Source organism: Mobula birostris, chromosome 31 (assembly GCF_030028105.1).
Source record: "Mobula birostris isolate sMobBir1 chromosome 31, sMobBir1.hap1, whole genome shotgun sequence".
Lineage (NCBI taxonomy): Eukaryota > Metazoa > Chordata > Chondrichthyes > Myliobatiformes > Myliobatidae > Mobula > Mobula birostris.
In genome coordinates, this window is record NC_092400.1 from 4989056 (window position 1) to 5229637 (window position 240582).

Here is a 240582-nt window from a genome sequence, read left to right on the forward strand (position 1 = left end):
CTGTAGCTCTGTGATTTTACAGGATGGGATTGCTATCCCCATGCTTAATCCTCATTCTTTTGCAGTCAGACTTGGGTCTGTCCATAGTGGAGTTCCTTCAAGCCTGAGCACAATCTAATGACAGTATTGTAGTTCTGCCTTCTATTCACCTGTAGTTATCTTTCGCTCTCTTGCTTACCGGGAATCTATCTACCTCAGCCTAAAAGTATTCAAAAAATACTCTGCTTCCACCACTTTCTGAGAAACCATAAACACAAGAGATTCTACAGATGCTGAAATGTTGAGCAGTACACACAACCTGTTGGAAGAACAGCATCTATGGGTAGCAAAACAGCCAGCATTTTGGTTCTGTAATCCTTCATCAGAAATGGAAAGAAGGATGCAAGTTGGATTTTTTTTGGAGTGAATGTGGGGAAGAGGTGTGTAGAACAAAGGAAGTGTCTGTGATAGAATAAGTCAAAATGGCTTTATGAAGGTGGCTATCAACAGCTTGGGCTGGCCAGTGGTGTAGTGGCATCCGCTGTACCAGGCTAAACCAGTAGACAATCAATCACTAAGCAGGCCAGCAGCATGTGAAAGAACCACTATCGTATCCTGTTCCTACAACCCCAGACCACCACCATCTCCGGTTCCTATGACCCCATATGCCTTCAGACTGCAAATTGTGCAACCTCTAGCCTCGGCTGCCAGTACCTCCAGGCCAAAACTTGTCTTGCTACTGCAGGGCCCCTGGAGTCCCTTCCCCCACCACCAATCTCCAACCTCAATACCCTCATGCTCCACTGTTACCTCTTGGGTCCTCAGAGCCTCCATCTTCTTCTCACCCCACTTTTCCTGAAATACCAAGCCTCCCCTCTCCTCTGGTGCCACTAACTCTCTTCCTGCTCTGATCTGAGCTCTAATCCTTGCCATGTCTTCACCATTCCATACAATCTCGCCCTCTCTGAGGCAGAACGTCCTGTCCTCAGCAAGGACCTTCCTTTGTCCCACTTCGCACACACCTCAGTGAGTTCTGTGCCCTCCATGATGCTGAGCTCTTCTTCCGTCGCCTCTGTCTCCGAGCCCACTTCTTTCCCAAGAATTCCACACCCTGCACTGATGGCCCCTTCTCCTATCTCCAGCCTTCCTCCTCTTCTTAGACACCCCACTCTGGTTCTCTGCCTGCTCTGAATCTTTTCACCGATCCCAACCTTACCATCAAACCCGCAGACAAAAGGGGTGCTGTTGTAGTGTGGCGGACTGGCCTCTACCTTGCTCAGGCTTGGCAGCATCTCTCAGACATCTTCTCATACCTACCTCTCGAAGATGACCCCACTCCACACCATCAGAAAACTGTCTCCAACACCATCAGTGAGCTCATTAACTCAGGAGGACTCCCATTCATTGCCACCTACCTCATAGTTCCCTTACCCACACCGCTTGCTTCTACCTCCTACCCAAGATCCACAAGCCTGGCAGTCTGGTTAGGCCCACTGTCTCTGTCTGCTCCTGCCCCACTGAGCTTGTGTCCTCATGCCTTGACTCCACTCTATCCCCCTTGGTTCAGTCTCTTCCCAACACTTCTCGTGCTCTCAATCTCACAGTAACATACAATTTCCTGGCCCTTACCACCTCATTTTTACCATGGATGCCCAGGCCCTATACACTTCTATCCCCCACCAAGAAGTCCTTAAGGCTTTCTGCTTCTTTCTCAATAAAAGAACCAACCAGCGCCCCTCCACCACCACCCTCATCCATCTGGCTAATCTGGTCCTCACCCTCAACAGATTCGGAGGGTAGCCATGGTCCCCAGCTATGCCTGTCTTTTCATTGGCTATATAAAACATCTATGTTCCAAGCCTTCCATGATAATACTCCTCAACTCTTCCTCTGCTACATTGTAAAAATGCTGTTCCATTTTCTCAACTCCTTCATTTCTGCCACATCTGTTCCCGGGATGTGGCTTTCCTTTCCAGGACATAGATGAAGAGGGGAGGGGGAGGGAATAATTCTTTGATCAGAAGGAGAAATCGATATTCATGCTATCAGGTTGGAGGCTACCCACATTTTATAATCTCTATTAACTAATCTGTCTGGCACAGCCATCCTACAATTCTTTACATCCATGTCTCCGTTAATGCAATTCACATTTTTACACTTGGCAATAATATCATCTAAATTATTACTAGTGTAATCAAATGACAGGGATCTAAGTCCTCAATAACTTCCAAGCTCATTAATTTTCTGATAACCAAAATGGAATCTTAACTTCCAATCCAGGGAAACTAAGTTCCCCATCTCTGGAATATAAAACTCTATTAACAATCAAGTGGGTAAACGCAGCATTTTTTTGATGTTGCTTATATTTTCATCAGGTTTCAGTTAGGTATTTTATAAATTCTTGGATAAAATTAACAAATAGTAAAACCAGGGAATCATAAGAATTTTTAAATCTTTAATTTCTGAATGAATTTAAGATTTACTTTTAACAAATTCTTACTACACAGTGGTAATTTCAACATGCATCCATCACTTACACAGCCAACCCACTGACCATACCTGGCACCTCAATACTTTTAAAAAGATCTGGAATAAAATCCAGACCGAGAAACTGCAGATGCTGGAATTTGGAGCAACGCACAAGCTGGGGAAACTCAGCAGGTCTGGCGGCATCACTGAAGGGAAATGGACAGCCAATATTTCAGGTCAAGACTATTCATATAGATTGTGATAACATCCAGAATCATAATCAGAAGCAGGTTTATTATCACCGGCATGTGACATGAAATTTGTTAACTTAGCAGCAGCAGTTCAATGCAATACATAATCTAGCAGAGAAAAAAAAATAAAATAAAAGTAATAATAATAATAAACAAACAAATAAATCAATTACATATATTGAATAGATTTTTTAAAATGCGCAAAAACAGAAATACTGTTTATTTTTTAAAAAGTCAGGTTGTGTCCAAAGATTCAATGTCCTTTTAGGAATTGGATGGCAGAGGGGAAGAAGCTGTTCCTGAATCGCTGAAGCTTCAGGCTTCTATACCTCCTGCCCAATGGTAACAGTGAGAAAAGGGCATGCCCTGAGGTCCTTAATAATAGACGCTGCCTTTCTGAGACACCGCTTCCCAAGAGCTCTCCAACTTGGTATTACTAATTTTCCATCTATCAACATCATTATAAACAAAAGTCTTACATCTAGAAGCCATATAATATCCATACCACAGCCAAAAAGAATAAAATGGCACGAAAATGCCTAATTCAATTTTTATGGCCTCCTTTAATTTTAAACTATCCAGGCCAGCAACAATGAGACTTGTGTAGTCTTGGCAGTAACATTTTTAACACAACTTCTAGAAACATAGAAAACCTACAGCACAATACAGGCCCTTCGGCCCACAGAGTTATGCCGAACATGTCCCTGCCTTAGAAATTACTAGGGTTACCCGTAGCTCTCTATTTTACTAACCTCCATGTACCTATCTAAAAGTTTTTTAAAAGACCCTATCGTATCTGCCTCCACCACCATTGCCGGCAGCCCATTCCATGCACTCACCACTCTCTGAGTAAAAAACTTACCCCTGACATCTCCTCTGTACCTATTCCCCAGCACCTCAAACCTGTGTCCTCTTGTGGCAACCATTTCAGCCTCCGTTTTGGTCTTAGCAATCTCTATATTTACTTAAAGCAAATTGAAATTCTAAAATTCTTCTGAAATATCAACCTCTGAAGGATAGCTCTTTAACAGGATCAACATTTACCTGTCTACTTAGGGCAGCTGTGTACATACATCTATTGATGCTTCTGGACACATCTTCAGTGATGTGCCTGGAATCATCAGGTGTTTCGGGTGAGGAGTCAGATTCCACTACCGAACAACATTCTGTAGATCAAACAATTTCATTACCTTGTCCATATCTGTTCCTTGTACAATCACGTGCTTCACATGAGACAATTTGCATTGACTACTTTATGTAAATAAAAAATAGTCAGTATTTCACAGGAATTCTTGCCATTTGCCTAAACAGTAGGGATAACTAGAGAAATGGAATTGCCAGCAGGTCACCTCCTGACACTTCTCTGCTTCCTTTCCCTATTTGTTCTTCTTGTATAGTCAAGATTGGACCCATAAGCCACTTGAGAGCCCATAAGTAGATCAACAGAATGAAGACCATCATCCTCGACCTCGAGAGATAGCCACAACGATACTCAAAGAATTTTTTTGCTTTTCTTTCTTCATGTCCTGTCTGCAGAACCATCATTCCCATTACAACTCGAGACCTCATCCTCCCTTCAGCCCTGTTCATCCTGAAACCTACATCCACTTACTCCACTGTGGGAAGTGGTGAGAATCAAATAGTTCATGAAAGCTATTCCCCTTTTGCTTGCCATAATAAATTTAAAGTTAGAATGCAGACACCTAGAAAAATATAAAATGCATAGCCATGGAACAAAAAGGGAGATTAGGAAAGATAAAAGAGGAATAAAAATATTGATTCAGATTCGGATTTATTTATTACAAGTACATGAAAACCTACAGTGAAGTGCATCATTTGCGTTAACATACCCAAGGATGCACCAGGGACAGCCTGCAGCTGTCGTCACATATTCCAGAGCCAACATAACATGCCTACAATGTTCAGCACCTTACAACACAGATCAACAGCACACTTAACAATTGATAAGTAAAATCAAAGGAAATCTAATGATGTTTTGTAAGAACATCAGAAGAAAAAGAATAAATAAGAAAAATTATGGGGGCTACGCAGTGAAACATCTAGTAGAGCTGCTAACCACACAGGTCCAGTGCCATTTATGTGGAGCTTGCACGTTCTCCCTGAGACTGCACAGGCTTCCTCCAAATTTTCCAGCTACCTCCCATATCTCAAAGCCATGTGGCTGGTAGGTTTATTGGCCACTGTAAATTGTCCTTGATGCGCAGTTGAGGGGTAGAATCTGGAGGAATGATAGAAATGAGGGCAGAATAAAAATGGAATTGGTGTCAAATTACTGTAGATGGCTGGTGTGGCCTCAGTGGTTCGAAGGGACTGCTTTCACCTGCATGAGTCTACGATTCCAGCAGGCCTTTTTAGGAACTGAGAAAGCAATCTCATTGTAGAGGAGGAGGAGGAAGATGTGGGTGTTTCTGAATGAATACTTTCTAGCTGTCTTGACAAATGGGGTGGGATAATGTAGGATGGGGGATGCTGCTGCTAAGGAAGAAGAGTGTGAAACACTAGATACGATAAGTGCAGCAAAAAGAAGATAGAGTAAAGCAACCAGCATTTTTTAGATATCCAGCATATTGCCTTAATGCAACATACTTCAGGCTGTTAAAAGAAGTAATCACATTATTTTTCAATCACTCCTGGCTACATGCAGCCTTCAAAGGTCTGGAAGACTGCCAATGTTACACAGTTTTTAAAAAGGGAAGAAGGAATGAAGTGTGTAAATGTTGGTCAATTATCTTAATGTCAACTGTCCATTTCCCTTCATAGATGTGGCCATCTTGATTGTTGTTTGTTTGGTAAAGAAATTCTTGGAATCAATTCTCAATGATCATAATGAGGGGATGTTTAAATTTAGAAGGACACAGATTAATAAAGGATACACACAAAATTCTGGGGGAACTCAGAAGGTCAGGCAGCATCTATGGAAACAAATAAATAGTTGATGTTTTGGGCCGTAACCTTTTATCATTTCCCTGCATTGTGTAGGCATAAGGGATTAGTTTAGTAGATTCAGCACAACATTGTGGGCTGAAGTGCCTGTTCCTGTGCTGTACTGTTCTATCTTCAACGGTCTAAAAAATTGACACAAACTGAAGGATAAAACCCAACAATAGTCAATCTGTAATGTGTGGATCTATTTCTTTTAGCGCAATGACTCCCCTTAGCACTAATTATTGACTGATAATATACATACGCACATTGATCTGTTGCTCTCTGCAAAGTGAATATACAAGTTAACCTCTCCTCGACTGCGTGCTTTTATTTATTTGATATGTAGTTGGACAGACACAACAAATTTGGCGATAAGTATGAACCTGAATGTCGGCGGATATCACCAACTGCACCAGCGGTTACGAGACAACAGAATTTGGAGGAAGAGAGAGAGAGACGAGAGGAAAGAGTGAACTGAACCAGTACGGGGAAGGCAGTCATGGATGCTAGAAAAGAGCACTGGAGTAAAGGCTGATTTATACTTGTGCATCAAATGTACGCCGCAGGTACGGTATAGCCGCGTACCCTACGCTGTACTCTACACCAACCCTACGCCATAGCCTAATGCGCACCTCTCCCAAAATGTAACTACGCGTCGCGGCGACGCAGACCGAACAACTGTGATTGGCCCGCTTGGTAGCATCGCATTTCCTCCTACGCTGCAATAGCTTCCCATTAGGAGACTGAAGGACAGGGAAGGAACTCTGGCTGCAAAGCTTTCCATAAAGCTTTATAGACCTCCGAAATTATGGAGGACGCTGTACTTGATGCCAGTTTGTAGCTAGCTGCTACAGCCTGTTGACTTCCACCTGAAGCTAAAACTCGAATGGTGATTGCCAGTCTCTGAGTATACTGTGTGTACACTGATGCAAAATAAACGCTTGGAGACGATGAACCAAATCGTCAAATCTACCTGCCGACATCCGAAAATATTTGAAATGCATTTCCTCGTCCATGTCTCTCAGTGGCTGGACAAGCACAGAACATTCATCCCTCTTCAGTTTCAGTCACCATTGTTTGAAGTTTGAGTTTCTTCGTGTTGAGTTTCAACACGAAGAAACTCAACACAGTGGCATAGAAACCCCACCGCCAACTAGCATTTTGGTGGTGAATTGCAGAGCGACGCAGACACACCAACGCACAAGTATAAATCTCATAACGGCGTAGCCCACTTGCGTAGGCTACAGCGCAAGCTAGTACGCACAAGTATAAATCAGCCTTAACAGTGCAGAGTACTCAGTGAGAGACGCACAACTAGCAAAACTAAAATAAAAATAGCATGACAATGGCCTTAGTTGGAAATATTGATGATCTTGGTAGTGCTAAGGAGGACTGGGAATCGTTTATCGCAAGGGTTGAACTGCATTGTAATGCTAATGATGTGGAAGAGGTAAAGAAAGTCTCCACACTTCTTAGTTTAATGAGTGCTAAAACGTACAGTCTCTTACACAACGTAGTAACTCCCGAAAAGCCAACAAACAAGATCTTCAACAAAATTGGTGCAATTTTGCAAAATCCCTTGAGCCCAAAATCACTAGTAATAGCTGAGATATTTAGATTTCACAAAAGGAACCAGTCAAAGGATGAAAGCATTTCTGAATACATTGCAGAACTATGCAAACTTTTTCAATACTGTGACTTTAGAGATGGACTTTCTGATGCATTAAGGGCTAACCTTAGAATGGGCAATGACCATTGCAATATCATTAGAGACCACAGCAAAGGATGCAGCAGGACTACAGAAAAATAGTTTAGAATTTGAAATGCACAAAGTGTCCCTGCATGGTGCAAAAAGCCAAATATGTTATTGATGTGGCAAATCCTTCCAAGATGCAAATAACTGTTGCTTAAGAGAAAAAGTTTGCACAAAATGCCACCGACAAAGCCACATAGAGGGAGTGTGCAAGTCAGATAAAAGCACAACCAAAGAGAAAGACCACACAGTGAAAAGTTTCAAACAAACAAATGCATAAAGTGACTGAATGTGAAACTGAATCAGACAACAAAGTCTGTCATCCCTAGAACTGTATAGGATTACTGAACCAGATCACACAATCATATGGATCACAACAGACGTGTCTGGTGTAACACTGAAAATGGAGCTGGATACAGGGTCAGCTTTGACCATAATTCCAGAGGCTGACTACAACAGACTGTTTTCTAAACTACCTTTAGAAAATACCTCAGTGATGCAAAAGATCGACACAGGTAAAGAAGTGTCTCCCAGAGGCAAACTGAAAGTGAACGGAGGCAAAGCACAGCAGCTGGAGCTTTATGTGTTGAAAAATGGAGGGCCAAACCTTTTCAGATGTGAATGGTTGAGAAAAATCCATCTGGACTGGCACACAATCAAAGCTCTCAATGCTTTGTCAACAGGCAACGGCAGCCCAAATGGTAGCACTAACCAGAGACTGTCACAGCTGCTGAATGCTAATGAGAAGATGTTTAAGAAAGGGATTGGTAAACTCAAGCCATGAAGGCCAGAATTGAACTGGATGAAACCAAGACACCAAGATTCCATAAAGCATGTCCTTACATATTACATCCTAAAGTGAATGCTGAACTTCAGAGCTTGGAGACATCTGGTGTTCTCTCCAAGTTTGAGTGGAGCAATTGGGCCACACCCATTCTTCTAGTGATCAAGCTGTTCGCATATGTAGGGACTTCAAAGTAAGCCTCAAACCTGTGCTGCGTACAGTGCAGTATCACCTGCCGCGAATAGAAGGCATGTTTGCACCTTTGTCAGGCGGGGAGAGGTTTTCAAAGATTGACTTGTCTAAGCCTATCTGCAAATGGGAGATTGAGTCAAGCAGGAAGTTCCTCTCAGTCAACACTCACAAGGGAATGTCCCAATATAATTGACTCATCTTTGGTGTCGCATCAACTCCAGCAACTTGGCAAAGAGCAATGGACCACATGCTCCAAGGTGTCCCAGAAACATGATATTATCTTGATGGACACAATGTTACCTTGATGACATCACTGTGACCGACAAGAATGATGAAGAGCACCTCCAGAACCTTGGTAAAGTGCTTACCAGGCTGAGTGAGTATGGTCTGTGTGCATAGAGAGAGAAATGTGAGCTTTGCAAGAAATTAAATCTCATATTCTGGACGTCATTGACAATCAGGGCTTACGTAAGTCACAGGAGAAGATTGATTCAGTGCTGCAGGTACCCAAACCGGAAAATGTGTCACAACTCAGGTCATACTTGGGCCTTGTAAACTAGGTTTCTCCTAAATCTTGCTACAGTGCTACACCCATTGAACATACTGATGCAAACAGGAGCAAAGTGGGAATGGTCAGAGAGATGTGAAAGAGCCTTCAAGGAAACAAAGAGACTAATAACTGCTCACTCATTATGACCCATCTCTGCCCATCAGACTGGCATGCGATGCGTCCCCTTATGGCATTGGAGCTGTTTTGTCACACACAATGAAAGATGGATCTGAACACCTTATTGCATTTGCTTCAAGATCACTGACAAGTGCAGAATGCAACTACGTACAGATACACAAGAGGCCCTTAGTCTAGTATGGGGAATAAAGAAGTTCCACCACTACCTCTACAGATAAAAGTTTACTCCAGTGTCAGATTTTCACGGCTCTGGAGGCGGGCGGATTTGAGGTCGGTGCCGCTGCCTGACATGTCGTGGGAGTACACGGAAGGTCAAAAGCAGTGAGCTGGCTGCTGGCTATGTGCCCAGAGACCCAAGTTCTTTGGGAACAGAGCTTGGAAAAAGCAATGCAACAGACTTTTAACACCATAAATCAGCAAGTTTTTTTGTTACGTCTCCCCTCTCGCTGTGAAACTGGGACACCTCTTTTTCCTTTATTAGGGAGAGAGAAAGAGCCTGTGGTATGTTGAATTACCAGGTGAACAAGTAGTCTTTGGGGAACTGCAAGTCTGTGTCTTTATTGATGCTTTACTGCACGCTTGAGTGCTCGGTGGAGGGTGCAGATGATTATTTGCCGGTGGGGGAGGGGTGTCATTGTTCTGTTGCTGCTTATGTGCGGGAGGGGGAGTTGGGGGGGCTTTGGGGTTCTAACATTTAACTGTCATTCATTCTTTGGGGCACTCCTCTGTTTTGGTAGATGTTTGCAAAGAAAAGACTTTCAGGATGTATATTATATACATTTCTCTGACATTAAATGTACCTGTTGAAACTACCAGCCCCTTGTGTTCATTTTCAATCCCAGGAAGGGAATCCCAGTGATGTCTGCTACCCAGTGGCAACTTTGGGCACTTTTCCTAGGAGCCCACTCTTATGACATAGAGCTCAAGGGTACCAAACAACAGCAACACTAACGGCTTGTCACGTCTTCCACTGTTGGCAACTGAGGAAGAAAAGTCTCCATTCTGTGACCCAGCAGAAGTGTTCCACACAGCATTGGTGAACCAGTTGCTGGTAACAAATTCCGAAATATGAAGGAAAACAAGGAATGACCCACATTGTCAAAAGTCTATGACATTACCATGCAAGAATGGCCAGCTCATGGTAATCATATGTATAAAGAGTTCTCAGTGAGACGAGACCAACTGTCTGTATGTCAAAGAATGGTGAGGTGTGGATCTCCTGTTGTGGTTCCCTCTAAACTGTGCAGTAGATGTTAGAGAATTTGCATGAAGGACACCTGGGTACAGTCAAGATGAAAAATCTCGCCCAGAGCTATGTATGGTGGCCAGGAATAGATAGACAGATTGAAGACTTGACCGAAAGCCGTTCAGGATGCCAAAAATTTCAAAATGCACACCCACAGGCACCATTACACCCGTGGGAGTAGCCATTTTCACCATGGCAAAGAGTGCATATTGACTTTGCTGGGCCATTTATGGACTCCATGTTTCTGATCACTGTGGATGCTCATTTGAAGAGGCCTAAGATCATACCAATGAAGTCAGAAAATACTGTTTCTACCATGAGGACTATCTTCTCCGGAACTAGCTTACCAGGACAAATTTGCCAACAGACCACAATACACATCAGAAGAGTTGAGACTATTCATGAAGAAAAATGGCATCAGACATTTCAAGTCAGCTCCTCACCACCCAGCAACAAATGAGTTAGCCAAACCTTCAAGAAGTCTATTAAAGCTATGGACAAGGATGACATTTCTCTGCAGCACAAGGTGGACAACTTCTTTTTTGTGTATCGGAACTCTGTTCATGCGACAACAAATCAAACACCTGCAATGCTGTTCATGAACAGGAATCTGAGATCTCGTGTAGACCTCCTGAAGCCAGATCTACAGAGGGAAGTGCAGAATAAACGGTTCCGCCAGTTGCCAAGTAAATCAGCAAGGAGCTTCGAAGTTGGACAGGAAGTCTGGTGCGTGATTACTGAGAAGGCAAATGGACACCTGGTAAGATAGCTACAAGAACTGGACCACTGATGTACACAGTGGATGTTGGAGATATGGACCAGATACTGGATGCTCAACCGAGGAACACACCTGAGTCGACTGCATCTAACAAGACAGACACATTACAGCCACCGGAATTATCTCTCAGTGATAATCATGTCACTAACAGTAATGTGACACCTGCAGCAGGGAATGTTGTCTTTAACAAGACAATGTCCAAACCTGAGGTCACTCCACATGTCAAACGACACTATCCTGAAAGCAACAGAGCGCCACCCAAAAGACTGAATCTTTAGTACAGTGAAGTTAGTTATGGACTGTTATTGTGAAAGCATGCTTATTTGAATATTGTCTGTTAAAGGGAAATTGAATGTTTTGTTATGTGTACAGTTTTATGTTACATTAATCTAAAGGGGGAGGAAGTGTACTGTATTCATCTATTTCTTTTAGCACAATGACTCCCCTTAGCACTAATTATTGACTGATAATTGATAATTGATTTGTTGCTCTCTCTGCAAAGTGAATATACACATTAACTTCTCCTCCGAGTTTGTGCTTTTATTTATTTGATATGTATTGTATAGACACAACACAATCAAACTACACAGAATGAAAGAACATAAAATGCTTTTAATTCAGTGCTGTATTTGCTACCAGCTGTATTTGCTAATAGCTGTTCATGAGTTGTGAATAAAACATTTGCTTAAGAGCAGAAAAAGGAGTGTGGCTTTTCCATATTTCTCTACTTACAAGATGATTATGCAGAAAAGAAAGCGGGAAGCATTTCATCTGTATTTCCTCCCATGCATTTAAATTGATCACTTGGGATTTCTTGTACAAATCCTGTCTTGTAACCAATTACATTCATAAGTTTTAATGATGATCATCTCAATGAACGTTGAACAGCTCATTGACATATCTCCCATACCCTCATTTTCTTTCAAGTAATCCTTCCTGCAGGTCCATGGGTCTTTCTGAGAAACACAAGGTTTCAGGCGACTGCAGGCCAGCACGTCAAAAGGTTGAGTTGCTACCCTGATAATGTAAAAATGGAACAAGTATGTGAGTGACTTGTCAATGTTATTCTCAAATCATTAATATGTTTCTGCCTTTGGACTACACAGAAAAGCTTTACATGCTATATATATTACAGTCAAACATTACAGCAAATTCTTTTAAGTTTATATTAGGTTTAAAACAATAATACAGATGGAAAAAGGTCATTGCTTCTTTGCAGGAAATTGCAAGATAAGAGTGATATCCGCCCAAATGATTAGCTTTAACAGCAGCACCATCATCTGTTTGTCAGAAAATGGTCAGATGAAGTCCCACCTCAGAGACTTCATCATATAAAGTGGCCTGATTCTCTAAGATAGTAATAAGGAAATGTTGTTTCATTGAGACAATGTAATAAACCAAGTCACGATCTGCCCTCACATTTGGATGCATAAGATCCAATATCACTACACTGATGAACAGCAAGAAAATCTCCTTGGTAAATTTATTCTCATCTCACAACATTGAAGCAGATTACCTTGTTACTATCAAATGGCTTTCTGGGCATCGCTAAGCACAACTTGCCTGCAATTTTTGTACATAAAACAATGGTACTATATTAGTTGTAAATTGCTTTGGGGAGGTCTGGTGTCACATGTACAAATACATTTTTCATCTCTTCACATTGTCTAAAGGAAACACCATCTGCCATTTACAGCTTGCAAGTATCCCTCTGCAGCCCAAGGCCTCGACAGAGTGAATGCAGAGGAGATGTTTTCTATGATTGTGGAGTCTAAGACCAGAGAATGCAGCCTCAAAATAGAATGGTGTCCCTTTAGAACGGAATTGAGGAGGAATTTCTTTAGCCAATGAGTGGTAAATCCGTGGAATTTGTTGCCACAGATGGCTGTGGAGGCCGAGTCATTGGTATATTTAAGACTGAGGTTGATAGATTCTTGATTAGTCAGGGCATGAAAGGATGCAGGGATAAGGCAGGATATTGGGGCTGAGAGGGAAAATGGCTCAGCCATGATGATATGGCAGAGCAGACTCGACGGGCCAAATGGCCTAATTCTGCTCCTGTATCTCATGGTCTTTCACAGAAGCCAACAATCCATGAACTTACTCACCTTGCCTTCCAATTCCAATTCAAGTCATTCATTATATATTAGAAATAACAAGGATCCCAGCACCAATCCTTGTGATACACTTCCAGTCACAGGCATCCAATCACAAAACATCTGTGTGCCTTCACCCTCTGTCTTCCATTACCAAACCAATTTTGGATCCAGTTTGCTAACTTCCCCAGATCCCATGGCCAGTCTGAGCCAGTCTCCTCTGCGGGACCTTCCTTAATAAAGTTCATATAAATCAGATCTGTTGCTGCTTTCACCAGTACACATTGTCACTTCTTCAAATAATTCAATCAACTGTGTCAGACAGGATATACCCCTAACAAATGCATGTTGGCCTCCTTTGATTAGTTCCCGCCTTTCCAAATGATCATAAGTGCTCTCCTCAGAACTTCTTCCAGTATGATCCCCACCACTGATATGATGCTCACAGATCTGTAACTATCAGCCTTTTCCCTGCTGTCTTTTTTTGAAAAGGAGGGGCCACATTTTCTGTACCTCAGTCAAGTGGTAACTAAAATATGTGTCAAGTGAAGATTTAAAAATCTCAGCAGATCCCTAGTAATCTCTTCTCATAGTAGCCTGGGGTAAATCCCATCCAGTGCTGTGGATTGATCTATCTTTAGATTAGGGGTTCCCAACCTTTTTTATGCCATGGACCCCCTAACATTAACCAAGGGGTCCGTGGACCTCAGGTTGGGAACCACTGCTTTAGATAAAACCACTGTTTTAGATAAAAACTTGGAGGCCATTCATTCAGCATTTTCATTTGATGTAATTTGATCATTTCCAAACTTGTTTTATCTCTCTGTACTGTTGTTGGAGGGGAATGGAGTCATCGACACTAAGGTTTTCTTCTTTTCCATTTTTAAGTTGTTAGTTTTGCCCAAGTCTTTTAGTTTAGTTGATTAATTTTTTTTGGGGGGGGGATGGGGTTTGCTTTTTTTTGTTTTGTTTTTTTTTCTTTTTCATGATTTTTTTTTCCAGTTTTTTTTTTGCTTTGTATTATCTGTGGTTAGTTCTACGTTTGAGAGCTTTGTTAATTTACACTACCTGGTTTTGCAATTACTTTTTTTAAGTGTAACAATATATCCCCTACTATTTGTATTATTGCTATGTTTTGTTTCTATATTTTGAAATTAATAAAAAGATTGAAAAAGAAAGATAAAGACATTAAGTACCTCTGCTTTATCTAGGGAGACCTGCGCTAGAGTCATACCTACCCCTTCTGTGAATTCTCCAACTACAAAGTTCACGAGGTAAAATTTATTTAGCTAGAGGGTGGTGGACCCATGGAATTCATTGCCACAGACGGCTGCGGAGGCTAGGTCATTGGGTATATTTAAAGTGGAGGTTGATAGGTCCTTGATTTGTAAGGTCATCCAAGGTTATGGGGAGAAGGCAAGAGAATGGGCTTGAGAGGGAAAATAAATCAACCATGATCAAGTAGTGGAAAAGACTCAATGGGCCAAATAGTCCTATATTTTGTGGTTTAAGCCTGTTTCATTTGTAAATATAGATGAAAAGTATTTACTTAGGACCTCCCCTTCACCTCCTGGCTCCATGCAGATTCCCAGGTTGTCTTCAATGTCCCTACTTCTCCCTTACCTTGCCAGCCAATGATTTTTCATGACTACTTTACCTTCCTAACTTCCTTTCTAAAAGCCTCCCGACACATTTTATTATCTTGACACACCTCCCTTGACTTGTCATATATTCCCTTTTTTTCTCTGTATCCAACCTTCAATATCCCTCAACATCCAAAGTTCCCAACACATGTTACTCTTTTTATCCTTACAGGAACATATTAGCTTAAGATCTTGCTATTTCTACTTTCTACTTAGGATCTTGCTATCTCTGTGGTGGCCAGTGCCATCATGTTTGCTGTTGTGTGCTGGGGCAGCAGGCTGAGGGTAGCAGACACCAACAGAATCAATAAACTCATCCGTAAGGCCAGTGATGTTGTGGGGATGGAACTGGACTCTCTGACGGTGGTGTCTGAAAAGAGGATGCTGTCCAAGTTGCATGCCATCTTGGATAATGTCTCCCATCCACTACATAATGTACTGGGTGGGCACAGGAGTACATTCAGCCAGAGACTCATTCCTCCAAGATGCAACACGGAGCATCATAGGAAGTCATTCCTGCCTGTGGCCATCAAACTTTACAACTCCTCCCTTGGAGGGTCAGACACCCTGAGCCAATAGGCTGGTCCTGGACTTATTTCATAATTTACTGGCATAAATTACATATTACTATTTAACTATTTATGGTTTTATTACTATTTATTATTTATGGTGCAACTGTAATGAAAACCAATTTCCCCCGGGATCAATAAAGTATGACTATGACTATGAATGCTTCCAACAGTGCTGAGGTAGACATATTTACACCATCACTCCGAGACCCCATCTCCATTTACACAACCTTGTACCTTATTAGCTCATCTCCTCCAGGCCTCTGCTTCACCTTGATATGACTATTCCAATGCATAGTTGGCTGCCCTTGCATATCTGTAGAACCAACTGTACTGATTAACCACTTAAGCATTGAAACGTTTATTTTATTTATAGCTTTAATTAGTCTTGTGATGTCCTTTTAAATCCCTGGAAGTGCAACTTTGTCAGAAACATCTTGAACTGGGATATTTAATTAACAACCTGAATAAAAGCTGTTCAGCAAAATGCTTGTTATCTCCATACTGCATATCTCATCAATACAAATAATGATCACCATACCAGTTTTATGTGATGCTGAGAGACCAGTGTATATTGATGAAATCATTTAATTATGAAGATTTTTTTAGAATACCTAAATAATAAGCACCTAGAAGGGTTAAACTAGCCTTTCTAAACAAGTAGTTAATGAAAAGGAAAAACATGGATTCAAGTTGAACTTTCTTTGTCATGTCACTGGGGAATTTGTAGAAGGAGGGGCTTAAATTTTTAATCAATGGAGACTGAGCATTGGATTTGAAGAGCACTAATTAAATGTTTCAAACTCAATGCTTCTAACAGGATAATAGTCAATGATATAAGACATTGGAGCAATAGCATATTGTGATAAGAAAATGCCAAAAGTTTGGAACGTAAACTTCCTTCAGGATTGAACAGCTATTGTGACACAACGTCAGTTTTATGTAAGAGCTGAGATGCTATTTGTATTGCACAAGTGTTTCCATCATAGATCTAGGTATAGAATACAGGTTGGCTGTGTTGAGGGGAAAAAGTGGACAGAAAGGGGCAGGAATACAGCCAGCAAGGATGGGCTAACTATGGGTTGTGAGCTCGAGGACATCAAGATGTTGGAAGTTATGGAAATTGATGAATAGCGCATGGAGACTCAGGTGGTAGGGTTAGCTTTTGGTAAAGAGCAACGGTGGGATAGAGTCTGATTGGCAGGTAGAGTCAGAGACACAATCAAACATCAGAAACATCTATTAAAGCAGGACTTATCTTGGAGAAGATCCAAGCATTAGACTCTCTGGCTTTGTATTAGCACACGCGGCCACTTCGGTGATGATGTTCGTTATCTGTCAAGTAGGCAACTGTGCACAATTCTGATTTGATGGAGACAGATGTGAGAGCATGGAGGAACATCTGGAAAACTTCTGAAATGCCCGCTTCGCTGCCCCTGCTACTGTGTGGTAACCGGAATCTCCGGAGCTGAAGGCCCCAAAATCCTCGGCTTTGCGTGTATCAGCGGCCGGGGAGTGGTCGAAGGCGCTCAGCAGAGGATGGCGCTCGGGAGGCTGTATCGGAGAGGCTGGTCAGAAGCTCGAAGTTTTCAGACGGATGGACTCAGTGTCAGCTGTGGGTGGCTGCTTCCAAGGCATTGGCAAGTTGACGGTGCCTGGAGGTTTATGGCAGGGAGTTTCTCCCTTTTGCCGCCGCTGTCGGGGACTCGGAAGTCGATCGACTCGGGACTTTGAGACTTTTTATTACTGTACCCATGGTCTGTTCTTCATCAAATTATGGTATTACTTTGCACTGCTGTAACTATATGTTATAATTATGTGGTTCTGTCAGTGTTAGTCTTTGGTTTGTCCTGTTTTCTGTGATATCACTCTGGAGAAACATTGTATCATTAAATGACAATAAAAAGAGGACTGAGTGTTCTCATAATCTAAAAAAAAAGTGTAAAAACATTCCTCAATTCTCTTATTAAGGCACAATATTTGACATCAGTGCATCAGTAGACTTTTTAGTAGTCCATCTACTAAATATTTGTCTCCTTGTTTAGCCTAGGTTATACTCCTTTCCAAACGTTTTGTATTCTCTTCATACCTTGCTTTCCCACCCATTTTTGCACGTCAAGCGATTTAGCTACCAAATGCAGAGTTATAAAAATTTGATTGATTTTCACCTACTTCTGCTGTGCCAAGTGGACTCCAGGTCCGGAAGATTACTAAACTGGAACTCTTGCTTTAAGGGAGTGGCTTAGGAAGGCACAGTGGAAAATTGAGACAGAAGGGATAACGTAAAGAAGGGAAAGAGTAAATGGGATAACGTAAAGAAGGGAAAGAGTAAACTGGAGCTCAGGAAAGTTAATGAAACTCCCTGTGCTATAGATTGGGCACTGTGCCATGTTCAGGCTGCTGCCATAGCAATCACTAGGACAACAGCGCAGCCTGTTGACTAAAGTGCAGTACAGTACGCATAAATCAACGTGAGAGAGGAAGTGTAGGTAGTATCAGTGAGTATCCTTCATTCTAGATATTGTTCCTAACTTTATGTGTAATCCACTCACTTTGACAGTTAGTGAACAACACTTAGATCCAATTTCTATTTGTAAATCAGATGCACTCAGCGTGCAATAATGAAATAATTACATATATGAAATCTGACGGAGAAATGTCATCCACATTAGAGTAAAATGCAACAGGAATTGACCAGTCCTGTTTCCGGGTAAGCTTGGACATTTGATGGGCACAAACACTACGTGAAATACATTTTATGCACAATTAATGCATTATCAATTTTCCAGTCTCCAAGAAACCAACATTCACCATCTACTCTCTTCCTTTTAATGTACTTGTACCTCTAGTTTTCTGTTCTGATATTTCTGGCGAATAATTAATTTTAGGCCTGTTAATTTTGTTTTAGAATCCTTTGGATTTTTTTTAAAGATCTTGCAAGTTTCTGGGATGCTATTTAATTGGCACAAAATACATGGTTTCTTTTAATGTAATACTCTCCTTAACTTCCTTACTTAGCTATGGATGGATTATTCTTCTTGTAAAACTTTTCCTCTATGATCTCCAGCCTTCAAAGGAGAAAAATGAGTAAAGGTCAGGGAGATCAGTGGAGCAGATTGTTAGTGGGGTGGACTTTGGGAAATATTATTACATGTAAAAAGGGTTAATTACTGAGCGAAGAAGACTGGGAACTATGTGAAGGTGAAGGGATATCTCAAAGGGCAGTGGAGACAATCAGTTGGGGAGCAGAGTTTAAGGCTTGCATCTTTCTTGAGACTCCCGTGGATGGTGAATTATTTCCACAATGGTGGTGTAGCAGTTAATGCAATCACTTTACAGTGCAGCGATCACAGATTGGGGTTCAATTCCTACCACTGTCCGTAAGAAGTTGGTACATTATCTCTGCGACCATATGAGTTTCCTCCAGTGCTTGAGTTTCTTCTCACAATCCAAAGGTCTAAAGGATAGGGTTAATAGCTTGTTGGCATGCTATGTTGGTGCCAGAAGCATAGCGGCACCTGTGGGCAGCGCAGCACAATCCTTGCTGATTTGATTTGAAGCAATTTATGCATTTCACTGTATGTTTTGATGTACACATGACAAATAAAGCTAATCTTTAATCTTTTGATTTCAAAAATAAGGATTTCATTTTGATTGATGATACTGTTTGGGCAAGGTAGTGCCAGTAAACAATGGTAACATTTTGCAGACAATTCACAAAACTATTTCTTCTTCTGAACTGTGATTGCAGCAGTCTGCAGCCTGTAATTTCCCTTTTAAGCCTGTACTTTTGAACAAACTAAATGATCTGGCACTTTTGTGATCTCCTGGGGGATTCGGCAAACTAGACTTTAGGGAGTGCAGGTAAAGCAGGGGTGGCCATTGCTGGGGGTTGACGCTACATTAAGGCCTGATGGCAGATGATGAACCTGTGGTCGGTGCCATTACTCTGTACCAATTTAAACACTGAGCAAGATGAAAATCATTGAGGAAGAGAGCAGATAATGAAGAGGTGTTCAGCACTGTCCCCGGTCTCCCTTTCTTTTCGTTGCTGCCATCGGGTGGGAGGTGCAAGAGTCCTGGCTCCAATGCCACTAGATTCAGGGGCAGTTGTTTCCCTGCAGCCGTCGGGCTGCTGGACGGGATTCACTCACCTCAGCGCTGAATGAGCTCTGCAGCTGTGAGCTCACTTTTGGGGACTCCGCAGTTAATGTTCCATGTGCTTTTGTTCATTTTTTTTTACTATTTGTGCGATTCGATCGAGGCGTCAAGGCCAAGGGCAAAGGGTGAACTGGTGTCCAGCTCACTACTCTGCGAGGTTTACTCGCTTCAACACTGAAATGATTCTGCAGTTGTGCTCTGCAACCATTGGCACTTGCCTCAGTGCTGAACTGGCTCAGTGGCTGCGGACTGACTTTCAGGGACACCATGGTTCATGTTCTGTGTGTTATTTGTTTATTTTTTTGTTGTTTGCATGATTTGTTCATTTTTATTGCATATTGGGTGTTTTATGGTCTTTGCTGTGTGGGTTTTTTTAAAAAATGGATTCTATTGTGTTTCTGTGTTTTGTGGCTACCTGCAAGAAGACAAACCTCAAGATTGTGCACAGTATACATACTTTGACGATAAATGTACTTTGAACTTTAATGGGCAGATGCACATCATATGCACAGAAGACTTGGATTAAAGATCTCTAAAATATTGTACCATTTCTTAATGCATGCATTACTAAATGACAATAAAAGAGGACTGTGTGTCCTCATAATCTAAATATGCTAGTGATGAACATCATAATTTTTTTTGGTAGAATTCTATTTTGTTGTGCATTAAAAATTGCATGTTGCATAGAATTTCTAAGACATACATTTTATTTTTCATGTGTGAAGATACTTGCAGCACAAAATCAGACAAATTAAGCACACCTTCCCCAGAGCCAAGGTTCATATTTCATGCATAAAAACCTCTAAAATTGTTTACGAAATGGTAGCAAAAGGAACTGAATGCTGAATTTGGGCAGGGCTTTAGAAAATTGGCTGAACGTTTGGGCAAAAGATAAGATGTGGAATATTTGTTTGATAGTCAAGAAATCTCTTGCCACAAAAAGAAAGAGGGGTGTAATGGATCAGAGTTAGAAGAACAGCTTAGGGGAGGTTACAGAGGTTATGTAGTGAAGCCTCGCAGTGATCGAAAAGGAAAGAAAGTGATTCTATATTTAACGCATCCAGAATTAGAGAAGTATTCTAGGTCAATGAAAGGAGAGCAGGCTAATGTAGGCTAGAATAAAGTTTTGTACTGTTTGGGAGTATAACAAAGATAATGATAGAAGAGAGCATGTGAATGATTAAGTTTAGAACTGAATACAGGCTCAAGTATATTTCTCATCAGCGAGATGTCTTACAGAAGATTGGATGCAGATAAGTTGTGAAGCAGGATATGTTCAATTATGGTTGACGAGAAGGTGGAAATTTGAAGCTTTGTTTGGGGTGAAAGATACTTCAAGGTTCCATAGATGTTCATTAGCACAGTCATTGGAAAGTGGATGAAGATTGTTACAGATCCAAGAGTGATGGTGTGATTCAATTGTTACATGTGGAGGTTTATAACATGAGTAGCTATAGGAGAAATGTGTAAGTTATGAATTTGTTTTCATAAAGGTTTCAGATTTTTTTAATATGGGAAATAAAAAGAAATGCGAGTCTTTGTTCTTTGTTGACAAGGGCTTAGTTTCAGAAGAATATCTATAAAAGCTAATGACAGGCCAATACGTAATAGCGGAAGAGTTAATGTACAGATTGAGGGAAAACAGAGTCCCAAGGCTCGGTTTGTGAGCAGATGCTGGAGCTAACAATACTTTGAAGGGAAGGAAAGTTGTTGCTATAGATGCACTAGGAGCTCTCTGGACAGAATCGGTGATGCCTGGTAAGAGTAACTCCTCAAAGCTGGGAAAAGGAAAAAAATGATAAAAGACATGGACAATTACATTAAACCAGGGAGGACAAGGAAGAATAATGAAGCAGAGTTATGGAGGTGGCCATGTGTTAATTTTAATAGAATTGAATTGATTTTATTTCTTACATCCTCCACATAGGTGAGGAGTAAAAATCTTTATGTTGCATCTCTGTCTGAATGTACAATGTGCAAATTATAGTAAGTTATAATAAATAGTATGTACAGTAAGATATACAACAGAACAGTCAGTATAGCTTTAGAAATACAATTGTGTCGGGGTGAGTTAATCAGTCTGATGACCTGGTGGAAGAAGCTGTCTCGGAGCCTGTTGGTCCTGGCTTTTATGCTGCGGTACTGTTTCCCGGATGGTAGCAGCTGGGACAGTTTGTGGTTGGGGTGACTCGGGTCTCCAATGACCCTTCAGGCCCTTTTTACGCACCATTTGCTGTAAATATCCTAAATAGTGGGAAGTTCACATCCACAGATGTGATGGGCTGTCTGCACCACTCTCTGCAGAGACCTGCAATTGAGGGAAGTACGGTTCCCATAACAGGTGGTGATACAGCCAGTCAGGATGCTCTCAATTGTGCCCCTGTAGAAAGTATTTAGGATTTGGGGACTCTTGCTGAACTTCTTCAACCGCCTGAGGTGAAAGAGGTGCGGTTGTGCTTTTTCACCACACAGCTAGTGTGTACAGACCAGGTCTATACATTTGGTCAGATCAGGCTTAAGTGTTGTAATGAACCTGATGAGTGAATGCACAACGTCATGGAACTAGGTAGTAAAGTAATTTCATACATACAGTCATATAGCACAGAAACAGGTTTTTTGTCCCACTAAGTCTGTGTCAACTGTCAACTCTCCATTTAAACTAATCTAATTACTTATTTTCCTCACATTCCTATTCAATGCACCCAGATTCTGCTAGTCACTTATACATCAGAGGAAATTTACAAGTGATCTACCAAACAGCAAGTCTTTATGATGTGGGATGAAATCTAGTCATGTGAAGGAAACTGACATAGCCGGAGAAAGAAAATGCAAACTTCACACAGACAGCACACAGGGTCAGGATTGGACCCAGGCTAATGAAGTTAGGAAATCACAGCTCTATTAACTGAGCCTCTCTACTATTCAGGAATACTGAAATGCTGATAACGTTTTAAATTATCAAATTTTAAGGCAAATATTTTGAACTGATTTTTTTGAGTAGATATCAATGACAACAGCTGGAAAGATATTGCAAAGAATGATGGTTCACTGATTAGAAAGTGGGTATAGAGAGGGTCAGGAAAGAAGGGAGTCCCATAAAATAAATCATTTTGTAGTCAGTAAGGGAGGGAAAAATGCAAAATATTTAGACAGGGAGATGGGTCAGAGAAAGCAGGCGCTGAAAAAGTTGCCTTAATGGAGTCAATCTTGGGAAACTGTGAGCTTATTGCATTGGATATGAGATGGAAAGACAAGATGCAGAAGTTTGAATGGATCTCTTTTAATGCTGAAGAGGAACTTGGGATTTAATTTTTTGTATTCAAACTATTTTAGAATAGCTCACAGTTCTGGCAGAGAATAAAGCATAGCAAACTTGAAATGGTTAAGCATTATATAGCAACTTAAGAGAAGGGGGGGTCAGTGTGCCAAGTTTTATAATTTTAATTATTTTACATTAACCATAGTAAATTAATTTGAAAGCATAGAATAGTGTACAAAAGATTATCACATAACTTTAAAAAAACACTGCAACATGTTAACATTGTACAAGGCAAAAATAAGTTATTTACAGAACATAAATCACACATTGTTTCTGACACAGTTCCCAAGAGTCAATGACACTTTAGTAATTTATTTGCCAAAAGATTTATAATGCAGTGGAGCAGATTCTGACTCTGTTTGATATTTAACCTTTTGCTTTACTTACATAAGGCAGCATAAATTCAATTAGTAAGATGTCAACCTTTAAATCTCTCTTCAAGTTAATCATACATTAAAGAATCAACAATTGGAGATTTATGCAGGGGACTTTTTCTCCCCAACAGGAATATACTAAGGTGACATCAGTGAGAGCATCTACACATAACATTTTCCAAATTCCTCATGATACCTCAATCACCAGATAACAGAAAATTCTGCAGTAATTAACTTGCTTATCTGTTACATCTTCAAAGAATGAAAGCAAACAGGATATACACAAGAGATTCTGCAGGTGCTGGAAATCTAGGGCCACACATACAAATTTTTCTAGGAACTCAGCAGGTGAGAGAAGAACAAACAGTTGACGTTTTGGATTGAGAGTGTTGCCTGATCTGCTGAGGTCCTCCAACATCTTGTCTACGTTGTCAATAGGATTTCTCTTTTCCTAAAACTATAATATCTCTACGTTATTGTGTTACGTTTTTCGAAATATCCTTGATAATAGATTACAGCATTCCTAATAGCAAACGTGAGGCCAACTATTTTACTTCGTGCCCCCCTTTTTTTTAAATAGTGTTATATTTCCAGTTTTCTCATTCTCCTGCAGCTCTACAGAATCCAGCGGATAGTGTACAACAGATGCATTCACTATCCCTGCAGCTACTTCCATTAGCACCCAATGATGCGGGCCTTTAGCCCTGTTAATTTAGTTATTTTTTTACCCACAATAATAGATACTGTTTTAAATTATTCATTTCCTATAACTCCTTGATTATCTGCACGTATTATTGGGGGATGATTTAGTGTCTACCAGGGCTAAATCCCCATGTCTAGATCCCCACATCCATCCACCACTTTTAGCTGCTCTCGGCTTTTTAAGATACGGTAGAGCCAAAAGAATAAAGGTTAAGAGTTAAAAAGAAGAAGAATGAGCACCACAGAGGTAGACAGGGTGCACTGGGAAGGCGTCCTGCAGTTTACCGCCGAACCGGGGTCGGCGTCCCATTGGCTGCCGGTAACCCCTTGGCGACCCCAGCGCCGCCTCTCCATAGATACCGAGTCTTACCAACCAGCCGCCATTTTAACATCGGGCTCCCGGGGTGGCTGGACTGGGCGGCAGGAAAGGCGACTGAGCGTTGCTGAGGGAGAGACCCGGGAGGGGGGAGAAAAAAGCTCGAGGCGTTGGCCGCTAGCGGTCTGAAGTTAACTCACACACCTCCTCCTCCCCCTCACCCTTTCCCCGTCCCTCCCTGGGCCGCTACTGAGATGAGCAACTCGGATAACCAGGCGGACGGGAACGAGATGAAGAAGCAGGGCGGCAGCGTGCTCAATAGGATAAAGAGCAGAAAGAACCCAGAGCCCGATGGCTTGACTCCGGTCACCGAGGCCGAGCTGCTGCAGAAGGACTGCATCAACCCGCTCAACGTGCTGTGCCTACAGAGTGCCACCGAGAGTAAGTGTCGGCTCCAACCTCGCAACCGGCGGCCGGTGGGTGGTTGTGGGTGTCCAGCGGTTACCTTCAATTAGGCCCCGGACTGGTTCCCTATCAGAGCCCAGCACTAGGGCCAAGTGTTTGATAACCTAACTGCAGTGAATCTCCTCCTCCCCATTTAACACCCTTGATGCATGTTCGTGTTAAATTAGTATACCCCGATTAAAAGAAGCCGCGCTGCCCATTTGCTTCAGAATTAGCGATTCGCCGTAATACGAGGTCGGTAGTGAGAAGGGTCGTGGAAGATGTCTAGCCATGAAGCCACCCCTTTCTCCATTATCAACTCTTTTAAAGATAAATGCTTTGTTCAGTTGAATTTCCGCAGTGGGCAAACTGTTAAATTAGCGTTACATGTAACTTTAAATACAGTTGCTTATGCAATAGGCGTTAGTAAATACCTTACTTAAGATATTTATTAACGCCTATTACTACCGCCGACAGCAGCTCGCCAGAGTCTTCTGTCCTGGGCCAGTCTTTCAAGTTGTCCCCAGGTACAGCCTATCTTCTTGGTGTACGTCTTCTGGGCGAAAATCATTCCTCTCCCAGAGATGAGGTTTTTGAAGATGCTTTTGGCGTTTCTATAGCTATGAATTTTTTACGGATTGGGGTAGCTAGCCCCATATCCGACCCTCCTTTCGTACCGGGCTTGAGCCCGTTCATGGCGGAGTTGGATAATTAGGAAGTAATCTGTTCTATAAGCAAGACTATTGCAGACATCCAGACAAACTGCGAATCGTGTGGGGAAAAGTTACAATTTTGGCCTTGGTCAGTACTTCAAAATTACTTTCATTGTTGTGTCTTTCACTTTAATCATTGCTGATTCAATGTTGACTATTTAATGGATATAATGAACCTTGTGAACCATGCTGTTGGAAAGTGATTTTTAAATTCAAAATTTGAAACACCTTAATTATAGTGAACTTGTCATAACATGGTTTCTTTTGCTTCCTTCCCTTTCCACTAAAAGACGGAACTTAATTTACAATTCACTGCCATACACTTAACGTTATTTAAGCATTTTCTTTGATAATGCGGGTACAGACTAGTGATAAGTAATGAACCTTGGAAAAAGTAGAAATGAAAGCAGCATTTGCAGCATGCCCATGCATTTTCAAGTTATTTCAACAGCTGTGCATAATGTTTTTCCTTTTTGGTTAGCACCTCCTTGTAGAGGTTACAGAGCAGCCATAAGTGCACGAAAGCCAAATATAAAACAGTTTCTGGGTCTCTGTAAAGCTGACTTCAACATGATTAGCATTCAAAAGGGAAGCTTAAAACAGCTTCTAAGATCCTGTTTCGAAAAGGTTGACTTCTATATGACAGAACAAAGTCTGCCCATCAGAAGCCAGAAATATCTCAATGTATAAAACAATAGCAGTACAAGAAATACTGCAGATGCTGGAATCTGGAGGAAAATACACACTGTTGGGGGACATAGTGGGTCAGGCTGCATCTGTAGAGACAAAAGGATAGTTGGAATAAGGCATTCATCAGTAAAGTAGAAATAGAATAAAGAAGTGAGAGGAAGTGTGAGGCAGGAGCTGATAGGTGGAACCAGGTGAGGAAGGATATGATGGACAGATTGAGCCAGGTGGGTGAGAGGTGGAGTTGGGCTATGGTGGCTAGTGGGTGATTGATAGTGACAGATAAGAGTGGGTGGAAGGCAGATGAAGTTTGACCTGCTAAATTCCTCCAGCTTTTTTTTTGTATAAAACAACAGATTTGTGTTTGGTGATCAAAGGACAATTTAACATGATGTGGGACTGGGAGATATAAAGATGGAAATAAGGAGTCAGAAAAAAAGTTAGTGATAGCAAGATCAATACAATCCTACAGATTTTGTTTGGGGGGTGGAATTGTTTGGGACCTCATTCTTATTTATTGATGGCCTGTTGAATCTCTGCCAATTCTATTGGTCAGGTTCCCCCACTTATTTTCCTGTAACTGTTCTTTCTTGCATATGTGTCAATTGTCTCAATTCTCCTGCCACACACCTATACAGTAATTTACAGTAGATAATTAACCTACCATCCAGCAGATCTTTGGGATATGGGAAGAAACAGAGGAGCTAGGGGAATTGCTTTTAAAAATTACAACAGTAATATTGTATTTGGTAAAACAAGGAAATGGCAGGCATGTTAAATAACTAGATTTCAAAATATTTACATTGGAGTAAGACATCCCATGGAAACTACTGTTAAATCGGATAAAGGAACTCTCCAAACTTGACTGAAATAAAATTAAAAATAATTAAGAAGATAAAGATACTGAAAATAAATCCTCTGACCAGATGGTTCCATTCTGAGTGTCCTAAAGGAAGTATTTTTATTTAATCCTTCTGCCCTTGACTCCTCCAATCTCATCACAATACTTGCTGTTGTTCATGGAGCTCTTTTCCTCTAAGATTGAAGCAGCCCCCCCCCAGATCAAACTTTGTAATTCATTATGATCACCTTTCCCTATTTTCTCCCCCTCCCCCTACCCCCCTTCTTCATGCTCATCTTGTACGCATGATCCATCTACTATTTTCTTGACTTTATTTCCACTAAACTGCTAACCATTCAACTTCTCTCTGGCTCCAGGTTTAGGTATTAAGTTTTCTTTCAACAGTTATTATACCAGTTTCTTCAAGTCTGTCACCCATTTAAAATTCTTTTTGGAAACCACACCTCATTTGTCTGTTTCTTGAAAGTTTTTAAATGTGATGTAACCGCTCAGATTTTATGCCCCTCATTCCAAGAGTTGAATTCTTTCAATAAGGTTTCTGTCCTGCCAGAGTACTGCCAAGTGTTGTGAAGTTTCACAGCACATGTATCCCTGCATGTTGTTTAGCTGTAGTCATGGTCAAAGTTTCCATTCTCGTGTCTACAGAGTATACAACCATGCTTCATATACGTGTTGTTGCCACTGAGCCCTACCTCATTGTTACCAGTCTACTATCTTTAAATTGTATGGCTGCTCATGGGAGCTGAAATTTCTTCTTTGGAATATTCAGAAGTCTGTTGTTTTCAGACCCCAAGCTCTGTTCCCTAAACGTCAACTACATTCTCTCCCTGGAATCTCAGGAACTGAACCAGCTAGTTTGCAATATTAGTGTAACACCATTGACCTCAAGATGACCCTTAATAAGCGTATCCATTCTTTTACCAATGATGTTTGCTGGAAAGCCCTCCATCCTAGCTCACCTCCCACCGAATATCTTATGTATTCCTTTGTTCAACTGTTTTAAAGTACTCCTGGTCACTCACCTTCATTCTACCCATTGCTAAGTTGATGTTACTGAAAATCCTTGTCCTTTTGCCTTGACACTTCTTATCCACCCCTCTCTGGTTCCTTCACTAATTATAAGGATTTCACACTTGCTTTCATGTCTGCTCTGCTCCATATCTTGGTCATTTTTTCCAGGACTATGCCTCGCTGATCTGGCTGCCCTCTGAGCATTCCCAAGTTTAAGTGTTCCACCTTTAGCAATGCTTTGAGTTGCCAAAATCTTAAAAACCATGACTCCCTTCCATTATCTCTCTACCTTCCTTTAAGTTTTTTTTTCCCTTAGAAGTTACCCTCAGGCTATGCTTTTAATCAAGTTTTTATTTTTTGTGACTTTAAATTTTAGAAGGGGCTAGGAATATTTTGCTATGTTAAAAGTGCAACACTTTTGTTTTTGGAGGACAAACAGCACATTGCGTATACCCAATAAGTTCTTTAGAGTATCTTTTTTGATTAGGTGGTTGAACAATGCCACTTTGCCATTTAAGTAAAGAGGATCAATGCAGGGATTTGTAGATCAGTTAGCTTAGTAGCTTTTGGGAAATTACTGGAATCTGTAACTAAGGACTAAGCATCTTGGGAGCATTTTTACTGAATAGAAAGCGAGCAAGGAATCACGTGGGGAAAGCCACAGCTATTAAACCAATCAAATGTTTTTTAAGGCGACAGGAAAAGGGCTTGAAAGGGGGAAAAAATGCAAGGCTATGGTGAGAGAGTGTGGAAGTGAGATGAGATAGATTGCACATTGAGTTGACATGGGCACAATGGGCCAAATGGCCTCCTTCCATTCTGTAACCTTTGAAATTCTGGCAAATGCATATGTTAAGGAGTTGTACAGCATATAAACAGGTCTTTGGTCTCTTGAGGGTGTACTCGTAAAGCACTTATTTTATTTTCCTCTCATTTCCATCAAATCTACTCTGACCCTACCATTGGTCTACTCATTAGGGGCAACTTATAGTAGCCAACTAAACTAGTAAACTGAAAGTCCTTGGGTTATGGAAAGAAACTGCAGCACAGGAGGAAACCCATGTGATCACAGAACATTGCAATTGTGTGACGCTATCCAATGCTCTATTGTGCTGTGGAGTTAACTATTAAGTGAACTGGGAACTCCTATATCACATTCTAGAAGGTATTTGATGAAGTCCCTGAAAAGTCTATCAGCTAACATTAAAGATCGTAGAATTAAAAGAAAATTGTTGGCTAGGTCAGGGAGAAATGAGGCTTACAGGAGATAATGGGCAAATACACGAAAAAAAAATCAAACTACTTAGATGAGTGAGAAATTCATATATTCAAATTTTTCAGAAACTCAAAGATGAATAGTATTGTAAGAAGTGTTAAAATATAAAGAAATATGAATAGATGAAGTGAATGGACAAAGCTGTGACCAAGTAGGATCAAACATTAATAGATTGGAACATCAGTAGTTGTTTGGTCAGATGACTTAAATTTTCTATATTCTAGATTTGCGCAGGAAATAAAGGGAAGCTACTTGTCCATTTAGTCTAAATTGGCTCTTCCAGCAACCTAATTAATCTTGTTCCCTTTACTTATTTCCCTGTAACCTATTCTCTCTCATGATGATCACTCCACACCTAACTATACCAAGGGTAATTGACAGTGACAATTAGCATATCAACAAATATGCCTTTGGGATGTGAGAGGAAAGTGAGGACAACCTATGGGGTCGTAGTGAGAATGTGCAAACTCCATGTACATTACTGGAGGTTAGGATTGAACCCAATATGCAGGAATTATAAGGCAGGAGTGTTACCTGTTGCACAACTTTGCCACCTTTAATGGTAAAGAAAGTTCAAAAGACCACATCACCTACTCTTCACAGGTTCTGTTGAGTAAAAACTTTTTAACACAGAGCGTTGTGGTTCTGTTGAATGCTCAGAAGGCAGTGGAGGCCAATTCTCTGGATTCTTTCAAGAAAGAGTTAGATAGAGCTCATAAAGATAGTGGAGTGAAGGGATATGGGGAGAGGGCAGGAAATTGTGGATGATCAGCCATGATCACAGTGAATGGCGGTGCTGGCTCGAAGGACTGAGTGGCCTTCTCCTGCACCTATTGTCTATTGTCTGTTGTTCTTGATTGTTCGAGTTATACTTTTGTTTTGGTTTTATGGAAGCTGTATGCAGCAATAATATTGTTACTGCCCAAAAATTAAAAACAAATCTGTTATTTAAATTTGCATCAATGATTAAATAAGTTTGGCAAAATCATTTTGCACAGTCATTACTTATTATAAATAGATGCAAGAGTGTGAAGCATAGTAATTTAAAAAATTTCGTGATTTCTGTATTGTTATTTGTGTTGGCTTATTTGAAGTAAACGGAGCTGGATCAGCAGTGCCTTGTCTTTGCAAAATAAATGTTTTTGTTTATATTTTCTAAAACTGAGTGAAAGGGTATTTTCTACTATAATCATGATTACATTTTTGAATGAGGAATAAGTTTCTTAGTGAACAGAATAAGTACTCTGTGTGTAAATTTGATAGTAAGCATGCATTACTCGCCTCTTTCACCTCTTTCGAGTTAGCCAGACTAATCTTGAGGGTTGTGCTTGTATTTTCAGTTCAGAAAATCTGCTTCTGATTGCAGTGGAGTTATGTCTGTGGAAAATGCATGCTTATATATAATGGAGTCATGATATATTCTATGTAGTAAACAGCTGCTGACAATTACCATGCAGATTATATATAAACGGTTTGATGCACTAATGAGATTCCATGATGAAGCAGTTTTGGGAGAGGTGATAAAGCTCAAAAGAAAATTGTATATGGCGTTCTTTAACAGACTGTTCTTAGATCATTGAAGAATTTTTTGAGTAGAGTCTGCTTGTTGCACCCTTGGTGCTGAAAAGTTGGAATACATCCAAGATAATTTGATTGTCTACCTTCATTTCGAAAGTTAGAATTATTTTCTTTCAAAAACTGTGCTGAAGGACTGCCTGATGATTGTTTTCTGCGTTAATCTTGTGATAGCTGCAATTTAGTTGATCATTCTGATACTGAGATAGAAGATGTCTTAGTTTGCAGCTTAGTGAAATTAGTGCGTAATATTATGGTTGAGAGTTGCAGAAGGCAGTTTTCTTCAGTAGATTGATATCAGTCCTTATCTCTGATCAGCATGTAATGGACGTTTTAAGTTTTTATTCATTATGGAGAACTAGCTGTTTAACTTGAGATATTTTTCATGGCTTCCAACATCAGTGTTTATTTACTTTGCATTATTTTCTTTGATAGTATTTAGCAAAGTTAACTTGACATTTGGTAGCTAATTGAAGCTGCACCTGCTGTGAATTACTGTGCATTTCTGGCCTATAATTTACAAACTTGTACATTTGGGCATGAATTTTTTGTCATTTAGTGCTACTGAAAGATTGATTTAAGTGCATTTGTTAAATGTCAGAGACTTGGCATAGCACAAAGTAACAAGCTATCAAATATTCTGAGCACATACGTTATTAAAATACAGTAATCACAATGACATTAACACTGCTCAACTAAATTTAGCTAAATGTGGGAGTGTGATTGGTTATAGAATCAGTAAATCAGTGACTGCACTTATAATGTATTGCTTTCAGATCAAAGGAGAAAATTATGCTTACAAGCTGATTAGTTATCACAGCAGGAATTTTGTTTCAGATTGGCACCTTTCTTGAACTTTTTAGTCCTTTCAACTCAACAGTCTTCTATCCTTAGTGTGTTACATCGTACTCGCTTTCTGGAAAGGTTGGAGATTTGATTGTTGATGTCTCATTCTATCTTTTGATATTTCATGAGGGGCCAGAGTTTTGTGAGGAGGTGGAGTCAAATCTATTTCAGCATAAGTAACATTAAGCTTATGCTGAAATTATATATGCCTTGCGGCTATATCCACTCATGGGGAAGGTTTTGGGAGTAAACCCTGAGGGAAAATCTGGAGCTGGAGTCCCTAGGCAGTCTCACGTTGAGTTCAACGCTGTCTGGCAACTCCTGCAATGCCACTGGCGCCAAACTATATCTGTCTCTGTACCTTTGAATTCACTGGCTGTATGGGGGTTGTGGAAGTCTGCTTCACAGGCTGGTTCTCCATATTGTATTGTCTTGGTGTGCATATGTCAGCTAGGATGCATCCATGATGACCCTCAACCAATGGAGGCGTCAAACTTACTTTGGCCTAATGGAGATGGTTACCAGCATCTTTTGGCAGCTGAATGAGGCATGGCTTTCAAATGTTCATAGCATTCTGTTGTACTTGATTAGTTGGTAGACTGTTTGTTTATCATTCTTAGTATGTTTAATCTACCATCACACTCCCAAGAAAAATCGCCCCAAAGTGAATTATTGCTTGTAGCATAAATGTGAGAATAAACCAAAAAAATACTGGAAATGCTGAGCAGATCACGCAGCATCTGTGGATGGAATAGCAGAATTAAAATTTCAAGTTGATGATCTTTCATCAGAACCATCATGCTGTGATTCGATGCTGCTAATCTAAAACTACTATTGTTAACAAAGTACATATATGTCACCATATACGATCCTGAGATTCATTTTCTTGTGGACATTCACAGTAGGTGCGAGAAACATAATGGAATCATTGCAGACTGCCCCAAATAGGATGGGCAAACAATCAGTGTGCAAAAAGAACAAACTGCAAATACAGAAAGGAAAATAAAAGAAATAATCTGTAAGCAATAAATATTGAAAGCATGAGATAAAGAGTCCATAGGATGAAGGAAGCTGAGTGAAGTTATCTCCTGAATAACCTCAAAAGCCTGATTGATGGTTGAGGGGTAATAACTGTTCTTGAACCTGGTGGCATGGTTCCTGAGGCCCCTGTACCTCCTTCCTGATTGCAACAGCAAGAAGAAAGCATGACCTAGATGGTGGTGGGCCTTGACAGATAACTGCTTTTCTGTGATAGTGCTCCTCGTAGATCTGTTTAACGGTGGGGAGGGCTTTACCAATGGTGGGGACTGGGCTGTATCCATTACTTTTTTTTCCAAGGACCTTGGTATTCCCATACCAGGCTGGGATGCAGCCAGTTAGTATGCTCTCCACTGTGATTCTACTGATGATTATTCAAGTTTTAGATGTCATGCTGAATCTGAGCAAAAAGTAGAAGTGCTGCAGTGCCTTTTCTTGTTCGATTATTTCATTACTGGGCTTATTTTATATGCTTAGCATGGGAAGATTTCATAAAGATGGAATTATACTTAAATTCAAGTTCTGAAATAATCATATGTGTGTCACCACTTGCAATATTCTGTTACATTTGGAAAGTTGCTTACTGTTCTTAAAGCACTACATTGTGATCTATTTGTCAGTTTAATAAAATACTGACTGACAATGTTGACTTTACTATATTTAGCTTAGTGAAATTTGGGGTTTGAGAATCATAAACTGCAGCTACATGGCGGGCAGGGTGTGTTGTACATTCTTTTACTAATTTTGAAACTGGAATGAGAAAACTAATGCTAAATCTTCACTGAAATCCTGGCTCAAGAGTGTGCAAAACCTTGTCTGAAATAATCATGGAGCTTTAATTTTTGGTACAGCCAGTACCTGTAATGTATTTGTACAAAACCTGATGATGATTGCGATTTCAGAAATCCTCTTTGTCTGCTGAGCCTTGATTCTCTCAGTCTAAATATAACCTTGCTAGTGCTTGAGGTCACTCCAAATAGCTCACTGCAATCTTGCCAGGTTGCAAGTGAGAACTCAAGTTCAGGGTCCTATGTTGTCATTCATTTTGATGTTAATTAGTCTGGACTAGTGCCATGACAATTTATTAGTTAAGAAAATAAGTCATTTACAAACAACTTCAGTTAAGCACAAGATGATAGTGGTGTAGCCCGACAAACTGAAAGGCATCTTGCAGTGCAGTTATGTACAGCACACATTTATAGGTTTTGTGTATCTGAAAAGACAGTATTTTGAACTGTACCAAATCACTATGAAGCAGTAAGCAATATGAACAATAATAAGACCACCTCTACTGCATCTCCTTTGTCTACCCTGCCTGTAATTTCCTCAAAGAGTTGCAGTAAGTTAGTCAGGCAGGATTTTCCTTTCAGGAAACCATGCTGGCTTTGGCCTATCTTGTCATGATTTAAGGGAATCCCATAGTATTAGAGAGCATTGACTAGATCAAGTTTTTATAGCAACATTTTAAGTTAGCTATGTGACATCATGGTAATTTGTGAGATGTTTTAATTATTTAAAATGTATAAGTGGAATTCATATGGCACTTATTTCTCATAAGTGGTAAATTGAATTATTGTAGTCTAGGAGAAATAACATTCCTTTATCGAAAGAGATTTCGGGGGAAGGTGTAGGATGGGTAAATTTAAGCAAAGAAGCAACATTTAGTAGCAATAACTTTTTTTTACTATAATGGACACTTAACATTGTCTCTTGTTCCCTCATTCCTACCACCATAAGTATCTGTACTTGCATTGTAAAGAAGCTTAAATGTTCTTTATTATTATTTAATGAGGCAATTGTGTAGTGAAGGCCTGGTGGTGAATTTTTATCCCAATTCAGTTTATTCTAAATTTAAATATAAATGTCCTCCATATAACAGCGATGTGAAAGAATAAGTGAGAAACTTGGTTTAAAAATGTATGGTGTTGTAAAAAAACAATAAACTTCATAGTTTCCAGAATGGTGTATTTGGATACGTATAATTCTCCGTAACTTCTGCCACCTCCAACGGGATCCCTCCACTAAGCACATCTTTCCCTCCACCCCCCCCCACTTTCAGCAGGGATTGCTTCCTACGTGACTCCTTTGTCCATTCGTCCCCCCCATCCTTCCCCACTGATCTCCCTCTTGGCACTTATCCTTGTAAGCGAAACAAGTGCTACACATGCCCTTACACTTCCTCCCTCACTACCATTCAGGGCCTCAGACAGTCCTTCCAGGTGAGGTGACACTTCACCTGTGAGCCGGCTGGGGTGATATACTGCGTCCGGTACTCCCGATGCGGCCTTCTATATATTGGCGAGACCCGACACAGACTGGAAGGCGGGTTCGCTGAACACCTACACTCTGTCTGCCGGAGAAAGCAGGATCTCCCAGTGGCCACACATTTTAATTCCACGTACCATTCCCATTCTGGTATGTCTATCCACGGCCTCCTCTACTGTAAAGATGAGGCCACACTCAGGTTGGAGGAACAACACCTTGTATTCCCTCTGGGTAGCCTCCAACCTGATGGCATGAACATTGACTCCTCTAACTTCCGTTAATGTCCCACCTCCCCCTCGTACCCCATCCATTATTGTCCATCCTCTGGGCTCCCCCCCCCCCTTCTCCCTAGGCCTCCCGTCCCATGATCCCCTCATATCCCTTTTGCCAATCAACTGTCCAGCTCTTGGTTCCATCCCTCCCCCTCCTGTCTTCTCCTATCATTTTGGATCTCCCACTCCCCCTCCCACTTTCAAATCTCTTACTAGCTCTTCTTTCAGTTAGTCCTGACAAGGGTCTCGGCCCGAAACGTTGACTGTACCTCTTCCTATAGATGCTGCCTGGCCTGCTGCGTTCACCAGCAACTTTGATGTGTGTTGCTTGGTGTATTTGGATGTTGGATCTCTAATTCTAACCTCACTCCTTCTGAACCACTGCTCTCCACTCTCCGCACTAAATCTAACCTCACCATTAAATCTGCTTGGTAATGTCTATTATTTTGACAGCAGTTTGAAAGTGCGTACTACTTTCCAATTATAAATATCAGCAAAAAACTGGCTAGATACTTCTCTTGTGTGTTTCCTTTGCATAGAGTTTTCTTCACTGTTAGTAGTGCTTTTCTTTGGTGTTGCCACGTTCATTAATTGTTTGAACCAGTGGTGCAATACGTACTAGAATCACTGCATCATCCTTGATTGTACTATGCTGTTAGTTAAATATATATTAGAGGTCATGGGGTAATGCAGGTGTTCGTTGCAGTGAAATATGTTTTCCTTTTCCAATGTCATTTCTGTTTCTTTAAATAAAAAATCATGTATGCAAGTCTGCCTTTAATGCAACTTTAAATACACTGTAGCCACTTTATTCTGTACACCTGTACATTAATGCAAGCATCTAATCAGTCCTGTGGCAGCAACTCTGAATAAAAGCATATGGATGTGATTACGAGATTCATTTGTTCAGACCAAACATCAGAATGCAAAAGAAATGTGATTAAGTGACTTTGACCACGGAATGATTGTTGGTGCCAGTCAGGGTAGTTCAACTATCTCACAAACTGCTGATCTGAGATTTTCATGCACGGTAGTCTCTGGAGTTTACAGAGAGTGGTGCGAGAAACAATAAACGTCCAGTAAGTGGCAGTTCTGTGGGTGCGGTCAGGAGAATAGCCAGACGAGTTCAAGCTGACAGGAAGGCATCAGTAACTCAAAAAAAAACACAAGTTACAACACTGGTCTGCAGAAGAGCATCTCTGAATGCACATGTCAAGTTTTGAAGTGAATAGGCAACAGCAGCAGAAGACCACACTGACTTCCACTCCTATACCCAATAAAGTGGCCGGCCACTGAATGATATGTGCAGTAGTGGATTGCAAATGCTCAAAACCAAACTACTTTGATTACGAATAAATGTTTAGGCAATGTAGAAATGTTTCTGTTTTTGACCTCTAGTCAGAACTGGGAAAAGTTGGAAAGAATCATTTTAAGTTACAGAGAAAAAGATGAGGAAAGAACAGTGGGGAGGTTTTCTGGTTGGGTAGAAGGCAGGCAAGATTGAGTGAAAGAAATGATGGCTGAGAGGGGTTAATAAAGAAGGTGAACCAGGTATAGATGAATGAAGTGCAGAGGAGGGGTAAAAATGAATGTTGAAAAGTCAGATATAAAACTAGGATGGCTAATTGTCTGTAATTGCTGAATTTGATATTGATCCGGAAGTCTCTAATGTATTAGGTTTTTAAAAAAAATTCGAAGTAAATTTATTATCAAAATACATAGGTCACTATATAGAACCCTGAGATTCATTTTCTTGTGGGCATGCACAGTAAATCCAAGAAACACTGTAGAATCAATGAAAGACTGCACCTGACAGGACAGACAAACAGCCAATGTGCAAAAGACAATCTGTGCAAATACAAGAGGAAAAAAAAGTAAGCAATAAATATCAAGAACATTAGATGAGGAATCCTTGAAAGTGAGTCCATAGGTTGTGGGAACAGTGATGGGGTGAGTGAAGTTGTCCCCACTAGTTCAAGAGCCTGATGGTTGAGGAGTAATAATTGTTCCTGAACCTAGTATGGGTCCTGGGACTCCTTTACTACCTTCCTGATGCTGACAGCAGCAAGAAGAAAGTGTGGTCTGGGGTGGTGGGGGTCCTCAATGGTGGATGCTGCTGTCCTGCGACAGTGCTCCGTGCAGATGCGCTCAATGGTGGGGAGGGCTTTACCTGCGATGGACTGAGCCGTATCCACTACTTTTTGTAGAATTTTCCATTCAAGAGCATTGGTGTTTCCATACCAGGCCACAATGCAACGAGTCTGTATGCTCTCCACTGCAAATCTAAAAAAGTTTGTCAAAGTTTTAGATGTCATGCCAATTCTTTGCAAACTTCTGAGGAAGTGGAGGTGCTGTTGTGTTTTCTTTGTAATTGCAAGATTCTTAATTCTTTGTAATTGGATAATAAGGTGCAATTTCTCATGCTCAGGTTCAACTCGCGGAAAGTATTTGGTCCAGATGGGATACCTGACTGAGTACTAAAGACCTGTGCTGAAGTATTCTCCAATACCTTTAACCTCTCATTTCGGCAGTCTGAGGTACCCACCTGCTTCAAGCAGGCTTCAATTATATCAATGCTGAAGAAGAATATGGTTATTTGCCTCAGTGACTATTGTCCAACAGAACTTGCATCAACTATGATCAAGTGTTTTAAAAGGTTGGTGATGAAACATGACAAATCCTGCCTGAGAAGCAATTTGGATCTGCACCAATTTGACTACATACACAACAGACCCACAACAGATGCTATTTCATTGGCTCCTCACTCAACCCTGGAACATCTGGACAGCAATAATGCATACATTGGGATGCTCTTTATCAACTACAGCTTGGCATTCAATACTCATTCAATATCATCTCAAAACTAATCAATAGTCTTTAAGACTTTGCCCTTAATATCTCCTTGTGCAATTGTGCAGACCTGGGTCAGTACAAGAAAACTAGGTATGACTTGCGGAGGGCTATTGCAAGAGTGAAGGAACAACTCTGAGCGAGGTCGGAGCTTACATTGAATGCACATCAACTCTGGCAGGGTTTGCAGAGCATTACACCCTACAAAGCGAAACCCAGTGGCATGAATGGCAGCAATGCTTCACTACCAGATGAGCTCAATGGCTTCTATGGCCACTTTGAAAGGGAGAATATCACGTCGTCTGTGAAGATCCTTGCTGCACCCGGTGACGTTGTGGTCTCTGCCTCAGAGGCCGATGTTAGGCTATCTTTAAGGAGCATGAACCCTCGCAAGATGGCAGGCTCCAATGGAGGTACCTGGTAAGGCTATAAAAACTTGTGCCCTGCAACTGGTGGGGGTAGTCAAGGCCATTTTTTTACCTCTCAGTGCTACTGTCAGAAGTACCCCCCGCTCCAGAAGGGCAACAATTATACCAGTGCCTAACAAAAGTAGTGTGAGTTGCTGTAATAACTACCTTCCAAAAGCACACACATCTATGGTGATGAAATACTTTGAGAAGTTAGTCATGGCTAGAATTAACTCCTACCTCAGTGAGACCTGCAATTTGCCTATCGCTACAATAGGTCTATGGCAGACGCAATCTCAATTGCTCTATGTGGCCTTAGATCACCTGGACAATACAAACACCCACGTCAGGATCCTGTTAGTTGACTATAGCTCAGTGCTTAACACCGTCATTCCCATAATCCTGATCGATAAGCTACAGAACCTGGGCTTCTGTATCTCTGTCTGCAATTGGATGCTCTACTTCCTAAACAGAAAACCGCAATTTGTGCCAATTGGTGGTAATAATTTCTCGCTGACTATCAACACTGGCGCAGCTTAGGAATGTCTGCTTGGCCCATTGCTCTACTCTTTGTGTCCATGACCCATACCCATGACTCTGTGGCTACGTGTAGCTCAAATGGCATTTATAAATTTGCTGTTGATACAGCCATTGTTGGTAAATCTCATGGATTCAAGAGGGCACATAGCAGTGAGATATACCTGCTAGTTAAGTGGTATTGCAGCAACAACTTTACACTCAATATCAGTAAGACGAATGAGCTGATTGTGGGCTTTAGGAAGGGTAAGATGAGGGAACATGAACCAATCTTCATGGAGGGATCAGAAGTGAAGAGAGTGAGCAATCTCAAGGTCCTTTGTTTCAAGATCTCTGAGGATCTAACCTAGTCGCAACATATTGATGCAGCGATAAAGAAAGCAAGACAGCAGCTATATTTCATTATATTTGAGGAGATTTGATTTGTCACCTAAAACACTCAAACTTCTACAGATAGGTGGTGGGTGCGTGCAATGCACTGCCAGTGAAGGTGGTAGAGGCGGATACAATGGAGTCTTTTAAGAGACACTTAGATCAGTATGTGGAGCTTAGAAAAGTAGAGAACTATGTGGTAGGGAAATTCTAGGCAGCTTCTAGAGTAGGTTACATGGTTGGCAAAACATTGTGTGCCAAGGGGCCTGTAATGTGCTGTAGATTTTCTCTGTTCTAGGTGTACTGTTGAGAGCACTGTGAAAGGCTGCATCACTGTTTGCTGTGGTGGTGGTGGGGGGAAGGTACTGCACAGGATCGAAAGAAGCTACAGAAAGTTGTAAAAGTAGTTATCTCCATCTTGGGTACTAGCCTCCATAGTATCCAAGACCTCTTCAAGGAGTGGTGCCTTGGAAAGGTGGCGTCCATTATTAAGGACCCTCATCATCCCAAGACATGCCCTCTTCTCATTGTTACCAGCAAGAGGAGGTACAGAAGCCTGAAGACATACATTCATCATTTCAGGACTGTCATCCGATTCCTAAATGTATATTGAACCCATGAACACCACCTCACTTTTTTAAAATTTCTGTTTTTGTACTACTTTTTTAACTTAACTATTTAATATACATATTTATACTTTGATTTAGTTATTTTTCTATATCGTCATATATTGCATTGTACTTCTGCTGCTAGGTTAACAAATTACATGACATATGCCGCCAATATTAAATCTGATTCCAATTCTGAATTGGATTCTTGATTTCCTCACTTGCAGACTCCAATCAGTTTCGATTGGCAACAACATCTCCTCCATGATCTCCATCCATGTTATCATTTCAGAGGACCTGTCATGGGCCCAGCACATAAGTGCAGTTACGAAGAAAGCATGACAGCTCCTCTACTGCCTTAGAAGTTTGCGAAGATTTGGCTTGACATCTAATATTTTAACAAACTTCCTGGCAGGGAGATTAGCGAGGGCTACTGAAGTGACTTTAAACTAAAATGGTTGGGGGTGGGAATCAAATTAAAGAGGCTAGGCAAGAGGAGGTTAGTTCACAACAGGGGGATGGGAACCAGTGCGGAGAGACAGAGAGGTGTAAAGTGAGGGTAGAAGCCAAAAGTAGTAAGGAGAAAAGTAAAAGTGGCAGGCCGACAAATCCAGGGCAAGCATCAAAAAGGGCCACTTTTCAACATAATTGTATAAGGGCTAAGAGAGTTGTAAAAGAGCGCCTGAAGGCTTTGTGTGTCAATGCCAGGAGCGTTCGTAACAAGGTGGATGAATTGAAAGTGCAGATTGTTATTAATGATTATGATATAGTTGGGATCACAGAGACATGGCTCCAGGGTGACCAAGGATGGGAGCTCAATGTTCAGGGATATTCAATATTCAGGAGGGATAGACATGAAAGAAAAGGAGGTGGGGTGGCGTTGCTGGTTAAAGAGGAGATTAACGCAATAGAAAGGAAGGACATAAGCCGGGAAGATGTGGAATCGATATGGGTAGAGCTGCATAACACTAAGGGGCAGAAAATGCTGGTGGGAGTTGTGTACAGGCCACCTAACAGTAGTAGTGAGGTCGGGGATGGTATTAAACAGGAAATTAGAAATGTGTGCAATAAAGGAACAGCAATTATAATGGGTGACTTCAATCTACATGTAGATTGGGTGAACCAAATTGGTAAAGGTGCTGAGGAAGAGGATTTCTTGGAATTTATGCGGGATGGTTTTTTGAACCAACATGTCGAGGAACCAACTAGAGAGCAGGCTATTCTAGACTGGGTTTTGAGCAATGAGGAAGGGTTAATTAGCAATCTTGTCGTGAGAGGCCCCTTGGGTAAGAGTGACCATAATATGGTGGAATTCTTCATTAAGATGGAGAGTGACATAGTTAATTCAGAAACAAAGGTTCTGAACGTAAAGAGGGGTAACTTTGAAGGTATGAGACTTGAATTAGCTGAGATAGACTGGCAAATAACACTTAAAGGATTGACGGTGGATATGCAATGGCAAGCATTTAAAGATTGCATGGATGAACTACAACAATTGTTCATCCCAGTTTGGCAAAAGAATAAATCAAGGAAGGTAGTGCACCCGTGGCTGACGAGAAATTAGGGATAGTATCAATTCCAAAGAAGAAGCTTACAAATTAGCCAGAAAAAGTGGCTCACCTGAGGACTGGGAGAAATTCAGAGTTCAGCAGAGGAGGACAAAGGGCTTAATTAGGAAGGGGAAAAAAGATTATGAGAGAAAACTGGCAGGGAACATAAAAACTGACTGTAAAAGCTTTTATAGATATGTAAAAAGGAAGAGACTGGTAAAGACAAATGTAGGTCCCCTACAGACAGAAACAGGTGAATTGATTATGGGGAGCAAGGACATGGCAGACCAATTGAATAATTACTTTGGTTCTGTCTTCACTAAGGAGGACATAAATAATCATCCAGAAATAGTAGGGGACAGAGGGTCCAGTGAGATGGAGGAACTGAGCGAAATACATGTTAGTAGGGAAGTGGTGTTAGGTAAATTGAAGGCAGATAAATCCCCAGGGCCAGATGGTCTGCATCCCAGAGTGCCTAAGGAAGTAGCCCAAGAAATAGTGGATGCATTAGTGATAATTTTTCAAAACTCGGTAGATTCTGGACTAGTTCCTGAGGATTGGAGGGTGGCTAATGTAACCCCACTTTTTAAAAAAGGAGGGAGAGAGAAACCGGGGAATTATAGACCGGTTAGCCTAACGTCGGTGGTGGGGAAACTGCTGGAGTCAGTTATCAAAGATGTGATAACAGCACATTTGGAAAGCGGTGAAATCATCGGACAAAGTCAGCATGGATTTGTGAAAGGAAAATCATGTCTGACGAATCTCATAGAATTTTTTGAGGATGTAACTAGTAGAGTGGATAGAGGAGAATTAGTGGATGTGGTATATTTGGATTTTCAAAAGGCTTTTGACAAGGTCCCACACAGGAGATTAGTGTGCAAACTTAAAGCACACGGTATTGGGGGTAAAGTATTGATGTGGATAGAGAATTGGTTAGCAGACAGGAAGCAAAGAGTGGAAATTAACGGGACCTTTTCAGAATGGCAGGCAGTGACTGGTGGGGTACCGCAAGGCTCAGTGCTGGGACTCCAGTTGTTTACAATATATATTAATAACTTGGATGAGGGAATTAAATGCAGCATCTCCAAGTTTGCGGATGACACGAAGCTGGGCGGCAGTGTTAGCTGTGAGGAGGATGCTAAGAGGATGCAGGGTGACTTGGATAGGTTGGGTGAGTGGGCAAATTCATGGCAGATGCAATTTAATGTGGATAAATGTGAAGTTATCCACTTTGGTGGCAAAAATAGGAAAACAGATTATTATCTGAATGGTGGCCGATTAGGAAAAGGGGAGGTGCAACGAGACCTGGGTGTCATTATACACCAGTCATTGAAAGTGGGCATGCAGGTACAGCAAGCGGTGAAAAAGGCGAATGGTATGCTGGCATTTATAGCAAGAGGATTCTAGTACAGGAGCAGGGAGGTACTACTGCAGTTGTACAAGGCCTTGGTGAGACCACACCTGGAGTATTGTGTGCAGTTTTGGTCCCCTAATCTGAGGAAAGACATCCTTGCCATAGAGGGAGTACAAAGAAGGTTCACCAGATTGATTCCTGGGATGGCAGGACTTTCATATGAAGAAAGACTGGATGAACTAGGCTTGTACTCGTTGGAATTTAGGAGATTGAGGGGGGATCTGATTGAAACGTATAAAATCCTAAAGGGATTGGACAGGCTAGATGCAGGAAGATTGTTCCTGATGTTGGGGAAGTCCAGAGCGAGGGGTCACAGTTTGAGGATAGAGAGGAAGCCTTTTAGGACCGAGATTAGGAAAAACTTCTTCACACAGAGAGTGGTGAATCTGTGGAATTCTCTGCCACAGGAAACAGTTGAGGCCGGTTCATTGGCTATATTTAAGAGGGAGTTAGATATGGCCCTTGTGGCTAGGGGGATCAGAGGGTATGGAGGGAAGGCTGGTGCAGGGTTCTGAGTTGGATGATCAGCCATGATCATAATAAATGGCGGTGCAGGCTCGAAGGGCCGAATGGCCTACTCTACCTATTTTCTATGTTATGTTTTCTATGTTTTTCTATAGATGTATAGTGGAGAGTATATTAACTGGTTGCATCACAGTCTGGTATGGAAACACCAATGCCCTTGAAAGGAAAATCCTGCAAAACAGAGTGGTTAGTCCACAACGGATAAAGCCCTGCTGTCCATTGAGCACGTCTACATGGGGTGCTGTTGCAGAAATATAATTTGTAGGACTCTGACTCTAAAACTGGATTAGGCTTGTATTTGTGGTAAGGTATAGTGTCTCTTATGAGTTCGTATTTTAAAGCAAGATTTTGGTGAATGATGTTTGCCACTTGATTGTGCCTGTGTAGGTAATCAGATTGAATTAAACTGCTATAGGATCCTGTAACATGTCAGATTACTTCTGGTTTCTCTTGGCATTTTCTGTATTTATCGTCTGAATTTGTTGGTTCTTTATTATGCATTTTTGATTTTTTGTGTTAGCCAACTGGTCCTGTATTGCCACAAGGAATCCTACTGTTACTGGGAAGCGGTCTCTCAACTCTGAGCCAGGTGTTGGATGTTCATTGTTAACATCTGGTCTGCTCAGACCATAGGGATGTCTTCCATCGAAGGTCATTCTCTTCCATTGGTTAGTTTTTTCTTTTGTAATGATAATTTCTTCTTTTTTCTGGGTTGTGCTTTCATTTAAGTTTAATGTCTTGAGCTTGTTGGAATTGCACGCGCTCACATGCGATGCTGAATCATGTTTTCGTTGATGAAAGTATCCTTAGGAGTTTTATCTGACTGTTGTGTAAATTTTGAATGTCTGTTATTCCTCTTCCTCCTATTGTCTTGGGTAGTGTTAATCTAAGTGTGTTCCAGTGTATACAGTGTTTTCCAAAATTTGTTATTTCAATTTTTATTTTTCTTCGTATGTTTTCGCAATTGGATCAAGATATTATGTCAAAAGAATATGTTAATGTGGATATAGTGGAAGTGCTTATTGCCTTTATGTTTTTACTATTGAGATCAGTTTGGCAGATTTTCTTGAGCCTGAAATAAATTCTTTTATGTTTTCCTTTTATTGCACTATGATCTATTTTGTTTGCTTGTTGATATCCCAGATACTAATGTTGCATATTCATCGATTAGTTTTATCGTATCCTGCTGCTCTGTTTTATATTCTGTTAGCTCTATTGTACTTTATGTTTAACGTTTTGCACTTGTGTAATCCAAAGTACATCTTTGTATCATTAGAAAATACTTCTACCATTTGAGTTAGCTTTACTAATGGAGTATTAATTTCAGATCATCCATGTTTCAAGGTATAACTTGTTTGGTTGTTTCTGATCCGATACCCTATTTTCATCCTATTCAGCAAATTAGAGAGTCATCCTGGAAAATCTGTTGTAATAAGAGGTTGTTCTTTTTTGATTGCTAATAGGTAGTATGATTATACTAAGCCTATGCTTCATCAGGTGTTGTAGGAATTTCACAAGTATTGGGTGTTTATAAGTATTGCCTCTAACTTTCACTATGCCTTTAAATTCACTTGGTCCATCTTTGATACTGCCCTCACTTTTCTTGATCTTTGGAGACAAACTGTCAACTGACCATCTTTTATAAGCCCACTGATTCCCATGATTATCTTGACTATACCTCCTCCCACCTCAACTCCTGGGGGCGGGGGGGGAGAGGGGAAATGCTAATCCCTTTTCTCAGTTCCTTCACCTTTGCTGCACCTGTTCTCAAGACACGCTTTCTATTCCAGGACATCAGAGATGTCCTCCTCCTTTAAAGAAGAGGTTTCTCTCCCTCTATTATTGATGCTGCCCTCACTTGCATCTCTTCCATTTCCTATACATCCGCGCTCACTCCTTCACTCCATTTTCCTGCCACCTTATAGTGATAGAGTTCCTCTTGCCCTTACCACCCTATCAGTCTCGGCATCCAATACATTATCCATGGCAACTTCTGCCATCTCCAAAGGTATCCTACCTCTAAACATATCTTTACTTCCACCTCCCCACTTAGCTCCCTCCTGGCTCTTATCCCTGCAAACAGCCTAAGTGCTACACTTGCCCATATACCACCTCCCTCACTTCCATTCAGGGTCCCAGGCAGTTCTTCCAGATGAGACATTTCACTTGCAAATCTGCTGAGGTTGTCTATTGTGTCCTGTGCTCTCTACTTTGGTGAGGCCGTCGTAAATTGGGGGACCGCTTCATTGAGTACCTCTACATCATCTGCCACAAGTGGGACTTCCCAGCGGCCAAACATCTTAATTCCGATTCCCAATCCGTTCTAATGTGTCAGTCCATGGCCTCCTCTTGTGCCAAAATGAGGCCACTCTCGGGGTGGAGGAGCAACACCCTATATTCTGTCTGGATAGCCTCCAATCTGATGACATGAATATCAATTTCTCCTTCTGGTAAACAAATTTACCCCCCCACTCCCAATCTCCACTCTGACCTTTTTACCTTGTCCCACCTGCTTAATACTTTCCCCTGGGTCCCCTCCTCCTTCCCTTTGTCCTATGGTCTATTGTCCTCTCCTATGAGAGTCTTTCTTTTCCTGCCCTTGACCTTTCTCACTTACCTGGCTTTACTTACCTATCACCTTCCAGCTAGCCTCTTTCCCCTCTTCCCCACTACCCATCTTTTTACTCTGGCATTTTCTCCCTTCCTCCTTAGTTCTGAAGTAGGGTCTTGGCCTGAAACGTGGACTGTCTCTTCATTTCCATTGATAGTTCCTGACCTGGTGAGTTCCTCCAGCATTTTGCAGAAATATTCCAGGAGTTCCAGCAATATTTTCTGCTGGGCTTGGTTTAGAATTACAGAATCTATTATCAGTTGTTCTTTACATCCATACCTTTTTGGCATTCTTTCTGCTCTTCTCTAAATATATTGTAGTTACCCATGTGAGTGGTGATTATTTATGAGATGCATGATGCTACACTTTTATATATAGTTTGTAAACCAGTAATAGGACGATATTTTGATGGGTCATTTGTGATTTCTCCTTTAGGTAAGACATGTGTTTTACCTTCTGTCAAATATTCGGGCACTTTTGCAGGATTTTAGAAATAATTTATGTATTAATGGGTATGGGTTATTATTATTTTTCTCTTTTGTATTTGCAGAGTTTGTTTTTTGCACATTGGTTGTTTGTCCTTTTGGGTGTGGTCTTTAATTGATTCTCTTATTGTTCTTGGATTTACTGAGCATACCTGCAAGAAAATTATTATTTCCCTGAATAATAAATTTACCGTTCTGGATACTGTTGGCGGGGACGACCGACCAGGTGTGAGCCACGGTGGCAGTGCCTCTGGCACTGAGTCTGACCCTGTGGTGCAGAAGGGTGGGACGGAGAAGAGGAGAGCTGTTGTCATTGGAGACTCTATAGTCAGGGGAGCAGACAGGAGATTTTGTGGACATGAGAAGGATACCCGCATGGTTTGTTGCCTCCTGGGTGCCAGGGTCTGGGATGTCTCTGACCGGGTGCACGACATCCTGGTACGAGAGGGAAAGCAACCAGAAGTCGTGATACATGTTGGCACCAACGCCATAGGCAGGAAGAGGGATGAGGTCCTGAAGTGTGAGTTTCGGGAACTAGGCAGAAGGCTGAAGAACAGGACCTCAAGGGTGGCATTCTCAGGATTGCTGCCAGTGCTACATGATAGGGATGGTAAGAATTGGAGGAGATGGCAGTTGAATGCGTGGCTGAGGAGTTGGGGCAGGGTTTTAGATCTTTGGATCATTGGGATCTCTTCTGGGGATGGTGGGACCTGTACAGATTGGATGGGTTGCACCTGAACTCGAGGGGGAGCAATATCCTTGCAGATAGGTTTGCTAGCATGGTTCGGGAGGGTTTAAACTAACTTGCAAGGGGATGGGACCTGGAGTGATAGCTCAGTGAAAGAAGTGCACGGAGTAAAGCCAGATCTAACATATAGAGAGGCTTTGAGGAAAGGGAAACAGAATAAAAGGTGTAAAGACAGTAAGGTAGAAGGGCTAAAGTACGTGTACTTCAATGCAAGAAGCATCAGGATCAAAGGTGATGAACTGAGAGTTTGGATACATACATGGAATTATGATGTAGTGGCCATCACAGAGACTTGGCTGGCATCAGGGCAGGAATGGATTCTCAATATTCCTGGATTTCAGTGCTTTAAAAGGGATAGAGAGAGGGGATAAAGGGGAGGAAGGGTGGCATTACTGGTCAGGGATACTATTACAGCTACAGAAAGGGTGGGTAATGTAGCAGGATCCTCTTTTGAATCAGTATGGGTGGAAGTCAGGAACAGGAAGGAAGCAGTTACTTTATTGGGAGTATTCTATGGGCTTCCTGGTACCAGCAGAGATAGTGAGGAGCAGATTGGGAGGCAGATTTTGGAAAGGTGCAAAAATAACAGGGTTGTTATCATGGGTGACTTTAACTTCCCTAATATTGATTGGCACCTGATTAGTTCCAAGGGTTTAGATGGGGCAGAGTTTGTTAAGTGTGTCCAGGATGGATTCCTGTCACAGTATGTGGGCAGGCCGACTAGGGGGAATGCCATACTAGATCTAGTACTAGGTAATGAACTGGGTCAGGTCACAGATTTCTGAGTGGGTGAGCATCTGTGGGGTAGTGACCACCACTCCCTGGCCTTTAGCATTATCATGGAAAAGGATAGAATCAGAGAGGACAGGAAAATTTTTAATTGGGGAAGGGCAAATTATGAGGCTATAAGGCTGGAACTTGCAGGTGTGAATTGGGATGATATTTTTGCAGGGAAATGTACTATGGACATGTGGTCGATGTTTAGGGATCTCTTGCAGGATATTAGGGATAAATTTGTCCCGGAGAGGAAGATAAAGAATGGTAGGGTGAAGGAACCATGGGTGACTAGTGAGGTTGAAAATCTAGTCAGTTGGAAGAAGGCAGCATACATGAGGTTTAGGAAGCAAGGATCAGATGGGTCTATTGAGGAATATAGGGTAGCAAGAAAGGAGCTTAAGAAGGGGCTGAGGAGAGCAAGAAGGGGGCATGAGAAGGCCTTGGCGAGTAGGGTAAAGGAAAACCTCAAGGCATTCTTCAATTATGTGAAGAACAAAAGGATGACAGGAGTGAAGGGAGGACCAATTAGAGATAAGGGTGGGAAGATGTGCCTGGAGGCTGTGGAAGTGAGCGAGGTCCTCAATGAACACTTCACTTCGGTATTCACCAATGAGAGGGAACTTGATGACAGTGAGGACAATATGAGTGAAGTTGATGTTCTGGAGCATGTTGGTATTAAGGGAGAGGAAGTGTTGGAGTTGTTAAAATACATTAGGACAGATAAGTCCCCGGGGCCTGACGGAATATCCCCCAGGCTGCTCCACAAGGCGAGGGAAGAGATTGCTGAGCCTTTGGCTAGGATCTTTATGTCCTTGTTGTCCATAGGAATGGTACTGGAGGATTGGAGGGAGGTGAATGTTGTCCCCTTGTTCAAAAAAGGTAGTAGGGATAGTCCGGGTAATTATAGACCAGTAAGCCTTGCGTCTGTGGTGGGAAAGCTGTTGGAAAAGATTCTTAGAGATAGGATCTTTGGGCATTTAGAGAATTATGGTCTGATCAGGGACAGTCAGCATGGCTTTATGAAGGGTGGATCGTGTCTAACAAGCCTGATAGAGTTCTTTGAGGAGGTGACCAGGCATATAGATGAGGGTAGTGCAGTGGATGTGATCTACATGGATTTTAGTAAGGCATTTGACAAGGTTCCAGACGATAGGCTTATTCAGAAAGTCAGAAGGCATGGGATCCAGGGAAGTTTGGCCAGGTGGATTCGGAGTTGGCTTACCTGCAGAAGGTCGTGATGGAGGGACTACATTCGGATTGGAGGGTTGTGACTAGTGGTGTCCCACAAGGATCGGTTCTGAGACTTCTGCTTTTCGTGATTTTTATTAATGACCTGGATGTGGGGGTAGAAGGGTGGGTTGGCAAGTTTGCAGACATCACAAAGGTTGGTAGTGTTGTAGATAGTGTAGAGGATTGTCGAAGATTGCAGAGAGACATTGATAGGATGCAGAAGTGGGCTGAGAAGTGGCAGATGGAGTTCAACCAGGAGAAGTGTGAGGTGGTACACTTTGGAAGGACAAACTCCAAAGTAAATGGCAGGATACTTGGTAGTGTGGAGGAGCAGAGCGATCTAGGGATACATGTCCACAAATCCCTGAAAGTTGCCTCACAGGTAGATAGGGTAGTTAAGAAAGCTTATGGGGTGTTAGCTTTCATAAGTCGAGGGATAGAGTTTAAGAGTCGCGATGTAATGATGCAGCTCTATAAAACTCTGGTTAGGCCACACTTGGAGTACTGTGTCCAGTTCTGGTTGTCTCACTATAGGAAGGATGTGGAAGCATTGGAAAGGGTACAGAGGAGATTTACCAGGATGCTGCCTGGTTTAGAAAGTATGCATTATGATCAGAGATTAAGGGAGCTAGGGCTTTACTCTTTGGAGAGCAGGAGGATGAGAGGAGACCTGATAGAGGTGTACAAGATATTAAGAGGAATAGATAGAGTGGATAGCCAGTGCCTCTTCCCCAGGGCACCACTGCTCAACACAAGGGGCTTTAAAGTAAAGGGTGGGAAGTTCAAGGGGGATATTAGAGGAAGGTTTTTTACTCAGTGGTTGGTGCGTGGAATTCACTGTCCGAGTCTGTGGTGGAGGCAGATACACTAGTGAAATTTAAGAGACTGCTAGACAGGTATATGGAGGAATTTAAGGTGGGGGGGGGGGTTATATGGAAGGCAGGGTTTGAGGGTCGGCACAACATTGTGGGCTGAAGGGCCTGTACTGTGCTGTACTGTTCTGTGTTCTAAAATGAATTTCAGGTTGTACAAAAATGAGAAAATTCGGGTTTGTATATGGTGACATGTATGTATTTTGATAATAAATTTAGTTTGAACTTTGTATTTCTCATGCTCAGGTTCAACTCTAGAGACTAAACATAGTCAGGATGAAGTAGACAATTATAGTGACGGACAACTGAAAGGTCAGGGTCACACTTCTCGGCTGGTCTTGGATTTTGAACAGAAGTCACCCATATGGCAACACACTTAGACGTGCATAGGAGATCATATGCTGCACACTAACTGCAATAAGTAAACTACAAAATGGAAAGTGTGCAAATTATTTCCTTGACATTTTGATTCTCCAGATGGTGGGAAATGAGGTGGTAAAGGGGTGATCTTATGCTATTTTATGAGAAGATGCCATTAGACTGGGTTGTGGGATGTCAGTGGATTTTGAAGGGTGATCTAGGGCTTTGTGGAAGGGAAAAGAGACTGGACATCCATGAGAAAGTGAATTGATTGAGACCAGGTAACTGTTAATGTGTAGGAAGCTGTTGGAAGTTTTGCAATGTAGGTAGAGTCTGGAGGAAGAGAGAGAAAAAATAAATGAAGGAAGAAGTTGTTTTGTGGAACATAACCAGGCCCGTGATAAACCTTGCAATTGACGCAGCCGCATTTCAAGGATGTGTGCTTAGCCCACTGCTCTGCTCTCTCATGATTGTGTGGTTGGGCCAGTGGCAGCGCCAGAGATTTTTTCTCGCTGGTGCTACAGTGGGGCTGAATTATTCAGTGATGGTGTTGAGGGATGTGCTGTATGGTAATAGGTATTCGCAAGGCCAGACGTGTGGCGTTCAAAGGTCAGTTTCAAGCATTACGTGCCTATCATAAATGCCTCTGTTGATTCACAAGCAACAGCAATTGATAGATCTAATATAGAAGTGAATTGTGACGGTGTCGACAGCATCGGGGATAAACCGGGCTACACAGAGTATAAACAAACAAACCAACAGAGCATCCGACCCACAGCGCACAATGTGAATCACACACCAATCCCGCAATCAGCGTCAAATGCATGCTTTTCAACTGAAAAACACAACGCTAACCCACAATGTCCACTGCTATTTGCATTACATAGACAGATAATGCCAAAAGATACACCGTTATTAAAGTGAAATGAGGCAAACAACAGATGCAAGGCTTTACTAGGCGTTGGACAAATCGTGCTCTGAGCATGCAATACCTCAATTAGTTCGGCTATTGAATTTGAAACAAAAATCAGTGGAATCACCGCTTGGAAGTCTAAGCAAAACCAGTAGGCTTAATAGCAGTAAATGTAATATTTTAGGATTTCCAGGAAACGTAAGGACTACGGGGTAGCCACCACAAAATAATAATAATCAGCATTAGTCTTGGCCCAAATTTTTGAAAAATCAACTGCCCTCACCATTGATGTTTTCAGAGAAGCACAAACTGTCTGTTGTTGTGATTGGTGGCAAAAGCATCAGTGATTTTCTGGATGTCAAGTGCTTTGGTCCTCCGGCTGTTTATAGCCAACAGGGCCAAGTTGCTGTTCCAAGCATCGCCGCTGCTTTTTCTTAGGTATTTTTTGAGGCATCTGAGGCAAGAGAAACTCCGTTTGCATGAGGCAGATGCCACAGGTAGAGTCAGTGATATGCAGATTAGTTTGTATAAATCTATAAATGCATCGTGGTAGAGTCTCATTAGAGCTAGAAATTCCACTGTGTCATTCACTGTCTGTCCTTGCTTTTGTTTCCAGCAGACGCCGAACCTGATGTAGCTCTGCAGTCAGGTTCACTTCAGTCACTCCATAGCATTGGGCCATTGGCCAAAGACAATTCTTGTCTAGGAAGAACTTGTGTTTGGGACTCAATGCTGAGGCTCCAGTCAGAACACCCCCAGTCTCAATTAAGAACCGTCTTTTCATTTCAGTCAGAAGTCTGTCTATAACCGGATAGAAACAGTGCAGAGGTCATCAGAGGATGTGACAGGTGTGCCTCAACAACAAAATCATGTAGGCGGCGGGGTGGCTGGACCTGTCTCCTTTCATGTGGTCTGCTCTGTATACCAGCCTTGATGCACATGTCCCGAGCTCTTGCCTGAATTCTCACTCCATGATTCCTCTCCCCGTTTTGCTGAGAGTGCATCGATAATAGACTGAGCCAAGTCCACAGCGGATGAAAGCTCCAAACTGGGAGATTGTAGCTGGTCTGACATGAACTTGGTGACTCGGAATAAATTGTCAAACAGAGTAAGAAGTAAAGGAAATTGCTTGTCAATCAGTCCATTTACACCTCTGGCCTCCGTTTTCCTCCGTGCATTTGGTTGACCCATTATATCCTGTAGTGTAGCTGGAATGGCAGGGAGTGATTTCCTTATAGCCCACAAAACTGTATACTGCCATGCCTAGCGTGTATCTGACAATTTCTGCAACTCCACGGGCTGTGCAGTTGATTCCAGTTCTCTGTTTCTTCATGAGAAGATCGTGGGCATCAGAGTTTGAAAAGAAGTTGTAAAGCAGCTGCACAGTTTCAAAAAACTCACCCACCTACTTGTTGTACATTGCTCACAACATCCACAAAAACAAGGTTAAGTCTGTGAGCATGGCAATGTATATATAATGCCTGCGGGACCACTTTCCTGAACCATTCTTGCACACCCGGGCATCACTGCCGCCCCGTCATAACACTGACCTATACACGCATTCTTATCAATAACGCACTGGGCGAGTGTCTATTTAATGCTTTTAAGAAGCGACTCTGCGTCCAACCCTTCTGCTGGAGTGAAGTGCAAGAATTCTTCAAGCGCTGTTTCGTTATTCAAACACCGCACCACCACTGATATTTGCTCCTTTTTACTTGTCTTTACTTTCATCCACCATGATGGCAAAATGTCCAGCCTCCTTGATTTCTGCACTTATTTGACGTCTGACCATATCTGCCGTAATTCCCATAATTTCATTTTGGATATCGTGATGGGTGTTTTTTTTTTTGCATTTCCAGGATTGTCCTTTTTTTTTTTCATTTCCAGGATTGTCCTTTTTTTTTTAGCTACAGTCTCATCAAACTTCCCAATTACACTGAGCAACTCAACAAAGTTTCCCCTATTGCCAGATCCATCATCCTCCCAGTGTCCTTGCTGAGCAATGCTTTGGCACGCAGTATAGCGTAGAGACTCAACTACTGCTCTCATATACTCACAATTTTCTTGGACAATCTTTGCATGTCCTTTGTCAAGCATATTTCCCGATCTTGAACCGTCTTGTTTTCTCAATCTGAATTCGGCCCATGCCTCCATAGCAAACTTATGAGCTGCACTTACATGGTGGGTTATGAAAGCTGTTGTAGCTTTCCGCCAGTTGCGGTAACTGGTGACAGTGAAGGTAGACTCAGAATGGAACCCATGTCCTCCACACAGGAAATGTCTGCATGCAAAGCAGAACGTAGTATCTTTCGTGATCGAATATTCCAGCCAGTCAAACCAGCCACAAACAAAACTCCTTTGCTGATTGCCAAACTGTTGCGAGCAGCAAAGGGTACTTTTTCAATGCTGGCTGACATCACTAACAGTATTCCCACTAGCACTAAGAGCAGCTTCATCCACATTCTCTTCCGAATCCCACTCCATTTCTTGTTCCTCTACTTCACCCTCACACTCCTTTGATGAACTGCTGTCATCCTCATCCCCAGTTACTACTTTCTGCATGTCACTTTCAATTATGACAGGCTCAGGCTGAAACACCACTGATTCCTCTGGATGAGGTCGTTTTCTCGCTAAAACTCGATCCATTTTTCACGCCGACCAAAATAATGCACGTGCCAGGCCCATGCTAGCTTGTAAAAGCACTGTGTGTGTGTGTGTGTGTGTGTGATCGATCCGTTAGTCTCGCAAGACCATGGATCTGCGCCTGAATGTATACTATCAATCTCTGGAGTGAGTGATATCACCACCTTAAGTGATCTTACATCAGCTTAACTGACCTGAGGACAGCAACGGCAAGACATTGACAATGAACGAATAAGCAGAAGTGTAGAGTGGACAAATTTCAGTTAATTTCTTGGTGGTGCTATGGTGGTGCTATTGTAATTTCTGCTGGTGCTATAGCACCAGCTAGCACCACCTTAGTGCCACCCCTGGGTTGGGCACAGCTCAAGCAGCATCTATAAATTTGCCAATGACACCACTGTTGGCAGAATCTCAGATGATGAGGGGGCATACAGGAGTGAGATCGATTGGCTAGTTCAGTGGTGTTGTAACAGAAATTTTGCACTTGACATAAGTTTGAGGAACTGATTGTGGCCTTCAGACAGGGTAAGTTGGAAGAATGTATACCAGTTCTCATCAAGGGGTCTGTAGTGGAAAGGGTAAGCAGCTTCAGTTTCCTGGGTGTCAGCATCTCAGAGGTTCTATTCTGGGCCCAACACATTGATGAAAACATGAAGTTCGCATGTTACCTGCAAAACTTCATTAGGAATTTGAGGAGATTTGGTACAGTATGTCACCAAAGATTGTAGCACATTTCTACGGATGACCAGGGGAAGCTTTCTGACTGGTTCCATCACCACCTGGTATGGAGGCTTCAATGCACAGGGTTGAAAAAAATTCTACAAAGGTGTGTAAGCTCAGCCAGCTTCATCACAGCACAAGCCTCTCCCACCATCGACGATATCTTCAGAAGACAATGCCTCAATAAGGCGGCATCCAACATAAAGGACCATCACCGTCCAGGAAATGTCCTCTTCTCATGACTACCTTCAGAGAGTTGGTACAGGAGCCTGAAGAGACACACTCAACAATTTAGGAACAATGTTTTCCCCTCCTCGATTCAATTTTTGAATGGCCCATGAACTCTCCCTTACTATTTTGCTGTCTTTTCACTTTATTTATTTACTTATTTGTCTATTATGACCTGTAGCATTTTTACTAACATGCTGCCACAAAGCAACAAATTTCACGGCATATGTCAGTGATGATAAATCTTATTCTGATTCTGTCTGTTAATATAGTCTTTATTAAATTTTGGGGAGGAGATAGAAATTGCGTATTGTTGAGGAGCCAAGGTTGCTGAGTTGGATCTCCAGAGGATATTAAATTGGGCACATTCTGGGAAACACTGGTTTGATGTTTTCTGATGGGATCCTTATTGTAAGGGGGGTATATGGTTTCAAACAATTATTGTTCAGCCTCTGCTAGTTTACCAAAAAAAACCAGACTTTTCCTCCAGTTTGAAATAATGTTGGTGTTGGTCATTGGTGAGCAGAGTGTTAAATGCTGAGAGATAGGTGGATTAGATTAGGAATTTCATTCTCACAGTATTTGCAACAACAATACCGGAAGATGTTAAAAGAATCCAAGAGAAAAGATTTGGGTATATTCAGAAATCTGAATTCAGGAGGAAGAGACATTAAAATTTCTTTTGGGGGAAATAGACACAAGACAAAAGCAGCAGAAAAGCTCCATATTGCATCAGAATCAGGGTTCATTGACATGGGGTTGTAGGGGATAAAGCCTACATTGGCCTTATCCAATGGATCATCAGAGAGAAGATTGGAAGAGATGCTGAAAACAGCATGGATAGGTCTGAAAGATGGGGGTGGGGTGAGGTAATAGACTGCATTAGAATTAAGAATTGAAGGGTGTGAGCTTTAGACATTTGAAAGGAAGGAGAAAAGTCCTCAAGCACTGACTTTTTGGAGGAAGAATTGGGTACAATGGATCATGACAGCTTTGAAAGAGTGTAAATCAGTGCTGCTGGCTGAGAGGACTCACAGATGCACAGTATTGTAAAGTCTTGTTTTACAGCAGTAGTGCAGGACATAAAAATTAGTTACAAATAAATAGTGTAAAGGTAAATAACGAAGTAGAGTTCATGGACAGAGCAGAAATCTGATGATGGAGGCGAAGAAACTGTTCTTAAAATATTGAATGTGGGTCTTCAGGCTCTTGTAGCTTCTCCTTGATGGTAGCAATGAGAAGAGGGCAAGGTTTGTTGAAGGACTTTAATGATGGATGCCACCTTCTTGAGATCGAATGGTACAATGAGATCAGTTGTGCAAGAAATGCTTAATATCTACAGAATCTGTGGAAACTGATGTGTTGATTGATTGTTATCCTCCACCAGGAATAGGTGTTATATCAGATATCCAAAATGCTGGAGGAACTCACATAAAGGGTCTTTGCCTGAAACATTGACTTTTTATTCCTTTCCATTGACACTGCCTGCCCCGCTGAGTTCCTTCAGCATTTTGTGTATTACTTTTTCAAATCTGTCTTATGTACACATTCTAAAATTATCCAAAGTTGGTCTCCCATGCCCCTTTTTAAAATTTTTGCTTCTCACCTTAAATCTCTGCCCTCTAAATTTCGACACTCTATCCAGGAAAAAAGACTAACCATTCATCTTATATGTCCCTTATGATCTTATATACTTAAATAAGGTCACCCTTCAGAATTCTTCACTTGTGGGGGGGCGGGGGGGGATGCGTGCGTGGGAGCTCCAGCCTTCTTAATCTTAATATGTGTGCTCCTAAAAGAACGCTACTGCTGAGGGGGTACCTCGCCAATTACTGGAAACTAAGGGCATGAAAAATAGTTGCCAAAAATAATTATTTAGCCTTTTGCTCTTCCTAGCCGTTAATTGATTTATTACTAATTTTACTGCATTAAACCCTATATTCTCTTAATATTTCAAATTCTGTCAACTCTGTCTTGCATATATTTGGTGATGGAGCTTTCGTATTCCTCCTAGTTGGAAAATTCTAAAAATTGACTACACGCTGTCTGAAGAAAATCTTTCTGAATGGCCAACCAGCTGGACCTTAAGCAGTTGGATCAAGAGTAGGTCCTATAGCTCTTCAAGATTACACTGCCAGTCATTGGAATAAAGATTGATGCATTTGAGCATTATCTTGTTGAGCACTTGTATGTCTCAATTCCCTTGATGTCAAGAAAACTCTGCTTGGAAGTGAACATAATGCCTGCAATTTCAGAGCCTTGCGGGTAGAAAAATTCAGTGATTCACCAACCTCTGAGTAAAGAAATCTCTTTGCAGTCCTAAAAGACCTATCATTCATTCTAATACCATGCCCTCTAGACCTAAATTCTTGCAACCAGGGAAATAATCTTCTCTGCATCAAACCTGCTAAGCCTCATATTTTGTAATTTCTTTCTTCTAAACTTGTATACAAGCTCTTTCTGCTGAACTGCTCACTATTTGTTATAACTGTCATGCCACTGAATCAGTCTGAACCTTTACTGGATCAAAGTTCAAAGAAAATTCATTATCAAAGTACATCTGTCACTATATCCAACCCTGAGATTACTTTTCTTGTGAGAATTCGGAATAAATACAAGAAATGCAATAGAATCACATCCAACATGATGGAAAACAAATGTGCAAAAGACAACAAATTGTGCAAATACAAAACAAAAATCGCATTATAAATAACAAATAAATAAGCAATGCCTGTAGAAGACATGAGATGAAGAGTTCTTGAAAGTGAGTCCATAGGTTTTAGAATCTGTTCAGTGTTGGGGTGAGTGAAGTTATCCACTCTGGTTCAAGAGCCTGATGGGTAGGTGTAATAACTATTCCTGAACCTGGTGGTGTAGGTCCTGAGGCTCTTGTACCACCTCTCTGGCAGCAGTGCGAAGAAAATATGGCCTGAATGATGAGGCCCTTGATGGATGCTGCTTTCCTGTAATAGCACTCCTTTAGATGTGCTCAATGATGGGGAGGGCTTTATCTGTGATGGACTTTTATCTATGGGGAGGGCTTTTATCTATGAAAAAGTAGTATTCACTACTTTTTCTTTGGCTTTTCCATTCAACAGTGCTTCCATACCAGGCCATGATGCAACCAGTCAATGTACTCTCCACTTCACATATATAGATGTTTGCCAAAGTTTTAGATGACATGCCGAATCTTTGCAAACTCTTAAGAAAGTAGAGGTGCTGTTGTGCCTTCTTTGTAATTACACTTACATACTGGACCCAGGACAGATGCTCAGAAATGATAATGCCAAGGAATTTAAAGTTGCCAAAGTGTAATTGTTTCTTTGCTTGTATTGAGAGATCAGCCCTGAACATAGTAGTCCAGCTACAGACTCAGATGTGTGTTCAGATCTACACCATTATACAAAAAGAAAGCATGCATAATATCACTGATTTGCTTTTTATCTTTACCTGTCACTCCATAAAATATAATTCCCTTTTTAAAGAGATCTGTATATTTGTGGCTTGCAACCTCAAAGGTAATTTGAGAAAAATTAATTGTGCAACAAAAATAGTTATCATTTGCACAAAGCTCTTATTTGCTTTTGTAATATACCGCTAGCTTGGCCAAAGTTTTGAATTGCACAATGGCTTGATCAGTCATTTTCACTAAATCACTGGGCTAAGTTTATAAAAGAAAATCTTGTACCTTTCATTTGTGCTAATAAGTTTTAAGTAATTTTGTTGCTATATCGGTCGAGCCTCAAAACACAATTGCTTGTTTTCTAGCCTACTTGTGTAAGCCTGAAGACAACGTATACAACATTGACTTCACACGGTTTAAGATCCGCGATATGGAAACTGGGACAGTTTTGTTTGAAATTGCCAAGCCACCATCCTCTGGTAAGTAGCCACTGGTAATGCTCCTAAAATCTTTAAAGCTAAGAGGTTGTTGATGGTTTTCTTAGATATAACACTTTATTTGAGTCTATAGCTAGCTTTGGACAGTGTTTCAATAGTTAATTCATTTTTTGTTAGTTCCATCTTTTTTATGTATGTTGTACTTTTGTATTCAGTGAGTTTGAAATCTCAGTGAAAGTTTTAATGTTCTAATTTATCAAGTTGGTTGTGAAAAATTGAAGCTGCTTGAAAATCTAGGGCAATCTTATTTCTACAATATTTGCTCTGAAGTTTGAATCTTTATACATTTGTAAATATAATCACTTCATGTCGTGTTTGTCTCCTTCAGTGTACTTATCTTTTAGTATGTCCAATCTATCTTTATTAGTTTCAAAAATGCTTTGATTTATTTTTCCATTTCTTCCCTGGTCTAGGAGACATCTAATTATTTTCATTAGTAGCCTGTAATAACAAGGTATTTTTAATATTTCAAGATCCAAGCATGAGTTGAAACTTAACCAATGTCCATTTAGCTGAAATAGTCCTTGTTCCCTTAGATCACTTTGAATCCTGAAACCTTCGATCAATAAAAGGGGAGGGACAGGAGTGTGAAACCAAGCAAGTGGGTAAAGAAAAAGGATCTACACTTTTCTAATATCAGTTGTCCCCGTGTTTTTTCACCTTTATACTGATCAGCTTCCATAAATATTACTTGATGTCAATTAACACCAATGTATGTCATTTATTTCTGGTCTCTACCCTCTCGTAGTCACTACCCTTGTTCTTCCCATTCCCTTTCCTTAAAAAATGACCATTTTCTATATTTTTCCAGTTCTAAGTATCAATTGTTTACCCTGTTTCTATCTATAAAGTCACCTCCTGACCTGAATTTTCCAGCATTCTATGTTTATTCTTGGATTCACAGTATTTTTAAAACCTGGATTCGTAGCTGCATTCTGGGGACTATACAAGGGGTAACTGCAAGGATATTGCATGCACTTGTTTTTCAGATTTCCTATATTCTTGGAAGATTCCAGTAGATTGGAAATGTATTCTGGATTGCCTCAAATGCTAGTTTACCCTTATTTTAAAAACAGGAGATCAGCAAGTGGAAATGGAGATGATGTTTCGAATAGTAGGGGAGTATAGGACCTGGGGGCACAAACTTAGGATACAATGATATTCCTTTAGAATAGAGGTGAGGAATTTCTTTAGCTGGAAAATGATTAATCTGTGTAATTCGTTGCCATAGACAACTATGGAGGCCAAGTCATGGGTATATTTAAAGCAGGCATTGATTGATAGGTTCTTGATTAGGAAAGGCGTTGAAGCTTACATGGAGAAGGCAAAAGGATAGGGCTGAGAGGGATAATCTGATTGAATAGCAGAGCAGACTCAATGAGCCGAATGGCCTAATTCTGCTCCTGTGTCTTATGGTCAAAATAGGTGTACACGGTTCCAGGTGTGTACTCACTAAAATGTTCAATGCAACAAAATTTCTGTTTTAAATTCCTGCAACCAAGCAATAAAGGCCCATATGTCATTTGTCTTAATTCCATAAGCAGCTTGCTTGCTAACCTTTTGTGTTAGGCAGTTAATGGAAGGGCTCTGGAGAGCGTTGTTTAATAGGGAGATTCATGATTTGGAGCAACGCATGTAGTTAAGATGATAAAGAAGGAATTTGCTGTAACGGTGGGCATTGAGTACAAGGTTTGGGGCATTATCTTATGAGTATATAAGACATTGGTGAGAGTCCACAGAGTATTCTGTGTAGCTCTGGTCTCCTAGCTATAGGAAGGATGTCATTTGAGTTGAAAAGGGTGCAGAAAAGTTCTGCAAAAATTTAACCAGGACTGGAGGGCTGGTGTTTGAGGAACAACAGGATCGGTAGGGGCTTTTGTCCGTGGAGCATGGGAGGCTGAAGATGACCTTGTAAAGATAGATAAAATCATGAAGGGCATAGAAAGGATGGTTTGTTATAGCCTTTTACCCCAAGGTGGGGGAGGGCTGGGCTTTAAAACTAGATGGCATAGATTTAAGGTGTGATGAAAATTAGTTGACCTGAAACTTCGATATGGGGAAAGGGTAGGAAAGTTGTATTGTGAACAGCCATCAACTCCACCTCGAACTGGCAGTTTTGGAACAGATTCAGTTGGCTACACAGTCTGTATTAGTTCCTGTTCCTAATGTTTGGAAGGATCATTACAAAGTGGATTATATATTTCTAGAAGAAAAGTGTCTCAAGTAGAATGTGATTATAATTTGATTGTTGAGGCTTTTTTACACTGAGGCTGTTGAGACAGTAATTTTGCATTGTTTGCAAACTAAAAGAATACTCCAAATCGGTATTTACTTAAAAGCATTGAATAGGGTTCATTTTGATTTTTTTAAAAAATCCTCATTAAGTAACTGGAGGTCAGAAGCAACACATTCAATGCTCACTTTGCTCTGAACAAGCTAATTTCATCCAGAGATGAGGAAGCTTTCCAGTAGGCACTACAGTTTGCTTCAATCCTCATTTTGTTTTAATTATAAAGGGTGGTGGCGGGAATTGTTCTCGACTGCATCTTGCTTAAGTGAATGTGCATAACTTTCTGCTGAAGGCATAGTTGATTTTTTTTCCATCTCATTACCATCCTTCTCAAATATTTTGCTTTCAAGTGGCAAGGTGTAAATACGCAATAGACAATAACATATTGACAATGGAGGGGTTTTGACGTGCAAAACTAATCTTAGAAAATTGATAGCAAAGCACATGTTATGTTTTCCTGTGACAATTATGAAGCTAAATTCAGTAAATATATTAACTCATGATATGGTACAGAGGCTAGATTTCATCTAGATCAGAGGTTCCCAACCTCTTTTATGCCATGGATCCCTAGTGTTAACCAAGGGATCCGTGGACCCCAGATTGGGAACCCCTGATCTAGCGGAATGTTTCTTGATTAACTAACACATTGGTTGATTTGCAGTGATGTGAACCCTTCATTGTACAAATTATGGCAAAGCACCATTACTACCTTATGCCAATTCTAGTTGCCAATTAATAGATAATCCATTGGCTTTTTAAAAGTAGCACATGGAAATGATGGATGGGCATCCTTGTATCACAGTGAAACACCATAAGATATTCCACGAACCATAAATGACAACTATCACAATTCAGAATTATTCAGTTTATCAGATTTTTCATAATGTGCAGTAGGGTGTCTGTAGATCTTTAAATGTTGAATTGCTAAATTTACATCTTCAGAGTTAGAAGACGACGATGATGAGAATGGGAGAATGGATTCCAGTTCTGGAAGGTTTGTTCGTTACCAATTCACTCCTGCCTTCTTGAGGCTGAGAACAGTTGGTGCAACGTAAGTTCAATTGATTTTTCTTTCTGCACCTTTAAGATTTGGTTAGAATTACCTGTAGAGTATGCATAATATTTGATCTGCTTACAGTCTGATACTATGGGTGATTAGGGAAGATGCCTACCACTTTCTTGTGTAACATTTCTTTTCCATTCTTGGCCTACAACAAATGCCGAGACGATAAATCATACTTCATCCGATCCTTCCCTATGTGTCGCTTGTAGATTTATCTGAACGAGGCAGAATTGGCAGAAGAGACAACCTCACAGTTCTATCTGAGGGCACCTACAAGTGCTGAGTGGAACTACCATTCTGCTGTCATCCTTGGATCTGGGGATCAGTTTTAATGAGGAGTGTATACACGGTGTACAAACATAGATACAGTGGTAAGCTATACAAAAGCAGGCAAAACTAAAAATGAGGTACAGTCCAGATAAAGCTACACCATAAACTTAAAAGGTATGCAAAAACACATTACAAAAAAATCTGAACTATCTAACAAGCAGTCAATTACAATAAAGTTTTGTAGTCCAACCACATAGTCTAAATGTATTTGCAGGTGTATTCAGTCCTTTAAAATCAATGGAGCAGCTGATTGTAGTTAGCACAATAAGAGTTAGGGATTCTAGCAATAACAGTTGTAATGCTGAAATTTCACACTCCAGATTTAGCTATGCTTTTTTTGAAGTTGTTTCAATACAGCCATAACGTGAAGAAGTATTAGAACATTCTATTTAGATTCCACTCAGGACTACATAAACAACAGGGCTCTTAACAGCCTTCTCCAAAATTAAGCCAAAGAATTGAATTCCAGGTGTACGTATGCTGTTGATATCAAAGCAGTATTTAACAGTGTGACATGCAAGACCACAGTAAATTTTAAGTGAATTTGGATAGAGAGAAAGTGCTCCAGTTATAGAGGTAATAGCTAGAACAAAGGAAAACATTAAGCACAAGAAAAGGAAAATATTGTTGTTGAAGCCAATCATTTTACTTGCAGACATTACTGTTGCTGAACCTTGGGTAGTATTCCAGCACCAGCCACTTGCTTCATCAGCAACCTTTGCTCCATCATAAGGGCTGTCATAAGGATATTTACTGATGACTATGCATCCAGTTCCATTTTCAAATACTTGCATAATATATGCACATCCAAATAGAATTGGGTATGGACACAAGTCACGAGGTCAATGTAGGCCATTCAGTCCACCAAGTCAATGGCTTGCTGTCTGCTGATCTATCAAACCGGTCTCATTCCCCCATTCTGTTTTTATAGCTCTGTGAGCTTGTTTACCTCCTGTCTATCCATTTTCATTCCCAAGTTATTAATCATCATTACTTCAATCCATTTTGTAGGCAATGAATTCTTGGTCAATGCAACTCTTTTTGAAAAGTTAATACTTGCTTTCTTGCATGTCTCTTGCCCAATTCTTGCACCATTCATTCTGTCAATTTTATCTAAGCCTGCTATGACTTTGTGCATTTCAGTCAAATTTCCCCTCAACCTACCTTCCTCCAAAGATGATAGTCCCCGTATCTCCAATCGATCTTGGAAGCTGAAATTCTTCATCCTTGGAGCCTTCGCAGTGATCTACTCATCACCCTTGTGTACCTTCATTTCTATCATAAACTGAAAGTAATATTCTAGTTGTGAAGAATATCAGAATAATTCTGTTGTCATTATCTCTTTTGAAACCCAGGATTCTGCATATTAGCTGTTCTCTTAGTGTATCTTTCAAAAATGGTCGCATATGCAGAGTAGAAGCTGTCCTTGAGCCTGGAGGTACATGCTTTCAGGCTTAAGTTTGTTCTGCCTGGTGTTGGAGGGGAGAAGAGAAAATATATACATATTCTTCTGAATTGTGATGTGGACTACTGTCAGGATAGCTGAAGTGAACTCTGTGGCAGTTAGTATGAGCAACACTTTGCCATTAGATAATCCAAGCAGGTTGAGCAGGAGCCCATCAGAACCATTACGTATGAGTCTATGAAATACTGTAATGAAATTAACTCAAAGCATTTTTTGATTGTACCTTGGTTTCCTCACTTCCTAAACTGTGTCTAAAACTATACAATACAGTTTCCAGTTACTAAAATTACATTGCAGAATCATTTTAACATTTAATTTTGACTCAGCAAGTTGTTTCTATCGAGATCAATAGAAATAAATTGGCATTGTAGGTCCATATCGCATAGAAGGGAGATAGTTGGCTCTTTAAACCATCCCTTTGATAAGAACCGGCTAATTCATTGCACTTTTCTACTTCTGTTCCATGGCCATGCAGTTATTTTTTCCCTTTTTTAATCTACATATCCTGTTCCATTTCTTTGAAGTTACTATTGAGATTGTTTCCGTCATCTGATCAATAAGTACGTTCTATTCACGACAACTCGGTACATGAATACTTTTCAAAGTTCAAAGTAAATTTATTACCAAACGACATACATGTTATCTACTACCCTGAGATTTGTTTTCTTGTGGGACATTCATAATAAATACAAAGAAACAATAGAATCAATGAAAAAAATCACAACAAAGATGGGCAAACGATGGATAAGCAAAAGAGAATAAATGTGTAAATACAAAAAAAGAAATAAAAACAAAATAATAAGTAAGTAATAAATATCAAGAACATGAGTTGTAGAGTCCTTGAAGTGAATCCATGGTTGTGGAATCAGTTCGGTATTAAGGTGAGTGAAGTTATCCATGTTGGTTCAACAGTCTACCCGGTGGCTGTGCCCAGTCTACAGAGTACCCTGGTGGCTGTGCCCCTTAACAATAGGTACTCCTGTTTGAGTACTGTTGGGGGGACAGCTTACCCGGGGAAGCGACAGTGGCCGTGCCTCCGACACAGAGTCCGGCCCTGTAGCTCAGAAGGGTAGGGAAAGGAAGAGGAGGGCAGTTGTGATAGGGGACTCGATAGTAAGGGGGTCAGATAGGCGATTCTGTGGACGCAGTCCAGAGACCCGGATGGTAGTTTGCCTCCCTGGTGCCAGGGTCCGGGATATTTCTGATCGTGTTCAAGATATCCTGAAGTGGGAGGGTGAGGAGCCAGAGGTCGTGGTACATATAGGTACCAATGACATAGGTAGGAAAAGGGAAGAGGTCCTGGAAGGAGAATATAGGGAGCTAGGAAGGGAGTTGAGAAAAAGGACCGCAAAGGTAGTAATCTCGGGATTACTGCCTGTGCCACGCGACAGTGAGAGTAGGAATGCGATGAGGTGGAGGATAAATGCGTGGCTGAGGGATTGGAGCAGGAGGCAGGGATTCAAGTTTTCGGATCATTGGGACCTCTTTTGGCGCAGGCGTGACCTGTACAAAAAGGACGGGTTACACTTGAATCCTAGGGGGACCAATATTCTGGCAGGGAGATTAGCGAGGGCTACTGAGGTGACTTTAAACTAGAATGGTTGGGAGGTGGGAATCAAATTAAAGAGGCTAGGCGAGAGGAGGTTAGTTCACAACAGGGGGATGGGAACCAGTGCAGAGAGACAGAGGGGTGTAAAGTGAGGGTAGAAGCAAAAAGTAGTAAGGAGAAAAGTAAAAGTGGCAGGTCGACAAATCCAGGGCAAGCATCGAAAAGGGCCACTTTTCAACATAATTGTATAAGGGCTAAGAGAGTTGTAAAAGAGCGCCTGAAGGCTTTGTGTGTCAATGCAAGGAGCATTTGTAACAAGGTGGATGAATTGAAAGTGCAGATTGTTATTAATGATTATGATATAGTTGGGATCACAGAGACATGGCTCCAGGGTGACCAAGGATGGGAGCTCAACGTTCAGGGATATTCAATATTCAGGAGGGATAGACATGAAAGAAAAGGAGGTGGGGTGGCGTTGCTGGTTAAAGATGAGATTAACGCAATAGAAAGGAAGGACATAAGCCGGGAAGATGTGGAATCGATATGGGTAGAGCTGCGTAACACTAAGGGGCAGAAAACGCTGGTGGGAGTTGTGTACAGGCCACCTAACAGTAGTAGTGAGGTCGGGGATGGTATTAAACAGGAAATTAGAAATGTGTGCAATAAAGGAACAGCAGTTATAATGGGTGACTTCAATCTACATGTAGATTAGGTGAACCAAATTGGTAAAGGTGCTGAGGAAGAGAATTTCTTGGAATGTATGCGGGATGGTTTTTTGAACCAACATGTCGAGGAACCAACTAGAGAGCAGGCTATTCTAGACCGGGTTTTGAGCAATGAGGAAGGGTTAATTAGCAATCTTGTCGTGAGAGGCCCCTTGGGTAAGAGTGACCATAATATGATGGAATTCTTCATTAAGATGGAGAATGACATAGTTAATTCAGAAACAAAGGTTCTGAACTTAAAGAGGGGTAACTTTGAAGGTATGAGACGTGAATTAGCTAAGATAGACTGGCAAATGACACTTAAAGGATTGACGGTGGATATGCAATGGCAAGCATTTAAGGATTGCATGGATGAACTACAACAATTGTTCATCCCAGTTTGGCAAAAGAACAAATCAAGGAAGGTAGTGCACCCGTGGCTGACAAGAGAAATTAGGGATATTATCAATTCCAAAGAAGAAGCATACAAATTAGCCAGAAAAAGTGGCTCACCTGAGGACTGGGAGAAATTCAGAGTTCAGCAGAGGAGGGCAAAGGACTTAATTAGGAAGGGGAAAAAAGATTATGAGAGAAAACTGGCAGGGAACATAAAAACTGACTGTAAAAGCTTTTATAGATATGTAAAAAGGAAAAGACTGGTAAAGACAAATGTAGGTCCCCTACAGACAGAAACAGGTGAATTGATTATGGGGAGCAAGGACATGGCAGACCAACTGAATAATTACTTTGGTTCTGTCTTCACTAAGGAGGACATAAATAATCTTCCAGAAATAGTAGGGGACAGAGGGTCCAGTGAGATGGAGGAACTGAGCGAAATACTTGTTAGTAGGGAAGTGGTGTTAGGTAAATTGAAGGGATTAAAGGCAGATAAATCCCCAGGGCCAGATGGTCTGCATCCCAGAGTGTTTAAGGAAGTAGCCGAAGAAATAGTGGATGCATTAGTGATAATTTTTCAAAACTCATTAGATTCTGGACTAGTTCCTGAGGATTGGAGGGTGGCTAATGTAACCCCACTTTTTAAAAAAGGAGGGAGAGAGAAACCGGGGAATTATAGACCGGTTAGCCTAACGTCGGTGGTGGGGAAACTGCTGGAGTCAGTTATCAAAGATGTGATAACAGCACATTTGGAAAGTGGTGAAATCATCGGACAAAGTCAGCATGGATTTGTGAAAGGAAAATCATGTCTGACGAATCTCATAGAATTTTTTGAGGATGTAACTAGTAGAGTGGATAGGGGAGAACCAGTGGATGTGGTATATTTGGATTTTCAAAAGGCTTTTGACAAGGTCCCACACAGGAGATTAGTGTGCAAACTTAAAGCACACGGTATTGGGGGTAAGGTATTGATGTGGATAGAGAATTGGTTAGCAGACAGGAAGCAAAGAGTGGGAATAAACGGGACCTTTTCAGAATGGCAGGCAGTGACTAGTGGGGTACCGTAAGGCTCAGTGCTGGGACCCCAGTTGTTTACAATATATATTAATGATTTGGATGAGGGAATTAAATGCAGCATCTCCAAGTTTGCGGATGACACGAAGCTGGGCAGCAGTGTTAGCTGTGAGGAGGATGCTAAGAGGATGCAGGGTGACTTGGATAGGTTGGGTGAGTGGGCAAATTCATGGCAGATGCAATTTAATGTGGATAAATGTGAAGTTATCCACTTCGGTGGCCAAAATAGGAAAACAGATTATTATCTGAATGGTGGCCGATTAGGAAAAGGGGAGGTGCAACGAGACCTGGGTGTCATTATACACCAGTCATTGAAAGTGGGCATGCAGGTACGGCAGGCGGTGAAAAAGGCGAATGGTATGCTGGCATTTATAGCGAGAGGATTCAAGTATAGGAGCAGGGAGGTACTACTGCAGTTGTACAAGGCCTTGGTGAGACCACACCTGGAGTATTGTGTGCAGTTTTGGTCCCCTAATCTGAGGAAAGACATCCTTGCCATAGAGGAAGTACAAAGAAGGTTCACCAGATTGATTCCTGGGATGGCAGGACTTACATATGAAGAAAGACTGGATGAACTGGGCTTGTACTTGTTGGAATTTAGAAGATTGAGGGGAGGATCTGATTGAAACGTATAAAATCCTAAAGGGATTGGACAGGCTAGATGCAGATTGTTCCCGATGTTGGGGAAGTCCAGAACGAGGGGTCACAGTTTGAGGATAAAGGGGAAGCCTTTTAGGACCGAGATTAGGAAAAACTTCTTCACACAGAGAATGGTGAATCTGTGGAATTCTCTGCCACAGGAAACAGTTGAGGCCAGTTCATTGGCTATATTTAAGAAGGAGTTAGATATGGCCCTTGTGGCTACGGGGATCAGGGGGTATGGAGGGAAGGCTGGTGCAGGGTTTTGAGTTGGATGATCAGCCATGATCATAATAAATGGCGGTGCAGGCTCGAAGGGCCGAATGGCCTACTCCTGCACCTATTTTCTATGTTTCTAATTATTAATGGGTAATAACTGTTCCTGAAACTGTCCTATAGGACATGTGGCTCTTGTTCCACCTCCCTGATGGCAGCAGAGAGAAAAGAGCACGGCCCAGATGGATGGGGTCCTTGATGATAGACGCTGCTTTCCTGTGACAGTGTTCCTTGCAGATGTACTCAGTGATGGGCAGTGCTTTACTTGTGATGGACTGGGTGGTGTCCACTACATTTTGTAGGCTTTTCCATTCAAGGGTGTTAGTGTTACCATACCAGGCTGTGATGTAACCAGTCAGCATACTTTCCATTGCCCATCTATAGAAGTTTATCAAAGTTTTACATGACATGCCAAATCTACACAAACTTCTGAGAAAGCAGAGGCACTGCTGTGCTGCCTTTGTAATGGCAGTTACATGCTGGACCCCAGGGCAGATCCTCAGAAATGATAAAAGGATTTCTTCTTTTTTGTCTGTGCTTTTATGCCATTCATCTTCATTTCTTGTGGAAATTTTCCTTTTTGTAATGTTAAAACTTCTTGCCATTTTGGTCACCTCTTTACTCTGCCTCCCTGCTTTGAGGACAATCCTAGCTTCAGTCTTTCCACATAACTTTAGTGTGCTCAGAAGTCCTGATATTCTTCCTGAAAACCGGTCTCAGTGTTCTGTGTGAGGCCAACCTGTGCTTTATGCAATTTTATTCTTTACTGACTTTTGCACTGCATTTCTCCATGAGTGAAATGAAGGTTTTCATATGCATTTAAGCCATTCAACGTTTCTGCTGGATTTGAAGATTTGTGTGCATGCCATCGCTCTTCCTAAAACTTCTGTAGAATTTTGTAATTTAATTTACACAGCCTTTCTCCATTCTTCCTTTCAAATGAATCTCTTCTCTTCCAAAATAGAAATCTTTATTATGTTCAATGGCCAATAGTTTGTTAAATAAGTAGGAACTAATAGCATTTACATTGCATTTTTCTCAGTACTTAATTACAACTAATAGCTTAATTCTTTGAAAGATTGGTGCAGTTGTGAATGGGGAAGTGTGATATGCTTGGGTTATGTCAGGGGTTGCAGGGGGGGTACAGCTCTCAGCAGTTCTACTGTGTCCTAAACTGAATGATTTCTTCAAAGCCACCAGTTATGCAGTGGTTTCCAGTTAATTGTGACACATCAGGACCAGTACATTTTGGCCCAATTAAGTGCCTGCCCCAATTAGCTGAAGTTTCATGGAAATAGTTTAAAAAGGTATTTAAAAAAAAAGACAAACTACCATTTAACTGAGTAACAAATTGTTCTGTATTTCATTTAAATATGCAAATTAGAACACTACCATTACTACTACAGTATTATAAAACTATGTATCTGTGCCTAATAATTATCAACAGAGGAATTCTTTTGATTTCCTGTAAATGAACAAAATCAGTACAGGCACCTAATGCAGATAATGGACCACCTTCATTGCCTTCCTGCATGAAGCAGTGTCATAGTCCAATAATAAATTTCCTGGCGTCATCACTAGTTCAAGTTCAGATGTGTCATCTTCAACACTTTCCTGGTCTTCATATTTTCTGCCTTGGTGTTTGATACAATGTTCTCAATGATTGCATCCTCCAAGTCTTCACTGCTTTTTGAATCAGTGCCTATTGACCCAAATTGCCCATTGGAGCAACGGGTCAACGGCAGATGCCATCTCTCTGGCCCTATATTCCTCCTTAGAACACCTGGAGAATAAAGACGCATACGTAAGACTCCTTTTCATTGACTACAGCTCTGCCTTTAATACCATCATGCCAAATAAACTGATTCCTAAGCTCCGGAACCTGGGCCTTAGCACTCAGATCTGTAGCTGGATCTTCAACTTCCTCACAGACAGGACCCAGGCTGTAAAAATAGGGGACAAGCTCTCCTCTACAATCACTCTGAGCACTGGTGCCCCACAAAGCTGTGTACTCAGCCCCCTGCTGTACTCACTGTACACCCATGATTGTGTAGCCAAGTTTCCATCAAACTCAATATATGTTTGCTGATGACACAACAATTGTAGGCCGTATCTTGGGTAATGATGAGTTTGAGTACAGAGAGGAAATTAAGAACCTGGTGGCATGGTGCGAAGACAATAACCTATCCCTCAATGTCAGCAAGACGAGGGAATTGGTTGTTGACTTCCGAAGGAGTAGCAGACTGCACGACCCAATTTACATCGGTGGTGCACAAGTGGAACAGGTCAAAAGCTTTAAGTTCCTAGGGGTCAATATCACAAATGACCTGACTTGGACCAACCAAGCAGAATCCACTGCCAAGAAGGCCCACCAGCACCTTCCTGAGAAAACTGAAGAAATTTGGCCTGTCCCCTAAAACCCTCACTAATTTTTATAGATGCACTGTAGAAAGCATTCTTCTAGGGTGCATCACAACCTGGTATGGAAGTTGTCCTGTCCAAGACCGGAAGAAGCTGCAGAAGTTGGTGAACACGGCACAGCACATCACACAAACCAAACTTCCGTCCTTGGACTCACTTTACACCGCACGCTGTCGGAGCAGTGCTGCCAGGATAATCAAGGACACGACCCACCCAGCCAACACACTTTTCGTCCCTCTTCCCTCCGGGAGAAGGCTCAGGAGCTTGAAGGCTCGTACAGACAGATTTGGGAACAACTTCTTTCCAAATGTGATAAGACTGCTAAACGGATCCTGACCCGGATCTGGACTGTACCCTCCAAATATCTGGATCTGCCTCTTGGTTTTCTTTGCAGTACCTTACTTTCCATTTTCTATTTTCTATTTAGATTAGATTAGATTAGATTATGAGGACACGCAGTCCTCTTTTATTGTCATTTAGTAATGCATGTTTTAAGAAATGATAGTGTTTCTCCAGAATGATATCACAGAAACACATGACAAACCGACTGAAAAACTGACAAAAACCACATAATTATAACATATTGTTACAACAGTGCAAAGCAATACCGTAATTTGATAAAGAACAGACCATGGGCATGGTAAAACGTCTCAAAGTCTTTCGAAAGTCCCATCATCTCACGCAGACGATGAACCTCCAGTGCTGCAAACTTACCAATGCAGCATCCTGGAAGCATCGGACCACAGTCCGACTCTGAGTCCGTCCGAAAACTCGAGCCTCCAACCAGCTCTCCGACACCAAGCACCATCTCTGCGGAGCGCTTCGACCCCGGCAATAGGCAATAGGCAAAGCCGAGGATTTGGGGCCTTCCCCTCCGGAGATTCTTGATCGCACAGTAGCAACGGCAGTGAAGCGGGCATTTCAGAAGTTTCTCCAGGTGTTCCTCCGTGCTTCTCACGTCTGTCTCCATCAAATCAGGATTGTGCACGGCTCCCTAGTTAACACATACGATATCCTTTGGAACGGCCGCGCGCGCTGCGTCATGCCGCCATCTTCTCCTCCCTCAGTAGGTAATTAATAATTTATGATTTAAATTTTTAATATTTACTATTGATTTGTACTCCAGGGAGCGGGAAGCGCAGAATCAAATATCGCTGTGATGATTGTATGTTCTAGTATCAATTGTTTGGCGACAATGAAGTATAAATAGATAACACAAAACAAGCATACTCAATTGACACAAGTTAGAAACTGTTTGTCACCAATCTCCTGTCCCGATTAAGCAGCAGAGTGTCCCAAGTAAGTAAAGGGAATCCTGGCTATTTTCTTGATTAGTTTTTGAGTTGTGCCAAATGAGGAGCTCCCCCGTTTAACTAATGGCCCAATTAAGTAGAATCCACTTTATAAGTGGAGGACATTGATGTACAGAGGGATCTTGGGGTCTAAGTCCATAGCTCCTTGAAATTGACAACACATGTAGATAATGCATTAAAGTTGTTGAATAGCATACTTTACTTCATCAGTCAGGGCACTGAATATAAAAGTATGCGTCAGGACGTTGCATAAAACTTTGGCTAGGTTGCATCTCGAGTATTGTGTTCTGTTCTGATCACCATATTGCAGGAAGAACGTGGAGGCTTTGGAAACAGTGCTGAATAGGTTCATTGAGTTGTTGCTTGTATTAAAAAGCATTAGCTATGAGTCAGTTCTCCAGCATTTTGTGTGTGCTGAATTTCAAGGTTCTGCATAGCAAAGGGTATTTTCATGGTGAAGATGGTATCTTGTTTCGATGAGAACCATTTGGTGGTCACTTCCACTGATCCTTTCGTGGAAAGGTGCATCTGTGACAAGTAGACTGGTAAGGTTGAAATCAGGTATATTTCTCCTTCTTGCCTGTTCCCTTGTATGTTGAATTTGCTAGAAGTCAGCCTCAAGTAACACGTAGTCATATCAGGGCATTACTTTTAAGGAAACAACTAAGTCTGAGCCTTGATGGCCACTGCAGCTCGGTGCCTTTTAGATAGGAAGGCTCACTTCCTCCCACCTCAATCTCACACTCCCCAACAAAATTTAAGAGTTGGAAGATGCTGTAATCTTGAGCAAGTTTGATGATCATCAACAACCATCCTTCTGACCTCATGGCCTCCACACCAATATCAGCATCCATGTACATGAAACTAGGTACCAAGAAAATAATCAAGCAGCCTAATAAACTATTTTATACCTGAAAAGTTATCCTAAAATGTAGTTGCAGCCATGCACAACCTGACTTGGATTATTACTAATATATCGTAAGAAATTCTTGGCAATATATCTTGGGAGGAATAAGGTTGTCCTAAAATAATGCTGTCTAGATTTATCAATATGAATTTTGGACTCCAAAATTTTAATTTTGAGATTGGACCATCCAGTCTTGGGTTGTTTTTAATTTAAGAGATTAAAGAATTTAATCAGTTTTTGAGCAATTGTGGGAAACCATTGGGGTAAAGAGAAGTAAAAGTTTGGCTCAGTATTTGAAACTAAGGGGCACAGCTTAAATAATAGGACCAAGCCTTTTAGAAGGAAAATTTTGTATCTAAAAGGAGTTTGTTATGGTCTTTAGCAAAAAGAGAAGAGACATTGGACTTGTGTAGGTAAGTTAAAGGTCAGTGGTAATCTCACTGAATGAAGGAATAGGCTCAATAGTTTGTTACAGAAATGATGGGTGGCTCACTATTCTTTGTTTTGTAAAACAGTGCATTGTCAGCAGTTCTTGGAGGTTTTGATTTTAGGTGTGCATGTATACCTGAAGTGTCATTTAACATTGGTAAATAGCTGTGGAAAATGCCATGTAGTAGTTTAAAAAAAACCTTGTGCACTGAGCAAATTGTCATTGTTATACCAAAGCATATCATGAGCAAAACTTGCAATTGACTATCAATGTTATTAGTGGAAATGTAGAATTAATAAACCACTATTGTTATCACCATGTTATTATTAATGTACTGCAATACAGATTATTGACTTCACTTTAACCATCTACACTATAATACATGACAGGATATTTATAAATGCTTGTCTCTGCCACCGTCTTTATCGTATGTGGTTTAATCACTTAGAATTGCATCTAGTCTACCTCAACTAGTTTCCATTATCTATCTAAATGCCCTTCTTCCCTGTAACCTGCTCTTACCTATTTGTCCAGTTACCTTGCTTCTTTCTTGCCTCATCTCTCCACCACTCTTCATCGTCCTCTATTTGTCCCTTCCCACATTTTCACATGTATACAGGTTTCCCCCGCCATCCGAAGGTAGAGCGTTCCTATGAAACGGTTCGTAAGCCGGAATGTTGTAAAGCGAAGAAGCAATTACCATTTATTTATATGGGAAAATCTTGTGAGCATTCGCAGACCCAAAAGTAACCTACCAAATCATGCCAAATAACACATAAAACCTAAAATAACAGTAACATATAGTAAAAGCAGGAATGATATGATAAATACACAACCTATATAAAGTAGAAATACTTTTCCACAATCATTGCCGGCACTGTTCTCCGTAGCGAAAATCTCACGCAAGCATTCTTGGCAGAAAATCTTGCGCAAGTGCCCTCGGCAAAAACACTCTCCCCAGTAACCTTTAAGCCATGAAGCTGCCAAATCATACCAAATAATACGTAAAAATACACAGCCTGTATAAAGTAGAAATAATGTATGTACAGTGTAGTATCACTTACGGGAATCGGGAAGACAGCTTGCCAAGCACACTGGTAATGGTGTGTTACGCTGAGTCGTCGGAGTTTGGGTGGTGCAGTGGCCCCCATCCTCCGGGCCGCTGACCGATACCGATCTGCGGAGAATGCAGTGGTACCCGGGAGGCACACAGCACATCTTTAAGGGAAAAAAGCCAAAATAAACATACTAATTAATTAGGTGCTGCCCGGCACGTAATTGTTGGCCCAGATCAGAGGGGATTGCCGATTGCGTTGCCTCTGATCTGGGCCGACAATTACGTGCTGGGCGGCACCTAATTAATTAGCATGTTTATTTCGGCTTTTTTTCTTAAAGATGTGCTGTGTGCCTCCTGGCTACCGCTGCATTCTCCGCAAATCGGTATCTGTCCGCGGCCTGAGAGTCGGGGTGGTGGGACACTGGGGTGTCATCTCATCGTCGTCTGTTTCCATTAGGGCAGGCAGCTCATCTTCTCCTATGACTGTTTGCCTCGATGTCAGAGGTCGAGGTTCATCGTCTGCTGTGGCTGATGTGGAAGGCTTGCTTGACTGCTGAGCCTCGCGCATTTTTCTATCATACAGTTCTTTGTAAGGACTCAAACCATCCTGCAAATATCCCCTAAACCTACGTACCCTTTCAAAATTAAAGTCGTACTTTATCATTGCAGTGAAAATCTCATGCAGTTGCTTCACGTTCAGTTCGCTACTGCATTCAGTTTCGATTGTTATCCTTTCCTCTTCCAATTGCATCAGCTCTTCATCTATCAGTTCTCGGTCATGGGATACCAAAACTTCTTCAACATCGTCTTCGTCAACTTCCACAAGCCAAACTCACTTTGTCCTTACTTCATTCACCACGATCGAAATGCTTAATTATGTCTAGTTTTATGCTAAGTGTAACACCCTTACGAGTTCTTTCAGGCTTTTCCGATACCTTAGAACTCATCTTGCAAACGGCTGCTCACAGGCACGTGTTTAAGCAATGCCGGCGAGAATGCTGTTCCGAATCCAGGGGACAGCGCCTGCTCAGGGCGCGCACTGCTTTTCCCCGTGTGCTGCCTTTCTTCGTAACAGTGAAAACAGCTTCTGTTAGCGAAAACGGGGAACTAATGTAGGTCTCTCGTAACAGTGAGGTTTCGTAAAGCGAACATTCGAAAAGCAGGGGACACCTGTATTAAAAAAAATTCCACTTTGATATTTTTGAAGCATTTCACACTAAATTAGCAAACTCCCCTCTCTGCCCTGCTGCCAACCATTTACCCCCTCCCCATCCCCACCCTTATTGTAATGTGAGCCAAAGGTGTTTCTTCAGTTACTGTTTAACTGGAGGAATGCTAAACTTAACCAAGGCTGAATATTAGGCATTCTTGGAACAGACAGGAATTGGAGATTGAGAAATAGTAGGGATGTAGAACTTTGCAAGATAGTGATGTGCTGGGGATGCTGTATTGCTCAACACAGACTGCACCATTAATCCAACAAGATGTTCAGCTCTTTTCCCATGTGCTGCTCAAAATTCATAATCAAATCTGACTGATGAACATTAAACCACAGGCCATGCACTTGCCAGATGCTGCTCTTTATTTGTGAATTATTATGGGGATCAAGGATAATGCCACTCTTCTCCCCCAACAACCATCAACCCTCTTTACTAGGCAGAAGCACAAAGCCATTCATTTTGCTGTTTACAGTTTACTTGTTCACTAGATTTTCTAATTGTGCCCTATGTACCTTGATAATAAATTTTACTTTGTGACTTTGAATTTTAGTTGCACCTGATTCTTAAGATATAGATTAAATAGGACTGAATATTCAAAGACCTTAGTTTCAAAATGATCTTATTGTTTCCATGGCAACATTAGATTTTTGCTTTGAAGTAAAGGGTGATGTTTTTCAGATTTGTTTTCACTCTCATACAGCCTATTGAAACTTAATTAAGAAGCATGATTAGTTCTGGCAGATTTACTATAATTGAACAAATTTATTGAAAAATATCATTTGTAATCAAAACAAAATGAATGTACAACTTGGTTTACATGTCTATTTTATTTTATGTATTCTATTTTTACCCTTTTTCTTTTACAGGGTAGAATTTACAGTTGGAGACAAGCCTGTGAATAGTTTCAGAATGATTGAAAGACATTACTTCAGGGAGAAGCTGTTGAAGAGTTTTGATTTTGACTTTGGATTCTGTATTCCTAACAGCAGAAATACGTGCGAGCACATATACGAATTCCCTCAACTTTCTGAAGAAATTAGTATGTATTTTTAGTTTTTACAATCAGAATCACCGGCATGTGACATAAAATTTGTTAATTTAGCAGTAACGGTTCAATGCAATGCATAATATAGAAGAAAAATTAAAAATAATAATAAATGAAAAAATTATAATGATAAATAAATAATGGTATACGTATATTAAATAGATTTTAAAAACGTGTATTTTTTTTGTAAAAAGTGAGGTAGTGTCCAAGGTTTCAATGTCCGTTTAGGAGTCAGATGGCAAAAGAGAAGAAGCTGTTCCTGAATCGCTGAGTGTATGCCTTCAGGCTTCCTTACCTCCTACCTGATGGTAAAAGTGAGAAAAGGGCATGCCCTGGGTGCTGGATGTCCTTAATGGACGTTGCCTTACTGAGACACTGCTCCCTGAGGATTTCCTGGGTACTTTGTTGGCTTGTACCCAAGATGGAGCTGACTAGATTTACAACCTTCTGCAGCTTCTCTCAGTCCTGTGCAGTAGCCTCCCCCCGCCCCCCCATACCAGACAGTGATGCAGCCTGTCAGAATGCTCTCCATGGTACAACTATAGAAATTTTTGAGTGTATTTGTTGACATGCCAAATCTTTTAAAACTCCTAATGAAGTATAGCTGTATAGCTGCTGTCTTGCCTTCTTTATAACTGCATCAATATGTTGGAACCAGGTTAGATTCTCAGAGATCTTGACACCCAGGAACTTGAAACTGCTCACTTTCTCCACTTCTGATCCCTATATGAGGATTGGTATGTATTCCTTCGTCTTACCCTTCCTGAAGTCCATGATCAGCTCTTTCGTCTTACTGAAGTTGAGTGCCAGGTTGTTGCTGTGGCACCACTCTACGAGTTGGCATGTCTCACTCCTGTACTCCCTCTTGTCACCACCTGAGGTTCTACCAATAATGGGTGTATCAGCAGCAGATTTATAGATGGTACTTGAGCTATGCCTAGCCACACAGTCATGTGTATATAGAAAGTAGAGCAGTGGGCTAAGCACACACCCCTGAGGTGCGCCAGTGTTGATCATCAGCAAAGAGGATGTGTTATCACCAATCCGCACGGACTGTGGTCTTCCAGTTAGGAAGTCGAGGATCCATTTGAAGCGGGAGGTACAGAGTCCCAGGTTCTGCAACTTCTCAATCAGGATTGTGGGAATGATGCTATTAAATGCTGAGCTATAGATGATGAACAGCATCCTGACATAGGTGTTTGTGTTGTCCAGGTGGTCTAAAGCCATATGGAGAGCCACTGAGATTGTGTCTGCCACTGATCTATTGTGGCGATAGGCAAATTGCAGTGGGTCTAGGTCCTTGCTGAGGCAGGAGTTCAGTCTAGTCATGATCAACCTCTCAAAGTATTTCATCACTGTCAATGTGAGTGCTACCGGGTGATAGTCGTTAAGGCAGCCCACATTATTCTTCTTTGGCACTGGTATGATTGTTGTCTTTTTGAAGCAAGTGGGAACTTCTGACCGTAGCAGCGAGAGGTTGAAAATGTCCTTGAATACTCCCGCTAGTTGGTTGATACAGGTTTTCAGAGCCTTACCAGGTACTCCAATGGGACCTTCTGCCTTGCGGTGGTTCACTCTCTTTAAAGACAATTAACATCGGCCTCTGAGACCAATCACAGGGTCATTAGGTGCAGCAGGGATCTTCACAGCTGTAGTTGTGTTTTCCCTTTCAAAGCAGCATAGAAGGCATTGAGTTCATCTGGTAGTGAAGCATTGTTGCCATTCATGCTATTGGGTTTCACTTTGTAGGAAGTAATGTCTTGCCATAGTTGCCGTGCATCCGATGTCACTTCCAACCTCGTTCGAAATTGTCTCTTCACCCTTGAAATAGCCCTCCGCAAATCATACCTGGTTTTCTGGTACAGGCCGGACATGAATGCCACAGATCTAGCCTTCAGCAGACGACATACCTCCTGGTTCGTCCACAGCTTTCACACTCTCATCCACACAGGTTTTAATGAAGTCGGTAACTACCGCAGTATACTCATCCAGGTTCAAAGATGAATCCCTGAATACAGTCCAGTCCAGTCCAGCAATTCAAAGCAGTCCTGTAGGCGTTCCTGTGCTTCCCTTGTCCATGCTTCTTGTCCTCACTACTGGTGCTGCAGTCTTCAGTCTCTGCTGACATTCAGGGAGTAGAAGTACAGCTAGGTGATCAGACTTCCCGAAGTGAGGGCGTGGAATAGCATGGTAGGCATTCTTGATGGTGGTGTAGCAATAGTCCAGTGTGTTTTTTCCTTTGGTATTGCAAGTGATCTGTTAATGGTAATTGCTTAGCGATTTTTTTTCAGATTGGCCTGGTTAAAATCTCCCAAAACGATGGTGAAGGCATTAGGATGCGCTGTTTCGTGCATGTTGATCCCATTGCTCAGATCATCTAAAGCCTGCTTGACATTGGCCTGAGGTGGAATGTATACCTCTACCAAAATGAGCCCAGAGAATTCCCGTGGTAGGTAAAAAGGACGGCACTTAACTGCTAGATATTCCAGGTCTGATGAATAGAACTGGGACAGCACAGGTATACTTGTGCACCAGGAAAAGTTGATCATGAGGCATACTCCTCCACCTCTGCTTTTGAGAGACTATAGATCTATCTTGACGGTGTATAGTAAACCCGTTGATCTGAATCAGTGCATCTGGTACAGAAGGGGTTAACCAGGATTCCATGAAACAAAGGACACATGCAGTCCTAATTTCCCTCTGACTCAGCACCCTGGCTCTGAGATCTTCAATTTTATTCACCAGAGACTGCACACTTGCCAGCAAGATAGATTTAGAGATACTGCTCGGTAACAGGCCCTTCTGGCCCAGTGAGTCTGCACCACCCCGTTACAGCCTTGTGACTAATTAACCTACTAACCCAGGCATCTTTGGAGTTTTAGAGGAAACTGAAGCACCCAGAGAAACCCCTGCAGTCACGAGGAGAACACAGAAGCGGCAGCGGAATTTAACCCAGCCCATTAGTGCTATAATAGCATTATGCTAACTGCTTTGCTACTGTGCTGCCTAAATTTCTAAAAGCAAAATTGTTGATTAACCAGATTTATCTCAATTTTCTAGAAAGTGTTTGAATATCAGTTGTGTGCAGGGTTGGGTGTTTTTGTTTTATCGTCACCCAAGGTTTGAGAGTCTTAATATTAGGGGCATAGGTTTAGGGTGGAAGGGGATATATTTAAAAGGGACCTGGAGGGTAACTTTTTCATGGAAAGGGTACGAAGTATATGGAACAAGCTGTCCAAGGAAGTGATTGAGATGGATACAATGCAGTCACTTGAGAAGCACTATAAGTACATGAAGGGGTTCGACTTGGAGGGATGAATGCTGAACACATGAAATGGGGACCAGCTGGTTGGTACCTGGTCAGCATGGACTCGGAGGGCTGAAGAACCTGTATCCATGCTGTATTACTGTATGACGCCATAAGTGAATAAGCTTGGTAACTGAAGTTGAAATGACCTGGGATCTGAAGAGGATCTGCCATTGGTCACTTCCTTGCCACCAATCCAAAAACCTTGTTGGAGCCAAGTTGTGGTACTGTATTGTGACAAAAAAGAATGAAAGTGTCAAGGTGATGTTTCATTGGTGCTTGATTTCAATCCACGCTGAGATTGGGTCTATTATGATCACAAGTTTGCTCCAGTGCCCTCTTAATGAAAACAAAGCTTAGTGACTTTTTTTTAAAAGAAAAAAGAAAAAGGCTTTCTGTCGTTGCCTTTGCTGGTCTTTGCATTTTTCTTGGAGTTAGAATGTGGTGAAAATCATGTCCATCGTGCTGCTATGAAATTGGAATCCACTTTGTGATTTGGGGAGAACTTTGGCCACTGGAAGAAAATTGAGGGTTTATGACAATGATAACTTTCCCTGTGATAGAAGGCACAGCCCATTGTAGTTACTGAAATTGGATTTGTGTCATTTCATGAAATACTTGAGCTCCCCAACATATTATCTCCTCTCAGACATTATGAAGTGAGCTTTTGAGTCTGTGACTAACATTAATTTCCATGAAATTTCAGAAGTTCAGTAGGTTTACAGCTGTATTTTATTTTGGCAGAATTATTATTTTCCAAATGGCAAGACTGGACCAAATAGTTTGCTAGAACAGTTTATATGTACAGATTCAAGCAATTAGTGTAGTTTTGGCCGTTGGAATTGTAGGAGAGATTATGCAATCAAAGTAGTTGTACAATCATGCAAGCTTCCTATTTTGAAATAATACTATTGGAACTTTTTGCCTGTGGTTAACCAGATTTTTTTGGTGAAGTTCCTTTGCAGAGATTGCACGTAGTCTGTTAAAGAACAAAACTAATTAGCATAACTCCATTTGCAAATTTTGCTACTGAAATAACTCCAGGAATATTATCCTCATGAGTTTTGGAATATTTACCATGATATCCTTAATAGATGCAAAATTTATTTTCAATGGATTTCTAAAGCTGGTATAATTATTTGGAGCATTTCTTGAAAAATTTTAAATATGATTGAAAATTAAATTTGACCTTTAAGCTCCAGCCATTTTTGTTACGTTGGGTATTCTACTGGACCAGTACAGTAGCAGAGCACAATAATCTCTTATTGGTTCAGCAGATCTCATACAAGCATCATGGAAATCTATTAGTGTGAATAAGTAAGTTAAAACATTTTCTCTGTGACATGGGAGGACACCATTGTGTCTACATGGGTTTTCTGACAAGCCCATCAGTCTCATTCCCCCATAAGTTATTCTCTCGCACAGCCCTTGATTGGTCAGGGCATGAAAGGATACAGAGGGAAGACAGGAGATTGGACCTGAGAGGAAAATGGGATCAGCCACGATGAAATGGTGAAGCAGACTCCAATGGGCCAAATGGCCTGATTCTGCTCCTACATCTTATGGTCTAATGCCCATCAATAACTCCTGAGTTTCCTACTGCTCAGTCACACTGGGGGCAGTTTACTATAGTCAATTAATCTTTGGGAAGTGGAAGGAAACATAATAACCCTAGGGAAGTCATGTTGGCACAGGGAAAAGGTGCAAATTCCAAAAATGGCACCCAAGGTCTGAACTGTACTCTTGACTGCTGGAGCTGTGAGACAATTGAACTAGCCTGCTGCCCAAACATGGCATAGCACCAATAGGAAGGAGCAAAATGCCTAATTTTTTAAATGAATTTACTTTCTAAATTGTTCAAAACACTAAACATTTCACTTTTAAGTTTTCAGTGAGCTTTTATTACATTACCAACACTTGCTTTCTCTTTCTTTGCAGTCCAAGAGATGGTGGACAATCCTTATGATACACGGTCTGACAGTTTTTACTTTGTGGACAGCAAGCTGATCATGCACAACAAGGCAGATTATGCATACAATGGAGGACAGTAGTGAATCTGTGCACAATTTATATTTCTGCAACACCACCCATTCGGTCTAAGCTTGCACTGATAACGAAGAGGTTGGCTTTTTGGCTGGGTGAATGAATTACCTTTTATCATTTCTATGCATTCTGTACCAGAAGGAAATCGTTTGGTTAAGTTTATAAAGGTGATTCAGTTGGAAATTCCATCCCTCGATGTATGTATTGTTTACTATATCCTAAAATGAATGCCTAGTTGTGATGAAAGATTCCTCATAAGAGAAGTACATATATTTTTCTGTATTTATAGTCAAAGATTAATGCCACTGAGTTTGAACATGGCCTTGAACTATGTTCGAATAAGAGGGAGTTTGATTAGTGGTTCAAATAATTCCCCATTTAAACAAAAATGGTTGCAGGCTGCTGAGCCACTTTCTGTTACAGTGCACATTTTTCTAAAAAAAAAACAAAATCCATTTACTTTGTGACCACATTGCAGTACTTCAAATCTTCCATGGAGCAGTAAGTATCCAAGGCTGAACTTGAATATCTACATTGAATGTTACATATTTATCACCAGCTGGAGTTTAAGTCTTCTCAAACAATTAAATGAAAAGACTTGCAAAATTGTTTATTTTTACATTGAGGGGGGAAAGAATCTTAAAAATGTGGTTCTCCTGGTTTCTAGTTCAGACATTGTTTATCTTCTACTTTAAGGATCTGATCCTTTCTAAGTCTGAGTACTTTTTCATATTAATTGTTGAATGTGAGTAACAAAACAAGCACCATTGAAAGCTATTTAGAGCATTACTGAGAAATAGTTTTATGATAGTAGAAACTATTGTGGGCCACTGAAGGTTCGTGGTTTTATTTAATTTCCTTGTTTTCTCACATTGTTACAATCTTCAACCAGCAAAATAAAAATGACTTTCCTGTAGTTGACATATGAAAATACTATCTCAATTGTAGATTAAAGTTTGAAGTTTTGAAACAGAACTATAATATTTATTAGTTTTAATTTCCTATATATCTTGGAAAACACTGATATAATTCCGTGATGTCCTGTAGCGTAGCTCACAAGTCAGAAAAGTTGGTTATAGAGGATACAAAGAAGGTCAAGATGAGCTAAAATTTGCTCTTTAATTTAGCCAGTGTGACTGATTTCCATTTAATTCCATTGACATGACTTGAATGTATTTACCAGTGTTGGAAGTGATTATGTTAAAGGCATAAGTTAGATGAAACTGAAATCATTCATATTTAATTTCTGTCTGCTTTCAATCATAAAAGCTATCTCTGGCACACCATTTTGTATATTTTTAGTATATGTCTAAAACTTGAGACCAATTGTTAATTTTATAGTTTGCATCCTATAACAATACCTTTTTGATTGCTGCTAAATCTTTTATGGCTTGGCTAGTAGTAAAAAGCAGCTGTGAGTTTAAACCTGTGGGGTCTCAGAACTAATCACAGACTTTACAGGAATTCCACTTCTGATTTAAATTTCAGACTGCAAATTCCAGAAAAGTCTATTACCAGCATCTTTGCACTGGTATCAATCTGAACACAGAAAAATCTGATATTGTCTCCGTTTTATAGTCATAGATGAAAGAAGCTGCTTGGAATTGATAATGACAGTTGAGTCAAAGATTTGACTTAGTTAAAATATGTTGCTTGCATTTGGTCTGTGCACACTTTAAAATTTAGATGATACCTTGTCACTAGTGGGCACAGGAGTATTTGTTAAGGGTATTAGGAAAATTGTTTCATACCTGATTGATCTCGGAACATGCTGATAGTGCAATGCTGCTATCAGTATCTTTACCAGAATTAGTTTATCATCAAGTCATTGAAAAGTCAAAGTAGAGATGGAATGGTTAATTATTTCTTGGTAATTTAAAAACATTTTTAGTTTAAATTGTGATGTGAAGAACTTTCTCTGTGTGATTGAATGTTATCAATAGTTGAATATTATAATCTTCCACCATTGCATTGATAGTTTCCTTGAGACTTTTTTTCTGTTACTTCCATGCTAGTATGCATCAATGCCATTAGCACCTGCTTTTTAAAAAAATGTAAGCACAGCAAGAATTGCAATGGCTGATGTCCCTTGAGGCAAAATGTAAGTTCCTTTAGATATATTAGGTGCTTGGAATTCCACAAATCTTGGCAAAGTGTTGATTAAATTTCAGTTTTAATTTTCAAGTGTTCTTCCCTAATCTGTTTTACTATTTCTAATACTCAGCTACTCTTTACCCTCTCCTCCACCTCCGCCCCCATCATTTTCTTTTTCTGGCTTTTTCCCCTTCATTTCCACTACTAATGAAGGGTTGTATCCCAAAATGTCGACTGTTTATTCCCATCCATAGATGCTGCCTGACCTGCTGAGTACCACCAGCATTTTGTGCGATGCTCTGGATTTCCAGCATCTGCAGATCTCTTGTGTTTATGGCTGTTTCTATTTTTCTCTTGCTATCTTTTCACCATAGTTTTCAGCAAAAGAAAATTGTCCAAAGATCTAGCAAACACCACTGATAAAGAAACCATTAGGGAAGAGCTTGAATGTGTTTGATTGAAACTGATGAACCCAGGGTCTAAAATAGGACATGGTGAAGTTAGCTGGTTACTTTTTTTGATAGATAGAGAGGGAGCTAAAGGAAATAAGACTTCCTTTGTAGGAATTGGCAGATGAACTTTTGTTATTGATTTGGTTGTTTTCACTGGCCAATGGAAACTTGGATCTCATGGCTTGTGTGAATCTACACTTACATAGTTTCTGAGCACAGACTAACATTACTATGAGGGTAAATGTGTTTACATCTGGTAATAGATTTGGGTAGAGGTTATGAGTTAATTTTTGTTCAGTCATGCCTTTTGATGTACTAGACAAGCAAGGAATCACAGTAAATCTATTACATGTAATTTATCAAGAACCTTATTATTCTGTCAGCTGGTGTTCTTTGGTAGTTCTGCACCTTTTTGTGCTTTTAACTGTTCTGATTTCTGATCTACTTATGGCACGAAAATTTATGGATATTGTTTGTATTTCTAAGCTGTTAGCTGGCACTGCCACAAATCAGAGCAAGTGTATAAGCAGTTTTTTTTTGTTTTTACTATTAGTTGCTTTGTATAATATTAAATGTATACCTATAGTATCAGCACCTCTCGCCCCTTTTCAGTTAGCTGCCAACGTAATTTAAATTTTGAAACATTTATGAAAAATTGAAATGCCACTATCTGATACTTTTGCGGTTGCAATTGTACATTTCAATGGTTCAAAGGTTGCATTTAATATCGGAGAATGTATACAATATACAATCTGAAATTCTCACTCTCTGCAGACATCCTCAAAACAGAAGAAAAAGATCCCCAAAAAGAATGACAGAAAAAAATGTAAGAACCCTCAAATACCTGTATATCCCTCCATGCACGAGCAGCATCAACCCTCCCTCCACCCCCCTTCCACAACCACTATGCAAACAACAGCAAAGCCCCCAAAGAGAAAGCATGGTCTACAGTACATCAGAAACTAACTGTTCATTCCAACATTTCGACATCACACAGGTGCGCGTTCTCACCTCTCACTCTCGAGACAGATATCACTCCTTCCACAGTGAAAACCAAGACAGGCAGTCACTGTTTTGATGTTACAGTCAGTCTGAAGCATTTTTATTCTAGAGTTCCCTGACTCGAGAATTGTCAGCAAACTGTCACCATCAAGAGAGATCAGAGTCCAGAGGTCTTCATTTGGAAGTATTTGACATGCTTCCTAAAAGTCTTTCATCAGTTTGTAGTCTGTTTTGCTCGTCTTGCTCAATTTAACCTACAAATACAAGTTTGATGTGAATTGATGCACAATGTATTCTGATTTTCAATGTGGAGGGTTGGGTTCTTCTGTTTAGTTCTGCCAAGTTCCTACTACAAATTCTGTTCCAATGTTATCCCTTTCACCTTAAGTTTGTGTATTTTTTTCGATGTTAAAGTACTTCAATTGGTGCCACTTGCCACCTTCAAATCCCACCATAAGTTAGTGGATCCCCCACTGGGTCAGCTTTCTTTACCCGCCATGTTCTTAAAGAGAAAGCTGAAAATGCCAGAGTTGCTTTAATTTGAAGGTCTGTATTTATGAATTTTAAATTACAATTGTATGGTCAACCGCAAGTGAAATTATAGCAGGGACAGTAGTAATCAATTTTTTTCAGCTGTTAGTAAATGAATGTTATCTTTCTGTGTGTAGGTTGCCATTAGTTAACAGCATTTGTCTTTAAAAAAATGTCATTGTTTTACAGGTATGATATTGCAGTCCATTGCTGTATTTCTTTCTCCCCAGGTCCCTTTACATATTTTTCACTCTATCCCAGAAAAAAATTTTTTGTTCCACATTGCGGTAGATTTTTGTCTTCAGTTGATTATTAGAGTTCTTTTATTAATAAGAGACTTGATGTTTCACATTGCTTTTCATTTGGAGCCATATTGTGGCCTAAAAAAACTATTAATTGTTTTATTTACAATAGGAAAGCTTTGTAATTTTTACTCTTGAGAAACTGGAAAAGAGGTGGTGATACTTGCAATGTACTAATCCCTTGGACCAATTACTATTATGTAAATATGGAAACTTTGTTTGCAGTTTACAGGCTGTGATTCCTGAACTCCTCAAAAGCCTAAACAAGTTGAGCTGCATAGTTCTACTAGGAATATTAATTGGGTGAATAATGGAAGCAAAATAGAAAACAGTAATCCTTTGGATTACACTAAAACATTCCATTAAATGTGTTAACATCTAGAACTTAATACTTTTCCCATATTGGTTTCCTTTTTAATCTAATATCCACCACGGAAAATATAACCTGGCATCTAGCCTTCCATTTATATTAATGTATTGCATAAGCTTTCCTACGTTGCTTTAGAAATTGCAGAAACTAATAAAACTGAAGTCCTGATTGAGGAAAAAAATACTAAGATTACTTTCTCATTGGCAAGAAAAGTCCATCTGATATGTAATCATGTAAATTACCTTAAGTGTCTGAACATTTGGATCGTGACTTAGTCTTCATGTTATGTTTCCCAACTTCTGTCTCTGTGGCTCTAGGGTTGAAATGCAATGGAGGAATTGAAACCAGATTATTTGTTTTACTTTCTATTCTGAAAACCAATAACTCTGTTAAAGACCAACAAATGACTGGATTTCTTAAGTATAGTCAAATGTATCTGTGGATGCCTGGATGTGACTATTAGTGTTACTGAACTGTATTTTCATTGCTGACTCGGTGTTCATTGTCTTCTGAATAAATAGGGGTACATTAAGTGTTGTTGTTTCTCTGTTGAAGTTTCTATTGTACCAAAAGTCTCTACTGTGAAGTTCCCGTCCCTTGGCGTTTGCTGACAGAATTTGGATGCGATTGATTGTACCAACTTACATGAGTTAAAGCCATTGTATTTATCACTCATTGATCTGGATTCTCTGCAATGAAATTCAAGGTCTTCAAACTATACATAAATTTGAAAGCTCAAGTATTTTTTCATAAGCTATTTCCAAAAATACTTCTTAAAAACTAAAATGCTCATCTGAACAAAGCTCAGATACTGAAACGAATTGGAAATGCATGCAAAATATAGCAGTTTGTTAATTTTTCTTGGTGATGGTGTAATGGTTCTTGTATTTGCATACAAATCTATCTGTAATATTTTTGGTGTTTCACTCTTACACAGTTTACTTTTTCATTGTTTCACTGTTTCATCAAAACTTTGCCCATTCCATATTGGTACCAAATTGAAATGGTGATGTGAAATGTATTTTGGGGGCTTTTATGAAAGGTAATAAATGTCACTGAGTAAATTCTATATTTTTGAACAGCAATTTGTTTAATATTTTCACAGCAAATGTAAAATGCATACATTCATATCTGTGACTGGATGCTTTGTAATTGCATTAGAACGTTGAACTGTATTTTGTAACACCCTGTCAACAATTTTTCATGTTTTAAAGTGATAGGTGGCTTGTTTGTATAAAATGTTATTTTGTCACAACAGAATAGTAATAAAGATTTTTGATTTTCAAATTTGCATTTGCTAATTGTGATGCTAGCCTTTGGAGCCCTGAACATCTTACTACTCCTTCAGACAAAAACCATGTGAGTGACATAACTAACATCTGCAAAACTTTTTTACCCATTTGGGGTGCAGGAGTAAGGGCTCTCTGGAGAGCTGTTCTGCCTTTGCTTCTCTGCAGGCTGCTGCCCTCCTGTAAGATAGCTGCTACACCAGTAAATTCTAGCACCTGTTGTATTAATGGAGTACTAAAGTCAACAACGATGAACATCACTGGCTCCGGACATTAAAAACACTTCAATCACATCTCTGCAAATCCATTGTATCTTATCCACCACAGAATGGAAGACTTGATAAGATCCAAACTATCGTGTAAGAGGGTCAAAACAATGTGTGTCTCAATAGTGATGAGGAATCAATGTTTTAATTTAACAGCAATGTTCTGAGCAAAACCCTTGTCATTAATCTTGCAGAACTAAAACCCAAATTATATCCTCAATGGAATTTATTGATCGTCCACAATCAGACATGGAAGGTGTGTCATAATTTACACTGGCAAGAATTAAGTTTCATTAGCACTGCAGCAGCAACAAACATGGTCAAAATTTATACCCTTCAGGGAATGTGATGGGCATTCTTGTAACAATACTAGATCCTATGCCCCAGAATCAAATCCTGGACATCAATAAACTGCTGTTTAATAAGTGGACCAATTCTCTGCCATAGATGTGTCCTCTTAAAACCCATATCACCTGTGAAATTCTGCAACCTCATTCTGACATAGGACATATTTCTTTTGTATTGCATTATTCCACTTCAAGATGAATTGCTTTAAAAAGTGGAAGGCAAATCTATCTGACCATTATCATAACATCTGAGGATAGTTCTGCCTTTGCACTGATTGCAATTTTTTTTGTGTTCCCTTAGCGTAAATTATCTCGCCCACTCCCCTCCCCAGCATCTTGTCATCTCACCATGCCCAGTCTCTCCTAAGGAATAGAGGATGGTGATGGTGAGACCTAATGGATCACTGACCATTATTTGACTGCTCTAATGGTAGTTAATGGTATTTTTAACAAACTTTCAATCGGACACTGAGATAGTTTCACAATTAAATGTGATGGAACTGTGGTTCTGCCTGACAATCTTAGCACTGACACCACCCAAAAGGGCCTTAGTCATATCATTTATAACACTTCTTTGGTATCTCTAGCAAGGAAAATTGTACCACTATGCAAGATGGGCAAAAATGACAATTTCTTATAGCAGAGACAATTGCTGCTTTTATGATGACGCTGCTTTTGTATGTAAATGGTTGAAATATCAAAACAGGGCTGGAAATCAATGATTCATTGTAAAGTATTCACAGACAAATTGTACAAGTGGCTAACTGTGGTGTTGAAATGGGTGGTTTATTGTTTCCATTATCTGCCTGTTACATTGCTGGCGTTTAGGGTAGCAATGAACGCCCTCCATTTCTGTCTTGATCTTGGCAGTGTTTAGGGCTTCCTTTATTGTGCCAGTACAGTTGCAAGAAAAAGTTTGTGCACCCTTTGCAATTATCTGGTTTTCCACATTAATTATTTAAAAAATGTGGTCTGATCTTTATCTAAGTCACAATTAAAGACAAATGCAATCTGCCTAAGCTAATAACACACAAATAATTGTACTTTTCATGTCTTTATTGAGTGCATTGTTCAATCATTCACAGTCCAGGCCGGAAAAGGTATGTGAACCCTTGTATTTAATAAATGGTGGCAATAACCTCTACCAAGCGTTTCCTGTAGCTGCTGATCAGACTTGCACAATGGTCAGGAAGAATTTTAGACCATTCCTCTATACGAAACTGTTTCAGTTCATCAATATTTCTGGGATACTTTACATGAACAGCCTTCATTTCAATTGGGTTAAGGTCTAGATTCTGACTTGGCTATCCTAAAATACATTTTCTTCTAAACCATTCTGTTGTTGATTTTCTTGTCTTTTGGATCATTCTCTTGGTGCATCATCCAACTTCCATTAAGCTTCAGGTGATGGACCGCTACCCTGACATTCTCCTGTAAAATGTCTTGATACAATTTTGAATTCCCTTAATGATTGCAAGCTATCCAGACTCTGAGGCAGCAAAGCAGCCCCAAACCATGATGCTCCTTCCATCAGGCTTCACAGTTGGAATGAGGTTTTGGTTTCAGTGTGCAGTATCCTTTTTCTTCCGAACATAGTGGTGTGCATTTCTTCCATAAAGTTCAAATTTTGTCTCGTATGTCCACAGAACATTGTCCCAGCAGTATTATGGAAATCCAGGTGGTCTTTTGCAAACTTGAGACATGCAGCAATATTTTGTTTGGGAGAGCAGTGGTGTCCTTCCATTCTTGTTCAGTGCTTTTCTTACAGTGGGCACATGAGTAGAGACTTTAGCTAGTTCTAGAGATTTCTGCAGGTCTTTTGCTGTTACCCTTGGGTTCTTTTTCACCTTCAGCATTACATATTGTGCTCTTGATGTGGTTTCTGCAGGACACTCTCTCCTAGGGAGAGCAGTAACAGTACTGAATTTCTTCCATTTGTAGACAATTTCTCTTACTGTGGACTTAACACTCAAGTCTTTAGAAATGCTATTGTAGCCTTTTCGAGTTTCATGCATCTTTACAATTTTTCTAAGGTCCTCTGAATGTTGTTTTGATCGAAGCATAAACAGATCTTCCTTGAGAAGAGGCTCTGTCAGTAACCTGACTCTTTGTGTCTTTTATAGGGCGGGGCACCTCTACAACCCGCACCTCCAATTTCATCTCATTGATTGGAACACCCGACTCCAAATCGCTTTTGTAGAAGGCATTACCCCAGAGATTCACATACCTTTTTGAACCTAGACTGAATGTTTAAGTGGGGTACTCAGTATTGACAAGAAGTAGTACAATTGTTTGTGTTATTAGTTTAGTCAGATTGTGTTTGTCTATTATTGTGACTTGAGTGAAGATCAGACTGCATTTTATGAGTGAGCAATTAATGTAGAAAACCAAGTACAGTACTTGCTCATGCAACTGTAGTTTACTCTGTTTTTATTACTGTCAATCAGGCAAATCCCAGGTGGAGACTCAGGAATACAACTGAGAATTCTTCATTGCTGTTTCCATAAGCCTTTTTTTGACCAGTAACGGTTCTTAGCCCTGAGCTGAACCCCCGAACCTGGATCACTCTTAGTCCAGCCTCTACCCTTGGACCTGTTTGGCATAGATGACCCGACCAAGAACCAACGCACAAGACCCTAACTCCAGCCAACATAGCTTTTTGTATGATTGAGGCACACAAGGCTCAAAACTACAACAAGGTTGTGGTCCTCTTGGAGGTTATTGTTTCCCACCACACTTTAAATGGGCTATTTTGGTCAAGTGCTTGATGTGCACTTTGGCTGAGCATTATCATAGAATTGTACATCATGGAAATAGGCCTTTTAGCCTAGATAATTTACATGGTCTGTCAAGCACCCGATTACATTAATCTCATTTTATTCTATGCATTGAAAGCCACGATTTATGTTAGCTCAATGGATCTGAGTGTCTGTTTAGCTAGTCATTCCACTGTGTGCATTGACAGCAGTGTGTATGCAATCCTTCCTACTTTGCAGTCTGCTCATACAATTTGTTGATACACAGCTCTTCCAGTATTTTTCAGGCAGAGAAGTAAATTGCTGTCAGCCATACAACAGAAGTTTGAATGGAACTGAAGAATAGTACAAACACCACTGGACATTTGGATCTGTGACATAGAGACATACAACACAGAAACATGCCTTTCAGCTCAGTATACTGTGGCAATCACAAACAACATTTCCAGCTATACAAATCCCATTTACCAGCATTTGGTCCAGGTCTGTATTACCTTAAAGATCCATGTGTTCATTCAGTTGCTGCTTAAATGAGGTGAGTGTATCTGCTTCCACTAATTAGTCAGGCAAAGAGTACCTACCAGCTTACAACTTGTTTGTGGGTGGGGTAAGGAAAGAGAAGAAATTTACCTTGTATCCCTCTAAAGACCAAGGAGCTGGTGGTAGACCTGAAGAGAGCTAAGGTACCGGTGACCCCTGTTTCCATCCAGGGGGTCAGTGTGGACGTGGTGGAGGATTACAAATACTTGGGGATACGAATTGACAATAAACTGGACTGGTCAAAGAACACTGAGGCTGTCTACAAGAAGGGTCAGAGCTGTCTCTATTTCCTGAGGAGACTGAGGTCCTTTAATATCTGCCGGATGATGCTGAGGATGTTCTACGAGTCTGTGGTGGCCAGTGCTATCATGTTTGCTGTTGTGTGCTGGGCAGCAGGTTGAGGGTGGCAGACACCAACTGAATCAACAAATTCATTCGTAAGGCCAGTGATGTTGTGGGGATGGAACTGGACTCTCTGAGGGTGGTGTCTGAAAAGAGGATGCTGTCTAAGTTGCATGCCATCTTGGACAATGTCTCCCATCCACTACATAATGTACTGGGTGGGCACAGGAGTACATTCAGCCAGAGACTAATTCCACCGAGATGCAGCACTGAGCGTTATAGGAAGTCATTCCTGCCTGTGGCCATCAAACTTTACAACTCCTCCCTTGGAGGGTCAGACATCCTGAGCCAATAGGCTGGTCCTGGACTTATTTCATAATTTACTGGCATAATTTACATATTACTATTTAACTATTTATGGTTCTATTACTATTTATTATCTATGGAGCAACTGTAACGAAAACCAATTTCCCCTGGGATTAATAAAGTATGACTATGACTAAATTTTACTCATTAGCTTAAACCTGTGCCCTCTAAGGAAACAACAGGCAGGATAGACAAAGGAAAGTCAGTGGATGTTTAATTGGATTTTCAGAAGGCCTTTGACCAGGTGTCACACATGGCATTGCTAAACAAAATAAAAGCCCATGGTACTACAGGAAAGGCACTGTCATGGATAGATCATTGGCTGATTGGCAGGAAGCGAAGAGTGGGAATAAAGGAAACTACTTCTGATGGGCTGCCCGTGACTAGTAATGTTCTGCAGGGGTTGGTGTTGGGACTGCTGCTTTTACATTATATGTCAATTATTTGGATAATGGAAATGATAGTGTTTGCAGATGATATGAAGATAGGTGGAGGAGTAGGAGGCAGGGAGTCTGCAAAAGGACCTAAACAGGTTAGGAGAATGGGCGAAGAAGTGGCAAATGGAATGTAGTGCAGGGACGTGTATGGTCATGCACTTTCTTTGGAGTAAAGTTGTAGATTATTTTCTAAATGGGGAGAAAATTCAGAAATCATGTGCAAAGAGAATTGAGCCCTTGTGCAGAATTCCCTAAAAGATAACTTGCAGCTTGAGTTGGTGGTACGGTTGGCAAATGCAATGTTGCCATTCATTTCAATGCCAAGCTGTAGTCAATGAAGTGTATCCTGATATATGCATCTTCACTGTCCAGATGTTCCAGGGTTGAGTCAAAAAACAATGAAATGGTATCTGCTGTTGACCTGCTGTGATGTTAGGCAAACCGGAGCGGCTCCAAGTCGCTTTGCAGGCAAGAGTTGACGTGCTTCATCACCAGCCTCTTAAAGCACTTCACAGTGGATGTAGGTGCTGCTGGAAGATATTCATTAATCCAGGCTACCACATTCTTTTTGGGCACCAGTATAATTGAAGCCTGTTCGAAGCAGTTGGGTATCAGACTGCCAATGCAGGAGGTTAAAGTTGAGACTCCAGTCAACTGAACAAAACGGATCTTCAGTACTTGGCCAGGTACCCCTTCTGGACCTGAGTCCTTGAATGAATTGAACCAAATACAGCCTGAATTGGTGACTCTACCATCTACCAGGATGTCAGTAGCAGGTCCATGGGAGCATAAACCTCTTTTTCCCCAACCCAATCAATACAGCATAATGATGTGGAACTAGGGTTCAAAAAGGAAAGGTAGGAAACGAACAGAGTATGTGGTGAGGCAAATGTATGCCACAATACAATATAGCAAAAAGGCAAGGGGTGGGTGGGTGGTGGAATGGAACATTAAATAAGCCAGATTTAAATATTTTACTGTTGAAGATACTCCCATTGGCAAAGGAAGACTATTACTGAAAAATTGTTTCTCAAAATAATCCATGATATACTGGCTGGGTAGGAGCATTGTTATTGGATCTTATTCTTGAAATTTGCAATCCAGCAGCAATGTTGTGGGGGGGGTGGGCACCTACAGTAACCTCACTAGAAACAATGCAACAGTTCAAGGAAATGGTTCACCACCATCAGCTACAGACCATAGCTGTTCCATCAGAAAGACCCACAAAAGAAAGATTATTGAAAGTTGTCCCATTTCCTTCCATTCTTTTTATGTTTTGCATGGTCTTGTAATTGAGATTAACAATTTAATTATAAAATCTAATAAATTTATTTCCTAAAATACATTAAAATTAATCTTACCATCCTTTCTAGTCAGAGGGGGAAATGGAGAGAAAAGGAGGACAGAAACACAATAGAGACTGGAAATCTGGTCTCGGCCTGAATGTCAATCGTTCATTTTCCTCCATAGATGCTGCCTGAAGAGCAGAGTCCCTCCAGTGTTTTGCGAGTGTTACAAAGGGGGATGGGTCTGGCAAATGATATGCAGGTAGAAATTCAGCCAGGATCTTTCAATGAATGGTGTTGCAGACTTGTGGCTTACAATTGGTCCTATCATAAAACAAGATGCTGGAAACACCTTAGCAGGTCTGACAGGATCTGTGGAAAGAAAAGGTAGAGTTAATTGTTTAGAAGACTCTTCATCAGAACTGTGAATGTGAGAAAACATTTTACGTTGCAGAGTTGGTGGGATGGAATTGATGGATCAAAAGGAGATATTGGATGAGGTTCTGGTGCTCTGCTGATAAGTACAACCTAAGGCATCTGGTTGATAGGTAATGAGGGCAGTTTGAGGAACAGAAAATAAAGGATCGAGTAAAAACTGTAAAATAAAGATCTGTAGGAAATACCCAGCAAATCAGCCTATGCTGATGGAGAGGAAAAGCATAGAACGGCACAGACCTTTAAGTCAATTAAACTATATCCATAGTTCAGGTGGATATCCACAGTACAGGTGGAACCGGACGTGCACGGAAATCTTGTGTTACCTGAAGGTCATGAATTTGATGTTGAGTCTGGGTGGCTGCAATGCGCCCAGCCGACGATGGGTTGATGTATCTAAAGCTTGAATTCAGCTTTTTTTAATAGCATTTGTCAGAGACCACAGATAGGTCAGTGGGAAATGGATGGAGAATTAACGTGGCAAAATGTTGGAATCGGTGAGTACTTTCAGTTTTTTAAATCTCATATTTAGTACATAAGTTTGTAAAAATTTCATCTCCACCTGCTCCAATTTCTTACGCCCTAGCTCCAATAGTATTACAGTACCTGAATGTGTCTGTCGCATTATTTTTGTCTCACTCCTCATTTTCCCTTGCCTGCTTTCTCTTTACATTCACAATGCTGCTTTAAAGGAAAACATTTCAATGTTGCCCCTCTGTGGAGAAAAGTTTTAGTTTACATTTTGCACCTCCAGCCCCAGGGTTGTTACTTGACAGAGCAATGCACAATAACACCAAACAGCCACTTTCCTTTCGCACTAAAAGTTGCCGGACTCATTGCGACACCAAGCCCAAGGTGACGTTAACGTAATGCGGCAGCTCGCCAAAATACTAGATTTTCTGTGTATTCAAAGTTTAACTTTGAACTTTGGACTTAGCAGCTCTTCGGAGTGTGAGAGTGCGGGCCGTGTTTTTGGAAGGGAGCGGAACGCGAGGCCGAGGCAGAGGCTGAGGCCCGGGCCCGGAAGCGGAGCGGCGGGAGGACGCAGAGTCGGGTACACAAAAGCCGGCCGGATGGGTTCGTTGCTGTGGAGAGTCGTCGGAGCCCCGAGTGAGTTTGATAAGATGTAAACTTGTAAAGGGAGGGTAGGGCTGCACAGCGAACACTGTGGGAGGGTGGAATGAGGTGCCGCTGAGATTGGTGAACATCTTCTAACGGAACCCGCCCTTTAAAATGAAAACATTAAAGCAGCAAACGTTCATCAGTTCACACAATACCCGTGGAAAGAGGAACAAGGCGAATGTTTCAGGTCTAGGCTGACAGTCGAAAGAGTTAGATGAAATATCGGTTTCTTTCCCCCGTAGTTTATAGCTAACATAGAGTAAAGACTATGGATAACCTGTCACGAGAATTTTTATTAAAGTTATGAGAAAGGTTTTCACTTCAGGGCATGTTTACGCTCCCATGATATGTATCCAGAAGTTGTTTGCCTTAATGCCATAAATATATTCTTTGAAACTTAAAACGATTTTACAGTGCTCCACGATGAATGAAGGGCTGGTGTTTCCCCTAGGCTGAGGTACATCTAGGAAGGGTAAAGACGAGTCCAACGATAGACCATATGAAACCGAGAGCGGGCTGGAAACTGTCCGCAAAAGTAATGAAATGTTTGAGTCTGTAGGCAGAAAGCACCAAAAATGTGCCTTTGTAATGCTGAAAGAAATACTTTTTTTTGTGGAATACATGGAATAGACAGCAGTACTTTAGCTCCATGCACGCTCATGCAGATCTATAAGATGTGAGTGGAAATGAAGTAGTTGTTCAGCGTGAGTTTAGATTCAGCCAGGTAAATGAGTGTATTGGTTGAGGGGCACTGATTGGGCTTCCGTTCAAGGAGAAAGTGGAGGGCCTTTGTTGGAGGTGGGGAAGGGTTTATGTCCATGGTAAAGGAAAGACATTTAGGACCAGGAAAATGGAAATTTTCAAAGTGGTGGGAGACATCAGAAGTGCTACAGATGTATGTGGGTATAGGCTGGACCTGGGGAGAAAGGATGGAATCAAAATAGGAAGGAGCAATTTTAGTGGAGCAAGGGACAGGCTCAAGCAATAGGTCTGCACTGCCCTTTGGGTCATGGGCAGAAGGTAGAGGTGGGCTGTGGAGAGTTGGAGGACTATGAAGTGGAAAGTTATAGATGGAAAATCTTTCCTAACATGACTACATCTTTTCTCCCTTGATTTAGTCCCTTCTCACTTAGGTGAGTGATACATTTTTTTTGTTTTCTGAAACTTTGCCATTTTCCATTTTTCTCACCCACAGCAGGCTTGAAAATGGCATAGTGCACATTCACTCCCTCTGTACCTCTGTCCCATTTCGTATGCAGTTCGTACTATTTAAGAGAGAGGTACTGTGTACTGGTAAACACAGATGCTGCAGACAAGAGATGCTGGAAATCTTATCAACACACACAAAATAATGGAGGAACTCAGCAGGCCAGGCAGCAACCAGGAAAAGAGTACAGTTGACATTCTGGACTGAAACCCTTTGGCAGGACTCACTGGATCCTTCCTGATGAAGGGTTCGGCCCAAAATGACAGATGCTGCAGCACTGGCTGTGATTCTTTGTTTACCACATTCTGTACACTATAGTGAAGTCTCTGTAACTGTTGGGCATCTGCTACAGTGTGTCCTGAACTAATGAAAGCCAAGTGTCTAGTTTTCAGGAGACTAATGGCATTTTCCACTCCTGTCCTTGTACTGCTTGGTTATTCTCAAGTGATGTGATTGGAGTGTAAGGAACCACAATGGTTGAGCATGAACGTTGTCCCTAAACAAAAAGGAAAATGGGTTATTCCATTCTATGAGATGAGCTTCTAGGGATTGGAAATTCCTTCACTTACTAAATAGATCCAGGTTATTTAGCTGATCAATGAAATAGATCAGCTGTTTCTTTCCCCTCCACCTACTCTATATACCGATCACCCACACACTCCTCCCACCAGGTTGTTTCACCCAAATGTTTTGCCTTGCTGTCGTACCAGATTCCATTGTCTGTAGCTCTTTGTTGCCTCTGCCTATCATCTCCCTGCCTCTGTACTATTTCTGCTCATTCCTCGTACATCTGCCAATCATATATCTCACCTGGATCCACCCATTGCGAAATCCATTCTAAATTTATGGTTTTAACTTTTTTTTTAACCATGATTTCTGGAATAAACTTCTGGGAAGAGAAAATGAATTCTACAAATTTAAATATGAAGAAATAAAGAAACATAAAATATTGGGAGCAGCAGTATTGACCATTACACCTTCCCTGCCATTCATTAAGATTCAGCTGCTCTTACTTCAGTGCCACTTTGCTGCACTCTTTGGTAATTTTTCTTTTTCTATACTCCTCTCAGTGTTCCAGGGCTTGGAATCTGAGCTCTCCTGGGAAGATTACATGCAGAAACATGCTGGTAGAAATAGTGTGTGCTCAGATGAATGTCTTAGGCAAAGACTTCCAAAGACTAAAGTACTTTGAATTTTATAAAAGTTATTTTTGTCTCTGTCTTAAATGACCAATCACTTGTAGTGGATCTAGACTCCCCAGCCAAGAGGGACATTATATATATTGTCATGCTCCATAAAAATTCTGCATGTATCAGGTCAATGGCAGATGCAATCTCAATGGCTCTTCACATGGCCTTAGACCACCTGGACAACACAAACACCTATGTCAGGATGCTGTTCATCGACTATAGCTCAGCATTTAACACCATTATTCCTACAATCCTGATTGATAAGATATAGAACCTGGGTCTCCGTACCTCCCTCTGCTATTGGATCTTCGACTTCCTAACCAGAAGACCGCAGTCTGTGTGGATTGGTGATAATATCTCCTCCTCACTGACGATCAACACTGGTGCACTTCAGGGGTGTGTGTCTACCCCACTGCTCTATTCTCTCTATACCCATGACTGTGTGGCTAGGCATAGCTCAAATACCATCTATAAATTTGTTGATGATACAACCATTGGTAGAATCTCAAATGGAGACGAGAGGGCATACAGGAGTGAGGTATGTCAACTAGTGGAGTGGTGTCCCAACAACAACCTTGCACTCAACGTCAGTAGGGCGAAAGAGATGAATGTGGACTTCAGGAAGGGTAAGACGAAGGAACACACACCAATCCTCATAGAGGGATCAGAAGTGAAGGGAGTGAACAGTTTCAAATTCCTCAGCAACAAGATCTCTGAGGACCTAACCTGGTCCCAACTTATCGATGCAGCTATAAAGAAGACAAGACAGTGACTATATTTCATTATGAGTTTTAAGAGATTTGATATGTCAACAAAGTCACTCAAAAACTTCTATAGATGTACCGTGGAGAGCATTCTGACAGGATACATCACTGTCTGGTATGGGGCGGGGTCGGGGAGGCTACTGCACAGGACTGAAAGAAGCTGCAGAGGGTTGTAAATTTAGTCGGCTCCATTTCGGGTACTAGCCTACAAAGTACCTTGGACATCTTCAAGGAGTGGTGTCTTAGAAAGGCAGCATCCGTTACTAAGGACCCCCAGCACCCAGGGCATGCCCTTTTCTCATTGTTACCATCAGGTAGGGGGTACAGAAGCCTGCAGGCACACACTCAGCAAATCAGGACCAGCTTCCTCCCCTCTTCCACCTGATTCCTGAGTGGGCATTGAACCCACGAACACTACCTCACTTTTTAAATGTATATTATTTCTGTTTTTGCATGATTTTAATCTATTCAATATATGTATACTGTAATTGATTTATTACTTTTTTCTTCTATATTATGTATTGCATTGAACTGTTGCTGCTAAGTTAACAAATTTCACGACACATGCCAGTGATTATAATTCTGATTCTTAATCTCTCTTTGTATGACATGCCCAGAATTAATTTGCTGAACCTTGCCTGCACTCCTTTAGCCAGGGAGATCAGATGTACACAGTGCTCCAGAAATGGTCTCACTAGGGCCAGGTGTAACTGAAGCTAGACAACTTAATTCTTGTACTTAAACCTTCTTTAATAAAGACTAACATAGCTTTAGCCTTCCAAACTGTTTGCTGTACTTGATGTTAACTTTCATCTTCCCATCAATCGTGACCAGGTTTCCAGTCCCTGCTGCTGAGAAACATCCCCATAGCATGATACTACCTCCACCATACTTAACAGTAGCAGTGGTGTTACCTGGCTGTTGCACAGCATTAGATTTAACCCACACGTACCACTTAATGTTGAGGCCAAAAAGTTCCACTTTGGTCTCATCCAATCTTCTTCCACACTTTTATAGTATCTTCTAAGTTATGCTTCACAAAGTCTTTATGGAAAAGGATTACTTTTTTTAAAATTCAGGTTTCTTCCTTGCCACTCTTCAATAAATACCCTATTTGTGCAAGGCCATGAATTTGTGGAGCCTTGAACTTCATCTCCACTGACTTCTGTAGCTCACTCAGAGTGACTGTTGGTGTCACAGTAGCTTCTCTTACAAGTGTTCTTCTCCAGCGACTAAGTTTAGAGAGGCAACCTAACCTAGGCAGTCTGGCTGTGGTTTCATATTTTTTTCACTTTCTCACAATGGAGTGTTTTGAGCTTCGAGGTATGTTCAGGACCTTTGAGATGGCCTTGTACCCTTCCCCAGATTTGTGCTTCTCTATTACCATTTCTCTGACTTGCCTTGAATGTTCTTTTCTCTTCATTTTGGTTTGGTCTATTGAAAATCTACCAAAATGTTGGATCTTTTATAGAGAGAGGGGTTTTCATTCTTATGAATTTATTGAACACAGGTGATCCTCTAATTTCCTACATCAACAAATTGGCTGAATTGGTAAGATAATACATATACAGTATTGCTCCTGAGGAAAGTTAGCATAATAATTACAAAGGAGATGAATAGTTCTTCAGCCTCACAATTTTAGTTTTTAATTTTTAGTAAATTGTTCACAGGTTTTGAACTTTTCTTTTGATTTGACATGATGCACAATGTTTTGAAGATTAGCTCCAACTTGTTAAGCAGCCTCATGTCAAAAGCCTTCTGAAAATCCAAGTACACAGCATCCACCAATTCTCCTTTGTCTATCTTGCTTGTTATTTCTTCAAAGAATTCCAACAGATTTTTCAGGCAAGATATTCCCTTAAGAAAACTATGCTACTTCAGCCTATTCTATCATGTGCCTCCAAATACCCCAAAGCCACATCCTTAATAATTGACTCCGACATCTTCCCAACCACTGAGGTCAGTCTAATTGGCCTATAATTTTTTTTTCTGCCTGTTTTCCTTCCACAATCTGCCTCTCTGCCTCTCTTGCTTCCACAATCTCCTCAGCCGCCACCTTCATAATCCTGGGGTGTAGGCCATCTGTTCCACCTTCAGACCTTTCACTTTCTCAAGCACCTTCTCCTTAGTAATGGGAGCTTCACTCACTTCTGCTCCCTGACACTCTTGAACTTCTGGTACACTGTTAGTGTCTTCCACAGTGAAGACTGATGCAAAATACTTATTCAGTTCATCTGCCAGTTCCTTGTCACCCATTACTACCTTTCCAGCATCACTTTCTAGTGATCCGATTATCTACTCTCGTCTCTCCTTTACACTTTATGTATCGGAAGAAAGTTTTGGTATTCTCTTTATTATTGACTAGCTTACCTTCATATTCCATCTTTTCCTCCTTTATGATATTTCTAGTTGCCTTCTGTTTTTTTTAAAAAAGCATCCCAATCCTCTAATTTCCCATTAATTTTTGCTCTATTATATGCCCTCTCTTTGGCTTTTATGTTGGCTTCAACTTCTTTTGTCAACCATGGTTGCATCATTCTGCCTTTAGAATACTTTTTCTTCTTTGGGAATGTATTTATCCTGTGCCTTTGGAATTGTTCCCAGAAACTCCAGCCATTGCTGCTCTGCCGTTATCCCTGCTAGTTTTCCCTTCCAATCAATGGTGGCTTACCTCTTAACTACCCTTCTTTCCAGATAGTAGTCAAGTAAATCTTCTAGGGAGTCTAGTATTGTAAATGCCAGACATTTGAAGACTAAGACAAGATGTAATTGAAGCATAATGTACTAAGACATCTTGACTGAATTGACAAGGAGAGGTTGTTTACTCATATGGATGTGCCTTGAACAGTTCAGGATAACGTGGGTGGATTAATCAAGCAATTTCAGAATATTCATCATTTTGCTTTGAGATCACAATGCGATTCATCTGACATTTTCTCCTTCTAGCCACGAAATCAAAATATCTACGCCAACTGCACACTGTTTATCAGATGGTTGAGCTTCCAGAAACTCATCAGTTGTTGAGAGACACCTGCAGAGGGTTTGCAGAAAAAGAACTTGTTCCAATTGCTGCGCAGCTGGACAAAGAACATAAATTTCCTGCAGAACAGGTAATACGTTTCAAAGAAATCTGTGGATGCAAATGGAAACAGAAAATAGACTCTTCTCCACACTTCTGCCATGAGTATCATGTCTGTTTTGCTTTCCCTCCTAATCAGCCCACCACCTCAATTGATGTCTGTATTTCTAAAAGTACAAGAGATCTGAAGTAATGATATCAGCGAAACATGAGTTTTGAAATCTGTTTGTAACAAATTGATGATGATAATGATCTATTCTCTCCTTCCCCTTCCTCTACAAGCTTTGGCCTGCCATCTTCTCCCGAATTTCAAATTATCTTTTGTTTTATACCTCTTTCCTTCCACTGATAAAGGGTCTCAGATCTGAAACATTAATTCTGTTTCTCATGCCAGCTTGATTGTGGATCATTGACTTTAGTAATGCATTAGAAAGTCTGAAACCCTTTGTGAATTGATATATGGAGAGTTGATTACTTCCTGCTCATAGTGGGAGTAGGATGGGATGAGGGGGTGGAGATTGGGGGTCAGGCACAGGATGTTCCTTCTCTTGTCCACTGTCTTCAAGTTAGCAGCGGAGAACCATAATATTATTTTAGTGACATTGTTACTGTTTTGAAACCACAATATGGTATTTGCTGCCATCTAGTTTGTATCAAAGATGCCTGATATCTGATGCCTCTCCAAATTAAATAGCTTGCATAGATTAAAGCAAACTGTAGAAGTATAGGTTTATAATGATCAGACACCATATATAGCATTTATAGCGAGAGGATTCGAGTACAGGAGCAGGGAGGTACTACTGCAGTTGTACAAGGCCTTGGTGAGACCACACCTGGAGTATTGTGTGCAGTTTTGGTCCCCTAATCTGAGGAAAGACATCCTTGCCATAGAGGGAGTACAAAGAAGGTTCACCAGATTGATTCCTGGGATGGCAGGACTTTCATATGAAGAAAGACTGGATGAACTGGGCTTGTACTCGTTGGAATTTAGAAGATTGAGGGGGGATCTGATTGAAACGTATAAGATCCTAAAGGGATTGGACAGGCTAGATGCAGGAAGATTGTTCCCGATGTTGGGGAAGTCCAGAACGAGGGGTCACAGTCTGAGGATAGAGGGGAAGCCTTTTAGGACCGAGATTAGGAAAAACTTCTTCACACAGAAAGTGGTGAATCTGTGGAATTCTCTGCCACAGGAAACAGTTGAGGCCAGTTCATTGGCTATATTTAAGAGGGAGTTAGATATGGCCCTTGTGGCTACGGGGGTCAGGGGGTATGGAGGGAAGACTGGGGCGGGGTTCTGAGTTGGATGATCAGCCATGATCATAATAAATGGCGGTGCAGGCTCGAAGGGCCGAATGGCCTACTCCTGCACCTATTTTCTATGTTTCTATGTTTCTATATTACCTATTATCCATGCAAGGAGATATATGTTCTAATCCCCTGAGCACAACTTTCTGAACACAACAAGGCTTTTGGCAAAGATCAAAGGTTTCAAAGGTATTTAATGTCAGAGAAATGTATTCAATGTACATCTTGAAATGCTTTTTCTTCACAACCATCCATGAAAACAGAGCAGTGCCCCAAAAAATGAATGACCGTTAAATGTTAGAACCCCAAAGCACCCCCAGCTCCCTCTTCCCACGCGAAAGCAGCAGCAAAGCAATGATCCTCCCTCCCCAGCCAGCAAAAAACGCATCAAGCGTGAAGCAAAGCAACAGCAAAGACACAGGCTTGCAGTACTCCAAAGACTACTTGTTCACCCGGTATTCGATATACGACAGGCTCTCTCTCCCTAATAAGGGAGAAAGGGGTGTCTCCATTTTACAGCGAGAAGGGAGACATAATAAACAACTCGCTGATTTACAATGTTAAAAGTCAGTTGCATTGCTTTTTCTGAGCTTTGTGCCCAAAGGTCTCGGGTCTCTGGGCACACAGCCAGAGATATTCTGTCTCCCATGACACACCGATTTCCTGCCAGGACACTGACCTTTAGTCCACCTGTCTACAGAGCCACGAGATCCCAGAACTCTGAAGGTGATAATCTCTTGGGTCGTATCCTTGGCACATTGAATAACGGCCAGTCATGAAACCCTATTCCAGCAAAGAACTGAAGTTAGCATGTAACTCCAGGTCAGAGTCTTCAAAAGAAACCTGAAAGGGAAAGATAGAGATATTACAAATGGAAATAGAGCTGTTTCTGAAGATGCAAGCAAAGGAGTGGCCGTTAGGTGCCATTTCTCATCCTGAGCTCTCTATTGTTACATAAATGGATGATTAAAATAAGCAGACAGAATAAACTGAGTTCTTTAAATAAAATTATTTAAGTTAAATTCTATCTTAGCAGACTCGAAATATGAGTTCAAGCTTGCATTAAATACCAGGAGGGGTCAATTCACTCATTTCCGAATACTAAAGACAGATTTTTACTTTTTCAAATTTCCAGCCAGGAAAGTTAATTGTGTAATCTATTGCTAGCCCAGCACTGGATAAAGGACAAGGGATTAATTTTGCTGGAATGTATAGTTCAATAACACACTTCTTGACTAATCTCTGAGGGTAGATTGGCTGATAGTTTTATTTTGTTTTTTTTTAATTTTATTTTTATTTGGATAAGGAATTCACAAATATCATGTACTTTTTTCACACATATAACCTTTTCCATTTTTTTATATGTATAAAACTACAATTATTTATACATTCTTAAGTACACATTGAGATGATATAAAAGGAAAATAAACATTTAAATAGATAATTATGTACTGTGGTAAACCTAACCTATTAGGCTAAGTAATGGAATTAGTTGTTAAGAAAAATGGTAATAATAGTTTCCATATAACCCTTCTGGACTATTTCCACTGGTCCAAAATGTTGTATATAAGCCTATGTATCAACCATTGTAGGTGTTTATATCCTAATTTGTTCATGCTTGCTCCTGCCCGCAGACATAATTATCCAATCCCTATGTACTTATTTACTTAATTTTTTCATTTTTTTAATCCCTTTCCCAACTCTTTCCCTTTACTTGTGTTAATTCTCTATTTTCCAAAAGTAAACAAAAAAAACAATCATTTAGAGCAGGGGTGCTTACGTTAGCAATATTATGATGAGAAGAGCAGTATAAATCATTAGGAGAGTCATCTAAAGTCTGCTCGCATTGGGGTTATATATTCAATCCATTTATTCCAGATTTGATAAAATTTTTCTTTTTGAGTTCTCAGGGAGTAAGTCAACTTTTCCATTTTAAATATTTCCAAGATAATTTCGTACCAATCTTCTAATGTAGGTGGTATTGGATTTAGCCATTTTCTAGTGATTGATTTCTTACTTGCTGCTAAGAGGGCCTGCAGCAACTTTATATCTTCCTTCTGTTCAAGAAACAATACATGCCCCAAATAGAGCGTCTCAAAGTTCAGAGGTATCTGGGACCTAAATACCTTAACTAATGTTCTATGAATACCTTCCCAAAATAGACTTAATTTAGGGCAATCCCAAAAAATATGAAAATGATTTGCCTCCTTGGAGCCGCACCTTCTCCAACACATCACATTTGTATCTTTATATTTTTCCTGATATGGGGTCTTGAAGCATCTTATAATATTTTTCCAACAATGTTCTCTCCAAGTCAAAGAATTAGTCGAGGACCATTGAAAGCTGCAGGTTTTCCCCCAAGCCTCCTCTGAAAGTACCAACCCCGCTTCTTTCTCCCACTTCTCTTTAATATACAGTGTATTTACATGTTTAGCATGGGAGAGTGCACTATATAATCGAGAAACTGATTTACTAGGTATTGAACTGCAAGCCGAATTCAGAATCTTGAAAAATTCTAATTCTACTGTTGATAGGTCTGTATATCTACAACTCTGGTTAACATAGTTTCGTACTTGAAGGTACCTAAAAAAGTCATTATGTTCTAGGCCGTGTTTGTCCTGCAGGATTTGGAAACTTTGTAATACTCTTTTATCTATAAATGAGAGGTAGGTTGTAAGACCTTTCTTTATCCATAGCTCAAATCTTTTATCTCCTCTGTTAGGAAGAAATTCTGTATCATATGCACACCATCTAAAGAGTTTTAACATGTTATTAATTCCACATGAATTAACCACCTTCTGCCATACCTTTAATGTAAGATTTATCCAAGCGTTTTTAAATTTTTCCAACTGGGCCATCAATCCTTTGTCAGCTATTGAGGCCTGAAGAGGAAAACTGTCAACTAATCCAAATTCTATTTCCTTCCATCTAGCCTTATATTCCCTATTACACCAATATAACAGAGGGGTTATCTGTGAAGCATAAAAATAATTTCTCAGGCAAGGAAGAACCATACCTCCTCCTTCCTTCCCTAACTGTAAGGTGTTATATCGAATTCTAGGTTTCTTTCCTTGCCAAATGAAGCGGGAAATCCATTTGTCCCATTCCCTGAATTGATTATCATCCACCTCCACCGGTAAAGTACGGAAAAGATACAATAACCGAGGAAGAATATTCATTTTTATAGTATTTATCCTTGAATTTAAACTTAAAAAGGGGATAAGATTCCATCAATGCATATCTGCTTTTATCTCTGAGATTAATGGCCCATAATTTACCTGTGACAGTGTTGAAAGATCCTTCGGCAGGGTTATTCCTAAATATTTTAATGATTTAGCTTCCCACTTAAGATCATATGTATCCTGCAACTTTTTTGGATGGTGTATAATCTAGGGACATAACCTGCGTTTTCTTTACATTTATTTTATAACCTGATATTTTCCCAAAGTCATCCAACAGTGTAAACAATCCTATAAATGATTTTTCTGGTTCACTCAGATAGACCAAAACATCATCTGCGAATAACGCCACTTTCTGTTCAATCCCTGCCACCTTGATACCTTTTACGATTTCGCTCTGTCTTATTAGTTGGGCAAGCGGTTCAATATGTAGCGCAAAAAGGAGAGGAGAAATTGGGCATCCCTGTCTAGTGCCTCTCTCTAAGATGAAGGAGTCAGAGAGGTCCCCATTTATCTTAATTCGGGCTGTAGGGCTGTCATATAGAGTCTGAATTACTTTAATAAACTTTTCTTGAAAGCCGAATCTTCCTAACACTCTGTATAGGAATGCCCAACTAACCGAATCAAAAGCTTTCTCAGCGTCCAATCCTACTACCATTGTCTCTGTCTCGTTCTTATTAACCTGTTCTAATATGTGCAGAGTTCTCCTTATGTTGTCCTGTGTTTGTCTTTGTTGAATAAATCCAGTCTGGTCTAAGTGGATTAGGCCAGGTAAAAGCTTTTCCAATCTGCGCCCTAATATAGATGTAAATAGTTTGTAATCTAAATTAAGAACACTAATTGGCTGATAATTGCCACATTCTAGTTTATCTTTACCCTCTTTAGGAATAACTGAAATAATCGCTTCTCTCCAGGAAGGTGGAGTTTCTCCTCTCTGCAAGATCCAATTAAAGGTGTTAAGTAGTAATGGGTCTGACTGTGTCTTCAGGGACTTGTACCACTCTGAGGTAAACCCATCAGAACCCGGGGACTTTCCAGCCTTTAACCTAGAGATGGCCACGTTCAGTTCTTTGACAGTTACTGGTTCTAATAAACTTTCATTTTGTAAATCTGTAAGTTTAGGTAGATCTAAAAAATTCAATACACTGTCTATATAGGGCTCATTGGGGGCCCGGGGTTGGGAGTACAGCTCTCGATAATATGTTTCAAAACTCTCTTGAATTTTCCCTATTGTCCTCTCCGCAAGCTTTGTCTTTGGATTCTTTATTTTATGAATTGTATTGTCTGCTTGTTGTTTTTGTAATTTATATGCTAATAATCTAGCTGATTTACCTCCTACTTCATAATTCTTTTGTCTCAGGTAAAGAAAATTTCTTTGAGTTTCCAACGTATAAATATCGTCAATTTCACTTTGCAATTTCCTAATTTCCTGTTTTCGATTTGAATTACTTTTGTTGCTATCTACAACTCGAAGTTGTTTTAATTTTCCTTGAAAGTCTGCTAATTTTTGTGCATTGATTTTTTTCATGCGAGTGGTAATGGAAATAATTTTCCCCCTCAGTACAGCTTCAATGTATCCCATAAGATCACTGGTGATGTTTCTCCCGTGTCATTAAGGTCTAGATATTCTTTGATTTCTCCCCTTAATCTCTCCATTACTTTCGGGTTATTGAATATATGTGAGTTTAGCCTCCATAGTGTTTTCCTCATTTTCCTTTCCAGGATTAGAGACATAGAGACTGGGCTATGATCTGACAGATCAATTGTTGCAATATTACAGTTTTTTATCCTGAGTCTATCTGTATTAAAGATAAAGAAATAGTCTATCCTTGAATAGGCTGAATGAGGGAAAGAGTAATATGTATAATCTTTACTAGTAGGGTGTAATTCCCTCCAGACATCTATAATTCCCAATTCCTCCATCAATGAATTCACTTTCCAAGTCAGAGGTTTATTCTGAGTAACTATTCTTGAAGAATCTAATATAGGAATTAATCTAATATTAAAATCCCCTCCACAAATTACTACCCCTTGAGAACTGACCATTAGGTCAAAAATGTGTCTATAAAATGACCATTCACAACCTGGAGGAGCATAAACATTCAGCAATGTTATTTCTGTACCTTCTATTCTTCCTGTGATTTTTACGAACCGTCCTTCGTTGTCTCTAGTCTCTGAAATATGTTCATAATTAAGAGTCCTTGATATTAAAGTAGCTACCCCTCTTTTGTGACTCAATTTATATGATGAATAAAATACATGCTTAAAGCCCATTCTTTTTAATTTTCCATGTTCAGATTGGCTCATATGTGTTTCCTGGAGGAAAGCCATTTGTGCCCTCTCTTTTTTCAATTTAGACATAATCTTATTTCTTTTAATTGGATTCAAAACCCCATTAACATTATAGGAAATTATTTTTACCAATTCAGTTTGCATTTTTCTCTAGTAGAAAAAAACTCTCCTTTTCTAACCAAACAGTAAACAATCCCTTTTCAACAATAAACCAAGACATATAACCACACCCTAGACATTTTTGAACGTGCAACATTTGAAAATTTTTCCCGACTTCCCACAGTGAGGCCTGAGCACCGACCCGCCTCAGTTCAGAGGGATAACCTCTATCTTCACCCTGTGTTAGAGGGCCCTCAGCAGTTTGAATAATCATAGAGAATTTTCTCCTATTTATGTCTCGACCATATTGCTATCATTCAAGTTATTCCGTCTAGTTTATTTTCAGTTACCAGTTTTCATTTTACCTTTAAGTCTGATTTACTCTTTTCAGTCATTTCTCTTAATTAATCTGTGTTCTCTGTACATTCGCGTCTGAATATTTGCAGCTTTTCCTTGTAGTTTGACACTCCGGTTCGTGTGGAGCGTCCTCGCCCCACTAACTGCCACGACTTCTGCCGAATCCTCTCCAGTAGCGACTCCGGTTGGGTGATAACTTTAATAGGTAGTCCCCGGTCCGCCAGGTCCAATGTTACCTCCTCCACCGTAGCGTAAGTTTTTGTCCCTTCGTCGTAAAAGACTCTCAGCCGAGCTGGATACAGGGTCTGGAATTTGATGTTGTCTTCCTTCAGGACTCTCCGTGTTTCCGTATATTCCTTCCGTCTGGCAAGAATCCCCGGTGCGTAGTCGTGGTCTAAACTGATTTTACAGTTGTTCCACATGAAACCTTTCTTTTGCCATGCCCTTTTAAGCACCTCTTCCTTCGTTCTGTAACTGAGAAATCTGACCAGAATCGATCTGGGCTGGGCACCTGCTGGAGGCTCTGGTGCCAACACACGGTGAGCTCTTTCTATCTGTAGGTCTTTTGCGGCCGGTATATCAAGGTTCTCTCTAAGTAGCTTCTCCACGAAGGGAATCATCAATCTGGGTTTACCTTCAGTTCCTTCGGGAACTCCGTAAATCCTCACATTTTCCCTTCTCGAGCAGCCTTCTTGATCTATTAGTTTCCACTGGAGCTGGTCTTGCAGCTTCAGCATTTCTGCTATCACTTCCTCTGCGTTTTGTAGCTTCTCTTCAATTCCAACAATCCTCGCTTCGGCTTCATCTGTCCGCGAGTTAGTTTTTACTATTTCTCCTTTAATATCTTCCAGCTGTTTGCTGTTATCTTGTCGGAACTCGCAAATCTCTCCGAGAGTCAAGGACAGAGTCACCGATTCCCCCTCATTATCTCCGTCCTGGCTTGCTGTGGGGGAGCTAGGCCCGTCGCCTTGCTGCATCTCTTTATGTTTATCAGCCTTCGGAGCGGACTTTTTAATCTTGTTCTTAGACATCATCCTTGCCCCTTTTATTAATATAGTTATGCAATATTAAGTATTTGTCTAAATTCGATTATGGGGCAGTTTACCTTCTTTTTTGTCGAGAGACCTTTTCCTTACGCCGCCATTCCCTTGATGACCCGGAAGTCCCCCCAATAGTTTTATTTTGAAGGCCATTTAATTGCAGGGTTATAATCTTTGGAGTTCTGTTTCATCAATGTCACGAACTGTTTACTTGTTTTCCCTGGAAGCAATTGATTGTTTAATTTGTTATATTGCAGCCTAATTTTTCCTCAACCAGTTTGTGTTGTCCACAGAGGTTCTGATCCTCCTTATTTTCCAATAATAATGATTGACGAACACACTTGCATCACTCGTAAACCCAATTTCAGTCATTCAGAGATAGCAGTGAGCCCAGTGCTGCCATTGCTCTTTTACTTACCCAACTGACATCCAATTCATTAACTTTGAAAATGCTACTCCTTTAAGATCAGGAAGATATTCGGAATCAGAATCACATTTAACATCACTGATATACATTGTGACATTTTTGTTTTGCAGCTGCAATATAGTGCAAGATGCAAAAACAATTATAAATTACAATAAGAAATATATATTAAAAATAAAAGTGTAAAAATAGAGAGGTGGTATTAATGGGTTCATTGTCCATTCAGAAAGCTGATGGTAAAGTGTTCCTAAAATGTTGAGAGTGTGTCTTCAAGCTCCTTTATCTCCTTTTTGATGGTAGAAATATGAAGAGATGTGTGATGGGGGTTCTTTGATGTGTGATGAATGCTGACTCCATCGCCTTCTGATGATCTCCTTGATGCTGGGGAGGCTAGTGTCTATGTTGATGTTGGCTGAGTTTGCAACCCTCTGCTGATTTTTCCAATTCTGTACAGTGGCCCCTCCATATCAGTCATTACCTGCTCTCTGTAGTACATCTGTAAAAATGTTCAAAAAAAGCAAAATTCTGTATAAGCTGGTGTGAAGTGAATAGAAAAATGTAAAAAATGTAAATCTGAAATTAAAACTGAAAAAGAAATCGGAGCATTTACTTCATACTGAAACCTTGGATCATCTTCCTAGTCTCTCTACTTCGGTTACAAACCTAACCATTTATCAGATGCTGCTTGACGTGGTGTGTTTTAACATCTTCTATTTCACATAATCATGAGGTAACATTTTCCCCTTTCAGCTAAAACATCTCCTATGTTGCATTAGTAGAAACAAAGTCTTCCAAACAAATAGGAGGAGATAGAGATGGCATGCTGGTAAATCTGAGATATATTTGAAAGAGGAAAATCAGATTGCTTTGATCCTCAATTTCCTCACTTACAGACCCCAGTCAATTTAGCTTGGCAAGAGCATCTCCTCCACAATCTCCATCAGCACAGGTGCACCACAAGTCTGTGTGCTTAGCCCCTGCTCTACTCCCTGTATACTTGTGACTGTGAAGCTAAGCACAGCTCCACTACCGTATTTACGTTTGCTGACATCAAAACTGTCGTTGGCCAAATCAAAGGTGGTGATAAATCAGCATATAGGAGGGAGGTTGAAAACCTGGCTGAGTGGTGCTGTAACAACAACCTCTTTCTCAATGCCAGCAAGACTATGGAGCTGATTATTGAGTTCAGGAGGAGAAAACTGGGGGTACATGAGCTCGTCTGCATTGAGGTCAGCAGCTTTAGTTTCCTTAGTGTTGTCATTTCAGAGGATCTGTCCTGGATCCAGCACATAAATTCCAGCATGCAATTCCTCTGCTTTCTTAGAAGTTCGTAGTGGATAAGGCCTAGTTCATGACAATGAAGCCCTCCCAACCATTGAGCACATCTATAGAGAGCACTGTCACAGGAAAGCAGCATCCATCATCAAGGACCTCCACCATCCAGGCCATGCTGTCTTCTCACTGGTGCCATCAGGAAGAAGGTATAGAAGTCTCAGGGCCCATACCACCAGGTTCAGGAATACTTATTACCTTTCAACCATCAGGCTTTTGAACCAGAGGAGATAATTTCACTGAACTTCACTCTCTCAATCACTGAACTGTTCCAACAACCTATGGACTAATTTTCAAGGACTCTTCATATCACATTCTCTATACTTATTGGTTATTTATTAACTATTATTTCTTTTTGTATTTGCACAGTTTGTAGTCTTTTTCAGATTGGTTGCTGCCTGTCCTGCTGGGTGTGATCTTTCATTAATTCTATTGTGTTTCTAGTATTTACTGTGAATACCCACAAGAAAACAAATCTCAGCCTTGTAGGTGGTGACATATATGTACTTTGATAAATTTATTTTGAACTTTGATATCGTACCAAATGTAGTATTCAAAATGTGGTGAAAAGCCTATGATTACAGCCTATTGCAAGTGAGACTCTGCATTGAAGGGTCTTGGCCCAAAGCGTCGACTGTTTACTCTTTTCTGTAGATGCTGCCTAGCCTGCTGAGTTCCTCCAGCGTCCTGTGTGTGTTGCTTGGATATCCAGTATCTGCAGATTTTTCTCAAGTTTGTGATTAAAATAATCATATCTGCTTTGTACCATCAGTCATTCAAGTAATTATAATTTAGTCAGATGAAAAACACATGGGTACCCCCTTGGTAAATTGGCTGATTATTGAGTGTATACAGTGCAATATGACTGAATGTTTCTTTTTATCATCTTCCAATAAGTCAATTGCAATTTTTAGTTGTATTGTACATTTAATGTCTCAAGCTGCTTTACTGGAGAGAACTTGAAATAATATTTGTTACTCAGCCTTATAAGAAGCAATTTGGAATAGTTGGTTAAAGAGGTATTTTTTAGAAGAATTTCAGAAATAACCAAAGCTTGGATGAGAGCATTCTAGGGAACCATTATTTTAAATGCTGTTTGAATTTACTTACAAGGATTAGACACTCCCTTACAATAGAACTGTTTTATCTATATAAAAAAACAGAAATTTGCATTTTGAAGATAGTTTAGGAGTCTACAAACACATACCAGAATGTAAATTCTCATATCCAGACTGTCCCCCCGATTCGCCGGAAGAGTGATGCAGGTGCCTTGTTTGATATAGGCCAATTAGTATAGCCCTTTGTCTAAGTTTAGGTTTAGCGTTCAAGAACATCGCATTGTCACTTCACTTTGCAAATCACATCTCCAGAGCAGTAAGCCTGCCTCTGTGGGCCAGCACCTAGTGTTCCATAGATGCCTTTTTAATTTCAAAACTGAATGCTGGTTATTTGACTTTTAAAACAGGGTTTTCTTTTGAAGAACAGTGGTTCTTGTTTGTATTAATACCTGCTGTTCCTATTTTGCACTCCCAAAAGATGTCTTGTGTGTGATATTTCTGTAAGACAGATCACAGAAGTAATAAATAGTGGTGTAATACAAGAGATGCTGCTATTGTTTTTAATACAACCTCTCCAAAACAGTTTACCATGATCTAATGAAAGTAGAAATTTTACTAGATATACAGTATGTGCTAAATACGTATATTCTTATATTTTACTGAATATTAGATGTCGGGAGTGTGAAATTCTCTAAGCATAACATTTTAACACCAAGGACAAATGTGCTAGGAAGAGGAAAGTAATCCCTTGTTGTGCAATCAACGCACTTAAATTAATTAAGTAGTTTTGGGATGCTGAGGTCTAACGTAGTTAAATATGTGTCATGTCTACTATGACTGTTCCTTTCCTTCATGAAGCAGACTGTGATTGGCACTGCACAGTAAATGGATCATTTAATACAATCAGGACCTTTGAACCGTCAGCCAGTTGTCAATGCTGACTTTGAAAACTAGTGTTTGATTTTTGTGTATAGCAAGTCATGGCCTTGGCTTCTTCCTTAATCCCAATTTAGAACAATAAATTTATAAACAACTTGTGAAAATGGTACTCTTGCTGTTTCATACTAAGTCTGTCTGTGGATTAATAACTCAGAGAAGAAACTGCAACAGGGAAATCCAATTTAAGGTAATCCCTGTCTTAATTGTGTACCAAAATAGAACCTTCAAAAGAGGGATAGAATGCTTAAGAAGTCTCCACATGAAATGGATAAAAAGATCATTCTTAATGTGTGAACATTTCCATAACCCCTTCATGGTGGATCGTGGTTTAGAGTTTGGGTATTTATGTGGGTTGGAGGATATTTGTTCAGTCACTGTTTTTACATAATTCACAGTTCAAAACCCCTAGAATTTCTAAGCAGTTACTGTGAGGTCAGACTGAGAACTCTGAGCAAAAGCTTTGGTGCCTCATAGTCTCTTTACATATTTCCTGTGAAATTGCACTCTCTTAAGATCATAAGACTATAAGACATAGGAGCAGAATTAGGCTATCTGGCCCATCGAGTCTGCTCTGCCATTCAATTATGGCTGATCCTTTTTTTTCTATGTCCTCCACAATCCCAGCTCCTGGCCTTCTCCCTGAATCTTTGATGCCATGTCCAGTCAAGAACCTATCAATTTCTGCCTTAAGTACACCCAACGACCTGGCCTCCACAGCTGCATGTGGCAACAAATTCCACAAATTCGAGACCCTTTGGCTAAAGAAATTTCTCTGCACCTTTGTTTTGAATGGGCGCCCCTCTATCCTGAGGCTGTGCCCTCTTGTCCTAGACCCTCCCACCATGGGAAACATCCTTTCCACATCTACTCTGTCTAGGCCGTTCAACATTCGAAAGGTTTCAATGAGATCCCCTCTTACCCTTCTGAATTCCAGCAAGGTCAGACCCAGAGCCATCAAATGTTCCTCATATGATAACCCTTTCATTCCTGGAATCATCCTTGTTAACCTCCTCTGGACTCTTTCCAATGCCAGCACATCTTTTCTAAGATGAGGGGTCCAAAACTGTTCACAATACTCAAGGTGAGGCTTCACCAGTGCCTTATAAAGCCTCAGCATCACTTCCTTGCTTTACCTCTTGAAATGAATGCTAACATAGCATTTGAATTCCTTACCACCAACTCAACCTGCCAGTTAACCTTTAAGGTGTTCTGCACGAGGACTCCCAAGTGCCTCTGCATCTTAGATTCCTGGATTTTCTCCCTGTGTAGAAAATAGTCCGCACATTTATTTCTAGTACCAAAGTATATGACCATGCATTTTCCAACATTGTATTTCATTTGCCACGTTCTTGCCCATTCTCCTTATCTGTCTAAGTTCTTCTGCATCCTACCTGTTTTCTCAACACTACCTGTCCCTCCACCAATCTTTGTATCATCTGCGAACTTAGTAACAAAGCCACCTATTCCATCATCTATATCATTTATATACAGCATAAAAAGAAGTGGGCCTAATACCGACCCCTGCGGAACACCCCTAGTCACTGGCAGCCAACCAGAAAAGGATCCTTTTATTTCCACTTGCTGCCTCCTACCAATCAGCCAATACTCTAACCACGTTAGTAACTTTACTGTAATACCATGGGCTCTTAAATAGGTAAACAGCCTCTTGTCAAAGGTCTTCTGAAAGTCCAAATATATAACATCTACTGCATTCCTTTTATCTATCCTAAAAGAATTCCAACGGGTTCTTTGGGCAGGAATTTCCCTGAGGGAAGCCATGCTGACTTTGTACTATCTTGTCCTGTGTTACCAAATGCTCCATCACCTGATCCTTAACAATTGACTCCAACATCTTCCCAGCCACTGAGGTCAGGGTAACTGGTCTATAATTTACTTCCTGCTGCCTACCTCCTTTCTTAAAGAGTGGAGTAACATTTGTAATTTTCCAGTCCTCTGGCACCATGCCAGAGCCCATGGACTGCCCTACTTATAACAGCAAGAGAGACATTAGAATGGAATGGAATGACATCATTATTGAAGATCTATATCTAAGTCTATTGATACTTTGTATTGGAGAGTGGGGAGAGAATTGTTTGGGCACTGGGAATCAAACATCAATGCCCTTTTTCATTGTTGTTTTCAGTTGCCCACATTGCAGGAGATACAGTCAGCTTGCATAGAAACACTTGCCTAGCTTGTGTAGGACTCCCACCTTTGCAATCTGCTTAATACCTGTCTCACATTGAGCAACATTACAGGGGATTGTTCTGTATTTGGTAGGACAGCAGGCCTACCAGTTGTGGGCAGATGAATGTAACAGAAACCTAGCGTTGAACGATCTTTTTACACTATAAAACACCTTTTTAAAGACGGGGTTCTGACAGATGATAGTGATCTGCTTTGAAATATCAGTTGTTTAAATAATTGTCCAGTGATTTTTATGAAGTATGCAGGTGACTCCTGTGTTGTAGATGGGGTTGCTTTCCTAGAAAAAGGGCAGCACAATGATTTCCCATGTTTATTTAGAGATACAGTGCAGAACAGGCTCTTACAGCCCTTTGAGCCGCGCTGCCCAGCAATCCCTGATAAACACCAATATGCCCTTAGCCTAATCATGGAACAATTTACAATGGCCAATTAACCTACTAACCAGTTGGTTTTTGGATGCACAGCCAAGTCATCTGCATACAGATGAGTTGAAGAAAAAGTGAAATTTTGAATAGTAATCTGTGAATTCTTTGAATTTTTTCCTCATTCAGTCTGTTAATCTCTTCCCATAGTATCTGAATAAGTTTCAAGTTTCAGATGTGCAAAAGACTTCACAACAGTAACTACCCTCAAAGCAGTTGATTATTTGTCTGTACAATGTTCCTGGAATGATCTGAAGTTATGAAAGGTGTTCTGTAATGCTGTTTATTTTTACAGAAATGGTAAAACCCATTGTGCTATTGAACAAGGGTCCTGATGCAGGGTCTCAACGTGAAACATTATTTATTTCTTGAGATACAGTGTGGAATAGGCCTTTCCTGCCTTTTGAGCCGTGCCGCCCAGCAATCCCCCGATTTTTAATCCTAGCCTAATCTCGGGACAATTTACAATGACCAATTAACCTACCAACCAGTAGGTCTTTGGACTGTGGAAAGAAACTGGAGCACCCGGAGGAAACCCACGCGGTCACAGGGAGAACGCATAAACTCCTTACAGGCAGCGTCAGGAATTGAACCCAGGTCACCTGTACTGTAAACCGTTGTGCTAACCCCTACACTACCATGCCACCCATTTATCCCATAGATTTCATTTCCTTTATCGCATGGCTGCTGCGTGACCCATTGATTTCTTTCAGCATTGTCTTGGTGCCCCTTGTAAATTGTATTCCATGAATTTTGAATATGTTCTGGTTTTGCAATCATTAAGAATGTTTTTGCAATGCTATTCTCAGGTAAAGAAGATGGGAGAACTTGGACTTTTGGCAATGGATGTGCCTGAGAAATATGGTGGAGCAGGATTAGATTATCTGGCATATGCCATTGCTTTAGAAGAGATAAGCCGGGGCTGTGCTTCCACTGGCGTCATCATGAGTGTAAATAATGTGAGTCTACAATGTATGTATAAACATAATTGAAGGCAAAGAATTGTTACATGCTTAATCCACGCTAGTGTGATTAATGATTCGCTTCAGTTAAACTTTGACTGTTTCACAGAATTATTGATATATTTCTGATATTGTTAATAAAAAAATTCAATTTTCAGTTTAATTTCGCTGAGTAAGCAGCTAGTTATGTGAGTGAAGTTCACTTTTTAAATCCAGTCCAAAATTTTGTTAACTCACTAGCTGAGAAAGCTATAAGCCTCAAATAGTTCAGCAAGGCAGAAGAGATGCTGCATTGATTTGAGTAGTTTTCAGAAGAGGCATTTTAAAGTGTGAGTGAGTAGGGGGTGAATTTAAAAAAAGTTCTGTTTGTAACTTCTGAAATAAGTTGAGTTCTGTGCCGAAGTTGCATACATGGACATGGTGAAACTCCATTGGCTCTTAATATGATTATACTGGAGGTAGGTGTCAGAGAAGCCACTGCATCCAAGGAGGTGAGAAAATCCATTGAAATGAGAAGTGTTGTAACATTGCCAAGTACTGAGTGAAAGTAATAAGGCTTGTGAATCAGTGAATCTTTTGTACAATTTTTCTGCTATGCTAATTCTGTACCACTGAGAGATATGGGGGCTGAAATAATCTTGTATTTGGGCTGATGGGATGAAGTAGACAAAGATGTGGATTTGAGTCTAAAATAAAGCCCCCTAATGAAGATTAAATTTTAATTTAGTTTTGCAGATTTCTTCCCATCCTTACTTTGAGCATCAGCATCAAGTCATTGATAGGTGTAGTTTCAGAGATGCTTGGTGCTCCAAAGTATTTTTTCAACTAGAATTGTGTGTTACCTACTCATGTGACTTTGGAATTTGCTACTGCAGAATCTGTTCTTGTCTCAGTTAGTGTTTTCATGTGCCCCTTCTGGGTAGTTTGCAAGCCCATCTTCTTCTCCCTATCCTTGCAGCCCCTCAGGATGATCTTCCCACAGCCATTTTGTGGTTTGTGTTTAGCTTACCATTATATTATTTGCTAAAAATGAACTTAAAAATCATAAATTTCTCTTTTTCCAGTCTTTATATTTGGGTCCAATTTTGAAGTTTGGTTCAGAAGAGCAAAAACACAAGTGGGTTACCCCTTTCACAGATGGAACTAAAATTGGCTGCTTTGCCCTGAGTGAGCCAGGTAAGGTACAATACTTGTATGAAGATTGGTGTATAATGTCAGCATACGATTCATTGGAGAGGGGTTGTAGTGTGTTAAGAAATTATAACTTGGTTTTCTGCTAAAATTAGAAAGGTGTCTAATTTACCAAGGAGAATAGAATCACAGTTCAAAGTAAATTTTATTATCAAAAGGATTTATACTGTATGTCACCATATACTATCTTGAGATTCATTTTCTTGTGGGCATACTCATCTAATCTATAGTGACTATAACAGAATCAATGAATGACCATCAAACCAGGGCTTTCAACCAGAGTGCAGAAGACAACAAACTATGCCCATGCAAAAAGAAGAAACAATAATATATATAAATAAATAATAAATATTGAGAACATGGGATGAAGTGTCCTTGAAAGTGACTCCATTGTTTGTGGGAACAGTTCAATGAAGGAGCAAGTGAATTTATCCTCTTTGTTTAGAGCCTGATGGCTGAGGGGTAGTAACTTCCTAAAACTGGTGATGTGAGTCCTGAGGCTCTTGTACCTTTTTCCTGATGGCAGCAGTGAGAAAAGAACATATTCTGGGTGGCGTGGGTCCCTAAAGATGGATGCTGCTTCCCTGCAACAGCATTTTATGGAGATGTGCTCAATGGTTGAGAGGGCTTTATCCATGATGGACTGGGCCAAATCCACTACCTTGTGTAGGATTTTCCGTTCAAGGGCATTGGTGTTTCTATACCAGGCTGTGATGCAGCCAGTCAATATACTCTGCACTGCACATCTATAGAAGTTTGTCAAAGTTTTAGATGTTATGCCAAATCTCAGCAAACTCCTAAGGAAGTAGAGGCACTGCTGTGCTTTCTTCATAATTGCATTTACGTGCTGGGTCCAGGACAGGTTCTCTGAAATAATAATACCAAGGAATTTAAAGTTACTAACCCTCTCCACCTCTGATCCTCTGAATGAGGACTGGCTCATTGGCCTCCGGCTTCCTTTTCCTGAAGTCAATAATCAACTGCTTGGTCTTGCTGACGTTGAGTGAGAGGTTGTTGTTATGGCACCACTCAGTCAGATTTTCAATCTCCCTCCTATATGCTGATGTATCACCACCTTTGATTTGGCCTATGACTGTGGTGACATCAGCAAACTTGAAAATGGTATTGGGGCTGTTCTTAGTACTGTAAAGTAAGTAGAACAGGGAAAGAAGCATCCAGCCTTGTGGTGCACCTGTGCTGATGGAGATTGTGGAGGACCTGTCGTTACCAATCTGAACTGACTGGGGTCCACAAGGAAGGAAATCCAGGATCCAGTTGCACAAGGAGGTCTTGGAGCTTATTGCGTAGATTTGAGGGGATGTTGAATACTGAACTGTAGTTGTTAAGGAGCACATTGATGTATGCATCTTTGCTGTCCAGATGTTCCAGGGTTGAGTGAAGGGCCAAAGAGATGACATCTGCTGTGGACCTGTTGCCCCAGTAGGCAAATTGGAGCGGATCATTTCGGTTGGAGCAGTTCGGTGCATTGTGTAAATCAAGAAGCCTTCAGGTTTGATCACTGTATCTTATGTGGCTGGAAAAAGTCACGTTTCAATCAAGTATACAATGGAACAGACTCTCAGTTCTCTTTGATACAGTCTTGTCCTCAGGTCCTCAGTTTTGTTCTCCAGCAACTACTGAGGAGTTGTGACTTCCTGGAGTTTTGCCATCTTGTGCTTTGCTCCTGGTAGGGTCATCCTTGCAGTAAGGTGAAGCAGGAGGTTCCAGTCAAAGAATGATCCAATGAAGACCTAATGATGGAGTTCGTGGAAGATGATGACACATTACAATGGCAGTGAAGGCAAAGGAAGGCTGCAGCAGTGAAGGATCCCCAGTCTTCTTACCCTCCATGCCACGGGACCCTCCACTTGATGTGTCAAGGGCCTTGTGGTGGCTGCCTATGCATTACCCTATCCACGTTAAACAAAGTCACGCACAACTGTTCTCCGTTAAGGGGATCCACCTTAACATCCTGATTATGTGGATCCTGGATTGGTCTCTACAGCCAACTGAGGAACCACCAACAGGCAACATCATACTCGAGTGATTGCACTACCTCCATATCATCATATTGAATGGCTGTGCGACCAAGAGTGGCCAGTTGATTTATTCCCGCTCCTGTTGTTTTATTTTTTGGTTTTTTTTTTGTCTTTTCCTCACACATTATGTGATAAAGTTGACAGTGCAATCAAATGCAAATCCAAAATAGTATATATTCCTCATGACTAAGATTCACTTAAATTCTTTGATCGAGTTAAAGGTTCTTTTCAGTAAAAAGACTGTGTGATAGGTTCAAGGTTGAAACTAGATAACATAAAGTAATTAATATGATATGCTTGGAGCTGGTGCTTTTTATTTTAGATAAGTGCAGACTAGACAGAATTTTGATCTCTAGACAGAATTTTGATCTCTAGAGTACATTCTAAATTTTAAAAAAAGATGAATCTGGTTGCCAAGTTGTAAGTATTCTTTACCTGGTGCAACAAGTAAGCATAGGCATATTATGCAAACGAACATTAAAATGAACACATGGAAAAGTTACGCAAGGCTCACACGGTCTTTCAGTACTTTGCCCCTGTGTTTTAAAGGGAATGGAAGTGATGCCAGTGCAGCCTCAACCACTGCCAGGCTAGATGGTGACAGCTGGATTTTAAATGGCACAAAGGCTTGGATTACAAATAGCTGGGAAGCTTCTGCAGCAATTGTCTTTGCCACCACAGACAAATCACTTAAACACAAGGTAAGTAAAAGTGACATTTACTAGCAGATTCCCCATTACAGAGACTGTTTGAAAGTGACAGTGGTCGAATGATGGTGTGTGTTTTTACTAAAGTTCAGAAGTAAACTCATTGCTCAACTTTTGTGCGTATTGCTGGATGTATGATTCTTGGGCAATGGCTGGGAATTACTTTGATGCATGAAAGGAAATGTTGTAGCCTGCACAAATCCTTTAGGACTGAGGGCTGTTGAGATTAGTACATGTAAACAAGGAAGTCGCAGGAGACTTGACTCGATCTGAACTGAAGAATTAAGAATATTGCTGCAAACCAATCAATGAAAGGTAGTCTCATTACAGTCAGATTTTGTATGATCTGCAGCGTTAGTTTTAGGGTACTTTGAAGAATTGGTAGCAGAATTGCAGACTCCTCCCCCCCCCCTCCCACCCCCCCACAATTTGTAGTGAACTGAGCACACAAGGAAGTATGATACTAGAGTTCTGCTTTCTGCTTTCTATAAGTGGAAAGATACCTCTGCTCCTACACTAACTCAATGGTTTTCCCAAGTAATGTTACGTCTTAGTTTGGAAAAAATTAGTAGAACTTTTGATCCCCGATTTGATTTTAAGGGAAAGTGGGGCTCTTTTGCTAAATATTATTATTTAATTTGAATCAATTTACGTGGTTTCCTTCCAATTTTATGTTATATAAATGTGATTTGGTGGTTGTTGATTTCTTTTTCTTTATATATATAAATGATTGTAAGATGTATCACTCCAGGAGTTGGTTCCTAATGGGTTTTTTTCCTCTTTCTTTTGTTTTATAGTTAGTGGGTTTTTTTTAAGTTAGCTGGGGTTCTCTTTTTTCCTTGTTTTCTTTTATAAATTTTTTTCATTAGCATATATACAGTTTTTTTCTTCAGCTTTATTAATTATATATATACTAATTTGTTGAATCTCTGTATTTTATAGCTGTAGAAGATTATATTAATAAAAAGATTTAAAAATGAAGTAACTTTCTGCAGCTATTTCCATTCCATCTGGCAGTGCAACCAAATAGAATGCTCTCCAAAATAATCTGTAGAAATTTGCAAGTCTTTGGTGACTCCGAATGAAATATAGCCACTATTGTGCCTTCTTTGTAGTGGCATCAATATGTTGGGCCCAGGATAGATCTTTCAGAGATGTTGACATCTCTGTTAACGTTATTAAGAGATACCTGATAAAAATGGCCACTGAATGTATATAATGTATTCTACTACATGGTTCTTTCAACACTCTTATCTGTATTTTTACTTGTTAGAGAAAAATTAAGCTTTTTTTAAAAAAATGCTTGTTTATTATTCTTTTTCTCCCTGTCAGACTTAGTTGAATTTGTTCATGGTAGATCATTATGAGCAGGTGCTCCTGTACTGTGGGATTGTAGACTAGTACTGAATCCAGACCAGCAGATGGTGCACTCTGACAGCTTTTCAGTACAATCCAAATAAAACATTCAGGGGAACAAACATTAGACAATAGCAGCAATCTTTTGAATGATTCAGGCAGTTTAACCTTTTTAACTCATACTATGGTCAGTCTTTTTAGTTACAGCAGGTTGATAGCTAATCATTTTATAAAATTCTTTCTTAGCTGATTTTTATTGCCTGATGTCCAGCCAGGCAGAGGCCCAGAAATGCAGCTAACCACAATTTTTGCCAGTTGTGACAAATACAGTTTAATTTTATTGTAGTGGCAATTAGGATGGTATAATTAGTTAAGTAGACAATATTAGCCTTAGTTACACCCTATTATAGTGACATTCAAGTTGCAGTTCCTTTAAATAAAAAAAACATTTCTGCAAAATAGTTCCTCTATTGTCCCAGGAGAAACTTGTACTAAAAACTTTGTAAGTGCAAACTTAAAGGCAGAACAAGAATTTAATCTTATCAGTTCTAGAGTCAAGAGTTATTGGGAAAGGGCAGAAAAGAAGGCTTGTCATTGTCATTTTTTTGGATTTATCTTCCTAGAGGCATCAGAATTTGTATAGGCCAATTTAGGAGCATAAGAACATAAGAAATAGGAGCAGGAGTTGGCCATCCGACCCATCGAGCCTGCTCCGCCATTCAGTAAGATCATGGTTGATCTGGCCATGGACTCCTCTCCACCTACCTGCCTTTTCCCCATAATCCTTAATTATCCTACTATGTGAAAATCAATCCAAACTTGCCTTAAATATATTTACTGAGAATTCTACAGATTCACCACTTTCTGGGAAAAGCAGTCCCTCTTCATCTCTGTCCTAAATCTGCTCCCCGGAATCTTGAGGCTATGACCCCTCGTTCTAATGTGGCTTGCTAACTTAACACCTGGGATTAGCTTTTTTATTCTATAAGGGTAGATTGGATTGATTGTGTTGTGTACTTCCAAGGATATAGAAAAGTCTGAATATCTGAATTATGGGCAATTTAGAGATTTTGTTAGGGTACGTGCTGAGAGGCCTGCTCTGTTACAGAATCTAGAACCAGGTTAAAACCTGGGACTGAGATGGGGACAAATGACTTCGCTGTGAAGGTGGTGAATCTCAGAGAGCTGTGAATATTCACTCTGAGTAAATTCAGTCTGGGACTGTTAGATTTTTGGGCTTTGTGGGGATAGTGTGGGAAATGTAATTGATGTGGTTAATGATGATGATAAATTAAGCGTGTGGTCCACTGGTGTTTCTTAGTATGTTCTCTGGAGAAAAAAGCAGAACTTGTGGAGGTTAAGTGAGAATGGCGTCCCTTGATATCATCTCAACGTTTTACTGAGCGTGATATGGAGCCTCAATGATATTTAAGTCACCGAGGAACGAAAGTGAAGATGGGAATTGGATCATGCCTATTCAATGATGTTGTATGAGGTCCTTTGCATAACATACAAAATAATTAATTTATTACACTACTATCCAAGAACCTACACTGTCAATGTACTGAAATGAAATCCAATCTCACCACATAAATCTGGAATAAACAACTAACACTAATAATTGTAACCAGGATTACAAGATCGTTTCTTAAAAGAAGTCTGATTCACTAATAGCCCTCAAGAAGAAAATCTGCCATCCTTGCCTAGTCTATGGGACAGTTAGTGATGGATTTGTAAAAGATGACCATGCTCAACAAATGAATAAATTAAAGTTTGGAGCTATTGTTGGGGACTAATTGTCTTAGTCTGACATATGTCACACATGTCAGAAAATGACAGAAGCATTTTCATTTTAATGATTTTCCCTCACTCTTGAACAGAGTTCCTCCAGGTGTATCCACTGAGTGAAATGTCTTTCGATGGACAAGGATAGATCTGGTCCTAGGGTTGAGGTCCTTAACTGGAAGAAGGCCAAATTTGAAGAAATGAGAAAGGATCTAAAAAGCGTGGATTGGGACAGGTTGTTCTCTGGCATGGATGTGATCGGTAGGTGGGAAGCCTTCAAAGCAGAAATTTTGAGAGTGCAGAATTTGTATGTTCCTGTCAGGATTAAAGGCAAGGTGAATAGGAATAAGGAACCTTGGTTCTCAAGGGATATTGCAACTCTGATAAAGAAGAAGAGGGAGTTGTATGACGTGTATAGGAAGCAGGGAGTAAATAAGGTGCTTGAGGAGTATAAGAAGTGCAAGAAAATACTTAAGAAAGAAATCAGGAGGGCTAAAAGAAGACATGAGGTTGCCTTGGCAGTCAAAGTGAAGGATAATCCAAAGAGCTTTTACAGGTATATTAAGAGCAAAAGGATTGTAAGGGATAAAATTGGTCCTCTTGAAGATCAGAGTGGTCGGCTATGTGCGGAACCAAAGGAAATGGGGGAGATCTTAAATAGGTTTTTTGCGTCTGTGTTTACTAAGGAAACTGGCATGAAGTCTATGGAATTAAGGGAAACAAGTAGTGAGATCATGGAAACTGTACAGATCGGAAAGGAGGAGGTCCTTGCTGTCTTGAGGAAAATTAAAGTGGATAAATCCCCGTGACCTGACAGGGTGTTCCCTCGGACCTTGAAGGAGACTAGTGTTGAAATTGCAGGGGCCCTGGCTGAAATATTTAAAATGTCGCTATCTACAGGTGAGGTGCCGGAGGATTGGAGAGTGGCTCATGTTGTTCCGTTGTTTAAAAAAGGATCGAAAAGTAATCTGGGAAATTATAGGCCAGTAAGTTTAACGTTGGTAGTAGGTAAGTTATTGGAGGAAGTACTAAGAGACAGAATCTACAAGCATTTGGATAGACAGGGACTTATTAGGGAGAGTCAACATGGCTTTGTGCGTGGTAGGTCATGTTTGACCAATCTATTGGAGTTTTTCGAGGAGGTTATCAGGAAAGTGGATGAAGGGAAGGCAGTAGATATTGTCTACATGGACTTCAGTAAGGCCCTTGACAAGGTCCCGCATGGGAGGTTAGTTAGGAAAATTCAGTCGCTAGGTATACATGGAGAAGTGGTAAATTGGATTAGACATTGGCTCGATGGAAGAAGCCAGAGAGTGGTGGTAGAGAATTACTTCTCTGAGTGGAGGCCTGTGACTAGTGGTGTGCCACAGGGATCAGTGCTGGGTCCATTGTTATTTGTCATCTATATCAATGATCTGGATGGTAATGTGGTAAATTGGATCAGCAAGTTTGCTGATGATACAAAGATTGGAGGTGTAGTAGACAGTGAGGAAAGTTTTCAGAGCCTGCAGAGGGACTTGGACCAACTGGAAAAATGGGCTAAAAAATGGCAGATGGAGTTTAATACTGACAAGTGTGAGGTATTGCATGTTGGAAGGACAAACCAACGTAGAACATACAGGGTTAATGGTAAGGCACTGAGGAGTGCAGTGGAACAGAGTGATCTGGGAATACAGATACAAAATTCCCTAAAAGTGGCGTCACAGGTAGATAGGGTCGTAAAGAGAGCTTTTGGTACATTGGCCTTTATTAATCAAAGTATTGAGTATAAGAGCTGGAATGTTATGATGAGGTTGTATAAGGCATTGGTGAGGCCGAATCTGGAGTATTGTGTTCAGTTTTGGTCACCAAATTACAGGAAGGATATAAATAAGGTTGAAAGAGTGCAGAGAAGGTTTACAAGGATGTTGCCGGGACTTGAGAAACTCAGTTACAGAGAAGGGTTGAATAGGTTGGGACTTTATTCCCTGGAACGTAGAAGAATGAGGGGAGATTTGATAGAGGTATATAAAATTATGATGGGTATAGATAGAGTGAATGCAAGCAGGCTTTTTCCACTGAGGCAAGGGGAGAGAAAAAACCAGAGGACATGGGTTTAGGGTGAGGGGGGAAAAGTTTAAAGGGAACATTAGGGGGGGCTTCTTCACACAGAGAGTGGTGGGAGTATGGAATGAGCTGCCAGACGAGGTCGTAAATGCGGGTTCTTTTTTTTAACATTTAAGAATAAATTGGACAGATACATGGATGGGAGGTGTATGGAGGGATATGGTCCGTGTGCAGGTCAGTGGGATTAGGCAGAAAATGGTTCGGCACAGCCAAGAAGGGCCAAAAGGCCTGTTTCTGTGCTGTAGTTTCTATGGTTTCTATGGATGCATTGTTGGATTTTTTTCAGCCTGATTTTGATGTTATCTTTGAAGCATTTCCTCTGCCCACCAAGGCTCACTGACCTTCCTTCAACTGGGAGTAAAGGATCTATTTGGGGAGACGTGAGTCAGGCATTCGAATGACATGACCTATCCATCAGAGATGGAGTTGCTTTATCATGGTGGAGATGCTGTTCGTGTAGGTCTCCTCCAATACGCTGGTGTTAGTGCTTCCAGCTGATCCTTAAAATCTTTCCTGTAAAATGCACTGACCAACTCACAAAGACTTCTTTGACGTCTGTTCCCAAACTCATAATGTCAAAGGAAAGAAAGTACCTCACTGCCATTCATTTGCTGAGTTAATCTTCAGGAACTCCTGCGTAACAACACTGTGGCAATACCTCTGCCACGTAGAGAAGAGCAGTTCAAAATTTTCCACCACCATTTTCCCTTTCCCCCCCTCCACCTGGGGGCAAATGGAGTTGGTCAATTAATGTTACTCTTGTCAGACTCTTCACATAGCCTGAGTGAATAAGCCGGTTCCTGACAGCTCTGTAGAGCTACTTCCTGGAAAGTACTTACTATATATATTAGGAAGGATAGGATGGGTTTGGCTGAAACACAAGACAAAAATGTCATCATCCTATTTAATTACGGGAGTGCATGACATTTGTGTTCTCTGGGATGTCCTGTCTGGCTGGATTCCATCTAAATGGAGCAATTCTTTCATTGCTGGATGTTGGAAATTGGAAACGGACCAATAATTCATTTATAATAAGAACTTTAAGTGAAAAATGATCCACTTTAACAACATGATGCATTAAGCACCTTTAATTAAGTAAAATGACCCAAACACTTCATGGTATATTGTCAAACAGAATTAGATTATGAGCCAGAAAAGGGAAATATTAAGATAGACGATTGTGAGCTTGGTTGCAGAGAGGGCATCAAAGCAGTTGGCAAGGCACTTAGGCTGAAAGCATTGGTTTAATGAAAATTAGGATACTTAAGTATCATAATTGGACAGGTGTGGGTATCACAGTGAAGATCAGAACAGGTGGACATTGAGGTTTAGCTGGGTCGTACTCTGGTAACTTTTAATACCATGTTAGTTTGGTATAGGATTGTTATTTTTAATTGCCTTCATTTTGATTATTCCTGTTGCATTTTTACAAGTGAACCTTTCACAGATTTACAGTGTGATGAAAGCAGTAAACAATGCCAATCCAATGGAAATGTTTCCAATTGGCCAATTGGTGCAAAATATAATTTTCCCAGAGCCTTTTGTGCATGTTTGGGGACCGTGGAACATTGGCTTTGGTTACAATCTGAGCTGGTAATATGGAAAATGAATTGTAAAGAGAATACATAACTGCTTACTGGGTCGAGATTGTTTTTGCAAGTATTCAATGGCTGGATTTCCAATGAATAACTCCTGTCGGAGAAGACAAATCAAAATGTTCAATTAAGTGGTTTAGATTCCATTAGAGCTCGCAGGATCACAGGCAAAACTGTCTGCAGCCTGTCAGCTGCAATGGCATTCCAACTATGGAAGCAGTCCAATACTGTTATAAAGAGAGTTTTAAGTAAGAAATGATGCATCATTTAAGCACCCTTAATTAAGCCAAACTTTACAAAGTACTTCATAGGAATGTTGTCAAACAGAATTTGAAACTGCACTACAAAATGAGATATTAGGATAGATGAACAAACCAGAAAATTTGAGCCATTGTGCTTTGATATTTGCTGTTCGTGAATATCCTTTATTTTGCTTTCACAGTCAATCTCAAATTTAAATGGACAAGTGGAAATTTATTTCTTACTCTGGAGAAATGCCATTAGTCCTGTCTTTGGCAAGATGGCGGTTGTGAAAAGTGCTGATGCTTTGTGGGCAACTTCCAAAACTTCCAAATGCTCTCACTGCAATCTGCAGCTTGTAATTTCCCTTTAAGTAATTTACCTTTGAACTGTTTTAATGAATTAGAAATTTTGTGATCTTTTGAAGGACTTGATGGACTTAACTCTCAAGAATGCAGGTATGGCACCTTTAAGCAGACAAAGGTACATCACCATGGCTGTAAGAGAGGGATGAGGGGAAGTCTTCAAGCCAGGATAAAATGTTGAGGTATGAAACTTCCTCTACCCAGTATCTTATCAGCAAATGTACATTCGCTAGAGAACGTAACTGAAGATTTTCGGGCAAGATTACTGTATCAGAAGGAAATGAGGGATTGCTGCATTTGTCTTTCATGGAGACATGGCTAACTTAAGACTTGCTGGATTTGACAATCAGACCCGATGGCTTCTCGATATACCAGAAAGACCAGACTGCTGATTTGGAGAAGACAAAAGGTGGGGGTATGTGTTTCATGATAAACTATTTGTGGTAGTAGGATGCAGGGGTCTTGTTGTACTCTTGTTCCTCCAACCTGGAACATCTGATGATTAAGTTCCAACTGGTCTACTTACCAAGAGAATTCTCAGTGATCCTGATCACAGTTTACATACGGCCAAAGGCCAATGTTAAACAGATACTCAAGGTACTAAGTGTCATCACCAGCAAACAAGAAACTGCTTACCCTGACGTGGACTTCCAACAAGCTTATTTGAAGAATTCTCTGCATCACGTACAAAATGCTGGAGGAACTCAGCAGACCAGGTAGACCTAGGAAAACCTAGGAAAAGAGTACTGTTGATATTTTGGGCTGAAACCCTTTGGCAGGACATTTAGACTGGTTAACTGCCTTACAGGTCCTGCTGAAGGGTTTGGGCCCAAAACGTCGACTGTACTTTTTTCTTAGATGCTACCTGGTCTGCTGTGTTCCTCCAGTATTTTGTGTGTTTGTTGCTTGGATTTCCAGCATCTGCAGATTTTCTCTTGTTTGTGATTGAAGAATTCTCTGCTCAATTATCGTCAACGTATCGCCTGCAGGGTCCAAACATACTCAAATGCTGCTGTACTACCGTAAGGAATGCCTGTAGTTTGATCCCTAGACCACATTTTGGGAAATCTGATCATTTGGCTATCCTCTTTCTGCCTGCATACAAACAGAGGCTAAAATACAAGGTTTCAGAAATAAGGATATCAAAGAGGTGTTTGTGGGAGATAGACGAGTGGCTATGGGGTTACTTCGAGTCAGTGGACTGGGCTGTGTTTAAGAACTCATCAGAGGATCTGAATGAATACACCATGGTTGTCATGGACTTTGAAAACAGCTGTATCCTCACAAAATCATTCAGAGTCTTCCCCAACCAGAAACCCTGTGTAACCCTCTCACTGTGGATCATCACCAACCAGGCTTGTTAGCTAATTCTGGTTAACAGCCACGTGACTCAGCATTGCATGGGTAACAGTGAAATAGCCACCTACAATAGGCAATACATGTCTAGGGTTGGTATGATTTGGGTTCAGTCAAACAGGAAAGGTGTAAAGTTCTGTGGTGAATGCTGTATAAATACTACCCCCTGCAAAGTTGAGGAAATAACAGAACTTATGCCGGCAGAAATATAAAGAGGAAACACATTTACAGATATTGCAACTTTAACAAACAGCTAATAGAAAACAGAAAAAGGGATCATTACAGTTAAACTACTCTAAGTGTGCACATATTCATTGGAGCTCATTTCTTGAATAGTTGGGTACTTCTCTTTTATTACTCATGGTGCTGAACCCACATCACCAAACTTCAATTTGAACTTCCCTTGAAGTTCCCTTGAGAGTGGAGGGGGTTATTAAAGGAAGTTCGAGAAATCAATGTTCATGCCATCAGGTTGGAGGCTACCCATACAGAATATAAGGTAATGTCTTCCATTCCGATATGTCAAAAAAGCGGGATCTTTCAGTGGCCACTCATTTTAATTCCGCTTCCCATTCCCATTCTGATATGTCACCGAGCACTGAGCTCCATCTGCCAGAAGAAGTGGGATCTCTCAGTGCCTCCTCCATTGTAGCAATGAGGTCACACTCAGGTTGGAGGAACAACACCATCCAACCTGATGGCATGAACATTAATTTCTTGAACTTCTGGTAATATCCCCCCACTCCTTCACCATTCCCTTACCCTTTTCCCTTTCTCACCTTACCTCCTTGCCCGGCCATCACCCCCTCTAGTGCTTCTCTTCCCCCCCCCCAACTTTTCTGTCTTCCATGGCCTTCTTTCCTCTTTCATCAGACACCCGTTCTCTAGCCCTGTTTCACCAGTCAACTTCCCAGCTCTTTACTTCATCCCTCCCCCTTCAGGTTTCACCTATCACCTAGTGTTTCTCTCTCTCTCTCCTCCGCCCCCCACCTTTTAAATCTACTCCTCAGCTTTTTTTCTTCAGTCTTGCCGAAGGGTTTCGGCCCGAAACGTCGACTGTTCCTTTTTCCATGGATGCTGCCTGGCCTGCTGAGTTCCTCCAGCATTTTGGGTGTGTTGCTTGATAGAATTTGCTCCTCACACAAGGATTAATTTGTGCCACTTCTCATTTATCTGATGAAACCCTGAAAGGCCACCCTTAATTTAATTCTGTTTTTTTAAAACCATGACTTCTCTAAATTATGGGCTGCTTTGGTTTCAGTATTTGGCCAGTAATTGGACATCAGGTTAACTCAGGGAAGTTGTGAGATTTGAGCATAATTTTCCCACTGAGTGTTTGATTTATGGAGTGAAATACAAGTTAAAATGAGGGATTTATATCTGTGGAAGGAGAGCTGACTGGATATAATGGATGATACTGCAGCACTGCAGTTAGTGCAGTTGTTTCACAGCCCCATCTAGCCCTGTTTGATTTTAACCTCCAAAAATGTGTGTGTGAATTTTGTATGTTTGCCCTCTGGCCACGTAGGTTCCTCTTACATTCCATAGACGCACTAATTATGAGGTTAACTGGCTGCTGTAAATCATTCCTGGTTTAAGTGCTTGGTCAGAAAATCAGTGGGGTGCTAATGGTCATGTGTGGTTACAGGGAATTAATTGGGATCGAACAGAGAGGCAGCTTAGACTCACTGGGCTCAGTGGTCCCCTTTCTATGTTATAAAAGAAATAGGAAATATGATATCCTGTGTAATTAGCCATGTTGGTGGATAGACCACCAGAGGCCAAATCTGGTAGTCTTTTGACCCACACTTACTTGCTGCATCGTGTTTAATTACTGTTAGAGCTAGAGGCCTTGTTACTCTCCATCCTTGTCATAAGTCTCTTTCAAACTGGAATTTGCTTTGGCAATCACTAGAGTCTTCTGTTATTTGAATCTAAAATTACAGACTCCTCTGCAATATTCTCCTTAATGAATTTTTCAATATTATATATACAAATACCATAAATCACAGACTATTCCATGAATAATAAAGCTGACCAGTTCTATCACATTCCTTTCTGAAAGCCAAATTCAGTGTCTATTGGTTCTTTAGACATGCTTTTCATGTCTAAAAGCATGTTTTCCTTAATTTTAATCCACTGTTATTTCAAAAGGAAGCTTGTGATTCATTTTGGTCTGACATTCAAAATTGCTTGCTTTGTTGTAAGTGAGCAAAACTTTGACATTAAGGTATAGTAGTTTGCTGTCCTCAACAGGGATGGCAAAATGCTCCACCCACTCCTAAACTAAACAGGAGGATGCGGGGTGGGGAGGGCTCCAAGAATGGGATGTTTAACAAAACAAGATGAAATGAGAAAGCAGTGGCGCAGGATAATGGGAGGGGAAATGGGCAGGCAAAGTGTGACAGGTCACAGCTGAAAATGTAAGCAAAAGCATGCAGCAAATCCAAAGTTAAAAACGTGTTCTGTTTACCGGCCTTTATTTGAATGCGTGCAGCGGTCGGTCGCAATAAGATTGAAGAGTTGACAGTGCAGAAATTAACATATGAGTGTGATTTAATAGCTATTACAGAGATGTGGTTGTCAGGTGATCAGGAGTGGGTGCTCAGTATTTCAGGTTATATGGTGCTCCAGAAGAGCAGGCCAAAAAGAAAAGGAGGCAAGGTAACATTGTTATCGAGGAAGGTATCAGAGTGTAAGTCATGATATAGAGGCAGTGGGTAGTGATGTAGAATCAATTTGGGTTGTAATAGTGAGAGAAAGGAAGCACAGGTGGGACTAGTTTATAGCCCCCAAAATGTGACTCCTAAATAGGAAGATATCTAGGGCGTATTTGAAGACAGTTGTAATTGACATGAGAGATGTTAATCTACATCAAAGTTGCTGGTGAACGCAGCAGGCCAGGCAGCATCTGTAGGAAGAGGTACAGTCGACGTTTCGGGCCGAGACCCTTCGTCAGGACTAACTGAAGGGAGAGCTAGTAAGAGATTTGAAAGTGGGAGGGGGAGGGGGAGATCCGAAATGATAGGAGAAGACAGAAGGGGGAGGGATGGAGCCAAGAGCTGGACAGGTGATTGGCAAAAGGGATATGATCCTCTCATATTCCTTTTGTGGATCCTCTCATATCCCCTTTGCAGATCCTCTCATATCCCCTTATCAGATCCTCTCATATCCCCTTTGCCAATCACCTGTCCAGCTCTTGGCTCCATCCCTCCCCCTCCTGTCTTCTCCTATCATTTTGGATCACCCCCTCCCCCTCCCACTTTCAAATCTCTTACTAGCTCTTCCTTCAGTTAGTCCTGACGAAGGGTCTCGGCCCGAAACGTCGACTGTACCTCTTCCTAGAGATGGTGCCTGGCCTGCTGCGTTCACCAGCAACTTTGATGTGTGTTGCTTGAATTTCCAGCATCTGCAGAATTCCTCGTGTTTCTGTTAATCTACATGTTGGTTTGATGAAATAAGCTGGCAAGGGTATCAAAGAAGAAGTTGTACAGTACATCAGCTACATGTGTAGCTTGGAGCAGTATATTACAGATGACCTGCTGAAGGAGAGGCTATTTTAGATTGGGTCATGAGTGATGAGGAAGTATTAATATGAGATCTTGTAGTCAAAGATCCCCTGGGAGGTAGTCACCATAGTATGACAGGGCACAGGGTGAATGGTGCTGAAGCAAAGCCAATGTCTTCAGCTTAAATAAGGACAATTATAAGAGGATGAAAGCAGAGTAGTCTCAGTTAGACTAGGACATTTGGTGAAGAGACAGATCAATAGATGAACAGTGGCAGGTATTCAAGCAGCTGATTGTAACACTCGGTAGGAATTTATCCCTGTTAGAAAGAAGCCACAATCTGTGGTTAACTGAGCAGGTCAAAGATAACGTTAAATTGAAAAGTAAAACCATACAAAGTGGCAAGAGTGAGTGATAGGCATTTGAAATATTTAGGAACCCGAGGAGAAAGACTATAAAGTTAATAAGGAGGGAGAAAAGTTTTTGAGAGAAGACTGCTGTGAATGTCAAAACAAGCAATGGGAGCTTCTACAGATGTATAAATAGGAGAAAGCTGCAGAAGCAAGCATGGGACTTACAGAACAATGAAAATGGTAGAAGCATAACTGGAAACAAAGGCATGGGCAATATTTTTAACAATTCCTTTCATCAGTCTTCAGAATCAGAATCATAAATCATGATGGTAGCAAAAGGAAGGAGATGTCATGGATGGTGATGGTCCTTAATGATGCATTGCTTCTTGAAATGTCGTAGAGGGTGAGGAGGGTTGTAGCTGTGATGCAGCTGGCCAAATCTTCAACCCTCCGCAGCCTTTGCATTGACACTTTCATATCAGATGGCAATGCAGCCAGTCAGAATTCTCTCCATAGTACATCTATAGGAACCTGCTAGTCTTTGGTAACATACCAAATCTCCTGAAACTCTTAATGAACTATAGCCACTGGTGTGTCTTCTCAATTGTGTCATTATGTTCAGCCTAAGATGGATCCTTTGCAATACTAACACCCTAGAAACTGAAGCTGCTCACCCTTTCTACTGCTGACCCCTCAATGAGGGCTGGTGGGTGTTCTCTCAACTTCCCCTTCCACAGTTAATTCCTTGGTCTTGCTGACATTGAATGCAAGGTTTTTACAATACTGCTCAACCAGCCACTCTATCTCATTCCTGTACACATCCTCATTGTCCTCTGAAATTCTGCTAACAACAGTGTTGTCATCGGTGACACTATGGAGGACGCTGCAAATATCCCCAGATAATAGAAGGGCTGATTTCAGATAACAGGGAGGAGCTTGTAAAAGTCCTAACCACATCATGTGTTAAAGATAAACAGATAACCAGAACCTAGTAATCTGTACCGAAGGGTTGTAGGTGGCAGCAGAGATAGTGGACTCGCTGATAGAAAAGTTCCAGGAGGTTTCCAGAAGATTGTTCAAAAAGGGAGAAATACTGAAAGCAGGGTTAGTTTAATAATTTTTATATTATTTCTGCCTTGATGAGATCCAGCATAGATCAGCCATGGTCATTTTGAATAGTGGTGTTTGAGGGGCCTGGTGACCAACTCCTGCTTCAAGTTTCTTGTGCACTTTGTGTTTATACTGGCCTAAAATGATTTTTCTTCTTCACAGAATTAGTCAATGCTACTGACAACCACAAAGTTAATGTAATACTTAAATCTTACGAGTTGTGAGCATAGACCATAATACATGGTCCCCATGTTCTGTAGGAGTAGACCACAATTGTATATTGTAGTCATCTTCTGCAGACTTATTTTTTTGGGAGATATACACAACTACAGATGCTTGAGAGCAATAAAGAAACAGATGGATGGTCTTGACTGGAAATGTCATCTGTCCCTCTACAAGTGCTGTCTGGCCTGTAGAGTTCTATCAGCAGATTGCTTTTTATTCTACGGGAATATAGCATGTGTGCCAGTTGAGTTCACTGCAGCAGTTGAATGGAATCTGGCAATGGTTTTAGATGTCAAGTGCATGATTGTGGCCAGACTACACAGGGGTTAGAAGTCACCATGCAGTGTAAATCCTAAACCCCATTATGCTGGAGAGTGTAACGTGTTTATTTATGAGCCATGATTTTGCCACTTCCAGGATAGATAGAAGTGAACAAATAGTTTATGGGACTACTAAGAGCATTTAATGGGTAATAAAACAATATGAATGTTGAAATGATATAGGACATGAGTTTAGTCAGCATTTTTGGAAGATGATTTAATTTAACTTTGAGAAGAAAGGAAATTCACTTTAACAGATAAATGGGTAGAGTAGAGGGTCTGTGTCTTCAAGAAAGAGACCAGCTTGATTCACTGTTTTTTTTATTGTGTGCTTCTAGTGTCACTATATTCAAGATGCTGTGGCAGTCAGCCTTTAAGGTTTTATCTGTAATATCTTTTCTGATACCAAGCATTGGTTGGTACCAGCCGCATTTACATTTTTGTTAATGATTTACATTAGTTTCACTTGGTTAAACTAGTAAAAAAGGCATGCAGAACAGTAGCAATTGGATTCACACCCACTGCATTTCAATACAAGCTTTGGGAATCTTTGATCATATGGGTGGAGAGTGAGCATTACAGGAGAGGGAGAAAATCTAAAGGAGTGTGTAGTGTTATCCAGTAATTGGGATTGGCCATGGACTGGGAGAGTCAGGAATCCTTCAAGTTCTGCTGCATCAAATGTATTTCTGAAAATGTATTTTTGAGAAATACGGTAGCGGGGTGATAGTTGACTGTGTTAGATACTGCATATCTGGAATTTCGAAAGGCACCTAGTAAGGGGGCGGCATGGTAGCGTAGCTGTTATCATAACACTATTACAGTACCAGTGACCTGGGTTCAATTCCCACCACTGTCTGTAAGGAGTTTGTACATTCTCCTTGTGAACTGCTTGGGTTTTCTCCGGGTGCTCTGGTTTCCTTCCGCATTCAAAGATATATGGGTTAGTAGGTTAATTGGTCTCGTGGGTATAAGGGATGGTGAAGATCATTGTGCATTACTAAATAACATTTTTAAAAGGTTGTGCATATTATTAGTAGTAAAAATGAAAATATATGGAGTTAGATTTGATTTTGTGACATGATTTGTAAAACAGCAGAGATGTAGGGTTGGATCTGTGATTGTGAATGTAACAAGTAGTTTTCCTCAGGGATCTGTACTGGGTACTTTCCCCATATGGATAGGTAGCTTAGATGAAAAAATAGTGAGTTGTACATCGTGGTGTGCAGATGTTCACAAGGCTGAGAGTTATTGCATTGCATGGATGGGTGCAGTAAATTTCAGGGGATATGGATAGAGAAAATAGTTTCAACAGTGTGGGAATTCAGTGAGGGAAGTATGAAATCTGAGAAAGACCAGTCAGAAAAATTTCTTAAGGTAAGAGACTAGAAGATGTGGAAGAGTAAAACTCTAGAAGCATCTCCACAGTACAAAAATGCCCATATTTCCAGAAAGCTAAAGTATAAGGGTGCACAGACAGACCATGGTCAGATCACATCTGTGGTGTTGTGTTTAGTTATGTCAATTCCCTCTCAAAAATAATATGTTCGTCACAGATTCACCAGAAAAGTGCTCAAATTTCTCACAGTGCTCAGGATGCACTCCTGGGAATAAGAGCATTTGTATAAACACCACCGAAAGGCGTCATTGGAGCATTTTGTTTAAAGGGATATGTTAGTGACAGTGCTGCTGTGCAGGCAACCTAACCCAAACCCTAGTCTTTCTCACACAATGCTCTATGCGGGTAACTTAGCTGAGGTCTAAGTGATCTGCTGATGCCCCCACAGCGATGAAATTGCTGAACAGTTTTGATTGCATAGTTTCGCTTGGTGGCTCACTCTACACGAATGTCCAATCACTGTCTTTGAGGACAGTGTTGGAGAGGACAGGTTAAGTGATGCAGTCATTTGATGCTGAGGTGCAGGGCTTGGGCCTGCTGCATGATGATTGATGTGAGTGCAGGCTTTACTGGGGATTCTCTGCCTCTTCTCAGACCACCCAAATCTTGTCCTGTGAAGCTGCTTTCTCTCCCTCACTTTGTTTGAGGACAGAGCTTTCCCAGCTTGGTAACAAACTTAGAGGGTGGTGAGTCTGTGAAACTTTCTACCGCAGAAGTCAGTGGAACTAAAGTTACTGACTGTGTTTAAGAAGGAAGTAGATAGATTTCTGGACATAAAACATGTTAATGGGAATGGAGGGAGAACAGCAATATGATCTTGAGATGGAGGATCAGCCAAGTGTCTATTCACTGACAGAGCAGGTTGAAGAGCCAAGTGGTCTGTTCCTGTTTTCTGTTGTGTGGGAATTATGATGTGAGGAGATTGTGACCACAGTCTCTGCAATAAGCTGCTCCAAATGATGACTAGCACACTGTTCTCTAAGACTTTTCTACCCTTTACATTGTGCATAGCCTCTTGTTGTTGATTTATGCACCATCTTATTCCGCAAGAGAGAGTGTAGTTTTTAAGTTACTGTCATGCAATAAGTTTGGATCTTATATTTATCTCATTGTATGTTCATTAGTAAACTGCAAGCTGAAGATGTGAAGTTTGTAATAATAGGAAGTGTGTTCGGACATATGCCAGTGATATCAGGACATATCAGGTTTAATATCATTGGCATGTGTCCAAAAATTGTTTTGTGGCTGCAATACATAATAAAACTTATAAATTACAATAAGAAGTATATTTAAAAATTGAATTAAGTAATTAATGCAAATAGAGAAAAAATATTGAGTCCATTCAGAAATCTGATGGTGGAAGGGAAGAAGCTGTTGCTAAAACATTGAGTGTGTGTCTTCAGGCTCCTGTAGCACCACCTTGATGGTAGCAATGAGAAAAGGGTATGCCCTGGGTGATGGGCTTAATGATGATGCTGCCTTTTACAGACATCACATTTTAAAAGTGTCCTCGATGCTGGGGAGGCTAGAGCCCAAGATGGAACTGGTTGAGTTCACAACTTTCTGCGGCTTTTTCTGTTCCTGTGCAGTGGCCCCTCTAAGCTAGACTGTGATGCAGCCAGTTAGAATGCTCCCCACAGAACATCTGTAGAAATTTTCTACAGTCTTTGGTGTCATAACAAGTCTCCTCAAACTCTTGATGAAGTGTAACCCTTGCCATGACTTCTTTGTAATTGCATCAATATGTTGGGCCCAGCAGAGATCTTCAAAGCTGTTGACACCCAGGAGCTAGAAACTGCTTGCCCTTTCTACTGTTGATTTCTTGATAAGGGCTGGTGTGTGTTTCCATGAGTTCCCTTTCCTGAAGTCTACTATCAATTTCTTGGTTTTACTGACGTTGGTTGCAAAGTTGTTGTTATGATAGCGCTCAACCAGCTGATCTATCTCACCTATATACCCACCATGTAAAATTTTGCTAACAATAATGATGTCATCGGCAAATTTATTGATGATGTTTGAGCTGTGCCTAGCCACACATTTGTGGGTGTAAAGAGAGTAGAGCAGTGGGGTAAGCATGCATCTTTGAGGTGCACCGGTATTGATTGCCAGCGATGAGGAGATATTATTTTAGATCGCACAGACTGTCGTCTCCTGGTGAGGAAGTCAGGGATCCAGTTGCAGAGGGAGGTACCAAAGCCAAGGTTTTGGAGCTTGTTGATTGGTATTGAGGGCATGATGCTGTTAAACACTGAGCTGCAATGAACAAACAGCAGGCTGTCGTAGGTATTGCTGTTGTCCAGGTGATCCAGGTCTGAGTGGAGAGACAGTGAGATTGCATTGTACACCTATTGTAGCAATAGGCAAATTGCAGTAGATCCATGTCCTTGCTTAGGCAGGATTTGATTTTGGTCATGGCCAAGTTCTCAAAGCACTTGATAACAGCAGATGTGAGTGCAACTGAACGATTGTTGTTAATGCAGTTCCCCCTGCTCTTCTTGGACACTGGTGTGATTGCCATCCTTTTGAAGCAGGTGAGAACCTCTGACTGCAGCAGTGAGAGATTGAAGATGTCCTTGAACACTCCCACTGGTTGGTTGGCACAGGCTTTCAGTGCCCTACCAGGTATACCACCAAGCCCTGACACCTTGCAAGGCTTCACCCTCTTGAAAGATGTTCTGATGTCGTCTTCTGAGACTGAGTTCACAGAGTCTCGGATCCTTTAGGGATTTACAGAAATGTAATTTTATTCTGCCTTTCAAAGCATGCATAAAAGGTGTTGAGCTCATTTGGGAGCGAAGTGTTACAGCTGTTCATGATGTTAGATTTCACCTGGTAGGAAGTACTTACTTACTTAACCCATCACCCCTACTGGGGCATAGGCCACCAGCAGTAACTCGCGGGAGCCCTCTGTCTTGGGCCAGTCTTTCACATTGTCTCTAGGTGTAGCCCATCTTCTTCTCCCAGGGATGAGGCCTTTGGAGCTTCTGTTGGCATTTCTGTAGCTCTGGGTTTTTAGGGGATGGGGTTGCTAGCCCCATGCCCAACCTTCCTCCTATCACAGCCGGGCTTGGGACCATCCAAGGTGGAGTCCTTGTAGGAAGTTATGGCCTGCAAGCCCTTCCAGAGCTGATGTGCATCTGATTCTGTTTCTAACTTCAATTGGAATTGTTTTGTCACTTTTAAAATAGTCTTATGTTGGTCATACCTGGCCTTTTTGTATGGTTCTGGATCACCAGTCTTGAACGCCACAGATAAAGTCCTCAGCAGACTACGAATCCCTTGGTTCATCTGCAGCTTCTGATTTGGGTATGTCTGTTACGTTCTGAAAGGCACACACTCATCCACATAGGCCTTGATGAAGTCAGTGACGACTGTGACGTATTCATTCAGATTCAGTAATGAATCCCTGAATATTGTCCTGCCCATCGACTCGAAGCAGACCTGTAAGTGCTCCTCCAGCTCCCTCGACCATACCTTGGTCCTCACCACTGGTGCTGTGGTTTTTAAGTTTCTGCCTTTACGCTGGGAGTAGAAGTACAGCCAGATGATCGGATGTTCCTGAGTGCATACATGGAATAGCAGGGTAAGCATTCTTGATTGTGGTATAACAGGGCTTAAGTGTGTTGGCACTTCTGGTTCCACAGGTGAAATATTGGTGGTAGTTATTGAGAGATTGGTAGTTGGCCTGGTTGAAATTCCCAGCAATAATTGGGAAGGCATCAGAATACATTGTTTCATTACTGCTGATCACGGTGCTCATCTTCTCCCATGCCTGCCTGGCGCAAGCCAGAGGTGGAATATACACCACCACCACCAGGATGACGGTGGAAAATGTTCTCGTCAGATAAAATGGATGATACCTGACTTCTGGATGTTCCAGGTCAGGTGAACAGGATTTAGGTGGAACCTTCACGGTCGTGCACCACGATGAGTTAATCATGAAATATACTCTACCTCCTGGACCTTTAAAGGAGATGCTCTGTCCTTTTGGAGGATGGTGAAACCTTTGGGCCACAATGCTGCGTCTGAAATGGAAGAGGTTAGCCATGGAAGAATATCAGAAATGAGGTTAGCTTCCTGATAGATAGAGAACATTGCAGATGAGTGATGAAGGTAATGATATGGTGTATTGAGCAATGTGTGATGTATTTGGTGTAATATGACGTCTGATACCTTTAATTTTGCACTCATTCTGCATATGCAAAGTTATCAAACTTCTTTGCTGCCTGCATCCAAGTTCTTGGGGCTGAACTCCTGGCACTGACCTCTGAAATGACTTCCATGATTTGTTCCAGCTGCAGCTCACCTCCCATTTTGGAGAAGAAGTCTGTCATAAGATAGCTGGAACTAATGCAATCGGCTCATAAAATTGGAGCCCTAGTTATTCGCTGAGGTACTCAGGCATGCTGGATGCTGAAATTAGGATAATGAGTTGGCAACTTAATTGCACATTTGATTTCAGTGAATATTTCCCAGTCCTGTTCAATTTAACAATGTTTCAAATCAAATTTGTGAAGTATGTGAAAATGAAAAATATATTTAGAGCAGAGAAGCAGGATTAAATTCAATAGTTTCACAACAGCCTGATGAACTGGTTGGCAACCTTCTGCTTTATCGTTACTTATGTTTTTATCCACCTCAAGGAGTCTGGTTTGAATTACGGGCAACCTCTGTGTTGTCGCTTTTTAGGTATCAATAATTCATCTGTACATAATTCATAAATCATAACCGAAAATTTTGAGGTATGAGAAAAATTCATTCTCACTCAATTTATGTGGCAAAAGTACAGAATTTAAAAACAAAGTTTATTTTATTCAAATTGTGTTTCTTGATGAATGTACAGATGTTAAGGCTTTGTGTTACAGAAGACTGAGATATGACCATTTTTTTTGGGGAACAGAATCCCCCCATTAATATGGGGATCACCTGTAATCAGAAGCTGATAGATGCAGTCCTAATATAAATGTAATGACCCAGTTTCAAGCTATCTTTTATTTGACTCAGAATAGCATATCATTGCATGGAACTTGCCATTCATTGGTTGTTGTAAAATTGTGTTTTAATTAACCTCTTGCATTTCAGCTAAGTGCTAATCTTTATGACGAAATTGTCTTTTTCCTTGAAGTCTCTCCACCTTACCTGCTGCACTGATTTTCATCACTAATTTGTACTGTCTGTTACTTCCTGATTGTGGCTATTATTTTTAAAAATCTTTGTTATTCTTCAGTTGTGCCCTTAGTTACTATTTATTCTTTTGTTTTCTTTTCACTATTGGCATTTTATCTCATCCACTGGAGATTCAGAGAGACAGCACAGAAGCAGGCTTTTGACCTAAGCTGCCCATGTCAATCAAGGTGCATTCCTGAGCTAGCTCCATTTGCCTGCGTTGGCCTATATCCCTTTAAACAACGTATCAAATCAAATTTGTGAAGTAGGTGAAAATGAAAAATGGTGCCATATACCAGTCCAATTGTGGTTTGAATGTTGTAATTATACCTGCCTCTGACACATCCTCAGGCAGTTCTTTCCATCTGTGTAAAACAAAAGCCTGCCTCTCAGGGTCCCCTTACATCTTTCACTGTCCTTTATACTCTCGAGTTTTACACTCCCTTCTCTTGGGAAGAAGACTGACCATCTACCTTGATGATGCCACTCATGATTTTATAAACCTCTAAAGTCATTTCACAACCTCCTTCATTCCAGAGAAAACAGTCTCAGTATATTCAGTCACTCCGCATAACCTAAGCCTTCCAGTCCCAGCAACAATTCTGCAAATCTCTTTTGCACTCACTCTAGCGTAATCACACCATTACTATAGTACGGTGGCCAGAAATGCACGCAATATTCCAGGTGCAGTCTCACCAAATCTTGTACAGGTGCTAACTGGCACCCAGGCTCTTGCACTCATTGTCCTGAACAATGAAGGTAAGTGTGCCATATCCCCTCTTCACCACCTTGTCTACTTGTGTCACCACTTCCAGGGAACTATGTACTTGTGCCCCTGGGTCTCTGTTCCGGAAGACTCCCTGGGGCCCCGCTATTCACTGTAGACTGGCACTGTAGATCTATCTCTATCAATAACTTTGCAGGTTGTTAAATGTAGTTCCAGTTATTAGCCTCTGCTTGAGGAATACTGAGGCTCTCATCCTGCCTGTGACAAACTCGTATGTAAACTCTAGTTGCTCTCTCAGCTGAACTGGATATTGCGCAGTTTGTGTGGGTGGCTTTTCACACAAGCTGTGCAATTACCAGTACAGTCAAGAGTGCAATTATATTAAAAATGTTTCATGGTGACAGAGGAGCTTGGCATTAATGGAGAAGAAATTATATGAGAGAATGTGAATATTGTAAAATGTTGAAACCATTTAAAAACAAAGTCACATATCCAGCTTTTGTATGCCAACATACCTAAAGTGTTTTGCTTGCAATACATTTACAGGGAATAAGTGCTTTCTTGGTTCCTATGCCTACACCAGGACTTTCCTCGGGAAAGAAAGAAGATAAATTGGGAATTAGAGCATCTTCCACTGCAAACCTAATTTTTGAAGACTGCAGACTTCCTCGGGACAATATATTGGGTGAACCAGGACTTGGATTCAAAATAGCCATGGTAGGAGCTATTATTGTTTGAATATTGGTGTGCATTTTGTTTATACAGTAATATGGAATACCACAGCATGACGTGCTGTACTTGAGTATCCATCTGTGTATTGTTTATAATATTGAATACCACATTCAGTACTTGCTTCAGAATTGCTGCTTAGTTGTCAGTGCTGTGAACTTTGAAACAGTGTACAGGTCTCCCTGGATATCAGACACCTATATCACAAGTAGAACTTTTGACCTCACAATCTACCTCATTATGATCTTACACTTTGTCTATCTACATTGTACTTTCTCTTCAGCTTTTACACGTTATTCTGCACTGTTACTGTTTTACCTTGTTCTACCTCAATACACTGTGTAAATCAATGGTCCCCAACCACCGGGTCGCAAAGCATGTGCTGCCGGGCCGCGAGGAAATGATATGAGTCAGCTGCACCTTTCCTCATTCCCTGTCACGCACTGGTGAACTTGAACATAGGGTTGCCAACTGTCCTGTATTTGCCGGGACATCCTGTATATTGGGCTAAATTGGTTTGTCCCATACGAGACCGCCCTTGTCCCGTATTTTCACTGCTAAGGTAGAGCGTTCCTATGAAACCTTTCATGCCGAAATGGCGTAAAGCGAAGAAGAAATTACCATTAATTTATATGGGAAAAATTTTTGAGCGTTCCCAGACCCAAAAAATAACCTACCAAATCATACCAAATAACACACAAAACCGAAAATAACACTAACATATAGTAAAAGCAGGAATGATATGATAAATACACAGCCTATATAAAGAAGAAATAATATATGTACAGTATAGTCGGGAAGATTAAGCCAAAATCGATTTGTGGAAAAAAAATCGGCACGTACGCGCATGAGCACGTCATGCCCGCACAAGGCTTCATGGTCATGGTAGTTTTTCCTGGGATAAACACACATGTCCCGGGATTTGACTGCTACTTTTGTCCCTTACTTGGAAGTGAGAAAGTTGGCAACCCTAACTGTAAAAGACATGTTGAGGTGAGTTTCACCCTACTTGAACACCCTCCCCCCCCACCCCCCCCGTCAGCCGGTCCACAAGAATATTGTCATATTAAACTGGTCCGCAGTGCAAAAAAGGTTGGGGACCCTGGTGTAAATGTTTGATTTATATGTACACCATGCAAGGTAAGATTTTCATTGTATCTTGGTACATGTGATAATAATAAAACAATGCCAATAGATAACCCGAACAGTTTGTAAGTTGGAAATATGGCTGACTGGCAGTATAATGGCCAGCCAGGATGCTTAACTCAACCATACAGATATTGCCACCAACTGAGTGAGTTCTCTTGTGGCAGAAGATGCCTGTGGCTCCGCAGCTGTTGGCAGATTCTTCCTACTGGTCTCCCAAAAGCTTGTTTGTGTGTATGGACTAGACATAAGTCGAGCATTGGGAACCTAGGGTGGAACTGTAATATGAATTATTATGTGAATAGTAAAATTTACATAACATGTCTAAAGGCAGAAAAATACTGTATTTTCAGTAAGAGCAAGTCATATAATCAATAAAAATATCTTTCATAATGTCTATCAGAAAAATACTGTATTTTCAGTAAGAGCAAGTCATACAATCAATGAAAATATCTATCATAATTTCTAATGCAGCAAAATTTATCCCCTGAATCGAACTGCTGATATGACAAGTTTATACTATGGTGTATGAAGTGTGTAGTATATGGTAACGTGAAATTTCCTCTAACATTACGAACGCTCTGAGGCTACCAAAGCATGTCAGGATTTAAGCCGCTATGAAAGCTTCTCAATGTGCGTGGTATTGCTACTTTTTATGATGAGCTCTTAATTAGCAATAGAAACAACATTTTATTTGCACTACTTTCTGGAACATGTTATTCCATTCATGCTGAAAATGTTTCTCAGTATTATTTCGATTTAATTACTAATATTGTTAACAATGACAAAGACTAAGCAAACCCTTTTATTGTCTTTCAGTGCTGAACTGGTATAGTGTCTGCATTGGGTTGTTAAAAATAAGTCAAGTCTAAAGAAACTAGCTGAATTTTTAAAGGTAATAACTAACTTGATCCATCAGGGTGTCTCCAAGGACTTACTGATAAGGTTCCATATAACAGGTTATTAACAAAAACTGAGAGGGCATGCAATTGTAGGCAAACTACTCATGGGGATAGAAAATAGGTTAGCAGTTAGAAGATAGAGAATGGGGATAATGTGTTAATTTTTTTCCCCTTGCTTTAATTGGGATTTGGTAGTGAATGGACACTTGTAGTGACAGCACCAATCCTCTTACTTCCACTTCTTTTACCTGAACATGCCCAAGTGATTGAACGCAATTTCAGCATATTGTTTTTTCAGTTCAAAGGATGCTATGAGTCCACTTGGGCTCCTGCAACTGGCTAGTGAAAGCAAACAATTGTATTGAACAAGGCTGAACAAATAACATGTGAAGTTGTCAACAGGTACTTACATTTCACCAATGCTTTACTAGATACTGGTGCAAAGCTGTTGTTCATAGAACTTGTGCTGAGAACAAGTTTTATAAAACTTGGAAATAACTTTCTTGTAAATTTAGGAGGTTGCTCCATATTATCTTGGAGTTGTTAGCTGTCACATCAGCATGGTGCATCTTGCTGTGGAACTCAAATGAGGATAAGAGCAACACCTGAGGCTGAAGGGACAGTAGTTACTTACTTATCCGTCAAAGATCTGCAGCTACAGAGGAGCGAAGGTTCTTGGTGCAGTGTGAATGTTTGCAGTGGACTTACTTTATCTGCAAAGTACATAGGCAGATGATGAGCTTCTTCCATGTCTGAACATCAACCTCCAAAGAGTTCAAAGTCTCATATCAGGCTTTTGAAACAGGACATGCTGCCAATTGACCATCCATTTTCAGTGGAGCAAAATTTAAACATATGTTTGACATTATTATGTAGTGTTAAAACTATGCATAATCTTGTTCAAGTAAAAATCTTTAGTCTTATTCCAAATTCTTCTATGTATTATCATATGTGTCTTCAGCCAAAGCAGAGCCAAGGCTGTTTAGAACCTTCTGACTTCTGAGGAAGATGTGGCTGATATTCTCTCGCCTTGGAAGGGATGTAGCTGGAAGTCCCCACAATGATACTTGGATTAGGATTATATTTCCTTGACTTTATAAAGAAGAGGATATGGGAAGAGCAAGGAGGTGAGGCAAGAAGGCTCAGAGACAGAACGAGAGGAAAGGGAGAAAAAGAATGATCAACTGCAGGGAGAATGGGAAAGCAGAGGAGAGTGAGAGATTGAGAGGACAGAGGATAAGAAGGGATGTGAGGAAGTAGAGAGAGAGCAGTGAAAATATCGGGGAAAAGGAGAAAAGGTAATAGAAGAGGGGAGAAAAGTGACAGAGGGAAGAGGAAGAGTCAGAGAAGGTGTGAAAAGGAAAGAGGAAAAATGGGAAGGGTAAGAGAGGGAAGGGGAGATGTGAGAGGAACAGCAGAGAAGACTGGAGGGAGGTGCAAGTGGGAAGAAAGGGAAGATATGAAAGAGGATAGTGGAGAGGGTGACAAGAGGGGAAGTCAGGTTTTCCTGTCTACAGAGCTAGCTCTACCTTTCTATTTCTGTGTCCAGCTGCCAGTTTTTAAAATAATTGTTGCCATGGCAGTATTGATTTTTACCCTACCACAGTAATTTATTTGGTTCTCTCCACTGCTACCTCACAAGCAAATTAAATCTTTCTTTCTTACTTTGCCAGTTCTAATGAAAAGTCCTTGACCTGAAATATTGTCCCTGCTTCTCTCCTCATGGATGTTACTCAAGCTGCTGAGCGGTTCAGGCATTTTCTGTTCTGATTACTGATTTCCAAAGCAGTTTGCTCCTCCATTTGAAATATTTTAGGGTACCTAAATGAGCAAACATTGGAAGTCTTTGTATTATACTCACTATATAGTATTACAGAGAGAAACTGTTTTCTCTACCAGAAATCAAGAACTTTGGGTACATAACCGTAAGTCGGAATAAGGTTTATTATCACTGACATATGTCGCGAAATCTATTGTTTTGCTGCAGCAGTACAGTACAATATATAAATATACTATAAATTATAAGGTAGATATTCCATTAAGTTTCAGTAAGGAAGAAGGACAAGGATGTCAAGGTAAGAGAACCTTGAATATTGACAGAATTGATGAATTCAGTCAAGAAGGAAAAGGAGAGTATGTAAAACTTAGGAAGCTAAAATCAAACAGTGCCCTTGAGGATTATAAAGAATCCAGAAAAGAACTCAAGAAGACAATTAGGTACGCCAGGAGAGGCCATGAAAAGTCCTTTGCAAGTATGATTAAAGATGATCCCAAGACATTCTACACATTCATGAAGAGCAAGAGGAACCACTCAAGAATAAAAGGAGGAATATTTGGTTGGATGTGGAGGATGTGGGTGAGGTCATTAATGAGTACTTTACATCAGAATTTACCAAGGAGAAAGATGTGGAGGATGGGGTGCTCAAAGCTGAGTGTATTGATACGCTAGGGCACTTTGAGGTAAAGGAGAAGGTATTGCTACGGCTCTTAAAGAGCACTAAGGTGAGTAAGTCCTCAGGACCTGATGGGATATACCCTGGGCTATTGAGAGAGGCTAAGTCCTGGAGGGCTTTCGAGCAGGAATGTTGTTCCATTAGTCAGGAAGGGAATAGGGGTAAACCTGGAAACTCTATACTAGTGATCCCCATATCTGTGGAAGGGATGCTACTGGATAGAATTCTTAGGGATAGGATTTATGAAAATTTGAAAACCATGGCCTAACTAGGGAGAGCCAACATGTCTTTGTACAGGGCAAATCATGTGTTTCTAAATTGATTGAGTTTTTTGACGAGGGTGATTGATGAAAATAGAGCTATGGATGTTGTCTATATGGATTTTAGTAAGGGGTTTGATGAGGTCCCTCACGGGAAGCTCATCCAGAAGATTGCAATGCATGGGAATGATGGTGAATTGGCCATTTGGGCTTGCCCAGAGAAGACAGAAGGTAGTGGTTGAAGGGGCTTATTCCAGCTGGAGGTCTGTAATTAGTTGTGTTCCACAGGGATTAGTACTGGGATCTTTACTGTTTGTGATGTATACAAGTGACCTGGATGAAACTGTAGATGGGTGGGTTAGTAAGTTTGCACATGATGTGAAGATTGGTGGTGCTGTGAATAGCGCAGAAGACTGGCAAAAGTACAGCAGGGTAGAGATCAAGTGCAGATATGGACAGAGAAATGGCAGACAGTTTAACCTGGCTGAATGTCAAGTGTTGCACTTTGGTTGGTCAAATACAAAGAGATTGATAAAAGCACAAACCTTAACAGTGATGATGAGCAGAGGGATCTTGAATTCCAAGTTCATAGCTTCCTGAAAGTGGTTACACAGGTTGATAGAGTGGTTAAGAAGGCTTACCTTTATTAGTTGAGGCATTGAATTCAAAAATTAGGAAGTTATGTTCAGCTTTATAAAACACTAGTTAGGCTGCTTCTGGAGTGTTGCATACAGTTTTAGTTGCCTCATCCTAGAAAGGATGTTCTGGCTTTGGAGAGGATGGAGAAGAGGTTTACCAAGTTGTTGCCTGAACGCATTCTCTAACAAGAGGTTAGACAAACTTGGGTTGTTTTCTGTGGAACGGTGGAGGCTGACGGAGATATGATAGAGGTTTATAAGATTGTGAGAGACATAAAAGAGTGCACAGACAATATCTCCAAGTGTTGAAATGTCTAATACCAGAGGGCTTGCATTTAAGGTGAGAGGGGCTAATTCCAAAGGAGATGAAAGGGGAAGGTTTTTTACACAGAGGTGGTGGTTGCTTGGAATGCGTTGCCTGGAGTGGTGGTCGAGGCAGAAACACATTCACACTCTTCTGGTTAGCTGGGCCCAGTGCACTTTAGCTCAATTAGGTTGCTGTCCCAATTAGCTGGTTTCATGGAAATAGTTAAAAAGGTATGAAAAAGACAAACTGAGTAACAAATTATGTATTTAAATGAAATACAGAACAAATTATAAAACTGCCAATAGTACTACAGTTATTGACGGAGGAATTCATCCAGTGTACCCAATGAACAAAATCAGTGCAGAAACCTAGTACTGATAACAGACTGCCTTCATACAATACTATTGATGATTGCATCCCACAAATCTCCATTTCCATTGTAGTATTCAAGATGATTGGTGGTACCTTCAAATTCTTTGTATTTCATTACTTGATGAAATAGTAAAATTGTTTCATTTTCACTCCCGGCCATTTCTGGCATTTACAAGCCTGATGCTTGAAACCACAGTGAGCAAAACGGTTCAGTATTGTCTTACTGCTTATTTCTCACCAATTAACAGTAACAAAAATCACTGCTTTTTATACACAAGCACACACAACTGATACATTTTAAAAACAGTTTGCTGTAAGCATGGTGTAGCACCTAATGGCCAAGTGCACAGGACTGACGCTAGTTAGAACCAGTTCAGCAACAGTCTCCTGTCTCAGTTAAGTGGCATAGTGTCCCAACTAATTGAAGAGAATCCTGGCTACTTTCTTGATTAGTTTTGTTCTTTAAGAGTTGTCCCAAATAAACGGCTGCCCCAATTAACCGATGGCCCAATTAACTGGAACCCACTGCATTTGGAATTCGCTGTCGGGGCTTGACATACAACAAAAAGCAAAGATGGTCAACAATTCTAAAGGCATACAGTATATAAATAAAGTTAGAGGTTAAGGTACAGATATGGAATAAAATGTACATAAATAGATAATACCGGTGTGTATTTACAGTCTAAACAGCATTATTGAAAGTGGTTTAAAGTGTCTGCAGTGCAGTGATAGGGGTAAAAGAGAGGGTGGGGTTAATAAGGATGGTTGATCAGATTATCTGCTTGGGGGAAGAAACGTTTAAGGTGGAATGAAGTTTTTGTTTTAATAGCCACATGGCACTTTCCAGATGGGAGCTTTTGGAGAAAGCAGTTAATAGGGTTCAGCTGCTTCTTTGTCAATGACCTTTTCTGTTGACTGTTCACCGTAGCTTTCATATATTGTGGGAGGATTGGCTCAACTGGTAGTCAGTGGTAACATTCGTTACCCGACAGAAAATTGTGTGTTCAAGTGTCACTCCAGAAAACAGAGTGCTCAGAAAAATATAGGTTTACATTTGTACCACTGAAAATGCTTCAGGGGTTGGAAATGCTGACCTTTCCGATGAGTTGTTAAACTGAATCACTGACTAGTCTTCAAGATGTTGTGATCTCACGATACTTGATCAGCGCAACTGTTCCAGAAACTTGGACAATATTTACCTCTCAATGGACATTGTTCTGAAATAAACCTGAATACTATCACATTGCTGTTTTAAAACTTTGGTGTGAACAAATCAGCAGTCACAATTGTAAAATTACAACAGTGCCTATTTCATGGTACTGCTTGCTGTAAGGTATTTAATGATGTCCTGAAGGTGTTTGTGAAATGCAAGTCTATCATTAGATATTCATTTGTAATTCCAAAGGTTACAGAGATATACATTCCATTTTTGTTTCATTCACAAATGTCTTCAAGCTAACAGTGCTTTATATATAAGACTACTTACTGCATATTCCTGCAGTTGAAATCCATATTCCCACCAGCTTTCAAAGCTTACATGGCTTATTGCTCATCGGCTGATTGAAAATGTCGGTGATATTTGCATGCAGCTAGTACTATCGCGCTCTGAAACTTTTCAATGATTTTAAGTTCCCTGGCCCCCACCGCTTTATTTTCATCATGGATGTCCAGTCCCTATATACTTCCATCCCCCATCAGGAAGGTCTCAAAGCTCTCCGCTACTTTTTGGATTCCAGACCTAACCAGTTCCCCTCTACCACCACTCTGCTCCGTCTAGCGGAATTAGTCCTTACTCTCAATAATTTCTCCTTTGGCTCCTCCCACTTTCTCCAAACTAAAGGTGTAGCTATGGGCACCCGTATGGGTCCTAGCTTTGCCTGCCTTTTTGTTGGCTTTGTGGAACAATCTATGTTCCAAACCTATTCTGGTATCTGTCCCCCACTTTTCCTTCGCTACATCGACGACTGCATTGGCGCTGCTTCCTGCATGCATGCTGAGCTTGTTGACTTCATTAACTTTGCCTCCAATTTTCACCCTGCCCTCAAGTTTACCTGGTCCATTTCCGACACCTCCCTCCCCTTTCTAGATCTTTCTGTCTCTATCTCTGGAGACAGCTTATCTACTGATGTCTACTATAAGCCTACTGACTCTCACAGCTATTTGAACTATTCCTCTTCTCACCCTGTCTCTAGCAAAAATGCCATCCCCTTCTCGCAATTCCTCCGTCTCCGCTGCATCTGCTCTCAGGATGAGGCTTTTCATTCCAGGACAAGGGAGATGTCTTCCTTTTTTAAAGAAAGGAGCTTCCCTTCCTCCACCATCAACTCTGCTCTCAAACGCATCTCCCTCATTTCACGTACATCTGCTCTCACTCCATCCTCCTGCCACCCCACTAGGAATAGGGTTCCCCTGGTCCTCACTTACCACCCCACCAGCCTCCGGGTCCAACATAATATTCTTCATAACTTCCGCCACCTCCAACGGGATCCCACCACTAAGCACATCTTTCCCTCCCCCTCCCCCCCGCTTTCCGCAGGGATCACTCCCTACGCGACTCCCTTGTCCATTCGTCCCCCCCATCCCTCCCCACCGATCTCCCTCCTGGCACTTATCCTTGTAAGTGGAACAAGTGCGACACATGCCCTTACACTTCCTCCCTTACCACCATTCAGGGCCCCAGACAGTCCTTCCAGGTAAGGCGACACTTCACCTGTGAGTTGGCTGGGGTGATAGACTGCGTCTGGTGCTCCCGATGTGGCCTCCTATGCAGACTGAGAGATCGTTTCGCTGAACACCTATGCTCTGTCCGCCAGAGAAAGGATCTCCCAGTGGCCACACATTTTAATTCCACGTCCCATTCCCATTCTGATATGTCAATCCATGGCCTCCTCTACTGTAAAGATGAAGCCACACTCAGGTTGGAGGAACAACACCTTATATTCCGTCTGGGTAGCCTCCAACCTGATGGCATGAACACTGACTTCTCAAACTTCCGCTAATGCCCCACCTCCCCCTCGTACCCCATCCGTTATTTATTTATATACACACATTCTTTTTCTCTCTCTCCTTTTTCTCCCGCTGTCCCTCTCACTATACCCCTTGCCCATCCTCTGGGTTTTTCCCCTCCTCTCCCTTTTCTTTCTCCCTAGGCCTCCTGTCCCATGATCCTCTCATATCCCTTTTGCCAATCACCTGTCCAGCTCTTGGCTCCATCCCTCCCCCTCCTGTCTTCTCCTATCATTTCGGATCTCCCCCTTCCTCTCCCACTTTCAGATATCTTACTTGGTCTTCTTTCAGTTAGTCCTGACGAAGGGTCTCGGCCCGAAACGCCGACTATACCTCTTATTAGAGAAGCTGCCTGGCCTGCTGCGTTCACCAGCAACTTTGATGGGTGTTGCTAGTACTATCTTTGTTGCTTATTGGCTGTACACACCAATGGGAGGCTCAGTGGTACAATTAAAATTTAAAATTGCCATACATCTCATTGAGTCTTGTGACTGCACAAACTGGTAGAAGATTTTTTTTTCAAAACTGAAGCGGTGCTGTGATCCTTTGAATAATTGTCTAACGCAGATCCAAAAAAGATGCTGTTGGAAGTGCAGATCAGATCAGTAAGCAGTGCAAAGAAAAAAGTGAAGTACGTGCATTAGTAGATTGCTCACTGATCTGTGTATCACTGTCTCTGTTTCAAATGTCAAACTTAGCACTTTTAAATGTAATTTTCACACTGAATGCTATTTCCTATTTAGCCATTCTCTGTACATGTAGTTTGTACTCTTAAGTGTTAACCTTCATTATTTTTCTAGATCATTTTTGGAATTATAAAAAATTAAATATAAGTAGTTGCTATGAAATAAAATCTGACACAAATGAATAAAAAGATTTAGGAAGGAAAATGACAAAAACCTTGGTGAAGTAGAATTTAAGGAGCATTCTAAAGATGGGAAAGATTTAGTGGATGCTCAGTATTGAAGAGTTTGGCAGCTAAAGATACGGCTGCCACTGGTGATCTGCACTACGAGAGCGCAGATTTGAAGGAGCACAATATTTTAAAATTGTGGGTTGGTGAAGGTTATAAAGCGTTGAGGATTTTCACTTATGCATGTTGCTAATTGATCCAGGGGTAACCAGTTATTAAGAAATTTAAAAGTAATTCTAAGCTTGATTAATAGTCATTGTACATATTAATGTTTTTCTGAATTGGTAAAATTAAGACACGAGAGGCTGCAGATGCTGGAATCTGGAGAAAGGAACAAAACACTAGAAGAAGTCAGTGAGTCAGACCACATCTGTGAAGGGAAATGGACAGTCGAGGTACTGGGCCAAGATTGGACTGATGAAGGGTCATGACTCAAAACATCAACTGTTCTATTTTTCTCTATAGATGTTGCCTCACCCACCAAGTTCCTCCATCATTTTGTTTCTGAACAGTGAACCATGAACCTGAAGGGTAAACTAACCACATTATTTCACTCTAGGCAATGTTATCTGAACATTCACTGCCCTTCAGTTGTGGCATTCTTTCTATATTTTACTCAGAGCACTTTAGTTAAGATGCTTAATCATTTGCTAATATGAATAATAACATGAATAAATATGATATGGGGGCTTTTAAATTTTAAATGACATTGGCAAAATTCTACAGACAATGAGAGCCCAGAAAGCAAAGTTCTGAGCATGTTTTCAAGTACAATGTAATGAGTATCACCTGCTGTTAACAATCATTTGGGAACTAAGTCCCACCAGTGTTGTTCTTCGATGTTGGATTTTATAGCTGAGAGCATCTAGATCTGACTGGAATATGGGGTGATGTTTGTGTGGATAGCTTTTGCAAAGTAAAAGAAAAGAGAATATGTGTCAACGTATAATCCTAAGATTTCCACATCTAAGCTAGCACTCAGTTTGCATGGGGTTCCTGCAATTTAATTTACTTCAGAAACATCAATTGAAGATAACAAGATGAAGGAGGATGGCAGAAGAAACACATTTTTGAGACTAAAATAATTTTGGGTTGTTGTTCAGCTCTGAGGAGCTCTGGTTTAATGGGTGTCATTTGCCAACAGCTACTGTTAGAATATTAACTCACTGCACTCTTTAGGTCAAGTTCAATTATCATTCAACGATACAAGAGTATTCATGAATACAGACAAATGAAACAGCGTTTCTCCAGGGCCAAGATGCAAAACACAGTGCCAACAGTCACATACAGCACAAACCATGGATAGCACATACTGTATAAGATAACAGTAAACATACAGTCACAGAAAAAATAGCCCAAGTCCTTGAGTGACGTGTCTTGTAAATTGATGGATTGATGGTTAGAATGCTTAATAAATATTTTCTTCATTGAACTTTAATTATCTTGGAATCAATGATATTGTTTTGGCACCACAGAGCTGCCCTTTTCTAGTTCTCTGATCTCATATTACCAAATATTATGGGCTGAAATGTATCCAGTATCTTACGCTGTATGCCACATATTCCTCAGAAATCTGTACTAAGTTCTGCAACATGCTCTGCAGATAAATGGCTGTGGGAATCATTACCCTAATTTCTCTTCCTCTTCAAGCAGTGAATTGTTACACCTTTAGATCTTTCCCATTCTCATTATTTCAGCTTCTGTATTCTAGATTGCTAGTGCGGTAAGCATTTTCACTCTCAGTATTTAAATAATGAACTTTGTGTCCTTTCATTTCTGCATCTGTCCTGTGCTCCACTAAATCTTTATCACATTCTTAAAGGCCAGAAAAGCTTCAAACTTTGCAGAATTATCACACAAACACATTGAATGACTGTAATATAGAGCTGTTTTTTACCTCTACATCTGACTTTTCCATTGTTCACTTGTCCAGTTTGGTAGCTCAGCCAGTCCTCTACAGCTTGCATCCTGGACTGTTTTATTCAAGTGTTATCTCTGTTTAATAGCTTCTGATCCAACAATGCCTCATTTTTTTTTATCATTCTTTAAATCACAAAATGAATTGCTAACTTTACAGAAAGAAGCTACTCTCATCAGAACAGAAGTAATAGGAACATAAGCCATTCAGCCCCTTGAGCCTGCTCTAACATTCAGTAAAATCAAGATCATATATCTTTGTACCATTCTCCTGCCCTATTCCCATACGACTTGATTCCTCTAAGTAGTCATTAATGTATTGATCTCAGTTTTGAATAAATCCATTGACTACATCTCCTTTGCCCTATGGAGTAGAGAATTCCAAAGATTCATCACCCATTCTGTAGAGAAATTTTCTACTTATTTTAGTCCTAAATGCCCTGTGTCTTATTTTTAGACTGTGACTCTCAGTTTTTGACTCCTGAACCGGTGGAAATGCTGTCACGCCGTTTAAGGATATTGTCTATTCCAATGAGGTATCCACTCATTCTTCTGAATTCTAGAGATCAGGGAGAAACACAGTCTGCTAAACCTGTCCTCATATGACATCCCTAGAACCAGTATAATGAATCTTCACCACAATCCCTCCTAGAACCAGTATAATGAATCTTCACTGTAATCCCTCCTAGAACCAGTATAATGAATCTTCACTACAATCCCTCCTGGAACCAGTATAATGAATCTTCACTACAATCCCTCCTAGAACCAGTATAATGAATCTTCACTATAATCCCTCCTAGAACCAGTATAATGAATCTTCACTATAATCCCTCCTAGAACCAGTATAATGAATCTTCACTACAATCCCTCAATAACAAATATGTCCATTTATAGATAAGTAGACCAGAATTGCATTTCAGATATTGTCTCATCAAAGCACTATATAATTGCAGTAATTTGCTTCTTTAAGGAATTTTAGCTTCCCCCAAGAGCAATGCAGTTAGTTTTGCTTCCTATCCGTAACCCATGGACATGCAGAACCTCTGGTTTTTCTAATAAATGGGAATGGTTTGCCTCTATCAACTCTGGCCAGATCACACACACTGCAGTCCATGTTTCCTCTCAGCCATGTCTCTTACAAGAACAGTCCCAGATTCTCCTTTGACATGATGCAAGTCTCTCAAATATTTTAATAATTGTGTTCTGTATTTTCTACAAAATCTTCACATATTTCTTAAAGCCAAAATGGACGTGCTTTTCAATTGTGGCTCATCAAATATTTTATAAAGTATCTCTGTAACTTGTACTCTGCATCTCTATTTTGAAGCCTTTGAATTTGAATATATTTTTGATTTCCTTCCTCATCTTACTCTGCCATCTTCAATGATTCACGCAAACATACAGGTGTCTCTGAGCCACCACCATAAAACTGTACCTCTTATATTACACAACTCACCTTAGTTAGCGACAATAAATAGCTGAAGTTTCAGGAAAATAAAAATTGTGGTGCTGCAAAGAATGAGAGCTGCCTTGCAGTGAAATCTATGCAACCTCATGAGAAAAATGAGAAATAACTAATTTGATGCCATCATTTGAAATGAAATTTTAAAATGACAAAAATTGGCAGCTGCTGAAAAGAAAAATGGCAAAATCAGAGCTATTGCTGAATTTGGTACAAAGAGACAATTCTAATGGGAGAATGTAAGAAAATGAATGCCTAAAATTTGACCCAAAATATGACAAAATGGAATTGACCTTGGCCTCCTTGGAAGCTAAAGCATAAGATGATGGATGAATGGGAGATCTGACCTTCAGTGGACTTGTAAGACAGTTGCACTTACGTAAGCAACACACATCAAAGTTGCTGGTGAATGCAGCAGGCCAGGCAGCATCTCTAGGAAGAGGTACAGTCGACGTTTCAGGCCGAGACCCTTCGTCAGGACTAACTGAAGGAAGAGTTAGTAAGAGATTTGAAAGTGGGAGGGGGAGGGGGAGATCCAAAATGATAGGAGAAGACAGGAGGGGGAGGGATGGAGCCAAGAGCTGGACAGGTGATTGGCAAAGGGACTATGAGAGGATTATGGGACAGGAGGTCCGGGGAGAAAGACAAGGTGGGGGGAACCCAGAGGATGGGCAAGGGGTATAGTCAGAGGGACAGAGGGAGAAAAAGGAGAGAGAGAGAAAGAATGTGTGTATGTAAATAAATAACGGATGGGGTATGAAGGGAAGGTGGGGCATTAGCGGAAGTTAGAGAAGTCGATGTTCATGCCATCAGGTTGGAGGCTACCCAGACAGAATATAAGGTGTTGTTCCTCCAAACTGAGTGTGGCTTCATCTTTACAGTAGAGGAGGCCGTAGATAGACATGTCAGAGTGGGAATGGGATGTGGACCTGTCTTCTCCTATCATTTTGGATCTCCCCCTCCCCCTCCCACTTTCAAATCTCTTACTAGCTCTTCCTTCAGTTAGTCCTGACGAAGGGTCTCAGCCTGAAACGTCGACTGTACCTCTTCCTAGAGATGCTGCCTGGCCTGCGGCGTTCACCAGCAACTTTGATGTGTGTTGCTTGAATTTCCAGCACCTGCAGAATTCCCGTTGTTTGCACTTATGTAATATGTTTACAAATTGAATCACCTTGAAGCAGCTCACACAACAAATCCACTTTGAAACATCTGTGGGTAGTCATTGTGTGGCGTTCTTCAGATTGATGTAAGTGAATGGCAGGTTAATATCTGGAACATTAAACAAATGCTGGAGGAAACCAGCAGATGGAGCAGCATTTATGGTGGGGTGGAGGGAGTTGCTGACGAGTTGTCGAGACCCTGCAACAGGAATGAAACCGGGGAGTGAAGATGGCCAGTAGAAAGGTGAATGGTGTGGGGTGGGGCAAGGACCTGTAAGTGGATCAAGAAGGGGTAATAGATGGAACCTGGTTGACGGGAGTGAGTGGCGCAGGAGGTTAGAGGTCGAGGCACCTGCTAGCGGGTGAAAGGTAGAATATAAAGGCTACCAGTGCTGGAATCTGATAAGGAAGCTGATAATGGGAAACACTAAAGGAGAGATGAAGGGCATGGGAGTAGAATTAGGCCATTCAGCCCGTCAAGTCTACTCCATCGTGTGATTTACATCTCAACATTCTCCTCCCCTTCTCCCCATAACTTTTGATATCCATACTAATCAAGAAGTTATCAACTTCTGCTTTAAACCTACCCAATGACTTGGCCTCCAGAGCCACCTGTGACAATGGATTTAACAGATTCACCACCTCCTGGCTAAAGAAACTCCTCCTCATCTATGTTCTAAAGAGATGTCATTGTATTCTGAGGCTGTACCCTCTGGTCCTAGACTCCCCTGCTATTGAAAATCTCCTCTCCACACCTACTCTAGCTAGGCCTTTCAATATTCATATGTTTCAATGAGACTTTCGCGCGTATAGGCCCAAAGCCATCAAATGCTCCTCATGCATTAATCAGTTCATATCCGGGATCATTCTCATGAACCTGCTGTGGACTCTCTCCAATGCCAGCACATTCGTTCTAAGATAAGGAGCCCAAAATTGCTCACCATGTTCCGAGTGTAGTCTGACCAATTGCTTATAAAGCCTCAGCATTATATCCTTGCTTTTATATTCTTGTCCTCTCAAAACGAATGCTAACATTGCAAATTGGGGGACCAGTTTGTGGGGGGGGAGGGGGGAAGGGAGGGGTGGGATATTTTGGGTGAAATCTTGAACCAGGAAGAACAGAAAATGGGTAATGGAGTGGATATGGGCAAGGGAGCAAAAATAAGAGCACTGAAGGAGAGAAAGGAGAACATAGAAGTAAGGGTTACCTGAAATTGAATTTTTTAGGTGACCTCTATCTCTGTTTGGAGGAAGGAGTGAAAAATGCAGGAAATGCAATATTGTGCTTTATCAACCACAGAAGAGGGGAAGCCACATTTGTGAAAAAGGAGATTTTTTATAGAGGAATTCTATCTCTATTCTGATTGGAGGGGTGAGGGGTTAGGGGGATGGGTTGGTGAGAGAAGTGGGAAAGGCAGATTAATATCTTTTGTCGGTATTATTAATTAAATGAGGCACATTAGTAGGGTGTGGGGAGTCAGTCTGGCATGTATTGGTATTCGTCTATTTTTGTTAGCCATGTCATTAGCATGGTTGTTGCTGGTGAGGCTAACCACTGTAGTATCATCAGCAAACGTGATTGGTTTGAGCTGAATCTGGCAGTGCAGTGGTGAGTCAGCAGCAGACTGAGCACACAATCCTAGGGGCACCCTGCTCAGCATGATGGAGCTTGAAATGCTGCTGCCAACTCAGAATGACTGGAGCCTTCCATCAAAATGGCTTGTCAGATGGTGTGAGAACAACAACCTGTGTCTCATCATGGACAAGACAAAAGTGATGATTGTGGATCTCAGGAAAGCACAGGTCGACCACTCTGCATTTCACATCAATGGCTGTGCTGTGGAGAGAATGAAGAGCACAAAGTTCCTTGGTGTGCACATAATGGACCCACAACATCTCCTCACTACTTGAGAAGGCACAGAAGCATCTACTCATTTTGCGGAGATTGAGGCACACAAGGCTCCCCACTCCCATTCTAACCACTTTCTACAGGAGCCCTCTATTTTTCTAAGCTCCATGTACCTATCTAGGAGTCTCTTAAAAGATCTTTTTGTATCCTATTTGTCACATTTACTTGGAGCGTTGCAGATGAAGGGCCCTTACCACCCATCCCACAATCTCTTTGACCCACTACCACCAGGAAGGAGGTATAGAAGTAGCAGAACCAGGTCTGCCAGACTGGGTAACAGCTACTTCCCTCAGGTGGATACTCTGCCACCACCAAGGTCTCATCAGTAAGACAGCAAACTGCTTACTGTACTCTGTACTGTATACCTGTGTTGCACTTTACTACATGTATTTTGAATTATATTTTGTTAACTTATTGTATAGTATTTTGGTTTATGTACTGTGTAAGGTATATGTTGCGTGGGAGGAACATTGTTTTGTTTGGTTGTATGTACGTACAGTCGAGATGCCAATAAACTTCAACTTGAAGAATTAATCATAGTTCCATAATATGTATGTATAATAGAACGGAGAGAATGTTCTAGATTTGAAAGAATGATTGCCAAATGCCCTGTTATTTTTACCAAGTAATTAAATGAGTTATGGGAATAAGATATGTGGCTTGTTAGCATGGAAGGTTAAGGAGGTCAAGAGCAGCCTATGAATTGAAGTGTGTAGAGATGTTTTAGATTTGTTCTAATCACAAGCAGTATTATTCATTAAAACCGATTTTGTTTTGAAGTTGCTTATTCATCTTTGTTCCCTACTGGGCTTCAAATTGAATATTTCATAAATACCCTGCAGCTTGTTTTTCCCATTGGTAATTTAATATTTCCTGTATCCTTCTCAAAGACTGTCAGGCTGTCAGAATACTCAACATGTCTTTTCACCTTATTGCAGGGGTGGGGGGGGAGTCAATTGGATATTTTCTTTATATTTCCTCTTGGGATTAACAGTTGTTAAGAATGGTTTCAATTAATGCAAGAGAATTTCTAAGTGAAATACGATCTAAGAATCTGTAAAATAAAGACTAACAGTGTTTATAATTGTAACCATCATTTAAAGAAAGCTCAAACATTCTCGACTTCTGATCTGCATTTAAAAGAAACTGATGTTCTTTCAGTTTATGTAGAAATAGAAATAATCTTTGAATTCTGATCAATACTGGAATTCTGCTGAATAATTGAGCTTGATAGCACATTAGCAATTTCCATTATTTTACTGATGATTGTGAGTTAATCAACAGGTGTTCACCAGGTCGGTTTGGATTTGTCCTGCACACCTGGGCAATTTTCTACATCGTCAGGTAAATGTTAGCAGCTTGGCTAGAAAAAAACATCTAGTTCTGGAGCACTGGAATTCAGTACAACCCTTAGATGTTTTCTGGTCTTAGCTGAATCCTGTGCCCTCAACTGTTTGACAGTACCTTGCAAAAAATTGAGTTGGTTGATGACTGGCTTCTGTGATTGTGGGGATTTCAAGACACGATTGACTGGTTGTGAATGTTTCAGCCTTATCTTTAGCATTTGCATATAGGATCCTGCTGTTGTTAAGGGAGGTGATGTCCTCCCAGTCACTGTTTAATTGTCCATCACCTTTTGCAGTTAGATGTGATAGGATTGCAGTTCTTCAGTCTGATCGGTTGTCAGATCATTTGGCTTTGCATATTGCATGGTGTCTTTGCTGTTTAGTAAGTGTTTGGTCCTGTGTTTAGCTTCACCATACTGCAGGCCTCCTCATTTTTGGGTATGTCTCAAGCTTTGAAATAGTTAGTCTACTCCTGTATTTTTAGCGTTTCTTAAATGCATCTATTAGATTAGATTAAGATAAAATTTATTGTCATTTTGCTGAGTACAGATACAAAGCCAATGAAATGCAATTAGCATCTAACCAGAAGTGCAAAGAATAGTATTATTTACAAAATAACTGCGAATAAAAAGTAAGTGCTACAGCACACAAATATAGAAGTATTGAGACAATATAATACAGATGCAATACTGCTTAGTGCTGTGATGTGAGGTTCAGCAAGGTCACTGCCTTGGGGAAGAAGCTCTTCCTGAGCCTGCTGGTACAGGACTGAAGGCTCCTGTAGTGCCTACTGGATGGGAGGAGAGTAAAAAATCTATGTTAGGGTAAGATGCATCCTTGATAATGCTTTTCGCCCTGCCCAGGCAGTGTTTATCGTAGATGTTCTCAATGGTGGGCAATTGGGTGCCAATAATCTGCTGGGCAGTTTTCACCACCCGTTCTATTAGCACATAGAACGTAGGAACAGATCCTTTAGCCCATAGTGTCTGTGTTTGGCATGGTACCAAATTAAACTGATCCCTTCTGCTTGCACATGATCCATTTTCTTCCGTCCTCTGCATACTTATGTGCCTATCTAAAATGCCATCTGCTTCCATTATCACCCCTGATAGTGTGTTCCAAGGACCTGGCACTGCCTGCATGTGCCTATTAACTGTTCCCCTTCTCACCTCGAAACTATGCCTTTGAGCATTTGACACTTCTACCCAAGGAAAAAGATTCTGGCTGTCTACCCTATTTATGCCTCTCATAATTTTATTAACTTCCAGCAGGTCCTCCCCAGCCTCCAAAGCAATCCAAGTTTGTTCAACTTCTTATAGCTAACCTGTACAGCATCCAAGTAAACCTCTTTTGTACTCTTTCCAGAGCCTTCACATCCTTCCTGTAATAGGGTGACCAGAACTGTGCGCAATATTTCATGTGTGGCCTGATCAAAGTTTTGTACAACTGCAACATGTCTTCTTAACTCTTATACTCTATGCCCCTGGTTATTAATGCCAAAATTGCCACTCCATCTACACTCCAAGTTCCTTTTGTACATCAGTACTGTTACAGGTCTTGCCATTAACTGTATTCTCTCCCCTTATTTTGTTATTTTGTTCTCCTTTACACTCGTGCTGAAGAATGACAATGGGCAATCTTGAATCTTTCATTTGATCTCTTGAAGTTCAACATCTCATACTTTCCCAAATTAAACTCCATCTGCAATTTTCCCACCATATCTGTAACTGAACTACATCCTGCCATATCCTTTGACAACCCTTACTGTCTGCAGCCCCCATCAAGTTTTGTGTTGTCTGACAACTTGCTAAGCAACCTATTTAAATTTTTGTCCAATTTTGTTTGCATACAATGCCTATTAAAAAGTATTCACCCCCCACTTGGAAGTTTTCATGTTTTATTGTTTTACAACATTGAATCACAGTGGATTTAATTAGGCTTTTTTGTCACTGATCAACAGAAAGGACTCTTTCCTCTCAAAGTGAAAACAGATCTCTACAAAATGATCTAAATTTATTACAAATATAAAACACAAATTAATTGATTGCTTAAGTATTCACGCCCTTTAATATGACACACCAAATTATCACTGGTGCAGCTAATTGGTTTTAAAAGTCACAAAATTAGTTAAATGGAGATAACCGTGTACAGTCAAAGCGTTTCAATTGATTTTAGTAAAAATACACCCGTATCTGAAATGTCCAACTGCTGGTGAGTCAGTATCCTGGCAATATCTACACCTTAGAATACAGAACAAAGAACATAGAAATCTACAGCACATTACAGACCCTTCGGCCCACAATGTTGTGCCGGCCATGTAACCTACTCTAGAAACTGCCTAGAATTGCCCTAGCGCATATCCCTTTATTTTTCTAAGTTCTGTGTACCTATCTAAGAGGCTCTTAAAAGACCCTATTGTATTTACTTCCACCATTGCTGCCGGCAGTGCATTCCATGAACCCACTACTCTCTATGTGAAAAACTTACCCCTGACATCCCCTCGGTACCTTTTCCCAAGCATCTTAAAATCATGACCCCTCATGTTAGCCATTGGGAAAAATCCTCTGGCTATCTACTCAATCAATATCCCTCATCATCTTATACACCTGTATCAGGTCACCTGTCATCCTCCGTCACTCCAAGGAGAAAAGGCCAAGTTCACTCAACCTATTCTCATAAGGCATGCTCCCCAATCCAGGCAACATCCTTGTAAATCTCCTCTGCACTCTCTCTATAGTATCCACATCCTTCCTGTTGTGAGGTGACCAGGACTGAACACAGCACTCCAAGTGGAGACTAACCAAGGTCTCTTATAGCTGTAACATTACCTCATGGCTCTTGAACTCAATCCCATGGTTCTTCTTAACAGCACTGACAACCTGCGCAGTAGCTTTGAGTGTCCTATGGACACGGACCCCAAGATCTCTCAGATCTTCCACACTGCCAAGAGTCTTACCCTTAATATTATATTAATAATACTAAATATATAAATAATACCTTGAAGACAAAAGAACCCTCCAAGCAACTCCATGAAAAGTTTTTGAAAAGCACAAGTCAGGATACAAGAAAATGTCCAAGTCACTGAATATCCCTTGGAGTACCGTTAAGTCAATCATCAAGAAATGGCAAGAATTATGGTACAGCTGTAAATCTGCCTAGAGCAGGCCATCCTCAAAAACTGAGTCACCGTGCAAGAAGGGGACTAGTGAGGGAGGCCACCAAGAGACCTATGACACCTCTGCAGACTTCAGAAACCAAGATGGGAGAGACTGTGCGTACAACAATTGTGCTCTAGGTGCTTCACCAGTCGCAGCTTTATGGGAGAGTGGCAAATAGAAAGCCACTGTTGAAAAAAAACTCATGAAATCTTGGCTAGAGTTTGTCAGAAGCCATGTTAGAGACTCTGAAGTCAGCCAGAAGAAGGTTCTATGGTCTGATGAAACCAAAATTGAGATTTTCGGCCATCAGAGTTAATGCTATGTTTGGCGTAAGCAAAGCACTGCACGTCATCAAAAACACACCATCCCTACCATGAAGTATGGTGGTGGCTGCATCATGCTTTGGGGATGGTTCACTGCAGCAGGCCCTGGAAGGCTTGTGAATGTAGAGAATAAAATGAATGCAGCAAAATCCAGGGAAATCCTGGAGGAAAACCTGATGCAGTCGGCAAGAAAATTGTATCTTGAGAGAAGATTTGTTTTCCAGCAAGACAATGACCCCAAGCATAAAGCCAAAGCTACACAGAAATGGTTTAAAAACAACAAAGTTTATGACCTGGAATGGCCAGGTCAGAATCCAGACATCAATCCAATTGAGAATTTGTGGCTGGACTTGAAAAGGGTTGTTCACTCATGATCCCCATGCAATCTGACAAGAGCTTGAGCAGTTTTGTAAAGAAGAATGGGGAAAAATTGCAGTGTGCAAAGCTGATAGAGACCTATCCACACAGACTCAGGCTGTGATTGCTGCCAAGGGTGCATCTTCTAAATACTGACTTGAAGGGAGTGAATACTTATACAAACAATTATTTTGTGTTTCATGCTTGTAATTAATTTAGATCTCTTTGTAGAGATCTGTTTTCACTTTGACACAAAAGAGTATTTTTCTGTCGATCAGTGTCAAAAAAAAAGCCAAATTAAATTCACTGTGATTCAATGCCGTAAAAACACGAAAACTTCCAAGAGGTTGAATACTTTTTATAGACACTGTATATCACAAACAGCAGAGATCTTAGCACGGATTTTTGTGGAGCACAGTAGTCGCATCCTTTCAGCACTACCTATTATTAGCTGCATTAGCAAGATACGCAATCTCACCACTTGTTGGCTAAAGATTGTTGCTTCTGAATTCCTACAGCAGTGAGTGTAACATGCTTGTCTTTGTAACAATTCTTGCTTTAATGGTATCATCCCTGCTGGGATTGTATTGTGCCTTACAACAGTGTAGTATAGAAAGTTTTAAAGCAGGTATTTTGTTTGAAAATAAGTTTCATTTCAAGATGGTAGGTGGCAATGTCAAACAATTTTTCAGGATATTACAGGGTTAATAAAGAATATACTGAGAAAATGACCATGTGAAAGTACATCATTAACTGTGAGGTCTCTTGTGCCTCAGCTGCCTGGAATATGTTTCTTTCTTTTAAGATACTTCTCCAAATCAGTCTCAGTAACTTTTTGTTGATTGGTCCTGATAACTTCTAATATGGCTTAGTGTAAAATTTTCTTTGACCTTTTTCTTGGGAAGCACCTTGGGTTGTTTTATAACATTTAAGGTAGCAGGTAAATGAAAGCTGTGGATGTTGCAAAGACTGGCATATTTGCCATTCCAGCACATCAAACCTGTGGTGAGATTTTGCTGTTTAGGAGATGTAGAGGCAGATTGGAGCTGCCTGTTAGCTGCAGGTGTTAATGCAACAGATGGCACTTCTTGCTCTTTTGCTGAGCCAGAGCATGTCCCTATGGTTGTTGGATTTCGATCCTTTTTCATGTTTATATGCAAGCCAGTTGTATGTGGTACAATGCTGACCTAACTGTTATAGGAGCCAGACAAACAGACCTAATATGGCTGTGTTGGAAAAGGAAAAAGAAAGCATCTGGGGCGGGGATGATAAAAAACAGAGTGAGATTTATTCTGTATTCATCTAAGATACAGATAATCTGGGAGACTGGATGTTAACAATGAATGCTTCCATTCCCAAGCACCAGTACCAAAACAAAGAGAATAAAAAAAGAGCACAAAGCAGAATTTGTATGCTCAAGGTGTTTGGGGGAGGGGGATCAGTGAACGCTCTGCAGCAGCTGCCCTGCGCTCTCACAAACTGGGTTCATTGTTTGCAGTTGTAAATGGTGCTAGTTTACTTTGATATTTTGCCCATGCTGTTCAACTCTATATGTGACCACAGGGCTTGAAGGGAAGGAAAGAGTTTGGCCAAAGAAACTATTTTTAGTTCTGTTTTATCAAAGGGAGCTATTCAGGAGTTCCTGAACCATCAACCCGTATCCTGCATTTTTGTACTATTATGTTATGGTAACCTTTGGTACAGAAAACTGATTTTCCTTTTGCACAGTATTACCACACCCTCAATATGGATTATATTTTCCTCTGTAGTAGAACCAGCTAAATTCTGTGTTCCTATACAGAGTACTTCCAAAATGAGCTCAAAGCAAATGTATTATCAAGGTATGTACATGTTACCACGTGCGACATTGAAATTCATTTTCTTACAGGCACTTACAAAAAAAATTAAGAAGTATAGTAGAATTTATGAAAAACCGTGCATAAGGACTGACAAAGAACCAATGTTCAAATAAAGGAGGAGATCACAATGGATGCAGAAATCACGTTACAGGCCATCCCCGGGTGATGAAAGCTTGACTTATAGATACCCCTGCATTTGAACCAGCTCCCATAATATTATTAAATTCGGAAGTCTGGCTCTGTACGCATGTTTGTTCTTACAAATAGAAGAACTATTTCCTCTTTCTCTCCACTTTTAATAATTCGTTCTTATCGGTCTTTTACGTGGGTTTGATGCCATTCATTACAATATTCTAGAGGCAAGATTACCATATTGATTAACTTCTGTGTATTTTCATTTTTATAGATAAAATCTACTTATAATGATTGTAAAAATGGAACTCGTTTGTTACCTAGGTCTGCCAGTATTTTTTTTAGCTTGCATTGTGTATTTTAAAGCACAATTATGCAAACTTTTATCAGCTGGGACTTATTACTTAAGATGTGTGACCTAATGGTGCTGAAATAAAACAGAAAGCACTGGAACTATTTAAACCAGCAGGCAGCATTAAAAAAATCCTAACATTGTTTTAAATCGAAGCACATGAATCTCCAAAAATGAAAATGAAATTTCCAGTATGGTAAATAATACCTTCCTCCAAGAGGATCACAACCTTGTTGTGGCTTAGAGGCTTGTGTGCTTTAATGGCCCGGAAAATTATGTTGGCTGGAGTCAGGGCTTTATGTTTTGGCTCTTGGTAGGGTCACCTGTGGACGAATTCACGGTGCTAGCCAGGCGTCAGAGAACATTTCGGGAGTGCAGTGTTATGTGTTTCACTGGAATGGGGCTGCACGAGGACATTCCCGATCAAAACTTCTCCATGGACGACTTCCAGACCGTTTCGGCTGACCGGAAGTGCACTGAGAGCGGTAAGCGTAAAGGGTGCTTACTGTTCTGGTTAACAACGGATGGTGCAATCCGGGTCATATTATGATCAAGGAACGTGTTTGTAGGCCGGATATTGAACTTCTTACTGTTGGACTTCGGCCACATTCCACCGTGATACAACACTGGGCGGTGCAGGAGGTCGTTTCTGCCTGTGGCCATCGACCGTGCAGCTCCTCCCGTGGAGGGTCAGACACCCTGAAACAATAGACTGGTCCTGGACTTATTTTCCATCTGGCATAGTTTGCATTTTGTTGTTTGATTGTTTGTGGTTTTTGTATTGCTATATTTATGCTCTATTCTTGGTTGGTGCGGCTATAACGAAACCCAATTTCCCTTGGGATTAATAAAGTATATCTATCTATCTATGCCAAACAGGTCAAAGGGTAGAGGCCAGACCAATCCAATCCTCCAGGTTTGGGGGTTGAGCTCTGGGCTAACGACCCTGACTGGTCAAGCAAAGTTGTTACGGAAACAGCAATGGAGAACCCTTCTACATCTGGGTGCAGTGGTATTCCTGAGTCTCAGAATCTTTCATACATAAGGGGTAATTTTCAATAGCCAACTGAACAATCAACCCACACACTTTTGGGATATGAGAGGAAACCAGAGCACTGGGGTGTGGGGAGCAACGAGATTGCATGGATGTTAAGAGGATGTTTTCAATAGTGGGGGAGTCTTGGACCAGAGAGCACAGCCTCAGAATAAAAGGATGTCCTTTTAGAACAGAGATGAGGAAGTTGTTTTTCTTTAGCTGGCGGCTGATGGATCTGTTGAATTTATTGCCACAGACAGTTGTGGAGGCCAAGTAGTTGGGAATATTTAAAGCGGTGGTTGATAGCTTCTTGATTAGTAAGGGCGTCAAAGTTATTGGGGATAAGGCAGGAGAATGGAGTTGAGAGGGATAATAAATCAGCCATGATCAAATGGTGGAGCAGACTCGCAGTTACATTGAATGCACAAACTCTACATGAAAAGTTCTTAAGGTCAGAATTGAATTTGGATCACCAGAGCTATGAACTCCAGCTCTACTAGCTGTATCACTGTGCAGTCCTAACAAAGATGTTTGTTGTTGGATATCATGCCCAGTTTCCAATACAAATTCATGTTTTGCTTTGAGGCTCATCTAAGCAAGATTCATTAATGGGTCCTTTCACCAACCTCTGATCAGTGCAGGTCTGTAGCCTTACAGCAGCATTTTGCATTTATCTGCTGAATGCCTAGTTAATGTATAGTGAACTCTTACTTTGTATTTCATTTTACTGCTTATTCTTCATCAGTTTTGGAAGGTGATAGAATAAAATTTTGACACCAAAAAAGTCTAGTTGGCTTTAGGATTTTTTTAAAATATTGGAGGGGTTAGTAGAGAACTGGGGACTTTGCCAATTAATTATGGAGCTTAGGAGTTTATTAATGGAGGTAGACCATAAACAGCGGATTAAAGAAAGCTAGATGTGCATTAGATGTTGGGATTGGAGGATTGCCATTCTTGGAGGTTTTTAGAGCTGAAGAAGGGAAAGGGGGAGGTTTAGCAGTAATATGAAAGCGTGACTGTAGATTTTATATTTGAATGTTACCAGGTAGGGAACTGATGTAGTTTGCAAGCAAAGAGCGAAAGGAAAAAAAGGTTCTGACAAGAGAGTTGACAGATCCTAAGTATATAAACATAAGTGGATAAGAAGGAGTATGAGTAGGCCCTCAGGTCCTTTGAACCTGCTCCATTATCATCAAAATCATGGCTGATATTGTACCCCAGCTCTTCTCTTCGTCAATATTCCTCCAACACCCAATTTCCATAAATTGCTTGCCTAGGAATCTATTAACCTCTGTCTGAAGTTTCCATAGTTGCACCTGATAGAGAAGTTCAAAGGTTCATTATCTTCTGAGCAAAGTAAATTCTTCTCATCAAAGTCCTAAATGGTCTTTCCCTTAGTCTGAAACTACGTCCACTGCCCTAGACTCCTCAGTCAGCTCAGTCAGGTGAAACACTCACCTCCAATGCTCCCCTTGCATCTAGCCTGTTGAGCCCTTTGAGAATTTTGGGAGGTTTAATGAGATCACCTCTGATTCTTCTAATCTCTAGAAAATGCAAGCCTAGTCTATTCAATCTCTTAAATGCTAAGCCAGCCATCCCTGGCAACATATAAGTGAAGATTAGTGGTATGTTAACCTTCAGTGACTTTTATATAAGCACTCCAAGGTCCTTTTGAGCATCAACACTCCTCAGTCTCTTACTATTTCACAAATATTAAAATTTTCTGTGTGTACCAAAGTGGATGCCTCCAAGTTTTCCACACTACATTCCCCCGTGCTGTTCTCACACATTCATCCAGCTGTCAGCATCACCCTGAAGCCTCTTTGTATCTTCCTCCATTCTTGCAACCCACCTAATTTTATATGATTAGCAAATCTAGAAAGATGAAATTTTGTCCTCTCAGCTAAGTCACTGGTGTAGGTCATGAAAAGCTCTGGTCCAGGAAAGCTGCAAGAAGGGAGATCAGGCAAGAAAACATGAAGTAACAAGGTCAGGAAGTAACAAGTGGGCTGAAGCAGAATTGAGGCATTTAAAAAGCGATCCAGTAGTTGGTAATGTTGGAGATGGAGAGAACATGGGGTCAAGAAGCTGAGGCCTGGGAAAATCAGGAGATTGGGAGGTCATGATCATAGCCTCTGATTGGAGATCTAATTATAGGGAGTAAATGTGTAATGGGACTTGCCTCAATTGGAAAACAACCCAGAGGAGCATTATAATCTCTGCTGTCCAGGAAATGTTTAATTAAGCCTGGATTTAGTTTTGATCAATTGCAAATCAACTGGCTCTTCCAAATTAGTTGAGGCAGAGAAGGTATTGTTTCAGCATATTTGCGGTATACTTTATAAAATTTTATGCGTCAAGGTGGCTTTTAATGGTGTAATGCCACTCAAATAGATTGTGCATCAAAGTCCTAGGATGTGCTATCAATGAATGTCTTTGTTGCTCAATAGATAGCTGTCAGTTTGTTGGGGTCCCTGAAGTAGCATGCTGCAGAACCAAGACGTCATGGCATAAGACCACAAAACATAGGAGGAGAATTAGACTATTTGGGCCTTTGAGTCTGGTCTGCCATTTGATCATGGCTGATTTATTATCTCTCTCAACCCCACTCTTCTGCCATTTTCCCATGACCTTTGACATTCCTACTCATTAAGAACCCATCAACCTCCACTTTAAATATACCCAATGACTTGGCATGCACAGCTGTCTGTGTCAATGAATTCCACAGAGTTACCACCCTCTGACTAAAGGAATTCCTTCTCACCTCTGTTCTAAGGGGCATCCTTGTATTCTGCGGTTGTGCCCTCTGCTCCTGGACCCTCTCATTAATAGAAACATCCTCTATACATCCACTCTATCTAGGCATTTCTATATTTGTTATGTTTCAATGAGATCCCCTCGTCTTTATTCTGAACTCTAGTGAGTACAGGCCTGGAGCCATTAAATGCTCCTCACACATGAACCCTTTCATTTGCAGGACCATTTGTGTAAAATCACCTCTGATCCCTCACCAATGCCAGCACATCCCTTCTTAGATATGGGACCCAAAACTGCATTACATCCATGCTTTCACATTCTAGTCCTCTGGAAGTAAATTCTAACGTTGCATTTTCACTACTGACTCAACCTGCGAGTTAACCTTTAGGGAATCCCAAACCCCTTTGCACCTCCACGATGTACAAGATGCATCATGTGCACAGTTATCCGCCAGATGGACATGAGGGGATTGGAATCTGTTTAAATTTGTGGTGCTTCTCAGGAGTTGGTATGTGGTGCCTGCCAGTGATATGAACACACTAATTAGCACCTGGACCATGGGGAACCAGTCAGTCCTCACAAAATCATGTGGTTGCTCCATCTGCTGCTTTCCGACAGGAGAAAACGAAGCACAGTCTCCAAATAGAGAATGCTGTTTACCTCCCTTCCACAACGTTGGAAGGCATATAGTAAGATGTAGGAATTGTCTCCAACACCAGTATCAAGGGACCCAATCTTGAAAAGTTCATGGTCACAGGCACATTAGCAGCTACTGGCAATATCATTATCACCTTGATATGAGATGCCAGACATATTGGCAGTAACAATTTTAGTGATGGTGTCTTACTCAAGCAACATCTTTTCACTGAGGTTCAGGTAGAACTGGTGTCTGAACACCTTGAATAAATAAGAGCCCTTGCTGAGAAGTCTTCTGCTCTGTCTTCTTTGAAATTTGTCCTACTTTGGATGTCTGCTTGCCCTTCCGGTTCACTGCTCAAAAGGGATTTAACTGCTAACGCAACCAAGTCCAGATTCATCTGGTTCGTATAAAAGCTTTGAAGTCAGAGCAGCATTCTTCATCGCCTCGCATGGAACTCCCTCTAGAAAACGCAAAACAGTTGTATACAGTCATAGCAAGAATCAATCAACATCAGTTAAAAGTTAACCAGTAGGCACTTAATAATCTATACAAATTGAACTGGTGAGCAGTCCCTCATGTTGCATTACATATTCAGTTGTGCAAGGTTAAATTAAGGTTTTAGCTGAAATGCTAAGTGCCAAAATACAGCTGTGGTACCAAATCAACATAGAGTGATTTGGTTTCTGCATTAGGCATACATGCCTTAACACCCTCGCTAATGTAAGTCCAGTGAGGTATGCCCCACAAATGTGCCTTTTGATGCATCAGATTGGAACCAGTATACACAACAAATACACATTTGGAAGTAAATTTTTCAGCCGAGGTATTTCATGTTTAATCTGTTCTAAATTAGCTTATTTTTCTCTCTAAGATTATATATTCAGATACAGTATTTAATAAAATATTTCATAATGTGAATGTTTTAAAAGTGGAGGCACATTTAAATGTAAGCCCATTACAGAATTTGGCAAACTAGTCTGAAAATAAAATTACATGAATTAATAGGCAAACATAAAATTCAAGGTACATAAGATACAATAATTTAGAATCTAAATAATGTATTATTACCATGCCATGTATTATACTATGTTTTATTGAAACTCGCACAGACAGTCTGTGCGAGGAGTGCCGCCCCACATAGACTTCCAATCTGCGCCTTGTAAGGCATGAAAATGCCCGACGCATGCCTCTCATGGTCTGAGTCGACGTTCCCCCTTTATTGAAACTGAGCACTTGACTTTTTTCAGGTACAGCTGCCAACTAATTCTAGAAATCCTTGCTTGGAGATGACCTGCATAATAAGTGAATATTGTAGACTTCAGTACAAAGTAAATTTGTAATCAAAGTACATGTATGTCATCATTTACTACCCTGAGATTCAATTTCTTGCAGGCATTCACAGTAAATATAAACAAACACAACAGAGTCAATGAAAAACTACACACAACAAAGACAAACAACCAATGTACAAAGGACAACAAGCTGCAAATACAATAAGAGAAAAAAAACAAATATTCATAATAAATAAACAATAAATATCCAGGACATGAGCTGTAGAGTCCTTGAAAGCAAGTCCATAGGTTGGAATCAGCTCAGTGTTGGGGTGAGTAAAATTGAATGAAGTTATCCCTATTGGTTCAAGAGCCTGATGATTGAGGGATTTTAACTTTTTCTGAATCTGGTGGTATGGGACCTGAGGCTCCTGTACGTCCTTTCTGATGACAGCAGCAAGAAGAGAGCATGGCTTGGATGGTGGGGGTCCTTGAAGATGGATGCTACTTTCTTGCAACAATGCTCCCTGTAGAGGTGCTCAAAGGTGGGCAAGGGCTTTATGTGTGATGGACTGGGCTGTATCTACTACTTTTAAGTACAGTGGTTTCCGGTTAAATAGACCATTGGTTAATAGGGGCAACCATTTATTTAGCACAGCTCCTAAAAAACAAAAGCTGAATTGATTAAATAGCATGGATTCCCTTCCTTCATTTGGGGACTATGCCTCTGAATTGGGGACGGAGACTATTGCCAAACAGTTTCTAACTAGCATTAGTTGCATGCAGTTGCGTGACCACTAGACACCACTCCGTGCTTAAAGCAATCAGTTTTGAAGTAGCATCAGTTGCATGTATTTCTCTTCAAAATGCTTGACTTTAGTCACTGATAGTAAGCAAGAAATAAGCAGTAAAACAATTTGGAGTTGTTTTGCTCACTGCAATTTCAAGCATTCAGAATTGGAGTTACCAGAAAAGGCCAGGATTGAAGATGAAATGATTTCACTACTTCACCAAGTTAAGAATTATGAAGAATTTGAAGGTATCAACAATCATTTTGAAAGTCACAATGAAAAGGAAGATTTAGAGCATAAAGTCATCTTAAGCATTGTATGAAGACAGCCCATTATCTACACTAGGTGACTGCACTGATTTTGTTCATTTATAGTCAATGATAACACAGCAGATGAATTTCTCCATCAATAACTATTAGGAACTAATATGCAGTTTTACAGTACTGTAGAGATATTAGTAGTGTTCTAATTTGTTCTGCATATCAGTAAAATACATAACTTGTTACTTGCAGTGCCTATAAAAAGTATCCCCCTCCCCCAGAATTTTTCATGTTGATTGTTTTCCAACATTGAATCACAGTGGATTTAATTTGGCTTTTTTGACATTGATCAACAGAAAAAGACTCTTTCATGTCAAAGTGAAACAGATCTCTATGAAGTGATCTAAATTAATTACAAATATAAAAACACAAAATAATTGATTGCATAAGAATTCACCCCTTCAAGTCAGTATTTAGTAGATGCAGCTTTGTCTGTGTAGTTAGGTCTCTATCAGTTTTGCACATCTGAAATTTTTTGAAATCTTTCCACTTTCTTTTTTACAAAACTGCTCAAGCTCTGTCAAGATTGCATAGGAATCATGAGTGAAAAGCCCTTTTCAAGTCCAGTCACAAATTCTCAGTTGGATTGAGGTCTGGATTCTGACTTGGCCACTCCAGGACATTAACTTTGCTGTTTTTAAGCCATTCCTGTGTAGCTTTGGCATTATTCTTGGGGTCCTTGTCTTGCGAAAAAACAGTCTTCCAAGTCACAGTTCTCTTGTAGACTACATCAGTTTTTCCTCCAGGACTTCCCTGGATTTTACTGCATTCATTTTACTTTCTATTTTCACAAGCCTTCCAGGGCCTGTTGCAGTGAAGCATCCCCACAGCATGATGCAGCCACCACCATGCTTCACAGTAGGGATGGTGTGTTTTTGATGATGTGTGGTGTTTGGCTTACGCCAAACATATCATTTAGTCTGATAGCCAAAAACCTCAATTTTGTTTTTAACAGACCATAAAGCCTTTTTCCAGCTGACTTCAGAGTCTCCCACGTGCCTTCTGGCAAACTCTAGCCGCGATTTCATGCAAGTTTTTTTCAACAGTGGCTTTCTCTTTGCCACTCTCCCATAAAGCTGTGACTGGTGAAGCATCTGGGCAACAGTTGTTGTATGTACAGTCTCTCCCATCTCAGCCACTGAAGCTTGTAATTCCTCCAGAGCTGTCATAGATCTCTTGGTGGCTTCCCTCACTAGGCTCCTTCTTGCATGGCCATTAAGTTTTTGAGGGTGGCCTGCTCTAGGCAAACTTACAGCTGTGTCATATTCTTTCCATTTCTTGATGATTGACTCGACTGTACTCCAAGGGCTATTCAGTGACTTGGAAATTTTCTTGTGTCCATCTCCTGACTTGTGCTGTTCAATAACCTTTTTGCAGAGTTGCTTGGAGTGTTCTTTCGTCTTAATGGTGTAGTTTTTGCCAGGATACTAACTCACCAGCAGTTGGACCTTCCAGTTACGAGTGTATTTTTACTACAATCGATTGAAACACTTTGACTGCACACAGATCTCCAAAAACATCTCAATTCAACTAAGAGTCGTTTTCAGTTGATCAGTGTCAAAAGAAGCCAGATTAAATCCACTGTGATTCATTGTTGTAAAACAATAAAACATGAAAATTTCCGGGGGGGGAGGGGTGAATGCTTTTTATAGGCACTATAGTTAGATGGTAGTTTGTCTTTTTAGCACCTTTCCACTATTTCCTTGAAACTTTGGCTAATTTGGCAGCCCCCAATTGGGCCAATATGTACTGGTCCTGATTGTACCAATTAACCAAAATCCATTGTATTAAGTAAATTACTTCCTGTTTTCTTTTCCCCTTTCTTATTTTGATAAACGTCCTTCAACAAATTGCTCAATTGCTCTATGTAACTGAGGCTCAGAAGATAGATTTATACAATACTAGAGAATCTTGTGTATTCTTGCTTGTAATAAATTGGATGTTCTCTTGTAACAACAGGAGTATTATCCTATTTAATGGACCCGTGTATTTTCAATTGCTGTTGTAGATTTGGCCAAGCTTTTTACTGCTGCATAGTTCAATTCCTATAAGTAAGCACATTCTGGGGCCAACCTATGTTTAATTAGTGTTTAGGGAGAGAGGTTTGCAAATTCAAACATATGTCTAACTGTCAGTTTTCAGACCAAAACAAGAGTTTGAAATGACTATAATTCTTTCTTTTTGTATACTTTTGATGTTTTGAAGATTGCAAGTTCTATAAGATATTTTTAGCTATAGATTTGATGAGTGTTTCTTAGATTATTTTTAACTGTATTTTCCTGTTTCAAATCCTCTACAAGATGTTGAATTATATATGTACACAGGTATAACCTCATAAATGGTCTCAGTGGATTTTATTGTATTATTTTTGATGCTTTTTCCTGGAGTCAGACAGCCTGTTGAGACTCATTAATAGTCCTCACTTTTTAATAACAACGATCTGAAGGTGTTACATGAAGATCAGTGCTTATGGAGCCACGTCCAGGATGAGGTCAATATTTTAACAGGTGTCTAGGGAAAAAGCATGGAAGAACTGAAATACTATCGTAGATAATTATTTTCTGCCTATTGTAAAAGTGTGACTTTTCATTTATTCTGGTATATGTGAATATTCTGACTCAAAGGCAGCAACTAATATGGCTTTGGTTTGCAAGCACTGACCTATTTTTGTATTATTGAACTATTGTCACTGAGATAAGTCTTTGCTCATGAATCTGTCTTATTTCATCTTCTGATTGTGAACTGGTAAAAGTAATGATCTTGCTCAGGTATCATGAATTTAACCTCAAAGGGTATGGAAAATTTGCATGTATTTAATTAGCAGAAGGACAAACTTATGCAAATTGTGAGGAAATTCCATAATCATATAAACAAAATTGCAATGAAAGCATGTTATCTTCTTTAGAAGTCTGCGGAGATTCAGGATGACATCAAAAACTTTGACACACTTCTGTAGAAGTGTAGTGAAGAGCGTGTGTATTGACTGGCTGCATCACAGCCTGGTATGGGGCATCAGTGCCTTTCAATGGAAAATCCTAGAAATTTGGCCCAGTACACCAAGGGTAAAGCCCTCCCAACTACTGAGCACATCTACATGAAAAACTTCATAGGAAAGCAGCATCCGTTATCGAAGATCCTCACCACTGAGGCGACAGTTCACCTGTGAGTCAGCTGGGGTGATATATTGCGTCTGGTATTCCTGATGCGGCCTTCTGTATATAGGCGAGACCCGATGCAGACTGGGAGATCGTTTTGCTGAACACCTACGCTCTGTCTGCCAGAGAAAGCAGGATCTCCCAGTGGCCACACATTTTAATTCCACATCCCATTCCCATTCTGACATATCTATCCACGGCCTCCTCTACTGTAAAGATGAAGCCACACTCAGGTTGGAGGAACAACACCTTATATTCCGTCTGGGTAGCCTCCAACCTGATGGCATGGACATTGACTTCTCAACCTTCTGCTAATGCCCCACCTCCCCCTCGTACCCCATCCATTATTTATTTATATACACACATTCTTTTTCTCTCTCTCCTTTTTCTCCCTCTGTCCCTCTCACTGTACCCCTTGCCCATCCTCTGGGCTTCCCCTCCTCCCCCTTGTCTTTCTCCTTGGGCCTCCTGTCCCAAGGGATCCTCTCGTATCCCTTTTGCCAATCAACTGTCCAGCTCTTAGCTCCATCCCTCCCCGTCCTGTCTTTGGATCTCCCCCTCCCCCTTCCACTTTCAAATCTCTTACTAGCTCTTCTTTCAGTTAGTCCTGATGAAGGGTCTCAGCCCGAAACGTCGACTGTACCTCTTCCTAGAGATGCTGCCTGGCCTGCTGCATTCACCAGCAACTTTGATGTGTGTTGCTTGAAATTCCAGCATCAGCAGATTTCCTCATGTTTGCAAACTCTTTGTTCTTAGGTGTTAACTGAAGTAACAGTTGGAAGAACTTAGTAGGTCTGGCAACATCTGTGAAGGCAAAGGGATGGCTGACACTCTGAGACCGTGCATCAGTACTGAGGGAGTAGGGCATGGGTTCCAAACCTGGGGTCCACAGACCCCTTGTTTAATGGTATTGGTCCATGGCATAAGAAAGGTAGGAAGCTCTGGGTAAAGGGAAGAAAGCCAGTGAGGGGAGGGGTGAGTCAGGAATTCAAGAAGAGCAAGAGAAGCAACAGAGAGAGAATAGTGAGAGAGGGCTCAAGAATCTCCTTTTGCAAAGAAGAGAACTTCTTCAAAGTGGCTTTTGTTGTGAATTTAATACTGTAATGATATACCGTATGAGTAATCTTGTATATAGTTTAATTAAGTATTCTTGTTTGTTTAAGTAATTATGGATTATATGTAAAAATATGTGAATAGCTTATGTCATCATACTATCACATGGTACGTGCGCACCTTGCTTAAAGTAAACTTGAAGTTAGACCCACCTTCTGGGCTCCCGTGTCTTTGTTTGAATGAGTGGAATGTTTTGAAGTTATAAAACCTAACAGCCTTGAACAGCTTTAAGCGGACGTCAGATTGCATTTGGCACCGATGTCCAATGGATAAATACGTGAGTATCTCCATTGACTGCTGAAGATATTATACGAGGCACACCTCTGAAAAGCAGTCGTGGCAGGTATTTTAGATATAACTGTTTAAAAGCGAGCCTTTGAGAATCTGCAACCTGTTTTAAGTCAATATAGAAGGAATGCATTATCAGAATGCACCGTAAGGGCTTTGAACATCCTAGTAAGGAATCACTTACCAGGATGTTGAAAGCCACTTAACAGTCAATGACATTACTCTTGATGGTGAAGTCATTTTTGTATCCTAAATAAATATAGTTGAACACCTTATACTAGATCTGATCTCAGGACATCAATGGGCAGAAGGAGTATTATAATACATTATTGTTTCTTTCTGTGGCTATTAAGTCTTGCTGGGTTTTACTGTCCAGTATCTTCCTCCAGTGCCCTTTTTACAGAGTGAGGGAAAGTTGTGAAGATTAGCTCCATATTTAACTCCATCTCATCCTTTTTCTCCAGCAGAGATCCCCGGTTATCGGTCTTTGCTGATCATTTTGCTCCCTGCCCTAATCGCATTGTGAGCAGTGGTAGTACCCCATCATCCGTCATCCATTATCCATCATCAGGGACCCCCACCATCCAGGCCATGCTCTCTTCTCACTGCTGCCATCACAAAGGAGGTACAGGAGTCTTAGGTCTTACAACCACCAGGTGCAGGAACAGTTATTACCCTTCAACCATCAGTCTCCTGAACCAGCCTGGATAACACCACTCACCGCAGTTACGGACTGATTCCTCACCCAATATACTCACATTCAAAGACTCTTCAGTATTATTTATTTATTATATCGCACGATTATTTTGCACATTAGTTGTTTGTCAGTCCTTGCTTTTTCATGATTCTATTGCATTTCTCTGTTCTATTGTGAAAGCCTGCAAGAAAATAAACCTCAGCGTTATATATATGGTGGCATATACATACTTTGAGGTCCAGCAGCAGAGCTCAGTTACCTGGAAGGGTGGGAAAATGAATGTCATTTCTATGGCTCAGAGCTACATGAGGCTGGTTTCATTCAAGATTTTATGTTGCATCTACAAAGTAATAAAAGCGTTAGCCTAAACTTAACATTGAAGAATCGTCATCATAATCAATGAACAGTTGATGTAGGATCTTGAGGACAGCTAGGTGCAAGGCATAAATGGGCATGAGGAACCAGCTGGGCTTCATTCCAAGTGATTTGTAATGCTGAATCTAAAATGGAGGAGGTTATTCTGCAGATTTCTCAACAGGTTAGATCAGGCAATAACCAAAGTCTAGCATGCACCTCAGAAAAGAAAGTTTACTGACCTCAAGGTGAATAAAACACCAAATGATAAAATGTAAGGATATTATAATGGAGGCCTCCCCTCCAAAGATGGCGACGCGATGCAGCGCGTGTGGCCGTTCCGAAATGATATCGTATTTGTTAAGTAGGTGCCGTACACAATCCTGATTTGATGGAGACAGACGTGAGAAGCACAGAGGAACACCTGGAGAAACTTCCGAAATGCCCGCTTCGCTGCCGCTGCTACTGTGCGATCGACAATCTCCAGAGGGGAAGGTCCCAAATCCTCGGCTTTGCCTATTGCCTGTTGCAGGGACCGGGGTCGAAGTGCTCTGCAGAGATGGTGCTCAGTGCTCGGTGTCGGAGGGCTGGTCGGAGGCTCGAGGTTTTCGGACAGACTCAAGAGTCGGCTGTGGTTGGGTGCTTCCAGGGTGCTGCATCGGCAAGTTTGCGGCACTGGAGGTTCATGGTAGGAAGAGAGTTTCTCTCCCTTCTACCGTCTGCGCAAGATGATGGAACTTTCGAGAGACTTTGACACTTTTTTTACCGTGCCCATGGTCTGTTCTTTATCAAATTGCAGCATTGCTTTGCACTGTTGTAACTACATGTTATAATTATGTGGTTTTTGTCAGTTTTTTTAGTCTTGGTTTGTCTTGTGTTTCTGTGATATCATTCTGGAGGAACATTGTATCATTTCTTAATGCATGCATTACTAAATGACAATAAAAGAGGACTGCGTGTCCTCATAATCTAATCTAATCTAATAATGTATAATATCCATTTGGAATGCCTCAGATTTGCATATTGGAGGGGCAAACTAAACAGATGATTGGGATAATAAAATAGTTTGATCAATACAGAGTAAATATCTGTACTCTGGTGAAGGAATCTAGTATAATTGGACATAAATGTTATAACTAAGTGATCCTAGAACATAATCCAGAAATACTTCCTTCAGATGCTGGGCAGTTCCCGTCTTTAGCAAAGACACCATTATTTCTGTGAAGCAGCTTGGAATCCGTCTCCCCTAAAATGTCACACAAGTACAAATTGTAATCCATGAATTGTTATTCTTCCTTCTTTCCCATATATTTTACTTAAGGATGTAAAGATTCATTCAAGCAACACACATCAAAGTTGCTGGTGAACGCCGCAGGCCAGGCAACATCTCTAGGAAGAGGTACAGTCGATGTTTCAGGCCGTGACCCTTCGTCAGGACTAACTGAAGGAAGAGCTAGTAAGAGATTTGAAAGTGGGAGGGGGAGGGGGACATCCAAAATGATGTCCCCCTCCACATCCCATTCCCACTCTGACATGTCTATCCACGGCCTCCTCTACTGTAAAGATGAAGCCACACTCAGGTTGGAGGAACAACACCTTATATTCCGTCTGGGTAGCCTTCAGCCTGATGACATGAACATTGACTTCTCAATCTTCTGGTAATGCCCCACTTCCCCCTCGTACCCCATCCGTTATTTATTTACATACACACATTCTTTTTCTCTCTCTCTCCTTTTTCTCCCTCTGTCCCTCTCACTATACCCCTTGCCTATCCTCTGGGTTTTTCCCCCCTCCCCCTTTTCTTTCTCCCTAGGCCTCCTGTCCCATGATCCTCTCATATCCCTTTTGCCAATCACCTGTCCAGCTCTTGGCTCCATCCCTCCCCCTCCTGTCTTCTCTTATCATTTTGGATCTCCCCCTCCCCCTCCCACTTTCAAATCTCTTACTAGCTCTTCTTTCAGTTAGTCCTGACGAAGGATCTCGGCCCGAAACGTCGACTGTACCTCTTCCTAGAGATGCTGCCTGGCCTGCGGCGTTCACCAGCAACTTTTATGTGTGTTGCACCACTGTGGTCATGTTTTTTTCTCACTGCTGCCTTCAGGTGAGCACAAGTGTCTCAGGATTCACACCACCAGGTACAAGAATAGTTACTCCCTGTCAACCATCGGGCTCTTGGGGAGAGCAGTCGTAGATTGGGGGACCACTTTGTCGAGCACTTTTGCTCCATGTACCATAAAAGGCTGGATTTTCCAGTGCCCACCTATTTTAATTCGACTTCCCATTCCCATTCTAACATGTCTGTCCATGGTCTCCTCTATGGTAAAGATGAGACCACCCTCAGGCTGGAGGAGCAGTAGCTCATTTTCCATCAAGGTAGCCTCCAATATGATGGCATGAACTTACATTTCTCTAACATCCAGTAACTTCTTCCCCTTCCTCCTTCTCTCTTTTTCCATTTCCCATTATGGCTCCCTCTTACCCCTTCTCTTCACCTATCCATCATCTTCCTCTGGTGCCCCTCCTCTTTCTCTTTCTCCCATGGTCCACTCTCCTCTCCTATCAGATTTCTTCTTCTTCTTCAGCCCTTTAACTTTTTCACCTTTTACCTCCCAGTTTCTCACTTCCCCACCCACCCACCTCCCCGCCTCACCTGGTTCCACTTATAACCTGCCAGTCCGTACTCCTTGCCATCTCCCAGCTTCTTATTCTAGCTTCTTCTCCCTTTCCAGTTCTGATGAGGGGTGTCAATTGACACTCGACTGTTTTTATCCTCTCCATAGATGCTGCCTGACTGCTGAGTTGCTCCAGCATTTTGTGTGTAGTGCTCTGGATTTCCAGCACCTACAAAATCTCTAGTGTTTGTGAGAATGAAGGTGGTTATGCTCTGGCTCAACATACAGTATCTTGTTCCTTGTGCAGAAACGTGTAACAATGTTTTCAGTTTTGATGTTTTTGCATTTTGTCTTTCAGCAAACACTGGATGCAGGTCGGATTGGTATTGCCTCCCAAGCTCTCGGAATTGCAAGTGCAGCCCTCGACTGTGCTATGGACTATGCAGAGAAAAGAATGGCATTTGGTTCACCTATTTCCAAACTCCAGGCTATACAGGTAAATTGAGCTCCACTTTTCCCAAGGAGGGTCACTCACTTGTCTTTTATACTATAGTGGGAGCTCTTGTAGATAACACTGCACTAATTGTCTAAGTGGTATGAATGCAATTTCTGCAGAAGTTAAGTGTTCCATATCCCTTCCTCCATCATGATAATGATGGCAACATTTGCCAGTGATATTAAACCTGATTTTGATTCAACTGCAGATATTCACTCAAGGTGATTACATTAACACAGAATTTAATTATAAGCAACTTGGGGTGTGGTGTTGGAAGGTAAATAGGGAATGGTTACTGGAGTAGCTACTTTATTGGTTTGATATACAGGTTTCCAAATATCTTGAATTCCTCAAATTCATTGTTTGTTATATGAACTTTGCTGGTAAATCCAGCTATTATTGCCCATCCCCAGTTGCCCTTGAGAAGCTGGTGGTGAGCCAATTTCTCGAACCACTGCAGCCTTCTGATAAAGATGCTCCCACAATGCTGTTGGATAGATAATTCCAGATATGACAATGAAGGAGCGATATAATTTCCAAATCAGGATAGTGTGCAAGTTGGAGGGATCCTACTCCTGGTGCAGCTTCATACACCTGCCGTCCTTATTTTTCTTGGTATTAGAGGTTGCAGGTTTGGAAGCTACAACCAGAGTAGCCTGGGGGAGTAACCACAATACATCTTGTAGATGGCGGCCAGTGGTACTACCATGTGCCCGTAGTCATCTGATCGATGGGTTGTCAGTCAAGCTGGTCGCTTTGTCCTTGATGATGCTGAGTTTCTTGAGGTAAAATTTCATGGAAGTAGCAGCTTGGAGAAACAGAAATGTCTGCCTCCCTCACTGTCCAATATTGTTCAGAAAGTTTTCAAAATGTGGTGTTCAGTAAGCCCTGCATGAGGTTTACTTGCAGAATTTACTTTAAGTTCTCTATTGTAAAAACTGAAGCAATTATGTACTGCATTTGTTACTTTTCTGGTGTTAGCTTTGTCTTCCTCAAAACAGTGGCGCGTACTTAGATTGGATTGCCATCCAGGAAACAATGGACCAGCTCTTCTCTACAAAAATCAATGTTTTCAAATGTTGGGAAACTCTTAAAAAATAATATGAAGAAAGTAATGGTGAACTTCCGAAGGATATTGGAATGATGCGTTTAGTTGAAACACTGCAGACAAAGTTTAATCCAGAGCAATATGAAGTGTTTTATTCTTATAGGGAGTATGAGGAGAGGCAAAGTAAAATGAAAGGAATAGTTTTAAGAAGGACACAACGTAAAAACTTGAAGGTCTTTATATTCAAATATTTGAAGATGTTGGGACATATTGAGAAGGCTTCTGGAAAAAAATAACCATTTTTAAATTAATACATGTTTTATTAAAAAGAGGGAAATTATGCTGATTGTTTAAAAGGCTAAAATAATTGGGCTATTAGGCCATAAGACCATAGGCATAGGGACAGAGTTAGACCCATTGGCCCATTGAGTCTTCTCTGTCATTTCATCATGGCTGATTTATTATCCCTCTCAAAGCTATTGTATTCAATTCTGGGGCCCTTGCAATAAGAAAGATATTAGTGAAGGTGCAGAAAAGCTCAGCACCAGGAGGGATGAAATTAAGTCATCAAAACTCAAGCTGGTTTTCTTAGAGCAGTAGAGATTGTGATGAAATTTGATGCTCAAAACTCTCAGTGGGTTCACTGGAGTTTTTAAAAAAATGGAAGATGTGTTCCAGACAAGTAACACATGGAAACACTTTTTTTAGCCAGTTATGATTTGGAACATGTTGTCTGAAGGGAAGGTGGAAAGCAGGTACAGTACTATAATTCAAAATGGACATGGATAAATATGCAAAGCTAAAAGCATTACCTGAATTTGGAAAAGAGCCTCTTACTGACATAGCACTCCCCCACCAAAGAACAAGTACAGCGAGCCAAATGGCATCATTTGTGCCATGCACACTTCCCTCATACTGTGGTTAGAAATCCCTCCAATTAGCCGTTTACTCCTTTCCATGGATGCTGCCTGACCTGCTGAGTTCCTCCAGCATTCTGTGTGTATAACTGTGACCCTTTGCTCCTTTGGGGAATAGCATGTAATTTGATTGAATAATTCGTAACTGAAATTCCAGGCTTGAGCCCAGTCCAATTGGGCTCAAGCGCACTTTTATAGACCTGCAAGAACAATGCTTTAGATTTAAAACAAAGGAATATCTTTGAATAATTGATGCTGGTGACATTTATTTTATATTGTTTACAGTTCAAATTGGCTGACATGGGCCTGGCGCTGGAGAGTTCTCGCTTGTTGACTTGGCGGGCAGCTATGCTGAAGGATAATGGAAAACCATATATAAAGGTAATACAACAGTCTTTCGTATAAACTAAATCATGACACAACTTTGGTCTTCAAAGCTGATATCCCTCTTAGGCAATTCCCAGTGGATTTTGACTGCTAGACAGCTATGACATATCAGGGCAATGAACTCTTACGTAATTTTGTTTGGTAATTTCATAGTCATAGACATAGTCATAGTCATACTTTACTGATCACGGGGGAAATTGGTTTTCGTTACAGTTGCTCCATAAATAATAAATAGTAATAGAATCAGAAATAGTTAAATAGTAATATGTAAATTATGCCAGTAAATTATGAAATAAGTCCAGGACCAGCCTATTGGCTCAGGGTGTCTGACCCTCCAAGGGAGGAGTTGTAAAGTTTGATGGCCACAGGCAGGAATGACTTCCTGTGACGCTCTGTGTTGCATCTCGGAGGAATGAGTCTCTGGCTGAATGTACTCCTGTGCCCACCCAGTACATTATGTAGTGGATGGGAGACATTGACCAAGATGGCATGCAACTTAGACAGCATCCTCTTTTCAGTTCCATCCCCACAACATCACTGGCCTTACGAATGAGTTTGTTGATTCTGTTGGTGTCTGCTACCCTCAGCCTGCTGCCCCAGCACACAACAGCAAACATGATAGCACTGGCCACCACATTTCCAATGCTCTTCCAGAGGTTTGTGTCCCTCAGCAATTGGGCACTAGTATTACCTTCTGACTTGGTGCAGCATTCTCTCATGAAATGTGAAATATACAGCAAATGGTCAGGACAGCTGTAAAGGTAATTGGCTGCAATCTACCTTCACTGCAGGATTTGTCTGAGTCCAGGACAAAGAAGTATGTAGGAAAAATCATTGCAGACCTATCCACCCTGCCAACTACCTTTTCTCAAAGCTCCCTGCTGGAAAGTGCGATAGGGCTATTAAAACAAAAACTTCATGCCATTTTAATAGTTTCTTTCTTTGGGCAGTTAATCTGATCAGCAAACTTAGTTAGCCACCCCCACCCCCTATCCCCTTCTAACCATTACTTCAATCACTGCACTACACTGGAAACTTTAAACCACTTTTGATAACACAGTTTATATTATAAATACATGCCAATATTTATTTACAATTTTATTCCATATCCGTACTTCTAACTTGTTGTATGTTTTCTGAAGATTACAAAAACTACTTATCATAAAAGACCAGAAAAGTAGGAAGCTTGAAATGACAGCCCCTTGATCTCATTCCTATGATGGTAAACTACCAGGGACTATTGTTAAGGACAAAATTAAATGTTATATAGAAAATAATGGTTATTAAAGGATGGTATAAATTTAGCAAAGTTCACTCATTCTCTAGAAGTCCAAAAGTTTTTTTTGAGGAGGTTGCTGAATGTCAATGCATACAGTTTGTGGTAATTATATATATATATGTGGATTCTTACAAGTCATTTCTGCGAAGTACTAAAAAGTGAAGTGTTTATAAAATATAAGCACCTATTTTAAATTAGATATTCATTTTATCAATTTGCAGATGATGACAATATAGTACATAGTAGCAGGTTTCAGACAGAGATGGTGACACAGACCCCATGTGGTAGGTGTAACTTAATGTACATATGTGAAATGATGGACCTTTGGAGAAACGAAATAATCTAAACATTACTATCTTGTTTGGGCTGTCGTGTGCTGAAATGTGAGGAACTGAACTCATTAAAGACAAGCTGGCAGGGGTGTTGATAAGGAAGTGGAGAAAGCCGTTCGTGGATTTTGGCTTTGTAAGTGGGACATTGAACACGAAAGCCTGAAAGTAATATTAAAACTTCACCATTCACAAAGTTGACCTCACCCTTGAGCATTGAATCCATTTCTGGGTACTACACTTCGTTAAAGTATTGGAGAGAGGGTATTGGTATTAGAGTTTTTTTCAAGTAGTACTGAGACGGAATGAATTCAGATACGATCAGAGAAACTAAAAGTGTTCTCTGTGGGACAGAGATAACTGCAGAACTAAATAAATGTATTCAGAATCATGAGGAACTTTGACAGACCATAGAGGACAAATTGTTACTTCATGGCGGTGGATTGATAACCAGAGGTCATCAATTTAAAACGAAATAGAGTGAAAATCAGGAAAAGGTTTTTCCACACAGAGGGCTGTTATGATATAGAGTGCACTACCAAGAAGATTGATGAACTGGGACTCCACAGTAACTTCCAAAAAGCAATTAGACTTGTTTTTGATGATGGGTAACTTGAAATGTTAAGAAAGAGTAACTGGAGGATGGATTGAACAGGGTTTTTAAAGATGCAAAATGAACTGAATGACTCTCATGTGTGCTGTAAAATTCTATGATTCTGCATTCAGTTCCTGGTATGGTGGGGACCTGGACTATGCAGGAAAGTGACACGATGAGCTCTAGTTTTTTTTGTGCTGAATCAAACAAACTCAGAGCAGGTGACAATTGAGCTTTTAGAGTTATGCAACATAGAACTGTACAGTACAGGTCCTTCAGACCATGATGTTGTGCTAGATTTTTAACCTACTCCAAGATCAATCTAACCTTTCTGTCCTACATAGGCCTCCATTTTGCTATTATCCATGTGCCCATCTAAGAGTTTCTTAAATGTGCTTAATGTATCTACTTTTACCACCACCCCGACAGGATGTTCAGTGTAAAAAAAAAACTTACCCTGACAGCTCCCCTGTACTTTCCTCCAATCGCCTTAAAATGATGTTGTCTCGTATTATGATAGGGTCTCAGACATTCAGAAAAATAATCTTGTAATGATTGTGTGCAAAATGACTGCCTTATGTGCTTTGCAGAGCACTTTGAGATTTGCGATGGTGAATGGTGCACTATAAAATAGCAGTTAGTCTTTCTATGTCAGGAAAAGGAAATAATATTCTGATTTCCTGCACCATTTGCCATGGAGAGATCTTTTCTGCTATCACAAGATGAAGATCTGTCCTGATACTTTCTTCCTTGCAAATAGTCATGGATGGTACAAATCACTATTAGTAGCCTTTGTGATAGCCTGCTGTGAAAATAGCCCATTTAGTTCCAGAATATCAGTATTTAACCTGTGCCGAGGTGTTTGTTCTGAGCCTGTGTCGCAGTAAGATGAAAATCAATCAGGGTTGTTGTCCTCAATCTCTGTTTTAAATTACTTTGACGTTAACTTTGGGTGAGGATGATGTAAGGCGTGTCTGAGTGTTGTGTGCAGTAGAATGTCTTGTTGTAATTTATCATTGAGACCCACAGTGGAAATATGATTACTCCTGAAAAGAATACTCAAGGGTGGATAGAATGTGTAACAGAAGAGAAGAGGAGAGAGTCAGGGAGGTGAATGAAGAAACAAGATTATCAAAAGAAATATAGAGTGATGGGATATATTTACATAGTTCACAGTTCTCAGTCATTTAATAAATAATGTCTGGGATGTGGAATTTAGTTACCATTTAATCAAATTTGCAAACATAGTGTTATTCCTGTTATTTTGAGAACTGAGGGAGTAGTCTAGAACAGGCAAGCAATTTATTATTTGTGAAATAATCTTTAGAGCTACAATGTTTGGTTCCACTGCAATTATATAATACAAAGAGAATATTTTTTCTTTAGCAGTCTGATAAAATGGAAAATGTTAATGCCGTAGTGTTTTACCTAAATAGAATTACCACTGATCTCTGCTGAAATAATAATAAAACACTCAATGAAGGAAAGCAAATGAATGATCAGTTTTTAAATGGTGACATTGCAAAGCAAAAATGAAAGGTATTTGTGTAAATTCCATTATTGTGAGGTTGTCCACTTTGGTGGCAAAAACAGGAAAACAGATTATTATCTGAATGGTGGCTGATTAGGAAAAGGGGAGGTGCAATGAGACCTGGGTGTCATTATACACCAGTCATTGAAAGTGGGCATGCAGGTACAGCAGGCGGTGAAATAGGTGAATGGTATGCTGGCATTCATAGCAAGAGGATTCGAGTACAGGAGCAGGGAGGTACTACTGCAGTTGTACAAGGCCATGATGAGACCACACCTGGAGTATTATGTGCAGTTTTGGTCCCCTAATCTGAGGAAAGACATTCTTACCATAGAGGGAGTACAAAGAAGGTTCACCAGATTGATTCCTGAGATGGCAGGACTTTCATATGATGAAAGACTGGATCGGCTAGGCTTATACTCGTTGGAATTTAGAAGATTGAGGGAGAATCTTATTGAAACATATAAAATACTAAAGGGATTGGACAGGCTAGTTGCAGGAAGATTGTTCCCGATGTTGAGGAAGTCCAGAACGAGGGGTCACAGCTTAAAGATAAAGGGGAAGCCTTTTAGGACCGAGATTAGGAAAAACTTCTTCAAACAGAGTGGTGAATCTGTGGAATTCTCTGCCACAGGAAAGAGTTGAGGCCAGTTCATTGGCTATATTTAAGAGGGAGTTAGATATGGTCCTTGTGGCTAAAGGGATCAGGGGGTGTGAAGAGAAGGCAGGTACAGGGTTCTGAGTTGGATGATCAGCCATGATCATACTGAATGGCGGTGCAGGCTCAAAGGGCCGAATGGCCTACTCCTGCACCTATTTTCTATGTTTCTATGTTCATGTTTTGCCGGTGGAAACAGCTTGCTGTCTTTCAGTTAACTGCCTCAGATTAGAAATTTCTATATAATTAACGGTGTAGAGGAATAAAATCCTCAAATACATATCAAATTGATTTCCGGATCAATACATTGAGGTATGAACTTAGGAAATTTAAATCGATCACTGTGCAACTAGAGGTACTTAATTAATAATCTTGTTGTAAAAAGGCTTCAAGGAAAGAATGAGCCAGATATCGTAGAATTTAATATTAAGTTAAAAAGTGATGTAATTCAATTTGACAGAATGAATGAATTGGCTGTGGTAGATTGGAAGAACTACATTAAAAGCTACGACAGTGAGTAAGTAATGGTTTACTTTTAAAGTATATGATTTACAACAAATATACATTCCTTTAAGCTATAAAGACACACCATGAAAAGTGGTCCAACCATAAATAATTGCAAAGTTCTCAGAAGGAGCAGCAAGTCTGAGCTTTGGAATTGTTCCAGAATAAAGCAGAAACAAAGTCAGCTGCAAGAGTTCTGTAGTTGTGTGAACAGGACTAGATTAGCATGGGCATGGGTCTCTAGAAGATGGAGATGGAATCATTTGTATTTGGGAAGAAGAAAGTGAAAGAAGAGTAATTTTTAAAAATTGTGTCTTTCACAGAAGATGAATTATTGAAAAATACACCCACAAACACTGTAGAAACAGAGTCCTGTGCAAATGTGGAAGTAAATGTAATCAGCATTTTAAAATAAGTTATAATAGAGGTCAATAAAACTGATAAACTCATAGTATCTGATGATGTAGAATTGGGTGATCATTGAGTCAAATAGTACAGAAACAGGTCCTTTGGCACACCATGTCTACACAGACCAGTAAGTGCCTAACTGTTCTGATTCCATTTAACACCACAAAACTGCATGAAAACATCAATAGAGGATGGAAAGCAATTTCAAGAGGATACAGAAAGCTCATGAGTGGGCAGCATGATTGCAAATGGAATGCACTGGGGGCCAGATCAATGGGGTACTGGTCTGGCAACTAAGTTCAAATACAAGAGGTCCAGGTACGTCTTCTTGAAAGCCATCTCACATGCGAAGTCATGATTCTGGACCAAACTTGGATATTCGACACTATAGCTGAGCTTGAATGCTACCTCTTCCTACAAACTGAAACCAGGTGACATAGGTGACAATGAAGTTTTGCTCCCAGATGAGCTCAATGGCTTTTATGCTCACTTTGACTGACAAATCATGGAGGCACCTTCACAAGTGCCCATAGCTCCCGATGACCCTGTGATCATTTTCCCGATGATCATTTTCTGAGGTTGCGTTAGAATATCCTTCAGGATATCTTTCACCTCACACTTCAGCAATCTGAAGTACCAACTTGCTTTAAGTAGGCTTCAATTATACCAGTGCCTAATAAGAATGTGGTAACCAGCCTCAATGCTATTGTCCAGTAGCATTTACAGTCACCACGATGGAATGCTTTGGGAGGTTGGTGATGAAATATATCAACTCCTCCCTGAGAAGTGACTTGGGTCCGCTCCAATTTGCCTATCGTCACAACAAGTCAACAGCAGATGCCATTTCATTGGTTCTTCACTCAATGCTGGAACATCTAGACAGTGAAGATGTATACACCAGGATGATCTTCACTGACTACAGCCTGGCATTCAATAAATACTATCATTCTCTTTGAACTAATCAATAAGCTTAAAGATATAGGCCTCACTACCTCCTTGTGCAACTGTATCCTCAATTTTCTTGCAGACCCTAGTCAGTCCAGATTGGCAACAAGATCTCCTCCACAATTATCATCAGCACAGGTACACATCAAGGCTGTGTGCTTAGACCAGCTGCTCTACTTGCTTTATACTTATGACTGTGAGGCTATACACAGCTCCAAAGCCATATTTAAATTTGCAGATGACACCGCTGCCGTTGGCCAAATCAAAGGTGGTGACAAATCAGTATATAGGAGAGAGATTGGGAAATCTGGCTGAGTGGTGCCACGACAGCCTCTTACTCCATGACAGCAAGACCAAGTAGCTGAGAGGAGGAAACCAGGCCATAAGCCAGTCCACATCAGGGGGTCAGATTCTTTAAATTCCTTGTTATCATTTCAGAGGATCTGTCATGTGTCCAACACGTAAGTGCCATTACAAAGAAAGCATGGCAGCACCTCTACTTTCTCAGAACTTGATGTGAAGATTTAGCAAGTCATCTAAGACTCTGGCAAACGTCCATAGATGTGCAGTGGAGAGCAATGATCCCTCTAAGATGTGTGCGTGTGCAAGCACATACATCTTTTGCTACTAGCGCACAAAGGAATTTAAACTGCACACAAAAAGTTGTCACCCTGTACCTCATTGGCATGTTAATTATATTTCATGATTGTACACAATCACATTTCCCTTTCTGGCTTCTGATGCAGATGGTGTTGACAATGTAGAGTTTGTGATAATGTGCCTGCAGATTTTAGAACTGGCTTATTTATACTGTTTTTATTGAAGAAATTATTGATTCACTGTGCCAAATTCCAAAGAAACAAAGGGCGTGAACGCAAAAGAACTGCTAGCTCATTTAAAGCGGAATGGCTTAATGAAACAGTAGAAACTGCTCCACTGAAAGCTCACGAGGTCAAGAGCATGCAGCTATGGGAATATTTATGCACGATACAGAAACTGGTATTACCTGCTTATATCGTCACGATGCAAAAGTTGCTGGAGAATTTGCAAATGGGAAGAAGTGGAGTGATATTTGGAAACTTGACTTTTTTAAAGCATCATTTAGCAAGCAAATCACATATGGACGGTGTACAGATGCTTCGACGAGAAAATCCTTCATTACCCACTACAGGCCTGGTACGTATGTTTTGTGTGAGTGCAGTTGAATGAGAATGAAAATGATCAAACCCAGAGGAGATCAAAGTTCTTATTGACAGTATTTTGCTAGCTGTTAAGGTGAATACATCTATATATTAAATTCAGTGCACACATGTTGTTACCCCTGGGCAAAAAATTGCACAGCACAAGATTTTTGCGCACATTGGTCATTACAAATTAGAGGGAACATTGATTGTTTGTGTATTGACTTGGTACATCAAGGACTGATGTGGAAACACCAATGCTCTTGAACTTAAAAACCTGCAAAAAGTAGTGGATACAGCTCAGTCCATCATGGGTAAAGCCCTCCCCAGTATTGAGCGCTGTCGCAGGAAAGTACAATCTATCATCAAGGCCATTCTCTCCTCTCTGCTGCCATTAGGAAAGAGGTACAGGGGCCTCAAGACCCACACCACCAGATTCAGGGACAGTTATTATCCCTAAACCATCAGGCTGTTGAACCAATGGGGATAACTGAACTGAATCCACAACATATTGATTCACTTTCAAGGATTCTACAACTCATGCTCTCGATATTATTGCTTATTTGTTTGAAAAAAGATCTTTCTTTCTTTATTATTGTTTCTTTTTTGTATTTGCACAGTTTGTTGTCTTTTGTACATTGTTTGATTGTCTTGTTGGATGTAGTCTTTTATTGATTTTATTGTATTTCTTTGTAGTTACTTGAATGGCCACAAGAAAATGAATTCGGGGTTGTATATGGTAACATATATGTACTTTGATATTAATCTTACTTTGAACTTTGAAAATGTGAAGTTGTCCCCTTTGGTGGAAGAAAAGCAGAAATGCTCAGTATTTTTAAAGAACGAGAATTGTAGGATGCTAATGTTCAAAGGGCATGAAACATTTTTACGCACTTGGCATTGAAAGCTAGTGTGCAGCTAGAACAAACATTTATGAAGGTAAAGAGTATTTTGCACTTTATTGCAAGATGATTGGTATAAGAGTAAAAGAGTAATATAAGAATAAATATATCTTACTAAAGCTAAATGCTAAGAAGTTTATAAGAATGGCAAAAATTAGTTTTGAGAGAAAAGTTGAATGTTATATCAAAATAGTTATAGTTCTTTGGATATATAAATAGGAAGAAGACTGCTAAAGTTGATGTGGGATCACTTGAGACAAAACGTGGTGAATTAATAGCTAAGCAAAGATGTGGCACATGTGAATAATCAATTTGGAGCAGCACAGTTAGTGTAACACCTTATAGTGCCAGTGATAGGTGTTCTGCTGTAAGGAGTTTATAGATTCTCCCTGTGACTGTGCGAGTTTTCTCTGGGCTGTGTTTGTCAATGATGCAAATGGCACATCTCACTGTATGTTTTGATCTTTAAATTTTTATTCAGTCTGCACTGCAGACTGAAATAGGCTAATTTCAAATAACAGAGAGGAACTTTAAAATTCTCAATCACAAGTAATAAAATATTAGAGAAACTCACAGGACTGAAAGCCAACATATCACTGATACTAGATAGCCAGACAAAGGGTCTTAAAGGAAGTGGCTACAAAGAACAGTGGACCATTGGTTAAAACTTTCAAAATTTGCTAAACTTTGAGAGGATACTGGAAAATTAGAAAATAGCCTATATGGGTCCCTTGTTCAAAAAGGAGGGCAGACCTAAAGGTTAACTTGTAGGTTGAGTCAGTAGAAAGGAAAGCAAATACAATGTTAGCATTCATTTTGAGAGGTCTAGGATATAAAAGGAGTGATGTAATGCTGAGGCTTTATAAGGCATTGGTCAGACTACACTTGGAGCATTTTGAGCGGTTTTGGGCCTCTTATCTAAGAAAGGATGTGCTGGCATTGGAGCTGGTCCAGAGGAGGTTCATGAGATTGATCCCTAGAATGAAAGAGTTAATGTATGAGGAGCATTTAATGCTCTAGGCCTGTACTCACTGGAGTTTAAAAGAATGTGTGGGGATCTCATTGAAACCTATGGAATATTGATGTTTAGCGTATGTTTCCTGTAGTGGGAATTTAGGACCAGAGGGCACAGTCTCAGAGTACAAGGATGTTCCTTTAGAACAGAGATAAGGAGGAATTTCTTTAGCCAGAGGATGGTGATTTTGTGGAATTCATTGCCACAGACAGCTGTGGAGACCAAATCACTGGATATATTTAAAGTGAAGGTTGATAGGTTCTTGATTAGTAGGAGTGTCAAAGGTTACAGGGAGGAAGCTGGAGAAAGGGGTTGGGAAGGATAATGAATCAGCCATGATGGAATGGTGGAGCAGACTTAATGGGTAGAATGGCCTAATTCTGCTCCCATGGCTTTTGTGATGGAGAGCTATAATGCTGATAGTTTAAAAGTCATTGTTGGCAAGATGCTAGTGTCATAATTAAAGAGGAAATCACTGCCCATTTTAAGAAAAGTTTAGTATCAAACCAACATGGTTTTATGAAAGGTAGATTAGGATTGACAAATTTGCATGAATTCTTTGAGGATGTAACAAGAAGAATGATATAGTGGAACTTATAGATGTAATATATTTAGATGTCTTATACAGTTTTCTATGTAAGAGGCTGGTGCAAAGATGAAGAACCCAAGATGCTGGAAGAAATCTGTTAGCATGGATAGATTTTCCAGTATAAAGAGTATATCTTTGAGACAAATATATTTAGCTCCAATTTGAATAATACTTACTTGAATAATTATTCCAAATTGACTGTATACTATCTTATCTGAGGAGAGGACAGAGTTATTTAATAATGTGAAGAATTTGAACCAGTTTGTATGAACTTTCCTCACATTGCATTCTGTGTGGATGTTATGCAATCTAGTATTACTTTCATCAAATCTCTGGTAAGAATTGAAAGCATTTTGAAGAACATCCTTGCATGTAATTTTTACTGTGACAATAAGAACTTGCATTTGTATAACAAATTTAATATAGGAAATGCAAATGTTATTGAGCAGGATTTGATTCTGAGCCAAACAGAATGGAAGTGGAAGAACCACAAATGAGGGTTTTAAGGAGCATATTGAAGGATGCAGAAAGATGTTGAGAGTTTATTTAAGACTTCGGGGCCAAGCTGTTGAAGGCAGAACAATGGTTACTGAGGATGCACGGGGAATACAGAATTGGAGCAAAGAGCTTGGAAAATACTGTAGGACAGAAACATAATTCCAAGAAAGCAAGAAATTTCCAAAATCGAATTATACTTGCAGCTAAAAATTATTCATGGGTATAAAGTAACAGTTTCATTTGTTGAGTAATTCTGGAAGTCCCTCAATAAATTAATCAGCTAATGCAGACAATACATTCCTTGCCATTGTATGCAGTATAGATAATGAAATATTTCTAAGATAAGAACTGTCAGCAAGATATGGCAGTGTGGAGGATCAGAGGGACCTTGGGGTCCGAGTCCATAGGACGCTCAAAGCAGCTGCGCGGGTTGACTCTGTGGTTAAGAACCTTCATCAATCGTGGAATTGAATTTAGGAGCTAAGAGGTAATGTTGCAGCTATATAGGACCCTGGTCAGACCCCACTTGGAGTACTGTGCTCAGTTCTGGTCGCCTCACTGCAGGAAGGATGTGGAAGCCATAGGAAGGGTGCAGAGGAGATTTACAAGGATGTTGCCTGGATTGGGGAGCATGTGCCTTATCAAAACAGGTTGAGTGAACTTGGCCTTTTCTCCTTGGAGCGACGGAGGATGAGAGATGACCTTATAGAGGTGTATAAGATGATGAGAGGCATTGATCGTGTGGATAGTCAGAGACTTTTTCCCAGGGCTGAAATGGTTGCCGCAAGAGGACACAGGTTTAAGGTGCTGGGGAGTAGGTACAGAGGAGATGTCAGGGGTAAGTTTTTTACGCAGAGAATGGTGAGTGCGTGGAATGGGCTGCCGGCAACGGTGGTGGAGGCGGATACGATAGGGTCTTTTAAGAGACTTTTGGATAGGTACATGGAGCTTAGAAAAATAGAGGGCTATGGGTAAGCCTAGTAATTTCTAAGGTAGGGACATGTTTGGCACAACTGTGGGCCGAAGGGCCTGTATTATGCTGCAGGTTTTCTATGTTTCTATATTAACTTAATCTGGCTGGCTGGAATACTAGCTTCCTCATGAGCAGATTAAGTCTGATAATAAAAGCTGAAATTGTCAATTGTAAACTTCAGTTTCACAGTGCAATACGCGGGGAAATAAACTATTTTTACATTTGAACATAAGTTTTGGAGTAGGATATTCAGATTGCACTGAAACCTGGATAGTAAAAACAAGTCTGATGTGATGTGTAAGTTGCTAAATTGGAGGAGCTTCCAGATTCCCAGAGAACCGAAGTTTCTGGGCCAACAGTTTTTCCCATGTTACTGACAAGGTTGTCTATCACCATTTATCGCTTCCTGTCGAAAAATTTCCCCTCACTTTGGTTATTCCATTTTAGTGAGAAATGATATGTGGTCTTGCTAACGGTGTAGGTGACAAGATAGAAACTGGAACTAGTACGTATATCTTACCCATGTTTATGGGATACGTACCTACATCTAGAAAGACAGCGGTGTATTTGGAGTAGTCAGCATAGCTTTGTGCATGGGAGATCACGTCTCACAAACTTGATTGGGGTTTTTGATGAAGTGACCACAAAAGTTTATGAGGGCAGGAACAGGTTTCTATGGACTTCAATAAGACCTTTGACAATATTCCACATGGTAGGCTGTCCAGGGAGCTCTAACTAATTGGCTGCAAAATGACTTGATGGTTTAATGTAGAGGGTGGTGATGGAAAGTTGTTTCTTGAACCGAAGGCCCATGGCTAGTGATGAACCTTAAGTCTCGGTGGTGGGCCCATTGCTGTTTGTCATCTTGTATCAACAGTTCAACTAAGAATGTACGAGGTGTGGTTTGGAAGTTTGTAGATGACAGTATAGTAGGTGGTATAGTGGACAATGAAGAAGGTTATCTTGATCAGCTGAGTAAGGGGCCAAGGAATGACAAATGGAGCTGAATTTGGATAAGGTGGGAGGGAAAAGACTTCACAGGAACTCGAGGGCCAGCATTCTTTTACAAAAGGTGGTATCTATGTGGAATCAGCTGAGGCATTTATCAGCAAACAGGTTCCTCTATTGCCAAGAATGAGATTCTAAATGAATGCTACTGATTTGCATTCTTCAATGAGAAGGATGTGGAACATAGTGAGCTCAAGGAAGGGTACCTAGTTAATCCGGAGCAGTTCAGTATTAAGAGAAAGGAGATTTTAGATAAGATGCATAAGGGATGAAATCAAAGGAGGACATAGTTGGGTTCCTGACAAGAGATCTTTTATAGCTACAGGTGAGTTGACAGAAGACCAAAGCATAGCTAATGTTGTTCCTTAATTTAAGAAGGGGAGCAGCTATAAGCCCAGTAATTCCAGTCCAGTGAGCCTTGCTTCAGTGCAGGGAAATTTAGTGTAGAAAATTTTAATCAATAGAACTTATGTATGGAAAAGCAGGGACTTATCAGGGATTATCAGCATGGCTTTGTGCAGGGGAAGTCCAGTTGCTCTAATTTGACTTTTTTTTGGCTAGGCATTAAGAACTTAAAGTACTGCAGGTCTACCCCATCAGCGAGTTGCTCGTTGGCAGAGAAACTAAAGAAACTGGACTCGCTGCCAATGGTGCGCTGCCTGGAAGAGTCTGTGTGTGAAGGCAGTGTGCAGTCTAACAGTGAGAGATCGTCTTAGTCGCTTCCCTTGTTATTGCAAGACCCTGTTGGAGATTCTCAATGTGGAATGCTGCAAGTCCATTCACTGGTTTATTGGTGGACAGCTTGGGAGCTGTGTAGCCTCAGTTGTAGTGAGGACTAGGCCTCAAGCTGCAGTGACATCTGTTCAATGCCGTCCACGAGGGAGGTGTCGGAGTTGGCGCACTCCACTGGTGTCCAACCTGGAGTCATTGCCAACCCACCCGCCAGTATTCGCTTGGCAAGAGGCAAGCTGTGTTGTGTTCGTCTGTAGACTGCGGCAACATTCTTGGACTCAGGGTTTTGGGTTAATTTTTTTTGCATGAGTGCATTTTACTGATACCTTGTGTCTTATATGTGCTAAATCTCCCTTATGCGATGTGTGACTGTTGGTACTGTGTTTTGTACCTTGTTCCCAGAGCAGCGCTGTTTCATTTTGCTGTATTCATGTATGGCTGAGCGACCATTACACTTGAACTTGATGCTTTGAGGAGGTAACTGGGAAGACTGATGAAGGCAGAGCCTACATGAACTTTAGCAAGGCACTTGACAATGGTAGGTTGGTCCAGAAGGTTGGGCATGTTGGATCCAATGTCAGCTGACTAAAGGAATCCAAAACTGGCTTGGTTATAGGACCCAGAGGGCAGTAATGGAAGGATGTTTTTCTGACTGGAAGTTTGTGACCAGTGGTATACATTCAAGGATCAGTGATGGGACCCTTGTTGCTTGTGATATATTTTAACGACTTAGATGTGAATGTGGGAGCTAAGTTTAGTAAGTACGTGAATGTTATGAAAGGTGATAGTGTTGTGAATAACAAAGATGGTTGCCTAAGGCTACAGCAGGATACAGATGGAGGTGGAAAATCCGGGTATAGGATTTCATCCTGACTAGTATGAGGTGATGCATCTTGGGAAGCCAAATAAGGGTAGGACACATACAGGAATGTTAATGAACGGAGGGACCTTGGGGCCAAAGAATATTGTTCTCTGAAGGTGATAAGACAGGTAGATAGGGTGGTGAAGAAGGCATATGGCATACAAGTGTTCATAGGTTGAGGAGTAGAATTGAAAAATGGGAACATTATGTTGCAACTTTACAAAAGACAGGTTGGACCCCACATGAAGTATTGTGTTCAGTTCTGGTCTCCACTCTTGAAGGAAGGGCACGGTTGCAGTGAGGACTGTACGAAGAGATTCACTGCGATATTGCTTGGTCTGGAAGGCTTTAGTTATGGTGAGAGATTAGATAGGCTGGGTTTGTTTTCCCTGGCGTGAAAGATCAGGATTCACCTGATAAAAGTATATAAAATTATAAGAGGCATAGGTAGGTTACATAGTCAGTATCTTTTACCCTTGGCTGGGGTAACAGAAACATGAGAGCACTCCATCTGAGAGGCATTTTAGACAAGCATTTAAATAGGCAAGGTACGAAGGATATGGATCTAATTCGGGCAAATGGAACTAGTGTAGATGGGCAAAAATATCGGCATGAATGTGGTGGGCCAAATGGCCAGTTTCTGTGCTATATAGCTCTGACACAACAACTCATGGAAAACAACTTACCTTTTAAGGGAACATGTGAAATGGGTAATAAGTAATAAATGCTGGCCTTGATCATGACATACATATCCTGTGAGTGAATTTAAAAAAAACAGAGCCGGCACAGTGATCCATAACTCATTAAGTCAATCATCATGCAAATGTAAAATGATCTAAGTAACTGTCTTCTGTTCACGGCTTTTTTTAAAGACACAAATTTGAACAACCATCTGCTCTGGCTTTGTGCCCAGTAACAATGCACAGCTGTACTCCTGATACCCCTGTATAATTGTTCCTCTGTCATTCTCAGCTGTGTGTTCAGGAGGCAGCTGGGTGTTGAATCACTTTCTAACACCTGCAGTTGTTAAAGAGGCATTGTCCACTCAGTTTTCCACCTCTTTACCTGTTGTCACTTTAGAATTTGCCACATCCTTTCTGTTGTCTGCAGATAAATACACATAAAAGTTTTCCTATAAATATTCTGATTTAAAACAGAGCCACCACTGTAATTCATTATAAAATCTATAGAGCTTGGTCTATCTTTCCTTGAGCATGCCATTGAAATTTACAGAGGCTTCTTTGTGTCAAGAGCTTTTCAGTCCATACCAGCATGTACTGTAGATAATAGCAAGGCATCTAAAGGCTTTTGTATAGAACTGCTAAAACATTGAAACAGCAGGAACATTCATAGTTGTTGCACAAGCTTCCTCAGACAGAAGATAGAAATAATAATACTGCAAAAGGCTTTAAGCAAGCTTATCAGGATTATATTCAACAAGTATTTTTTTAAGAATGTGTTTACCTCATCGTACTTTGGGAAGTGCCACATTTAAGATCTGAGTTCCAATTAATATCAAAACCACAGCAGGATTTCACAGTTACAGTTAGATAGCACAACCTACTGGCAGGTCTCTGTGATGAAGTGGGTTGGCTGAGGGTGGACAAGGTCATCCAAAATCTTGCTATGTGACAGCCATGAAAAGAGATGACCAAACTTCACAAAGCGGCCTTGAAACAGAAGATCACCATCCTGTTTACACATGAAAAAGAGCTAAAGTATGCCTTAAGTATAATAGTCTTCGATATCTCTCATCTTTAACAGGCAGCATAATTCTGGTGCTGAATGCATAAACTGAGGCCACTTCCCTTTTTAGTAGCTCAGTTGCCCATTTTATTCTGCAAAATTAGGTTGGTATTATCTGGTTACTATGATTGTGTTCTGTATATAGGCTGGAATTCTTTTGGAAACTAATTCTGAACTATGGCATGTATGTGATTGAGGCTGATGGAACATTCAAGTATTGACTTTGTGTGCAATTTTGGGAAAACTGACTCACTGGGATACGATTTCAAATTTCCACTCAAAATACTTATCATACAAGCCACACACTTCCAATTTCATTATGAGTGCTGGAGGATTTGCCACTGTGGAATCTTTGAGTGCTATTTTTCTGAGGAAAGTCAGTCACTTGAACTTGTTCAGGATTTGTTTGGTGCTGCCATACTCACAAGCAGTTTTTCATATACACCGAGGGAACGTAACTCAAGTTGACCTAATATGTTCCAACTCTCATATTCAATAATCTTGCCTGTAATGGTAAGCAAGCTAAAGTTCTTCTTCACTACCTTACCCACTTGTGTTCCTGTTTTTAGGGAGTTATAAACCTGCACCCCTAGATTCCTCTGTACATCAATGCTTTCAAGATTCCCACTATTTATATGTTTGGCCTGTACTAGATGACCCAAAAGCATTACCTCAAACTTGTCTGGATTATTTTCGATCTGCCAGTGCTCCACCTAAATTTCCATTTGATCTATGCAGCTCTTATCCTTGGGCAAACCTCTTCACTATCAACCAAATCCACCAATCTTCATCTCATCAGCAAACTTACCTGTCAGGCCATAGGCATTCTCATTAAGTTTTTTAGTAAAGTATATATATTGATACCCAGGAAAGGTCCCAGCACCGATGCCTGTGCTACAGCATAGGTTACAGCCTTCCACTCAGAGAAACAACACTCCTCTGTCTTCTGTCACCAAGCTAATACTGGATCCAGTTTGCTGAAACATCTTGAATCCCATGCTCTAACTTTCCTGACCAGGCCAACATACCGTATGTATTCTTGTCAAAGGCCTTGCTAAGTTCCATGTATAACATGTCTACTGCCTTGTCTTCATCAATTTTCTTCATAACCACATCAAAATAACTCAGATTTATGAGACATGATTTCCCTTGCACAAAACCGTGCTGCCTTCCCCAAATCTGTTCCTGCCTTCCCAAGTGGTCATAAATTCTAACCCTAATAATGTTTTTTCTGTTAGTTTCCCTACTACTGACACAAGGCTTAGTGGCCTATAGTTTCTTGGTTTATCTCTGCTGCCCTCCTTGAATATGCGAACAACATTATCTAACTTGCAATCTTCGAGTATCTCACTCTTGCCTAAAGATAATGCTGAAATCTTTATCAGAGCCCTAGCAATCTCCTCTGCTTCCCATTATACCCTGGGATAGATTTCATCAGGTCTTTGTAATTTGTGTAACTTCAGGGGCCAGACAGCTTACTTGTGCTTTGAAGGATCTCGGCCCGAAACGTCAACTGTACTCTTTTCCATGGATGCTGCCTGGCCTGCTGAGTTCCTCCTGCATTTCATGTGCGTTGCTTGGATTTCCAGTGTCTGCAGATTTTCTCTTGTTTGTAGTTTATTCTCATGATATTATTTGTAGTATAACACTTGTGTTTTAGAACAGAACACTCTTTCCAAGTCATAAACACAGGAGATTCTGCAGATGCTAAAACTCCAGAATAATACACACAAAATGCTGGAGGAACTCAGCAAGTCAGGCAGCATCTATGAAAAGAAGTAAAGAGTTGATATTTGAAGTCCTTATGAAGGGTCTTGGCCGGAAACGTTGACTGTTTATTCCTCTCCATAGGTGCTGCCTGACTTGCTGAGTTCCTCCAACATTTTGTGCACTACTCTTTTGTAACTTGATTGCACTATTATTTGTCTGCAAACTTGTGTCAGTATCTGGAGTTTATTTTACTTCTTGGTGATCTGCGATTTTTTTGGTTTTCACTTTCTTAATCTCCTGGTTTAAAATGCTCTCAGACATTTTCTAGATGATTCCCAAGTTTTGTCCTGCTTTCTATAATATCTCCCTTTATTTATCTTCAGATTTGACTAATATGAAGATTTCCTTCACAACTAATAGCATCATCCTTAATTTACTTAAGTTCATGTTGAGAATTATGAATAGTTGTTGAATAGGCCTAGAAAATTGAAAACTTAGCATATACACTGATAAAGACAGTGCAAAATGTTGAGCTGAAAATAAAAATCATGATAAGTATCTTCTGTTCAGAGCCAGCAGTTCCAAATGTAAATGGAGATTTTACCTCTAAATACACTGATGTCTGTGACTCTCATGGAAGTTCTGTTCAGTTGATCATCCTCCTTTGTGGCTACATTGGCTGTACAGTGCATCCTTTGTAGAGTCTTGTGTGTGTTGGGGGTGGGGGAGAAGGGGGATGTAAACTTTTGCAGATTTCTCAGAACTTTGGCTGAGAAATTCTAATGTTGAATGTACCTGACTCAAGTTTAGCGACACTAGTCATCTAAATGGAAGGAAAGATAGTAGGAGGAAAGGCAAATAGAAATACAGGTATCCTTCTTTTATTGAATTGAGTTTATTTAAATATTCTGATTTTTAAAATGTTTTAGTTGTTTCCTTGCCTTCAAGAGCTTTAATAATTATAAATGTGGCTTTTTATCTGGTAAAGTGATATAGTATGTGAAGTGACCTTTAATAAGTTTAAATATTCTCAGAATCAACATAAAATAGTGCTGGAAGATAATATCTATTTTAATCAATTGTAGCGTGTTACAAACTACCCCATCTCCCCATTTCATACTTTCTTTCCTGAATGTTTTCAAATAGCTTATGTTCTTAATTCTATTGTGGCTGATAATTTGCAAAACTCAAAGCTAATCTGAATTTTCTGATGTAAAGGGTGGATTTTTATCCTTGACGTTAATCATCAAATCTTTGAATCTCATTTATCTTGAGCAATTCAGTAGTAACCTTCTTCAGCGTTGAACTCTACAGATAACATCAATTTAATTAATCCAAAGATGCATAGTGAAAGTCTATACAGCTTCACTCACTGAATAAATGGCAGTCTTGAGTTTGATTTAAAATATGCCACTATTTTTTTCTTAAAGTAAATTGAAATTGAAGCAGAAGATTGGGTGTCTTATTTCTTTGACAAATGGTTGTTCTGTTACTGCCTCACTTTAGAGAGCGTAGCCCACATTCCGACTAACAATATGTGCTCTTCCACACTCAAGGTCTCATCCACCTTTCAGGTCAATAAGATCTTTTGAAGACATATATTATATTAAAGGATTGTTTTCTTCCATTGAAATGGATTTTAAAGGGTCTGTGTACTTCACTAGCATATGGTCTACAGAACTGGTTGTGAGCTATTCTAAAAAAAGTCTTTCTTCTTTCAGTTATTCGGAGTTAGTGTTCTGAGCCACCAGTGAACACCAAGGTGACACTGTTATTTTCTAAGTACTTTCTAGTCTTTGAATAGCAGAATCTAGGGATAACTGTTAGTCTTTGGTGAGCGTGCCTCTGCAATATGTTCAGAAGCAATTTCAGCAGTGCTTTTCAAAAATGAATTGAATGTACTGTATATTTGGAGAGGAAATGTTCCTAAGTCTATGGAGAAATTATGTGCATTGAGATAGCTTTTTCAAAGAACCAGCATAGATATAAAGAAATGAATGGGATATCCACCTACCACAAGCGGGCACAATGCTAGATTACAGTGAACTATTCTACACTAGCCACTGTCAGATCTGAAGCAAATATTGCAGCTATAATTATAAAGGCTTTCCTTTCATTTTCACAAGTGCAGCTGCAAGGAAGCTTCAAGCCTCCATATCCAAATCTGCTAAGGAAAAGAATTGCTCTAACCTCAGTCTAATCAATTAATTAATAGCAACAATCAGAGTTATTCACTTTTGGTAGGAAATACAGAAGGTAGGGAATTATTTAATTGGTGATGGATTGGGAAATATTGATGCACAAAGAAATCTGGATGTCATTGCCCACTAGTCACTGAAAAGAGCAGACATGAAGGTGCAATGAGCAGTTTGATTGCAACAGCAGGGATACCTTACTGCAGCTGTACAGGGCCTAGAGACTGCGGCTACAGGGCTATGTCCAATTGTGAACTGCTTATATAAGTGTAGCCCCCCCGGCCACCCTCAGGGTCGCTCGGCTCGCTGTTGTCTAGGGAAACAGCCTCGGCCCCGCCAAACTGGATAATTCGTTTGTGTGGATGCTGTGTGAGGTACCCCACCCCGCCCAAATAACAGACAATACACCAGATGCAATTAAATGATATACAGTTTATAGATATTACTGGAACTATATAATTAATAGAGAATAAAATATAAAAGGAAAATAAAAGGCGCCACACTTATCAAAGTTCAATCTCTTCGTGCACAAAAACTGTTGGAGCTCAAGGACCTTCTTCTTCACCCTGCAACCCCCTCGGACCACCTCGACTGGCCGCCTGGGACCAACAACGGTGGCCGACCAGACGCTCCATACGAGTCCATCTCCATCTCCGTCTCCTCTCCTTGCCGAACGTCCCGCTCGGGGTCCGACCCCGTTAGCGGACATCACAGCACCTCATCCATCCTCTGTCTTGCTCTCCCGCCTTCTGCCCCAAACCCCCTCGCATACAGTATCTTCAAATACACCAAAACCATAACAACTATCCCAATTGGTTAATAGCACCCTCTTATCACCCTCTAAACCAAAATAAGCTGCTAGCGCAAACTTTCTCAGCGTTTAACACAACAAAGCTGCATTCCCCAGATTAACATAACAAAGACGCCATTTTAATTAGCCTCTGCAGTAACATGAAAGTCGAAATCCCTTTACATAAGAAAGCATGTACTTCTTATGGAAGAAATGCAACAGAGGTTCACCCGACTGACCTCTGGTGTGGCAAGACTATTGTATGTTTGAGTCAACTGAGTCTGTATTCACAAAGTTTCAAAGAATGAGGGGGGTCTCAATGAAACATATAACACTCTCAATTACAATAGCTTTGGATCCTTGAACCTAGGTCATTATGTAACCATCATAACAGACTTTATCAGCAAGTGTACCATAGAGGTCAGACTGGGTGTTCCCAAATCAGAAGCCATGTATGAACTACTGAAATCTAGGGCTGTGTTCCTAGCCTATACACAAAAATGAGAAATGACCTCCGTAAGGTTATCGGGAATGCCGAGAGACAATACCAATCCAAATTTGAGACCCAGGCCAGCTATCAGCTATGTCAGGTCTTGCATGCTATGACAGGCTACAAAACGTGTTGGGCAGCATGGCTGACAACAGCACATTTCTTCCTGATGAGCTGAACGGACTCCATATGTACATGTTTTGAACAGAAGGGAATTGGAATATCACCACCCACCCAGACAACTTCCATTGCAACTGAACCCAGATTCACCATTGCAGCTGTCAGGTCAGTCTTCTGGAGAGTGAACCATGGATAGCATTTGACCCAGGTGGTGTCACTAGCCATGTCCTTAGATCATACACAGAAGTATATGCAGACTTGTCTGACCTCTTCCTATTTCAACCCAATTTTCCTATCTCCTTTAAGAAGCTACAATAATCTTCGTACTTGAGAAAAATCAGGCAACATGCCTTAATGACTGTAACACATACAAAATGCTGGAGGAACTCAGCAGGCCAGGCAGCATTTATTGAAAAAAGTACTTTTTTTCAATAGGTAATGCACGACCTGCAGAGTTCCTCCAGCATTTTGTGTATGTTGCTCGGATTCCAGCATCTGCAGATTTTCTCTTGTTTACACTTTAATGACTATTGCCCGGTGTGATGGATATTCACTCCTGGCCAGTAGGTTGTTTGCTAATCTTGCTTTCTAAACATAAGCAGCTGCTACTTGTACGATCACAACTTCCAACTAGTAGTTGTTTGATTTCTGGTTGTAAATGGAAGTCAGTCTTCAGTTCTTAAAATGTAAACAACAAGCAGTAATCAGCTTAAAGGTAAAACAAGTACGGACTGTAGAACAGCAATGCAAACAAGCTTTGTAGATAGACACTGTCTGTGAGAAGTAAGATTTAGCTCACTACACTGGTTTTTTACTGCTCAAGGTGCAGTATAAGACAATAGGTTGTTTAATTTGGCTTGTTTCAAACAGAGAAGCTGATTCTAAGTTGCTTAGTTCAAGGAAGCCTGCAGAACCAGATGGATAATATCATTTACCATATCAAAAAACTGATGTGTTTCTAGTTGGAAGGTTAATGTACTCAAGGAAATTAGCTTTTCAGCATTAATTGTGAACTGTGTGAGATATGTATTAAAAGGGTATCTGAGAAAATATGCATGTGTGAAGTCACTCAGGTGGTATAAATGTAGAGAGCAGTTCAGGCTTATAAGGAGTGGTTGAAGAACTTCAGGAAGAAGGGGTGACTAGAATCCATTACTCTGGCTTGCGTTTCTGTAGCAGATGATAAGCTTGTCTGCATGATTGGTATGTCTTTTTCATTTATAAGAAATTATACCCGTGTTTTGGAAATGCTTTGTGTTTTAGAAATGGCTTGTGATTTGGAAATGGAAATAAGGTAGAACACCTCTGTGAGTTTTAAATGTGTTTTAAATATGGTGTTTTAGATTTTAATGTGTATCATTGAAAATAAATGAACTGAGGTTGGCTGGTGGCGCAATGACATTGGCGCCAGACCCGGGAGAGAACATTCCTGGGTTCGAAACCAGTCGGGTCTGCTCCCAAGTACGCTTTCCATCCGTACTGGGTTGAGTGTTGAGATCCCAACTCGAGCTTGTAAAATAAAGGGAAAATACTGCGAAGATGTCTGTGTGAGGAGTGGTGCACCACACAGTCTCTCTCTCGCTCCGCACCTTGTAAAAAGCCATGAAAAAGACACCATCACGGACGCACAGACGTGCGCGCAGACGCAGACGCACAGACTTGCATGCCCGCAGGCACACACCTAAAAAAAAAGAAAGAAAATAAATTAACTGTGTTTAAACTACTTTGTCAGCTGGAAGTATTTTCGCTTTGGTAGGGAGAGGGATCCCACCACTCAAATAATGGGTATTGGTAGCTAAAACTCACCGTGGAGAATTAAAAGTGGCGGTAATCTAGTCTTTGAAGGTTGGGTAGTTAGAGTATAATCTCTCTTTAGTGGGAGTACCCGTGGCTATTTATATCCATTAGAACTTAAAGACATTGTTTGAGTTTAGAACTTCGTGGTCAGTAAACACAATACCTTCATGCCAGTGGCTCTAATGTCATGAAGTGCTTCGAAAGGACCATTAAGGCACACGTCAGCTCCAGCCTCCTAGACACCCTGCCATTTCTCTACTGCCAAAACAGGTCTATGGCAGATGCCATCTCCCTGGCCTTTCATTCATTTCTGGAACGTCTGGCCAGTAAAGACTCTTATGATAGACTACAGTTCATTGCCCACAGCTCTGCCTGCAATTCTATAATTCCAAGCGAATCCTTTCCAAACTCCTAGACCTGGGGCCTAGCAGTTCCTATCGCAACTGAATGCTTGAATTCCTGAACAAAGGATTGGCAGCACCACCTCCACCATGACTATTCTTAACACTGGTGCCCCGCAAGGTTGTGTCCTCGGCCCCTAACTCTACTCCTGTACACTCGTAACTGCCTGGCCAGACTCTGCTCTAACTTCATCTACAAGTTTGCAGATGACACCTCTGTAGTGGGCCAAATGTCACATAAGGATGGGTCAGAGTGCAGGAAGGAGATATAACCTAGTGACAACAGCCTTCTCTCAATGTCGGTGAAACAAAAGTCATTGACCTCAGAAAAGAGGGTCAGTGCTTTGTTCTAAATCAGCAGTGCTGGGACTGAAAAGTTGGAAAGCTTCACATTCCAAGGTGTGAACATGGCGAATAGCCTGACCTGGTCTAACCATGTGGATGCCAAAGCAAAGCAACACTAAGTGTGGGATGGAATAGAGCAGGCTACAAGTTGGATTTTAAACATGCTGAGAATTTCTCAATAAGCCATGATGTTGTGTGTGTATTAGATGTGGGGGCAGTGGAAGTGTGGAATAGTGTTCAGTGACTTTCCTTATGGGTCTTTACACTGAAGGAATATATTTTTTGTATCAAAACACCAAGTTTAGCCTAAAGCAATTTTAAAAGATCTTCACAGTAGCAGACACTTGAAAAAATATCTAAAACAGAAATAAAGAAGCGAAAGGGAGGGAGGAACAAAAGAATTATCAGCAGAGAAAATGTATCAGGTAAACTAATGGAACCAAGTGCTGACAGAGACTTTGGACCTGATGGCCTGCATCTGAGAATTTTAAAGAAGTATCTGCAAAGATAGTAGAAGCATTGGCTTTGATCCTTTGGATTTCCAGAAAATTGAAAAATTGCAAATATACTGTTTTTAAGGAAAGAGGTAGAGGAAAAAAAAACAATAAACTAGAGGTCAACGTGTCTAATGTTTGTCATTGAGAGAATGCTGGAGTTCATAATTACCAAATCAGTAAAGCACAATACTTAAAAAAATTAAGTAGAGTCAACATAATTGTATAAAAAGGAAATTATGTTTAACAATTTTTAAAAGTTGTTTGAGAATCTAACTAGTACGATAGATGAAAGGGAGCCAGTAAACATAATATAATTGGAATTCCATAAGGCCTTTCATAAGGTATTGCATAAAAGGTTACTTCGCAAGATATGAGCTGTTGGTTTGGTGAGTACTACACACTCAGTGGCCACTTTATTAGGTACACCGGTAAACTCATTAATTCAAATATCTAATCAGTCAATCATGTGGCAGCAACTCAATGTATAAAAGCATACAGACCTGGTCAAGAGGTTCAGTTGTTTAGACCAAACATCAGAATAGGGAAGAAATGTGATCTAATTGACCTCGACCTTGGAATGATTTTTGGTGCCAGATGGGGTGGTTTGAGTATCTCACAAAATGCTGATCTCCTAGGATTTTCACGCACAACAGTCTCTTAGAGTTTACAGAGCATGGTGTAAAAAACAAAAAAAAAAAAATCCGGTCAGTGACAGTTCTTTGGGTGAAAATGCCTTGTTAACAAGAGAGATCAGAGGAAAATGAGCAGACTGGTTTAAGCTGACAGGAAGCTGGCAGTAACTCAAGTAACTACACATTGCAGCAGTGGTGTGCAGAAGGGCATCTCTGAATACACGATGTGTCCAACCTTGAAGTCAATGAGCTACAGCAGCAGAAGACTACACTGAGTCCAGACCTGTACTTAATACAGTAAAGTGACTACTGACAACACACATCAAAGTTGCTGGTGAACGCAGCAGGCCAGGCAGCATCTCTAGGAAGAGGTGCAGTGGACGTTTCAGGCCGAGACCCTTCGTCAGGACTAACTGAAGGAAGAGTGAGTAAGAGGGCCAATACTGGGACCACCATCTATTTACAATTTATATCATAAACACAAGAGATTCTGCAGGTGCTGGAAATCCAGAGCAACACACACAAAATGCCGGAGGAACTCAGCAGGTCAGGTAGTATCTATGGAAATGAATAAACTCTCGACGATCTGGGCCCAGACCCCTCTTCAGGACTGGAAAGGAAGGGGGGAAGATGCCAGAATAAAATGGTGGGAGAAGGGATGGAGGATGAGCTAGAAGATGATAAGTGAAGCCAGGTATATTGGAAAGGGAAAGGGCTGGAGAAGGAATCTGATAGGAGGGGAGAGTGGACCATGGGAGAAAGGGAAGAAGAACTGGCACCCGGGGGAGCTGATTGGCAAGTGAGGTGAAGATGTAAGAGACCAGTGTGGGGAATAGAAGAAGAGGGAAGGGGGAGAGAATTTTTTACCGGAAGGAGAAATCGATGTTCATGTCATCAGGTTGGAAGCTAGCCAGGTGGAATATGAAGTGTTGCTTCTCCATCTTGTAAGTGGTCTCATTGTGACAAAAGAGCAGGACATGGACTGACATGTCCTAATGGAATTAAAATGGTTGGCCACTGGGATATTCCACTCTTGACAAATGAAGTGGTCCCTCATTTTACATCAGGTTTCTCCAGTGTAGAGGAGGATGCATTGGGAGCACCGAATACAGTAGATGACCCTAACAGATTCGCAGGTGAAGTGTTGCCTCACCCGGAAGGACTGTTTTGGGCCCTGAATGGAAGGAAGGGAGGAGGTAAATGGACAGGTGTAGCATTTTGGTTGCTCCAGGAGGCAGATTAGTAGGAAGGGGCAAATGGACAAGGGAATCACGGAGGGAGCATTCCCCGCAGAAAGCGGAGAGCTGGGTGATGGAATTTAACCAACTGATCTGTCTCACTCCTATATGCCTTATCTTTTCCATCTGGGATTTTAACAACAACAGTGTTGTCATCTATAAATTTTTAAGTGGTACTTGAGCTGTTCTTAGCCACACAGTCGTATTTGCAGGGGCAGTAGAGCAGTAGGCTAAGCACACATCCTTGATGGGCGCCTGTGTTGATTATTAGCAAGGGTACTCGAATGTAATGTTAATCATTATTGCAAGAACTTATAGAACACAAAAGTAGGCAAGGCTTCCTGTTAACCGTACAGGAGTTAGGCAAGAAAACACCCGGAATTCTGAATATGGTTTGGTCTCTATGTTTCAGAAACATATACTTCCCTGGGAGGGAATTGCACATGGGATTCACAGGATTGTTCCTTGAGTTCAAGGATTTGCCTGATGAGAAAGGATTGAGGTAAATTGGGCCTATATTCTCTGAAGATTGAGGAGGAATCAAATTGAAACAAATAAGATTCATGGCATGCTCTGAACATGAATATGGTTGCATGGTAGTGTAAGGGTTAGTGCAGTCATTTTACAATTCCAGTGATCATTGATTGGGGTTTGATTCCTGCCACTGTCTGTGAGGAGTTTGTATGTTCTCCCCGTGACCGTGCAGGTTTCCTCTGGGCGCTCCTGTTTTCTCCCACATTCCAAAGGCGTATGGTTAGGGTTAGTAAGTTTTGGGCATACTGTGTTGATATTGGAAGCGTGGTGACACTTGTGGATTGCCCCAGCACAATCCTCACTGATTTGATTTGACGCAAGTGACACGTTTCACTGTACGTTGTGATGTTTTGACATACATGTGACAAATAAAGCTAATCTTTAATTTTAGTCTTTAATCTGATGGGGAATCTACAACTAGAGGACATAGTCTTACAATGGATAGGTGGAGTAAGTGATTCTCTGAGGATTTTGAACTCTCAGAATTCTATACCGGGGAATATTCAAGTCTGAAATAGACTTATTAGGCTATCAGCAAATGAAGAGTCGCAGGGATTAGGAAGAAGGCTAATAATCAGATCAGCGATGATTTTATTGAATGGGGGACAAGACCTGAGGGGCTACTCTTTCCTTTGCTGTAATGGAATGCATACCTTCCTTATGTCCTTAAGTATTACATTGGATTAGAAGGGCAATGCTTTCTTACAAAGCGATGTCGCTTAGCAGCAGAGCAGCTCAGCTACACTGATTGTTATTTGGATTAAAATAATCAAGGAGATAACACATTCACAGTAAGTCGATTTCTTTTAAAGCTTCATTTCGGTTTCAAGGTCAAACTAAGCCTTATCTACCCAGAGTAATTTTAATTGGTAGGAGCATCCAAATCTGTATCATTATTGCTTTGTGGTTTATATATAAAATTGAGTTATGTACATACAATCAATCTATCTCATGTCTTTATATTTATTATGCTTTTTTAAATTATTATGTTCTTTCTCTTATTGTGTTTTTTTTGTGCTGCATCAGATTTGGAGTAGCAATTATTTCATTCTCCTTTACTCTTGTGTACTGGAAAAGACATTAAGCAATCTTGGATCTTGAACCTTGAATCTATAGTGTGATTTGCAAGGAGTTAAGAGGCTGATTGTTGAGCTCATTTTTATATTAGATCAGATAGAATGGAGGCATTAGAATTGAGGGAGGATTTCTATGAAACTTGTCAATTGGATTAATATTTTATTCTATCATCAGATGCATCTTGGCATTTTCAGTAGTGCACTTTAACTTTTCAAAAGTTTCATTGTCTTTATTGGACCTTCTGGTCAAGATGGTGCCAGCATACAGTGCTCCCCCAGTTGACACATTCCAGATAGCAAAAGAAAATAGCTTTTTTACTTCTTTTACTTCTGATTTTCACCTTAAGTGTGTTTCTGGGACTGTTAGAGCCTGCGATTTACAGCTTGGAGATCGTTTGATTGATCCAGCACTTTGCTGACTCAGAGAATATTCCAGAAAGCGAGTGCATACTCAGACGGCTTCAATGCAGAGAAACTTCGAGCCGGGCTGCAAGCTGACGTTTGACTCCATTTCACCATTTAAAACGTGAATTAATCGCGTAGAGGGAGACTGAGACAATGAGGCAAATGCTGAAGGCAAGCGAGAGTTTTGGCGATGACTGCCGGAGGAGCGTTCTGTGAGCGGCGTATGGCAGGCGGGCAGGCCTCTCTGCCTTGTGTGACATTCCTCTCTTTCAATGAATATTGGTGATATCGTAGGATGACATCATGGTTCCGCACTTGTGGGTTGGACTATTGTTATTTATGGACTGTAGACTTCTTCAGACTGATGGTTTTTATATTCTGTGTTTTTTTAAGTGCCTGTCCCTCTTCCTTTTTGTTGTGCAAGGGGAAGGGATTTGGGGCTTGATGTTCTGTTAGTTTTTAGTGAGGGGGAAGGATTATTTTTGGGGGTCAATGTTCCTGTTCTTTTTTGTGTGTGTGTGTGTGGGGGGGGTATTAATGACTGGGATGCCATTCTCTTTTGTACAGGTTGGTGGGATTGATATTTCTCTCTGAATGACTTTCTTGTGTTTACTTTGTTTCATGGCCATCTGGAGAAATACAAATGTCAGAGTTGTATATGGAGGGTACCTCATACTCCCATATGATTTACAGTTGTGAATTTATAAATTGTGGAGAGTCAACATAATGCCAAATAGCAATAACCTTTCAATGCAGTTTAGTAAAATGTTATAATCTTGATGAGAGTTGGTTAATTGTAAATAGGACTACATAGATTTTATTGATAATTGCTGTGTTTCGGGATGGTGCCAAAAATTCAGAACATAACATTGCATGCCAGTCCAACAGAAAAATGTCTTGGAAATTAAAAAATTGACAAAGTGGACTCTTTATGTAAGCCTTTGTGGAAAGCAGGGTTCCCTAATGTATGTCACAGCCATAAGAACAAAGGAAATAGAAGCTGGATTGGACTATACAGCCATAAAATACATATATAGATAGATAGGTACTTTATTGATTTTAAAGAAAATTACAGTGTCACAGTGGCATTGCAAGTACTCGGATATACAAATGTACAAATATTAGAAGAGAAGCAAGAAAAAAATAAGTTACCTCAGACAGCCTAACAGGAGGGGGTCATCACTTCCCCAGCTATAGGTTGACTCATTATAGAGCCTAATGGCCGAGGGTAAGAATGACATCATATAGCGCTCTTTGGAATAGCGTGGTTGTCTTAGTCTGTTACTTAAAGTGCTCCTCATTTCAGCCAAGATGGCATGCAGGGGTGAGAAACGATGTCCAGAATTGCCAGGATTTTCTGTAGGATCATTTGTTCTACCACAGCCTCCAGTGTGTCCAGTTTGACTCCTATAACAGAGCCAGCCTTTCTATTCTGTTTATTGAGCCTGTTGGCATCACCTGTGTTGATGCCAATGCCCCAGCACACCACTGCATGCAAGATTGTACTGACAACAACAAACTGGTAGAACATGCGAAGGGGAGGCTTACATACTCCAAAGGACCTCAGTCCTCTCAGGAAGTAGAGGCAACTCTGACCCTCTTTGTACACAGCCTTTGTGTTGGTGCTCCACTCAAGTCACACCCCCAGATACTTGTAGGTCTTCACCACATTCCATGTCCTTACTATTAGTAGTAACAGGGAACAATGCAGCCTTGGTCTTCCTAAAGTCCATCACCATCTCCTGTGTCTTGCTAATGTTGAGCTGCAGATGATTCAGCTTGCACCATTTAACAATGTCCTCCACCAGGGCTCTGTGTTCATCCTCCCATCCTTCCTTTATACACCAAACTATTGCGGAGTCATCAGAGAATTCCTGTAGATGACATGACTCAGTGTTGTATCGAAAGTCCGAGATATACAGGGTAAACAGGAAGGGAGCCAGTACAGTCCCCTGTGGGGCTTCAGTGCTGCTTATAGCCATGTCTGACACACAGCTCTGAAACCACACAAACTGTAGTCTGCCAGTCAGGTAATCCATTATCCAGGGTACAATGGAAGTGCCAAGCTTCATTGTACAGAGCTTTTCCTGGAGCAATGAGGACTGTATGGTATTGAGGGCAATCTTTCCACCGTTCTTAAAAATCATGGCAGTTCTTTGTTTTAGCTTCAACCCTGCTTCCCTTCCCAAATGCTGCAATTGCATTTTATGAAGTTTTTAGAAACACAGGACCGGTTTGTGTATAGTTTACCAAAAAGAGCAAGGAAGTAGATTGCCAGGTAATGAGAGTTTGACTGAAGGATGAATGTGCTATTAAAAGAAAACCCATCCCTTCTAGTATCTCTATAGGATCTACTATGTAGACCTAGCAGGGAAGTATCTCACCCAAAGGATCAAAGTCCAAGGCCAAAGTAAATTTATTAACCCAGTATGTATATGTCACCATTTACTACCCTGAGATTTATTTTCTTGTAGGTATTCACAGTAGAACGAAGAAACACACTCGAATCCATGAAAAGCTACACACAAAGACTGACAAGATAACCAATGTGCAAAAGGCAAACTGTGCAAATACAAACAGACAACATTTCTATTACATTTCTTTTGTTGTTCCCCCACCCGCAATGCGTTTTCTTCCATCTCTTTCTGTTAGCATCCTTTTCTGCCCATCCCCTCTCCATCCTGAGTTCAACACTAATGGAAACTGGTTCTCTTCCTTCACTTTTTTGTGTTTGTTGAATTTATATCATAGGCTTGAAGTTTGCTTTAGAGAAAAAAATGAAATAAAAGCTTCTAGTAATGGGAATTTTCCCAAAGGAATAGGACTCATAGAACTAATTAAACAAACTCATTTTGAAATGGCAGAATCAGAGGTGGTCTGGTTTGTGCCAGAAGATAATAACAAGTTAATAGGACCCATTGAATATTGATGCACAATACCGCAATCAACATCTGAAAGAGAAACACAGGTGCATGTAATCAGAGACTGTAACTGAATAAAAATAGCAAAAATCTTTGAACTAGAGGATCCTTGTGGGAATTGAGAGAGGAAGTGTAGAGATGGTGTTTTGATTCATTAGGTACATTTAAAGCAAAGGTTGATAGGTTCTTAATTAGTAAGGGCACCAAAGGTTATGGGGAGAAAGCAAGAGAATGAGGCTGAGAGCGGTAATAAATCAGCCATGATTGAATGCTGCAGCAGGCTCGATGGGCAGAATAGCCTAATTCTGCTCCTATGTCTTATAGTCTTATGTTTCTCTTAGCTGGCATGTCTAGACTTAATGGTCATGATTTCAAAATAAGGAATCTGCCATTCAAGACAGAGTTGAGAATACATTTTTCCATCCAAGGTGATGCAGAAGCTAAGTCGACAAGTATATTCAAGACAGAGATTCATAGAATGATAAGGAATCAAGGGATTTGGGGTTCGCACAGGATATTCAGGTTGGGGTAAGGTATTCACCATAATATTATCAAATGCTTGAGAAGGCACAAGAGGCCATATAGTTCTTCTAGTTCTATTTTCCCTGTCAGGCTTGAAGAATTGATTGTGTAGGTTGTTGAATTACAATCAAAAACTGAACCTCAAGTTTGATTTCAACAATTTCATGGCTTGTTGCAGTTTACTATATGCCGTTGTAATGATGATAATATGCAATATTCGGTCTTGAAAAGCTGCACACTACATCCTAGTCTATAATTTAAAATGTTGTAATTCATTAATTGTCTGGTAATTGCCAGCACCAGCTCCAGGGGATATTGTAGCCTGTGTCACTTTAATGAAATCTTGATACTTTGCAATGTTTTTATAAGCTTTCATATATATTTTTAATAGCTTGCTGAGTCTACAGAACACTCCAGCTTGCAATATATCAGCTATTATGGGCAAATTCATCTTCTGCCTATTTAATATTGCAGCACTGTAGCAACCAGCAATCCTGATAAGCTGTAAAATACAAGAAACAATGGCAATGTACGCTGTTTGCTACTTTTTTCCCAGCTGTGAGCTTACTAAGTACTATTTGAGGCCATCTGTACAAACCCGTGGGATGAACACTGGCTAGAAACTGAAAATGATGATCAAATGTTTTTGAAGAAGCTCATGCGCAATTGGTTCATTGTTACCATGACTGAGGAATTAACTGAGAAGTAGAATTGAGGTTATTTCCTGTGTGATGGAACCTCAATTTAGTGCATAACCACTTCTCCTGGTTCCAGATGAGTCTTGTAACATGGTTTTTGAAATAGTTGCAGCGTAAATTTTGTATTGATATTACCCAATATAATCTGTAGCTTGTAGTAAAGTTGAGACATAACATCTAAATTATGCATAGAATAAAATGCTGCTGGCTCAGTATAACTAAAATTTTATGTTTTTACCCTAATTTACAGGAAGCTGCAATGGCCAAACTGGCAGCATCTGAGTCTGCAACATCTATTGCTCATAAAGTAAGTGCTGAGATTTTCATCACTGAATTTTGATTAAGATGTACATTAGCATTATGTGTGTTTATGCATAGATAAGGAGTGGCTGCTAATTCCCACCAGAGTTTCCCAATACGATGAGTTCTTCATTAGATAACCCTTTACATTGAGTTGAGAATTTGAAGTGCTGATACAGTACTTTTAGTAATTTTAATTACTGATCTAGTAATTTCAAAGGTGAAAAATAAACTGTTGATTCATTATGGAATGTTGCTCTCCATCTCTGAACATCTGATCAAGATTGTTTGATGTTATTTTAGAGTACACAAGTGTAAAGGAGAACAAAATAACTGTTACTCCAGATCCGATGCAGCACAAAAAAAAACAATAAGATAAAGAATACTGTAATAGTAAAAACATATTAAATATAAATGAATATGATAAGTTATATACATAGATTGATTGCATGTCAGTAAAATGACACTGGGCAGAGTAGTGTCTGTACTTAAGGTGACTGACAGGAAATGATAAAGTAGTGGTGGTTGGGGGTGTGGAGAGGTGCGTTAGTGGATGGAGGTGTTGTTCAGTCTTACTGCTTGGGGAAAGTACCTGTTTTTGAGCCTGGTGGTCCTGGTATGGATGGTATGTAGCCTCCTCCCTTATGGGAGTGGGACAAACAATCCATGAGCAAGGATGATCAACAGAACAATATTAATGATGGCTGCCATCTGTCCACTTTTAGACCTGGAGAATATTTCATAGACCAGTGAACTTTTATGGAAGTCCTATGATACCCTTTCAATTTTTAGTATAATATTGTTGATTTTCTAGACTATTGTGCTAAGATTCCATTACCCGATCACTGAAGGTCAGGAAAATGGCAAGCCATTAGAAATGCTAGATTAGCTCCTTAATGTTCTGAGACTGTGCCATGACATCTGTACGTCTTCATCCCTGATTCATTCCCACATCATTTCAAACATTCTCGGCATTTGCATCATGTGTGGGTTGTCATTTCGAAGCAGATGTACTGTGATGTCTGGAACAGATCTCTGACTATAATTTAAAAAGGGAAATGTTATTAAATGTTTCAAAAAAGGTAATGTCAGAGGGAATATCGGACCTTATAATAAATACAGAAACACAATGTTGAGGTAGAATTCTGACCTGAAGTTGTTTCAGAAGTTAGCTTTGCACCATTTTATGTATTTTGTTACATGATTTTACTTTCACATGGAGCCATTTTCAACATTTCAGTAAATTTATGTAATAAACATTCCCATGATCTGTCTTTGCCGCCAGTTTTTTACAGCGTATAAGAAAAGGACAAAGCAGTAGCAAGTAGAGAATTTCATGTCTTCAAAGGTTCAAAGGTCAAATTTAATGTCAGAAAAATGTATACAATATACATCCTGAAATGCTTTTTCTTCACAGACATCCACAAAAACAGAGAAGTGCCCCAAAGAATGAACGACAGTTAAACATGAGAACCCCAACGTCTCCCCTAGCTCCCCCTCCCGCACGTAAGCAGCAGCGAGCAACAATCCCCCCCCCCCACCAGCAAAAATAAAAGCGCATTGGTACAATCACCGAGCCCAGGAGTATCCAAAATTCGACAACCCACAGGTTGTCAAGGGAGAGGGAGGTGTCCCCCATTTTCACAGCGAGCGGGAGACATAACAACAATCTACTGGTTTATGATGTTAAAAGTCCATTTCGTCGCTTTTTTCGAGCTCTGTGTCCAAAGATCGCAAAGACCTCGGGTCTTCGGGCCCACAGTGAAAGATTTTCCAGCCTCCCCAGTGACACGAGTCTCCTGCCATGAGATTTTTGAGATTTGAGCATGAGCATTCTCTGCAAATGACTAAATGTCATTCTGTGATTAATTAGAAAATATAGATGAATTGTTTAGCTAGGTTGAGAAAAGATGGTAGAAGGGTTGGTGTCACAGTTTTAATTTGTAGAGCAGTAACTTAACCTGTTAGCCTGTAAGATGAATTAGCAGGTATATTGGATGCAATTAGGAAACCTATTAAAAGGTGGCCTTTTAGTAGTTGAACATGGAAAGGTAATTATTAGATCACAATGTTGTACTGTGGTATTTGAAAACTTCCTTGCATGCTCCAAGATTAAGTTGTGATGCATTAGGTTTTTGGAGCTCAGAACATGATGTGGGAAGAGGATATTGAAGAACACCCATCATTCTGTGCACAGTGCACACTCAGAAGGAGTGAGACGCTCTGAGGAATTATCCAGCAATATGACCTGGGCACCTGAAGGCTCCAGAGGGCATGGGTAAAGAATGTGATTTATTCATGTCAAAGACTTGATAATCACCATACCAGCCCACTGATCGTTAAAAGCTACAGAGGCTCTGTACCTGTCCAAAGGAATGTGCTTTAAGATCAAAGGACTGCTACACTACTGTTGTTTAGAAAGGGTGGTAATTGTTTTATTATTGTCATGTGTACCAAAATACAGTGAAAAGCTTTTGTGTGCATGCCATCCTGACAGATCATTCTATACATAAGTACATCAAAATAGGGGAAAAAATGCAGAATGTAGTGTTACTGTTACAGAGAAAGTGTGGTGTAGATAGACAAATAGGACCCAAGCGCCATGATGAAGTACACTGAGAGATCAAGGGTTCATCTGTATTGTTTGGGAGGCCCATTCGAGAATCTTATAACAGTGGGATAGAATCTGTCCTTGAGTCTGCTGGGAGGTGTTGATTCAATCAGTGAAGGGGGTCTGGTTTTTGTGATGGATATTGATATGATGAAAGAGATAAATAAAGTAATTATTCATTCCCTCCAGATAGAATGACACTGGAATTGCACCAAGGGACAGCTGTAAGGGAGTGCCCACGTTGGCATCAGACCAGTACTCAGTGAATACCTGGGCCAGTCTTGATCGGGCTAACACCAAGGGAGGACCAGGCTATTAATTGGTTAACTGGAGTGTTTCCTTCATCAGCACCTTGGAGATTTGGCACAAGGCAGATATGGGAGCTTTGGCTATATTTGGCTGCATACTTCTGCTGTAACCTGCAAGGATACAGAACAAGAAGATGGGATTAGACTAGGCAGCTCTTTCACCTCAACTACATCCATTCATATCTTCTTGATGAGAATAGTTGCCTGCCCACAGTAGTAGTTCCAGCGAGATGCGACGATCTTAATCTACATCTGTTCTAAGTGATTGCACTGTATCCCTTGTATCACAACTGACATCATATAAAGTGAGTATGCATCATGTCTACTTCACAGTTCAAACTAGACATCAAAACCTGGAAATAAGGGAAAATAAGTGCATTGGAACTTAGATTGCAGAATTTGACTTAGTGACTTTCCATTTCTCAACAAAATTCTGTATCCCTTTGCTGTCCAGAAGTCCCTTTGATATTTATACCAAAACCAACAACCAACGCTGTTGAATTAGATATAATGTGGAATTAAAATATGACTTTTGGCTAATAAATATCAATTCACTTTTTGAAGCATGAAAAAGCAAAATTATAAATGATGCCTAGGTTGTCTGGCATCAAACAATGTAAGGAATCTACTATTGACTGTAAGGTTATTGAAATTATCAGCCTGCTTTGCAACAGGATGAGAGAAATACAGGAAAATACATATAGCTCAAACTGATAAAAATCTTAAATTCTGATTTGTGTGGAGGAATGTATATTGAATGAGAAATTCAGTTTGGAGGCTCACATTAATAAAATCTGTAAAATAAAAAGGAAAGCTTTAGAAATGCTTAACAATTGAAATGAAGTTCAATTACTGAAAGAGTTGATTTATTACTCATGAATGATGAGATCTTTATCTACATGCAGGTCTTTTGAATGAACGTGTCCCCGATTTCTCATATTTTGACTCTCAGTATTATACTTTGAAAACTAATGCTGATCGCTTCATTGTAGATAAGTTCACCATAAAATACATTCTCTTGGATCCAGTACTGGAGCAATAACATAGATGGGCTGAGATGTAAATAAATGATAAACGTAAGAGGTTCTGTAGATGTAGATGAAATCAAGAACAAAACACACAGAATGCTGGAGGAACTTAGCAGGTTAAGCAGCATCTATAGAGAGGAATAAACAGTTGATGTTTTGGGTCGAGGGCCTTCATCAGGACTGGAGTGGAAGGGGCAAGAAGCCAGAATAAAAAGGTGGGTGGAGGAGAAGGAGTACTAGCTGGTAGATGATAGGTAAAACCAGGTGAGGGGGAAAGTGTGTGGGTGGGGGAGGGAGATGAAGTGAGAAGCTGGGTGAAAGAGGTAAAGGGCTGAAGAGGAAGGAATCTGATAGGAGAAGATGGCAAACCAAATGTAAATAAATCTATTGCAGTATAAATGGGTGAAGGGTAAAAGCAAATTACTTTTACTTTAACAATTGAAATGAAGTTCAAAAACCGAAAGAGTTGATTTATTACTCATGAAGGATGAGGTCTCTATCTACATACAGATCTTTAGAAGAATCTGGGAAACAGACCCCTCAGTTAATGGTAGGGATCCATGGTATAAAAAAGGCTGGGGACCCCTGCTTTGAAGGGAGAACACTCTAAAGACTCAGGGAGGAGGCGGCCCTTCTAAATTGATAATGGAATACATTTGCAAAGAACTACTTTCTCAATTAGTACCCCTAACTTAGAATCATCAGCAAATTCTCTATTCATGTATGCATGTTAATATCCAAATCATTTACAAAAATAGTGAATAACGGAGGTACCAACATTGACCCACTAGTCAGAGAATCCAGTCTCCAGTCAGAGAATTGACCTTAATTCATTACTGTTTGCTTCCTATCATAGAATCAGTTCTGAATCTTGCTAGCTCCCCATGGTCCCTAGTGATCTAACCTTCCAGATAAGCCTGCCATGTGGGACTTTATAATTCCCTATAGACAGCATCCATTGACCTACCTTCATTAATTGCCTTAGCAATGCTTCAAAAAACTGATGTGACCTCCCTCTCTCAAAACCATGCTGGCTATTCCTGATCAGGCCTTGGTATCCAAGTGATGGTCGATCTTCTCCCTCAGAATTCCCTCCAATAATTTCCCTACAACTGAAGTCTGGCTCACTGGCCTGTAGTTTCCTTGCCTGTCCTTGCTACTCTTCCTGAACAATGGAACAATATTAGCCACCCTTCAGTCTTCCAGAACCTTGCCAAGTGGCTAATGACAAAATCTCTACAACAGCCTCTGCGATTTCTTCTTTGGCCTCCTTTAAGGCCCAGAGGGAGCACAAAATACCTCCTTCCTTGTTATATGCATCTGATCCAAGACCTCACTACTTATCGCCCTCATGCCTTTGACAGCTATGATTTTCTCCTTAGTAAACACTGAGGAGATACAGCCAATAAAAGTCTCAACCATCTCCTGAGGCTCCACACATAGAATATCCTGATGATCTTTAAGAGGATGTAGTCTCTCCCTAGTCACTGTTTAATATCACTGAAGAACCTCTTGGGATTGTAGACTGCTAGGCGAAATATGAGGTGCTGTTCTTTTAGTTTACATTTGGCCTGCAATTCTATCATAGTTTATTGCAATATTCACTAGAAACACACTAAATAGACTTCCTCCAGAAAGTACGTTTTGGAGCTGGATTATGTTTAGTATTGTTATGACGTGAATGTGTAATTTGCTGTCAGCGGAGAACCATCTTGGCCCCAAATCAGAAGTAGATTGGGTCTGAGTATTTATCTATTTTTCCTTTTCAGTGTAATGCTGAGAGTGAGCTGTGATTTATACATGCTGCTTTCGCCATACTTGAAAATAATATGTGAAGTGCTTTTGGAAACATTTAGAAATGCGATAAGGCTCTATAAAAACATGCACACTGAACCAAAGAACCTATTTTGCAACTGTGAACACTAATAACGAGTGTGGGTCATTACAAATGTTGGCAACGCATTTGCTGTTCAAACATAAATCGGCTGCTATCAACTGGATTGGCAAACATAATGAATAATTATTAAATATGGCAGTGACGAGGCATGTTTGCATCTATGTATGGATATAAATTAGAATATGCTGACTTTGTTATTTCAACGGTACCTTTTGATTTATGTAGAGGCCTGGAATATATTTAAAGCTATGAAATATTTTGATGGCTTTAAGTTCCATCCTGGGAAATAAGAAGTACCTACTGCCCTCTGCTACTTTGGTTGTGGTACGTTTCAGTGCACTTGAGTTTACAGGGAAAGAAGTTTCTAACCTTCCATCACGTTTTGCTCTGAATTAGTTATTTTGTTGTTCCACTTTCAGTTAACTGTGGTTAGTGCATTTTAATTATTGACTTGGGTGTCTACCAAAGGCTAGGTTCTGAATTCCTCAGAGCCTTACTATCATATTCCTGCTTCAGAACTCAGCTTCTTAAATCATGTTATACTCACTTGCTACAAGTTTATATTCTGATGGGGCTGTTGAAGTATTGAAATTGTTGTTCCTGTACCTTGGCTGGCAACATCTGTGAAGGTTACAGAAATTGAACTTGAATTACAGATAAATTAGAGTTGTAGTGCTTTTAGCACTTATAGTATCTAAAAGCAAAGTCTTGGTGTATCTTTTCTTCTGAGTAGAGTGTTTTAAAAATAAATTTTCTCGGTTCTCATAACAAACCCACAAAATGCATGGTTAATTTTTGTTTTAATAGGCCTGTGTTGTTGGTTGTTTACTTAACCTTCTTTTCTGTCTCCTTATTTGTTTAGGCCATGCAAATTCTTGGAGGTATGGGCTATGTAACAGACATGGCAGCAGAGAGGCACTATCGTGATGCCCGCATAACCGAAATCTATGAAGGAACCAGTGAAATCCAGCGCCTGGTCATAGCCAGCCAGTTATTAAAAGCATACAAAGGTTAAGGGTGTCCTTGTGAACAATCTGCTGACAAAATTGTAATTGCTAAATTTAACAGCACTGATAAACAGAAACTGAGATCTAATCCATTGTTGATACTCTGATAAAATGTTGATATCTCGAGAATGGTGAAGTTTTGGTTTGTAAATCAGAAACATATTTGTTAGGATGCAAAGTAGGCTAACCTAAGATATCAGAACAGTGCAAGGGAGCTCCACAGCCAGGGATCACATTTCAAATGAAAGGAAAACATGAACAGCTTTTCAGTAGAAAACTTCAGTGGTTTTAAACCCAATTTAACCTACCCTAATTACTTTTCTTCCCTGCAAGGTGACCTGGTGTATCTGTGAAGTTTACATTGAGATGTCAGGTGGGCTTCGTAGCTCAGTCCACAACTGTGTAAAGTTATACCAAACCAGAGGGAATCAGTAAGGGAGATGGTTTCTAATGTGATCTAAAATTATATGCAAGATTAAAAGGTACGCTCACAGAAGTTCACTAAATTTTTTGAGGCAGTCTTCTGTATAATCTAGATATTATTATGATATTCTGTCTAATTTTTACTTCCTGCATTGCAAATACACATCATTTTATATTTCATAGAATGTTACTGGGTCCTTATTGCTGTTTCACTCAAGTAGAAAGGAGCTGGTAAACATAGTTTTTTCCTTGAAAACTTTTTAATTTGGTGTTCTTATTTCACAATTGAAATCCTCACTAAAATGTCATTGAGTTCCCTGGTTACAGTAAGCACATTATTGTAATTTCTTACCAGAATTTGCTTCTGGATCAGCAACTTAAAAAGAAGCTTAAGCTGTCGCAGAGTGGGTTAATAAAATCTATATATTTAACAGGTATGCAGATCATTTAATTTATGTACTTGTAAGATTAAGCAACATTTTTTATTGCAAGTGCTTTGGGGTTAGTGGAAAGTGATCTCATTAGTAACCCTACCTATGGGGCTTGATTGATGTTAGTACATAGCTCTGATGCCAGTAATGATGAACTAAACAGGTTGAACTCAACCAGGAGAGATTTGCACCAGGAGCCTGAACCTGGATATAATTTAATATGGAATCGATGCAATCACCTGACATGAGGTGTCTAAAGATAAGTCAAATGACAATTCTTATCCACGTGTTCATTGCTGACTGAGGTACAAGAAGGTAGTCTTTCTACTACTCTCAGTAACGGAATTAATACAGTTGGAAAATTACCTAGCATCTGTGATGTTTGAAGGTAATTTCAATGTGAGGATGCTGGGGGAGCTGGAGAGTGTCCGTGAGGGTTTGGGAAATTTAGAAGTTAGAGCAGGACATCCCATTTTACTTCAAGGAATCTGGTCACCTTATTATCATTTAACCCGGGCATCAACAGCAGAGATTTACATGGTAAAACTTTGAACTCCATGCTACCACTGATACTTTCAGGGCAAAGAACGGATGTTGAGGGTAACCAGATGTTCCAGAGAAGCCTTCACAGCCTAGATTGACACAGGCCCTGGTATCTCTTCAAACAGGTCCATGTGGTGCCTTGATCCTCACAGCTCATTACTACAAGGATGAGTACCACCAAATGTGTATTTTGTGATGCTCTAAAATCCAGACAATTTTCATCACTGACCATGATGTTATCAACAAATACTGCTCCATATACAGTTAATACACATAAAAGTTGCTGGTGAACGCAGCAGGCCAGGCAGCATCTCTAGGAAGAGGTGCAGTCGACGTTTCAGGCCGAGACCCTTCATCAGGACTAACTGAAGGAAGAGTTAGTAAGAGATTTGAAAGTGGGAGGGGGAGGGGGAGATCCAAAATGATAGGAGAAGACAGGAGGGGGAGGGATGGAGCCAAGAGCTGGACAGGTGATTGGCAAAAGGGATATGAGAGGATCATGGGACAGGAGGCCTAGGGAGAAAGAAAAGGGGGAGGAGGGGAAAAAGCCCAGAGGATGGGCAAGGGGTATAGTGAGAGGGACAGAGGGAGAAAAAGGAGAGAGAGAAAAAGAATGTGTGTATATAAATAAATAACGGATGGGGTACAGGGGGAGGTGGGGCATTAGCAGAAGTTTGAGAAGTCAGTGTTCATGCCATCAGGTTGGAGGCTACCCTGACGGAATATAAGGTGTTGTTCCTCCAACCTGAGTGTGGCTTCATCTTGACAGTAGAGGAGGCCGTGGATAGACATATCAGAATGGGAATGGGACGTGGAATTAAAATGTGTTATAGGGAATTGTGTTGCACTTTTGTCAGTTTGGATGCTGGAAGTTGGAGGTACACCATTTGGCTTGTAGCAACAGTTGACTAGTTAAAAAAATAATATTTCAAGATCTAACCATCAGATTTCTTCATTAGTTAATGTTACAGTATAATTTTTACATCTTATTGAACCATATTTATCAGGGTTATGGAAATACTGTGTAATGAACAAATAAGGTATCACAGACTTGATAAACTGCTTATATGGTGTCATGTATTCAGTAAGTCACAGTGAAATTTCTGCCCTAAGCTTGCATTTTACGTTGCCAGCAGTGGTGTCATTAACTGGCAAACAAACCATCATTTTTGTGGTGTGTTTACTCTGCTATTTGAAAAATGAGAAGATCTCCATTTTTTTTTAAACGAGAAAAACAAGCCTGCAAATTGAACTAGCCCTGGAAAGCTGCAACCCTCTGACTGTGGAAGTGAGGTTTGCAAAGACTGCACCTTAACAAAATCAGCATTCCTCTGCGTTCAGAGAAGCTGTCCTCTAAAGATGCGGCTTTGACAAAAAGCATGGTTGGTTATTTGTAAGGTCTGTTGTCATGAGTACTGATGTGCATAGTCCATGTCTCTTCAGCCTCCTCAGAAAGCAGAAACACTGGCAAGCTTTCTTGACAGGGAGGATGCCTTCTGCAACCGTAAGATATCGTGCAAGGTATGTACTCCCAGCAGCTTGAAACTGCTCGTAGTCTCCACTACTGTGCCGCCGGTGTGAAGAGGGGTGGGAGTGGTGCAAGTTTTCCTGAAGTTGATAACCATCTCTGTTGTCTTGTTGACATTGAGGAAGAGGTACTTGCCTGGCAGCAGGCCTCGAGGTCTTCCATCTCCTGTCTGTAGGTCACCTCATCATTGTTGTTGATAAGCCCCATCATTTGAAGCTGCTTGACGTCCAGAAGCTTGAAACTCTTCATTCTTTCTACATCTGAGCCCCCACTGAGGACTGGTATGTGCTCTTCAAACTTTCCCTTCCTGAAATCCACAATCATCACTTTGGCATTGCTGATATTGAGTACGAGGTTGTTGTTGTTGCAACAGCACTCAACCATCCGCTCGATCTCATTCCTGTGCACCACCTCGCCACCATCTGAGATTCTGCCAACAACAGTGGTGTCATCATCAAATTCCCTCACTCTCAGTATAGGATTTAACACTGACTCCAAGAGGGAGGAGGCAGTACAGAAGAAAGAAACTTGCACCTCTCGTCTGTCGTCACTCTCCTTACCCCAGTGTGTCGCCAACACACCAGAATTTACAAAATTACTAAAAATTAATTGCACAAGTGAAAATTAAAAGGCTAATTGCAATCATTTAAGTGTCTAACTGTATTAAAGTCTGTATTCAGCTCAATTACTTTCAGCAAGTATAAGTTACCTTTTACTTTTCCTTGACTCTCACAATGGTTACTCTGTGCTTAAATGAATGGACATGGTTTTCCTATTCAACAGGCTGAGTCCCCAGTACATTATTATGCTTGCACAGTACTAATGGATTCTGTAGGTGCTTAACATTAGGGTACAGTCAAAGTTCAAAGTAAATTTATTAACAAACCCCATGTATTTACGCACTTGTCACCATATACTACCCTGACATTAATTTTCTTTTCCAATATTTTTATTAATTTATATATAAGAATACAGAGTACAGGAAAAAAATATATGTCAATACATTAAACTAAATCGCATATAAAGACTCCTTACCCTATATTTGTGCAAATCAATTAGTTCGTAACATTGAAAAATAATAATTTTTTATATTAAAAAAATCTAACCCAGTACCAAGACCGAAGTTGATTAATGTTAATGTTCGAAGCTGATTTTCTATTAATCAGCTTCGGACATTAATTTTCTTGCGGGCATTCATAGTGGAATAAAGAAATACAATAGAATCAATGAAAAACTGCACACAAAGATTGACAAACCACTAATGTGCAAAAGAAAACAAACTGCAAATACAAAAAAAAACAAATATTAAATAAATAATACTGAGAACAGGAGTTGTAGAGACCTTGACAGTGAGAGGTCGGGGTATTGCTAGTAAAGAGCGGTCTGCAAGTTGGGGAACCTTGCACTTGCACAGTAACCCTGGAACTTGATGGCACTTATGCAGACAAGTGTTGGCTTTTCCTAATGTTATTCCCCATTTTCTGTTTATTATTGTAATGCTATTCTCAAGTCTTTGTTGTTCAACAAATCTGCTTCTCTGATTTCTAAATTGTAATGTTAATTGTGCTTGCAAAGTACTTCCTTGGCTATAATAGCCTCAAAGTTTCCTGACGTCATGAAGAGCACGGTATGAATGCACCCTTTTATTCCTCTGTTTCATTTGGTATGACTCTGCCTTAGCAAGTGTCAGTCTTTGTCAGCTGCAGCAACAACGCTACCTCTCCGAACAATTTCAGTGAAGACCTGAGTCAAAAAAGGCTGCATCATGGTTCTCTGGGTTTCTTGCTGCAATTGTTGCACTTTGCTTTCAAGTTTTCTGTAGTAGTGGTGTGAAACTGGGACCTCTGTAGCTGGGCTGCAGTTTCCAGATGCTGCTTGGTTTTGCACCCATTTGGAGGCTGAGGTCCAAGCCTCCATCAGCTCATCCACCAAAGCACTTGAGAGGATGGAAGTCCTCTACCCCACCCCTCTTCACCTTTGTGGGTTCTTCACCCTGGACTGCCCTCTAAAAAAAGCATTCAAGAAAACAGGAGCAACCTTCTGGCCATTCCTGCCAGATACCTTCTCCTCCATCTGTGGAGGATACTACAGTTCTCACGTCACATCAGTCACAAAGCAGGAGTGGGAATGAATGGCAAAGGACGGCCTAAGAAGCAGAATTGCTTCCTGGCATCTTTCAGTGCTGACCTACGGAACTGCTGCTGTGAAAAGACAAATATTTTAGCAGTCATCAAGCCAGATTTCACACTTTCAGTCACTTGGTCACCAGTTTCACCTTTGTGGGTTCATAATAAATTTTATTTCGTTTCGCCTATCACCTTGCCTTTTTCCTTTCTCTGAGTCACAGAGTGAGACAGCACATTAACAGTTCCTTCAGCTCATCAACCTAACCATCGATCACCCATTTAATAAAACACATTTTTAATCTCCCCACATTTTCATCAACCCCCCTCCCTCCCAGATTCTGCCACTCAGCAACATTGTGGGTGATTTCTAGTGGACAATTAACCAAATAATTTTGTGACATGGGAGAAACTGAAACACACAGGGAAACCCGCATAGCCACATGGAGAATGTGAAAACTCCGCTTGGCTCAGGTCGGGACTGAACCCAGTGTCTCAGGCGCCGTGAGCTCTACTAGCCACGTCACTTGTGTCACCTTGTAAAGGCCAGCGGAATGTTGAATGGCGCTGAGCTACGGTCTCTGTCAAGGTCCCAGCTCAGACAGTTGTTTTTTTTTTAGTTTGTTTTAGGTTCATAGGGTTGGTTTTGGGGACAGAGGGGGGAGTTAGGGTTTAGTGGCAGGGATGTGGGGGAATTAAAAACAGTCTGGAGTCTAATCCTCTACACAAGGTTAATGACGTGGTGGGATCAGATGCCGGCCCACAGACCAGGAGTTGTCGGTATGTTTTGGGACTGGAGTTCCATGTGGGCAGGAGGAGTGGAGGCCTGTGGCCCCCCCCTCTAGGTGTGCAAATTACAAGTCAGAATTCGAGGCATAGTCTTCGGGGTCCTGTCACCTGCGAGTGTGCAGCTCGAGGCCTAGAGTTACGGTCCTCATCCAGGATCTCCATTCATTTTCATCAGTGAGTCCTGGCTCCAGACCGAGAATCGAATCCCGGAAGTCCGGATTGAAGCCCGCAGGTCATTTGAAAGTCCAGAAGCTGAGGTCCGATAGCTGAAGCTCCAAGTCTGTGAACTTCTGCGACTGGGCTGGGGAAGTTGAAGGCCTAATGTCTGCGAATCAACCAGCCCACTGAAGGCTGGAGGCTGAAGAGAACGGGTTGGAGGACTATTTATATGCATTGGTGGGTGAGTGGGAGGGAAGGAGGAACAAGACCTGTCCCACTGTTATTGCTTTGGCACTTGGTGTGTTCCGTTCTGTGCTGGTTTACCAAGTGTGCTCTGTTGGCACTCGAATGTGTGGCAACACACCAGCACATCCTTAGGTGTGGTGGTTGTTAACACAGACAACTCATTCACTATATGTTCTGATGTACTTGTGATAAATAAACCTGAATCTGAAATACATTTTGAGCAACACATGCAAAATGCTGGAAGAACTCAGCAGGCCAGGCAGCACTTATGGAGAGGAATAAACAATCAACATTTTGGACTGAGACCCTTCATCAGGACGTACTGTATTTTATACTTAAACTTTATACTTTATTGTCGCCAAACAATTGGTACTAGAACGTACAATCATCACAGCCATATTTGATTCTGCGCTTCACACTCCATGGATTACAAATATTAAATATTAAAGATATTAAAAATAGTTAAAATTAGTAAATATTAAAAATTTAAATTATAAATCATAAATAGAAAATAGAAAAATAGGAAGTAAGGTAGTGCAAAAAAACCGAGAGGCAGGTCCGGATATTTGGAGGGTACAGCCCAGATCTGGGTCAGGATCCGTTCAGCAGTCTTATCACAGTTGGAAAGAAGCTGTTCCCAAATCTGGCCGTACGAGTCTTCAAGCTCCTGAACCTTCTCCCAGAGGGAAGAGGGACGAGAGTTCTTTTGGCTGGGTGGGTTGTGTCCTTGATTATCCTGGCAGCACTGCTCCGACAGCGTGCGGTGTAAAGTGAGTCCATGGATGGAAGATTGGTTTGAGCCTTTGCAGACTGTAAGTGGCACATTCATATGTAAATTGATTTTTAATAGTTATTTTCCATTAATATTTAAATCTTTATGAAATTTCTGTATATAAAAATTGAGACATCATGGTTGAGAAGATAGACATCTGGTAAACATATGTTTAAGGTTCTATCTGGTAGACGTGTGTATGATCTTTGTTCCACATTATGTGGGTTGTTCACACAAGTGTTCCATTACCTAGAGGTTTATTTAATAGCAAAAGGCTGAATTTCTTATCTTTGCTAGTGAAGTTGGTCACACATCATTGTTATTGTGAATGGAACATTAAAAAAGTTTATCACAGAATCTTACCAAGGAAGCCTTGCGCTAGAATTGATATAACTGCTGTTTTGTACTGCATGTACAGTATAACTGTATGGAACATCGTAAAATTTCTTCTCCAGTTCTCTAATTATGTAAGATAGATAGAGATTTATTTTAAGGCAATTTCCTGAAACCTTTTGTTTATCTTCCAAGCATGTTGTTTTAATGAGTCAAAGCTATTTGAAAATTGATTTAGGGTCATAGAGCACTATAGCACAGAAATAGCCCTTTGGCCAATTTAGTCTGTGCCAATCTGTGAATAGACCTGCATTTGGACTATTGCCGTCCATACTCTCCCATCCATGCATCTATCCAAATTTCTCTTAAATGTTGAAATCGAACCAGCATCCACCACTTCATTCCACACTCTTGCCACCCTCTGAGTGAAGAAGTTCTCCCTCATTTTACCTTTCACTCTTACCCATGACCTCCAGTTCTAGTCTTAAAACCCTGCTTACATTTACCCTATCTATACCTTTCATAGTTTTGTTTACCTCTATCAAATCTCTCCTTCCCTTATGGTCTAGAGAATAAAGTTCCAACCTATTCAATCTTTCAAGTCATGGCAACATGCCTGTAAATTTTCTCTGCACCTTACAATCTTTCTGGTAAGTAGGTGACCAGAACTGCACACAATACTTCAACTTAGGCCTCACCAACATCTTACACAACTTCAGTGTAACATCCTGACTCCTGTACTCTATAACTTGATTTATGAAGGCCAATGTGCCAAAAGGTCTCTTTACAACCCTATCTATCTGTGATGGAGGAATTATGGATCTGTATTCCCCGAACCCTCTGTTTACCGCGTTCCTCAGTGCCCTACCGCTCACCGTGCAAGTCCTACCCTGGTTTGTCCTCACAAACTGCAACATTTCACACTTGTCGGCATTAAATTCCATCTGCAACTTTTCTGAACATATTTCCAGCTGGCCCAGATATCACTGCAAGCTTTGGTAGTCTTTGTCTTTGTCCACTACACCCCCAGTCTTTATGTCTTCTGCATATTTGCTGATCCAGTTTACCACTAATCATCCAGATCGTTGATAAAGGTGGCAACAACAATGGACCCAGCACTTAATTTCGTGGCACACCACTAGTTACAGGCCTTCAGTCAGAGCGATAACTATCTACTACCATTCTCTGGCTTCTCCTGCGCAGCCGATGTCATCCAATATACTACCTCATCCTGAATGCCGCACGACTGAACCTTCTTGACCAACCTCCCATGAGGGACCTCGTCAAATACCTTGCTGAAGTCCATGTAGGCAATATCCACTGCCTTGACTTCATCAATTTTCCTGGTAACTTCCTTGAAAAACTTTACAAGATTGGTTAGACACGACCTGGCCCACACAAGCCATGTTGACTTCATCCTGGTGAAGGGTCTTGGTCAAAAATGTTGCTTCTTTATTCCATTCTTTATATGCTGCCTGACCTACTGAGTCTTCCAGTAGTTTGCTTGTGCTATTCTAGATATCCTGCATTTGCCGAGTCTCTTGTGTTTATGATAAGAATTTTGTAGATTTGCCTTTGTGAAGACTTTCTGGTGGCTAGCCTTTGGTTGCCTTTTTCATGTTCTGTAACATCCTCCCTCTCTATACCACTACATACCTCTACCATACTTTACCTCCATTTGTTTAGTCACCATTCTGAAAACACTTCTTGTGGATTTTGCAACAGATATTCATTGTTGTCAGAATGATATAAGATTTAAGTAGAAAATGTGGGTGGAAAGTCAGAGCTCATAATGTATCTGTCGGCTACTTGAAAATGGGAAGGACACAGACTGGCGAGTAAATCGATAACTACTGAAAAGGTGGTTGCAGGAGGGGAGAAAAAGGTGTCTGTTGTTTTTTACAACCACAAAATGACTTTGTATTCCTCACAGAATTTATCATAATAGTTCCTGTCTCAGAGATTACTGACTATATTGTTGTAAAAAGGCTGAGCTGTTGTTACTGATATTAGTATATAGAAAACAGGCCAGCCTTAATGCTTATACCATTCTTCATACTGTGGTCCATTTGATGTGGTCAATTCAATGCAATGAATTAATGAAAATGGTGTGATTAGGAGTTCACCTATTTTATTCTGCCTATGTAATCTTTGTAATCTACACTCTTTCAGCTTTTATGTTTAAGAGAATCCATTCTAATTATAGAACAGTAAAGGAATACAGTATATTCAATCAGGCTTGTGGGGGACGACCTGTCTCTCATAGAGCCATGCCAATCAGACTATGCTTCCCAAATTTTCGTAAATCCTGTCTCCAAGAATGCTCTCCCATAGTTTTCCCGCCACTGATATAAGACTCTCAGCTCTATAATTCCCAGGGTTATCCCTATTACCTTTCTTGAACAAAGGGATAACATTTGCCATCCTCCAGTCTTCTAATACTAGTCCTGTAGGCAGTGAGGATGCAAAGGTCATTGGCAAAAGCTCAGATGACATGAAGGTTGGTGGTGTTGTGGATAGTTAAAAGGTTGTCGCAGGTTATAATGGGATATTGACAGGATGCAGAGCTGGGCTGAGAAGTGGCAGATGGAATTCAGACTGGAAAAGTGTGAAGAGATACACTTTGGAAGGTCAAACATAAAGTCGGAGTACAAGGTAAGTGGCTGGATTCCTAGCAGTGTGGAGGAAAAGGGATCTTGTAGTTCAAATCCATAGGTCTCAAGTAGCTGCGAAAGGTGGTATGGTGGTTGAGAAGTTGTATGGTGTATTGGCCCTTATTAGTTGAGGGACTGAGTTTCAAGAGCCCCAAAGTAATGTTGCAACTCAATAAACTCTGGTTTGACCACATTTGGAGTATTCTGTTCAGTTCTGTCACCTCATTAGAGAAAGGATGTGGAAGCTTTAGAGAGGGTGCAGAGGAAATCTACCAGGATGCTGCCTGGATTACAGAGCATGTCTTGTGAGGGCAGCTGGAGTGAGCTAGCACCTTTCTCTTTGGAATGAAGGAGGATAAAAGGTGAATTGATAGAGGTGTACAAGATGATATGAGGCATAGATCGAGTGGACTGCCAGAGACTTCATCCCAGGCTAAAATGGCTAATACAAGGAACATAATTTTAAGATGAGTGGAGGAAAGTTTGGGGGGGGGCAGTGGTGGATGTCAGACATAGGTTTTTTACATGGAGAGTGATGGGAACTTGGCACACACTGGCAAGGGTGGTGGTAGGGGCATTTAAGAGATTTTTAGATAGGCACATGGATGAAAGAAAAATGAAGAGTTCTGTGGGAAGAAAGGGTAGGTTGATCTTAGAGTAGGTTAAAATATTGGCACAGCATCTTGGACCAAAGAGCTTGTACTGGGCTGTACTGTGCTCTATGTTCTAAAAAATATATATGTTTTGATGTTATGCACAAAGTAAGTCCAGAATAACTTTGAAATTAATCTGAGATATTGCATATTGTTTTTTTACAAGTTTGATTTACTTTAGGCTTAAATATCATGAAATCTGTTTCACTTGTGTGGATTTTTAAATGGAATAAGGTAAAGGCACTTACACAATGTAACATATGTCAGGTATTCTAATATGTGACCATCTTTCCTTGGGATTAGGGTATGAAAATAACCATTCGAATTATGTACTAACACCTTTAGGAAATAATCTGTTCTTTTGTTGAAATTTGACAATCTGTGTGGTGCAATGGACAATAAAAATTAAATGCCATTTAATCTACTCTCTATTAATCTATCAGGATTGCTTCACTTTGAAAAGTTTTAAGTGGATTTTCCCCTGTCCAATCTTGACTCCATTGACTCCTGGGCCAACAAGTGAATGCCTGGCAGTTATCCTTAACGAGGCCCAAAGTTTTCTGATGGAACAAGCAGCCTTAAGATGACCTTTGCTCCCTTTCATCTTAATACTTACTATATTCCCCCAAATTACTGCTTTAAATCTTCGGCAGCCTTATCCCATTTTCTCTTTGCTCTCACAGCCCTAAAGTCACTGGTGAAAAGTGTAGGCTTGTCTACCCTGTGGCATGTGGAATGAGCCACCGAGGGCTGTGGTAGATTGGTGGGTATTAAGTTCAAGACTTGTGCACTCAAATACACAGTCCCGAACTTCCTAGCAGGTAAATGCTGGCAACTGTCAAGGAATTTCCAGCATTTTCCAGGAAGTCTGACCTGAGCCGTTGACTAACTTGTATGTATTAAGTTGCTTTTGACTTGGACTCAAGTGAAAGTCTTTATTTCCCTGAATAGATCTTTTATGAGGCCTGGATTAGACAAAGGCGGCTTTGTCTTATCTCCAACGCAGCAGCAATCTATCTGTTCAGCAGCGTCAACTATCTGTTCGTCCTAGAGCGTTAGTGAATTGGAAAGTGAGCTGGTGTTAAATATAAATGCTGCCTAATATTAAATGGCAATGGATGATCTCATTCACTTTAGATCCCTTAATTTAATGTTGGAGTGAATATATGCCTGGCTAATTGAAAATATAATTATTAGGGTATGAGTCAGAGATGACCAGAAATAATAGCTTTCTTGTCTCATGTGAATGCATTGTAATAATGGTTAACAGCTTAGGTGCAGTCTGCCATTTTGACATGTATTTGTAATTTTGAGCCTGCTTCAAACTTCAATAGAACTTAAGAAATTATAGAGTTTAAAATACAATGTTCACTGCTAATCATTAGTAAAGCAACTTGACAAGTTTTCAGGAAATCAGGCACAGTCCCCTTTCCATAAATATTAAGAATATCTCCATTTTTTCATTTGCAAATAAATGCATTCTTAAGCAAATTCTTCCTGATTCGAGTAATTCAGAGACATGCTGTTAAAGCCACTGATGTGGAAAGATGTACTGGGTTTAGATTTAACCTCCCCAGTAGGAGGTGCAAAAGTCAGGAAAAGAATCACAAGCATTGGACTAATCCAGTCCTTTGCCTTCCTCCTCTACACAGCATTCAAAAAGGCAACGATCTTAGAGCAGGCATGGACCAGCATCAATAAAATTTCTAGATGAGGATATCTTAGGGGTTAAATTTTTTTTTATTAAGGTCCTTTTAAGCTATCCTGTACTTAAAAAATTTCCATTTCACACTATCAAGTTAGTGAGGATTCTGCTAAGGAAGGATACTGAAGTGACAATAAATCAAAAAATATATATCTGCTGTCATGCATTTCCTGGCTTTCATGCTTTCAGGACTTTTCAGGAACTAATTGGTATGTACAGCCTGTTTTATCCTGTAAGCAGATCATGTACCTCCCTTAACAGGAGTAAAAGAAATCGTGGCCAGTTAACCGGAGAGAAGATTTCATGTTAGAAAGCCCTTCATACACCAAGAATCACAAGTATGTTCTACTGGTTCAACAGATGATGCCTCAAAAAGGTGGGTCCATCATTAAGGATGCCCCCCCCTGCCATCCAGGACATACCCTCTTCACAATACTACCATCAGGGAGGAGGTACAGGGGCCTGTAGACACACAAGCAATATTTTAGGGACAGATTCATCTGCTCTGCATTCAGATTCTGAAGGGTCTATGAACACCCGAACACTGTCTCCCTATCTTTCTTTCTTTTTGCACTACTTAATTATTTTTATATGTATTTCATATTGCAGTTTATGCTAATTTTTCTGTATTGCTCTGTTCTGCTGCTGTAAAATACTAGATTTTACAACATATGCCAAACATGTGGTAAACCTGATTCTTTCGGCACTGATCGTAGTGGATCCTGAGATCCAGCATGTTGCCATGATTTTTCTGTGCAACCAAACAACAACGTACAAGTCACTGGTGTGGCCACACTTGGATTTCTGTATATGGCCTTGATCACCCTCTTATAGGAAAGATGTGGTTAATTTGGAAAGAGCACAGAATTGATTGGCGAGGATGTCACCAGGACTGGAGGGCCCAAGTAATAGGGAGAGTTTAGCCAGAATAAGTCTTTATTCTATGGAACATAGGAAAAAGGGGACAATCTTATAGAAATATTTGTAATTATGAGCAGCATACATAAGGTGGATGGTAAGTCTTTCCCCAGGATAAGGGAGACCAACACTATGGGGCTTAGAGTTAGGATGAGGAGAAAGATTGAAAAGGCACTTTGATGAGTAGCCTCTTCAGGCAGGGGCCAGTATATGGACCAAGCTGTCAAAAAGTGGCTGAGACAGGTACAGTAGTATCATTTAAGAAACGCTTTGAAAGGTACACTGAGGGGGCAAGGCTTAGAGGAATATGGGCCAAATGCAGGAAATTGGGTCTAGTTTAGTGGGCACTGTGGTCAGCATGGACTCGTTGGACTGAGGGGCCTCTATCTGTGTTGTATTGCTCTGTGATCTCATGACTATAAAACTGACTCTCTCTATCTTATGTGTTGATCTATAATTTCCCTTCATCCTTCGTTACGTTCAGTGCTGCAATATCCTCTTGTCAAGTTCCAACACGTCTGTAAGTCTGGATATTTTACCTCCCTGGACCGCTCAACCCCGAACCGCCCCAACCATGCTTTCCTTGTTCCTTCTAATTTCCCAGTCTCTGATAAATCCTTAACAGAGGCAAAAACAAAACAAAAAAGCCTGCAGCGTCTTCAGTCTGAACCATTAACTCTGTTTCTCTCTCCACAGATGCTGCCCGACCCATTGAATGTTACTAACATCTTTGTTTCTTATTTCCAGTTTTGTTTATTTGAGCCAGTGAATCTGTTGTAATTGTGGCATGTGGCATGCTTATTCAATTGTGTTAACGTCCACATCTTTTTTTCCCTAAGAAAAAGACACTTATCTACAGCATCTTCCCTCAATACCGCACAGAAATCTCAACTTACATTGTGCAGTCCAAGCCTTCACCCTTAGGGTAATGCAGTTTCATTGAATTTCAGGATCAGAATCAGATTTATTACCGCCGACTTGTGCCGTGAAATTTGTTCTTTTGTGGCAGCAGTACAGTGCAAGACACAAGTACCACTGTAAACTACAAAATCCCTTCATCCAGGTTCACCAGAGAGCGGTGAATCTGTGCCACAGAATTTGTTGCCGCCGGTGGCTGTGGAGGCCCAGTTCTTACGTATATTTAAGGTAGAGGTTGATAGATTCTTGATTGGTCAGTGCATGAAGGAATATTGGGAGAAGGCAGGAGGTTGGGGCTGAGGGGGAAAATGGATTAGCCATGATGAAATGGTGGAGCAGACTTGATGGGCCAAATGGCCTAATTCTGCTCCTATATCTTATGGTCTAAAATAAATAAAGCAAAAGAAAATAACAAGATAGTGTTCATTGGTTCATGGACCATTCAGAAAACTAAAACTCTCTCTAATCAATTGCATTGTGTTAAAGCTTAATGGTACTAAATGTCAGAGTGGTATTATTTTAAACATGCAATCAGTCAGAAGCTTTGAGGCACAGCTTCTCTGTAGGAATGCAGCTGACTGCTTGGTGCCTCAGTGAGATGCCTGGAAGTGTGAGATGCCCGCAGAATAACTACTGACAGCCACTAC

The 240582-nt window shown here is 40.6% G+C and overlaps 2 protein-coding genes across 7 annotated transcripts; both read left to right on the plus strand.

Annotated features, from left to right (window-relative positions):
* The first annotated feature begins 24326 nt into the window (after nucleotides 1-24326).
* unc119b (unc-119 lipid binding chaperone B) lies at nucleotides 24327-88572 on the plus strand. Its single transcript, XM_072247595.1, has 5 exons — nucleotides 24327-24707; nucleotides 58874-58987; nucleotides 62238-62346; nucleotides 77006-77178; nucleotides 82430-88572. The coding sequence occupies exons 1-5, from the start codon at nucleotides 24521-24523 to the stop codon at nucleotides 82540-82542; spliced, it is 696 nt and encodes a 231-aa protein (XP_072103696.1). The 5' UTR covers nucleotides 24327-24520; the 3' UTR covers nucleotides 82543-88572.
* A 7201-nt stretch (nucleotides 88573-95773) lies between these two features.
* Nucleotides 95774-226600, plus strand: acads (acyl-CoA dehydrogenase short chain). 6 transcript variants are annotated; one of them, XM_072247647.1, is made up of 11 exons: nucleotides 95792-95846; nucleotides 96287-96459; nucleotides 102579-102742; nucleotides 118179-118328; nucleotides 119396-119507; nucleotides 122111-122262; nucleotides 144427-144597; nucleotides 183974-184111; nucleotides 186362-186457; nucleotides 218840-218896; nucleotides 225596-226600. In XM_072247647.1, the coding sequence occupies exons 2-11, from the start codon at nucleotides 96423-96425 to the stop codon at nucleotides 225746-225748; spliced, it is 1230 nt and encodes a 409-aa protein (XP_072103748.1). In that variant the 5' UTR covers nucleotides 95792-95846; nucleotides 96287-96422; the 3' UTR covers nucleotides 225749-226600. The 6 variants fall into 6 exon arrangements, with proteins under 6 accessions (XP_072103749.1, XP_072103748.1, XP_072103746.1 ...); XM_072247645.1 differs by having other exon boundaries at nucleotides 95793-95846; nucleotides 96290-96459; XM_072247642.1 differs by lacking the exon at nucleotides 95792-95846 and adding an exon at nucleotides 95951-96204.
* The last annotated feature ends 13982 nt before the right edge of the window (nucleotides 226601-240582 follow it).

Coding starts and splice junctions, on each gene's coding strand:
- unc119b (XM_072247595.1), top strand. CDS start 24,521: ATGAGCAACTCGGATAACCAGGCGGACGGGAACGAGATGAAGAAGCAG. Junction 58,988..62,237: donor TGCCAAGCCACCATCCTCTG/GTAAGTAGCCAC, acceptor TTACATCTTCAG/AGTTAGAAGACGACGATGAT. Junction 62,347..77,005: donor CTGAGAACAGTTGGTGCAAC/GTAAGTTCAATT, acceptor TTTCTTTTACAG/GGTAGAATTTACAGTTGGAG.
- acads (XM_072247642.1), top strand. CDS start 95,960: ATGTGTCTGTCGCATTATTTTTGTCTCACTCCTCATTTTCCCTTGCCT. Junction 118,329..119,395: donor TCATCATGAGTGTAAATAAT/GTGAGTCTACAA, acceptor CTCTTTTTCCAG/TCTTTATATTTGGGTCCAAT. Junction 184,112..186,361: donor CCAAACTCCAGGCTATACAG/GTAAATTGAGCT, acceptor TATTGTTTACAG/TTCAAATTGGCTGACATGGG.